The sequence below is a fragment of the Chenopodium quinoa genome, unplaced genomic scaffold (genome assembly GCF_001683475.1).
Source record: "Chenopodium quinoa cultivar QQ74 unplaced genomic scaffold, ASM168347v1, whole genome shotgun sequence".
Taxonomy (NCBI): Eukaryota; Viridiplantae; Streptophyta; class Magnoliopsida; order Caryophyllales; family Amaranthaceae; genus Chenopodium; species Chenopodium quinoa.
In genome coordinates, this window is record NW_018742810.1 from 1500007 (window position 1) to 1783776 (window position 283770).

The 283770-nt window shown below is 35.4% G+C and overlaps 30 protein-coding genes, 2 long non-coding RNA genes and 2 pseudogenes across 45 annotated transcripts; 13 read left to right on the plus strand and 21 right to left on the minus strand.

Annotated features, from left to right (window-relative positions):
• Window positions 1-674: 674 nt before the first annotated feature.
• Window positions 675-2623, minus strand: LOC110725047. The gene is made up of 3 exons (XR_002512129.1): window positions 2506-2623; window positions 2229-2320; window positions 675-1539 (listed from the first exon to the last, which is right to left on the minus strand). It is a non-coding gene; the product is annotated as an uncharacterized LOC110725047 (long non-coding RNA).
• Window positions 2624-24547: 21924 nt separating this feature from the next.
• Window positions 24548-25531, minus strand: LOC110725048. The gene is made up of 2 exons (XM_021904521.1): window positions 25171-25531; window positions 24548-25050 (listed from the first exon to the last, which is right to left on the minus strand). Exons 1-2 carry the CDS (start codon window positions 25495-25497, stop codon window positions 24928-24930), a joined length of 450 nt encoding a protein of 149 aa, XP_021760213.1. The 5' UTR covers window positions 25498-25531; the 3' UTR covers window positions 24548-24927.
• A 4168-nt stretch (window positions 25532-29699) lies between these two features.
• LOC110725256 lies at window positions 29700-32942 on the plus strand (annotated as a pseudogene).
• Window positions 32943-38875: 5933 nt separating this feature from the next.
• Window positions 38876-43336, plus strand: LOC110725258 (patellin-5-like). The gene is made up of 5 exons (XM_021904743.1): window positions 38876-39270; window positions 40150-40683; window positions 40782-40876; window positions 41015-41156; window positions 42867-43336. The coding sequence occupies exons 2-5, from the start codon at window positions 40165-40167 to the stop codon at window positions 43134-43136; spliced, it is 1026 nt and encodes a 341-aa protein (XP_021760435.1). The 5' UTR covers window positions 38876-39270; window positions 40150-40164; the 3' UTR covers window positions 43137-43336.
• Window positions 43337-64197: 20861 nt separating this feature from the next.
• LOC110725255 lies at window positions 64198-67451 on the plus strand (annotated as a pseudogene).
• Window positions 67452-73026: 5575 nt separating this feature from the next.
• On the minus strand, window positions 73027-76993 carry LOC110725259 (RAN GTPase-activating protein 2-like). The gene is made up of 2 exons (XM_021904744.1): window positions 76484-76993; window positions 73027-75109 (listed from the first exon to the last, which is right to left on the minus strand). The coding sequence occupies exon 2, from the start codon at window positions 75099-75101 to the stop codon at window positions 73479-73481; it is 1623 nt and encodes a 540-aa protein (XP_021760436.1). The 5' UTR covers window positions 75102-75109; window positions 76484-76993; the 3' UTR covers window positions 73027-73478.
• A 1371-nt stretch (window positions 76994-78364) lies between these two features.
• LOC110725261 (gibberellin-regulated protein 9-like) lies at window positions 78365-79984 on the plus strand. Its single transcript, XM_021904746.1, has 4 exons — window positions 78365-78566; window positions 78728-78781; window positions 78875-78923; window positions 79576-79984. The coding sequence occupies exons 1-4, from the start codon at window positions 78522-78524 to the stop codon at window positions 79755-79757; spliced, it is 330 nt and encodes a 109-aa protein (XP_021760438.1). The 5' UTR covers window positions 78365-78521; the 3' UTR covers window positions 79758-79984.
• Window positions 79985-80035: 51 nt separating this feature from the next.
• On the minus strand, window positions 80036-81674 carry LOC110725260 (gibberellin-regulated protein 11-like). Its single transcript, XM_021904745.1, has 3 exons — window positions 81283-81674; window positions 80786-80876; window positions 80036-80501 (listed from the first exon to the last, which is right to left on the minus strand). The coding sequence occupies exons 1-3, from the start codon at window positions 81346-81348 to the stop codon at window positions 80320-80322; spliced, it is 339 nt and encodes a 112-aa protein (XP_021760437.1). The 5' UTR covers window positions 81349-81674; the 3' UTR covers window positions 80036-80319.
• A 331-nt stretch (window positions 81675-82005) lies between these two features.
• On the minus strand, window positions 82006-84092 carry LOC110725262. Its single transcript, XM_021904747.1, has 3 exons — window positions 83897-84092; window positions 83033-83106; window positions 82006-82659 (listed from the first exon to the last, which is right to left on the minus strand). Exons 2-3 carry the CDS (start codon window positions 83102-83104, stop codon window positions 82078-82080), a joined length of 654 nt encoding a protein of 217 aa, XP_021760439.1. The 5' UTR covers window positions 83105-83106; window positions 83897-84092; the 3' UTR covers window positions 82006-82077.
• A 3287-nt stretch (window positions 84093-87379) lies between these two features.
• LOC110725263 lies at window positions 87380-93773 on the plus strand. Its single transcript, XM_021904748.1, has 7 exons — window positions 87380-88188; window positions 89537-90268; window positions 90496-90851; window positions 91032-91243; window positions 92468-92724; window positions 92861-93039; window positions 93154-93773. Exons 1-7 carry the CDS (start codon window positions 87909-87911, stop codon window positions 93235-93237), a joined length of 2100 nt encoding a protein of 699 aa, XP_021760440.1. The 5' UTR covers window positions 87380-87908; the 3' UTR covers window positions 93238-93773.
• A 1072-nt stretch (window positions 93774-94845) lies between these two features.
• On the minus strand, window positions 94846-95784 carry LOC110725091. The gene has a single exon (XM_021904561.1). It carries the CDS (start codon window positions 95782-95784, stop codon window positions 94846-94848), a length of 939 nt encoding a protein of 312 aa, XP_021760253.1.
• Window positions 95785-96722: 938 nt separating this feature from the next.
• Window positions 96723-100977, minus strand: LOC110725264 (histidinol-phosphate aminotransferase, chloroplastic-like). Its single transcript, XM_021904749.1, has 10 exons — window positions 100762-100977; window positions 100369-100609; window positions 100001-100084; window positions 99728-99882; window positions 99544-99641; window positions 99207-99315; window positions 98282-98439; window positions 97790-97932; window positions 97543-97683; window positions 96723-97016 (listed from the first exon to the last, which is right to left on the minus strand). The coding sequence occupies exons 2-10, from the start codon at window positions 100597-100599 to the stop codon at window positions 96885-96887; spliced, it is 1251 nt and encodes a 416-aa protein (XP_021760441.1). The 5' UTR covers window positions 100600-100609; window positions 100762-100977; the 3' UTR covers window positions 96723-96884.
• Window positions 100978-105594: 4617 nt separating this feature from the next.
• LOC110725093 lies at window positions 105595-106119 on the minus strand. Its single transcript, XM_021904562.1, has one exon. The coding sequence runs from the start codon at window positions 106117-106119 to the stop codon at window positions 105595-105597; it is 525 nt and encodes a 174-aa protein (XP_021760254.1).
• Window positions 106120-107503: 1384 nt separating this feature from the next.
• Window positions 107504-115559, minus strand: LOC110725266 (probable magnesium transporter NIPA4). Of its 2 annotated transcripts, XM_021904751.1 has the most exons (10): window positions 114893-115070; window positions 113954-114019; window positions 112163-112219; window positions 111393-111483; window positions 111138-111298; window positions 110843-110970; window positions 110579-110716; window positions 109371-109463; window positions 108094-108199; window positions 107504-108008 (listed from the first exon to the last, which is right to left on the minus strand). In XM_021904751.1, exons 3-10 carry the CDS (start codon window positions 112170-112172, stop codon window positions 107905-107907), a joined length of 831 nt encoding a protein of 276 aa, XP_021760443.1. In that variant the 5' UTR covers window positions 112173-112219; window positions 113954-114019; window positions 114893-115070; the 3' UTR covers window positions 107504-107904. The 2 variants fall into 2 exon arrangements, with proteins under 2 accessions (XP_021760443.1, XP_021760442.1); XM_021904750.1 differs by lacking the exon at window positions 113954-114019 and having other exon boundaries at window positions 114893-115559.
• Window positions 115560-123022: 7463 nt separating this feature from the next.
• On the plus strand, window positions 123023-125960 carry LOC110725267 (probable LRR receptor-like serine/threonine-protein kinase At1g34110). The gene is made up of 2 exons (XM_021904752.1): window positions 123023-125110; window positions 125316-125960. The coding sequence occupies exons 1-2, from the start codon at window positions 123514-123516 to the stop codon at window positions 125726-125728; spliced, it is 2010 nt and encodes a 669-aa protein (XP_021760444.1). The 5' UTR covers window positions 123023-123513; the 3' UTR covers window positions 125729-125960.
• A 1886-nt stretch (window positions 125961-127846) lies between these two features.
• LOC110725268 (leucine-rich repeat receptor-like tyrosine-protein kinase PXC3) lies at window positions 127847-131546 on the plus strand. Its single transcript, XM_021904753.1, has 2 exons — window positions 127847-130665; window positions 130810-131546. The coding sequence occupies exons 1-2, from the start codon at window positions 128124-128126 to the stop codon at window positions 131115-131117; spliced, it is 2850 nt and encodes a 949-aa protein (XP_021760445.1). The 5' UTR covers window positions 127847-128123; the 3' UTR covers window positions 131118-131546.
• Window positions 131547-131621: 75 nt separating this feature from the next.
• LOC110725269 (dihydrolipoyllysine-residue acetyltransferase component 5 of pyruvate dehydrogenase complex, chloroplastic-like) lies at window positions 131622-134859 on the minus strand. Its single transcript, XM_021904754.1, has 5 exons — window positions 134002-134859; window positions 133392-133583; window positions 133170-133257; window positions 132288-132358; window positions 131622-132169 (listed from the first exon to the last, which is right to left on the minus strand). Exons 1-5 carry the CDS (start codon window positions 134857-134859, stop codon window positions 131981-131983), a joined length of 1398 nt encoding a protein of 465 aa, XP_021760446.1. The 3' UTR covers window positions 131622-131980.
• Window positions 134860-135782: 923 nt separating this feature from the next.
• Window positions 135783-141725, plus strand: LOC110725270 (DNA polymerase I-like). Of its 3 annotated transcripts, XM_021904756.1 has the most exons (8): window positions 135786-136454; window positions 138232-138402; window positions 138992-139226; window positions 140135-140357; window positions 140453-140639; window positions 140756-140885; window positions 141268-141467; window positions 141553-141725. In XM_021904756.1, exons 1-5 carry the CDS (start codon window positions 136134-136136, stop codon window positions 140553-140555), a joined length of 1053 nt encoding a protein of 350 aa, XP_021760448.1. In that variant the 5' UTR covers window positions 135786-136133; the 3' UTR covers window positions 140556-140639; window positions 140756-140885; window positions 141268-141467; window positions 141553-141725. The 3 variants fall into 3 exon arrangements, with proteins under 3 accessions (XP_021760449.1, XP_021760448.1, XP_021760447.1); XM_021904757.1 differs by having other exon boundaries at window positions 135783-136454; window positions 140453-140595; window positions 141268-141725; XM_021904755.1 differs by having other exon boundaries at window positions 141268-141725.
• Window positions 141726-143597: 1872 nt separating this feature from the next.
• LOC110725272 (protein SENSITIVE TO PROTON RHIZOTOXICITY 1-like) lies at window positions 143598-149047 on the plus strand. 3 transcript variants are annotated; one of them, XM_021904759.1, is made up of 3 exons: window positions 143599-145038; window positions 146413-146620; window positions 147278-149047. In XM_021904759.1, exon 3 carries the CDS (start codon window positions 147320-147322, stop codon window positions 148889-148891), a length of 1572 nt encoding a protein of 523 aa, XP_021760451.1. In that variant the 5' UTR covers window positions 143599-145038; window positions 146413-146620; window positions 147278-147319; the 3' UTR covers window positions 148892-149047. The 3 variants fall into 3 exon arrangements, with proteins under 3 accessions (XP_021760452.1, XP_021760451.1, XP_021760450.1); XM_021904760.1 differs by lacking the exon at window positions 146413-146620 and having other exon boundaries at window positions 143598-145038; window positions 147311-149047; XM_021904758.1 differs by lacking the exon at window positions 146413-146620 and having other exon boundaries at window positions 143602-145038.
• Window positions 149048-149796: 749 nt separating this feature from the next.
• Window positions 149797-154237, minus strand: LOC110725273 (FHA domain-containing protein PS1-like). The gene is made up of 7 exons (XM_021904761.1): window positions 153799-154237; window positions 153225-153430; window positions 152485-152979; window positions 151239-152264; window positions 150981-151128; window positions 150521-150891; window positions 149797-150433 (listed from the first exon to the last, which is right to left on the minus strand). The coding sequence occupies exons 1-7, from the start codon at window positions 154082-154084 to the stop codon at window positions 150185-150187; spliced, it is 2781 nt and encodes a 926-aa protein (XP_021760453.1). The 5' UTR covers window positions 154085-154237; the 3' UTR covers window positions 149797-150184.
• LOC110725094 (cyclic nucleotide-gated ion channel 18-like) lies at window positions 154139-157851 on the plus strand. Its single transcript, XM_021904563.1, has 5 exons — window positions 154139-154204; window positions 156387-156571; window positions 156788-156968; window positions 157082-157318; window positions 157375-157851. The coding sequence occupies exons 1-5, from the start codon at window positions 154139-154141 to the stop codon at window positions 157849-157851; spliced, it is 1146 nt and encodes a 381-aa protein (XP_021760255.1).
• A 471-nt stretch (window positions 157852-158322) lies between these two features.
• Window positions 158323-160844, minus strand: LOC110725274 (transmembrane protein 18-like). 3 transcript variants are annotated; one of them, XR_002512151.1, is made up of 5 exons: window positions 160539-160844; window positions 159496-159601; window positions 158973-159121; window positions 158715-158884; window positions 158323-158594 (listed from the first exon to the last, which is right to left on the minus strand). XR_002512151.1 is itself a non-coding variant. In XM_021904762.1 (4 exons), the coding sequence occupies exons 1-4, from the start codon at window positions 160677-160679 to the stop codon at window positions 158792-158794; spliced, it is 489 nt and encodes a 162-aa protein (XP_021760454.1). In that variant the 5' UTR covers window positions 160680-160844; the 3' UTR covers window positions 158323-158791. The 3 variants fall into 3 exon arrangements, 1 of the variants encoding a protein (XP_021760454.1); XR_002512150.1 differs by having other exon boundaries at window positions 158323-158616; XM_021904762.1 differs by having other exon boundaries at window positions 158323-158884.
• A 3952-nt stretch (window positions 160845-164796) lies between these two features.
• LOC110725049 (scarecrow-like protein 21) lies at window positions 164797-166514 on the minus strand. Its single transcript, XM_021904522.1, has one exon. It carries the CDS (start codon window positions 166235-166237, stop codon window positions 164876-164878), a length of 1362 nt encoding a protein of 453 aa, XP_021760214.1. The 5' UTR covers window positions 166238-166514; the 3' UTR covers window positions 164797-164875.
• A 3369-nt stretch (window positions 166515-169883) lies between these two features.
• Window positions 169884-179394, minus strand: LOC110725275 (embryogenesis-associated protein EMB8-like). The gene is made up of 14 exons (XM_021904763.1): window positions 178925-179394; window positions 178726-178815; window positions 177778-177839; window positions 177125-177225; window positions 176761-176850; window positions 174120-174242; window positions 173174-173251; window positions 172654-172739; window positions 172463-172511; window positions 171511-171567; window positions 171277-171407; window positions 171112-171195; window positions 170581-170650; window positions 169884-170506 (listed from the first exon to the last, which is right to left on the minus strand). The coding sequence occupies exons 1-14, from the start codon at window positions 179185-179187 to the stop codon at window positions 170057-170059; spliced, it is 1734 nt and encodes a 577-aa protein (XP_021760455.1). The 5' UTR covers window positions 179188-179394; the 3' UTR covers window positions 169884-170056.
• A 2042-nt stretch (window positions 179395-181436) lies between these two features.
• LOC110725277 (sucrose transport protein SUC1-like) lies at window positions 181437-187035 on the minus strand. The gene is given in 7 exon segments (XM_021904764.1): window positions 181437-181979; window positions 182099-182138; window positions 182247-182310; window positions 182388-182693; window positions 182805-182930; window positions 182932-183258; window positions 186586-187035. Coding segments are annotated over 7 exon segments (1461 nt in total). The 3' UTR covers window positions 181437-181831.
• A 9354-nt stretch (window positions 187036-196389) lies between these two features.
• LOC110725095 (probable LRR receptor-like serine/threonine-protein kinase At4g36180) lies at window positions 196390-198090 on the plus strand. Its single transcript, XM_021904564.1, has 5 exons — window positions 196390-196742; window positions 197034-197085; window positions 197548-197715; window positions 197794-197891; window positions 198000-198090. The coding sequence occupies exons 1-5, from the start codon at window positions 196390-196392 to the stop codon at window positions 198088-198090; spliced, it is 762 nt and encodes a 253-aa protein (XP_021760256.1).
• Window positions 198091-203336: 5246 nt separating this feature from the next.
• Window positions 203337-207964, plus strand: LOC110725279. Of its 2 annotated transcripts, XM_021904766.1 has the most exons (3): window positions 203337-204184; window positions 205661-205766; window positions 206713-207964. In XM_021904766.1, exons 2-3 carry the CDS (start codon window positions 205695-205697, stop codon window positions 207814-207816), a joined length of 1176 nt encoding a protein of 391 aa, XP_021760458.1. In that variant the 5' UTR covers window positions 203337-204184; window positions 205661-205694; the 3' UTR covers window positions 207817-207964. The 2 variants fall into 2 exon arrangements, with proteins under 2 accessions (XP_021760458.1, XP_021760459.1); XM_021904767.1 differs by lacking the exon at window positions 203337-204184 and having other exon boundaries at window positions 204203-205766.
• A 176-nt stretch (window positions 207965-208140) lies between these two features.
• LOC110725278 (sucrose transport protein SUC2-like) lies at window positions 208141-214093 on the minus strand. The gene is made up of 5 exons (XM_021904765.1): window positions 213543-214093; window positions 209286-210044; window positions 209135-209198; window positions 208975-209018; window positions 208141-208681 (listed from the first exon to the last, which is right to left on the minus strand). Exons 1-5 carry the CDS (start codon window positions 213990-213992, stop codon window positions 208538-208540), a joined length of 1461 nt encoding a protein of 486 aa, XP_021760457.1. The 5' UTR covers window positions 213993-214093; the 3' UTR covers window positions 208141-208537.
• Window positions 214094-215479: 1386 nt separating this feature from the next.
• Window positions 215480-220220, minus strand: LOC110725281 (sucrose transport protein-like). 2 transcript variants are annotated; one of them, XM_021904769.1, is made up of 4 exons: window positions 220083-220220; window positions 218814-220035; window positions 216632-216739; window positions 215480-215974 (listed from the first exon to the last, which is right to left on the minus strand). In XM_021904769.1, the coding sequence occupies exons 1-4, from the start codon at window positions 220085-220087 to the stop codon at window positions 215804-215806; spliced, it is 1506 nt and encodes a 501-aa protein (XP_021760461.1). In that variant the 5' UTR covers window positions 220088-220220; the 3' UTR covers window positions 215480-215803. The 2 variants fall into 2 exon arrangements, with proteins under 2 accessions (XP_021760461.1, XP_021760460.1); XM_021904768.1 differs by having other exon boundaries at window positions 218814-220220.
• A 23067-nt stretch (window positions 220221-243287) lies between these two features.
• Window positions 243288-254489, minus strand: LOC110725282. Its single transcript, XM_021904770.1, has 13 exons — window positions 253994-254489; window positions 253200-253728; window positions 250927-251252; window positions 250728-250820; window positions 250553-250640; window positions 249534-249627; window positions 247948-248045; window positions 247169-247238; window positions 245674-245777; window positions 245423-245539; window positions 244602-244678; window positions 244211-244255; window positions 243288-244121 (listed from the first exon to the last, which is right to left on the minus strand). Exons 2-13 carry the CDS (start codon window positions 253539-253541, stop codon window positions 243602-243604), a joined length of 1974 nt encoding a protein of 657 aa, XP_021760462.1. The 5' UTR covers window positions 253542-253728; window positions 253994-254489; the 3' UTR covers window positions 243288-243601.
• A 2391-nt stretch (window positions 254490-256880) lies between these two features.
• Window positions 256881-261302, minus strand: LOC110725284 (protein-tyrosine-phosphatase PTP1-like). 3 transcript variants are annotated; one of them, XM_021904772.1, is made up of 9 exons: window positions 260889-261293; window positions 260413-260521; window positions 259910-259968; window positions 259649-259780; window positions 259273-259407; window positions 258185-258333; window positions 257961-258102; window positions 257230-257316; window positions 256881-257134 (listed from the first exon to the last, which is right to left on the minus strand). In XM_021904772.1, exons 1-8 carry the CDS (start codon window positions 261096-261098, stop codon window positions 257242-257244), a joined length of 1011 nt encoding a protein of 336 aa, XP_021760464.1. In that variant the 5' UTR covers window positions 261099-261293; the 3' UTR covers window positions 256881-257134; window positions 257230-257241. The 3 variants fall into 3 exon arrangements, with proteins under 3 accessions (XP_021760464.1, XP_021760463.1, XP_021760465.1); XM_021904771.1 differs by having other exon boundaries at window positions 256881-257316; window positions 260889-261294; XM_021904773.1 differs by lacking the exon at window positions 259273-259407 and having other exon boundaries at window positions 256881-257316; window positions 260889-261302.
• A 969-nt stretch (window positions 261303-262271) lies between these two features.
• LOC110725285 lies at window positions 262272-263621 on the minus strand. The gene is made up of 3 exons (XR_002512152.1): window positions 263443-263621; window positions 263057-263157; window positions 262272-262483 (listed from the first exon to the last, which is right to left on the minus strand). It is a non-coding gene; the product is annotated as an uncharacterized LOC110725285 (long non-coding RNA).
• Window positions 263622-264258: 637 nt separating this feature from the next.
• LOC110725286 lies at window positions 264259-266250 on the plus strand. 2 transcript variants are annotated; one of them, XM_021904774.1, is made up of 2 exons: window positions 264259-264358; window positions 264876-266250. In XM_021904774.1, exon 2 carries the CDS (start codon window positions 265357-265359, stop codon window positions 266122-266124), a length of 768 nt encoding a protein of 255 aa, XP_021760466.1. In that variant the 5' UTR covers window positions 264259-264358; window positions 264876-265356; the 3' UTR covers window positions 266125-266250. The 2 variants fall into 2 exon arrangements, with proteins under 2 accessions (XP_021760466.1, XP_021760467.1); XM_021904775.1 differs by having other exon boundaries at window positions 264981-266250.
• A 2270-nt stretch (window positions 266251-268520) lies between these two features.
• Window positions 268521-276859, minus strand: LOC110725287 (protein-tyrosine-phosphatase PTP1-like). 2 transcript variants are annotated; one of them, XM_021904777.1, is made up of 9 exons: window positions 276222-276859; window positions 272868-272964; window positions 272656-272738; window positions 272125-272262; window positions 271073-271207; window positions 269739-269887; window positions 269511-269652; window positions 269079-269164; window positions 268521-268997 (listed from the first exon to the last, which is right to left on the minus strand). In XM_021904777.1, exons 1-8 carry the CDS (start codon window positions 276432-276434, stop codon window positions 269081-269083), a joined length of 1041 nt encoding a protein of 346 aa, XP_021760469.1. In that variant the 5' UTR covers window positions 276435-276859; the 3' UTR covers window positions 268521-268997; window positions 269079-269080. The 2 variants fall into 2 exon arrangements, with proteins under 2 accessions (XP_021760469.1, XP_021760468.1); XM_021904776.1 differs by having other exon boundaries at window positions 268526-268976; window positions 276222-276857.
• Window positions 276860-283770: the final 6911 nt, after the last annotated feature.

A 283770-nucleotide genomic window follows, 5' to 3' on the forward strand; every position in this document is an offset into this window, starting at 1 on the left:
TATTCGTCACTTAAACAATTAAACATATAAATCTCAAAAATGACTAAATCTTATATTAAAAGGTTTGATATGATGGAAAGACGTATAGCACCCCCCAACCCCTAATTGGTCAAGGTCGAGTCAACCATCATCAACTCTGCATCTAGATATGACCATTGTCCTCACAAACTAACACAATTTCTTTAATTTTGACACATATTTTTCTCACTCATGCGCAACATGATAAACTTAATTTCTAGGAGATCTTCCATGCATCCACTAATTACTTTCATATTAATACACTAAATTGTAAAGTATATTAGCATATGAGCTCATTTAAAGAAAAAATTCACCTGGCCTATTAGTACATCAAATACTTTCAAAGCAATTATGGAGTGTATTAGAATGCAACTAGGAAAGACTATAGTTTAAATGAATGTTAATCTCACTAGAACATATGAATACGAAGAGTTAAACCAATGATATGAACATTTTCCTATTTAATACTTCGTGGATTATTCTAGTATGTCCCATTGTTCGCAAATTAAATCTCTTTGATCAACTATACAGATTATATAAATTTTAACAGATTTGAGTATGTTTCAATATTGTAGAAAAAAGTGTACATATTGTAGTATATTAGTAAAAGGCATTCAATTTCAATCATTAACTAAAAAAATTGTATAAAGACACAATTAAAGTTAAAGAATCCATGATAAATTGTAATGCCAAAGGTAGGATAATCCAAACAACAGAAATCGAAACCAAAAACACTAAAAAAAAGAAGAAAAAAAAAACATAGACTCAATGTCTTCGACGAGGTCAGGTCTAGAAAGGTCCAAATGTACTCCTTCTGAGTTCTAACCCATAACTACACATTACACAAATTTTTGGATTCTATGGAAATTAAAGATATTTTTTGGAAATAAAAAATATTATTATATGAAAAGGTCAAAGTCAATATAATCATCTTCATCATCCATTTCATGATCCATCAATAACCAAGAACCATTAGGCTGTTGAACCATTCCTTTATTCTTCAAAATCCACCAAGCAACCGGTATAAGATACTCATCCTCCAAATTATCCATCGACTTGTTTACAAGTGCAATATCGCGATCAACTACCAACTTAAATGCCGCCTTACTACCTTGTGTTCCTGCAACTCCGTGCAAATATGCCTCCATATTATGCCAATTTGTGAACGTACCGGGGGTCTTCAAGTACGGAGACTTAGTCGTATCAATCACCAACTCCTGGCCAACGTCGGAATACCCTAGTAAAGGGTAGTTTGGTACGATGTCAAAGGTGTTACGTACTAGTGGCGGATCCAGGATTTGATTAATATGTTGTCCCATCATCGTCCATCGACAGCCACTCCCCAGCCTAGTCCCGACAGCCACCCCCTCCCCCTGCACCACCACCGAAACCACCCTCCTTCCAGACCCACATGAGCGCAATAGACCCCCAGCCCCAGCCCCACCAACGAAACCGCTCCAAACTTGAATTCCCCAACCCGAAACAACCGCTAAATGTTTGCACGAAGCTCTTATAAAGTTTCTACAAAACAATAGAGTTTTAATAACAATGCAAGGCTCCTAGAAAAAGAACATTATCAATTTGTGTTGTATTTGCAAATAATAACCTCAATACATGTATAACACCAAGCAACCCAGACCCAGTAAAATAGTTATAGATAGGTACAACATATTTATTTTTTGGAAAAAAAAAAAAAACATACATACATATATAGAACAGCAATACAAGCAAACTTCCAATAATTAGACAACATTAAACTGATAAAATAAGAGTTCTCCTTCTCCTAGCTATCTATGTCACTGACTTAAAATCTGGGTTCATCCAACAGCAACTTGCATTAATACAGCTTCCTTACAAAAGTAAGCTTTATACTTTCTACCCCAATAAAATAGACCAGTGGATATACTAATGACCTCCCATCGAAAAATTTGATTTGGTGGGCAGCAACAACAATTCTTGGAGAAACATATGGGCAATTGGGCATACCCAAGAAGCAAATAACAGCAAAATAGCACAGAATAAAGAGAAACCCTTGGGCCATTCACTCATTTTTGTTCCTTTTCAAATGTGGACTTGTCAATTAATTCTATTCTCTCTAAGCCCCAAATTTTTGGAAGTCTGATTTGAGTATATACTGACAATTAAATACACGATTAACACTAGATTGTCAAAATTAATATTAGATGATTAAAGAAAAAGAAGCATCTAACCTTAGAGACTACTTCAATGGAGGAAAGAAAGCTCAGAAAGTCAGAAGCCGCTTCAATGGAGAATATTTCGAGTACGCTCCACAAACCAAACCCTGCAACACATTAGCAACCAAAATTGACTCAATTATCAAACTAGACTCCAAAAATTATGTTAAATTCTTCGACTATCTATAACCAATAGTTCAATTATCCAACTTCGAAGAACCCTAAATTGAGTATGTAGTGACAATTAATTAATTAAATTAGGTCAATGATTAAAGAAAAAGAAGCATCTAACCTTTGAGACTGCTTCAGTGGAGGAGAGAAAGCTCAGAAGCCCCTTCAATGGAGAACTTCGAGTACGCTTCAATGGAGTCAAGGAGTACCGTGAAAATGTGAAATAGATCTAATTTTTTTAAAAAAAAAAATAGTGTGTCACTGGACCCACAATGACTACATGTGGGTCCGCCACTGTTACGTACCCTTATGAGTTTAAGTTTGTCATATTTTGAGAAAATCTTTTTGAAATCAGAGTCTCCTACTCTAGGGCTCGCGAATATTATGGTTGTTACTAAGTATGATTTTGCTGGGAAATCTTTGAGTTTGTTTAGGTGGTTGGCAACTATATCAACCGCGTTTAGTATTATGGTGAATAAACAAAAAAACTTAGGGATATATGGTAAAAAAACCGTATAATATATGATTTGTAAATTGTAAGGATTAAGGAACAAATATTGTTGCAAAAAAAAAAAAGATTTTAAGTTACTATGGGTCTTGAACTCTTGATAACACGAGCTTTATTCTCTTAGTACAGTATTTAAATAATTAAAAGCGGACATTGGAGATTTAGTCAATCGGTAAAGGGTATAGGTGTAGACATTGGCTTAGCTTAAGCATTTGTTTGCACAAAGAAGGGGCCTATTAAATTACTGAACTGCTATTCGTCGTTCGCAAATTACAGGGTGACGCTCACATTTTTAAGTGAAATGACATTTTTGCCCTTGTGTGTATTTTATCTATATAAGGGTCCACCATGGGTAACTTTAGTTACCGACAACATAAAACATTCCCGAGCCCACCACTTGTCTTAAAAAAATCCCGAGCTCCAAAAATTCCCGGTTCCACCATTGTACGGTAATCCCGAGGAATTTAAAAATCCCAAGGCAGAAACGGAAAGTGTAAGGAGCGGTGTTTTACGATGGACGACGACAACGTTCACACGCCGGAGGGTTCGTCGGAAGAATCTGTAAGTATGTCGAATTTTATTTTTTTTTGGAAAGAGGACTTCCGCCCAATTTTTCCGGATGTTTACGTGGGGATCCGCACAAAATTTTCGGATCTCCCCGTTAACATCCGGAAATTTCAGGCGGATGTAGACATCCGGATGAAATTTCCGGATATTATGGGGGAGATCCGGAAATTTTGGGCGGATCTCTACCCAAACATCCGGAATAATTGGGCAGATGTCCCATTGTTATTATTTTTTTTTTTTTACGTAATTGTCTTATTACTATTTTTATTATGAATAAAAGTTAAATTAGTTTTTATTATGTATTATTTGTTAATATTATGTACTTATTATTATTATTATGGTTATTAATATTAATTTTGTTAATTTTGTAAATTTTTGTTATGATTATGATTATTATTAATATTATTATTACTACTATTATTACTATTGTTGTTATTATTATTATATTAGTTATTATTTGTTAATGTTACATAGTTATTGTTGTTATTATTATTAGTATTATTATTGTTATTGTTATTATTATTATTATTATTATCATTATTATTATTATTATTATTATTATTATTATTATTATTATTATTATTATTATTATTATTATTATTATTATTATTATTAGGGGCCGTTTGGTTTGCACGGGGTAAATGGAATGGAATGAACAAAGGGAATGAAATGGAATGGAATGAAAATCCCTCAAATGTAGTATGTTGTTTGGTTGTAAAAAAATAATGGGAATCACTAGATTCACACCACCACTGTTGATCTCTTTCATTAAAATTTTCCCCACTCCCGGGCCTCCGGCGACCCCCTGCCAGCACCCTAGCCCCTTCCCCTGCGCCGGCGACACCAACCCTAGCCTCCTTGCCGCTCCCTCTCCCTTCTCCGACTCCTACCCACCACGTAAAAAACCCTAACTCCGACGACGTATCAATCCCATTACTCCAACGTTCAGATTCGTTGGTGGTTTGAGGGGAGGGGAATGAGGTTTCGGTGATGGTGGTTTGGGGGAGGGGGGAGGGCGACGACGACGGTGACGAAGGTAGCCGGGGGTTTGGGGAGGGGAGCTATTTCCGGTGATGTGTCGTTGGTGGTTTGAGGGGAGGGGAATGAGGTTTCGGTGATGGTGGTTTGGGGGAGGGGAGGGCGACGACGACGGTGACGAAGGAGAAGACGGTGACGACGGTGACGACGGTGATGGTGGTTTCGGTGATGTGGGTAGGTAGGAGGGTGGTGGTATGGTGGTGTGGTGGTGGCCAAGGAATGGAATGGAAATACCTTGGGGGGTGGGGAATGAACTTGGAGGGATTTGGGGGAATGAAGGGGGTAAAGGGAATTGGAAAAGTGGCCTAACAAACAACAACAAAGGGAATGATTCCCGTCGATTTCCATTCCCTTTGTTGAATACCCCCAACCAAACGGCCCCTTATTATTATTATTATTATTATTATTATTATTATTATTATTATTATTATTATTATTATTATTATTATTATTACTACTATTATTATTACTATTATTATTATTGTTATTATTGTTATTTTTATTTTTATTATGATTATTTTTATTATTATTGTTATTATTATTGTTAAATTTAAAATACTAATCCTTGCGTGTTTTATTTGTTTGTGTTGTAATTTTATAGGATTCGGAGGTTGAAGACGGCGGTGACGTTGTGAATTACAGTGCACATTTTGTGACAGACACGGTTTTTCTAACGTTTGACGATGCAGTTAGATGGGCGGATGTTGTTGTAATAAATCTGGGATTTATTTGGTGAAATCGTCTTTCAACAGACAGAAGGATGGTCGACCATATCGATATTAAAGATGTGATCGGGGACGCAGGAGTAAGCCGAGAGATCTTGAGAACGCAATTCGGAAGGACACCAAAATCAAGGGCATTGGTTGTCCTTTCTACATCAAGATATGTTATGAGTTCATCACCAATACTTGGGTTATCCGGGTGAAAGATGATGTAACTGGGACCCACAACCATCCAATGATTGCGTATCCAGAGGGTCATCGTAAAATTAGTGGGTTGAGCCCGAGTGCAAAGCAGGTTGTGCGTGACATGACGAAGTCTAAGGTTGCACCGCGTAACATCATGGCGACTATTGCGGAGCAATTTCCTGATGATCATCCAAACATCAGACACATCTACAACTGCTGGAATGACTTCAGAGAGGAGATGTCTGATGGGAGAGGAGTTGTTCAGCAATTTCTACATTTGGCGAGACAGAGTCAGTATGTTTACTGGGTTATGTCCGATGATGAAGGCGTTTTACAGCACGCCTTTATGGCGCATCCAGTCATGGTAGACATCCTACGGACGTACCCATATGTGATCGGTTTGGATTCCACTTACAAGACTAACCGATACGGGATGCCGTTCTTTGAGATAGTTAGTGTGACACCGACAAATCAGAATTTTCTCGTCGGTTACGTGTTCATGCGCAACGAGAGCACGGCAAGCTATCGATGGGTTTTGCAAAGGTTGAGAGACGTGATTGGGTATGATAAGGAGCCGTCGGTTTTCTTGACAGACCGTGAGCTTGGGCTATGTGCTGCATTGAGGGAAGTGTTTCCAGGAACCTCGCACTTACTTTGTCGATGGCACATTAACAAAGATGTGGAGGCTCGGGTCACTGCTATGTTCAAAAACAAGAAGATCGGTGCGTCTTTCAAAAACGGAAAATGGAAACGTATCATGGACGCTACAACCGAGGAAGATTATGAGGCCGTTGTAGATATAATGAAAGATAAGTGGCAAGTTATCCAGCAGTGATACAATATGTAGAGAACACATGGCTTTGTCATAAAACAAAGTTTGTGACATTTTGGACAAACCAAGTTCTACATTATGGCAACACCAGCACTTGCAGAGTTGAGAGCCAACATTCGGCCGTGAAGATGTGGTTTGATTCCTCGACAGGTTTGGTGTTTGCTTATTGTAGTTCATGTATGTACTTTATTTTAGGTATTTGAGTTACAAATCATAAAGGTTTTTCTTTGTAATATGCAGGTTCTTTGGATACCGTATGGGCTCGAGTTCATAGCCACATTGGTAATCAAATCATCGCAATTTGTAATGGTTTGGAGGCTTCTAGGTCGAAAATAGGTCAAAAGTACCGATAGTTGCCACTGTCACGCATCACTAGTAGAAAAAACTTAATAGGCACCCCCCCTATAGCACCGGTTCTTGAAAACCGGTGCCAAAATTAATAAGCGGGACTTAAAAATTCACAGTTGGCACCGGTTCTGAATTAAACCGGTGCCAACTACACTATTTAGCACCGGTTCAAACCGGTGCCAACTGTTTTTTTTAAAAAAAAAAATTAAGAAGGTTAGAGTTGGCACTAGTTTAAAGTGAATCGGTGCCAAATACGCTGATTAGCACCGGTTCAAACCGGTGCCAACTGTTTTTTTTTTAAAAAAAAAAAAGGAAAAAGGTTAGAGTTGGCACCGGTTAACCGGTGCCATTTTAAAAAAAAACCCGGGTTTTTTAGGGTCCTGTACACATGCAGTTCAATTCGTTCTTCAATTCATATTATTTGCTAAGGCGCCTTTCTGTTCATCCTCTTCTCTTCTCTTCTCCTATTCCTTCTCCATTGAAGCAGTTCAATTCGTTCTTCATTGAAGCAGTTCAATTCGTGCTGCGACATTCTCACCTCCATTGAAGCAGCTAGTTCGTCGCATTGCCCCCCCTCCATTGAAGCAACTCCAGCCATATAACTATCTCCATTGAAACGGCTTGAAGCTAAGGTAGGTTTTACTTATATGAATTCCTTTGAGTTTTTGGTGCATTTTTTTTTACAATTTAGTAATTATATGACCGTTGTAATCTAGGGTATGTGAATATACACGCGCATTGCCGCCGCCCCCTCCACGTACAACAACCTTCTTGCTCGCTCTCATTGTGGGTCTAAGGCGCCATTTCAGGTAATTGAGAAGATTGTGTGATGTTTTGTGGTTTCTCAGGCAACATAGAATGGGCATGCATCCTTGTTTGGTTGATTAATTTTGATTCTGTTTGTGCAATGATGGGGTACAATGGTACTAATTTTGAGAATATTAATTTTGAGTTTTTGACTGATGTAAGATATTATTTACGAAGTTGAGTATTCGGGTTAATTTTTCTGTGGGAGTTGCGAATTGATTCTGTTTGTGCAATGATGGGGTACAATGGTACTAATTAGTAGTTGTAAAGATGTGGGTTGATTTAATGATCTGATGAGCATATGCTATTTGTCTTATCACTGAAAACATAATCACTAGATTAATAGTTGTTATCCTGGACTTTATCATGCAATCTTGACACCTTAGTACATGGAGGGGGCATGCATAGAGGAGTACACGTGCAGGCAGGGGTTCAAGGGATGAGTGCAGTAAGTGCAGGCAGGGGGGTGCAGGGAAGTGGGGGCAAGTGCATACAGGGGTGTAAGGGATGGGGTAGGGGCAGAGAGGTAGGGATATGTTTAGGGGCTGGGAAAAGGGTGCAGAGAGGGGGCATGCATAGAGGAGTACACGTGCAGGCAGGGGTTCAAGGGATGAGTGCAGTAAGTGCAGGCAGGGGGCATGTACTAGATTAATAGTACATGGAGGGGGCATGCATAGAGGAGTACACGTACAGGCAGGGGTTCAAGGGATGAGTGCAGTAAGTGCAGGCAGGGGGCATGTACTAGATTAATAGTACATGGAGGGGGCATGCATACAGGAGTACACGTGCAGGCAGGGGTTCAAGGGCTGAGTGCAGTAAGTGCAGGCAGGGGGGTGCAGGGAAGTGGGGGCAAGTGCATCCAGGGGTGTAAGGGATGGGGTAGGGGCAGAGAGGTAGGGATCGGTTTAGGGGCTGGGAAAAGGGTGCAGAGTGGGATGTAGTGCAGAGCCTGGGAAACGGGCTGTAAAAGAGGGATGCAGTGCAGGAAGGAGGTGTAAGAGATGGGAGAGAATTTCTATAGGGAGGGGGGTAAGGATAGGGGCAGGGAGATATGTTTTTGTTTAATTGTTATATTTTTGTCTAGTTTTCCTGTCTCTTGTGAGTTGTAGCCATCCGAGCTCCGAGTCTTGTCTAACTAGCCAATTTAGTTCCTACTTTGTAGCCTTAGAATACGAGATGTACTATGTATATATTCTGGGACTTTGAATGATAAAGCAACACATTACATTCTTTCAAGTACGATGCACTATTTAAGAACGGGGTTAAGATTTCAATGTTCTCAACTCAAACTTCTAATGGAAATATCTGGTTCGGAGAAAAATGAAATAGAGGTTTATATAAGTCAGAGGGTTTTTGTAAAAGTTGATTGAGAAACTTTTTGGAAGAGAACCTTGTGAACTTAGTGATGAAATGATTACTTTCAAGTTTCAACTAAACTACCAAGAATTAAAAAAAAATCCCAATTTACATATTTATGTCAATAAATATTCTTATTGGTTAGAATGAACCATTTAGAGGGGCATAGTTTCACATTTGATTGCTAACTTTAGAGAATTTCTCGTTCTCTTTAATCATATGCCCCTATTTGTATTTATTATCCATTTCTCATACATACTTACTAATAACTTTTAGTTTGTTTTTTCTTTTTATAGGTTCATATGTGAATTGAAGTTCAAGTGTAGTTTGAAGACTACACATTAATTTAGCTCAACTGGGAAGTTAGAAAGAATACATCTATTGTGTTGGTATGAATTATAAACTTTTCTAAGCTATAAATATTTGTTTCTCTCTATTATTATTTTAATAAACGTTTTTTCATGCTAGCTATTAGATTTGTGTATTATATAATGACAAACTAAATACAACATTAAATATATGAAATGTTTGCATCATCATATGCCTAGATACCCGTTCAAGGCTTTCTCATTAGAAGAAAGTCTTGAATAGTCCCCGGTTGGGACTGTTCTTGAACGTTTAATCTCACTTAGGTGGTGAATGTATGTCTATTTTTTTCAATTTTGAGGAACATCTTGGCTTACCATTTCCTCGAACACCATGTTCTTTGGGTACATATGTGGGTAACTTATTACCTACATCGTGTACTTGGAGAACTGGGGGGAAATGCTGCCGGATTTTCCTTAAAATTGGAAATTCGACATACATTCACTAGTGAGAGTAAACGTTCAAGGATGGGTTAGGTTGGAGTGATAAGGACCCTTTGGAAGCATATATGAATTTTTGTATCTATATGAATGTTATATGCATGTTGTATGTTTGAATTTGATTTACATATATAATAGATGGTAGCAATTATACATGATTCGTAATATGTTGCCATGTTTAGAGACAATTTACCTAATGGAGAAGGATCGTGGCTGGATGTATGGTAGACGTGATACATTGGAATTCTTTAATGGGGTTCAAGAGTTTTGCGAGAGGGCTTCATCTTACAAGCGCAGAATGGGTTTCGATTGCCTCTATTGTCCTTGTGTTGATTGTAATAATGTGAAGGTGGTCAATAGTGTTGCTATCATTAGAGATCATGTAGTTTGTCGTGGATTTAGGCTTAAATACCATGTGTGGATTTGGAACGGTGAAGAAGGAGAATACAGTGGGGATGTTATTGGGAATGATGTGCATGATGATAGAAGCAATGACATTTGTGTGGATGAGGAGTACAAGAATAATGATGAACATATTGTTGATCATGGTGCTGAGGATGGATTTGAGGATGATCATGTGGATGAGGTCGAGGATGAAGGGGTGGATGAGATGATGCGTGGTTTTGAAGGGGACGTGTTTAAGTCATTATCGGAGGCTTCTAAAAAGCCTTTGTATCCTGGGTGAAAAAAATACTCTAAACTATCCGTCGTGCTAACACTTTTTAACATTAAGTCGAAGCATGGGTGGACGGACAGTAGTTTTACTTCTTTGTTGAGCGTGTTAAGTGAGATGTTGCCCGACGGGAATGAAATTCCTAAGTCTTACTATTACGCTAAGAAGCTCATGTGTCCATTTGGTTTGGAGTATAAGAAGATACATGCATGTCCTAATGATTGTATTCTTTATCGAAATGAATATGAAAAATTGGAGGAGTGTCCACGATGTAAGAAGTCGCGCTACAAGCGCATGAGTTGCAATGCTGGTAAGCAGGGACCGCCTGCTAAGGTGTTGTGGTATCTTCCCATTATTCCAAGGTTTAAGCGTCATTCTCAACACCAACAGACGCTAAAAACTTGAGGTGGCATGCAGAGGGAAGAAAGAAAAACAAAATGCTGAAGCACCTAGCCGACTCCCCGCAATGGAAGAACCTTGATATGAAGTTTGGGGAATTTGGTGATGAAGTCAGAAATTTAAGGCTTGGTTTGTGCACGGACGGGATGAATCCATTTGGCACTCTTAGTACCCAGCACAGCACATGGCCGGTACTTTTAGTGATCTACAATTTGCCTACTTGGTTGTGCATGAAACGGAAATATGTAATGCTTTCACTCTTGATATCGGGGCCAAGGCAACCTGGAAACGACATAGATGTTTATCTTGCGCCCCTTGTTGATGATTTGAGAAAGATGTGGGACGAAGGGGTTTCTGTTTTTGATGCTCATAAGAATGAGATGTTCACATTGCGTGCAGCTCTTATGTGGACCGTTAATGATTTTCCTGCGTATGGCAACTTGTCCGGGTATAAGAACAAAGGGAAAAAAGCATGCCCCATTTGTATTGATGATACGCCAAGCAGGCGCCTTGATCATTCTCACAAAGAGGTGTACTTGAGTTGAGAAAAAGGCTTTTGATGGGACAGTGGAAGAGGGGACTTCTCCTAGGCCGTTGACTGGTGAGGAGGTTTACGCTCGAGTAAAGGGTGTACAAACAGTGTTTGGGAAATCAGAAAAAGCTGCGGAGTCAACTTCTCTCTTTAAAAAAGAATCAATCTTTTGGTTGCTCCCGTACTGGAAAGAACATGACGTTAGGCACTGTCTTGATGTAATGCATATAGAGAAGAATGTGTGTGATGCTCTTGTGGGAACGCTGATGAATATTCAAAACAAGACAAAGGGCGGAAAGGGTGCACGGGACAATTTGAAAAAGATGGGGGTTCGTCCAGAATTGTGGGTTCAGCAAAGGGTTAGTAAGGGAAAGGAACAGGAAATGGAAAAGGAATTGAGTTCGAAAACAGGAAAGGGGAAGAGCAAGGTAAAGGGAAAGGCCATGGATGCGTCGAACAAGAAAAATGAGGGAAAAGCCACGTCAGGCAAGGCCTATTTACCTCCAGCTTGCTACACATTGTCAAGGGTAGAAAAACGGATGTTTTGTGCATGTCTGTATGACATTAAGGTTCCATCAGGGTACGCATCTAACATGAAAAGATTTGTATCCTTAAATGGAGAATTGAAGCTGACAAGTATGAAATCCCATGATTGTCATGTTCTGATGCAAGTTTTCCTACCAATTGCAATACGTGGTATTTTACCAAAGCACGTGCGGGAAGCTATTACAAGCCTCTGTTCGTTTTTCAATACAATATGCAGCAAAGTGCTTGATCCTTGTACACTTGATGCTTTACAGGCGGATGTGGTTGTGACTTTGTACAAATTTGAGATGTACTTCCCACCCTCGTTTTTCGACATAATGGTGCATTTGATTCTTCATTTGGTGCATGAGATTAAGTTATGCGGTCCAGTGTTCATGCGGTGGTGCTATCCTTTTGAAAGACACATGGGTACATTGCAAGATAAAGTCAGGAATCGGGCTCACCCGGAAGGAAGTATGATTCAAGGGACCGTGGCTGAGGAGGTCGGTAATTTTGTGGCCGACTATATAGCCGTTGCTAAACCTATTGGTATTCCTACTTCTCGACACGAAGGGAGACTTGATGGTCATGGCACAATCGGGTCGAAACGAATGTCACCTGATCGAGATAAGTTCTTCCAAGCGCGCCTATATGTGTTGCACCATGTTGCAGATGTTCACCCATATTTAGACGAGCACATGGCTAGTTTGCGTGATGAATTTCCATCGAAAGGTGAACGGGCACTGATGCAGTTGCATAATAAGAAGTTTGTGAGTTGGTTTCGTGATCGAGTGATGGGTGGAAAGTACGAGAGTGTCACAGATACAGTAAGGTGGCTTGCTTATGGTCCTAGGGATGACGTTCGCTCATTTGAGGGATATGACATAAATGGGTACACTTTTTGGACTGAGCGTCAGGATTTGAAATCATCCTCGACCCAAAACAGTGGTGTAACGCTTGTGGCATCGTCAAGGGAGTTTGCAAGTGCTAAGGATAAATCACCTGTTGATGCAGAGTTGTCATACTACGGTCGAATTCAAGAAATATGGGAGCTTGATTATTGTGACTTCACGATTGCTCTTTTCCGGTGTAAGTGGGTTGATAATATCAGGCGTAATGTCAAACACGATGACTTTACCCTTGTAGATCTTGGCCACCTGAATGAAAGTGCTGAACCATTCATCCTTGCATCTCAAGCCAAGCAAGTGTTTTACGTAAGTGACCCAGCCGACTCAAAATGGTGTATTGTGCTAGCCGGCAAAAGAAGAATCCTTGGCGTTGGAGATGTCGAGGATGAGGAAGAATATGATGCGTTTGATGACTCGGCACCTTTCGTTGTTCCTAAACCTGTTGTACCAAATGAGATAGACGACCAAGCCAATTACATGCGATCAGACTACGACGAAGGAATATTAGATTGAGGTACTATTTTTTGTTAGTTTGAAATTGTAGGCGTCGAAAGTATTATTAAATCACATTTTTAGGTGAAAATGAATGAAATTGCTAACTTACTTGCCCATTGATAAGTGTCATTTATGTCGCTATTTTTAAGAGTTTTCTAGTTATTTTTTCATAGTTTTTATATCTTTTTACTTGGTTTTAATAACATTTTATTACATTTGTCATGATTGCGTGTGAAATGTCGTTATTGCTCAATTTTGGCTTTTCTTGCATATTTTAGTTGCTTATGGCATTAGATTAAACTTTATTGGTTTATTCTTATGTTTAGGAACACTTGGATAAGTTCATTGCTCAAGATTGAAGAAATATAAAACATAAAAGAACAAGTAATGAAGAAATGTGCACTTGATTTTCAATGATCGAACTTCAAACGCCTATATCTTTTGATCTACAAAACATTTTGGGGAAATTCCAATTGGAGATGAAAGATTATCTTGAGAGCTTTCCAAAGACAGGTCATATGCCCAATTCCGTTGTAAAACGTGGGAGATATGCTCATTTGAAGCTGAGCGGTTTGCCCAGTCCGATAGGAGCGGGCGCGCATCCTATGAGGAGCGCCCGCTCTAAACTTTCTGGAACGATTCTGCCATATTTTGCTGCAGCTAGGAGCGCCCGTGCACGAAATTGGAGCGCCCGCTCCTCTGCACGCTGCTCGACTTTTTGCGGAGCTTCCTAGGCAATTTAGTAAGGGGTATAAATAGATTTTTTGCTCATTTTAGGGGAAAAATTCATATTTTCAGTAGTTTTAGGTTAGTTTTAGGTTTTTAGAGAGAGAAACTCTCAAATTTTGGAGAGAGAAAGTGAGAGAAACAATGGTTTTCATGGATTTTGGATAATCAAAGGAGGAATTTGATGATTTGAAGATCTCCATTTTATATCAATGAGCATTTCTTACTCTCTTCTCTCTTTATGCTTTATTAATTGCTTTGTTAATCATGTTTGAGTAGATTTCCTTCTACTAGGTGTTGAGTGAAGCTTTGTTATGGTTAATTGAGTTATTTGAGATAAATTTGATGATAATTGTGTGATTAAATTGATTGAATTGATGATGGCATGTTGTTTGTTTTAGATTGGATTGATCTCCCAAGATAGCAAACTTAATTGCATGTTAGTTCTAGTTTGACAAGGGATTGTGAATTAGAATTTATATATTTGATTGCATTTTGGGTAAATTTCTTCTATGCACCTAGTCAATGAGGGATCTAGGCTAGGAATTTGAGAGATTGCTCTTGATGGTAATTAATTCCCATTTTAATTCTTTCTTTGCATGATTGATTATCAAATCGATTCCCATTAACTTGTTAATTGTTCAAAGTGGATCTTTTCCCCTAGTAGAATTTGTAATATCTTGATCTTTATATGTGTGTTAGTGTAGTTGTAGTGTCCACTATCCATAAACCGACTTTGGCGTAGCTTAAGCATTAGATCGAGAACAATCCAACATTACCGTTCCTTGTGGTTCGACTCCGAACTTACCACTAGACTTGTTTAGGGGTTAGTTTAGGATTATAATAAATTTTGTTTGGCCGTGAGGAGGTTAGTCAACGACATAATTTCCCCGCGCTCACCCATATTTCTTATTTTCTTTTAAATGAATGAAGTAACTTCGTTCCCCATTTTCTATATTAATTTGTATTATAATTCAGCAATTTATATTTGATTATAAGTTTATAGTACCAATTTATTTATATTACAACTAATAACGTGTTATGTTTGTAATGACAGGTTTTTACATCTCATGGCGGACGATCAGTACCGTATTGTAGTCGAGGATGTACAGGACGACGATGATGATTCATCTGAGGATGGGGACGAGATGTATGATGTGAACAAGGAGCCTGATTTGGGTGAGGCAGAAGATCAGGCTCAAGATGTTTTGGATTGTATGCTTGATGAGTTTGAAATTGCAGCTGAACAAGCGCCTCCTATCGAGAATGCAATGTCTAAGTCGTTCGGTGAGGATCAAAGTGGAGGGGGGGTGAAGGGACCAGCGCAGAAAAAGGTGAGGGGTTCGACTACAAGTTTCAAGAAACCTGTCGGTCCAATGGTCTTGGAGTATGACAGGGTAGGACAACCTACAGGCAAATGTCGCCGTCAGTATGTTGTTCAAGTTGGGATTTGTGCGCGCAAAATTCCCATTACTCTTTGTTTGAGCGAAGTACCTACAGGCTTGATTGACACGTTTTGGAATGATACTAGGGTAAGTGTTTTTTTTGCACATTTACAAATTCCTTCATTTTATTGTTATTAAATGGGAAAACTAATAATGACTGTTATTTGTACTTGCAGAGTCTATTTAACATTCCAAATGAGTACGCCAAGCGAAGGGTGTTTGAATCCTTACTTGCGGCAAGATTCAGAGGCTTCAAGACCACCTTAGTTCGTCGGTTTATCACAAAGAAGCTTGTGAGAAAACCAAAGAACAAGAAAGAAGGTGGCATGGATGAAGAAGTCATCGATGAAGAGAAACTCCCATGGCAAATATGGCCTAGTGTATCAAAGGAAGATTGGGATGCTTTCGTTCTTCAAAAAAGCAAAAAAGAAGCAATTGTAAGTTCAAGTAACTCTGATGACAATTGTAGAATATATTTAATATATGTTGGTAGTTTTGAAACTAATATGTCTAATTATGTAGGAAATAAGAGAGCTGAATTCCAAGAATGCATTGCAGAAGCAATACTACCATCGTATGGGGTGTATGACGTATGATGAATGGAGGGAGACGTGGGTGAGTGAGGGAGTATACCCCACTTCGCTACTAGGTCCTCCACTATGCCCTCTGACTCCACGACCAGTACTTTGGTGAGTCGTGCTGGAGATTTCTTCTGTTCTTTGCATTCTCGTGACAAGAAAACCGGAAAATGGTCCATCAAGGCTCCGGAAACAAAAGAAATGGCAGATAAACTTGTAAGCAACTATGAATTGTGAACTGCATGAATCTGTTGTACATATATCACTTTACATAAACACTAACTTGATGTTGCCTTTTTGCTTTTGCTACAGCTTGAGTACACTGGAGAGCTTGTTGAAGGCAAGCTCATCCCAACAGTGGAGAAGGACCCTTTAACCTTGGCTTTGGGAAAGCCCTACCATCCAGGACGCGTTTTGGGTGCGGGGGGGAGCTTTCTAGGATGGAAGAAGGTGATGGGTCCGGAATATACCAAATCAGGAAGATCTCGGGCAAGTGTGAACTCACCGGTCAACTTGGATGCTACGGTGGCATCAATTAAGGAACAAGTGCGCAACGAGATGCGAGAAGAGTTCAATGCATGGGCAAAGCAAATGAACTTGCCGAGCTTGCCTTTCTCCTCGACTACACCGGTCGACTCTTGTAGTTACCCACGAAAACAAGGAGAAGATGAGATACATGCAGACGAGGAGGTACATGATTAAGTGGTTTCTAATCTATAAGTATTTTGACTTGCTGAGTTACGTGGGTTCTAATTAGGTCCATACTATCAATACACTATTGCAGGTTGGTAATCCTGCACATGCGTACTTAAGGGAGCTTGAAAATCCAACACCTCATGACTTTCCGGCTCTACAGGTGAGTTGTGTATTTATTTCTTTGGATGGTGATATTGGTTCATTGATTCAGCTGTGAATTTGTGAAGTTTGTTATGTTGTGCGGTTTTTGCGTTGTTTTGTGCTGTATGTTGTTGCGGTTGAGTTGCTAATGATGTGTTGCTATTGAACTGCTATTGATCTTCCTAATTGGTGTAGGAAGAGACCCGTTGTGAACTTCTTCACCCGGGCGATTCATACAGTGGAGCCTTGAACTTGGTTGCGTATGGAAGTGCTCAACCGGCCGAACAAGGTACGGTCCATTTGCGACCGCTTCGGCCAGAGCACTATTCGGTTGGGATCAATTCTGTGGTGGCCGGGTTCGAGGACATCCTAATACCTGTGCCCGTAGAGGAGGATGAGTTCACTACACTTTGGGCAGCCAAAGGTAGTTTTGTGCAATGGCCATGTGCTTGGATATGGTTTACGACCCAGGTAATTTACATTTAGAGTTCACGCTTTACTCTATACCCGATTTTAATCCCAAGAGTTGGTAGAAATTCTTTTTTAACCATTTGTGTGCTGTAATTTGTCTTATTAGTCATCGAGGAAAAGCCAAACTTCAAAGAAGAGGGTGGAGGGGCAAAAGAGCATTGATCGACCGATGTCAAAGAAGAGGAGTGAACATGGGTCGCTGAGTGGAAAAGCGCCGAACAAGAGCTCTTCGCGAGGTTCAGCTATGCAAGCTACTCCACTAGTTGAAGACACGGTGCTTCAATCGCTCTCTAAGGAGTTAACTTATCTGCACAACCGTGTTTGTGTGTTGCCTAGTGATAGCCCCATTGAAGTTCCACTACCTAAGGAAATGTTCCACAACGATGATGATGCAACCGCATGGCTATTCAAAGAAGATGTGAAGGAATTTTGATAAGTCGTGTTTTGTGTATATTATTTGGGTGGTTTTTAGTTAGTTTTGTTAGTTTAGTTGAGTATTTGAGTCCGTTTTGGCGTATTTTGCTCTAGTTTGGATAATCCGATGCTTTTATGGGTAGTTTTGTTGTTTTTGATGATTTTCAGGAATAATGGAGCTAATTTGGATGAATTATAGATCCACGAAGTAAGTCAAAGCCCATGAAGCTTGGAGATTGAAGAAAAGTCAAGAAAATGGCATTTTAGAGGTAGGCACGGCCGTGCCTCCCCATTAGGCACGTCCGTGCCTCTGTGCCAGAAGCTGCGCCAAAGGAAGACCCTAGGCACGTACGTGCCTAGCAGAAGAGGCACGTCCGTGCCTAGGTAAAGAAGCAGGCACGTCCGTGCCCAGCATCAGGCACGTCCGTGCCTGTAAGACAGAAACTGCAGCAATTTTGCTACGTATAGAGGCACGTCCGTGCCTATGAAGAGGCACGTTCGTGCCTCTTGGGATTCTTGTGCGCCAAGGCTTAGCCGTTTTTCTTATCTTTTTAGGCTCATATAAATACTTTTTAGCCTTGTTTTTCTTGATTATTCATTAAGCCATATTTTTATTTTATTCTCTCCTTAAGAACTAGTTCTCCATTATTATTATTTTCTAAGTTTTTGTAATTCAAGATTCAAGCCTTCTACTTTCAATTTTATTCAAGATTTGGTATTTATTTTTCATCCTTTGTTATTTAATTATGTTTTCATTATTTATTATTGTTTTTGTTTCTTTAATCATGTGTGAGTAGATTCCTTAATTCAAGATCTAGTGTAGCCCAAATACTATTGATGCATGAATTAAATCTTTAAATTCTTTAACAACTTTAACAATTGAATTGCTAAATTGATTGTGATTATGCCAATGCTAGGTTAGACGTAACTATAGTATTGCGATTATTCCATTGTTTTTATCACAGCGAGAGTTGGGTATAAACAGATTTGAGTAAATCAATTTAGGGTTTGATTCTTAACACGAAAGTAGTTATTTTTGATAATCGGGAAGTGAGAGTAACGTGTTTAATGTCTTTAATATGCATGATACCATGAGAATAGGATTGATTGTATGTTAGGGAAGCCATTGATACTCGAGAGAGATCCTTGGTAATTATTAGGGTTTACTTTTCCCCATTCAATTGAAATCGTATGTTAAGGGTAGAATTACCATTGCATCAATAATAGTTGTGGTGAAGCTAGATCTTGGATGTTTTTAATTGCTTGATTAAATCATCTTAATTAGTTTATTTTTGAATTTTCCCTATATTTTAGACCCTTAGTTATTGATTATAATTGATTCTTGCTTAGTAGAAATTCGAGTCTATTTAATTATTTTTGAACCTTAGTCTCTTGGGATCCGACCCTGCTTGCCAGTGTACATTAGTATTGGTCTGTTAGGCTATTTTTTATAGGTACGCGACACACCTACCAAATTTCTAAGTGGTGCAATGCTTAACATTTCCCTTCTTCAAATATGCATGAGGTAATTCAACTAGTACTCTATTTAGCCTATTCAGTTTAGTGGTGATTGTCGTTTGGTTTTCAATTAACATTCTATTATCATGCATGCAGAGCACTCCAAGACCAAATATGGGAGCTTGAATCTCCGTGTCAAATTGGGTGGTTATGCCCTGAGCAGATGTCCACTGCTAGAATCTTAGGCAACTCCGCTGATGTGGTGTACTATGCTGAACGGGCTATCAAGGAATCAATGACTGCAAGAGACAAGTTTATATTCGTCCCATATTATGAGGAGTACGTCTGATTATGATTGTCAAATTCATTTGTTTTGTGTGTTTATATGTTGTACTAGTCTAAATATTGATTTGTTTGTCTCGTGTGTAGTTCTCATTGGACCCTACTGGTGATTTGTGTTTCCAGTAACACAATCTTCTTCTTTGATTATGCTCGTTTACCTCAACCAAGAAAGCGCCTCGTGAGGTCCATACTGCAAAAGTAAATATCTTGTTTGTTTCAATTCTTGTTATTGATTATCATAACCTAACTCATATGTATTAATTATACTAATCAAATTTGAACTTACTTTTCTATGTAGTGTTATGAAGAAGATAAATCCTCGAGCTCCTCGAGGTCCTACATGGAAAGCACCCAAGGTAATGCCACATAATGTTGTGATATTCTTAATATATAATGCGTAAGATGTGGCTAATTTGCTATGCATTGTGATTCATGTGCCATTTTGTTCCTCATGCTAGTGTGCACAACAAGAAAACGGAGTTAATTGTGGCCTATACGTGATGAGATTCATGTATGACATAGTGATGAGTCATTGTACAGACACACAACAACTTGAAGAGGTATGCCATCTTGGTTGAAATTGCGTTCCAAAACGCCTTACTTGCTCGTTTCTTGTAATTTCAAGCCTTAGTCACCAATAAATAAGTGATATTCACATGTTATGACTATTTATGAGTTCACTAGAAAAGAAATGTAGGAAATAGGCATCCTTGTAGTGGAAATGGCCTTACTCGGGCCATTTTGGTTGAAAATGCGTTCTAAAACCCTTTAATTGCTATTTTCTTTTAATTTCAAGCCTTGGCCACCTATAAATAAGTGATATTGGTATGTTATGACTATTTATGAGGTCACTTGACAAGAATTGTAGAAAATAGGCATCCTTGTAGTGAAAATGGCCTTACTCGGGCCATTTTGGTTGAAAATGCGTTCTACAACCCCTTAATTGCTGTTTTCTTTTAATTTCAAGTCTTGGCCACCTATAAATAAGTGATATCGGTATGTTATGACTATTTATGAGGTCACTTAACAAAAATTAAAGGAAATAGGCATCCTTGTAGTGAAAATGGCCTTACTCGGGCCATTTTGGTTGAAAATACGTTCTAAAACCCTTTAATTGCTATTTTCTTTTAATTTCAAGTTTTGGCCACCTATAAATAAGTGATATTGGTATGTTATAACTATTTATGAGGTCACTTGACAAGAATTGTAGGAAATAGGCATCCTTGTAGTGAAAATGGCCTTACTCGGGCTATTTTGGTTGAAAATGCGTTCTAAAACCCTTTAATTGCTATTTTCTTTTAATTTCAAGTTTTGGCCACCTATAAATAAGTGATATTGGTATGTTATAACTATTTATGAGGTCACTTGACAAGAATTGTAGGAAATAGGCATCCTTGTAGTGAAAATGGCCTTACTCGGGCCATTTTGGTTGAAAATGCGTTCTAAAACCCCTTAATTGCTATTTTCTTTTAATTTCAAGCCTTGGCCACCTATAACTAAGTGATATTGACATGTTATGACTATTTATGAGTTCACTAGACAAGAATTGTAGGAAATAGGCATCCTTGTAGTGAAAATGGCCTTACTCGGGCCATTTTGGTTGAAAATGCGTTCTAAAACCCTTTAATTGCTATTTTATTTTAATTTCAAGCCTTGGACACCTATAAATAAGTGATAAAGACATGTTATGACTATTTATGAGGTCACTTGACAAGAATTGTAGAAAATAGGCATCCTTGTAGTGAAAATGGCCTTACTCGGGCCATTTTGGTTGAAAATGCGTTCTACAACCCCTTAATTGTTGTTTTCTTTTAATTTCAAGTCTTGTCCACCTATAAATAAGTCATATTGGTATGTTATGACTATTTATGAGGTCACTTAAAAAAAATTGTAGGAAATAGGCATCCTTGTAGTGAAAATGGCCTTACTCGGGCCATTTTGGTTGAAAATGCGTTCTAAAACCCTTTAATTGCTAATTTCTTTTAATTTCAAGTTTTTTCCACCTATAAATAAGTCATATTGGTATGTTATGACTATTTATGAGGTCACTTAAAAAAAATTGTAGGAAATAGGCATCCTTGTAGTGAAAATGGCCTTACTCGGGCCATTTTGGTTGAAAATGAGTTCTAAAACCCTTTAATTGCTATTTTCTTTTAATTTCAAGTTTTTTCCACCTATAAATAAGTTATATTGGTATGTTATAACTATTTATGAGGTAACTTGACAAGAATTGTAGGAAATAGGCATCCTTGTAGTGAAAATGGCCTTACTCGGGCCATTTTGGTTGAAAATGCGTTCTAAAACCCCTTAATTGCTATCTTCTTTTAATTTCAAGCCTTCTCCACCTATAACTAAGTTATATTGACATTTTATGACTATTTATGAGTTCACTAGACAAGAATTGTAGGAAATAGGCATCCTTGTAGTGAAAATGGCCTTACTCGGGCCATTTTGGTTGAAAATGCGTTCTAAAACACTTTAATTGCTATTTTCTTTTAATTTCAAGTTTTGTCCACCTATAAATAAGTTATATTGGTATGTTATAACTATTTATGAGGTAACTTGACAAGAATTGTAGGAAATAGGCATCCTTGTAGTGAAAATGGCCTTACTCGGGCCATTTTGGTTGAAAATGCGTTCTAAAACCCCTTAATTGCTATTTTCTTTTAATTTCAAGCCTTGTCCACCTATAACTAAGTGATATTGACATGTTATGACTATTTATGAGTTCACTAGACAAGAATTTTAGGAAATAGGCATCCTTGTAGTGAAAATGGCCTTACTCGGGCCATTTTGGTTGAAAATGCGTTCTAAAACCCCTTAATTGCTATTTTCTTTTAATTTCAAGGCTTGGCCACCTATAACTAAGTGATATTGACATTTTATGACTATTTATGAGTTCACTAGACAAGAATTGTAGGAAATAGGCATCCTTGTAGTGAAAATGGCCTTACTCGGGCCATTTTGGTTGAAAATGCGTTCTAAAACCCCTTAATTGCTATTTTCTTTTAATTTCAAGCCTTGGCCACCTATAAATAAGTGATATTGACATGTTATGACTATTTATGAGTTCACTAGACAAGAATTGTAGGAAATAGGCATCCTTGTAGTGAAAATGGCCTTACTCGGGCCATTTTGGTTGAAAATGCGTTCTAAAACCTCTTAATTGCTATTTTCTTTTAATTTCAAGTCTTGGCCACCAATAACTAAGTGATAATAACATTTTATGACTATTTATGAGTTCACTAGACAAGAATTGTAGGAAATAGGCATCCTTGTAGTGAAAATGGCCTTACTCGGGCCATTTTGGTTGAAAATGCGATCTACAACCCCTTAAGTGCTGTTTTCTTTTAATTTCAAGCCTTGGCCACCAATAACTAAGTGATATTGACATGTTATGACTATTTATGATTTCACTCCTACTAACTTACGTTTTGTGTATGTATTCCAAGTTTTGCAATGGCCAAACGGGAAATCCGTTCACGAGCGAGGAACTCAATGTAATTCGAGACATGTTGGCGGCCTACATCACATTTAATTTGTAAATATCATTTATTTTTGTTTTAACAAGCTTAGTGTACTACAGTATTACTAATTAATTTTGTTTGTTTGTAGTTATGACACAATTTTGTAATTAATATCTTATTTTTGGATTGTTATCAATATTTATGTCCGTGTTATTATTTTAAATTGTTGTTAATATTAATATATTAATAATACTATTTATTATTAATATTATATTAATAATTATTATTATTATTATTAAAATTAATAATAATAATAATAATAATAATTATTATTAATTATCGGTATTATGTGCGGGTATTAGTATAAATATTAATATATATTATTTCCGGAAAAAAAAAAAAAACCAAGTCAATGGCACCGGTTCATGCTTAAAACCGGTGCCAACTACATTGAAATTATTAAAAAAAAAACTGGCGCCATTATAGTTGGCACCGGTTAACCGGTGCTAACTCAAGGTAGTTGGCACCGGTTAACCGGTGCCAACCTAATGGCGCCAGTTTTTTTTTTAATCAATATCAAGGTAGTTGGCACCGGTTAACCGGTGCCAAAGGGCTTTAGTTGGCACCGGTGCCAAATTTTTTAGGATTTGGCATCCCTCAAATCCCCAACGGTTCAAAACCGGTGCCTTAGGGGGGGGTTTGAACCGGTGCCAAATTTGTATTTTCGTCTAGTGCATAAACGGGAAGGTGTCTCAGCATCATTTGAAGGTTCTCGATGAGGAGACAAGGAGGATGACGGAGTTGAGTTATCAAGTGCACGAACGATGTGGATGTGCAATGCGTGTGACCCACGGTTTTCCCTGTGCTTGCCAGATACATGATTCGCTAGTTGCTGGGACAGGATTGTACATGAGGCAAATTCACCCGTTCTGGAGGACCTTGGTTATTAGTTCTGGTGATGATGGGACGGTGCCTGGCAATGACTCGACCGAGGATGCCGCACATTTGCGTTCTCTGATGGAGGAGGTAATCGATAGTGATCCTGTTGTTCTTCAAAACGTGTCTCACATCATTGAAGAGGAGCTGCATCCGGATCATTCTGATCTCAGAGAGCCTGTTGTAAACCACCGGGTTCTTGGTTGACCAAGAAACAATGATACAAGACGTGATCGTTCTTATTTTGAACATGTAAACCGCCAATACACTGAACGTGGCGCACGACAAACAAGTACGATTGAGTGTTGTGTTTTTCACATAAGTCAGCGTTTACTAAACTATTAACTGAAACCTACATTTGTGCAGGAGATGTAAATGACATTAGCCAAAGCCGTTATCGACACTCGCTTCCAGGGCCAATGTTGCCTTACATCACAAGATGGAAGGATGTCATTGGCGATGGGAACTGTGGGTTTCGTTGTGTGGCCGAGTTCTTCTTCGGTGATCAAGGCCAATGGTATGACGCTCGAGAAACAATAGCGAATGTGGTCCTCGGTTATCGAGCCCTATATGAGAGGATTTATGGGCTTGGAAGACTTGAGATCAATGTGCAGCGTATTCGATGGGACGGTGGGGCGGTTGATTCCCGTCATTGGATGGCTGCAATTCAAGATTTATTTCCTATTGCGACTTGGTTCAACGCAGCGGTTATTATTCTTGGTGTAGGCCAAACACCAACCTGCTACTGCCCATGCCTCACGATATTGCCGTTGCGGGCAAGAAGGGGGGTCACAGCACCGGAGCGAGAGTTTGTCATCGCTACAGTTGGGGGCTCACATTTTATTTGTATTAACTTGCACCAGATTCGCCACTTCCCTCGATTGCAGGTTGGTGGACCAAGAACCACGACCCAAGTGTTGACGGTTGGGATCAGCGTTACGCAGCTAGAAGGAACATGTGGGATGCCTTAATTAGATAGTGGACATATTTTTGTACTTTCATTTATGTTAAACAGTTGTAGTTATGTAATTCGCAACGAATTTAACTTAATTAAACAAAATTTCAACAAAACCACAAAAACAGTTGTTCTATCCTTAAAGTACATGACGAATAAATAGTACATAAACGAAATGCGTACAAGTCAATTAAAAATAAAAAACAGCAAGTTCACAACCCCATCATCGCCCTCCAATCAGCTCGTAGCGCCTCAGCCATTGCTCTTGTATCACGCGATAGGCTCGGATACTCCTCCAGTGTCCTGTTGATGACCTCCATGGACCGACCCATCCACTTCAATTAAAAAAACAACATATTAAATAAATCACAAGTTTTTTAAAAAAAACAACATATTAAAAACAACATATTAAAAAAACAACATATTAAATAATACCAAAAAATACAACTACTTACGTAATCCGTGTTAGTTCTCTCTGGCAGTGTGCGACTCTCATGTGATGACGCAACTGGAGAAACACGTGGATGAGAAAATCGGTACAGCCACTGCATGTAACCAGGACCGACCGTAGGAGCACCACCACCAAGTCTGCTAAGGGCACCTACCACGAAACTGAAAAACACACCAGGGACAAACCGAGTCCACATCACAGATGTCATCTCTGGTGGAAAGTCAACTCGATACATCTTCAAGTTCGTCGGTCTCTTAGCCTTCTCAGGCCTGATAATGGCTTGTGGAATGCCCTGGACGTATCCAAGTCGTCGAACCACTCGATCAGGCATGTATGGCTCAATGATGCTACGATACTGGATGCAGCCAATGAAGAGAGTAGCAGGCACGCGTCGCGCTGGATCAACTCCGTACGGTAGCCAGTTAACTTCATTGTCAGTTAAATGATCCAACCTAGCCCGAAAAGCGAGAAGGCGCTCCATGCTCTTGTTAGGGCACCCCGATCCGACATCCCAGGCGGACGCACGAGGAACAGCAAGCTCTCTGGTCAAGGTCCCCTGCTGAGGCCGAAAACACGGAAAGTACTCGTAGATCCACGCCTGCAGAAGCGTAAGACAGCCAGCGATAGAATCAACATCTCTTCGTGATGTTGTACCCAACTGCCAGTACATGTATGCTAGCACAGCAGAACCCCAGGAGTACTCACTAATCTGAACATCCTCAACAAACAGCTCGTTGAGGAAGGAAGGATGAGTACGGTTTCCACTCTTGTCAAAAAACAAACAACCGCCGAGTACTAACCACAGGTACGCCCTGTAATGGAAACTGAAGGGCCTCTACTCCTCCAAGGTCGACTCTACTATCCTCTCAGTCAGGACCCCACTACCCTGCCATACGGTTTTAGTACCGCACTTCTCGTTCAGCTCTTCCTCAGTCATATTCAAGGTAACCGAGCACGCGTCCCGTAAAACGTCCATGCTAGGAGTAGTGGAAACCATGGAACCGTCGACACGAAGCCCTAGAATATGATACACATCATGCAGCATGATCGTGATCTCCCCAAAAGGCATGTGAAACGTGTTCGTGTCTGGCTGTCATCTCTCAACAAAAGCAGAAATCAAGGGCCAGTCAAATCGCCTGAACATGATCCCGGGTAAGTGAGATAGACCACTGCCATCAATCGGTTCCAGGTGCTCCTTCGGAAGACGAGCACGCCAGTTACCCAATTCAGTACACAACTGTGTCCTGCTCAAATTAAACACCGCAGAACGTTTTGCTCCTTCCCACCCCATACGTAGGCAGCCACGTGACCCCCAAAACTAGGAATAACAGTACCATCCTCGGGCCCACCTGGCATCGGCTCCTGCACCACCCATGACTCTGACGAGCTGGTAGAAGCTTGAGCTGGTTCACTACTACTAACATATCTCCCATGGTAACCCCTATACACAGTACGATAATCCTGAGGGTCATACTGTGCATCTCCAGCAAATTGACTTCCTCGATCTTCATCCTCATCGTCAGATGAAGGCACTCCAGTAGACGAATACATGGGGGCGCTCCCCTGTGACTGATGCTCCCCCGACCAAGCACCAGCAGTCCCATACTGCTGCTCATGGTGAAACGGTGCCTGTGAATTTCCTGCACCACCTAACTCCCTCCTAACAGACGCATTCAAACGTCTTGATCTTGCATGACGAGGACCAGAACCCTCAATCTGCATTAAATAAATAAGTACAAAATCATATTTCAATAATAATTCATATTCAAAAAAATCAAATCAAAACTATAATAAATCAAATCAAATAAACAATAATAACAACATCACTAATAATAACAATAATATTATTCTTACAATACTAATACACTACTAACAATAACAACACACTAATAACACACTACAAATAATTTCAACACAATAACAGACCAAATCAAAACTATAATTAACCACAAAATTGCCAAAATTTAAACGCAACAACGACAACCCAAAAAAAAACAATTACAATAACAATAGCAACAATTTAAGTCAACAACCATAATACATAACAACAACAGCAGCAAAAAACAATACAAACCAAATAAAATTTACATAACAATAACAATACATAGCAACAACAAACTTATTAAAATAAAATCAAGAATTATTGCTAAACTATAATTATTGCAAAACTAAATCAACCAATAATACATAACAATAACTATTGCAAAACTAAATCAAGAAAAAAATTATTTTAATGCCACAAATCAAGGAAAGAAATATTTTTAAAATAAAAATTTAAATAAAAAATAAAACATGCAACAAATCAACAAAATCGAGGACAACCAGAAAAAAAAAAAAAAAAAAAAAGGTAAACATAAATTAAAAACCAAAGGAAAAAAAAAAAGGGAAAACAGAAAAACAGAAAGGAAAAAAAAATCTGGAGAAGGGGACTTCCGCCCAGAAATTCCGGAAGTTCCTCATGACTTCCAGAATTTCTGGGCGGAAGTCCCCTTCTCCAGATTTTTTTTTTTTTTAAATTCAAAAATTTTTAAAAAAAAAAAAAAACTCACCGGCTCGCGGCCGCTAACGCCGCCACCACAACCACCAAACGTCAGCGTAATTCTTCGTCGATCTCCCATTGTTGGATTCAACGTTTGATTGCTAGATTTGCTTGAGTTTGAGTAACCTTCAGCTATTTTGGTTTTTTTTTAAAAAAAAAATTTCTGATTTTTTTTTTTCAAAATTTCAGATTTTTTGGAAGGTTTTAGAGAGAGAAAGTGTCAAAGTGTGATTTTGTGAGATGGGAAATGTCTCGTATAGCCCTAACTTAGTTTATCGAGTATTTATATACGGAGGGCAATTTAGGAAATTCAAGTATAAAATGTGAACGTCACCTAGTAAATTGCGAACGACGTTTAACAACACCCCTGACAATTTGTTAAACATCGCCCACAAATTTGTACATAAAGCCCACAAAATTAATATGATTTGACAGTTTTGCCCCTTTGTCAATTTTCTCTGAAAACGAAAATTTCACTCACCGAAAAATGTGGAGTCGTACGGGGACGCCGGGGGAGGCCGGAGAGCCGGGGGACGACGAAGAGCAGTCGTCGTCGCAACAAAACGAGGTGAGAATTTGAATGTCATCGGAAAAGACGGCTGGCGTCCGGAGGAGCCGCCACCACCGTGGCACCGACGCTTGGCGTGGACGCCACCACCCTGGCACCGACGCCTGGTCGGGACGCCGCCACCATGGCGGTGGCGCCTAGCCAAGACGCCTGTACCATGGTTGAGGCTTCCAGGCCACGCGCCATGACCATGGTACTGGCGTCCCGGCCAGGCGCTGGTTCCAGGGTGGTGGTCTGGCCAGTTTTGAATTTTTTTTTTTTTTGGTTTTTTTTTCCATTTGACTTGCTTAAAATTCAAAATTCTATTACACAAAAATAGAAAAAAAAAATTCTCAATTTCCAACAAAAAAAAAATTATACAAAAATAAAAAAAAAATAAAAAAAAAATAACAAAACAACCACGGCTGGAGGTGGGGCGCCTAGCCAGGACGGCCGACGGCTGGTGGTGGTGCCAGATCTGGCAGCCACGTCCACCGGCCTGGCGTCTGGGCAGGACACCCAGCCACGGTGACTGGCGCCTGTCCCAAACGCCACTTACCGTGGCTGGGCGTCCTGACCAGACGCCAGGCCGGTGGACGTGGCTGCCGGATTTGGCGCCACCACCAGCTGTTGGTCGTCCTGGCCAGGCGTCCCACCACCAGCCGTGGTTGTTTTGTTATTTTTTTTTTTAAAAAAAAAAAATTTACCTTGCCGCCACGAGCCAACCCTCCCTCCTCCACAGCCGCCGCCAACTCTTTGCCTTGCCGCCTCGACATTCCCGTACTTTGATTTATTTTGAGGTTGTGTTGTTTTTTTTTTAGGTCAAGGGTAATATTGTAACTTCAATATAAGTTTGTGGGCTTTATGTGGAGATTTGCGGGCGATGTTTAGCAATCCACTTTTTTTGGTGCCTCATTTAGCTTCAAGATGTGAGCCTTGTTGGGGCTTTGCTTAGTTTCAACAATCAACACTTATTGACTCAATATTATTACTTACGAAGTTACGGGGGCAACTTCTTTGTCAAAAAAAATAAAAATAAAAATAAAAATAATACTTCTTTATTAATATTGAAATGGAGAAAATTTGTCAACAAAAAGTTGCAATATGCAAAGTTAGATAGGATTAAACAATACATTAATCAATAATTCAATACTTTTTTCTTGGATTTTCCTCATTTACAAAAAAATAAAATAGTATTTTACCACCCACCAAATAAACACAAGATTATTAATAAACTTTATTTATTTTCAATTATATAACTTATTTATGCTTATTAAAAATCAATTTTAAAACCACCTTTTTATCCCAAAAAAAAAAATCCCCCAAATTCATCCCAAAAAAGATTTCTTGTTGCCAAAAATGGCAACTTCAGCTGAGCTTCTCCCTTACACACCCCTTCTGACGGCGGAGCAACCGCAACAACCACCGCAGAAGCCACCGTCCCCGGAGTCGTTGACTACAAACACCGCCCCGCCGTCAGATCAAAACATGGACGATGGTGGTTATCTGCTTCTTTCATCATTTGTAAGTTGATCATCAACTCCTATTAATTCATTTCAATTGATGATTTTCCAGAATTAATTGAATTTATTTTTCAAAATCAAGGGGTGGAAATGGCGGAGAGGATTGCATATTTTGGGATTTCTGGAAATTTGATTAACTTTCTAACTCAGAAATTAGGACAGTCAACGGCAATGGCGGCTTCTAATGTTAATGCTTGGGTTGGAGTTTCTTTCTTACTTACTATTTTTGGAGCTGTTGTTGCTGATTCTTTTTTGGGAAAGTATTATAGTATTGTTGCTTCTTCCCTAATTTACATATTGGTTAGTACTCTTGCTTTAATTACGGAGTACTATTTTGCTTTTAATTGCCCTTTTGATTATTTGTGTGTTTTAAATTAATTACTTTTTTTAATACCCTTTGAATTTGTGTGTGTTAATAAATTGAATTATTGATAGGTATTTATGAAACTAAAGAAAAAATTGTGGGATGCTTTTAAAAGTATGATTTCTTGTTATTAAATTTTGTTGTTTTTGATGTGAAAAAGTGAATCACATAGACTACTTTATGTTAATGTTTATGTTAATGACTTGGTTTCCTAGTTAGAGCAAGGATAGAATACTTTGAGAAAACAAACATCTCAAGGCAAAAATTGTTGTAGTATAGTGGTATTATGTGATCTTTTTTACAATATATGAGGGTAGTTTTGAAAGAAAAACATGTAGGATTGGACTTATTGATCCGATTCGGATCAACTAAAAGGTCCTCTGGATGGAGATTGATTAAAGCGTTCAAGTAGAGGGTGTGCACTCTCTGCGGTGTGCTTAACTGCTTATGTCGCATAGGTGTTGACTGCTAAACTGAATTACCTTTGATATTTGAATGGTGATAAAATCTAATTATGAAAAAGTGAGTTTTTAGACTTGATTGATTGAATTTTATAATGCTCTTGAAAACCCTTAGCTGTATTAAATATTGGTAGATCCATTTTTGGTTAGTGGGGTTAAGTAATGATAGTTGAGAATTTGGGGTAGGTTAGTCTTCAATGTGGCTAATATGACTTGTGTTATTGTTTAAGAGTCTTCTGCTGAACGAGTATCGCACTCTCAGATGAGTCTGTGTGAAGTGCTTGGTGGTTTTGTTTATGTGAGAAAACTGATGTACAGTCCTTGAAGATTTAGTCTCCTAAAAGTAATGTAACTAACTAACTACATAATTATGAAGTACGGAGTATTTTTTTATGGAGTGTGTGAGTGATTTAGCTTCGTCAAAAAGTGCTATTTGAACTTAATTAATATGCTAAAGTACTACATAATGTATTCCTGTACATCTCATCTGGATGGATTATCACTTGCCAGGGGCTAGGCTTACTGACTTTATCAGCAACGCTGCCTTCTCTTGAATGTCTCAACCACGAAAGGAGCATCAAGGGTGCTGGATGTTCATCACATTTGCAAATAATGATGTTTTTTGCTGCCCTTTATTTGGCGGCTGTTGGGCAAGGTGGGCACAAGCCTTGTGTTCAAGCTTTTGGTGCTGATCAGTTTGATGGAGAACACCTAAGGGAGAGCAAGTCCAAAAGCTCTTTCTTTAACTGGTGGTATTTTGGTGTTTGCATGGGTGCTTTCCTTGGTACTGGGGTCTTGAGCTATATTCAGGACAACCTTAGTTGGGGCCTTGGATTTGGAATTCCATGCATTCTCATGGTAATTGCTCAGCTCATATTTTTGCTCGGAACTATAACTTATCGCTACACTATGAAGAGTGAAGGAGAAAACCCATTCAAGAGGATTGGAAGAGTGTTTGTTGCAGCAGCACGGAATTGGAATGCTTCACTTACAGTGGTTTGTGACAATGTAGAGGCTCAAGAAACCAAACTCCATGATGGATCTCCACAATTCATGTTCCTCAACAAAGCTCTTCTTGGGCCTGAGATATCAAAGACTAGTGTGAAAGCTTGCAGCATGATTGAGGTTGAAGAAGCAAAAGCTGTACTTGGGTTGTTTCCTATATGGGCAACAATATTGGTCTATGCAATTGTAATCTCGCAGCCAGCAACTTTGTTCACTAAACAAGGAATGACATTAGATAGATCAATCGGGTCTAACTTTTTCATACCAGCTGCAGCATTACAATGCGCTGTTTATATTTGTATTTTTATCTGTATCCCGATTTATGATCGTATGCTTGTGCCAGTTGCCAGAAGATTGACCGGTAAGCCTGCTGGGATATCAATGCTTCAGAGAATTGGAACTGGGTTGTTCATATCCATATTTACTATGGTGGTTGCTGCTGTCACCAAGAAAAAAAGGCTGATGACTGCTTTGCAACGTGGGCTGATTGATAGGCCTGATGTTACAATCCCAATGAGTATTTGATTTGGTGGTTGCTTCCGCAATATGTTGTGTTCGGAATTGCAGAGGTATTTACCTTGATTGGCCTGCAAGAATTTTTCTATGATCAGGTTCCAAATGAATTGCGCTCTGTCGGGCTGTCTCTATATTTAAGCATATTTGGTGTTGGCGGCCTTTTAAGCAGCTTCCTTGTCTCTGTCATCAACAAAACAAGCAGCAGAAGTGGGGGAGAGAGTTGGTTTTCAGATAACTTGAATCGCGCTCATCTTGATTACTTCTATTGGCTACTTGCTGGTCTAAGTGCCTTAGGCTTGGCCGTTTTTGTGTATTTTGCAAAATCATATATATACAATCAAAACAAAACTCGTTTATAGAAGGTGATATAATGCTTCCCCATATAGTATGGAAATTGTAATGTTAAATGTATATTCATGGTGGTCTTACTAAGATTTTAGCTGGGGGAATGCAGGAATCCAGGCATCAAAGGAACATTATGCAGAAGATTCGGAGTCTCACTGGGTCGTTCCACTGCTTCTCGCTTAGTACCTTGGGGCCGGATCGAGCTGAGCTGCGTCTACGAATTTGGTCAGGAAACTAATTGAAAGGAGGTTACATGTCCAAAAAGTTGTTGACATTTTACCTCTTGTTAGATGCTTGATTCTTGTTAGTATGAATATATGGATTAGGGCACTATATGAATATTTTCCTTTTAACTGTAAATGAAATTTTCTATTCTCATGGTTTCTTAATTTGTAAAGCTTCATACTAGTGGTTGTATAATTCATGACATGTATACCAAATTTAGTAAGTAGAAATTAATTAAATCAAATTCATTATGGTTTGTTTGGTAACCAAAATTTCATTTGAAATTCTAGATCTGGCCCAATTATCTTGTTTGGATACGCTTAGAATTTGGGAATTGAAATTGGCCCAAATTCAAGATTTTAAAGACACGAGTATATTTTATAAGATACAAGTCAAGTGCAGCTAAAATAGCTGCACCACTGTTTATAATATGAACATGTAGTAAAACAATATGAATACGTAAAAATAAGCGAACATTCTGTAGAAAAAAATGAACACATAATACTTTAAAAGTGAACATGTTAAAAAAAATGATAATTTAGTATTAAAAATAAACATGATAACTATAAAGTTGCTGGGCCACGGCCTTAAAAATGAACATTTAGTGTAAAAATAAGTACGAACACGTAGAAAAATACATTTATTAATAAAAAATGAACATATCGAAAATAATTATGAACATTAGTATATTAAAAGTGAACATTTATCATACGATAATAGAATAGATGGAGCACACCTAATAAGATGAACATTTTATAAAAATATATGAACATATTCAAGAAAATGAACATTTAGTATAAAAAAATGAACACGTGAAAAAAAATTATGAACATTTAGTGTATTAAAAACGAACATGATTTTCTTATATTCATATAAATTCAAATTCATTGTATGTAATTATTAATGGAAAATAAAGATAAAATAAATCATTAAAATCATTAATAATTACATACAATCATTAAAATAAATCATTGTATATAATTATTAACGGAAAATAAAGATAAATTAAATCATTAAAATATGTTCAGTTTTATGTACTAAATGTTCATTTTTATTGTACTAAACGCTATAATTTGTATGACATTTGTCATTCTGTTCTGTTAACTTATTACTCCTGTTATATAAACACACTTGCTTTGCTATTGTGGGGCTTCTTCCTACCTATTGTAATAAATTGAGTCCCAATTATGATAGACTGATTAGGCAATGCAGCTGATTACACATAATACAGAGTTGCTGTTCAAAATACAGAACTTCAACGTCACAAGAAACTCTAACCTATATTCATTATGTCTGGATTTTTCATTTTTTGCTTATAATTTTGCCTTACATTGATTTTGATTATTAGTAATGTAGGAAACTCCCCAAGCCACTGCATATCAGAACAAATTCATTGAGAATTGGGACGATATTTGTACTTTGTTTGCTTCGGATAGAGCAACTGGTGACAGAGCTCAGCATCATAATGAGGCTGCTACTGCAATGGACACAGAAATTGAAGGGGTTAGTACCTCCGAGGCTTCTTCTGGAGGATCAAACAAGAGGTTCAAGAGAGATCATATAGCAGATGCATTGAGTTGTTTTGCAGAGTCGTTCAAGGAGTATGTGAGCAGAGCGCAAGGGCCACCGAAACCAAGTTCACAAGAGATCTACGACGTAGTCTCGAGTGTACTTGGGATCTCACGTCACCAAGTCCTAAAAGCTGTGAAAAGGTTCATGAATGGGACGGTTGATGAGTTCGAAATGTTAAAAAAATCTACCGGAAGGGGAAAAATTAGATTGGTTTAATATGTATTAATGATTAGCATCTTTATTTAGATGTTTGTGAACTAAAACTACTAGCTAGATGTTGATAGGTTGTCTTTTTGTTTAGAGTTTGTTAGCAAAATGTACCTTGGTTTGAAATTCAGGATTTGAAATTCCTTGTATTTCCAAACAGCTATTAGAATTTGATATTCAGCATTTGAAATTCCTTGTCTTGCCAAACAATTTTTAGAATTTGAAATTCAAAATTGTAAATTCTTAACTTTCCCAAACATAGGACTTGGAATTAAATTCTAGCAATTGAAATTCGAGAATTGAATTTAACAACCTTAAGTAAATTATTAAAGTAAGCTCACTGTAATAATCTCATTGATCCAGAATTAGTACCTATCCTCTTTAGGTACTAATTAAAATCATTATAATTTGTTCATTTTGTACTAAATGTTCAATTTTAAACTATTTACTGCTTCTCAACTTCCCTTCCTTCAACCAAGGCCTTTTATTTTCACGTCATTTCTACTACGTACCAATACGCAGATACTTCATTCCCTATCATTTAAAAGCCCCTGTATTTTTTAGTATAAGTCCAAGTGCATTTGGTATAGAGTATAGGCTATAGAGAATGCACTCATATGTATAGTTAGAGTGTATCAACTACCTTGTTGGATCTTTCCATAACCGTTGAAAAGCTATCTAATTTTTGTTATTCAACTTTCGTAGATGTTTTAAAATTTTCAAAATGTTAAGAAATACTTCCTCTATTCTTTTTTACTCGACCTGTTTTTTTTTATCACGCTTGCCAATACAAAACTTTAACGATCAATAAATTTAATTCTTAATAAATTAAAATTATAAAAGTTTATATTATGATAATGCTTATTGAGACGAATTCGAAAAGATCCTACATGAATATGTTTTTCCTTACATATTATTCATAAAGATGGTCAAAGGAGGGGTTGTGAATAGTGTAATAGTCAAACCGGGTCAAGTAAAAAAAAAAACAGAGGAAGTATCAAAGATATTGGCACAATCTTAAGTTACAAGGTAACTAGATTAGACCCGTGTGATGCACAGATTGAAAAAAATTATTAAAATGAAATAAATTGTTTCTATTTATTATTTCCCGTACATACTTATAATTAGATCATAAAAACATATATTTCATCATAAATTACTAAGTAACAAAATATAAAAATGAAATCCAATCTGATTTAATCAAACCATATGCATACGAATTTATAAATCTAAGAGTTCAAAATACAAATTAAAAATACATGTAACTTAAATAAATTGAAGCGATGTAATAAAAAAAAATGAAGCACCTTGGAAATACTGCGAAACAATGGTAACATTTAATGACAACATTAGTTCATTTTTGTATAACAAACATCCATATTATTATTACATGACTTCATAGGTAGGTTGCTTGCACAATCCTTAGTTTACACACACAAATAACAGTAAAACCTTTAAAAGAAAAAAAAAAATTAAAAATGTCGTAGTTACCTAAAATGTTTTAGCTCAATATCAATTTTATTTATTCCAACCAAAAAAAATTATTTATTTATTTATTGACACAGTCAAATATTGAAATATAAATAATTAAAAATAACCAATTTCTATTAAAAAAAACCAAAAATATATATGACATCATAAGGGCATTAGGCGGGAATTTTTTTATGAGAAAGCGACACGTATACAGTTTGAGGAGAGGATGATGTCAACAATTTTCTGTTATAGTAATAGTTAATAGAATAGATTTTCTTCGCTCAAACTATGTCAAAGCTTAAGTTACAAGGTTTACCTATCTCAACTGTATATATCCTCTAAATTTCAAATGCCTCCTAATTTTGACAACAAATAGATTAATTCGGATATTATTCCCAAAGTAACCAACACTATTTCTTCCCTCACCAAATAAATATAGCCCCACTCTTTTATATGGACCTCATGTAGATGATCTTATTCGTAAAGGATAGAAATATTCACCCCTTTTTTTTGTTGTATTTTTTGAACACCAAAATTCCAATTATATACAGAGAATAATGCCAAAACCAGCCAATGATGGGAGCCCTAGAGAATCTAGGGGACCCTTAATGTTTGAAGGGCATATTGACTAGAGCTGGCAAATAGTTCATTCGGGTCGGGTCACTTTCAGGTCGGATCATTTGGGTCAGCTAATACACGGGTCGGGTATGAGTCGAGTCGATTCGAGTTTCGGGTCAACTTCGGGTCAAGTATGTTCAGGTCATATTTGGGTCAAGTCAAAATCTGGTCGGGTCATGTTCGGGTTGTTTCATTTGTGAATCAAGTTCAAATGAATAATTTTATACGGAGTATATATTTTGTTATGGTTATAATAAAAACTATCAATTCAGTTTATGAGCTTAGCTACGGTTGAAGATAAACAATTTGAGTTACTTTTGGTACAAGACATTTTAAGTTCAATTATAAGGTAATTTTAGTTCGGGACATTTAAGGTATCGGGTTTGTTCGAGTCAATTTTGGGTATCGGGTCTGTTCGGGTCAAACACTTTGGGTCAATTTCGGGGCGGGTCAACTTCAGGTCGGGTCAGTTTGGGTGTTGGGTCAGGATCGGGTCAACTCCATTTTTGGATAGGGTATGGGTCGGATTGGGTCAATTTCGAATTTCGGGTTATTTTTGGGTGAATTTCGAGTCATGAATTGAGTCATTCGGATCGGATCGGATCATCGGATCTGGATCAGGATTGCCAGGTCTAATATTAACCAGCCCGAATTGTCACATTTCTGCTTTCTCCCAATCTTCTCTTTTTCTTGGACTTTTAAGTTGGTCTTGTTGATTGATATTATTTAGTGGTAAAATTATTACTAGTAAACTAAAAAAAAACTCTCAATCCCAAATCCCAATATTTTTACGTTGTTGATGGCCTTGATGGACTCCATGTAAAAGAAGTTGTTGCAAACTTGCAATGTATACTCCACTGTTGAGAACAAATATTTTTATTTTGTAATATATCGGTGTAACATTAAAATAAAAGTACTCTATAGCTACTTGATTCAATTTGAAACCAAATGTATGTTTAAGAAGTAATTAAATAAAGGGTGATGAATTTTGAATTACTATTTCTTTTACATAATTACATTGTGAGAAATTAGTTACAATACATGAAAACATTGAATAATATTTTCTTTTAAATATATACCTCATTCGTTTTATGTCATTTAGATTTGTTGTGTATACATATTACAAGGAAACTTAATAAAGTTACACAAATTGATGCAATGATTAGTTTTTGAAGAGAGATATAATAAGAAAACTAATCATATAGTAAGTCAAAACCCGTCAAAAATAATATAGTAAGCCAGCCAAATTGAAGTAAAATAATACTTCAATATACTTTTTTTTTTTTTGGTTGACAAAAAATTAAATGAAGTTAAAGTGAGAAGAATTTTATAAAACAACTTAAACAAAAGTGGAAAAATTAAAATAAAGCGAAGAGAGTATTTAAAATATATGCGATCAAAGATTACTATCCATGTATAAGTACTTAATAACACGAAATACATTATTTAGGAAACTAAATAAATTATGAGTACTTGAAAATCTAAACACAAACATAGAGTCATAATAATAGAATCTTGGTTGTGAATTGTAATGTTGAGGTTCAAAGTTCAATAATAGTAGATTCTAAAAAATTGAGAACCTGAACCGAAACATGTAGCAACGGTTCTCAATTTTACTACCGGAATCTTTTATTGAAATTCCGATTGTAAAATGCCGTTCTTAACAACTCAAAAATTAACAAACCTAACAAACAACTCAAAAATTAACAAACAAAAAACAAAAAAAAAAAGAGAAAGAAAATTAAAATCAAGAAAACACACATTAACACCGAAATTGGATGTTAATTTCTCATCGAATTTGGTTTAATACGGCCAAATTCGATCACGAAACCTCTAGATGTAGAGGTTTCATGGTCGAATTTGGCCGTATTAACCATGCGACGATGCCGGCGAGAAGGAAGACAGACAACACCTCCAAGAAGCGTAGGTTGCGTAGTGGTGGTGGTGTTGGTTGTGCAGCGGCGTGGGTTTTGTTGTTGGTGTAAGAAGGAGAAGGAGAAGATAGGAGAAGTGAGAAGGAGAAGAGAGGAGAAGAGAAATGACGAGAATGGCGGAGGAGAGAGAAGGAGGGAGGAAAGAGAAGGAAAGAGGAAAGGAGTTCATAGGAAAGAGGAGAGGAGAAGAGAGAGAAAGAGAAGAGAGGCGGAGAGAGAAGAGGAGAGGAGAAGGGGAAAGTGAATTTGTAAAAAAAAAAACTCAGTAAATACAAACCGCTACTTGAAGTAGCGGCTTTTAATAAGAAAACCGCTACTTGAAGTAGCGATTTTATTCAGTACACCGCTACTTCAAGTAGCGGATTGTAAAAAAAAACGGTTTAACAAAATTTCCCATTGAACCGAGGTGACGTGGACGGTACAATGGGAATAAAAAAAAATAGTTGTATTTTGAGAACTAGAAAAATTTCCAACATTATTTAGGGAAAGCGTTCAGAAAAAAGGGAGAAAAAACCTATCTTCGTTTTTAAAGTATTTTAAGATATTGAAATTCCAATCTTATACCCGTCATTTCAAATTCCAATATTCATAGTAAAAGCCCAAGTCTCTCTCTCCTCCATTGTAGCAGATTCCTCCGTTAAAGCAGCTTAGCAAGCTCTCTCCGCCATTGAAGTAGACTAGTGAGCTCTCTCCTCCATTAAAGCTCTTTCTCCTCCGTCGAAGTGTAGCAGCGGCGCGTGTGAGCTTTTTCTCCTCCATTGAATCGGCTTCTGAGGTAGTTTATCTTAAATAATCGAATATCAAATTCATAATCTAGGGTTTATCGATAATTGCTGCTGAATTTTTTGCCCTTTTTTTGTTCATTTTTTACTATAAATTTAATTGATTTCTGGGGTAAAACGCTAGTATTTAAGCGCACTCTAGCTGTTCGATGAAATGCTGAAGTGAGAAATTGTTTACAAACTAGTATCTCTGCTCTCTGAATTGTAATTATTCTGCCTGTTAATAACTTATATTGTAATTATTCTATGATAAAAATTGTGTTTTTGCCCCTGATTATATGTTGTCATTTGAGCAATGTGATTTTGTGCTTTCTGATTTGTTGGTGTCAGGTGGTTTTTTTTTGGGATGATGACATTGTTTTTGTTCCTGAGGATTTGGTGGGTGTTTTGTCTAAGTATGACATGAAAAGTAGTACTCGTATAACATTGGGAGTAATTCCGAGAGTGGTTGATTAAGATTAGTTGTATCTTCTGTTTGTTTACACTAATAGCCTATTACAATGTTGATATTTGGTTACAATGTTCTGTGCTCCCCAAATGCTGCTGGATTGCATTGTGCTCTGGTTTGGCTCATTTTAGGAATGTTGGAAATTTGACTGTTCTTATTTGAAATGCTATGATCACAGATCTGTTGTTTATATTTTGTACTAGCTAGTTCTAATATTTTGGATGAAGTTGCACTATTGTATGTAATGAATGTCGTAATGGCCATGATTGTTGATGTAATGCATGAAATGCCAGGCCACTTCCAAAATGAATTCTTGTGCCACGGGAACCTAACTTGTCATGATTTTGTGCTTTGATTTGTTGGTGTTAGGTGGTTTGGTTTTGGGGATGATGACACGTTTTTTGTATCTTGACTGCGTATACAGACTTATTCAATTATCATGGAAGATGCGGCAAGGAGAAACAGTTCTATCCAACGATTCAGAACATCGATTCCTCCCAGTGCTGGACGTGAAGATAGGTTCTTGTTCAATGTTGATTTAAAACAAGAAAATGATGCATCTAATCAGATTTTACGCAAAATTTTAGAGTCGGTAGACTTCAAGATAGTTGGTGCACTAGAAAAGCTAGAAGAAGTTGAGGCATGGAGAGCAGAATCACTCTCAAAGATGGTGCTTACAGAAAGTGAACGTGCACAACCTTCGCCACTAAGGACGGAAGGGTTTGATAATCATAATCGACAAGTTTTCTACTTGAAGGTGATGTTGGTTGACAAAAAACGTGACACTAACATCCTTTTAAAGGTTTTCTGCACTGAATTAGGAAGATTAATGGAACAGTGCAAAGATTTCTTTTTGGTCGTCGATTTCACTGGCGGAAATACTCATATGCAAAGGGTGCATGTTCATGAAGCTCTTAACATAATTCAAAAATATTATCCAAGATTTATTATGGATGAGGTATGTTATTTAATTAACAAGTATTATATGTTGTGTTTTTCTTTTTAAACGTGTTAATAATATATATATTTTTCTTTTCTCATGTTCTGTTGGTGAAGCTCTACATCGGTGAGTTTTATTATAGTATTCCTTTGAACATGGCCAAGGGCAAGTATATTGTATCTTTAGACCAGGCTCCAAATCAACTTTTCAGGTACAGTAAGTTTTTTTTTTTTTTTTTTTTTTTTTTTAATTTTATATATATATATATATATATATATATATATATATATAAGCTTTTACATTTGTGTTTTTCAACTTTATCCTTACGTTTTTTTTATTTTTTTATTAGAATTATTCCGGCTCATCACGTCCCCGTTGAATATGGAGGTATTCCTTCCATCGTCCCCGTTGAAGGACAAGAAAAGGTAGACTCGGGGCATGTCGACATTGTTCATGGTGAAAGGAGAAAACTTGAGCTACATTGTTCAGAGGTAACACTACTATATATTCATTTAATCTATTCACTATCACACTTAGAAATAATTGCAAGTTCAAACCATCACCTATGTAGGTAGTCGTATTAAACTACTAATCAAAGCAAGAGTTTTAGTCCATAATTTCTTTTCTTTAGTCCATGGTAGACTCTATCAATAATAGTCACTGCATAACACAAAGAAGAAAATCACAATTATACTCAAGACTAAGTGTGCCTAACATCACCACTAAATAGGCAAAATAAATGATTAACACACCATGTATATTTGTGCAATGTAAATAACAAAAAGCAAGATTAATATAAGTATAGAATTGAACCAGTTGAATCAATAATCTGAATATTTATAATCTGAATGGTTTATCCATAGTTTGAAAAATGGATCAAAATCAATTTTTTCGTGTTTATTAAACTGTTATTTTAAACAATGTGATGGATAACAAAAACCTGAAATTGTATGTGAACTAGGTAAGACAGAATATATTTCATAATTATAATTCATAGTCATTTGTAGGTGACAAGCTTAAATATATAGATGATAGATCGTACACGAAAGATGTTAAAAAGCGCACTCGTAATACTCAATTGGTTACATTTCCTTTGACCAAAATTACTGAAAATATATGATCATAACAAGAGTATTTATAAAGTTATGTTCTTGGCGTATAGACTAGATGATACAGTATAACTATGGTGTAATTCACTCATTCAAAAACGTGCCAATGAGAGAAAACTTATTTACCTATTTTAATTTATGGGCCTGTGATATTTTCTTCTTTTGTTTAATTTGTATTTTATTTTTTATCTTACTTTTAGGCTGAGATATATAGTTTGGGTTTGACACTTGGACTAGTAGGATGTGGCCATGTCACTGTTTATTATTTTGTTGTTTTTAGCTTGTGCTATAATGAGATGGACAAATATGGATGTTTTGATGAGCGGTCTTGTCTAATGATTCTAGGATTGTCCATGATTTTTGGTCGGGTTTGAATACCTAATAATATCATCGATTCTGTCATTCTGATGCTTGATAAGTGTTAGATTTAAAAATCTACAATATTGTGGACCTATTAAAGATCAAAGCACTGAATGCTTGACTCCATGATGTAGTTGTGGTGGTTATTGAGATTCATTCTATGAGTGTAATATTAGGTAATACTGTAATAGGATTAAGGTAGATAAATATGATTAGGAGATATAATAATTTAGGAATCTTGTATGATTAGAAGAGTTTGATTGGAAAACAAAAATTGTGAACATACAAATATGTGATTGATTAATGATAAAGTGTGACTAATATTGAGATTAATGAAGATATATGATCATAGCAAGAGTATTTTATACGATTATGTTGTTGGCGTATATCCTAGATGATATAAATATGGTCTAGGGAGTACTTCACTCATTCAAAATCACAAGAATTTACCCAGCAAAAAAGAGATTTTAAAACATTTCTACAAGTAATTGCTCACTCACCTAAGCACCCTCCTCATATCAGGGTATACCTACAATTTAATGTACTACACACCTAACACATGTATGCTTTAGATGAGTTAATACAAAATTACAGGGAGTATCTTATTTGATTTTTTTGGAGGAAGAGTATCTTATTTGATTAATTTTTTTCTATAGTTTTTTTTTTTATTTTTTTTTATTATTATTATATTTTTAGAATTTGTTAATTACTTTAATAATTATTTTTTTATAGGGGTCTATAGTGACCGTCCGAGCACGAGTGGTTGGGTGGGAGGTTTCTTTCGGTGCAAGGCTTGTGCCGACAGACCCATCCGTCCGACCTACCATTTACCCCCTTCTTCTACGCGAGTTCAACTTTATGCCTTCAGACAGCGATGATTACGAGGAGATGATTTTAGACAATGTTCCCTTCAATGGCAAGATTTGTATTGAAGTTGAAAACAGTAGTTTTAAAACAAAAAAATTAGTGTATTTGTGTTTTGCCCGTAGGCAGAGTAGTTAGTGTATGTGTGAGATTTGATTTTAATTAGTATCTTATGTTTTATTTAGGTACCCACTTGGTTTTATCCTACGTTGGTTTTACAAATGGGTTTTATTTATTGTATTGTGTTATTGAACTTATTTTAGATGTTATGTATTTTATTTTAACTGGTTGTTAAAAACTTCATACTAATTATTAAGGAGATGTGTTAATTATAATCATTTAGTTTGCAACGTTAGGCTAAAACATTAATTAATCATCTGGTATTTTTTTTTTTTTAATTATTTTTTTTATTTTTTATTTAAAGGTAAGATACAATGGGAGATTAGGTTCGTCTTCTCGTAATACCGAAACCTAATCTATTTAGAAATAAAAAATAAGAAAATTTGCTATCCATGAAGGGTCAATATCTTGGTGTATTGGGGTTGAATAACCTAGAGAAGCGAACATAATCTGCTGCTCAATTTCCTTCATGATAAATATGCTGGGAGTGAAAGGTCGAAAAAGACTCCAAAATTTTCTTGATATCGTTCATAAGCAAATGCAGCTTCCAAGGACACTTGAAATGACCCTGCAAAATATTGATTACCATTAGATTATCACCTTCGATAAAAATATGGGAAATATTGTGAGCCCTACCTAGCAATAATCCGTTACGAAGAGCAATGATTATCGCTAAAAAGGCAGGACAGGAGCCTAAATTATAAGTACGACTAAGAATGTGATTGCCAAGATCATCTCTTAAAACCACACCAGCCATAGACAAATTATTAGGAGCAGAGCCATCAAAGTTGAGTTTACATAACCTAACAGGGGGAGGAGACCAACTAACAAAAGAAGGGACAGGGTGGGGAGCGAGGAGGGCAAGGGATTGATGATTGAAGATCATCCAAACTAGAACGGGCCTGTCATTCCTGAAATAGAGAAAAGGTACGGAAAAAACGTTATTAATATTAGGTATTGAAGTTTTAAAAATAACAGCATTACGACATTTCCATATACTCCAAAATAAGAAAGCAACTTTGGGAGTAGCGCAGCGAGAAGAATGTTTAAGTGAACGGAAAAGGTCATTGATCGACTGAGTGGATAAGAGAGGGCCAACCAAGTTATGCATAGCTTCAGAAGAGAAAAGGTCAACTAAGAAAGGAAGTGAGGAAAAGATGAGCCTAATTCTCTAAGCAGAATTACAGAGAGCACGAGAGGTAGGAACCTGTTAATATTACGAGACGACAAAGTGTGTCTACTAGGCAGACTATTAAGTAGAATTTGCCATAAAAAAACTGAATTTTAGGAGGGATATCCTGCTTCCAAATCCAATGAAATTCCCATTTTGAGGGAGACATAAAAGGAGAATGGGCTAACCAAGTAGCAGATTTAACGGTAAAATTACCATCTTTTGACAAACCCCAACAAGGTTCATCCAGAACAGGGTAAGACGGGAGAGGAATACCTCGTATAGTCAAAACAAGCTCAGGTGGAAGGAAAGACTCCAGGAGAGGAACACTACTAGAAAATAGGCTATTTCCAACGGAAACACCCCGAATTCCGTCGGAAAACACGTTTCTGACGAAATTTCCGTCGAGACTGGTTGTCGAAAAAGGTTTTGTAGGAAAAATGACTTTTTCTGACGGAAATTTCGTCGGAAAAAAGGTGTCGGAAGAGATTTTCTGGCCCGGAAAAGTCCGTCGGAAATTTCCGACGGATATTGTTCCGCCGGAAAATTCCGTCGGAAAAGTCAATAAAAAAAGGATAATTTCTAAATTACTACCCGTAAAATACACTGGTTTTGAAATAACTACCCGTTTAATTTTTTATTTTATTTTACCACCCCTTAAATTAAATAATCACTCGGATTACCACCCATTTCAAAATTGCGGCGGGTTTTTCGTTTGTAGGCCCCACCTAACGGGTGGTAATTTAAAAATTTGACCCGTATTTTCATTTTTTCCCTCGATTTTTCTCTCTCCATCTTCCTACCTTCTTCAACCTTCAATCCTCCATTTTTCTCTAACCTTCTGACAAATTCTTTTTCTCCCTCCTCCCCCACTTTCTCTCTCCTCCATTTTTCTCCATTTTTCTTCTGAATTTTTTTTTATCAAACTCCATGCTCAAGTAATGTTGCTCCCCAAACTCCCCTGTTTCACCAACCAGCCACATCTCCCCGGTATTCTTCACACAACAACAACAACCATCTTTCCCTGCTCCTTTTCACGCACCTCCCAATTGCCATCTTCTCTTAAAACACCACTATCCCCATCAGCCTTAATTAATCACAGCAGCGCCACCCCACAACCCACGCAACTCAAACCTCCACTCAACTCGCTGTCCAAAACAGCCCCCTGCTTCACCTCGCAACCTTCATCCTCACGCAAACAACACCAACCCACCCATCTCCTCCACCTCGCACAGCCGCACCAGCCACCGCAAGAAGCGCAATCAGTTTCGCTGCTCCGATTTGACCCACATATCAGCCGCTCCACAATCACAAACACCACAACAACGACAAAAATTGGCGGTAGCCTAGCAAAAATCACAGCCTCACTCGCCACCATTCGCCACCAACAGAAGCTCCTCACGGCAGCACCAATCGCAAATCACAACCAGCCCACTTCAATTAAGATAGCAGCAGCCCGTCAATTTCAGCATACAAAGCCCCAATTCAATTGATTATCAACCTAATTTCCCCAAATTTAAGTTTTATTTTCCGATTAATTTGTAGGACTATTCTTTAGTAATTACCCTAAATTCAATCCTAAATACAACATCAATAGCAACAACAAGAAGATCAGTGGGGTCGGCTAATTTGATTTTTGCAATTTGAAGATCAATTACAAAAATTGCAAAAATCGATTATTGTTAGTTGAATTCTGCAATTTGATTATTGTTATTTTCTGATTAATCTCTACAACTGAAGGCGGTGTGCGGTTGAAGGCGGTGGTCGATGAGGGTTTGTTGAGGGCAGTGAGATGTGTGTGGAGGGCAGTGAAGTTGAAGGCGGTGGTCGGTGGTCGGTGGGGTGTGTTGAGGGTGGTGGGGTAGATTGCAGTGGCTAGTGGTGTATGTTAAGGGCGGTGAGGTTGATTATGGTGGCAGTCCAGGAAATTGGTGGGTGGTGCTGCCGGTGGGGAATTTTAGATGAAGAAGAAGAGGAAGAATTTGGAAGTGAGCTTGAAATGGAAGGTAGGAAGAAGGTTGAAGAAGGAAAGAAGAATGGAGAGAGAAAAAATCGGGGTGAGAGAGAGGGAAATCAAGAGAATGGAAGAAAAAAAGGAAGAAAATAAAAAAAGTGGAGCCCACTGTCGGAAATTTGAAAAATGTGGTAATCTGCGCGGTTATTTAATTTAAGGGGTGGTAAATAAAAAATAAAAATTAAACGGGTGGTTATTTCAAAAACAGTGTATTTTTACGGGTGGCAATTTAGAAATTTTCCATTAAAAACAAAAAAAAAAAAAAAAAAACAGCCCCACCCCTAAACCGTACCCCCTGCGCTCCTAAGCCACCATCAAGATTCACCCCACCAACACTGTTATTCACCCACCACCGCCGCCTAAATTCACCCCATCACTATCAAATTAAACCCCCCACCACCACCCAGATCCACCACCAAAACCCGTAACCCACCTAGATCCACCACCAAAACCTGTAACCCATAGCCCAACCACACCAGCCCTTATCCCACCTTCACACACCACCACCGACACCACCCAAAATTAACCCCACCTTCACACACCACCACCGACACCACCACACCAAAACTTAACCTAAAAAAAACGAAACTGAGCAAAAAAAAAAAAGCAAAAAATCAAAAATTAACCCCAAAAATACGAAAATTAACACAACAAAAACGAAAAATACCACAAAAAAAAAATAAAACCAGTAGATCTATATATTTAATTAGAATTTCATAAATTTTTTTCTTAAAAAAATGATAATAAAACAACAATAATTAAAGGAAATATAAATATACAATTATCTAATAAAATTTATAAATTAACATTACAATTACATAAAAATTAACTAGATCTACAATCAACAAAAAAATAATGAGAATAGGCAACACACAGAATTGCAACAATTTTACAAATATTGCCTTTTATTACAAAAGGTAACAAAACATGTTTGTTACCTTGATCCTAAACAATGTACACTGCACTCCTATGCAACGGTTCAAAAAGTGTTGCTTTAGACTATGTAAGACAACAATATGTAAAATGTAGCCCTTTTATTTTTTACATAAGGCAACATTTATTTCAAATGTTGTCCAAAAATATAACAACAATAAAATTGTTTCCTATGTAACAATTTTAAAAACGTTGTTTCAAGATATAAAAGATAGTGATTGTTTCATGTGTTTCCATTGCCTTATGTAACTGATTAGAGTCTTATGGGGAAAATGCGAATGATGTGAATAAGGTATGATAGCAAAGAGTCAAGTTTACTGAGAGTATTTGACTTCATAATTTCACACGGCAACTTGAATTAGCATAGCAGTGAAGTAGAATCAGTCCAGACAATAGAGATATTTGTAGCTTTCAGAAATGAATTAACACTTTGACCAACAAAAAATAGAACTAATAGTATTACACAAAACTGCAACATACGAGTAATTTATTATCTTATTCACAGGCATACCGACTAAAATGACAGTAATTAGTACATCAATTACTTAAGAGCATGACTATCTTTTTTATTTAAAAATAAGAAGAGATCACAGAGAAGACTAATTCTAGTATTCTACATTGCTAGCAGCTTAAAACTTGCACTTTTTCTTCGTAGTACCCTTCTTTTTAAACGTCTTACAACTTCTTCCACTTTCCTGTCAAGAACAAAATCAAGCATTGGTCATCTTCCCTAAAGTGCAAATAGTATGACTAACAATGTTGTGGTGTTTCATTCACTTTCACTGAATTCTAGCAGGAAATAAAGGGAGAATTTTCATGGTACTAAGATATATGACAGCAAAGCTTAAAATATTTAGTAACATGAGCAGAGTGACATATCAGAACAATTTGGTTATAGATACCTTTCTATAATGTCTGTAGGCAATTTGACCTGTCAGTTCTTGTCCATTTTTAGTGGTATACACCTGAAAAAGATTCACACAGCAGAATAAAGAGGTGAGCTCATTGACAGTAATCACAATCAAAATAATTGGAGATAATGTTACAAATTCATGCTAACCAAATTGCTATTAATAGACACAATTATACAACACACAGAAGCCAAGGAATTTTCTGTGACATCCATGGTTGGATTCTTTCTGATTATTGTTTTTGGAAAAATCAACCCCACTAGATTCTCTGTTAATGTGTTCACAATCTGATTGATCATCAGAGTCTGATTCAGAATTAAGTAGCTTGAATCTTTCTCGAATACTGTATTCTTCTGGCTTATTGTTTTTTGAAAAGTTGACTGTGCTAGCATCTCTATCATTGTGAGCATTTGATGGATTATCAGGATCTGATTCGGAATCACGTAGCTAGAATCCTGCTTGAATATTGTAATTTTTTTATTGCTATTTGGAAGGCCAACCCCGTTACCTTTCTTCTCAGTGCTACATCATGGTCTCACACTACTCCATCATTGATAAATCTATCTATTCTCACAGGGGAAAGCTGCCACAAAAGCCATAGTTCTTTTCAATCAACTCGCTTTTGAAAAACATAATCATGGGTACAAAAAACAATTGCATAAAATCAACAATCCAGACACATAATTCATCTAAAAATGCAGTCATTAATGTGAGTTGCTAAAAAAAAACCTATTTCTGCACATTAGCATATCCTAGGCATGTCTACCCTAGAGCTAGGGTAGTAGAGGCTTCCGACCTCGCCATGAAAAAAATCCATTTTTCATAGTTCCGTTCTACAATTTGACACCATTATCAAATCAGGCTCCAAAATCACATAAAGTTCTTCTTACTTAAAAAATTAGTGTAAATTGGCCATAACAAATTCTGACAACAAAACCAAGTGTTAAATCTTTCATAACTATAGTAATTAAAATCAATCATTCAATAATCTATCTTAGAGGAACCCTAAATTGAGTATACTGACAATTTAATTAATGATAAACCCTATATTGCAAAACTGATATTTTGATGATTCTAATAACTAAACCTGGTCTCCAACAGAGTTGGTTTTGTAAGCTGTCAACCTGAGCAGCGGTGCACACAGGCCTTTTCCTTATAGCTCTAGCTTCCTTCCATCTCACACACCAATGATCAGCTTGCTTGATAATTTCCAAGGGGGATTACCACGACATTCCTGAAAATAGCTTGGTTCCTTCAAACCAAATACTCCAGAAACTTACCAATCTCACTTACACAATAACAACAATAAAAGAAATAATAACTCCCCTGATCAAACGATGTAGCATCAAGCTGAAAACAATCACACCCAAAACTATCATCACAATCTTATTTGTCAAATCCAATTCAGAATTATTAGAGCTAAAATCTTATTAGACTGACCTCGTAAGTTGTAATTGTACGTAACAAGTGTAATGATCAAGAAATATAACGAAATCAATAGAGGACCTCACATCCCTTGCCCCCAATTGCCTACAAAACGAAGCCAACCTCAGTCTTTATCCTCTCTCTTCATCTATTTAAGTCATAAACTCGTAATATAATTTATGGTTCAGCCAAACATAGTAGTCTTGGTTATAAAAGAGTATCGTGAGCTTCATAACAGGGTTAACAGTGCAAGTCCGTAATTAGTCTGTAAGGTTTTGCCATAAAGTTGTATGTATACCATCCTATCCAAGATCATTTTAACTCCATGGACGATGAAAAAAATCGAATACCTTTGTATAGCAGAAAAAATTTACCTAGAAAAAACTTTGATGATGGTAGCATATATATATATATATATATATATATATATATATATATATATATATATATATACACACACACACACACACCATTTATCTGTGAGAATTCTAGTACATATAAGTATCTAATTTTAGTTAGCAACATGATTTCATCCAAAATAAAATTTTCTCAAACGACTTGACACTTACAATTCACTTTGGTAGGAACATGCAATGGAAATGCTTCTTAAAAAAACCAAGTTTATAAAATAAATTGTATATATACAAAAAATATGTATATGTATACATTTACTTTGAGTGAAATCATGTATATAAATCTAATTCTCAAATGTTATAATTCCAAAATCAGACATGGATGGTGTAAAAATATCAATTAACTCACAAAATCCCCAAGATCTGTTAGATTTTACAGTAATTCAAAACAAAGAATTACTTTAAAATTGTGTCGGAACAAAACCTAAATTTTATGATTACAATATAAATTGTAGAAACAAATACAATATAATGTATTTCAATCAAGTATAATCAATAACTAAGAAATTACAGAAATTTCTAAATACTACACTAGTGTGAAGAGATAAAACTTGCCTTCCCTCCAAGCCGACAACACCACGCATGAACATGAGAATACCGGTGACCACTTGAGTCTCAAACCTTGATACACTGTCAAAGGCGTGTATACACTTTCCTAAAGAGGTTTATTTCCCCCACACGGTGCTTGGGTTAAACCGAAAATCCTCTTTGAGATACAATTGACAGCAATTTCGTTCTTAGCACTAGAATCGAAACACGATGAATAATTCACAAAGAAGGCTAAATATCAAGATTTTCCAAAGAGAAGATTGCAAGTTTTCTCTATGAAAAGTGTGGAGAATTATCTTGGAGAAGAAGAAATAAGATAGAAAAACCAATCATACTTATTTATCTCTCAATCGATTCTTTTAATAAAAGATCGAAAAAACCGCAACCGCCTACTTCCATATATGATCTTCATTTTCATCATCTTCATTGTCGCTTTGATCTTCATTCACTAGTAGAAAATTTGAAATAGGCACCCCCTCCTTTAGCACCGGTTCTTGAAAACCGGTGCCAACATAAATGGGCGGGAATGGAAAATTCATAGTTAGCACGGGTTCCCACCTAAACCGGTGCCAACTCATTTAATTAGCACCGGTTCAAACCGGTGCCAACAAGAAAAAAAAATTAAAAGAAATCAAAGGAGTTGGCACCGGTTCGCCTTAAACCGGTGCCAACTTTAGTACTTAGCACCGGTTTGAACCGGTGCCAATTTAAAAAAAAAATCTCGGTTTACAAAGTTCTTCTTCTTCGTTCAATTCGTTCACTGTTCAATTCCCACGCTTTCCCTCTTCTCTTTGCTCCACCCATACGCTTACTCCATTGAAGTGAGTTCGAGCTTTCTCACTTCCATTGAAGCATCTGCCTCCGCACGCACGCACCACGTCACCTGGCCTTCTTCTCTTCAGTACTCCATATCCACCTCCCTCCATTGAAGCAGCTTCGAGGTAAGTAATAACGTACTCCATATCCACCTCTCCTCCATTCACTTAGCTTACTCCATTAAATTAAAACCCATTGTTGGGTTTTTTGAGGAATTGATCTTTAGTTTAATAATTGTAACTTTCTTATAATCTATGGTTTGGCAATTGCTACTTACTCCATTAAACGCGCAAGGATCCCCCTCCATTAAACGCACACGGCTGGCCCTCCACAAATGTAAGTCCTTATTAGTGTTATATGCTGTTGTTGTTGCTGTTTGCTGGTGTTTCTAGTTTAGTAACGTACCTAGGGGTGTTGGGGTGCTTGGAATGCTTTTTATGAGTTGCCTCTTGATAACTTTGATTTGTGCCATAATTTTATTTAAGAGTTTGTTGTTTGCTGTTTGCTGCGTTTTAATTATGAGTTGCTTCTCACTATATATGGATTTCAGGCTAAGACATGGGTGTCAAGGGCTTCTAGGGTAAGATCATCAGTTTGGAGAGTGGGCGGAAAGCATCCTGGTATCTTACTCTGACTGTCCTTGTTCTTGCTCACTAATATCATTCTTATCTTTTCCCTTAATCTGGTTTTCTGTTTGTGTTCTATATAGGCTATAATGAAAATGATTCAGAGGAATTTTTGGGCGAAGCATTGACCTTTGCATTGACCTTCTAGTTGAGAGTGTTGAGACTTTATAGGTACTCAGGTATAGATATAACTTTATGTGCTATAAGTTCTTGTTTGCACACTTTTGTGGAGATTGTGTATGATATAACTTTAGTGTAACTTCTATCATGATGTGTGACTAATCTATTGTTCTTTAATTGATTGCATGTATCATCATATGCCTAGATACCCGTTCAAGGCTTGCTCATTAGGAGAAAGTCTTGAATAGTCCCCGGTTGGGACTGTTCTTGAACGTTTACTCTCACTTAGGTGGTGAATGTATGTCTTTTTTTTTCGATTTTAAGGAACATCTTGGCTTACCATTTCCTCGATCACCATGTTCTCTGGGTACATATGTGGGTAACTTATTACCTACATCGTGTACTTGGAGAACTGGGGGGAAATGCTGCCGGATTTTCCTTAAAATTGGAAAGTCGACATACATTCACTAGTGAGAGTAAACGTTCAAGGATGGGTTAGGTTGGAGTGATAAGGACCCTTTGGAAGCATATATGCATTTTTGTATCTATATGAATTTTATATGCATGGTGTGTGTTTGAATTTGATTTACATATATAATAGATGTAGCAATTATACATTATTCGTAATATGTTGCCATGTTTAGAGATAATTTACTTAATGGAGAAGGATCGTGGCTGGATGTATGGTAGACGTGATACATTGGAATTCTTTGATGGGGTTCAAGAGTTTTGCGAGAGGGCTTCATCTTATCAGCGCAGAATGGGTTTCGATTGCCTCTATTGTCCTTGTGTTGATTGTAATAATGTGAAGGTGGTCAATAGTGTTGATATCATTAGAGATCATGTAGTTTGTCGTGGGTTTAGGCTTAAATACCATGTGTGGATTTGGCACGGTGAAGAAGGAGAGTACAGTGGGGATGTTGATGGGAATGATGTGCATGATGATAGAAGCAATGACATTCGTGTGGACGAGGAATACAGGAATGATGTACATATTATTGATAATGGTGATGAGGATGGATTTGAGGATGATCATGTGGATGAGGTCGAGGATGAAGGGGTGGATGAGATGATGCGTGGTTTTCAAGGTGACGTGTTTGAGTCATTATCGGAGGCTTCTAAAAAGCCTTTGTATCCTGGGTGCAAAAAATACTCCAAACTATCAGCCGTGCTAACACTTTTTAACATTAAGTCGAAGCATGGGTGGACGGACAGTAGTTTTACTTCTTTGTTGACCGCGTTAAGTGAGATGTTGCCCGACGGGAATGAAATTCCTAAGTCTTACTATTACGCAAAGAAGCTCATGTGTCCATTTGGTTTGGAGTATAAGAAGATACATGCATGTCCTAATGATTGTATTCTTTATCGAAATGAATATGAACAATTAGAGGAGTGTCCACGATGCAAGAAGTCGCGCTACTAGCGCAAGAGTTACAATACTGGTACGAAGGGACCTCCTGCTAAGGTGTTATGGTATCTTCCCATTATTCCAAGGTTTAAGCGTCTATTCTCAACACCAAAAGACGCTAAAAACTTGAGGTGGCATGCAGAGGGAAGAAAGAAAAACAGAATGCTGAAGCATCCAGCCGACTCCCCTCAATGGAAGAACATTGATATGAAGTTTGGGGAATTTGGTGATGAAGTCAGAAATTTAAGGCTTGGTTTGTGCACGGACGGGATGAATCCATTTGTCACTCTTAGTACCCAACACAGCACATGGCCGGTACTTTTAGTGATCTACAACTTGCCTCCTTAGTTGTGCATGAAACGGAAATACGTAATGCTTTCACTTTTGATATCAGGCCAAGGCAACCTGGAAACGACATAGATGTTTATCTTGCACCACTTGTTGATGATTTGAGAAAGATGTGGGATGAAGGGGTTTTCGTTTTTTATGCTCATAGGAATGAGATGTTCACATTGCGTGCAGCTCTTATGTGGACCGTTAATGATTTTCCTGCATATGGCAACTTGTCTGGTTACAAGCACTAGTAGAAAATAGGTAATGGGAAGCAACTAATTGGAAGCGGTTAATGAAATCCGCTTCCTATTCCATACAAAAACCCGCCATTAAAAAAAAATAAAGCAGAGGGATTTGGAAGCGATTCGGTTTGAACCGCTTCCAAAAACTAATTGGAAGCGGTTCAAACCGCCTCCTTTTTTTTTAAAAAAAACCGGGCTTTATGTGGCTTCCCTCGACAATTTCACAATTTCATTATTCCCTCCTTTTTCAATTCGCTCCTTCTTCAATTCATTGCTTCCTCTTTCACTCTCACACACCTTCACTCCACCATAACCACCGTCACTGAACCCCACCACAACTACCAGCAACAACCCGCATTGAGCCGCCGCAAACCCACCATTGTCGTTGCTGTACTTGCGTCGACCACCGTCACTGAACCCCACCACAACTACCAGCAACAACTCGCATTGAGATGCACGCACTAAGGCAGCACCGTCGCCGCCTCCACCTTAGGCTGCCTCCGTGGTCGTTGCTGCTGTGACACGGCTGTTGCTGCCCCTGTTTCTTGTACTCCGTGGCCTTTGCTTCATTGGTATAACCCTATGCTGCCCCTCTCACCTTCACACGGAACCACCACCACTACTCTCCCTCTCACCCCGCATTCCTTCTTTTAGGGTTAGTTCATGCTTAATCTTTCTACCTTCTCTATTCTTTCTCAACAATTTCCCAAATTTTAGGGTTTCAATTTTAGTTAATTATATTATATGTTAATTATTTGTATACAAAATGTTAATTGTTATCTTAATTGTATAATGTTATATTTTGTTTGAATTTGAGTAGCTAAAAAGTGATGAATTAATGAATGGATTGTATGTAAGGTTAGTTTGCTTGTAGGTAGTCCAATTAGCAATATATGAATGAATGAACTTGTGTTTTGTTAAATGTTAAAGAAATGCAAATTATTGAATGCTTGCATCATCATTTGCCTAGATACCCGTTCGAGTCTTTCTCATTAGGAGGAAGTCTTGAATAGTCCCCGGTTGGGACTGTTCTTGGACGTGTAATCTCACTTAGGTAGTGAATGTATGTCTCTTTTTCGATTTTAAGGAATATCTCGGCTTAGCATTTTGTCACCATGTTCTCTGGGTGCATATGTAGGTAAGTAATTATCTACGTTGTGTACTTGGAGAACTGGGGCGAAATGCTGCCGGATTTTCCTTAAAATTGGAAAGTTGGCATACATTCACTAGTGAGATTAGACGTTCAAGGATGGGTTAGGTTGGAGTGATAAGGACCTTTTGGGAGCATTCATTTTGTACACTATATGCATGAACGATATAAATACATACTATGTACTTTGTTTATATGTTGCATTTATACATTATTTATAATGTGTTGGTATGTATAAAGGCAATTTAAAACGTTGATGGATCGCGGTTGGATGTGGTAGACGTGATACGTTGGAATTCTTTAATGGGGTCCAAGAGTTTTGCGAGAGTGCTTCACAATATCAGATCAGAACGGGTGTGAATGACCTTTATTGTCCTTGTGTCAATTGTAATAATGTGACAATGGTCGATAGTGTTGATACAATAAGGGATCATGTGGTATGTCATGGGTTTAGGCCTCAATATCATGTGTGGGTTTGGCACGGTGAAAAGGGATCTTATAAGGAGAATGTTGTTGGGAATGATACGCACGATAACAGTGCCGAGATTCGTGCGGAAGATGAATATGGGACTGATGATGGTGGAGATGGGGATAATGATGGTGGAGAGGGGGATGAGATCGAGGACGGTGGTGGTGATCACTTGGATGAGATGATGCATAATGTTGAAGGTGAATTTGGTGACCGATGTGATGTATTTGAGTCGTTATCAGAGGCTGCCAAAAAGCCTTTGTATCCCGGGTCAAAAAAATACACCAAACTCTCAGCCGTGCTAACACTTTTTAACATTAAGTCAAAGTATAACTGGAGCGACACTAGTTTTACTTCTTTGTTGAGCGTGTTAAGTGAGATGTTGCCCGACGGGAATGAAATTCCTAAGTCTTACTATTACGCTAAGAAGCTCATGTGTCCATTTGGTTTGGAGTATAAGAAGATACATGCATGTCCTAATGATTGTATTCTTTATCGAAATGAATATGAAAAATTGGAGGAGTGTCCACGATGTAAGAAGTCGCGCTACAAGCGCATGAGTTGCAATGCTGGTAAGCAGGGACCGCCTGCTAAGGTGTTGTGGTATCTTCCCATTATTCCAAGGTTTAAGCGTCTATTCTCAACACCAACAGACGCTAAAAACTTGAGGTGGCATGCAGAGGGAAGAAAGAAAAACGGTTTGCTGAAGCATCCGGATGACTCTCCAGCTTGGAAGAACATCGATATGAAGTTCAGGGCATTTGGTGATGAAGTCAGAAACTTGAGGCTTGGGTTGTGCACCGATGGTATGAATCCATTTGGCACTCTGAGTACCCAACATAGCACGTGGCCGGTACTTTTAGTGATCTACAACTTGCCTCCGTGGTTGTGTATGAAACGAAAATACGTAATGCTGTCTCTTTTAATAACTGGTCCAAGGCAACCTGGACACGACATTGATGTTTACCTTGAGCCCCTTGTTGATGATTTGAGAAAGATGTGGGACGAAGGAGTTTCTGTTTATGATGCCCATAAGAACGAGATGTTCCTAATGCGTGCAGCCCTGATGTGGACCATTAATGATTTTCCCGCATATGGCAACCTGTCCGGGTATAAGAACAAAGGGCATAAAGCATGTCCTATTTGTATCGATGACACACCAAACGTGTACCTTGAACACTACGACAAAGATGTGTACGTGAGGACCCGACGATTGCTTCGGCGCGATCACCCATATCGTAGGCAAAAAAAGGCCTTCAATGGGAAAGTTGAAGAAGGGGTTGCGCCTAGGCCATTGAGTGGACATGAGGTGTATGGTCGAGTGAAGGGTATACCAACTGTTTTTGGTAAAACTTCGAAACCTTTAGACCCACATGCCTTATTTAAAAAGGAATCGATCTTTTGGAAGCTTGAGTACTGGAAAGAACATGATATTAGACATTGTCTCGATGTGATGCATATAGAGAAGAATGTTTGTGATGCAGTTGTTGGGACAATAATGGGTATTCATGGCAAGACAAAGGATGGGAAGAGCGCCCGATTAGATTTGGAAGCGTGGGGTGTTCGTCCGGAATTGTGGGTGCAGCCAAAGGAAGGGAAGGCAATGGTAATGGAAAAGGTAAGGGAAGACGGTGGCAATAAACGTAAGGGGGAGCGTAAAGGAAAGGGCATCGGTGTATCAAAGAAGAAAGATGAAAAGGTGTATTTACCTCCAGCTTGCTACACATTGTCAAAGGACGAAAAACGGAAGTTCTGTGCTTGTTTGTATGACATTAAGGTTCCCTCTGGTTTCTCGTCAAACATGAAAAGATTCGTTTCCTTGAATGGGGAATTGAAGTTGACTAGTATGAAATCTCATGATTGTCACATGATGATGCAAGTATTCCTACCGATTGCCATTCGTGGTATTTTACCAAAGCACGTGAGAGAAGCTATTACGAGCCTTTGTTCATTTTTCAACACTATATGCAGCAAAGTGCTCGATCCTTTTACACTTGATGCTCTCCAGGCGAATGTAGTTGTAACATTGTGCACATTTGAGATGTATTTTCCACCATCATTTTTTGACATCATGGTGCATTTGGTCCTTCATTTGGTTCGTGAGATCAAGATGTGCGGTCCAGTCTTTATGAGGTGGTGCTATCCTTTTGAAAGACACATGGGCACATTACAACATAAAGTCAGGAATCCAGCCCATCCAGAAGGTAGTATGATTCAAGGGATTGTGGCGGAGGAGATTGGTAATTTCGTGGCGGAGTATGTTGCCGTTGCCGAACCAATTGGGCTTCCCACTTCCCGACATGAAGGGAGACTTGATGGTCATGGCACACTCGGGTCGAAACGGATCTCACCTACTCATGATCAGTTCTTGCAAGCTCACTTATTTGTGCTTCATCATGTTGCGGAGGTTCACCCATATTTAGAAGAGCACATGGATAGTTTGCGTGCGGAATTTCCATCAAAAGGGGAAAGGGCACTAATGCAGTTGCATAATAAGATGTTTGTGACATGGTTCCATGATCGAGTCATGCGTCAATTGGATGAGAGTGTCTCTGATACTATAAAGTGGCTAGCTTATGGTCCAAAGGAAGATGTTTATTCTTTTGAGGGATATGACATTAGTGGGTATACATTCTGGACTGAGCATCGTGATCAGAAATCCTCATCGACTCAAAATAGTGGTGTCACGCTTGTGGCTTCATCAACAGAGTTTGCCAGTGCGAAGGATACATCACCGGTTGACGCACAATTATCCTACTACGGACGAATTCAGGAAATATGGGAACTAGATTATCGTGAGTTCAAGGTAGGTCTATCAACTCGTGGTGGAGATAAGTTCATATTGGCCCCTTGTTTTGAGGAGTACGACACAAAATGTCATAATTTAGTTTTTTCCTTTTTTCCAAATTCTGAAATTGCAGTTAGTTGAGGCGTATAATATGTTCACGTTTATGTAAATACCTGCAGTTCTCATTGGACCCTTTTGGTGATTTGCGTATCCAGTAACACAATCTACCACTTTGATTATATTCGACAGACTCCACCACGGAGGTTTCTAGTGAAGAACCTTCTGAATAGGTACATATTGCTTCCCTTTGTTGATTGCCCTAAACTTAATCACTGAGAATTTATGTTTTTAACTTAGAACTTATTTTCCTAAAGTGTTATGAAGAAGTTAAACTGTCGTTCTGTTGCGGGTCCTAAGTGGAAATATGCAAAGGTAATGCCTTGAGTTAGTGATTTGTTTAATATACTTGGCTTCGTTAATGGCTACGCATGATAACAGTACCTTTGTGGCATGTCAGTGTGCGCAACAAAACAACGGACTTGATTGTGCCCTATACGTGATGAGGTTTATGCTTGACATAGTCAACAATTGCTCGGAAGCACAACAAGTAGATGAGGTATGCTTTTACTATATTCAATCTATACCTTGCTTCCATTATTGCACCGAACATAAAACAAGCGTAACACATGGTGGGGTGCTACATACTGATGACTGTGGTTGATTTTTTTTGTCATCTTTAGTTTTGCAAGGTTGAAAGTGTAGGTTCGTTGTCAAGCAAGGAAATCAATGAAGTTCGCGACATGTGGGCTTTTTTCGTCACATTTGATGGCATCTAGGTAGAATCGGTGTAATGGTTATAATGGTTATATTTTGCTAAGTAAGAAGCTCATTTGAGAAATTTTCACCTACTTACGCTCCTATTACCTCGTATTTGCATGAAAATGAATACTTTTAAGCTATTTCAACCTATAAACATGTTAAATATACTAAATATGGTATGTTAGAGTAGTTGGATATTAGTTTATAAAGAAATCAAAGAATTTGGGTAAGTAAGAAGCTAACTTATGCCATTTTCTCCTACTTATGCTCCTATAACGTTGTATTTGCATGAAAATGAATACTTTTAAGCTATTTCAACCTATAAACATGTTAAATATACTGAATATGGTATGTTAGAGTAGTTGGATATTAGTTTATAAAGAAATCAAAGAATTTGGGTAAGTAAGAAGCTAACTTATGCCATTTTCTCCTACTTATGCTCCTATAACGTTGTATTTGCATGAAAATGAATACTTTTAAGCTATGTCAACCTATAAACATGTTAAATATACTAAATATGGTATGTTAGAATTAGTACATGTCAGTTTACAAAGAAAACGCAGAATTTGGGTAAGTTAGTAGCTCACCCAGCCAGGCAGGTGCACAGCCCAGCCAGACAGGGACCTGCCCAGCCAGGCACCTGCCCAGCTAGGCAGGGACCTGCCCAGCCAGGCACCTGCCCACCTAGGCAGGGACCTGCCCAGCCAGGCACCTGCCCAGCTAGGCAGGGACCTGCCCAGCCAGGCAGGCAGCCCAGCCAGGCAAGGACCTACCCAGCCAAGCAGGCACCTGCCCAGCCAGGCAGGCAGCCCAGCCAGGCAGGGACCTGCCAGCCAGGCAGGGACCAGCCCAGCCAGGCAGGCAGCCCAGCCAGGCAGGGACCTGCCCAGCCAGGCAGGCAGCCTAGCCAGGCAGGCACTGCCCAGCCAGGCAGGCACGTGCCCAGCCAGGCACCTGCCCAGGCAGCCAGGCAGGGACCTGCCCAACCAGGCAGGCACCCAGCCAGGTAGCAGCCCAGTCAGGCAGCCAGTCCAGCCAGGTAGCTGCCCAGCAGCCTGCACACGCACGTGATGCATGTGATTTTTGTGCATTTCGGCCATTTTCGTGATTTTCGGTGAATTTCTATGATTTTGGTGCATTTCGGTGTTGTGATACTCATGACAATTTTGGTTTTTTCTTTTTTTTTTCTCTAAAGTTTTGCAAGGTTCAAAGGGAAGGCCCGTTAACAAGGAATGAACTCGATCAATAAAGTTTGCGACATGTGGGCTTTTTCCAACACATTCGATGCCATGTAGAATTCCCGTAATGGTTATATTTTTGGTTTGTTAGCTTGACTTTATTAATTACTTATTATTGTCAACATTATTTTAATTAAGTACGCATTAGTATGTACGTAGTATTTCTAATTGTAATCTTAATATATTTTGGTGTAATCTTAATATATTTTGGTGTAATTAAATATTGTTGTTCATTAAATATATTAAATGATGTTACTTTTTATATATATAATTATTTCGTGTTATATATATTATTGTTTTATTTTGTAACTAATATTAATATTATTATTAATTAATAATATTAATTTTATTATTAATTAATAATAATAAATTTATATCGATTAATAATATTATTTTATTATTAATTAAAAATACTGAAATTATTGTGAAAGGTCACTAATAATATTATTATATTAATATTATTAGTAATAAATTATAAAAAATAAAAAAATAAAAAAAAAACAACAATTGGAAGCGGTTTGGTGCCAAAACCGCTTCGAATTGTTGAATTTTTTTTTTTATAAATGGGAATTGGAAGCGGTTTGGCGCCAAAACCACTTCCAATTGTAGAATTTTTTGTTTTTAAAAAATGGGAATTGGAAGCGGTTTGGCGCCAAACCGCTTCTAATTCTCCACTTTTTGAAGCGGTTTGAACCGCTTCCAATTCTAACTGACAATGGCAAGCCCCCCAAACCGAACCGGTTCAAAACCGCTTGCAATTATGGGGTTTGAACCGCTTCTGAATTAACATTTTGTACTAGTGAAGAACAAAGGAAAAAAAGCATGCCCCATTTGTATTGATGACACCCCAAGCATACACCTTGATAATTGTCACAAAGAGGTGTACGTGCGTACTCAAAGGTTGCTCAGGCGCGATCACTCGTACCGTAGGCAGAAAAAGGCTTTCGATGGGAAAGAGGAAGAGGGGACTGTGCCTAGGCCATTGACTGGTGAGGAGGTTTATGCTCGAGTTAAGGGTATACGAACAGTATTTGGGAAAACAGAAAAAGCTGCTGACTCAACTGCTCTCTTCAAAAAAGAATCAATCTTTTGGAAGCTTCTGTACTGGAAAGAACATGACGTTAGACACTGTAAACACTGTCTTGAGCTTCTCCCTTACACTCCCCTTCTTATGGTGGGACAACAACAACAACAACAAGAAGCAGTCCCCAGCGCAGTTGACTATAAACACCGTCCTGCCATCAGATCCAAGCATGGACAGTGGACTTCCGCTTCTTTCATCATCTGTAAGTTTACTAAACTACTAATGTCTTTGTTGACTTTAATCAAAATTTAATCGAATTTATTGTTAAGGGGTGGAGATGGCGGAGAGGATGGCATATTATGGGATATGAGGAAACTTGATTAGCTATTTAACGGGGAAATTGCAGCAGTCAACGGCAGTGGCAGCCTCTAGTATCAATGCGTGGAGCGGAGTGGGTTGTTTACTTACGATATTGGGGGCTGTTATTGCTGATTCTTTTGTGGGCAAGTATAATACTATTGTTGCTTCTTCCTTCATTTACATCTTTGAGATAAAAAAGGCAACAATTCGTTCTTTGCACTAAGAATCGAAATATAGATGACTAATTCACAAATTTGGCTAAATTTCAAGTGTTTTCCAATGACAAGTTTGCAAGATTTCTCAAAGGAAATAGTGGAGAATATATTTTTGGAGAGGAAGATCCAGGGAAAAACTGAAAGTCTCTCCCTTCTTCTTTTAATTTTTCAATTAAAAGAACGAAAGCATCATCAACCGTCGCAGGCCGCGGGCGCGACAGCCAGGGCCGCGGGTGCGGACATGGTGAATTTTGATTCACCCTAGACTTTTTGGAGATGCCTGGCCGCGCCCTAGGAGAGGGCTCTCCCTAAACCCCGCGGGCGCGGCATCTCGCTCCCCACATACACTCTAAATTTTCTAACAACATGTACATGTACTTAACCTATTGTCATATGACTCATATCCTTAATTAGTTACAAGCTTACAACTTCTTTCTTTGTGGGAAAATTGCTAGGCAATTTGTTAAACATCGCCCACAAATTTGTACATAAAGCCCACAAAATTAATATGATTTGACAGTTTTGCCCCTTTGTCAATTTTCTCTAAAAACGAAAATTTCACTCACCGAAAAATGTGGAGTCGTACGGGGACGCCGGGGGAGGCCGAAGAGCCGGGGGACGACGAAGAGCAGTCGTCGTCGCAGCAAAACGAGGTGAGAATTTGAATGTCATCGGAAAAGACGGCTGGCGTCCGGAGGAGCCGCCACCACCGTGGCACCGGCGCTTGGCGTGGACGCCACCACCGTGGCACCGACGCCTGGCCGGGACGCCGCCACAATGGCGGTGGCGCCTAGCCAGGACGCCTGTACCATGGTTGAGGCTTCCAGGCCACGCGCCATGACCATGGTACTGGCGTCCCGGCCAGGCGCTGGTTCCAGGGTGGTGGTCTGGCCAGTTTTGAATTTTTTTTTTTTGGTTTTTTTTTTTCCATTTGACTTGCTTAAAATTCAAAATTCTATTACACAAAAATAGAAAAAAAAAATTCTCAATTTCCAACAAAAAAAAAATTATACAAAAATAAAAAAAAATAACAAAACAACCACGGCTGGAGGTGGGGCGCCTAGCCAAGACGGCCGGCGGCTGGTGGTGGTGCCAGATCTGGCAGCCACGTCCACCGGCCTGGCGTCTGGGCAGGACACCCAGCCACGGTGACTGGCGCCTGTCCCAAACGCCACTTACCGTGGCTGGGCGTCCTGCCCAGACGCCAGGCCGGTGGACGTGGCTGCCGGATTTGGCGCTACCACCAGCTGTTGGCCGTCCTGGCCAGGCGTCCCACCACCAGCCGTGCTTGTTTTGTTATTTTTTTTTTTTAAAAAAAAAATTTACCTTGCCGCCACGAGCCAACCCTCCCTCCTCCACAGCCGCCGCCAACTCTTTGCCTTGCCGCCTCGACATTCCCGTACTTTGATTTATTTTGAGGTTGTGTTGTTTTTTTTTAGGTCAAGGGCAATATTGTAACTTCAATATAAGTTTGTGGGCTTTATGTGGAGATTTGCGGGCGATGTTTAGCAATCCACTTTTTTTGGTGCCTCACTTAGCTTCAAGATGTGAGCCTTGTTGGGGCTTTGCTTAGTTTCAACAATCAACACTTATTGACTCAATATTATTACTTACGAAGTTACGGGGGCAACTTCTTTGTCAAAAAAAATAAAAATAAAAATAAAAATAATACTTCTTTATTAATATTGAAATGGAGAAAATTTGTCAACAAAAAGTTGCAATATGCAAAGTTAGATAGGATTAAACAATACATTAATCAATAATTCAATACTTTTTTCTTGGATTTTCCTCATTTACAAAAAAATAAAATAGTATTTTACCACCCACCAAATAAACACAAGATTATTAATAAACTTTATTTATTTTCAATTATATAACTTATTTATGCTTATTAAAAATCAATTTTAAAACCACCTTTTTTTATCCCAAAAAAAAAATCCCCCAAATTCATCCCAAAAAAGATTTCTTGTTGCCAAAAATGGCAACTTCAGCTGAGCTTCTCCCTTACACACCCCTTCTGACGGCGGAGCAACCGCAACAACCACCGCAGAAGCCACCGTCCCCGGCGTCGTTGACTACAAACACCGCCCCGCCGTCAGATCAAAACATGGACGATGGTGGTTATCTGCTTCTTTCATCATTTGTAAGTTGATCATCAACTCCTATTAATTCATTTCAATTGATGATTTTCCAGAATTAATTGAATTTATTTTTCAAAATCAAGGGGTGGAAATGGCGGAGAGGATTGCATATTTTGGGATTTCTGGAAATTTGATTAACTTTCTAACTCAGAAATTAGGACAGTCAACGGCAATGGCGGCTTCTAATGTTAATGCTTGGGTTGGAGTTTCTTTCTTACTTACTATTTTTGGAGCTGTTGTTGCTGATTCTTTTTTGGGAAAGTATTATAGTATTGTTGCTTCTTCCCTAATTTACATATTGGTTAGTACTCTTGCTTTAATTACGGAGTACTATTTTGCTTTTAATTGCCCTTTTGATTATTTGTGTGTTTTAAATTAATTACTTTTTTTAATACCCTTTGAATTTGTGTGTGTTAATAAATTGAATTATTGATAGGTATTTATGAAACTAAAGAAAAAATTGTGGGATGCTTTTAAAAGTATGATTTCTTGTTATTAAATTTTGTTGTTTTTGATGTGAAAAAGTGAATCACATAGACTACTTTATGTTAATGTTTATGTTAATGACTTGGTTTCCTAGTTAGAGCAAGGATAGAATACTTTGAGAAAACAAACATCTCAAGGCAAAAATTGTTGTAGTATAGTGGTATTATGTGATCTTTTTTACAATATATGAGGGTAGTTTTGAAAGAAAAACATGTAGGATTGGACTTATTGATCCGATTCGGATCAACTAAAAGGTCCTCTGGATGGAGATTGATTAAAGCGTTCAAGTAGAGGGTGTGCACTCTCTGCGGTGTGCTTAACTGCTTATGTCGCATAGGTGTTGACTGCTAAACTGAATTACCTTTGATATTTGAATGGTGATAAAATCTAATTATGAAAAAGTGAGTTTTTAGACTTGATTGATTGAATTTTATAATGCTCTTGAAAACCCTTAGCTGTATTAAATATTGGTAGATCCATTTTTGGTTAGTGGGGTTAAGTAATGATAGTTGAGAATTTGGGGTAGGTTAGTCTTCAATGTGGCTAATATGACTTGTGTTATTGTTTAAGAGTCTTCTGCTGAACGAGTATCGCACTCTCAGATGAGTCTGTGTGAAGTGCTTGGTGGTTTTGTTTATGTGAGAAAACTGATGTACAGTCCTTGAAGATTTAGTCTCCTAAAAGTAATGTAACTAACTAACTACATAATTATGAAGTACGGAGTATTTTTTTATGGAGTGTGTGAGTGATTTAGCTTCGTCAAAAAGTGCTATTTGAACTTAATTAATATGCTAAAGTACTACATAATGTATTCCTGTACATCTCATCTGGATGGATTATCACTTGCCAGGGGCTAGGCTTACTGACTTTATCAGCAACGCTGCCTTCTCTTGAATGTCTCAACCACGAAAGGAGCATCAAGGGTGCTGGATGTTCATCACATTTGCAAATAATGATGTTTTTTGCTGCCCTTTATTTGGCGGCTGTTGGGCAAGGTGGGCACAAGCCTTGTGTTCAAGCTTTTGGTGCTGATCAGTTTGATGGAGAACACCTAAGGGAGAGCAAGTCCAAAAGCTCTTTCTTTAACTGGTGGTATTTTGGTGTTTGCATGGGTGCTTTCCTTGGTACTGGGGTCTTGAGCTATATTCAGGACAACCTTAGTTGGGGCCTTGGATTTGGAATTCCATGCATTCTCATGGTAATTGCTCAGCTCATATTTTTGCTCGGAACTATAACTTATCGCTACACTATGAAGAGTGAAGGAGAAAACCCATTCAAGAGGATTGGAAGAGTGTTTGTTGCAGCAGCACGGAATTGGAATGCTTCACTTACAGTGGTTTGTGACAATGTAGAGGCTCAAGAAACCAAACTCCATGATGGATCTCCACAATTCATGTTCCTCAACAAAGCTCTTCTTGGGCCTGAGATATCAAAGACTAGTGTGAAAGCTTGCAGCATGATTGAGGTTGAAGAAGCAAAAGCTGTACTTGGGTTGTTTCCTATATGGGCAACAATATTGGTCTATGCAATTGTAATCTCGCAGCCAGCAACTTTGTTCACTAAACAAGGAATGACATTAGATAGATCAATCGGGTCTAACTTTTTCATACCAGCTGCAGCATTACAATGCGCTGTTTATATTTGTATTTTTATCTGTATCCCGATTTATGATCGTATGCTTGTGCCAGTTGCCAGAAGATTGACCGGTAAGCCTGCTGGGATATCAATGCTTCAGAGAATTGGAACTGGGTTGTTCATATCCATATTTACTATGGTGGTTGCTGCTGTCACCAAGAAAAAAAGGCTGATGACTGCTTTGCAACGTGGGCTGATTGATAGGCCTGATGTTACAATCCCAATGAGTATTTGATTTGGTGGTTGCTTCCGCAATATGTTGTGTTCGGAATTGCAGAGGTATTTACCTTGATTGGCCTGCAAGAATTTTTCTATGATCAGGTTCCAAATGAATTGCGCTCTGTCGGGCTGTCTCTATATTTAAGCATATTTGGTGTTGGCGGCCTTTTAAGCAGCTTCCTTGTCTCTGTCATCAACAAAACAAGCAGCAGAAGTGGGGGAGAGAGTTGGTTTTCAGATAACTTGAATCGCGCTCATCTTGATTACTTCTATTGGCTACTTGCTGGTCTAAGTGCCTTAGGCTTGGCCGTTTTTGTGTATTTTGCAAAATCATATATATACAATCAAAACAAAACTCGTTTATAGAAGGTGATATAATGCTTCCCCATATAGTATGGAAATTGTAATGTTAAATGTATATTCATGGTGGTCTTACTAAGATTTTAGCTGGGGGAATGCAGGAATCCAGGCATCAAAGGAACATTATGCAGAAGATTCGGAGTCTCACTGGGTCGTTCCACTGCTTCTCGCTTAGTACCTTGGGGCCGGATCGAGCTGAGCTGCGTCTACGAATTTGGTCAGGAAACTAATTGAAAGGAGGTTACATGTCCAAAAAGTTGTTGACATTTTACCTCTTGTTAGATGCTTGATTCTTGTTAGTATGAATATATGGATTAGGGCACTATATGAATATTTTCCTTTTAACTGTAAATGAAATTTTCTATTCTCATGGTTTCTTAATTTGTAAAGCTTCATACTAGTGGTTGTATAATTCATGACATGTATACCAAATTTAGTAAGTAGAAATTAATTAAATCAAATTCATTATGGTTTGTTTGGTAACCAAAATTTCATTTGAAATTCTAGATCTGGCCCAATTATCTTGTTTGGATACGCTTAGAATTTGGGAATTGAAATTGGCCCAAATTCAAGATTTTAAAGACACGAGTATATTTTATAAGATACAAGTCAAGTGCAGCTAAAATAGCTGCACCACTGTTTATAATATGAACATGTAGTAAAACAATATGAATACGTAAAAATAAGCGAACATTCTGTAGAAAAAAATGAACACATAATACTTTAAAAGTGAACATGTTAAAAAAAATGATAATTTAGTATTAAAAATAAACATGATAACTATAAAGTTGCTGGGCCACGGCCTTAAAAATGAACATTTAGTGTAAAAATAAGTACGAACACGTAGAAAAATACATTTATTAATAAAAAATGAACATATCGAAAATAATTATGAACATTAGTATATTAAAAGTGAACATTTATCATACGATAATAGAATAGATGGAGCACACCTAATAAGATGAACATTTTATAAAAATATATGAACATATTCAAGAAAATGAACATTTAGTATAAAAAAATGAACACGTGAAAAAAAATTATGAACATTTAGTGTATTAAAAACGAACATGATTTTCTTATATTCATATAAATTCAAATTCATTGTATGTAATTATTAATGGAAAATAAAGATAAAATAAATCATTAAAATCATTAATAATTACATACAATCATTAAAATAAATCATTGTATATAATTATTAACGGAAAATAAAGATAAATTAAATCATTAAAATATGTTCAGTTCTATGTACTAAATGTTCATTTTTATTGTACTAAACGCTATAATTTGTATGACATTTGTCATTCTGTTCTATTAACTTATTACTCTTGTTGTATAAACACACTTGCTTTGCTATTGTGGGGCTGCTTCCTACCTATTGTAATAAATTGAGTCCCAATTATGTTAGACTGATTAGGCAATGCAGCTGATTACACATAATACAGAGTTGCTGTTCAAAATACAGAACTTCAACGTCACAAGAAACTCTAACCTATATTCATTATGTCTGGATCTTTCATTTTTTGCTTATAGTTTGCCTTACATTGATTTTGATTATTAGTAATGTAGGAAACTCCCCAAGCCACTGCATATCAGAACAAATTCATTGAGAATTGGGACGATATTTGTACTTTGTTTGCTTCGGATAGAGCAACTGGTGACAGAGCTCAGCATCATGATGAGGCTGCTACTGCAATGGACACCGAAATTGAAGGGGTTAGTACCTCCGAGGCTTCTTCTGGAGGATCAAACAAGAGGTTCAAGAGAGATCATCTAGCATATGCATTGAGTTGTTTTGCAGAGTCGTTCAAGGAGTATGTGAGCAGAGCGTAAGGGCCACCGAAACCAAGTTCACAAGAGATCTACGAGGTAGTCTCGAGTGTACTTGGGATCTCACGTCACCAAGTCCTAAAAGCTGTGAAAAGGTTCATGAATGGGACGGTTGATGAGTTCGAAATGTTAAAAAAATCTACCGGAAGGGGAAAAATTAGATTGGTTTATTATGTATTAATGATTAGCATCTTTATTTAGATGTTTGTGAACTAAAACTACTAGCTAGATGTTGATAGGTTGTCTTTTTGTTTAGAGTTTGTTAGCAAAATGTACCTTGGTTTGAAATTCAGGATTTGAAATTCCTTGTATTTCCAAACAGCTATTAGAATTTGATATTCAGCATTTGAAATTCCTTGTCTTGCCAAACAATTTTTAGAATTTGAAATTCAAAATTGTAAATTCTTAACTTTCCCAAACATAGGACTTGGAATTAAATTCTAGCAATTGAAATTCGAGAATTGAATTTAACAACCTTAAGTAAATTATTAAAGTAAGCTCACTGTAATAATCTCATTGATCCAGAATTAGTACCTATCCTCTTTAGGTACTAATTAAAATCATTATAATTTGTTCATTTTGTACTAAATGTTCAATTTTAAACTATTTACTGCTTCTCAACTTCCCTTCCTTCAACCAAGGCCTTTTATTTTCACGTCATTTCTACTTCGTACCAATACGCAGATACTTCATTCCCTATCATTTAAAAGCCCCTGTATTTTTTAGTATAAGTCCAAGTGCATTTGGTATAGAGTATAGGCTATAGAGAATGCACGCATATGTATAGTTAGAGTGTATCAACTACCTTGTTGGATCTTTCTATAACCGTTGAAAAGCTATCTAATTTTTGTTATTCAACTTTCGTAGATGTTTTAAAATTTTCAAAATGTTAAGAAATACTTCCTCTATTCTTTTTTACTCGACCTGTTTTTTTTTTATCACGCTTGCCAATACAAAACTTTAACGATCAATAAATTTAATTCTTAATAAATTAAAATTATAAAAGTTTATATTATGATAATGCTTTTTGAGACGAATTCGAAAAGATCCTACATGAATATGTTTTTCCTTACATATTATTCATAAAGATGGTCAAAGGAGGGGTTGTGAATAGTGTAATAGTCAAACCGGGTCAAGTAAAAAAAAAACAGAGGAAGTATCAAAGATATTGGCACAATCTTAAGTTACAAGGTAACTAGATTAGACCCGTGTGATGCACAGATTGAAAAAAATTATTAAAATGAAATAAATTGTTTCTATTTATTATTTCCCGTACATACTTATAATTAGATCATAAAAACATATCTTTCATCATAAATTACTAAGTAACAAAATATAAAAATGAAATCCAATCTGATTTAATCAAACCATATGCATACGAATTTATAAATCTAAGAGTTCGAAATACAAATTAAAAATACATGTAACTTAAATAAATTGAAGCGATGTAATAAAAAAAAATGAAGCACCTTGGAAATACTGCGAAACAATGGTAACATTTAATGACAACATTAGTTCATTTTTGTATAACAAACATCCATATTATTATTACATGACTTCATAGGTAGGTTGCTTGCACAATCCTTAGTTTACACACACAAATAACAGTAAAACCTTTAAAAGAAAAAAAAAATTAAAAATGTCGTAGTTACCTAAAATGTTTTAGCTCAATATCAATTTTATTTATTCCAACCAAAAAAAATTATTTATTTATTTATTGACACAGTCAAATATTGAAATATAAATAATTAAAAATAACCAATTTCTATTAAAAAAAACCAAAAATATATATGACATCATAAGGGCATTAGGCGGGAATTTTTTTATGAGAAAGCGACACGTATACAGTTTGAGGAGAGGATGATGTCAACAATTTTCTGTTTTAGTAATAGTTAATAGAATAGATTTTCTTCGCTCAAACTATGTCAAAGCTTAAGTTACAAGGTTTACCTATCTCAACTGTATATATCCTCTAAATTTCAAATGACTCCTAATTTTGACAACAAATAGATTAATTCGGATATTATTCCCAAAGTAACCAACACTATTTCTTCCCTCACCAAATAAATATAGCCCCACTCTTTTATATGGACCTCATGTAGATGATCTTATTCGTAAAGGATAGAAATATTCACCCCTTTTTTTTGTTGTATTTTTTGAACACCAAAATTCCAATTATATACAGAGAATAATACCAAAACCAGCCAATGATGGGAGCCCCAGAGAATCTAGGGGACCCTTAATGTTTGAAGGGCATATTGACTAGAGCTGGCAAATAGTTCATTCGGGTCGGGTCACTTTTAGGTCGGGTCATTCGGGTGAATCGGGTCAGCTAATACACGGGTCGGGTATGAGTCGGGTCGATTCGAGTTTCGGGTCAAGTATGTTCAGGTCATATTTGGGTCAAGTCAAAATCTGGTCGGGTCATGTTCGGGTTGTTTCATTTGTAAATCAAGTTCAAATGAATAATTTTATACGGAGTATATATTTTGTTATGGTTATAATAAAAACTATCAATTCAGTTTATGAGCTTAGCTACGGTTGAAGATAAACAATTTGAGTTACTTTTGGTACAAGACATTTTAAGTTCAATTATAAGGTAATTTTAGTTCGGGACATTTAAGGTATCGGGTTTGTTCAGGTCAATTTTGGGTATCGGGTCTGTTCGGGTCAAACACTTTGGGTCAATTTCGGGGCGGGTCAACTTCAGGTCGGGTCAGGTTGGGTGTTGGGTCAGGATCGGGTCAACTCCATTTTTGGATAGGATATGGGTCGGATTGGGTCAATTTCGAATTTCGGGTTATTTTTGGGTCAATTTCGAGTCATGAATTGAGTCATTCGGATCGGATCATCGGATCTGGATCAGGTTGCCAAGTCTAATATTAACCAGCCCGAATTGTCACATTTCTGCTTTCTCCCAATCTTCTCTTTTTCTTGGACTTTTAAGTTGGTCTTGTTGATTGATATTATTTAGTGGTAAAGTTATTACTAGTAAACTAAAAAAAACTCTCAATCCCAAATCCCAATATTTTTACGTTGTTGATGGCCTTGATGGACTCCATGTAAAAGAAGTTGTTGCAAACTTGCAATGTATACTCCACTGTTGAGAACAAATATTTTTATTTTGTAATATATCGGTGTAATATTAAAATAAAAGTACTCTATAGCTACTTGGTTCAATTTGAAACCAAATGTATGTTTAAGAAGTAATTAAATAAAGGGTGATGAATTTTGAATTACTATTTCTTTTACATAATTACATTGTGAGAAATTAGTTACAATACATGAAAACATTGAATAATATTTCTTTTAAATATATACCTCATTCGTTTTATGTCATTTAGATTTGTTGTGTATACATATTACAAGGAAACTTAATAAAGTTACACAAATTGATGCAATGATTAGTTTTTGAAGAGAGATATAATAAGAAAACTAATCATATAGTAAGTCAAAACCCGTCAAAAAAAATATAGTAAGCCAGCCAAATTGAAGTAAAATAATACTTTAATATACTTTTTTTTTTTTTTTGGTTGACAAAAAATTAAATGAAGTTAAAGTGAGAAGAATTTTATAAAACAACTTAAACAAAAGTGGAAAAATTAAAATGAAGCGAAGAGAGTATTTAAAACATATGCGATCAAAGATTACTATCCATGTATAAGTACTTAATAACACGAAATACATTATTTAGGAAACTAAATAAATTATGAGTACTTGAAAATCTAAACACAAACATAGAGTCATAATAATAGAATCTTGGTTGTGAATTGTAATGTTGAGGTTCAAAGTTCAATAATAGTAGATTCTAAAAAATTGAGAACATGAACCAAAACATGTAGCAACGGTTCTCAATTTTACTACCGGAATCTTTTATTTAAATTCCGATTGTAAAATGCCGTTCTTAACAAGTTTCAATTCCGAGTCAAATTTCCTTATTTTTTGTAAAAATTATGTTCCATACATAAAAAATCTATGTTCATTATACAAAATTAGTTAAAAAAATGTACCAAAATTTAATTGAAAATTAAGAAACTGTTCAATATACAGAGTATCAGTTTTCAAAAAAAAAAATTATAGTATCAAATAATTTAATCATCAATTTTAGAATAGATCCAGCTTGTATAACCCTAATCCTAACTTCAATGTGTTCAAGCAAATGTAGAATGCCTACGAACTTGAAAGGAGGGGAACAACCACAACAAGCATAAATGGATAGAATTTTTAACACATTTACCAGGCAGATAATCTTTAAGTAAGATTATTAGATTGTCTAAAACATAGGACGTGCTCTTGAAAGTTAAAAACTGGAAGTGAATATCACGAAAAATGACATTCCCTCCTTTACAACACGATAAAACAAGTTCAATAGCTGTTCGAAACAGAATCCTACTTAACACAACGGCTCAGTAGTACAATAAAACATTTCTACCCACACAAAAATAGTAAAATAAAACACAAAAGTGGGGGATGGGAGTTCAACAGGAGAAACTATAAATCTAAACCTACAAGTCGCTCCCATGAAAGCCATCGCTACCAAATGCTCTAAGTAGCTGTCAATCCAATGCGATGTCCAAGATAAAAGAGGAAAACAGGTCGACAGTGGATTCGACACTAAAAATAAGCTACTATCCTACGTATTTCCACCTACCAGAAATACACCTATTCCTTGTCATCTTCAACATCGAGATTCTTCATTTTAGATTCCAGTTCATTCTCCTCTCCATGACCATCACCCTCCTCATCAGATTCCTTTTCATCTTCATCTCCACCTTCTGGATCATTCTCTTCTAATGATCCTAACATCTTGGGAGACTTCTTGAAAATGTCATTGATTTCATCAATTCCTTCATCAGAGATATAATTCCCATCAATGTTCAGCAATTGAAAACCAGGCTTATCCACAACTACCTTAGCCAAAACTCTAGCACCTGCTCTTCTGATCGCATTTGTATTCATATCAAGTTCCTTTAACTGAGTAAGGCCTTCAAGAGAATTGCTAATTTGTATAGCTCCTTCATCTTTGAGCTCATTTTCACCCAAGTTCAACTTCACAAGGTGCTGCTTTGATTCTAAGCATTCAGCCAGAGCAGATGCTGCAGCAGGAGTAACATCATTTCCGGCCAGCTCCAACACTTCAAGCAAAGGAGCACTCTTCTTGAGCGCGTTTGCTACGGCAATAGTCCCCTCATCTTCCAAATTTAAGTAACTCAGGTAAACTTCAACTATATTTTCATGCTTCACAAGAGCTTTACTCAGAGCAACACCTGCTTCTACACCAAACATGTTGTCACGCAAGTCAAGCTTCTTTAAATGAGCACATCCCTCTAGGGCTTCGGATAAAGCAACCCCTCCATCAGAACCTACCCTTGTTGAGGAACACCTAAAGTCCTCCAGCAAGGGAGAACGCTTTACAACCTCAGAAATGGCAAGAGCACCTTCATCTCCTGTCATGTTATTGTGAAACTGAAGAATTTTGAGCTTCTCTGTGGAGGGAACCAACTCAGCAACAGCACGTGCTGCATCCTCTGAGATGCCATCATTCATTAAATAAAGCTCCTCCAAGCTACTCTGCGATTTCAAGAGCACTCCAAATGCTCGAACACCCTTCTCACCCAAGGCATTATTAGAAAGATTAAGAGACTTCAAAGCAGCGCCTTCAAGGGCAGCTGAGAATATGTTCATGACTTCAATGGCTTCAGCCTCTGGTCTGCCAGCAATAAAATCTGACAGATCTACCTCCTTTAATTTATCCTTAACAGATGACAAAATAGGCTCTGCTACACGAGCTGCACCTAAACCAAAACTTCTGTTACTGAAGCATATCTTAGTGTAAGTGTTTGATGGATTCTTTAATGGTGCCAAAAGCTCTTCTGCCTCTTCAGCCTCAATAAAGGCACGTGGGCCTTTTGATATATCAAATAAACTTTCAAGGACTCCATCAGAAGTCGGTACCTCTCTAGATTTAGTTACAGGACCATGTTTTAAGGCTTCCAGTATAAGTTTACTACATTCCTTGGCATAAAGCTGGACTGCAGAGCTTCCATCACCATCGGGCTCCTTTTCATAGAATTGATTTGCAGCAGTAAATGCAACCTCTTCAATTTGCTTAGCATTCTCCTCAGCTTCTTCCTTGGTCAAACTACCATACTTCTGGGTAAAAATTGTTGGAGTTGAAAGATTGCTGGTCATCCGTTCAACAAGCATAATTCTTGTGTTCTGGCTAGGAGGCCACAATTTGATCGAGAATGGACGACGCTCAGAATTTGTTTGCATAGCTTCCATTATGTAACCTATTCATTTAAAAAACATCAAAAACCGCAACACACATGACAAGGAAGAAAATGCAAAATCAATTATCCACATGATTAAAGAGAACTCAAGTAACCTCATTTCAACCAGCAAAAGAACATTTTTCATGAAAAACAACTTATAGGCTTCTCAGCAATCACTCAATCAGTATAGTAAAAATGTGGCAGCCTTGTTGACATAAACTTCTCATGTCAAAACAAGATGGATGTTCCTTCCTTAGTATAACAAACTTATACTGTAACAAACCCACATACACTGCATACTAAAGATATAGGCTGCTTTGTATTAGTCTATCACGAGTAGTTTCTAAAATTTATGGAGAACGTCTGATCAATTGTTAATCATATAAATTCCTTCATCTCATTAAAACCTTTAATAGACAATCCAATATAAACTAACCAACTTCTGCCTCTCTTAAAAACCTTTCCATTACCCCACCTCACTTCAAACTCCCTCCTCTCATTTAATAGGCAAAACCTAGCAAGTATCACTTGACCAACTCCTCTTAAAACATTCTTCTCCTTACAATTCAACTTCGGATATAACAGTACTTCGGATACAACAGTAACGCTTCACTGCTACATCCAAGGGTTATATATAATAATTAAGAGACCCTATACTTATTTTAATTGTAAGGGGCCTCCCGCCCTTCCCTAACAACCAATTCGTTCATAATAAACTTGTTCGAGTCCTAAAACAACTCACATTCTAACATTTCCTCTCAAAAGATATGCAGCTAATCCGCTTATGGTAAGAAGTTGTAAACACATACTTGTATCACAATTGCAAGTCATGATCGACATTATTTAATATCGATTCAACTAACATTAGTTTACACTTTAAAGTTAAATAATTAAAATTTAAAAAAAAAAAATACACACACAAAAATTGGTAAAGGAACAAACCTTATTCAAACCCAAATAGATCAAAATTAATACTTTATCTAGGATCCAAGGAAATTCTTCGACTTTAAATCATATCAATTAAACATTAACACTGATTCCATAGTAATAAAATTAATTTGGTGCTCATTTACTTACAATTAACCTAACATTTCAACAAATCAGTAAACGCTATACAATTTCTTCATAAATTAATCAAAAAAACAACAATTAGAACAGGCGAATCTAAACCCAAGAAAAAAGGGATTAACTTTTACCATAGCAATTCAAATAATTAGGGTTAGATAATTTACCCTAACCATATCAACAAGCAAATGAAATAAGCCCCAGTAACAATTAGCAAATTCACAATAAATTCCCATGAATCGAGAAAATGGTAACTTTATCATCAAAATACAGAATTCAAATTCTGGAAAAAAAAAATCAGAGAAAGAAGAAGAAAAAAAAGCATACCTGAAAAATGGAGATCAAAGAATCAACCCAGAAAAAAACGAAGTGAAGAAGAAATAGAGAAAGAAGTGATGAAGAGTGAGTATAAATAAGAGTGAGAAAATGGAGAGAGAAAAATGGAGATCGAAGGAAAGAGAAGGAGAAAGAGAAGAAAGAGGGGGCGGAAGAGAAGGTTTATAGTCCGTAGTAGGGATTGGATGGGGACTTTGGTGGGGCCTTTTATATTTCGGGTTGGAAATTGAAATTCTCATTTTATTTGAAATTTAAATTTACAAATTACAAAATGCGTTGTGTGTGAGTGTCACTCAAATCATCGCGCCCATTTGCTCTTTCGTGCATTTCTCTTTTTTTTTTTTTTTAGTTGGGTAAATGATATACGTAATCCTTAGGGTTATATACGTAGTATAAACATAAAATATACTTTCTAAAATAGAATTAAGTTAGGAATTTATGACAAAATTATGTGTCGATCGGTGTAATTAATGTTAATTTTCATTACTATTTCCTTTTTAACTTCTTATATATAATCCTTAGAGTTATGATTATCATTTTCCTTTTATATATTCAAGAAACCACTTTTTACATAGAGTAATTGATTTATTGAATTCAAATACGAAGTATTCTGTATAAAAGCATTGGTTGAAACGGATTCACTAAAATATCCACCCTATTTAATTTATATGAAATCACCAAACTCAGTTTTAATTGTATCAAATTATTTGGAAATGGTGGGAATAGTTACATAGCTCTAGACTTCCAATTCAACTTACCTAGCCTTCCAATTCACTTTTAGCTTCATCCCCGTCTTTATAATAAGTACGTACTTAATTTAAACAAATAATTCATTCGCATCAATTTCCTTTAACAAATTAGTCACAAACATCATAGCAAGTCACATAAAACTAAATCATTCATTTCTTCACAAATTGAAATTTACTTTTATGTTACTCAGTTTACGTTGTATACAAGTTTGACAATAATTGAATACACGTATAAATTTGTGGTGAGTATGATTCTTATGAAGAGAGTAGAATAATTAATGGACCATATTGGTGCAACGAACGGACATATGTCGTAGAGGCTGCACCTATGGATGCCAACGTAACCAAGCTGCCAAAATGCATGGTACGTAGTAAATAAAATCTTCTCTTCAAGGACAAAAACAGGGTTTATCTGTTCATTGTTACGTTCTTGCAAATTATTTTCTTAATTTCATTTATTTGAGGGGAATACATGCATGAAGACATAGTTTTGTACTTTTGTAGACACTTGGTGATACATGTTTGCCTTCTCAATTTATACCAATTATCAAACCATAATTAAGTTGGAAATCAACCATAATTAGTGTGACTTATAATGTACTTATATCGATCATTAAACCTAAGATAATATACCTAAAAAAACACAGACGAATGAACAAGCTAAGTCTTTATTCTACTAAATTCATAACTTGATATTAAAAGCAAACCTTAGCTTCAAACCAATCCAACAACAATTAACATGTAAACGAATGAACAATCAGTGATTTTTGTATTAATTACTTGTACATAAATAAAACCATTATGTAATCAAAGTATCTACGAGTATATAAATAATGTACTATAATTAAATTTTAAATTAGAGTGTATCCGTGCTAATCCACAATACGGGTAATATTAAATTAATCGTATTTTGTAATTTTATGAAATCAGGATGTAATTAACTTTATGCGGAGAAATGACACGCATGCGCAGCCTGGTGAGATCGTCTAGGAACAACACATAAGTGTGTAACAGAAGTTTCCACAGGGAGTAACGAGTCCATTGAGGTTTAATTTGTTATCTTGTGCAAATATCATTACTTATTTATGTGTCACGACCTTGTTATTTCTTCCAAGCATAATAACAAAAATAATATTTATAAAATAAAACGTTATAAAAAATCATTGTTTATGAGGCTCAAGGTCTATATATAATACCTTAACCTCCTTGTTCTTAGCTACTACTCTATACCTTTATCATTATTTTATTCCTTTATTTTTACGACCATAAAATAAATAATAATGAAGCTTCTTGGTTTTTTAATCTTCTCCGTCTTCATCCTACAGGTATAAATTATAACTTTTGTACCTCTGAATAATATTCATTATTTTATTGCATTAGATTAGACATATGTTACAAATCTTACAATAGTTATTTTATATTTGATCTTGTACTTAATTATGGCATAATGCTAACCAATTTCCTCATAATTAATTAATCGTAATAGAACTTCAGTGAGGCCTTATCTGCAACCAACAATACAGGAAATTCCCTCACCCAGGTTAGCTTATTATATTTTCTTAGTTTAATTGCCTCTTGTATTTAATTAATTAGTCACTTTTGTTGACCTTGGAATTATCTTTATTACATTCAGGATAAAATTAATGCAGGATTTCAGAAGAAATATTTTGTGAGAAATATGAGTAAGTCTTATGTGTGCACTTTAGTTGGCTTTAATAAACAAAATTAATAATGAAAACGAATATGTATTGTAATAATAAGCACTACAAGTATGTAAGAAAAGTCATAATGATATGGTAATGCTAATTTACCTCAAGTATCTATTTCTTTGATAAATCTTTAATTATTACGGATTACCACATGAGGAGCGGTATTGTGTGGATTTGAAAAGTAATGAAGAAAAATACTTGTATAAGTTTGGAATGAGATGACATTACCACGGTCATTATCATGTTATTACTTTCCTTTCGAAAGCTACATACATCCAAATTTATTCTCATTATCATGATTCATTACCGCCTATCAAACTAGCTATATATTAAAGCAAATTTAATATGGTGCATGTGCTCTTAATATGTATAACAACTATGTGTTCGATCTTGTTAATTATAAGAACGTAAAGTTTATGAAACGTTATCAATCAATAAAGTAGGAGTTATTGTCACCACTCACCACACCATTTATGTTACCAATTGGGTTTGTAATAAGCCAACATGAAAAATATTTGGAATTGCCTCTTATTGATAAGTCTGGAAATTTTATAGTGGTCAATTGAAAATGTTTGGAATTGTCTCTTACTAATAAATCACTAAAATTTGGATGGAAACTACGCAGATTGCAATCATGCTTGTGCGATGAGATGCACAAGGTCATCAAGGAAGAATTTGTGCAATAGGGCATGCAACAGTTGCTGTTTTCAGTGCAAATGTGTTCCTCCTGGCACTTATGGCAACCACCACCTTTGCCCTTGCTACGCCCGCCTCAGGACCCATGGCAACAGGCCTAAATGCCCTTAAATTTACTTAATACTGCATAAATCATATCGATTACTATATGATTTAGTGTCATCTTTAATTTAGCCATTGAGCCAACGAGGCTAATTAAAGAATCAATAATGTATTGTACTATCAGTCTATTATTATCTTTTGGGTGTTGGAAATAATGAGTTGGATCGATATAGTTATTATATCTACTGAACTGAATTGTGTATTAGTTTGTCCTTGGTTATGTTTTACATATATATATCAATCTTTTATATTGAAATTTGAAATAATAATGGTATAAACACCCAAGAAAAATTAAACCACATTGATTGATTTCCAAAAAATAACACCACATCAACATCATTACAATTTTTTTATTTTTTTTTTGGGGGGGGGGGGGGGCAAGCAATAAAATAAAAGTGGAGAATAAGTGTAGAAATAATATAACCCCTAATTCTCAGCTCATCGTCTCCCAATGTTTTTGTATGCAACATACAACACAAATCTACCACAAAAATATGAAGTGTGAAGCTCAAAATAATTGAATGCATTATATTGTGCTGAGTTAATGTTACAAGCAAAGTCCTTTGAAGGTTCAAGGGCACTTCTTGCGGCCTCCTTTGGTGGTCATGTTAGCCCAACAAAGACAAGAGTTAGCGTTGCCAGAAGTTCCTGGTGGCACGCAATTGCAACGTTGGCAGCAAGTGTTACATGCTCTTAAGCATACTCTGTATCTTGATGCCACACTGCACCTTCTATGACACCTTTCCTTGCAATCTGTCATGTCATTGTAGATAGAGTCAACATCACCTCATCGTAAAAAGTGATACGTACGTACGAATATACATTAAGACTCAGTGTTAAAATTTCAATGGTTGAGCTCGCACCTTCTAGTCAATAATCATATTTATTAAGGTTAAAAGTTTGATTTATATATCAGCTAAAGTCTATTTAATTCTTGATTTTAATAGTTGATTAAGCATAACATAGTTGATTACTCCCAATTACACTTCATTCGGTATCTATAGGGATCCTCTTTATTTTTTGAATTTTTTTCTTACCTATTTTTGCACCCAAAAAGATGCGACGATGGAGATGATGACGACGTTGGTGGTGGTGGTGGTTGTGAAGCTTTGCATTGCAGACTTCCCACTATAGTAACAAATTAAATTAGAAGAAAAAAAATAATTTAGTTTGGAGAAATTGAATGATAATGAAGGTTAAAAGTGACTACTAAAAATTAAGAAAATATTTCCATTCTTTTCCCAGGGACATAATAAGTAGAGGTATATGAATCTATATTTTCAACAATTGTTCACAATCTAATTGACTAATATTCCAATACCTCGTAGTTCTCATAATTTTTGAACACCAATACATCATCAACATATTTTTTAATAGTAAGGAGTATTATTTATTTATATATATATTAATGTTAATATAATCATCTAATTAACCCGTGTGTGCATGGAATATAATTTGTGTAAATTGAGGAGAAAAAATGGCAATGACAAGGCGAAAAGATTACATTACATTAGAAAATAAAGAACGTACGTACCTCATGCGAGAGTACAAGGCAAAATATGGCAATGACAAGGAGAAGGATTCTATTGAAGCTTAGCATATTTGTGATGAATTACAATACGTTGTAATCCTTTGAGAAGAGCCAAAAATTAAGAAATAGAGACGTTTATGTAATAGATAAGGCTCTTCTAAATTTGAGAGAAGGGGTATAAGGGATGTTAATGCTAATTTTTGCCAGCGAAGAGGGTCAAAAAATCCCTTCATTATAAGGTAAATAATGGTTGGAATCTTAATTTTGGAGGCTATTCTTTTATATCTTTGTCCTCTTTTTTAGGGATGATTATTATTCTCTAATTACTTCTTTCATTTCTGATTTTGAGGTTATAAATTGATTTTGTTGCTGTTTAATTATTTTGACTCTACTTTTAGGATGTGATCTTTTCATTTATTATGTATTATCGATATGAAAATCAAAATAAAATATCATTGACAATACTTCGATATTCATGACTGACCTAGTGACCATTATATCTAAACTGGTTCAAGAACGGAGCCATATTTAGTCATTAAAATCAGCTGTAATTCTCATTAATGTGAGTGAAAATCGATTATGAGTACTCTGTAGTCTCTGTATTATTATGTACTAGCTCGAGGGTCAATGTGATGAGGTTGGATAGCACCAAGTAGCCCCCCTTATTTTGCTGATATGTAAATATGTGCTCGTATAAGCAAGTAAGCACCTTCTATAACCAAAAAATACAGATAAATGCAGGACATACTGTGTACATATACTTAGTATTGAATAAATTGGTACAAAAAATGAGTTCATCTAAAATCTAGCCCAGCAACGAGTGCATTGAGCAATACAATCTCCTTTACAGTCAACATTATAACCAAGAGCTTTAGGGTTACGAAGAAGAAGATTTCGCAAAGGCTTCCCTGTTATGCCCCACTGGTTTTCTAGGATCTGTACATTATTCTTCAGCTCAGTCTCAAGGTTGCAACCAAGAACTTCAGGGAATTTTTTCAGAAGCTTAGAAAGATCATCATCAGAGAGGCTCAAACTTCTGAGATACTCCAGTATTTCATTCACTAATTCGTAATCTGGAATTTCTACTTTCCGTTCTTCACCCCAGTAGGGTGAATGGATATGACCAAATGCTTTCCCTAGCATCTTGTCCTGCTCTTCAATACTGAAGTTGAACATAGATAGAGCTTCTCTACAAGATGCCCATTTCTCGGTGTCTTCATTGCTCAAGGTTATATCTATTGTTGGAGCTGCAGAATGTATTTCCCATCTCTTGTATGTTAGGACATTAAACCTAGGCTTCCGGGTTAGTTCTTGGGGTAAAAAGCTCCTTGAGGTTCCATATACTGTTGAGCTTAAGGAAGCAGGCGTCACAAAATTAGGCTGAAGCAAGACAAGGTGAATTAGACGCAAAGACTAAAGCATGATTTTGGAAGGGACTATTTTCAGGGAAAGACCAATTCATTTCTTTTTCTTATCAAGTTATCAGCAAAATCTTAACACAATTATTTTTCAATGAGAGTTTAACTTGTTCTGAATATTTGATATTTATTCGTTTTGATAACATTTTGCAAATCAGGCAGAAGAGTTAACAGACAAGATCAGTCTAGGTAAGCAAGGGCAAATGAGCTTACGCTTACATTCCCTCTCCATAAGAGTTGAATTGATGGGAATCCAAATTTATATACTATGGACAGTAAAAAAAAACCAGATGCACCATAACATTTTGGCAAACAAGGTGTAGAGGTGAACTTACAGAAGACAATTGTATGGATGATCCACGATATAACGCCAAAGCTGGTGAAGGCAGAGAATTCGCCAGCAGCATCCCTGCACTAGAAAGTATTTGAATCGAGCCATGTTAAAAATCAAAGAATACTAGCAAAGTCAGACACAAGACAGTAACAAACAGCTCAATAAGGTCCTTAACAGCTTCATATTCACATAGAATCGTTACTTACAACTTTACAAATTCCTAAACAAACTCTATATAAAGAAGAAAGCAAAAGGGAACCAACAATTGCAAAGGGCATCACCCGACAAATTCGATTTCTCAACATAATACACATCTTTAAAATTGTCAGCAGTTAGATATGAAGATGCAAAGGGGCATACTACTTTGATTTGATCCATAATCTTTCCAAATCAATAAAGAAGCGCATTATGATTAAACCACCAAACTTGGATCCACCTTGATAAATTCACATAATTTGCTACCAGAAAAGGCAGCAAATTTGTAAGTTAACGGTTATACTCTAATGCTTTTAAACTAATTGATGATGTACTAACTTCGTCCGTATTTAGTTGTGACATTACAAGCTCAAGTTACAATATCAATCATACATATCAATAATATAATGCTTTCAGTAATGTCCTTATAATTGTGAAAATATCATATTAACAATCCAAAGTTAGAAACTTTAGCACTAATCATAAATCAAAGTGACACTAAACTAGCAAGATAATCAATAATTATAGCAATTGAAATTAATTACAAATATCGCAAATTAAGAGTTAAAAAAAATCCAGATTTCAGATCCTCACATAGGAAAAAGGGTAAAAATCCCAGAAAAAAGAGAGAAAATCTGATGAAAAAATAAAGGTAAGAAGACAAAAATACCTGGAAAATTGCAGAGATGAAGGGCTGAAAATGAAGCGGTATAGTCAGTTTTTGGTTTCTCTTCGCAAACACGAGAGAGGAGAGCGAAAATGAAACAAGGCCCACAATAACACGTAATGGTCCTTAAGTGCTGTTTAATAGCCGTCCACTCATTATTTTTTATGAAATGCCAAAGATGTTTGGAGTAAATGTACAAATTTAGCCCATGTTTTTTACGCCCATTATATTGGGCTTTTGGACTGTTTTGATCAATCCTTTTTGCAATTATCATATCACGTACAATGGGCTCACAAAAGCATTTACTACTATCATTTTGGAAACCATTTTTAAATTTTACATCTAATTAATTCATAACTTTAAATATTTTTAAAAATTAATAATTCTTAAATACTTACATTATTTATAAGATATATATATATATATATAAATATTTTTATATGTGTGAGACACATCATAAAAGATTTAATAATTCTTGTGTGTTCAAGAGTAAGTTACTTCTTAATCATGAAAAATAGTCAAACTAATTAATATATATACGAAGGGTAAAATTGGAAAATAATAATAATAATAATGATGATGCTGCAATTTAAAAAAAATAAACAGAAGAAGTAAGTGAAGTAAGTTATAAGTACTAATTCTTATGTATCCAACATAAAGTTTGTTTGGAACGTTAAAACATACAAACTTATGAAGTTTGATGTTTGCTTTAAACTTTAAAGTGTTTTATATTTCTATTACATAAATTTTTGTAACAATCCAATACTTAATAATTAAAAGTGACTTTTATAAACATCTAGATTCACAACTAAATACTTACATTATTTATCGACAAATTACTAATTGTGTTAGTGAGTAGGTCGTCTCGTGATATTAATGTATTCTCAAATTACTAACATATTAATAGGTATAACATACAATTCAGGAGGTTATTATTCTCACATTTTAACAACTTCACTAATAATTACTATAAGTGTCAATTCTTTCCCTAATCAAGTGGTAAAAGTTTCCAAACTATGTATCTCTGCTTTCTTAATTTCTGATTAGTTAACTTACATTACATTGTGTTGACTTGAGCATTGAAAGAGTTTGTTCTACCACACCACTACATATTGTTTTGGAACATTAAGTCTTCACCTACGTAACTTCAACATCATCAAAGCTAACTTAGAACTCAAGATATTTTGCCAAATACAAGAAAACATGCATTATATAGTTGTTATTAAATTAACACAAAATTCTGAGAGCATCCAAACAAATTAAAAGTGTATTAGAAAGAATAAGTCAAGACAATGTGTATTATTTCACGCTATTAAAGAGAATAAAAGATGATATATAACATATTTTTGTCTGAATTCTCAATAAAACAAAGCAAACGTACCATTAATAATTGTATAATTAAATTATTATAATTAACGTGACAAGGAATACGCAAGCAAAATTAGAGAATAATTACATTAAACTAATCATGCTGATGGTGCAACAATATGACACATCACACATTATTGACATGTTCACGGTGCAGTTGATTGGTTTAATTTGGCTTCTAGTTAATGCACAATTGCACATGTATTGATTTTCTGAAACCACTATTTTTATTATTATGATGCACCAAATTAGTAATCAACAGTAAACTAAAGTTTCCTTTTGCAATTCTTGTCCCCAACAAGACTTTTAACTATGTTCACTATATATAGTATGATGTATACCTATATCCAAGATAGGTACTTTAATTTATTCTTACTTGGTTCGATTTCAAATTGATTTAGCTTAACTTGATCGGTTGAAAACAGATCACAGATGTTATATATGGATTGAGTAAGCTATATAATTACATACATTTCATTTTTAAATTTCTTGTGAGATGACCAAGAAAGAGCCACAAAAGACAATTATGTAAATAAGATTCGATCTTATGTTTTTTTTTTTTTTTTTCGACTAGCAATTCAATCTTATGTCTTGAACATCTCTCAATATATACTTTAACCGACTAAAATAAGTGATATCCACACTTATATGAAATACTCAATGAAGTTAGTAGGATGATATAGGGATGCCATTAAAATAAGGCAATGTATTAAAATTTGGTAACCAATTTACCAAACTCCTACTAGGTTAGCTACTACAACTACATGATTGTAATAATTAAATTTCTGACAAAAATTCATGTTTTAATTTATAAGCTATACATGCGGGTCATGGTCAAGGAAGTCCAGCGTTGATCTATGTACAGTACATTCTATGCCTCAACAAGACAACTTCTAAGATCTATAGTTTGGTAGGAGTATCATTAATTCCATTATCATTCATCAATATATACATTTTAATTTAAATAATAACAAATTAAGGCATAAAAAAAACTAATCAAATATTTGTTTTTTCTTCCCAATGTCATGAACAAATTTCTTTGGCTTATATCTTAAATTAAGAAAAAAAAATTACACCATGTTTTTGCTTGAGTTGTAGATTGAGTTAATTAAATGCTTAAGATATTGTTACATTTGGGCAAGTTTTATGGATTCGATGCCCAATAAGGAGAGGTGACTAATAATGCTGCAATTTTGACTTATGTTATCATGTTATCCCAACTCATGTTTGACTAATTTTCCTAGTGTATAGTTAAAAGCATGGGTTATAATGGTAGGAAAATGGAAAAAAAAGGGGTACTCCATATCCCATTGTTTCAGAATTGAGGTCAATTCGACCAACTTTGATTGAAGATGATGTTAACTTGCATGACATTTGGTTCGGGAGTTTCTGTGTCCCTCGGGAGAGTTACGTCACTAAGCCTGGATTCAGGTCGCCTGTACCTGCAAGACAACGGAGACTCCGGGTGGTAGGAGTTCCGCCTCCGACAATCAAGTTAGAACCGGTCGAAGAATGTAAAAAGGTGCGGAAAAAGGTAAAGTGAGCTCTTCTTGGATTCCGAGATCAGGTTCTCTAATGTAAGAGGATTTAATGTTTTGTAATAAATGAACGTGTCCCCAAAGTGGGGTGAATCTCTCTTCTTATAGGGTCATTGGTAAGTGTGCCCCCATCTAGGTCATTCTGACCTAGATTTGGGGGGTTACGCCGTTTTGCGGCTTTTCTCGGGAATTGGGCCCTGAAGGCCGTCTTTTTCCTCACTGATTGGGAGTGTCACATGTCAGCTAAGGATTGGTTCATTTTGAACCAAGGTGACATGTGTCACCCTTTGATTGGGCCACGTGGCCTGGGTATTTTTACCCAAAACATTTGCCCCTCACAGGTATGACGTGGCATGCCACGTGGCGCCTGTGACACTTGTCACTTAGGTATTGGTGAACAGTTTTATTTGTTCACCTTCTAGGAGAAATTACAGGGATGCCCCTGAATTTACCCCTCTATAAATAAGGTTTTACCCCCTTCTCATTTTGTCATTTTCAAAAAGTCTAGAGAGAGAGTCAAACCTACAGACCAATTCGCTGTTGGTGCTGTGATGAATAGGGTTGCACTTAATAAGGAAGACTGTATATTCAATATTCCGCAATAATAATTTGGAAACCACCTAGTATTGAGCCCAAATTCAAATTAATCTAAAGAGTAAACCGGGTGAAAACGAAAAAAAAATAGAAATAAAATACAATACTCCGGACGGAGTAATTATAAAGTAAGACCAAAAAGGAAGGGTAAAACGAAGGAAGTGCAGAGAGACCGTGACGGAGGGGGGACAAAAATCGATCGGCCGATCAAAAAAATTAAAAAAAAAAAAGCCGAAGAAATTTCGCTTTCCTCTTTCACAATTCACACTCATCGTCTTCTCCACATTATTAATTTTAATTTTACTTCTCTCTCTAAACCTCTCTCTCCTCTCTTCTCAACTCTACTTGTATTGTTGCAGTCATCTTCTTCCTTCACTTCTCACTCTTTCTCTCTCCTCGATCTGCAATTCATTCAATCTCCATCCTTCCAAACCCTAGAAAACTCCATTAATGGTGAATGTTAATTCTTCATTACTATCATCTTGATTCGCTGAAGAATGCTCCGACTCTATTGAATGGCTCAGTACAGGCAGCAGTCAGGGAGTACTAGCAACAGTAACCACCATTTTAGCAACGGCATTAGCATCACCGCCGCTTCCGCCGCCGGTGCTGGTGGTTCTGAGCACGTCAGTATTGGAGTTCGTGGGCCGTCGCATAAACAGTCGCGGCATCATCATCGGAGATTAGGTTATTCCAAACGAAGGATCTCGATCGGAACTGTTATTACTCTTCTTTGTTTTGTTCTTGCTGCTTCGGCTTTCGGTTACGTTTTTTTATCCAGGGATCATAGTTCGGGTAATTTGTTTGATCTCTTTGATTTGATGTGGTGTTAATTGTTTATTAATTTGATCCTGCATTGCTGTGATAACTGTGAGAAATTTAGTGGTTTTGTAGTTGTGGAATTTGATCTTATGGTAATTGTTCTTATTAGATGCGTGAGGAAAGGATAGATTGTTGATGATTTTGGAAGTTGTGATTGTAGGGGGATTAGTTAGGGATAGGGGGAGGTTTGGGCGGGTAAGTGTAGTCGAATGATCGAGACTCGAGAGTAGCTAGGAAACTAGGAAAGATAGAGCTTAGATTAGGGAATTCTGATCTTAGAGATATTGCAATTCCGATCTTAGAGATATTGCAATTCTGATCTTAGGGATAGAGGGAGGTTTGGGCGGCTAAGTTTAGTCGAATGCTCGAGACTTGAGCGTAGCTAGGAAAATGGAGCTTAGATTAGGGAACTCTGATCTTAGAGATATTGCAATTGATGCTTGAGGAAGGAAAACAAAATTTTGATGTGAGGTGTGTGTAGAGGGGCATAGCTTGTTAGCCAGTTGGTCTTGATTACTTAGGGATAGGGCAGATGCTGGCTTTTGGCCTCGATTATCATGGAATTACATTGGGTGATAAGGCTGTGTTGATGCAGGCTGACCTAGTAACATTGAAAAGTAGAAACTTACCTTGGATTGATTGATGTACAATCATGGATTTAAGCTCAAGCCATTGATTCAACTTGAGGTCCTTCCTTTCCGACAAATTGATAGAGGGAAAGATGTTCTTTATTCGGATTTGGGTTGAGGATTGTGTTCATATGTGTGTGTGAGGTGATTGCCATCAGATTTTGGGCTTAAAAAAATAGCTGGTCGTTTATAGGTGTTTTGGTTGGCCGTACATTGTTAGGATTGGAACTGTAGTAGAGCTTGTTATTTATTTGAATTGACATTAACTTTTATTGCAGTTTTGTCTATTTGACCAGGAGATGTTATTGTTCATAAAAATTGTTACATTATTCAGCATAATCAAGCAGTTTATGTGGGTTGATATTGCTGATGTCCCTGTTATATATGCAGTTCACAACTATAGATATCTTTAACTATACTTTACTATCGTTGCATGCGCATGCTGACACACACTGTTAATTTAGCATACCAAAAAAAAAATTAAGGGCGGAAGACTTCTTTTGGGGAAGAATTGTTAGTAGCATTTGTTTGATATAGAAGTAGCCGCTTAAAGGAAAATTTACTTACAAACACCCTTGTAATAAATAAATCACTCTCACATTTATTCTTTTACTCAACACAAGTATGGCCTCTTAGAAAATCCAATCATAAATCTTATGAGTTTTTTATAACTCATTCTTGATTTTCTGCAGACATAGATACAAAAGATACCCAAGATGATGCTTTCCGGGATGATTTTCTTACAAATGTGACAAGAATTACCACTCCCATGGTCAAGTTTGGCCATGACTCCGTGGGTCATGGCCGTGATTCAAGGTATTGGGATGGGGATGATCGGAGAAGGGATGAAGATTACAATGAGGATGCACATAAAAGTAGTGCAGATAGTGATGATGAATCTGAGAAAGGTCATGGATCCAGTAGAGTGAAGAGTCCAACAAAGAAGTCCAATAACCCTATAAGTAAGAGCACAGATCATCATGGTTTGTACAATGAAGCAGGGCGTAACGAATTGAAAATGTATGAAGAAAAATATGAAGCTTCTTTGAAGAATGTTGGCCAAGAAGGTGTGGAATCCGAGGATGGAAATCATGTTTTAGATGGGGGTCGTTCGGATATGGAGACTGAAGATGCTGACGCAGATGATGAATATGACGATGCGATTGATTCACATGATGTTCATGTAGACGAATATGATGATAGTAGGCATGAAAGTGTGGGGAACTCCAAACTGCCTAAATCTCACTCAGAACATGGTGGAACTGTTTTTGTAGGTCATGATTCGATTGTGGATTATGACTCAAATGATAGTTCTTCTAAACAGCAGAGTTCTAACAACAGTGGGAAAAGCAAACAAGTCAGTGCTTCAAATACTGGTTCTGGAAAGCAGCCAAAGAAACGTAGAAAACACCGCAAGTTTTCATGTAAGTCCTTTTCTCCCTAAGAATGACTAAATGATTATTGGTGTACTCGGGCATGCAATACTCTACCAGTCAACCCTAGGTTTTCTTGTGTTTTTATCGCTGTTGAGGGTTTCTTTTAATCAACATGAAATTGAATATTACACCGCATTACACTACCAGTTGCTGCTGTCTAACAAGTAATAATGCAACTGCGAAATTGCTTAACTTTGTAATATTTATTGATGTAGCTTCAAGTTGTGATATGAAATTGCTGAATTCTACCGCGCAACTTGTAGAGCCTCTTGAAAGTAGAAAATTTGCTAGATTTTCACTATCGTATACAGAAAGAGAAGAGAAGCCTGTCGGGGAAGATAGCTGGGAACCTAGGTTTGCTGGGCATCAGACCTTAAGAGAAAGGGAAGACTCATTCCTTGCACGTGATCAAAAGATTAATTGTGGCTTTGTTAAGGGTCCTTCAGAGTATTCTAGTACAGGATTTGACTTGGCTGAGGATGATTCCAGATACAACAGTAAATGCCACATTGCTGTTGTTTCTTGCATCTTTGGAAACTCAGATCGCCTGAGATCTCCTTTTGTTAAAGTGGTAAGACATCTATTAAAGGATCTATTAGCATTCTGTCCCATGAAAATTGATTCATTTGTCCGCCGCCTGGACCATGTTTCTTTAAGAATTTTTTTAATATTTTCTTTTTTTGGATATTTACTCTATCATTGTAGTGTGAAATCTGATGTGCAGTTTGAAATTATTTGCCTTTTATTTCAGATAAGTCGTTTGTCTAGGAAAAATGTTTGCTTTGTGATGTTTATGGATGAAAAGACTTTGCAAACCATTTCTTTAGAAGGCCATATACCCGACAGAATGGGATTCATTGGTTTGTGGAAGATTGTTGTGGTGAAGAATCTTCCTTATACAGACATGAGGAGAGTCGGGAAGATACCAAAGCTTCTGTCTCATCGACTCTTTCCTTCAGCAAGGTAAGAATGTGCATCATGAAGGCTATACCTTTTGTTTTTATCACATAGTATTTTTGACTTTTTTTAATCCAAAAATGGTTGAGATAATGATACTCTTATCTGACAAATTTTTTTTTGTGTGAAATCACAGTAATTAAGACTTCGTGTTTGAGAATTCTCTCATGATATTGTGCTTTAAAGGGTCCTTGTTTTCTACTTGTAGTTTTCCTTGTTCATCTGCTTTAAGTCTGAAGGGCAATATATGCTGCTATCTAGTCTGTAACTGCTGTTAATATCTGATTCCTCATTTAACATTATACGAAGTATATTTTTTTTGTAATGGTGAAAGCTGAATAGTATGAATTTATTGATCATTTTATCCATTTTTTCCCAAGAATCATCATTGGACTGAAGGGTTTTAGCGCGCTCAAGTGTCATTAGCGTTTGGATCTTCCACATGCAAGATACAATCACATCTAAACAGTAAACAAGAGACTCATATTGATTTTTTAAACTCTTATGTGACTTGGTGAGGCATTATATTAGAAAATCAGGGGTAAGGATGTTGAAAAATGTTAGGAGTCTAAGGACCAAGACGTTGGTTTCTTTGGAGATAATTTTGAATATCTAGTTTGCAAGTAATCCTACTGAAAACTCAGTGGAATTGTTGGTTATATCCAAACTCTGCAGTGGAATTGTTGGTTACATCTGAACTCTGCTGCAATTCTTACCTCAGATAATTGTGCTTTCTACTAGGAAACTCTGAAATTTTTGTGCTTAAAACTTTTAAAAAGATTTAGCCAGGAACAAGATAAAATGGATCTGTGTAGATAAACAGCTTTACAAGTACTTGCTGAAAGTAGAATTCAGAGATTGGCTTAAATGATTGGCATCTTTCTGTTTCTTTTTTGATAACTTCGTAGTATCATCCCAATGATTTGTGCTGTTAAACTGTATACTGTATATAGGGTTTGCACCTGTTTTAGTGGTTTGTGTTGCAAGTTGCAACAATGATATAGTGAGGGAGCTAAAAAGGGTATCCTAAGAATTTGAGGCTTAGATTACTGAATGTGTTGTACTGACTGCCTGATGTGAAATGTTACTGAAGCTTTGGATAAAATAAATTGCTCTTTCCTGCAAGAAAATGTCCACGGAATTGCTACTCGAATTACTGTGTAGGTTGATAGCTAGATATGTACTTGGTATAAGTTCAATGCCAGTCTCTGAGCGTCTGTCACTTGCCAGGTATTCCATTTGGTTGGATAGCAAATTGCGTCTCCAACGCGACCCTCTGTTGTTATTGGAGCACTTCTTGTGGCGAAAGGGTCATGAATACGCAATATCAAATCACTATGATCGTCATTGTGTTTGGGAAGAAGTGGAGCGGAACAAGAAGCTTAATAAATTCAACCACACTATGATTGATCAGCAATTTCAATTTTATCAGGCTGACGGGCTTAAGAGATTTAATGCCTCTGATCCTGAAAAGATGCTTCCAAGCAGTATGTTCATATGCACCTTTTTGTTTCTCATTCATCTTTGGTGGGAAAAGTACGATTTTTGTCTGGGTTGGTCCAGGATAAATTCGGATTGGGATCTAATCTGTTGTCCTTAATGATTTATTTCTTTTGGCAACAGATGTACCAGAAGGGTCTTTGATAGTAAGGGCACACACACCAATGTCAAATCTATTTTCATGTCTATGGTTTAATGAGGTGGACCGTTTTACTCCAAGAGATCAGTTAAGCTTTGCGTATACATACCAGAAGTTGAAAAAGAAAAATCCTAGCAAAACATTTTATCTCCACATGTTCAAGGTGAGCAATATTTGTTTGAAAGCTCTGTGCCAGCAAAATAAAGCAATAATAGAGCCAATATTAGGATTTTGTACATAATTGAAGTATTAACATCTCATTGCTTGGGATTTACAGGATTGTGAGAGGAGACAGATAGCAAAGTTGTTCCACCACAGGTCCGATGAAAAGCATAGTACGTCACGGGATGCTACGGAGTAGGCGAAGGGAAGCAGTGTTCACATAGTGTGAGTTTCCACTTTCTTCTGTACGTTATGCTTGGACGTGCCTTGCCATTCTTGGAAAATATAATCGCTCCCCACGAGTTTCATATTAGGTCGTGGATGCCGGTACAATACACTATACTGGATTTTTTCAATGAGGACATAATTTTGCTTGATAACAATGGGTTCTGCTGGACCAAAGTGGCAGGGCAGCTAAACACTTCAGGTTAACAGCTATGGAAGGAATCGTTCATTTTGTAGTTCCTCATTTGTATTAATTTTATTCCAATTCATTCTATGTTTGATGGCTAGACGAGCCATCATCCAATACTCCTGTAACTCTAATATTGATTTTGAGAAAACTACTGGTGTCATATGTATTTTTAGGGACGATACGACCTGGGGAAAATTTTTTGATTGGTCATTTACAGTGTATTCTAGCTTTTGGAAAACATTTTTAGATTAATACATTGATGTTGGTTCGTATATATTCACTCACTATTCAGAAGATTATTGGAACAACTTTTTTTGCTTTGGATTTTTGTTACCTTAATTTGCATCTCTAGGCTCTACCCATATTTGTCAAGTGGGGTCGTAAAAGCAGGAGCATGAGTTGTACCTTAACTGTCAATTGATGTGGGGTAATAATACCAGGGAAATTTAAGCAAACAAACTTCACAATTTTATCAAGGAACAATTTCTTCCACCTTTACTTTTAGTCTTTACGTTGGTATGAACTTCATGTTCCCAAAAAAAAATAAAAAAAATAAAGACCACGTGTTGATGTTGTGGTTTTGCAATAATTTAAACATTATTGATGAAAAAAGTAATAAAAATACGGAGTATAAGAGATGACAAGACCATATATTAGCAGGGAAATAATTTGGGCATGGTTAGATGTAAATGGAAAAGTCAAAATTTTGTTTTTTTGGCGATTGTTTGTTTAATTTACTCTTTAATTTTTTTTTCCTAAAACCAAAAAAGGTATTGGTATTGAATTTTTTATACAAAGTGTAGAAGAATTACAAGTTTGTGTCAATATTCTTTCAAAAATTAAAATAAAATTTGTGTCAGTATTCTAATTTAGCGTTGTTTAATTTTATTTTATACTTGTATAATTTAGCGTTGAATCAGTGTTAGCTAATACTAGTACGTCAAAGACCAAATTATTTGAATAAGAGGACTTTCTTATTCCACTACAAAACCTTTTTCTTGTTCGTAGACGTTATAGTCGTATAAAAATAAATTAATTAGGCAAAAAATAGCCTAATTCAATTCGCTAAAGATTGGATTAACTGAATTTTACAACAAATCACGAATGTATTCACAATTGATGTTGAAGATAGGCATACATCATGAGATTAACCACAAAGGTTAATGTTTCAATGAACCAAACCAAGTTTAATCAACAAACAATGAATTCAAGCTGTAAAAATAGCCAAATGGGTTAAAGTATAAAAGAGAATGAAAGTCCTTGCTAATATGCGTGGAAATCATCTCTTCCTTAGGCAATCATATCCACACACAAAATACAAAAAAAAATAGAAATTATATCCATATTTATTTTAAGGCAAATCTAGTGCTAATTTTCTAAATTGTGTGATTATTAATTGGTAATTAAGCTGATAATTCTTTTTCTTCCCTCAATAACATTCTCAAACAACTCATTAACTTCACTCTCAAGCAAGTCTAGCCCTTCCTTGAGAACTAGAGACTTGTTCTTTAAAATCTCTAAACTTTTTGCTAATTTCCCTTCATCAACACTTACTTCCCTAGTTGAAATAATCTGCCCTTTGAATTCGGCAAACGCATCCTCAATCACCTCATTCTCATGTAAAACTGGCCTCCTCAAATCATGCGCGTTTTTAAATTTCTCATTGAGACAATTGATGAGTTTTTGGACACAATCCGAGGATGAATCCGAATTGCACAAATCAGTATAGATTCCCTCGTCGATTTTGACGTGAATTGGATGAAGAATTGAGCAAAAGATGAACAATGAAATAATAGACATTGTGCTCCCAATAGATTGCAAAACTTGCATGTTGGTCCTTGTCTTGAACTTCACTTTAGTTACTTCTTTGTTAAGGTTCATTTCTCTTAAATTCTTCACGTCGAAAAACTTGTGATAGTTCTCTCTTTCAAGCCTCTCAAGTTCGATCTTACTTGTCGACATTGAAAAGGTGGCATCCTTCAATCTCTTAATCATGAAGTTAATCAACTGTCGATACCTATCTAAACCCGAAATGGCTGACTTAAGCAAGTTGCAGAAATCCAAGAGATCCAAAGTTACACTCATATATTCATCAAGCACATGTATGGCCTCCCATGAAGCGGGAACTTTAGATCTCTCGAAATCAAACAGGAAATGAGAATGAGTCTTCTTGATGACAGACATGGCCTCGCTACACCATCGAAGAGAAAGAGGGTTCTCTTCTAGAGACTTCAGTAGCCGCTGCAGATCATCAACCATAGAAGAAAACAGCCCAACAGCTAGTTCATCAGAAAAAGACGGCTTAAAGGACATGAAACATGTTAGAAACATGTTTGCAATATATCCTATGCAATGTCGGGTAACGAAAACAGAGGATTCTAGGTGTTGTAGCAAAAAGGCTTAGACTTAGTTTGTAGACTCATATATTCAGACGTCGAAACGAACAAATAGATTATATTAGCATACCCTCAGACTTGAAGGTGCAGAAGCTAACAGAAACTGAATAGGACTGGTAATATTGTAGCTTTGTAGTGTAAAATACTCTCTTTTCTCTAATAAGTGGAAAAGAATACGTGAAAAGCAAGAACTTAAAGGTTAAATAATTAAGAGTATGGGGATAAAGGGTGAAGAGGTTAAGTCACGCAATACCCTTTTGCCATAAACAGCAGAAAAGTGAGCATTCACAAAGGAAAAGGACATTTATTCATATTATTTGTATATGTGGTAAAGGTTGCATTAATCCAGCAAATATGTTTGGGTAACAACTTGTTTAATATAATGTTACTTACAAGTTAAATAAATATCCTATGCTTTCTTTGTTTAGAGGAGCTGTTAATTTTTTCTTTGTTTAGAGGGGATGTTAACAAGGATGCTAAATAGGTTATTAGGCAATACAGAAGGATTAGTTTTTCTGGTGGTTTTCTAATGGAGGAGGATGGAGGGAGTATTGGTTAATCTTCGATACCCCATATCTAGTTAGGGCGACTGTAAAATGACATCGATATGTAAATCCTAGGATTACCTTATCTTTCGAGGACAATCCTATATTTAGGAGGTCTTAAGTCATAAATTGTGGCACCAGAACCAGATTTGAACACCGAAGGGTTGACAAGGGACAACTCTATTCTTTAACTTTTTGCATATTACTTAAAAGCATGAGTAGTTACACTTCCTTCCAAAAATATGTTCACCTCAGAGTGTATGTTAAGCATATTTTCATTTTAAAAATATCGTATTTGACAGAAAAAAGAACAAGAACACCAGCAGGATAGACGAGATCAATTTAAATATTTGAGATGTCTTTCGAGAGTAAAAAATTCATAATCACAACAGTTTCTGACTGAAACAAGAATCAGAATTGTTACAGAGGAATAACAAAATCAGGTTGGTAAGAATGTTGCACCCCACTGCCAATCTAAGATGGTTATACATCAGAAGAATTGTTTAAGACACTTCATTAAGGCCTCAGTGTGCTCAGGCTTTCCAACAGATACGCGAACATAACCCCGCATTTCCTTGTTATTGTAGTGACGGATCATAACACCCATCTTAGCAAGGTCCTCCTGTGTAAGGTACAAGACAAGACACATTCGTTCAGGATCAGATAAATAGTCTAAGTTATAGGCATCATTGGATAGAAGGTCATTTACAAAGAATTGAATTTAAATACCACAACTATGAATCCTATTATTCTGTGTATGTTTTTGCAACTCCAGGCTTTCTAAATTTTAATGTGTTTCAGGATCAGATAAATAGTCTAAGTTATAGGCATCATTGGATAGAAGGTCATTTACAAAGAATTGAATTTAAATACCACAACTATGAATCCTATTATTCTGTGTATGTTTTTGCAACTCCAGGCTTTCTAAATTTTAATGTGTTGCTTTGTTAATGGAATTGAGGGTAATAAGGCCCAAGTTAAATATATATAGATTGTGGCCAATTATTGAATAGAAATGTGGGCTATTTTTTGAAACGGACGGAGTAACTACTATCACAAAGCAAGATATGGTGATTGGTGAGTATTACGCTACAAACACATTTTACATCTGTATCCAAAAATAAGAAAAAAGGGCAATGTGATAGTACCTTGAGCTTCTTGGCATCCATTCCAGAGGTAACTTCACAAAGAATAAAGTTGGAGTGGCTTGGGAAGGGTCTAAGAAACGGGACTTCCTCCAAAAGCTTATAAAGCCTCTCGCGTTCTTGGACCAAAGCCTCTTTGACATTCTGACAGAAGACTAAATATTAGCAAAAATGACTGGAACACAAAGAGATCTACTAATAAAATAGAGATAAAGTTGAGGAAAACAATAGAAAGAGCAACATAATTTACTTCTAGATAAGTAGGATTTTGCAATGCAGCGCAAGCAGCTATCTCAGCAGCTACAGATACATTATAAGGTTGTTTTGCTCTCCAAAGATACTCGATAATACTAGAAGGGAATGCTCCATATCCCACTCTAAGGCCAGCTAAACCTGTTGATGAATCGAATAACTTATAAGACACTATAGGTTCATTTTAAAAATGGAAACTAATGAAATTGGGCTTCATTATTTTTGTTTCCAACAACTTCTGCAAGAATAACACAACAACAAAGCCTTAGTCCGAAATTGATTTGGGGTTGGCTAACATAAATCATCATAAGGAACCGTCCGTTAAAAATGGAACATAGCAAGAATACTGTTTAAATAAAAGTGAGTGAAACAGTGGGAAAAATATTCAAAGTGAAAACCAAAAAAGGGGTGTAAAGATAAAATTTGAGTGTTGTAAGAGAGTGAACTTCTGCAAGAATTTAAAAAAAGAAAACATTAACCAACAACATACCAGCCCTTTTGCTGAAGGTCCGAAGAACAATTAAATTCTCATATTGTTTCACCCATTTCATACGAGATTCAAGTCCTGCAAACTCAACATATGCTTCATCCAGTATGACCAGTACAGGGAGATTGAGGATCTTCAACAGATCTTCATCATTGATTATACTGCATGAAATGCGTATAAAAAAGCATATAGTCAGTAAATTGCACTTGAAGTCAAGTTATGAAGATAAAAGTTAGACTTTTAAAGCGGAAAGAGCATTCATGTAATAGCACACAAAACATGTTGTACAAACAAGAACGATAGACCACTTATCAGCAAAGATTTGGAACTCGTTACACATCAAGCTCACTCCACAAACTAAAAAAATATGCAATGAACTCTCTTTCAATATGACAAAGCACATCAGTTCACCAAGTTATCTCTTTAGCATATCTAGCTGACTAAGAAAGTAATTATTTCCTACATTTCTTAATAAATTGAGAATATAATATGTTATCCAGTAATATACTAAATATAATACCCATCCAGTGCAGCTATTCAATGTTGATCGAGAACCAGTTATCAACAACAATTCTAAATCCATACTAGATGGTAACACTAGACATAAACTAGACCACAAAAAAAATTCCAAAAACATGCCAGAGTTTTATCAATTAACAGCACATATTTCTTGCTTTTTATATTCAAATACTTTAAAGTTTAGAATTTTGGTAGGTCCACTTCCACCCAACCAAAATATTAGTGTCCTGTCACCCTAAAGCTTATCCAAAAGCATTCTCCCCAAAATACACTGATAAAACAGAAAATACGAACCTAAAGTTTGCACCTGTAGAAATTAGGATTGTCAAAAGTCCAAAAGAAGAGCTCAAAGAATTGTACTGAATGGAATAAATTAACAAAATAATTTTATATCCTACTTGTCACTTACCTCCCATCTGGATTGTTTGGGGAAGTAAGAAATATGCATTTTGGTTTCTCAAGTTCAACAGTACGCGCAATCTCTTCAACATTCAAGCTAAAATCAGCATGCCTTGGAACTGTAGAGGAAAAGTAAAACTCAGAAGCCTATCAACATATATTGAATTACAGGAACACCCCCCCCCCCCCCCCCTCTTCCTTTCTCCCTAACAAAATCAGTAGAAAGAAAAGATAAGCCTAAGAACACAATTGCTGGCTAAAAAAAGAATTCTATATTGGACTTATAGTTGATGTTAAGAGCAGAAAGCTTTAAGTGCAGCATCATGGAGCAAGATCGTTCCACCTACCCTTTAGGACAACAGCTCCATTCACATTTGCATCAAATTCATACATTGTAAATGTCGGTGGACAGTCAACAATTTTGTCACCAGGTTCCAGCACACAACTGAGCTACATGATCATTCAGAACAAATGATAAGATACACAGAAACTATAGCATCAGAAGCAGGGGGCAGAGTTATGATCTCTAACCGCATGATTAGGTCAATGAGCTCATCGGCACCACATCCTACAAGAATGTATTCAGATTCAAGGCCCGAGTCTTCTGCAAGGGCAGCACGCAGCCTTCGACTTTCTGGATCAGGATATATGTACGGGAATTTCATGTTCCCAAGAGCTTCAGACACCTAAAGAGCAATCTCAACTTGTCAAGGGAATGGAATTTTTCTATAAACAGGTAAGTATAATTTAAAGACCCCAATTCAGACAACCAGCAAAGGTCAAACTCATTTTAGGATAACTTGCCTCCGGAGGTGGACCGTATGGGTTCTCATTTGCATCCAATTTAATAATATCCTCAGGCTTCCTACCAAGCCGTGTAGATAAAACCTATCACCAATGCAATCAAGTCACTACACAATTAACCTAATTAAAAATGTAGCTACATTATTAATAATCTCATTAGAAACAAAGACAGGAACTTAGCACAATATACTAATCATAAGAAAACTGCATTACTCAATACCAATCAAATTACAATATAACTCAACATATATACATAAAATCAAACATAATCAGCTCTAATTTAATAATCATCTACTAATCAATTGAAAATCACATATCATCAAATTCAAGAAACTATCAAAAACAGAAAAATAAGTGAACTTTATTACCTCAAAAGGTAAAATGGGTTGGTAAGGAGATAATTTCCTGAGATGGGGTCTGATAAAAGAATCCCCAGTAACCTTTGGTTGGCCATTTTCACTCACTTCTTTAACAGGTAATGTAGATGCCATAGAAATTATCCTTCTCTGATGATTCACCTCAAATCCACAACTGGGTTGACCAAAACTTCTTGATTTAATTAGGAAAACAGAAGTGTTGCAAAAATCAATCACACCCATTAAATTATACCTGCATATGATTTCTAAATTAGCTTTCTTTTTCCGGAAATTTGATTGATTAATGATTTGATACAGGTAATTAAAACCCACATGAAATAAAGATGGATTACTTTAATTTAATATGATGAATAACTAACAAGTGGAGAGAGAAAGAGCATGTACCTGGAGTAGAGTGGTAAGAAGAGAAGGAAGGTAGACGAAATGAAACCCTAAACCCTCAAAATTGAATTCCAATAATAAGACGGAGTAGTTGTAGACTTGTAGTTCAGACAACAAACACTTGAAAAGGCCTGATCTTTGTGAATTGTGACAACAGAATACTCGTCGCAAGTTGTTGAACGAGGTTTTTTTTTTTTTTTTTTTTTTTTTTTTTTTTTTTTTTTTTTTTTTTTCTTTGGCGGAAAAGATGCAATTATTAATGATCATTAGTAAAGAGGGAGTCTAGATAATCTCAGATTAACAATTTCACTTTATCTCCTCTCACAATTTTCTTATGAATGGATTTTTAAGCCCCTTTATTATTTTACTTTTAAAATAAAAGAAAATAATTAGGTTGTAAGAGGGGATATATTCACAGATTTATCTTAGAGAGAAACTTGAATATACCCATTAATAAATTGCTAGATCATGCATTATGTCAACAAGTTGGCTACTAAAATTAGTCACTACTAGGTTAGGTCCCGTGCCATGCACAGTAATTTTCAATAACTACTCTATAATTATTAACATTATATTTAATTTAAAAAAAAATTATTTAAGTTACTACTTTGTAAAATGAATTAATTATGAAATAGTCTATTATTAGCAAAATAGATAATTTAAAATACTTTTATATGTATATTTATATATATTTCACTAACTAATTTATATCATTTCTTCTTTTAACCAAATGAATATCTTACAACTATGTATCCAATTCGTAAATAAATTTACTTTTTACACACTATTAATCCATTCCCTCTTACGCGGTATTTATTTTTCTTCTCAATAATCAACTGGCTTAGAAAAAAATTCATATCTTTCCGAGCAAGCTTTTCAAACATACTTAAATACAAAAATATTTTTAAAAAAAATAATCCTTGTTGTAAAAATGGTAAGAGTAGTGTATAGCACTATGTATGTCACAAATTATGTTAAGAATTTGATTTTCATTTTTTTAACTTTAGCTTATGGTATCAATATATATAGTGGAATGATACATTAAATCTTTTTAATCTTCTATTTATATATAAGATTTGTTTCCTAAATAGGGTTTTTTTTTTGTTTTTTTTTTGTTTTTGGAAACACCAGAAAATAACACGTGTCATTGCTGGTGTGTCTTTTAGTATATAGTTATGAGGGTGTTTATTTTATTATTTTTTTTTGGGTTTTTATTTTAAAAAAAACCAAATATATAAATTGAGGTAGTTTGTGTAGGTCTTGTCAGAAAGGAAAAAAAAATGTGTAGGTATTTTTAGATAAAAAATTGATCAATTTTGATTATCAGTTATTACTCCATATTTTATGTTATCGACTTATCATATAAAATAATAATACATATTTCTTTCCGTATAGCAAACTCGGTCCTCGCCTATGAGATGTTCTGGCCTGATAAGGTCTTCCTTACATACAAAAGATTACTTCATACTTTGTATGATAGTGGATTAGGGCTTATTTAACGAATTCATCATAAAGATATGAATTAACCTACTCCCAAGTAAATGTAGTTGGTGGCTTGGTGGGGTTTGAACTTGTCACCTCAAAATCACTTGGTGGGGATTTCCATCGGTTCCACTAAACAAGCTTGGTTTTGAGTTAAGGGAAATGCCAAAAGAAACTTTTGACATTGATTAGTACTATTACTTCGCATGTATAAAGTATATAACTACATGTCTTGATGCAAGCATTATCCAATTAAAGCTATCATAACTTTATTTCTTTAAAAAAAAAAGTTATCACAACTATATATATGTAAACATTATATGAAGTATTTCGACAAATTCGAGATCAATATCTGAATCTATACAATGTAATCTAATTTTCAAAAGTGGAATAATTTTCTGTAGCATGATGATACGTTGATTTAAATACTCCATAGTCCATAAAATACCATAATCACTCATTCACTTGCCCCTTGAGATCAAAGGAAAGGCCATTTCCAAAAAGTGGGGAGTAAGAAATAGAACTGGCCAACAAAGAATTCCAAAAGCAGGAAAAGAATCATATTGGGTTTGTTAAAGAGGCCCAATTGAAATTCAGGATACAATTTAAAGATAATGTTCATGTATATCATGATCCAACTTCAAGTATGGTTTGGATCATATCGGATAATAGTTCATATAAAATACTTCGTAAATCCGTTCATGAGAAATGATTACGTAATTTTTTTTAATTTTTTTTTGGATCACATTGTTTTTTTTCAGATTGCGGTCAGATTAGTTAGTTTTAACTCTAACAAATATACACGATATTAGTAAAAACTAAAGCTTGAATGAGATGGTTTCGGGCACCAAGTAGCTAGGATTTTCAATACTTTTTGAGATGTTTTGAAACTACCTCATCCTTAATCTTGCCAGGTCAAAAATTGTTCTCCAAAATCCAAATTTAAAGTCTATATAATACACAAATCGGACCAATTTTGAAGGTTTCGAGACCTGGTGTTGAAAACTCATGAAATCAAAGGGGACGCATCCTAAGGTCATATTTTGTTGTTTGAAAGCATATATGACCACAATAGATCATATAAGGACTCGTGATGGCCTAAGTTATTTAAGGGAGGTTTGTAGGAAAATGACTAGATTGACTATCTATAAGTAAACTGGAAAGTTCCAACTACTCAAATGACCTCTCGAGCTGTTGTGGGGTTTGCGGGATACATCTTGACCTCTTTCCTTTTCAGTTCTAAAAATGTCAAAAATCGTCTAAAATTGGAAGTTGTAATGCACGCTTTTGAATTAATTTCAGAGGTTTTAGGATCCAGTGTAAAAAAAATTCAAAATTGTAGGGGATGCATTTCGGGGTCATATAATGTTCTTTAAAACTATTATATAATCAATAGGCGGTCACATAAAATCCCGGGCGAACTTGAGTTAATTAAGCGAGGCGTGTACCTAAATGGCTAAATTGACCTTTTAAAGGCAAAGTGGATAGGTCCAACCATTCAAATGGCCTCCCGGGATGTTGTGGCATTCATGGGAAGAACCTTGACCACAATTCTTTCCGGGTCTGAAAAAGTCCAAAATTCTCCTAAACTAAAGGCTATAATTCATGCTTTTGGACCAACTTTAGAGATTTTGGGACCTGGCATCGAAAAATGTCAGGGATGCATATCGAAGTCGTATAAGTATGTTTGGAACTATATATGACCACTAATCAGTAATATAAAGTCCCGTGGTGGCCTTTATTTAATAAAAGGGGTGTAAATTGTAATCGAGTAAAATAGTATTTTAAAGGCAAAGTGGACGGTTCTAGCCACACAAATATAATCCTAAGGTGTCTTGGGGACCCACAGTTTTTCTTTCTGGGCTCAAAAAAGTCGAAAATTGTTCAAAACTAAGACTATAGTCCAGTTTTTTGGGCCAATTTTGGGATAACAAGTTTGTAGAGCATGTACCGTTTAAGAATTGAAAGTAATAATACAAATGAATTTTCCATATTCCAGTCTTAGAAGTTATGAAGACTTAATTAAAATCAGGAGAAAAATATAGTAGCGTTCAAGTTGTTTCAAATTTGAAGACTGTTTCGCTGTCCCTCCATCAATTGCGGTCATCACGCGGAAATGAACAAAACACAATAGAAGATTGGTGGAGCCTTGAGAATAAGTATACAACTTCGTATGTTTTTATTAAGTTGGGCCCATTTAATCACTGCTTCACAATAGAAGTTTTGAACAAAATATTTTGCAAATGTCAAAAATAACTTAGAAAGATCACATTGGAATCAACGAACTTGTCTTAAATTCCTTTGTTACATTATTATCAAGGGGTTATTTGCTACAATTCTTTTCCATCTAGGTGTTTATAAATACCCGACTTGTATTACCCAATCTGATGACCCGTCAATCGTTTTGAAAATTTTGAATAATTCAGTGAAAATTTTCAAACCTATCAAATACTTTGGAGGATAACTAGAAAGTAACTACTCCGATATGTTTGTATGTATTTTTTTTATTGTGCTCAAAAGATTTGACAGTTTGCCCTTTCTAAAACTGAAAGAAGATTTTCCTACCAAACTTATTTTAACTGTGAAATGAACTTAAATTGTTTTTATTAGTCCTTGAACTCATTTAGACCCACATTTTCTAAAATAAAATAATGTAGACTAAAACGTCTTAATGAGATCATAATGGTACCCCTCTAATCATGAGTAATCAACGAAGCAATGAGATGAAAGTTTCAACGATATCATAACAACACCCCTCCAATCATGAGTATGACATTAATGAAGCAATGAGATGAACGTTAAAATGAAATCATAGCAACATCCCTTCATCAATTATCATGCGTTTGACTATGATGTAAATTTAAAATTGAACCATTCTACCACTTGCTCTTACTTTATTGTGTAAATCAAATAACGTATGATTGTTTAAAAGTATCCACATACAATATGCATGTTAGAACTCAATCATGATGAATTTATGAAACAAATCACACAATATATTCATAAAGAACAAAATTAAATAATTATATATTGCAAAATTCTGATATTTATCTCCTTTAATTAAAAATAAATAAATTAAAAAAAAAAAATCTTATGTGCATTAGTATCTTACTTACAAAAATTGATGTAATACTGTAACCCATAACAATATGTCAATTGTATGGTTATTATAACTCATAATATAAGTTAAACTACAAATAATATAGAGTATACCTATCAGTATAAAAATTGAATCAAACTAGCTAATATAAACCAAACCAACTATATATTATACAATCAAGTATAGTTATATGTATGTATATATATATAATAGTGAGATCAATTGCAAGAAAATCTAATTACATGATGAATTAGTCAATATGACCTCTTCTTTGTAGATTGTTGAAGAACAAAGAGCCTTTTAAGAACCTTAACTAAAAGCAACATACTTGGTTTCTTACTTTTAGTATTCTTCAAAGTACTTGTTCTTACTAACTTGAATGGTGTAGGAACGCAACCAAATTGCACAATTTCATTACTTCCCTTGGGATAATTACCATGAAATTCAATCATCCTTGGATCGCGCTTATTTTTGAATAATTCCTCATAATTCAAATCCTCCCATAGCATGTCCATCTTCTCTTGATCTTGATCATCATTAAAATTATTGCCACCCAATTTTGATCTTTTAGTCAAGCACTTTCCTTCTAAAAATGAACAACTCTTCCTAGAATAAAAGTTGCCATTTTCTGCTATTTTCGCGTTCAACTTGAGCTCTTTTCTTGCTTCTTCATAGGAAGGTGTAGGAGAGGCTGCAGGAGAAAGCCGCCATAAAGGAGGAGAATCGATTGGACTGTTGTTCGGATTCGTGGTAGGGAAGGTGAACTCATCTATTTCCATTTGCTTTGGATGATGATCAAGTAGTTCTTGTAAATAAAAATGGTGTGTTTTTAAGGAAATGGGTTTGGTTTTGTTTTGATATTTTAGAAGCACAAGTTTTAGTAGTTCAACTGCTATGAAAACTCAAATGATTTAGCATTCTTGGTGAATGTTATAGCTGTTTGTTCTAACACATATTAGGGTTCCACAAGAAAGAGAACTCAACTCTAAAGTCCATGTTTTACCTTTTGCACAACAGCATTTACCAACTTAATTATAAAAAAAAAAAAAAATAGTTTTAATTTTCTGGGTTGGACTAAATGTCAATGCTTTCTAGTTTTATAGAGTGGAGAATTTCTTGCCATTAGGTCTACAAGTCAATACTAATGCAACTAAAATCAATAGACTTTATATCTTCTTTTATCTTTGAAGTTTGTACTAATTATCTTCTTCGCTAGTGGTAGTACAGGCGTACACTCATTGAGTAATGATTACGATGTCGGTGTTTGGTCTTTTAATTTCGTGTAACGTTTAGACCCTCTTCTTTTGAATTTAAATAGTATAATTTCATTCAAGTATGATATAAAATTCAGTGAATAATAAAAAATTAGTTTCGTTCCGTAACATTAACTTCAGTAAAAGATCAATTGAGGAAAACAAAAAAAAAAAAAAAAAAAAAAAAAAAAAAAAAAAAAAAATTTGAGGAAAACGTCTAAAACTGGTTATTTTGCTCGTCATTTTCTTTTTACTTTTTAAATGTACACTACGAGAGTAAATACATTTCTGCATCATGATATAACCTGCATGATATACAACAATGACAAAACTCATTACATGGAAGAAGTTCAGAACAGACAAGAATAGTGAAATGAGTTTGCTTTTTATAAGAAGAAATCAAATTCCATAAAATGAAGTTTGATAAAAGTTATCACTTGATGTGAATATTTGTGGTGGATTTGTTTTTAAAAGCTATCAGAAATCTAGAATTTTCTGTGCTACAGGCTACAGCCATCTGTAGAACTTGGAGGCGTCCGTCATCATATCGAAAATATGTGGAGATATTCACACCCTTTATATTTTGCACTCGAAAGCGACATAATAACCCAAAGCAAGGTTTATGTGAAATGATCGAAAGAGGAGTTACTAACCATCAATGTCATACCTGCATTTTAATGTACTAGGAAGTTCACATGATTTCTCTTTCACCATTCTGCTTTGTCCAAAGTAAGAAGCTTCAGTTTGCGCGATTTATAACAGTGACGTGCTTGAAATGCATATCCCAGGGGCAATTTGAAAGGAGACATCATTGGAATCTTGGGAGTTTTATGTAGACATTATGGGAAAATTTGAAAATCACAGTTATAAACTTAGTTTCTTGGTTAATGGGGCTGAAGTACAAGATTAAGAAACACTAAACATGGAAATTGATCAACAACAATGAATGTAATGATTCACCGACTACGTATCTTTATACACCCCTCGAAACAAACTCGAGTCTAAATTAAGTTGTATTGAACAATCTTAATTATCTACAAAGCATTCATCATCCTTTCATCAACCACTCAAAGCCCGAATGAGATTTCTTCAAATTGGTTGGAGGGCAAGAGCTCATAGACATGTGCATTGAAGCAAAGCAGTTAAGCAGCTTGATCTATTTTAATCCTGGGTTATGTGCTGCTTGGCTGAACAGTCGATATTTTTAATCCGAAAGAATGGGAGCTCAGTCACTTGAACTAAAATACGCGTGAGCCCCGACTCTAATGATAAACCATAGGGCACTTGCAGATTTTGAAGCCACATGCTTTGTTATGATGTATGAGTTAATTCTAGGTTCACCAGAGGGGCACCTTCAAGATCAAATTCCTCCATGTTCGAGTGCTTGGGAGTTCGTGGGAATGAAAATGATGGGCCTGAAGAGGGGGAGAAGATGAGAGAATACTAGATATAACAGACTAAAAAAAAAACCCCAATGAAAACAAGTGAACAAGGACGTACTGCCTGTCATGTCCTTCGTTTTATGCAGAAGAAAAGTTCCTGCCAGAATTGTTACAAATCCACACATCTCTGTGACAATTTGACTGCCATTTTGTCCAGCCCAATCCTGCATAAAAACCAAATCCAAGTTTAATCTGGCAATAAGAAAGATCCTTAAGACATTTAAAGTTCGTGTGCTTGCGAGAGAGAACAAAAAAGTGGTGAAATGGACTGAGCACTTAGCTAATATATCATAGCACCCACCTGTGATTGCCCCCCAAAGTAGAAAATCTAAACACTAAACACTATGTTTGGATAACAATTTACAAGGGAAAGGAAGGGGAAGGAGATAGGAGGAAGGGAAGGGGAAAGAAAGGGAGAGGAAAAGTGGAGCTTCATTTTCCCTCCAAATCTCTCCAATTTTGAAAAGATAGTGTATTAAAAGAAGAGGGAAAATGAATCCCTTCTTCTCCCTCCCCTTCCTTCCCTCAATCCATCATCCAAACAAGGTGATTTGTCCCTCTCCCTTTCTCTTCATTTCCTCATATCCAAACAATATAGTTTTTCAATAAATCATATAGTTTTTCAAACCCTATTTTAATACTATAGCCCATCCACTTGAAGGAAGAGTGACAACTTAGCAAGTTAGCACCGATGAACAACTTCAATGCCAAATCCCCTCTCAGAAAGACCACAGTTCATTCAGCTCCTACCTCTCCATCCACAACCACAATACAAGCATCACAAAGGGATACACACAAAAGAAAAAGACTGGGGTGGTCAATGGGAACTGTGGCAAAATTAATTGTGTAGCTATAAAAGAGTTAGTTTGTTTGGATCTTACTACCAATAAATCTTGCTAATATCCAGGGGAATACAATATACCCTAGAGAACGTGTGCACCGCTAGTTACCAAATTTTCCCAAGAACATACATACAAATTAACCCATATAACAAGCACACAGGGATTCTTGATGCAAATCACACTTAAACAACTCAAATTGATAGAACTGTCGGGAAAATGGCCCGCGCTCGAGCACAGAGATTTAGACACATTTTTTTTTTTTTAATGCGGCTACATTACGGGATCAAGTTACGTAATTCAACAACATGGAAAGGCTGCTTGTGCCATCTTTGCAAGCTGCTGCACTTCATTATAATTTTTAAGTTCTTAGCTTGCTAATTACTATTTATAAATACATCTATAGAAGGAGATCAATGCTAAATCACAACCATTTAATATGTTTCTTTCCCCTCCAAGCATAGCTTCAGAATTCAGACCAAACAAGATATGTTACCTTAAACATAATAACACTAGCCACAATGGTAAAAGTCGTGAACATCACATAGTATATAGGTGACACAACAGCCGTGTTGAAAGTATCAAGTGCCTGCACATGGAAGACAAACTCATAATCATCTTCCAGTCCAGTCACAGAATAGATGAAAAACATATATAAATGATAACAATGTCATACTCTATATACAATCACAAAGACACAAACTACAGCGTCATGAGCACCAAATCATAGATAAAAATGCGACATGGAGTGTCAATATAACATGGAGTGACACATCAATTTTACAGTGTAAATACATTTGAGGAGAAAAAGAAAAACTGACCAAGAGGGATATCTTTTATGTTCAACAACAGTACATAATCTTAACAGGGATAAAACACAATCATCTCAAAATGTCCAAAAGGCTAAGAAACAAGGACTAACATGTAAATCTTGTCTAGCTAATGATAAGACCATAGACATTAACCCATACCCAACTGAACAAGGAATTCAAAGGTTTTTCATAGATTCCCAAAGTTAATGTATTAACATGTAGGCATTAAGCTCTGATAATCATTTCCAAATAAACTTAGATAGGATAACTAATATGGCAAATAGCATGGACAGATCAAAGTACTAGTTCAACGAAATTCAAGGAGCACTGGTTCAACATTGAGGAATCAAGTCAAATGGAATGCAAATAAGGATACTTAGGGAGGGGGACCTAAGAGAGGTTATCCACCACGAGGGCCTGCAAGTGATTCAACGTAAACCATGCAACTTACCAAAAGTTGCACAAATCTTTGTTGAAGAAAATTAAAGGAGGTTAAAAGTATGCAACCATCAATATCAACTACAAATTAAAACAATGCATACCTAATTTCCTTGTCACGTTGTACTTTCTCATTTGCAATACCAAGTTATGGATATGCAGGTATTATAGTCATTTTAAAAAAAAAAAAAAAAAATGGAAGCATACATCCAAAAAAAAAAGGAAAAGTAGGAGCATGTCATGAGGAATTGAGGATGGCGGAAGAAAAAAAAAAGTGCCAGTCACATTTCAAGGTTTGCAACCCACTAATTTCTTTGCTTCATAACAAACCAGGCCACAAAAGACGTGTTAGAGTACCAATCAATCAAGGTCCAAAGATACTTCAAGAAGCTAAGATTCTTTTGCATCTATCACCAATTATACATCATTCACAAATGTAGCATAAAAAGGTTACCTTGTTTAAATAATTCATTTGCGTTATAATACAAGATACCACAACAAATGCAAATACCCATGTTTGGGGGTATGCCAATTGATTCATTCCTGAGAATGTCAACTTCAGAGCAATTCCAAGTGCTTTAACACCCATGACCTGTTGTAAAAAAAGTAAATATTTGTCACAAATCGTTGTTAAAAAATAAACTAAAAAGCTATTACAAAATAATATCACCGTATAAACGTTGCTAAAAAAAGAAATAGAAGAATGCTACCCACATACCGACAAAGACCCCACAAGTGAACAAATTCCAATGTAGACCATCACATGAGTCTGCCCATATTGTGGGACATAGTTTACCATGAGGAAAAAAACTACTAATAGCACCAGAACTGCATATGCAAGGAAACCTGCAAAAAGGGATGAGAGTAATATTTGAGTATGGCAGAATCTCTAGAGCCAGCACACAAGAACATATATATAAGTGTGTAACTAAGGTCTTCAGATATGCTTTGCTAGTTTATGTTTTATAACATTATCAGACTGATAGAAAATCTAGATGGTAACAGAATAAAACCTGGCTCTGTGGCTAGATCCCATACTTCTGCAACAGACTGAATTTGGCGCTCTTGTGGTGCATGCAAAACAATCGTTATTGAGCCCACAACACATAGTATACAGCCAAGTATCCCGAATATGTGAAGCCTCTCTCTCAAAATAATATGTGCAAGGGTAGCACTAAAGCAATCACATAAGCAAACACTTCAATAAACAAAAATCAACATATACCTGAATATTGAGCCTGAAAAACACATAAAAGCCAACTACTTACCTTATGATGATACTGACTGCACCAAGTGGAGTCACCAAAATAGCTGGTGCAAAAGCGTAGGCTGCAAAATTAGCAATTTCCCCAACAACCACTGCAGCAAAGTCATTTACATCAGATATCTTAAAAAGCAAGGCCTTGATAAACAATTACAAATGCAAGTCCTCAAATGTGCTGACCACAAGAAGTACAAGAAAGTAAATGTGTGAAATAAATAAAATGACTTGGGTGAAGAAAAATAATCATATAAGAACATCTCATCTATGTGAAAAATTGGCAAAAACAAACAACCCATCTTGGCAAAAAATGAAGATATCACCCTTCTTGATCACTAAATCTAGACATTCAATAAGTTAACAGGAAATTCTTGCAGAGAAATGTTCAAATAGGATACAGGACTAGAACCCCAAGAAAGCAAGAATGGACTATTCTGATACAAAAACAGGCTACTTAAAGTCTTCATCTTTTACTAGTGAAAAAGAAAAAAAAAAATATTAGACTTGCAAGTGGAGTACATAAAATTGCAGGATAGTTGAACATGAATATATCAATAATAAGCTAAGGCAGTAAGAACCAAAAACTTTAACATTCTAACATTTACATAAACAATATTTTTTATTTCAAATATATAATCTTTCATTGTGTGCAGAGGGGATTGGAAAAATGAAAGGTGGGAACAGGAAAAATAAGAGGGAAGGCACATCACAAGATTCATAATTGTAGATAATAGTAACATAAAAAATAAACATGATACAAAAGGGTAAAGAACTTACTAGTTAACATGCCAGTCCACCAAAGTGGCTCATATAAGTATGAGTAGCCTCCACTACCTTTAACAATAGAAAAGAAACAATATCATCAATAAATATTGCAAATATCAACTAACATGGACATAATGAAATATAGATTTAACATTGGCCAGTTATTCTGATTGTTAAGACCAGCAGTAGCATCTCACAATGGTAACACACACATACAAACGATGGTAACGTGTCTATCAGTCTATCATCAGAATAAAAGTAGAAATTTGATCAAGTTTGTCAAATGCCTACAGAATTCCCAAGAACAGCAGTGCATATCTTACCAACTCACCATTAACAAGAACCACTCCTCCGGTGCAATAAGCTATTCAGGCAAAAGGTTCATATTAGGCATAATCTTAGGTTAGAGAATTAAGTTTAGTTTTTTTAGGGAGTTCTGTCACTGTTTGGGCCCATTTAAAAGTATTCCAATGTCTTACACTCTACAATGTGTGAAGAGTTATACTTCCACATTACCAGAAAAAGGTAGCACAACAATTAGAGCTTTGCACATTAAATAAATACAAAGTAGCAAGTCCAACACCTAAAAGATAACCAAAGGGTTAAGAGAAATCACTGAGACTTTACCAGCTCCATCTTGAGCAAAAGGTTCAGATATGAGTGTAGATATAAAATTCAACGAACCAGAAAGTTCTACATTTTGGGTCTAGTTTCAAGGACCTAGTTTTTCTAGAATCATATGTAAGTATGCATCATCTTGGTCAAAAGGAAGAATTAAATTACTTTAATAACATCCATTTTTGAAATGCACATCGGTGCCCAGTCACCCCCCACCCCCACCCCCCCCCCCCCCCAAACAAAAAAAAAAAAAAAAAATTGAAATAATTATATCCTATACAAGTATAAAAGAGTCCTCATGATCGATCCTTGAGAAGTAAAAGATTAAATCCATAAAAAGTACTCCCTCCCTCCCCTAATACAAAGCCTCATTTCCTTTTTGGGTAAACCAAAATACAATGCCTCTTTCTATTTAAAGGTTGTATTTTTTGACAATATTACCCTCTTTTTGATGACTTGTCATCTTTTTTCCTTTACTTTTTTGTACTTTTAACATCAATTTCCAACACTTTCTCCCTCTATCTCTTTAGTTATTCCCAACTACTTTTTCTTTCTCTCTATCTCTCTCTAACCCCACATGCACAAATATACTTTTAATCATTAGTTTTAAAGAATTTACAACTTTCTTAATTCCTGCGCAAAAACCAAAAGAGGCTTTGTATTAGGGGACGGAGGGAGTAGCATTTAAACAATCAGAGAAGTACAAGCTTTTCAGCCATGGCCTTCATTCAGTAATTTTAGACTGGCATCATCTTCAATCAATCAAAGCCTTAATCTCATAAGTGGGGTCGGCTACATGAACCAAAAGTGATTATTCCGTGTAGTCATCGACAAAAATCTTCCTTCTCCATCCCTTACAATCCAATGCCTCATCCTCATGCAAATCCATATACTTCATATCCTTCCTAACTCCTTCCAACCAAGTCATTTTCGTTCTCCCTATGCCTCGTTAACCCCTCCATGGTCCCACTCTTCCAGATGTTAAAAATAATATATTTGTAATAGGTGCATAAAAAAAGGACAAGAACAATAGATACTGAAAATTTGTTTCAAAACGATCAAATACTACCAGTCAGAACTCTGTAGAAATCGATTTCCTTCACTTGCTACAATCGAATTCCACTAAACTTCTGACGTAATTGCAAAATGAAAAAAATTAGCCTCATTCAGTCACACAAGTGTTACCTGTTTATGGGAACCAGCACATTTAGCATGAAAAAGAGCACTGAAAGTTCCACTAATGCAGCCCTCCTAAGTAAAAAGCAACTTATCATGACTCGTGTGGGAAGTAAGTTACATAAAAAGCTTTCTAGTGCACAAAAATTGAAAGGTTAGTGGAGCTTGATTTATTTCTGATGATGTTGAAATTCTCAAGCTAGCTTGTAGCCTAATACACTTGTACCCAACCAAACAAGGTGTAATAGCTAATAGACCTAATAGTGAAGTTTGCAAATAGACGAGTTGAACTAAGCACCACAATCAATATAATGGACTTCATATGATTTCCGTTGCAAAAAGAAATCTTTATTTCAGGTAATCCCCAAAGAATATCAGAGTTTCTAAAACAGTGATAGCTCTTGTAAAGGTCACTTGACTACCATTAATAAACTTTTCACCTTAAATAAATCCCAACAAGCCATACTAATTCAGAGCTACAAACCAAATATATTTCAGAAATAAATGCACTCTTTTTACCTGATATGGCATTTTATTACATAATATAGCATTTATCACAGGAAGACTGAGTTTATCATTCTTCCAACATCATAATGCTCATTATCACTACAACAACCCGACACCGATTCCACGTCATCAAGGTCTAAGGAGGTTCAACTCACAACCTCACCCTAACCCATGAACAATCATATCCTAACTTTAGCAGTTCTAAAACCCAGAAAAGCAAAGAAATACCCAGAAACCTCAGAATCCGATAAAATCCAAAATGCCACAAATTATTCCTAAAATCATAGGCAGTAAAATCAAAACCCTAATTCAAAATAGCATACCATTGCAGAAAATGGGGGAAATATGAGCAAATTAAATGTATTAAATACAAATCAAAATTAGTATATACAATTAAAGTTGATGTGTTAATTACCAAATTGCAGAAATTAGGTTCAATACCTGCTCTAACGCCACTAGATCCGGCTTTCTTCAACCCTTTCTTCTTGACAATAAAACTAGCCCCAATAAAAAAACTGGATGATAAAGCCAAAACCAATCCTTTAATATTATCAGAAGACATCCCATTATAAGTTCCAGAAGTTTCCCCTGATTCTTGCATTGCTCTAGTTCTTCAAAACCCTGATTTCTCTCTCCAAAATACACAAACTACAATTGATACAGTATAAAAAAGTGGTTGATGAATTCAATTATTCAATCCAGCAATAAGCAATAAAAACCCCAGTTTCAGAAAAACAGTATTGTATTCGAGTTTAATCTTCTTCAACCCCCAAAATGTTCTACTCTTTTTTGAAGAAGCTAAACGGCAATGTCTGAAATCGCAGAAACTGAAAGATGGAAGGAATGGTGGAATCTCTGGGAAGGTTGAGAATTAGGGAAGTAGGGATTTTGGTTAAAGGGGAATCTAAGTGAAAGGAACCGACATTGATTGCAGAATTACAGAAGAAGAAGAAAGAGAAAGACCTACAGAAAGACACAAAGAGACGATGGGTTAAAGGATGTTTTCTCACTTTTTTCTTCTTTTCGATTTTTATTTTTTCTTTTCTTTTCTCTTTTTTCAGTCTGTCATTTGAGAAGAATGAGGATCAGGGTGTTAAGCGTAGGGGCAAATGTGTCAAAAACCGACCCAACCCGAAAAAAAAAAAATCAAATTCAAATTTGCTTGGATGCAATAATTTAGCACAACTCAAATTTAAAATAAATTCGACTAGAAATTGGGCTTACCGGAAAACTTTGTGGGTATAATCATGAAATGTGTTAGTACGACTTCTTTTGATGTGTTAGTGAATGGGCAACCTTTGAGATCTTTTAAGCCGAGTAGGAGGCTTAGGCAAGATGATAGTTTATTGTTTGTCAGAGCTAATGAAGAGAGGGTGGAAAATGTGCTCGGAATTCTTTCTACCTACGAAATTGCTTCGAGTCAGAAACTGAATATTAACAAGTCAGAGGTATCCTTTAGCCGAAACATTGAGCAATAATGGAAAAATATTCTTCAGATGAAGTTATCTTTTAAGGTCGTCAAGGGTCATGACAAATTCTTGGGGCTCCCAACTTACATTGGTAATTTTAGGAAACAAGTGTTCCAAAATATTCAGGATCGAATTTGGAAAAAAAATTGAAAGGGTGGAAAGAAAAGTACTTGTCTCAAGTAGGCCGGGAATTATTGTTCAAGTCAATAGCTCAAGCAATTCCTACTTATGCGATGCAATGCTTCTCCATTCCGAGTGGTATTTTGAATGAGGTTGAAAAATTATGCCGCAATTTCTTTTGGGGCCAGAAAAAGGAGGAGAGAAAAATGACTTGGGTGGCATGGGAATATGGGATAAGCTGTACATTCCTAAAAAGCAAGGAGGTCTTGGTTTCCGTAACATGAAAGTTTTTAACCAAGCTCTCCTTGCTAAGCAAGCGTGGCGTATTCTTACAAAGGAGGATTCCTTAATGGCGAAGGTCCTTAAAGGCAAATATTTCCCTAAAACTTCCTTTATGGATGCCAAAATTACATCTAACTCGAGCTATACATGGAGGTCGATCCTAGGTGCGTGTGATGTTCTCTCAAAAGGCATTAGAAAAGGTTGTGGGATATGGTGCTGCTGTTGATATATGGAAGGATTTATGGGTGCCTGGTCTTCTTAGTTTTCGTGTGCTGACCAACCGTGAAGCAAATGAGAGTCCAACCCTTGCGTGTGATTTGTGGGATGACAGAAAATGGAATTTGCAATTGCTCAACTCCATCTTTGAGCTGGTGGAAGTGCAGGAAATTAGCAACATTCCCATTCCTCTTTTTGATAGCCCGGATACATGGGCTTGGCATTGGTCTAAAGATGGTAGATATTTTGTCAAGAGTGCTTATAATATGCTTAGTATGGAGAAGGTGCGTGATACAACCACTACTTTCTCCGCTGTTATTGATTTTGAATGGAATAGCATTTGGAATGCAGAGATTCCCCCAAAAATTAAAAATTTCTGTTGGTGTGCTGTGAGGGAAACTGTTGCTGCTCGTGGTACGCTGATCAGCAGGGGCATGGATGTGGATCCTGTTTGCCCGATGTGTGGGGGAAGTGCAGGAGCCTATCTTGCATAAGCTTGTGCACTGTAAAGAGGCAAAGCTCTTATGGTATTTTTCTCCCCTACGGCTGGTGGTGGAGAAGTTCAATGGTGCTTATTTTGCGGAGTGGAGTAGTGGGCTGCGTGCTATCTTTAAAGACCCTTCTTGGTGGAACATTTTCTGGTGCATCATTTGGAGAATTTGGTTACGCAGAAACGCATGGGTTTTTGAAGGAAAGAAGAAGGACATGGAAGATGTCATACATAAAGCTGTGAGTATTGCGGGTAAGTTCGAGAATGCCAATGTGAATGAGGGTAGTCACACCACCTCTAAGATTCTGGAGTGTTACTGGAAAGTGCCTTCATTTGGAACAATTAAAGTGAACTTAGACGCAGCCATCTTCAATCATAACCAGGTGGGTTTGGGGGGTGTGATGCGTGATGAGGTTGGAGATGTAGTGTTGTGTACGTGTATGCAAATTGCTGGCAGGTTTGATGTGGAGGTTGCAGAGGCAATGGCTATGAGACATGGAATCAGGCTTCTTGAGAGTGTGTTTGGAAACTTATAATCTCAAGCTGCATCATTGCCTAAGGAAGGGTACAACAGATCTGATCGAGTTTGGCTATATTATCAAAGACATTCTTTTGCTTGCTAGCTCCTGCACTGCTGTCTCTTTTGCATTTGCGAAAAGGAATGGAAATCGAGTAGCTCATATCTTAGCAAACTTAGTAGTAATTATGTTGGTCTTAGAGTTTGGTTAGAAGAATATCCTATTGAGATACATGAACTTGTAATGGCTGATTTAAGCCTGTCTTCTGCTTAATAATATTGCTCGGTTTTCCGTCAAAAAAAAAAGAAAAAAAAATTCGACCTTACTTTATTAAACCAAAATAAGAACGACTGGATTAACACCTCTAGACGTATGGCCAAAGGGGCCGAAAAAGGAAAGACAATAGAACAGAAAAGTTTGGGAATGAATTTTTTATTCTTCAACATGCCCCACTTGAATAATAAACTCTGTTAAAATCCTAAGCATTTACTTGTATAATTTTGTTTTTTTTTTAACTGACCTTAGTATATCTCTTAGACTTTTAGAGTCATGTTCATGCAGTCAATTGATTTTGTTCTTGTTATAATACTCGTAACCATTATATCTCAAACTCATTTCAACGAGTATAATCTCATTTTATAATATAATGAGTTGGGAAACATTGTTGGGGCCAAAAACTAGTGTTGCATACAATAGTTTAGGGGTGTTCCCGGTCAAAATTTTAGGAATCGGACCCGGAATTGGTTGGGACCGGGTGCTAAAATTCGGAATCGGAATTGGAATTGGTTCAACCGAGTCCTAAAATTTAGGACTTGGAATTGGAACCACCGGGTACTGGTTCCGATTCCGGGTACCCACTTATATATTTAATTGTTAAAATATAATACAAATTATAATACTTATTTCGGTTATTTTGATTTTAGCGCTTAATACTTATATTTATACATGCATTAAGCTATTTGTATCTATGTTTGGTATTAATAATAATTTTTTTTTATTATACTAACTAGATACATTCAATGTATTTTTATTATTTAAAAATTATTTAGTTTAACATATATTAGGTAGTCGGATACTCAACCAATTCCGGTTCCAAAAAGTTGAAAAATGGAATTGGAACCGGTTATAAACGGGTCCTTAATTTATTTACCTGGAATTGGAACCACCGGGTCCAATTCCGATTCCGGACCCGCTAATTTCTAACCGGTTCCGGTTTCAATTTCGGGTCAGTTCTGATTCCGAGTACCTGGAATTTTTGCTCACCCCTACAATAGTTCATGTTGCAAAATATAGAGTATTATCTTTGTGTTTTATTTGTGCCATGTTAACTTGAAACTTGTTTTAATGTGGATTTTGACTTGCAATAACTTCAATTATGTACTTTGTATGATTAACAAGATCTCAAATATCTATATTTTGACATTAGTATAATCAAATAAAAAAAAATTATAGCTGAATGTCAATAGTGTCTACTAAATAAAGAAGGTTAAATGGATAATACAATATAAACACTAGAGGATATAATGGGAATACAATACTTGTGAGGCCAAGTACGAGATTTTCCGAAGTCTGTTTCCCATTTATTTCAAGTCAATTCATCCTTTGAAACACGTTAATACTGTTACTTCGTTCTGCCTTTGCTTCTCTTCATTCATCTCCCTTTTCTGAGTCTATACATAACGCCATTGTCACAATTGATGAAACAAACACATACTCGAAAATGGGCATCTTGTCAATTTTTGTTTTGTTTCTTTTGTGGAGTATGTTTGTGTTTTGTCATCAGTCTTCAACTCAGAAATCAATCATGCTCAACCTCTTTCAGCTTCTCCAAAATCCAGAAAATTATGCATGTACATGGGAAGTTGTGATATGCACCAACAACTCTGTTACCCAACTCCATCTCACCCACTCCAACTACTACATCAGCAATTCAAGTGTTATATCAATTGCATGCCAAACACAATCATTGCAAGTTCTTGATGTTTCCAACAACTATCTAGCTGATTTTATCACAAGATGTGGTAAACTTCCAAGACTGAAATCATTAGATTTTAGTTTGAATTCTATTTCTGGAAATTGTTAGGTTTTCAAGTAATTCAACAACAAGAACTACTTTAACAATTGTGGGAACAAAACCTAACTATGTATAATTAATAATAAATTATACAATAATCCAAATACAATTCAATGTATTACAACCAAACACCAATTTATCAAAGTATTACAGAAAAACACAATGAAAACACTAGTTGTGAAAGATAATATACTTGCCTCTACTCCAAGCCTTAACAAACAACATGAACATGAGAAAACCGGTGACCACTTGAGTCTAATTCCTTGATACACTGTCTTAGGCGTGTAAACACTTTCCTAAAGAGTTTAATTTCCCCCACAACGGTGCTTGGGTTTAATCCGGAAATACTCTTTGAGATACAAAAGACAGCCCAACGTTCTTTGCACTAAGAATCGATGAAAGATGATCAAAACTCTAAGAAGAATTAATTGAAAGAGATTTCTCACAAAAGTTTGCAAGAAGTTTGTGAGGAATTGTAGAGAATACTTTGGGAGGAGAAGAAGAAAAATTGTTTTCTGTATATCTTCGAATCTGAAACAAGCCTTTTATTAAAGACTTAACCGTCATAATTTCGCGAAAAAACAGACTGGCGCGGGCGCTCCACCAGGAGGCGCGGGCGCTCCTCATCTGATTTGTGAAATTGACAAAGGAAGGCAGAGTGGTACGCGGTTTAGGTGCGACCACAAGAGCGGGCGCGCCATCCAAGACGCGTGGGCGCGCCACCAGACGCGCGGCCACACCAACTACACCCTTCCAAATATCCAAATTCCAGTGAAGTCCGCGGTTTAGGCGCGACCTCAGCGCGGCCGCGCGTTTCTAGCGCGTGCGCAACTCATGGTTCGCGAACGCGCAACCATTAACACTCTAAATATTCCAACAGAAAATTACCTTGTTTCAATAAAGGTGGTTTTACCAACTTAGTGTCCCTCGACTTGTCTTATAATTTACTGAATGTAAGCATTGGAGCTTGGTTTGATGGGTTGGTGGCTCTCAAAAGCTTGAATCTTAGCTCGAACAACTTGACCGGGCCAATTCCTAGCAAAGACAATAACTTTTATATAGGATTGTACGTGAGTATGGGGCTTGGGTTTTACCTTGGCTTCTGGGGAGTGTGTGGCACTCTTGCTTTAAGAGACTCTTTGAGATACGCTGATAAGCCGTGTTTTGTGCATGTTTGTTGTCTTCTTTTTTAGTTGTTTTTATTAGTCTTGCTTAGTATTTTAGTCCATTTTGGTTTGATTTGGTTTAGTTTCGATGATTTGATGCTTTTATGGGTAGTTTCGTTGTTTTTGATGTATTTCAGGATTAACGAAGCAATTATGGAGATTTTTATGAAGTCATGAGACTAAATCGAGGCCCATGGAATTTCACGAAGCTCGTTGGTCGAAGAACGAGTCATTTAGGCCTTTTTGGAGTCAAGCACGGCCATGTTTAAGAGAGGCACGCCCATGTATTATTGAAGAAAGAAAGAAGAAGTAATCTGGAAGCTAGGCACGTCCGTGCCTGGGCCTCAGAAACTGAAGAAAACTCTCTGAAAGTGAGGCACGTCCGTGCCCCTGCTAACTTCGAATTTGCATATGAGGCACGTCCGTGCCTTATCTAGGCACGTCCGTGCCTGGAGTCCAGAAGATGAGAAGAACCTTACACGAAGTGAGGCACGTCCGTGCCTCTTGTAGGCACGTCCGTGCCTCTTAGGAAGATTACGCGCTAAACTTTCTTACGTTTTCTTATCTTTTTGGGAGTATAAATACCCCAAACTTTATTATATTTGACAATCGAGTTTTTATTATTAGACCTAGTTTTCTATATTATTTTTACATTGCTTTGTAATTCAAGATTCAAGATTCTACTTTTGCATTCTCCATTTATTTCAAGATTTGGTATTTTCTTTTCATCTTTTGTTTCTTAATTATGTTTTCCTTGATTATTATTGTTATTGTTTCTTTCAATATGTGTGAGTAGTTTGCTTATTCCAAGATCTAGGGTAGCCCAATTATGATTGATGCATGAATTAATTCTTTAAATTCTCTAATAACTATTGCAATTGTTTATGCTAAATTAATTGTGATTATGCCAATACTAGATTAGAGATAATTAGTATTGTTATTATTCCATAGTTTTAATCACAACGAGAGTTGGGTTCTAACGGAATTGAGTAAATTAATTTAGGGTTTGAAATTCATCACGAGAGTAGTTGAATTGATAATTGGGAAGTGAAGTAAAGTGTTTAATGTCTCTAATTTGCATGATACCATGAGAATAGGCTTGATTGTGGGTTAGGGAAGCCATTGATACTCGAAAGAGGTCCTTGGTATTGGTTAGGGTTTGCTTTTCCCCGTGTTAATTGGAATTGTATGTTAGGGGTAGATATATAATTGCATCGATCGTAATTGTGGTGATACTTGATCTTGGATGTTTTAGCTTATTGATTTATTATATTCTTTGATTTATTCTAAGTTTTCCATACATTAGCTTTTAGTTTATTCCACCATTGTTTGATTCTTGCTTGATAATTACTTGAGTCTAGATAATTTAGGTGAACCTTAGTCTCTTGGGATTCGATCCTTACTTGCCCGTCTACATAATAGTGGTCTAGTTAGGTTATTTTTGTTAGGTACGCGACATGCCTATCATACGCCTTCTTCAACTTTGTTGACAGTGTATATAACAGAATATATGTAACTATAGCTATTTATGTCTCCAGATTTCAGAGGAAGTCTCTAACATAAATATGTAGTCTGTACTTTATCAGTTCATCTCTGATGCAGTTAGTTGCTGAATAAATCGGTGATTCAGTGTATCACCACCTCTTACTTTAGATAGTTTTCTTGAGAGTCTTGGATTAATTTACGAGTGCATTATATATACGAGTATACTAATTTATTTATTTTTTCCAAATCATCCATCGTATGTCTCCATCAAGACAGCTTTAGCCTTAATGTCGCACAAAAATTCTGAATCAATTTTCAACAAATTATATCTTCTACAGTTACATGTTCATTGAATTTAGTGTCGTATCGAATGCCAAAGTAATGCATACAAATGGAAGAAAAATGTGTATTCCAAATATATCCTCCCCTATGCCGACTCAGTGGTAGAAGAAATAACTTCCTTCCCCCCTCCAATATTGTATGTTAAAGTAACTAATTCTGTTAAGAGTATAAAACCTTTTCACCAAAAGTTTTAGCTAATAGTTGAGATTCAGGAATAGATTTTATACTCTTATTAATTTAATATTACTCTTATCAATTTAATTACGAAGTAGAAAATACTAGTAAGAAGTAATCTGTATTTTAGACTATTTCTTAAACAAGCTATTTGTATGTTAAAAAATACTTGTAAAATCAATGTGGAAAATGGTTTATGTAAGACCATCTCCAATGATGAGATCTTGAGGGAGTTTTTTTTTTAAGAGAGAGACATTATTTTTTGCAAGGGATACCAATAAGTTTGTAATTTATTTAAGTTTTTTTTTTTTTTGAAAAACTTACAATATGAATTGAAAGTTATATTAGTATACTTTAGAAAGTCTCACCATTGGGAAATTACACTTCACACGAGTTGTTAAATTGAGAAGTGGATTGGATATCACCATTGGAGATAAAAAAACAATTCATTTTATATTTTAATACTCAAAGTTAAGTCTCATTAATGGAGATAGTCATAAATAGTCTAAATGTAGCACAATTCAGTCGATGCAACTTTAAATAGGGAAAATCCAAGTCTTTGCCTGATTTTTATAAGTCAATTCAACTTTTCAAACACGCCAAACTCTTGTCTTCTCCTTCCCTCTTCTCCCTTCTTTCACTCTTACCTCTGTTTTGCTCCTCTTTTCTAATTCTTCTTTCTTCATTCTTAATTCCTCACTTGAAACACTAACAATTTTATTCAACATGAAAATTGACAGCTTCAATTTCTTCTTGTTCTTGTTCTTCATTCTTTTCTTGAATTCGGTTTCTTCAAAGCTATCTCCAACGCAGAAATCGTCCATGATCAAACTCTCCGAACAACTTCACAGCCAAGTGTCCTCTTTCTCATGGGATACTAGCAAAGACCCGTGTACATGGACCGGTGTGGCATGCAATAATTTTAGCAGCTCTGTCATCAAAATCTCTCTTTCTAGCTTGAAACTCACCAATTCCAGTTTCTTACCTATTGCATGCCAAATTCCATCTTTGGAGGTTCTTGATGTTTCAAAAAACCTCCTAAACTCAATCCCAGGTGAGTTTTTATCGAGCTGTGGTGTTATCTCTACGCTCAAGACGGTTAATTTTAGCTGGAACAGAGTTTCTGGTTCTCTACCCTCTTTTGAGAATGGCTATACCAGTTTGGAAGCCCTTGATTTATCTCAGAATTTAATGAGTGGATCCATTGAGACGCAATTAAATGCATTGGTGAATCTCAAAAGCTTAAATCTTAGCTCTAATAGTTTCACTGGTTCCATTCCAATCAACATTGGAGAAGTCAAGGGGTTAGAGCAACTTCAATTATCAGCCAACAATTTTCAAGGCACTATACCAGAACAGCTTGCTGATTACAGAAATCTAACCGTTCTTGATCTTAGTTTGAACCAGCTCAACGGGAGAATTCCTTCGAAAATTCAGAAGCTCTCTAAGTTGGAAGTGCTAGTGTTGTCAGGTAACAGACTAAGCGGGGAGGTCCCTGGTTTTTTTTCCAATAACACGAGACTACAGAGATTTGCAGCCAACCAGAACGAGTTTTATGGTAGTGTACCATCTGGGATAACAAGGTATCTGAAGACTTTGGACTTAAGTTACAATAACTTAAGTGGGTCAATACCAAATGATCTATTGTCACAACCAAACTTGCAGAAAGTTGATCTCTCTTACAATAGGCTGATTGGAACGATACCTGGGAATGTTTCTTCAAGTTTGGTTAGGCTGAGATTGGGAGGTAATTTACTGCAGGGATCAATTTCGCCAATCAATTTCAGAAATCTTCAGAGCTTGGAATATTTGGAGCTGGAAAATAACAACTTGATTGGAAAATTACCTGTTGATCTTTGCTCATGTCAGAAGTTAAGCTTGTTGAACTTGGCTGAAAACAAACTATCCGGGGAATTACCAACAGAATTGGGCAATCTGAAGCAGCTTCAAGTTTTGAGTCTTCAGCTCAACAATTTTGTTGGCAATATTCCTAGTGAAATCACCCAGCTATCCAAGTTGACAAGCCTAAATATCAGCTGGAATTTGCTAAGCGGTCCAATTCCTCCTTCCATCTTATTCTTGGAAAGACTTGAATACCTGCATTTGCAGGAGAACAAGCTGAGTGGTTCAATACCCAGAACCATTGGCAACTTGAGTTCCCTGTTTGAACTCCAGCTAGGGAAAAACCATCTCAGTGGGGAGATTCCTCTGATTCCTCAGTATTATCTGAACCTGAGCCACAATTTTTTTGAAGGGGCCATATGCTCATTTGATGAGATGGCTTCCCTGGAGATTTTGGATCTCTCCAACAACAGATTTTCTGGTGAGTTTCCAGACTTTCTAACTGATATGCAGAGCTTAACATGGTTTTTACTTGACAATAACAATCTCTTTTATTCCAAGTTTTATTTTTTAGCAATGTCTTCTTGCATATTCAATCCCAGAACCAGAAGAGATACTAAATGGTTTGGTGAATCTCAAACCCTTGGATCTTAGTTCAAATAACTTAACTGGGTCGTCTATTTCAGGCAATATTCCAGATACTCTTGAAGACATGTCACAGCTATCATATTTGAACTCTCAACTCGGTTGTCTGAGGTCTCTTGATTTGTCCAACAATAATCTGTCTGGACCAATTCCAACCATTTTGCAAATATTTGGATATCAAACTTTTGGCGGGAATGAATACCTCTGTGGGTATCCAGTATCAAATAGCTGCGACACTGAGGAAGGAGGAGAAGATGGCTTATCCTTCTATATAGGGCTGTATGTGAGTATAGGGATTGGATTCTACCTCGGTTTTTGGGGAGTTTGTGGCACTCTCGCATTTAAACATACTTGGAGATATGCCTTCTTCAACTTCATTGACACCATATATAACAGAATCTATGTAACTGTAGCTATTTATATCGCCAGATTTCAGAGGAAGTCTCTGACATAAATAAATAAATATTCCATTTTCTGTACTTCATCAGCTCTTCATCTTAGATGCAAGATGCGAAAATGCAAATAGCTGTTGAATAATATTATGTTTCAGTGTTTATCAGTGTACCACACCACCTACTTCTCTCTAGATTAGATTTTCTTGGAAGTCTTGTACTTAAACATAAATAATATTACGCCACTGTTATTAGTTATTCCTAGTTTCCTACCTACATAGTACGTACACACACACTTTTAAGTACGAAAACAAACATGAAAATATACATCACCTTAAATTTGTTGATTTTCATCTTGTATCTTTTCTTATATCCATTATTAGTGTTTTCTGATCTATTCCCAACACAGAAATCCACCATGATTTCTCTATTCAAACTTTTCTCGGATGACAAACCCTATATCAATTGGGAGGCTAGCACAGAGCCACAGACCCATGTAGTTCATGGAAAGGTGTGACATGCACCAACAACTCTGTTACTCAACTCGATTTCTCTGAAATTTTTATCACCCATTCAAGTGTTATTATAGCATATCCGTAAAACTATTTTTTTTTTTTTAATCAAAGTATATTATAAAATACATGCATGTGATGTTACTATCGAATAATTATAAAATACTCGTACTAATCAATGTGGAAAATGGTTTAGGAAAACTAATCTAAGATTTTGATGGGAGAAGATTCATTGACCAGCACCTATTAATTTTCAGTTGCTAACCTCGATTTATTGACTTGGAAACCTTGGCACTTATCTACAATGCAATTAGTTCTTGCTAATATTATTCAACACGCGTAAGTGACCATAGGGCTTGGATTCTACTTTGGATTTTGGGGAGTGTGTGGTACTCTTGCACTAAAACATACTTGGAGATATGCCTTCTTCAGCTTCGTTGACAGCTTATATAACAAAATATATGTAACTATAGCTATTTATGTTGCCAAAATTCAGAGGAAGTCTCTGACATAAATACAGTCTGTAGTTTATCATCTCAATATCATTGATGCAGTTGTTGAATGCTAATCTATGTTTCAGTGATTCACATAGAACCTGTTTGGGTCCAATTTACTTTAATTGGGCCGGTCCATAAATGATTCAATTAAAATGCCCAAGGTTAAGGTTCAACTCTCCAAACCATGTCAAGTCAGTTAAGGCCCGATCAATGTGGCAAGCCCACTTGATTCACGGCCCAATTATCTATTGAGAAAAGGATAAATCCTCTCTCTCTACATTCATTCACATTAAGTCTCAAGCAATTAGCTTTCTCTCTCTAAACACTGTACTGACTTCGGCACCGGAGAGACCTTCCTCGGCAACACCCCCGAAACTAGTTTACGTGTGTCTGCTGTGCAAGAAACCCTCGGCCCAGTCATCACTTGGACTGAGATCAGTTTTCAACCCATAGAAAAGGACCTTGCCGAAGGTCCCATTGTTTTTACCCGAAACTGAATCTATGTAACTATAGCTATTAATATCTCCAAATTTCAGAGGAATTCTCAAACTTTTTAAAACTGTACGTAGTTTATCATATTCTATGAATAATACTTGTTTTAGTGGTTTTTCATATTCTATGAATAATACTTGTTAATTTGTTATTTGTTGAATCATTGTACTCCGTATTTTAACGTAGATTAACGAGTGCATTATTTTATTCAATAATCTTTATTTCTTCAACCGCATGTCTCCATCAGATAGCTTTAGTCTTCAGTCTCACAAAAATTCTGAATCAAATTTCAACACACACTGTATTTTCTCAAGTAACATTGTCATCAGTTTATTAGAGATCGAAGTTTCCTGTAAGCTGTAAGCATAGACATTCAACCGTACAAATTATGTGGAAGCAAGTAATGTATACAAATGGAAAAAAAAAAAAAAAAGTGTTCCAAATATAGGATAAAGAACTTCCCCTCCTTCTCCAATTTTGTTTGGTAAAAGAAACTAAAATCCAGTAAGGAGATCAATAAAATTCATCAAAAACAGGAATACGTATTTATAAAACTATTCCGTAATTTTTTATTTGATTATAGAATAGGAAGTAAATCAGACTAATTTTTATACTCCGTATAATTATACAACGTATATATATGCGTACATGCATGTGATGTTACTATCATATGGGGGCATGCAGTTACAAAATAATAATCAACGTGGAAAATGGTTTGGGAAAAGATAGTCTAAATGTAATGTAGCACAATTCAGTCAATGCAACTTTAATTAGGGAAAATCCAAGTCTTTGCCTGATTTTTCCAAGTCAATTCAACTTTTCAAACACGCCAATACTCTTGTCTTCTGCTTCCCTCTTCTCCCTTCTCTCACTCTTACCTCTGTTTTGCTACTCTGTTCTAATTCTTCGTTCTACATTCTTAATTCCTCACTTCAAACACTCCACTTTTATCCAACATGAAAATTGACGGCCTGAATTTCTTGTTCTTGTCCTTCATTCTTTTCTTGAATTCGGTTTCTTCGCAGCTATCTCCAACGCAGAAATCGTCCATGATCAACCTCTCCGAGCACCTTCACAGCCAAGTATCCTCTTTCTCATGGGATACTAACAAAGACCCGTGTACATGGACCGGTGTGGCATGCAATAATCTCAACAACTCTGTAATCAAAATCTCTCTTTCCAGCTTGAAACTCACCAGTTCCAATTTCTTACCTATTGCATGCCAAATTCCATCTTTGGAGGTTCTTGATGTTTCAAAAAACCTCCTAAACTCAATCCCAGTTGAGTTTTTATCGAGCTGTGGCGATATTTCTACGCTCAGATCAGTTAATTTTAGCTGGAACAGAGTTTCTGGTCCTCTGCCTTCTTTTGAGAATGGCTTTACCAATTTAGAAGCCCTGGATTTATCTCAGAATTTGCTGAGTGGATCCATTGGGACGCAATTAAACGCGTTGGTGAGTCTCAAAAGCTTAAATCTTAGCTCAAATAGTTTCAATGGGTCCATTCCAACCAACTTCGGAGAAGTCAAGGGGTTAGAGCAACTTCAATTATCAGCCAACATTTTTCAAGGCACTATACCAGAACAGCTTGCTGATTACAGAAATCTAACCTTTCTTGATCTTAGTTCGAATCTGCTCAATGGGGAAATTCCTTCCAGAATTCAGGAGCTCCCTAAATTGGAAGTGCTAGTGTTGTCAGGCAACAAGCTAAGTGGGGAGGTCCCTGATCTTTTTTCCAATAACACGAGACTACAGAGATTTGCAGCCAACCAGAACGAGTTTTATGGTAGTGTACCATCTGGGATAACAAGGTATCTGAAGACTTTGGACTTAAGTTACAATAACTTAAGTGGGTCAATACCAAATGATCTATTGTCACAACCAAACTTGCAGAAAGTTGATCTCTCTTACAATAGGCTGATTGGAACGATATCTGGGAATGTTTCTTCAAGTTTGGTTAGGCTGAGATTGGGAGGTAATTTACTGCAGGGATCAATTTCGCCAATCAATTTCAGAAATCTTCAGAGCTTGGAATATTTGGAGCTGGAAAATAACAACTTGATTGGAAAATTACCTGTTGATCTTTGCTCATGTCAGAAGTTAAGCTTGTTGAACTTGGCTGAAAACAAACTATCCGGGGAATTACCAACAGAATTGGGCAATCTGAAGCAGCTTCAAGTTTTGAGTCTTCAGCTCAACAATTTTGTTGGCAATATTCCTAGTGAAATCACCCAGCTATCCAAGTTGACAAGCCTAAATATCAGCTGGAATTTGCTAAGCGGTCCAATTCCTCCTTCCATCTTATTCTTGGAAAGACTTGAATACCTGCATTTGCAGGAGAACAAGCTGAGTGGTTCAATACCCAGAACCATTGGCAACTTGAACTCCAAAAACCTGATTGAACTCCAGCTAGGGCAAAACCATCTCAGTGGGAAGATTCCTCTGATGCCCCCACTTTTGCAGTATTCTCTGAACCTCAGCCACAATTTTTTTGAAGGGCAAATCCCCAAATCACTTGATCAGATAACTTCCCTGGAGATTTTGGATCTCTCCAACAACAGATTTTCTGGTGAGATTCCAGACTTTCTAACTACTATGCGGAGCTTAACATGGTTGTTACTTGACAATAACAATCTCTCTGGAGTTATTCCAACATTTCCTAGCACTGTCATTGTAGATACCAAAGGAAATCTAGGTCTTAATTATCCACCGCCAGATAGTCCAAACACCAACCACGGGAAAATGTCAATTGCTGTCAAAATTGCAGTGGTAGTTAGTGCAGCTCTCTTTGGTGGTTTGATCGCGATTCTTGGGGTTTTTCTCTCAATGCGACTACTTTACAAGGTTCATGATATAGATGTTCAGTCAAGACAGCCGGATCTTCCCGTCCCTCTGGCTGTAGAAAGTCACATCTTGACAACCAATAGCACCCATAAATCAAACATTGATTTTACTAAAGCCATGGAAGCAGTATCCAACCCATTAAACCTTGTCTTGAAGACCAAATTTTCGACCTACTACAAAGCAGTCATACCCTCAGGAGTAAGCTATTTTGTCAAGAAACTCAACTGCACCGACAGGATTTTCCAACCAAGCAACCATGGAAGCTTTGGGCAGGAGCTAGAGGCTCTAGGGAAGATGAACAGTTCAAACATCATGACTCCTCTAGCTTATACACTGGCTGCAGATAGTGCTTTTCTCATCTATGAAATGTCATTCAAAGGGACTTTGTTTGATTCCCTACATAGAAGTTCAGGAACTCTTTTAGATTGGGTGAGTAGGTGTAGTATAGCAGTCGGGGTGGCTCAAGGCCTGGCCTCTCTCCATGGATGTTCGACCGGTCCAGTTCTGCTTTTTGACCTCTCAAGCAAAACTGTCTTGCTCAAGTCATCGAAGGAGCCGCAGATTGGAGATATCGAGCTTTGTAAGGTGATTGACCCCTCGAAGAGCGCTAGCAGCCTATCAGCTGTGGCAGGTTCTGTTGGCTATATTCCACCAGGTAAAAGATCTATAATTCAGTCTTTCCATCTTAAATTACCTAGTTTATGCATTTTGTTTTGCTTTAATATGTTTTTAGTTGGATTTTACTTTCACTTTTGGTTGGTTTCCTAAAATTCTAACTGTAATTTTCTCGGGTTTACAGAATATGCTTACACAATGCGGGTGACACTGGCGGGAAATGTTTACAGCTTTGGGGTTATTCTGCTAGAGCTGCTAACAGGAAAGCAGGCAGTTAGTGAGGGGACAGAATTGGCTAAGTGGGTTCTTAGAAATTCTACACAGCCTCAAAAATGGGATCGGATTCTTGACTTCAGAGTCAGTCGGACATCAACATCAGTCAGAAGCCAGATGCTAGCAGTACTCAAAATTGCTCTGGCTTGCATTAACGCCTCATCAGAGGCAAGGCCAAAGATGAAGAGTGTGCTAAGGATGCTGTTGAATGCAAGATGACCACAGCCTAGAAGAAGTCGAGTAATAACTATAGATTGTTGATTTTGAATTAGCCAAGAAATTAAGACAGCCTTGGTAATGGTCTTGTAAATATACATAGCTATCTGTACGCTTTTCAATCACTTCTAGCACCAAATTCTTTTTAATGTGTTTTTTAGAATGAAAATTGATAAACACAAGTCCCTGTCACAGCAATAAGTACAACTTTATATATGCAATGAGTTCTCTTTAACAAATGATCATACATTGTTTGCAGAACATTCTTCATTTTAACTGTAAATCATAAGACAAACTCAGCAAAACTGTATCACATACTTCAAAATTCACAGGCGCAAAAAGTGGAACAGGGTATTTAACGAGTCTCGTTAATATATAGAAGCACATTTTGCAATCTGTAACAACATTACTTCTCATTGTCAAAAAAAAAAAAAAAAAAAAAAAAAAAAAAAAAAAAAAAAAAAACATTACTTGCTGACAAAAAGGGAATTTCAATGGGAAATAGTAGGAACTTTTGAAACAGGGCAGCCATTATATTAGACATTATTTGTCAATAGTTCATATGGTTAAATGTCTCAAATACTGCTAAAACTATCAAAAGACAATGATACATGGAACAGATTTGACAATGATGGTGGACAAACAACAATCCAGACATTTCCGGATTCATAGTAGACCAGCAGTGGAGAAAAACACAAGACGAGCAATTCTTTCAAAAAATAGTCCATCAGTAATCCAGTCATGAGCTTATAATGTATACTAAAATCTCCACACGGTTACCAGCACTTGTAATTTGGGAAGCATCATTTGAGGAATGAATATCTCAACACTTTGGAAGTCATGTATCAAATTCAGAAGGGAGTAAACTATAGTGTCAGATCCTTAGGATCCTCAATAATTTGAGCAAGAGTTTGCAAGAAAGCAGCAAGATCAGCACCATATATAACACGATGATCAGCGGTAACATTCACCTGCATCTGGTTCTTCATGCCTATCCGACCATCTTTACTGCCAACGACATTAGGTTGAGATGCACCGACAGCCATTATTGCTCCCTGGAGTATTAAGTTCACAAATGAAAATTCAATCAGTTCTGCTTCCAATGTTAAAACCTATTAGACATTAAAAAAAAAAAAAAAAAAAAAAAAAGGGCATCCAATTAAAAGAACTTACAGTTCCAGGTGGAAGAATAGCATCAAAGCGGTCCACGCCGAACATTCCAAGATTAGATAGGGTGAAGGTACCTGAGTAAGTCACCAGTATCACAATGAGAAACATTTCAAGGTTATAAGAATAACAAAGTGCTCAGAATCTCAGATGCTTGTATGTGCAAGATATTGCACATTCAAGACAGATACTGCAGAGCAAAAAAAACTTTCATAAGGTCCTGAAATAGCAAAGAGCATAGTCTCCACTCTGCTGTAAACTACAATGTTTTCCAAGTAAGTGTCTGGATCATCAAATGCCATCAGCATTTCATTGACCAAAAATTCCACCAGAAATTCGAAAAGAAGTTCAAAACATGTGTACAAAAATAATCTATCTAAATTTACACACATCCACTTTAAAAGAAGAATTAATAATCTATTGAATGATTACCAATCTCATTTGATCTCCTAGTTCAATTTGTTCATCCATTATCATTATCACATAACATCATCATGAAGAATAAAAAGGTGAAAAGATGGCTTATGAATTAGAGAACAATATAATGAAAATACTTATGCAAACTTATATAGATTGACCCTACACAAAATGAGGGGACGGATGTCACGCAATACAATCAAAACTGCAGACAAGAGACCAATTTTCAGCCCTAAATGGTTAATTATGTCATCCAAATCATCAGGTGACGGGTACTGGACTGTGTTCAGCAACTTTGACCACATATCAGACAGAACCAAGGCTCTCTCATCAAGAAATACAGTCATGGGAAAATGTTAAAGGTTGTCAACAATAGTCCCAAAATTCATTTGTTCAAAAGGGATGCGTTATTAGAAGACTGCTAGACAAGGTGCAGACCAAAGCATAGTTAATGTCATTGTGACCAAGTACCTGTACTGTATTCTTGAGGTTGCAACTGCTTGGCCCGAGCCTTGTCAACCAACTCCTTCCACTTTCTTGAAAGTGTGTAGATATCAACCTATGACAAACATATATAAAAACAATAAGGTACTTTGACAGTTTCAACAAAACCGATGATTAATTTAGTAACCAGCAAAACTGTCACCACACTTCAACCAAAAATAAAATTGTAATGGTGATCACGAACTGAACCTTATCAGCATCTTGGAGCACTGGGGTAAGCAATCCACCATCCATCGCCACAGCAACCGCAATATTAATATGGCTATTGTAAGTAAAACTTTTTCCATCTCTACAGCTTGAATTCACAACAGGATGCTTAATTAATGCCAAAGCTGTTGCCTTTGCTAGCAATGCCGTCATTGACACCCCCTTCGACTTCAACTAATCATCAATTCAAATAAAAAACAAGCATTCAGTGATTCACTCCAATAATTAATGAATTAAACCAAGAACTTTTCAGTTTAAAATATCTATACAGTAATCACTTCATCTTCTTATCATTAGAATTAAGTCCCATTAACATAAAAAGAACATTTCATCCCATAATTCAGTCAGTTAATTATCTTCAAACTAAACATAACACCTGATCACAACACATTATTCCTCTAATCAATCAATTTCATTAATTCTACACTAAAAATAGAATTTGTTCCACAAACAATCAAAATGATCATTTGCAAGATTTTCAAGTTTTAATCCATTCAAAATCAATCACTCCATTAACATTAAAACATCAAACTTAAACCTAACAATAAATCAATGAATCAATTATCAAATTATAATTAATTTCAAAGCTCACCTTCTTGTACAAAGCATCAAGAGCATCAGTAGTAATAGTATACCCAACCCTAAATGTAGGTACACCAAGACTCTCCACCATATTCCTACTCACAGCATTCTGCATTGTCGTAAACGGCACCATTTCCCCTAACTCCGCCGCCTTCACCACCGGAGCATCCTTCGAAACAACCTTCTCAGCCTTCCCCAAAGCCGCCGCTGCCGCTGCCGCCGCCTCGACATCCTTAGCAACAATCCTCCCTTGCGGCCCACTCCCAACCACACCCCTCAAATCAACCCCTAATTCCTTCCCTAATTTCTTCGCATACAGCGACGCCACCACTCTCTTCCCTCCCTCCGACGCCGGATGAGTCGAAAGACTCAATCCTCCCTCCTTCACCACCGGAGTTTTAAGATTCTCCCTAATTTCCACTGCCGGAGCTCCGCTAGATGGCGGAGACTCCGAAGAATTTGAAGCCGGAGGCGAAGCATTCGTAGCTTTAGCAATGGCATCAGCGATTTCGGCTTCGGATTCAGCAAGAAGAGCAATGGCGGACCCAACAGGAGCAGAAGACCCTTCATCAACAATAATCTTAGCGAGGAAACCATCGTAGAAGGTTTCAACATCCATGTCAGCTTTATCAGATTCAACCACAACAACGGAATCGCCCTTAGAGAGCTTATCGCCTTCGGATTTAATCCAAGAGACGATTTTGCCCTCAGTCATGGTGGAGGAGAGTGCTGGCATGAAGATTTCGCGGATTTTAGCCCGGATTCGGGTTGCGGGTCGGGTTGCGAGGGTGGGGAGGGGTCGAGTGAGACGGAGAGAATGGGAAGATGGGAGGAATGTTGTGGTTTTGAGGTTTAGGAGGTTCGCCATTGTTGAAAGCTCTGTAATTGTTGCTCTGTATTTTAGAGTGTGATTAGAGGAGAGAGAAAGAGGAATGAAGGGAGTGGAGAGAGTGTTGTTGTTTCTTGGTTTCAGAGAGAGCCTCGATTACATCGAAGAGAAAAGCAGGGGAAGGAAGAGTTGAGCGAAACTTGAACTAACTTTCACCTGTTTTTGATCATTCTGGTTATTGCCGGGGCTTTTTTTTTTTTTTTTTTCATTTCTTTTAGGGAGAATTCAAGTTAATCTCTGAGATTGACATGAAAAGTTAATCTCCTCTCACAATATATTATTTTACTTTTATTTTTAAAATAATAAAAGTAAAATAGTAAAGTGGCACGAAAACAAATGCATAAAATTGTGAGAGGAGATTAACTTGGAGTGTTAATCTCGGAGATTAACTGGGGCTCCCTCTTTTTTTTTATATTAATACTAATAAGTAAATATGTGATAAGTCATTACAAACTTTAGTTATAAGTTATGCAGATGTCAACTAGCTTAGTTGGTTAAAGTGTTAGAGGTGATACTTAAAACTTGTGAATGAATATTTGCTACATTATTGTTTTTGTAGCTCTCTTTACACTTTAAAAAACTTATGAATTTGTAGAATGTTAGAAAGTGTATGTGAAAATGTCTAAACGAGCATAGCATATTAGGTGGTTAAGGTTTTGGCATGTAATTTATTCATTTGTGTTAGTCTTATATCAAAAAATGTAATTCTACCCTATGATGTTGATTTTGTAAAGATTGATTTTTTTTTAGGAAAGTCTCCTTTTGTGAGTAATCTCCTAAAATTGGAATGTTTTTGATACACTTGAGTAGGTAGGAAGTGTTTAAGATAAGCGTATGACCTAGGAAGTTGATACATAGTCTATTTACGAGCATTTGAAGAGCATATGAAGTTTCAAAATGACTTTAGACATGGAAAAATTGACATGCACTTAATCACGAGATTCAACATTCGAACTATAATCAAAATCACTTAACCTGATTTCTGACCTAACCCTCTAGAGTCTAGACTAACAATGATCGTTTTATATAAAATTATAAAAAGGTTATTGACAATAAAATATAAAGACCATTATGAACTAAATTGAACTCAATCCAAACGACCTAATTGTCACCTCTAATAAAGCTAAAAAAAACCGGCCTCAATTACCCTCGTACCTCCCTTTGCCAATTGCAAATTGCCAAGACTCCGAAGTCCTAACTAAGATCAAAACGATCCATCTTTTTCTTATCTTGTTAGCGGGCGAAGTGAGAAAATGTTGGGCACTGCTGCACCCATCTTGCAGTTACACACATTTCTCTCTTTCCCTCACAATAACAAATGGAGCACCAAATCACCATTGAAGTACAAGAAGGTCGAAGTATTTTCCTCAGTTTCTTCAAATACCCAAACAATTACTGAGCAGGTTTCTTCAATTCCTGGGAATTTATCAGGGAAAGCAAAAACTAAGGAAAGGGTATTCCTTTTGGATGTAAACCCTATTTGCTATAAGGGGAGTTCACCCAGTTTACACTCTTTTGCTCACTGGATTTCTCTCTTCTTTTCTGAAGTCAGCCTTAATCATCCTGTTATTGCTGTAATTTTCTCTTCCCTAATCTCTTTGACTGATTCTTCTGCAGTACTGATTTTGACTTTTTGAGCTGAGATGATTGTTTTGGAATTTTGATGTTTATATTTCAATCTTTTTTTTTTGAGCAGTTTATATTTCAATCTTATGAAGATAGAGTTGAATTTGAGATTGTTTATATGATTTTCAATTTTAGAAATTTGGTAGAAAAGAGTTGAATTGATTGTTTTTTGTAGTTCATTTGTTTTTTTTTTTTTTTATGTATTCTTTGTTGCTTAAGAGTTTTGAGAATTATCAGATAATGTGCTTCCTCAAAGAAATGTAGTGTGGCTGCTGAGTTTAATAGGAAAGACATGAATGAAGGATGATGGGTGATGCTAAGAATAATTTTTATCATTGAAGGGGAGTTGCTAGTTAAATTTGAGAGCTTTAGGTAGAAATTTCATTGGGTATGATTTTTATTGAAACCTAAAAAGTTGGTGTGCCTTATTATGTAATTTCCATGTTCAATGCTCCCAATCGGTGTTTGTGGGAAGTATGCATCAATGTTTTACGTGCATTATGATGTTACTTGCATATCAACCAGCATTGATCAACGCGCCCTTAAATTTGAGAAGGAAGGGGATGGATATTCATGTAAGGTATATCTTGCTAAATCTGACTTTTTTTGCTAGACTAGATTGCTTTCATTTGTATAAATTTAAGCCATGAGCTAAGCTGCTAAGGCTTATATAGAAGTGTAAGAAATAGAACAAGAATATGTTTACTATGAAATGTAGATTTCGTTGCCTATTGGTCTTATAATGTCTCCATCAAAGGATGGTTTGTGCTACAAGAGTCAATATAAGCTCATTACATATTATTTCGATGGATGCTATGTTAATATCCAGATATATTTTGGATCTTGGTTCAAGAAACCTGGATTGTTGACTGTTAGTTGTATTGGATTCATTGGTTGTCTTATTTTCAAAATATGCCAATTGATGAAACATGTCCTTCTAACTCATAAAAGGGTTGGAGGTGAATGTAATCATTTGTTTGACTGAAATGTTCATATAGTCAGTGTTAAGCATTTACTTACTTCCTCTATCTCACAATGTTTACTTAATAATGCTCCTTTTTGGGATGTCAAAAAATATGGTGATTTGCCCATCCATTTAATTTAGTTTCTCCAAAAGATGAAACTTTTTTACTGATTGATTATATGTAAGGGAGCTTATAAGTTTTTGTTTTCCATAGAACTATCTATAGCAAAGAGTAATCATGGATAAAAAGTTGTACATTCATGAATCTCAATGTCCCAATTTGGTGGTGTTTAGCTGTATGATATGATTTTGTATGTCAACCGAACAATAGGCTGAGTTGTAAATGCTATGAAATAGTGAAGAATAGGCTGTCTGTGACTCTGTGAAGTATAAAAATCTCTTTGCTCACACTAAGGTGATATGTTCTACCAAGTATTGAACAAGGCTTCTACTGAGATGGATATTTTAGTACTATGTACATTGACCAAGTATTAACTTTGTCATGCTGTAATCATTGTGCAACCATCACTGCTGAGTAGGTGTTGCTGTAATAAAACACTTAAGAAGTGTTTTTCGTATGGTTATCTTTTATGAGACTGTATGTTTCAAAAGAAAGATAACAACTTGGCAGGAAAACAACGAATAGTTTGCATTGGAATTTGGAACATGTTTTTCCTGTGTAAGAATATCTTTATTGCTATGGTACTTTTTTTATGCATAAGCCGTTGATCTTTACCTGGAAAAGATCTGTTCTTTGGTAGGTACTCGATGGGGAAGGAGGCCATGAACACCGCAAACAAATATTACCGTCTTATAAAGCACACAGGCTCAAATATTTAAGGCGTATATATACATCAAAGGGATTCGAACAGCTTTCAATTGGAAGGTCACTTAAACCTGTTATAGATTTTCTGAAAGAATGTAATGTGCCGGTAAGGTGAAAATAATATTCCTTTTACTTTTTTGTGCTGACTTTTCTGAATCTCTTATACGTTTCTTTGCTTCAAATCTTCTATTAGTTCACTAATAGAAACTGTAACTTAAAGAATATCATAAAATAATATGTCATTTCCTTAGTGTAAAGTTGCATCAATGCTCTCATGGCCAAAGAAAAGGAAATGGAATAAAGAACAAAAATGAATGGTAACCGCCCTTGTGCTGATTTGATAAACCATACAGTTTGCCTAAGAATCTCAAGGACGTCAATGTCTTCCTTTATTCCTGGCACTTTGACTCCTCTCAGTCCCCATCTTTTGGGTGGGGGTTGTGTGTGTCTTTGGTGCCTAGGTGGTGGACTGATTGGTGATGGTGTAGCTTTTTTCCTTTTACTCCCTCTTCTATCTCTGCTGGTTTCAGCTAGATATAAATTAATATCTAAATATAGTAGTAGACTTCAAATCTATAAATAATAGAACTGAAGGATTAGTGTTGAATTTCTAAATAAGGTTGTACAGGAAACTAAGATTTCTGATCCTCAATGCCTATTATTGCTAATTAAATTTTAACATTAATGTCATACAGGTCTTGAAGCTTGAAGGTCAGGAAGCAGATGATGTTATTGCTACCCTAGCTAACCAAGTCTTAGATAGAGGAAAGAGGGTGGTCATTGCTTCACCTGATAAAGATTTCAAACAATTGATTTCAGAAGATGTGCAACTTGTTCAACCAGTGCCTGAGCTCGAAAGGTGGTCCTTTTATACACTGAAGCATTATATTGCTCAATATAGCTGTGACCCGCAGTCTGATCTAAGTCTACGTGAGTTTTGTGATCATCTTCCCTTTATCTTCAGTTAACATGTGCTATTTTTGCTGTCTTTGCAACTTATGACTTTCCTGCTATTGTTATCATTAAATTGCAAAGAATAAAAGGGTCTTGCATGCAAAAAAAAAACCCCTGATAGAGCCTTGCCCATGTGTAGGGTGTGTTATGAGTGAAGCCCAAAACTGTCATTTCCAGGAAGTACCCTACTGACAAAACAATCACCAATCTTATACATAACAGCAACAACAAGCTAAACCACTTACAAACTACATGAAGCAAATCAACAAAATGATGTAAAAAATTATCACAAGGAATAGCCATGATTTCATGGTAGCATCTATTGTAGGGAATCTAGGGATCTTCATCAACCAAAAATGACTTTCTTGCATATTTTCCCTGTTAATTTTGCTATCTACTTTGCGTTCTTTTTGCATTTGTTAAAGCTGTTATGAAGCTTGGGAGGACGGGTTAGAAGGCATTTGTCATCAAGTGGATTCTAAGGAGAAATGCTGTGATTATGATGCTAATCTGAACATTTTTTTTTTCTAAGTTCGATATTTGCTTGCGTTAGGACATTAATATTGCAGAATAATCTACTATTGTACAGGGCCAGGAGGACCAGGACACATGTTTCTAGAATATTGTAGATGTATATGAACTGAAATTTTAAAAAATTTACACTTACAGAAAAAAGAGCACTATTTAACTATCTAAAAGGAACACCACTAGTAAATTTTTCCAAGTCTGCTGGTTTTTCTTTTTTACGAAGTATACAATTTCAGAACTTGTTTACTTAAGATTTGATTCACACAAGTATAATCATCAATATGAATTCTATCACAGATAAGTATTCTTTTGAGGTTGGCTTACAAGTATTTTCTGAAGGAGTTTCATTTCTGTAGGATGCATTATTGGCGATGAAGTTGATGGTGTTCCTGGAATCCAGAATCTGGTTTCAGGATTTGGTCGGAAGACTGCTCTTAAACTCATTAAAAAACATGGATCTCTAGAGAATTTATTGAATGCAGCTGCTGTGAGAACTGTTGGAAAGCAATATGTCCAAGAAGCCCTTACAAAATACACATTTGAGCTTAGAAGGAACTACCAAGTTCTTTCCTTGAGGAGGTAAGTTGACTCACGACAATACTACATAGTTATGTATATCTTTTTATTGCTGTAGAAGTTAGATCTTGAAGATTGATCATGTGGCTTTATTCTAGGGACATTGATTTGCATTTTAAAGAAGAGTGGTTATCCCAAAGAGAGACAACAAATGATTCGGTTTCTCTAGCTAATCTGAACAACTTGTTGAGAGGAAGCTAAATCCTCAATTCTCAGATGTAGGATCCTGCTGATCAATATGGTAAACTCGAGTATGCAAGCATATGCTGTATATCCATATTTAAGGTTTGCTTTATTCATTGTTTATATACACACATCCACACCCTTAATTAAAGTGTTGATTAAATTTACCTATGTTGTAATTGCTTATGTTCTATCACTAAAGAATTTGATTCCTGCAGGTGAGAGGGTGCTTGAGTAATTTATCGCTGTACCATTCTTGACATCTGTCCGTGACAAGACCTGCTTGGGTAATCCAAATGAAAAAAGATGATGATTTCCATGATGGCATGAGAGAAGATAAGCGGATTGGTAAGATCACAATTTCTTAACCTATATTTTGGCCTCCTAATGCGGTTGCAACTGGAGTTTAAAAGATCATTTTTACCTTCTGAGTAAATTTGATTGTAGCTCTATGTTACTTCCACTATTTGTCACACCTCAAGTATCCATGATAGATCCTTGGCATTCCAACAAAGGCATAAAATCATTTAGACCAAATGCAAAAAATGTTTTTGTGTTCTTACATTATAGATTTTAAATAGCTGGCCCTTGCATGCTGTCCATTTTGCTTCATTTACAACGTGATCAGAAATAAAAGATGGATAATATGTTTGTGCTCTCACCAGCCTTATTGATTCCTTCACTACCATGCATTTATATGTATTTTTATATTTCTAAATTGTCGCTGTAGGTGTCGCCCGTTTTCCACGTATTGCTTAAAGCGAACAATCAACAACCAAAGATCAAGAAAATCTTATGCAGCCCTCCTGTTTATCAAGAAAATCTTATGCAGCCCTCCTGTTTATGCGTCACTGCAACCTGTCTAATCCTGAATTCGTTGTCATATATCTGTTGCTTACTTCATTGGCTCGATATGTATCAAGCACAGGGGTATTGCTCTGTTTGCTCAAAGTTGTCTTTGTATATCCTCTTTGGCATTTTCGTTACTCGTTCAGCTGTCTTCTATTTTGTGCAGTTGCGAAGTTGGAAATTTTTTGTATGAGATTTGGATGGTGTAGTCGTGGAAAAATATGTGGTAAATATGTTTGCATGCGGCTCCCGTGGACATCAGAATTTCGTCATTGCAAATGTCATTTTTTGGGAGGGACTAATCATATTATTCATTTTTGGGTCCATTGCTTTTACAAACATGTTTGTTAAGGCTTCATTTTCATCTTTTCATCTCTTATTGGATGGAATTTTGGACCTACCAATTTCTGGTTGAAGATACTTTAAGAATGGCAAGGAAAGATAGTACCCTGTGTTATAGTTATAGAATTACTTCTCATTTTAGGCTAGTCTAGCCATGCATGGTTATAGATTGGGTGAAAGGTGTGACCGCCTTAACCGAATAAATGATTAGAATCCACATGAAATTTTAGGTTTAGCTGTTCTTTGGTTTGGGGCTAAACAAGATTGATTTCAAACGAAACTTTGGAATCAGAAGCACGGAATTAGTTGTGAAAGTTATGTTGACACAATTTTACCCAAAAGCAATCTGAAAACCAATTTATACCATACTCGAATGTACTTTGAAATACATTATGAACTCACTCAACCTAAAATGACTTGGCTGACTCGATTGACAAATCTATTTAATTGAAAGTTCTCTATTAAGCTAATATTAAGTTCAATGTGTGGTTAGAATAACTTGGCTTTTCACTTGCTTGAAGAGTTTTGTATCTAAACATCGTACTTGTGCTACTAATTTCCCACCTAAGTTTGTCAATTGGCTGGGTATGTTATAGATAATTAAAAGTCCTGTTTTTAGTCTCTAATTGAATTGAGAATGACCTAAGCAAGGAGAAGATGCAACAACTAACAAAAAGTACTAATCATCAAAGTAGAGTGTGGATTTGTGCATCATCTTTTCTGTAATTAAAATTTTTAAAGTACAATAACAAAGTTAGTGGGTTATGTTTATTTGGAGTTTTTTTTTTGGGAAAAATTAGAGCTTCATCTTTGAACGAGTTTCAAATTAAGGTTTGATCACATTATGTTACATTTACAAAAACAATCTTTGCCTAATCATACTTGTATATGGTCCTTAATTTGCATACACATTTAAACTTTATTTTATTGTGACTAATTAATTAAGTAATTACACCATATACTATAATATTGTTGTTAAACCCTATTTATCATTCTTGACAATCACTTAACGACCATAAGGGATTATTATCTAAAACTAAAATGTTGACAATTTCTAATTTTTATTTAAGATGTAAGTATTTCAATTAATGATGAATCGCAATTTTTAATTTGAACCTTTTGAACCTTACCACATAAGAAAAAAAAAAAGCAGCAATTTTTGGTTGAATTAGAATGATTTAAAACTTTTTTATTTAAGATGTAAGTATTTCAATTAATGATGAATCGCAATTTTTAATTTGAACCTTACCACATAAGAAAAAAAAAAGCAGCAATTTTTGGTTGAATTAGAATGATTTAAAACTTTTTTTTGGTAAAAAAAAAATGAATAAAACTTGACAATCCAATCTAATAAGTTTAATTTATCTTCAATCTCCATGACTATCGGTCATTTGTGTCATTAACTCATTACTCATTACTCATTATGTGATTGTGTCTGGTCGAAAAAGAGCAAACGACAAAAGTCAACCAAAATAATTCACTAATTAATAGGTTTAATTAACTTCTGATTAGCTTAAGGCTGGCAGTATTAAATTGTTAGCTTTGACTTTGCTTCCTTCCAATTAACTTCAATTCTTCATCGGTTCTCCCACTCTGAACCTTCCTCGCAGGTGGCATAGCTTCCTAGCAACCGCCAAAGATCATAACTTTTACTTATAGAAGTATTTTTCTAAACATATTGCTCTTTTTTTTCCTTCCAATAATTTGAATATCACCTATCAAGTGGGAAATCAACTCAGATTTCAAAGATCAAAACTTTAATCATCTGGGTAAAAAAAGTTTTATCCCTTTTTTATTTGGAAAATTGTAAACTAATAATCTCACCTTTACCCCGTCTTCCATAAATAATCCTACCTTTTGAAATTTCAGAAACAATCCCACCTTTGACAGGAATCTTCCACTAATGATCCTTTTGACCTACAACCTGTTAAACCGGTTAATAATTTTTTTTCTTAGTCTTTCTCCTTGGACCACCAGTCCACCATCATTCCACCCACGCAGCTCCTTCACTCACCATACCAGCCTACCTGCTCACCACATTGACACCTCACCTAGCACCAACAACATGCTGCTGCCCTTCTCCCACTTCACCACCAGAGGCAACCGAAAGCAGCCGCGCTACTACTGCAGCCAACAGCCATCGCACCAGCCACGACTCACGCACCTTTCTCACAACAAATTCGCAACAGAAGCTCACAACAAGCAACCAGCTTCTGCAATAAACCACCGCCTAACCCACCTCACAACGCCGCATCAACGCGCCACCAATGCAGCCCACTTACAACCGCTGGACCTCCAATTCAATAGCTGCAACATCAATTCACACCCACAATTCAGCCCCTAAATTAGCCCCAAAAATAATTTAAAAGAAATATCAAGGGTCGATTTTGGGCTTTGAAGCCTGAAAACTCCATCCCCAGCCCCTAAAAACCCGACCCATCCTTGAAAACCCAAACCCTAGCCTCGAAAAACTCGACCCCAGCCACCTTCCTCAAGTTAGTGAAGGAGAAGAAGAAGATACGAAGAGATCATTGAGAAGTTGAGATTAAGTCGGACGCCTAGGTTGGGTTGCCGAGGAAGGGAGGCGGCTGCGACAGTGATATGGAGGGGCGGGGGTGGGGCTAGCCCCGATAACAATGGCGGGGGTTAGGGGTTTTGTTTTTTTTTTAATTATAAAAAATAGAATAAACCAACTAAAAGTCGACACGTGTCTCATAACCTAGTAAAACCGGTTACCAAAATAATTTAACCGGTTATGGATTGTTAGTGGAAGACCCCCGTCAAAGATGAGATTGTTTCTGGAATTTCAAAAGGTGGGATTGTTTATGGAAGATGGAGTAAAGGTGGGATTATTAGTTTACATTTTTTCTTTTTATTTTTACTTTAATTTTGTTTTTATATAAAATTGTGAATCATGATGATCATGTTTATGAGAATGAGACCCACCAACAAACGGTGGTGATTGAGACTTGGACTTCATATAGTGGAAAGTTAACGGTGATGATCAAATAGTTGACTCATCTAGGTCCCACATAGTGTATTACTGTTGCTTGGGGCGGGGGGACTACCATAAAATGCTGCCAAATTGCTACTAATACATTGAATCCCTTTTTATCTATTTACTCCGTATTTATTTATTATATTATTAATATTTATTTATCTATGGTTTTGATTTGTTTGGTGCTTATTTAATTGATCTAGTTGAACTTCAATTCCTCTTTTCAACATCTGGGTAACTTTCTCTCTCTTATTTGGATGGAAATTAGGGCTCTGAGCTGACAAAAAGGATTCTTGGGCAACCCTAAATCTGGTGAGTTCTGTTTTCTTTTTCCACCTTATACAAAAGATGATGTTTTTTTTTATAAAGTTGATTTATTTTATTTATTAAATTGTTTGATGTACTTGTTTTAAGTTCAATTTCTGGAATTTTGTGAAGGGGAAAGATCTGTGATGTTTATTTTTGTGCACTTAATTGCTGACATTCTTGAAATTGTGTGTTTTATATTGTGGGTTGACCTTAAAATTTGATAAAGATTGTATCTTTATTGAAATTTTGCTGAATTTCTTGATGATTTTTTTTTTTTTTTTTTTTTTTTTTTTTTTTTACTGAGATGGTGTTATAGGTTGCTTTAGATTTTGCTAGTTTTGAGTTGGATTGATACATCTTGAAGGAATTATATATTATATGCTTAATAGAAGTTGGTTCTGGATGTTGAGGTCATAATATAATGATCCTTTAGTTTTTGTATGTTGTTCAGAAAGTGCATCTCTTATTGTCTTTGATTGGTTAGGGGTAAGGTTGTGTACATCTTGACCGCGCCGTACCTGCATCATGATTCAAGTGTATCTGTGTAGGGTGGTGGTTGTACTTGTATGACAGCTTTTCTTTCTGCAGGAATTGGGGTTTTCCTTTGATCTCCAGATGTTTTGGGTGTTTTTTTGTTTAATCTTTTCTCTATGGGAAACTGGCCAATCTAATTTCAATGATGACAATTATAGTGTAAAATGTTGAGCATAACCATAAGAAAGCATAAAGAAGATGAAAATCCTTCAAAATGAGGGAAATCACATAGAGGTGGAGAATAATCCACTATAATGGATAGAGTATACTATTTAAGAGTATTTCTGTGAGTATCTAGTATGATGGGCTAGATGGCTAGGCTCAACCAGGTTGGCCTTGTTGCCTTTTATCCCCATGTGCCTGTATTGCTTTGATGCCTATTACCAGCAGATCATGATTCTTACTGTTTTAATGTTATCAATCTCTCACGGAGTTTCAGGATTTTGAAGATATGTTGGGTTTGTTTGGAAGATAAGGTAGAGCTTGGATACAAAGCCAGAAATTTTTGGGGCGGGGAAAGGGGACTTGGGGGAATGGGGGTGGGGAATTGTGTTGATTAATAAGTTTGTCTTTACTTGATGAAGACTAATATGCTCTAAAATTTTATATGGCTTATATCTCATGACAAGTTTACAGACCAATCCAAAGTTTGAACTGTCATCTTTTCCCTGGTGTAGCAACCCAGGAGAATGGTGTTTATTCTTCCATAAGAGGGATGAAATACTGTAGGTTATGGTTGTTGTGTAAGTGAAATGTGATATCATTGGAGCCTAGAGATAGCGGAGGATATCATAGTTTTTTATTTTTTTTATTTTTAGGTGTTTTTTTTTTTTTTGAAAGCAGCCAAAAGATAATATTATAATAGGTCCATTTCCGCAAGCTGTAAATAGCTCTCCGGGAAAGGATCAAAGCGTACAAGCTCCGAGGAAGAGGCACACTCAGATCTAGCTATCAAGTGGGCAAGAGTATTGCCACTCCTCTTAATATGGCTACAAAGAAAAGAAGAAAACGAACAACTTAAACTGATAATACGGGAAACAAGCAAATAAATGTAAGAAAGGCAATAATTGACATGACTTTTTTTAATTTTTTTTTTATTTATTATTTTTTATATTTATCACATGGAGAATATTTAAAAGGAGAATATTTAAAAGGGTGATGTATGAGATATTTTAACTTGATTTTGACATCAATTATCTACCACCTAATCTGTGTAACTGTTGAAAGAGTTAGAAGTGCAGAAGGAAAAATATCAAATCTTTGAATGACAATCATAAATATAGAGCAAGTCTATTTCCTTTAGGATGACCTTTTGTTTTTTTTTAGCTGCGTTGGCTGGTAAGATTTTTGTGCTCTTTTGCTCACCAGATGTTATCAACAGTTGAACTACTGAAATGGTTGATAACTTGATACATACGAAGTATCATTTTAGCATCTTTAGGCTTTGTAGTTTGTACATATAATATTGTTGCAAGTGCAGAATGATGCTGGATATCATGTATCATACGAAGTATATCAGTGGATAAAAAACAAGGGGATTTATTTGCCGAGGTCCCTGATGTTGTCTATTGCTATGTAGAATACTAAAATGGAAGTGATTGATTTTTGATCTACCTAAATACTTTTACTGTTATTTTTACTAATCTGTGTGGACATGCAGCTATTTTTCTTTCACTGGAATATTAATGTTTCTATGTGATTAATCCAGGTTTGGCCATCTGTTAAATTTGTCCCTGATTAGAATTTGAAAATGGACGTTAAAGATAGGCCAAATTCAGAAAATTGGACTGAGCCTTCAACTTTTGGGAATGAAGTGCAGCAGAATGCATCCCTGAACAATCAGCCGTTCACCAATTTTAATTCTCAGGAACCGTCAAAGTGGGAAGATCCTTCTATACTTGATTACAGCATGAGGATAGATTCCTCTTTCTCCAAATTTAACCAACCTTCCGAGAACTCATCTTTGCTTGTTGGCAATCCAAGTAACCAGGGAAAAATTCCAAACCAAAATGGGGCTCATATGAATCAGATGCCTGATGGTAGTAACTTTGATCCAAGAGCAATGCTCAATAATCTCTCTTTCTTGGAACAAAAAATCCACCAACTCCAAGAGCTAGTTCATATGATCGTTGGCCGAAAAGCTCAAGTTCCTGGCAACCAAGAAGAAGTTGTAATTCAGCAGCAGCAGCAGCTTATCACAGCTGATCTTACTTCAATTATAGTTCAGTTGATATCAGCAGCTGGTAGTCTACTTCCATCAATGAAGCATAACCTCTCTGCTGCTAATTCTAGCTTGCTTCTTAATAGGACCCTTTTTCCCTCAGCAACAACTGTTGGTACCGGTATGATATCGCAAAACAACAGAGGGCAAGTAAAGCAAGCTGTTGGTGAAGTTAAACCAGTGGAGCAGTCAAACCAGGTGGAGGTACCGGCCAATTGTGTAACTGAAATGAACTGCAACAACATGGAAGAAGATCATGAACTAAAAGATGATGATGATGGCAAGGAAGAAGAGCATCTTCCTCCTGGATCATATGAAATCTTGCAATTAGAAAAGGAAGAAATTCTTGCACCACATACCCACTTCTGTACCATATGTGGGAAGGGTTTCAAAAGAGATGCTAATTTGAGGATGCACATGAGAGGTCATGGAGACGAGTACAAAACTCCAGCTGCCCTGGCAAAACCGAACAAAGAGTCTAGTTCAGAAAAGGTGCTTTTGAAGAGGTATTCCTGTCCTTTTGTAGGTTGCAAAAGGAATAAGGAGCATAAGAAGTTTCAGCCTCTGAAAACTATTTTGTGTGTGAAAAATCATTATAAGAGAACTCATTGCGACAAGAGTTATATTTGTAGCAGATGCCATACCAAGAAATTCTCTGTTATTGCTGATCTCAAGACCCATGAAAAACACTGTGGCAGGGATAAATGGCTGTGTTCTTGTGGAACAACTTTCTCTCGAAAAGACAAGCTTTTTGGGCATATTGCTCTTTTCCAGGGTCATACTCCAGCCATTCCCTCAGAGGAACATAAAGGAACATCTGTGCCATCTAATATTTCAAATAACAGTGAAACGACAAACAATGTTGCAAATATGGGATTTAGCTTTTGCTCCAATGGTGCTAATGAAAATGGTGCACAGATTATGATGGATGGAAAGGGGAATGTTGATGATCCTTTCTTCTCTCTGCTAAATTACGAATATAGTCTTGGTGGGCTGCAAGATTTTCCGCTAACCAATTTTGATGATTCACCAAGTTCTTTTTCGTTCCTCAATTCTGAAGAAAAGGATGGGATGATGTGTGTCAGTAACGACGTTCATTAGTATTGGTTGGCGTTTTTAAGTTTTTTGTGCAGAGGAGCTTCTATCATCCTTACTTGTTTTCAAATTGGATGGACTCAAGCTCCTGTAATTGCTTAGCTTAAATAAATGCTTTATATATGATCATTGCACATTACAAATGTGTGCTGCATTCTTTCATATTTTTTTTTTCTGAAAGGATGCTTCATTCTTTCATTAATTCGGCTTCAATCTAATGTTAAAATCGCTAATGGGTTCTAGCAAGCTAAATGCTTGCCTAGCTACCAACCTTCCATATGATTTTATAGGTTCCAAATACATGATATAGAAGTGATTGTAAATTACAGCTTAGTAACTATCAATATGTTGAATCGGAAATGTAGGCTGCATATAGCCATATAGGTACACTACTGGGCTACTACATTGTCTACATTGCAGTTTGTTTAAAAATACACCGTGAATTATGATGCAGGGTCATCTTCAGTCCATTCTCCAAGAATGTCGTATGAGCAAGAACGGGTTTTTTTACCTCTTCGGAAACTCAGGCATCAGTCTGCAAGAACCACCCAGTGGGATCAGCTGTGAGTTACCTAGCCAAACCTTAAGACACATTGGCCCAGTACGAGTCACAACCCACCACCATTCCACCAATGCACCTCAGTAAATTTACTCGTGAAAAAAAAAGTTTATGAACGGTTTGATTAATATAGTCTGATTTAGTCAATTGTGGGGAAAAAAAAAACAAAAAAAATAGTTTGCCTTTATTTGGTTGTATATGAATAATGAAGTACAATAATCATTTTTTTTTGAGCCGATTGGGCCATGGTTGGACCGGTTTTGGTCACTGATTGGGCCATGGGGATGCCGTTTTTGGTAGTTGGTTCTACTGATTTTTTTGTCTTAATCAAATTTAGATTGACGAACTAAAACCTTACAAAATTCAAATTGTCAAACACAATTATCTTAATTTCTTTTAAAAAATAATTCAGATACAAAAGTTTTTAAGTGAAAGAATTGATGAAAATCAAACACGAACCCTACCGTATGAGAACGTCGTAAGAATTTCACAATAATATGCCCATCATTGAGAATTTAAGAGAGATAATTAAGAGAGATCAGATTTTTTTTAGCATGAATAGCAAAAAAGGAGATTCATATTGAATGAATTTATTTATTTCTAGGGATAAGAAAATTATCAGGAATGAGCATCAAGGGAATTGATACATTTAAGTATGTAGTATAAAATTTGAGGCCTTGATTTTAACCAAACTTGAGCTTTACACAACCTGCCCTGCCCCAGCTATGAACCTAAATCACCTAACGAATTGCAGTCATTCGTTCATAATACTGTGAATTATGAAGCAGGATCAGTTTCAGGCCCTTGACATTCTCCATAGCCTTGGGTGTCATCTTCAATGAGCTTGGATAAAATTTCTCTCTCAGAACAAAGTCGTCTGAGTAAGACCAGGTTTGACCTCTTGGGGAGCTGTCAGTCCACAGGAACCTCTCAGAGAATGGGTTCACCAAACTTTCCCTGAAATCCTCAGCCGGCTCACAAATTATACCCTGAAATGCCATGCAAACTTGCATCAAGATAACGAAAGAATATAGAATAAGACGATAATTTATAGGAGCATTTTAGTTGCTGGTTACCTCTGCCATGGCCTTAATCTTCAAAGTGATGTCATTACTGAGAAGGACGAGCTGTCCGTCATTCTTATTCTTCCTGAAGCTGAGAGCATAGTCAAGTACATGATCTTCTGTAGAGGGTGAGAGAAGTTCTGGTCGAAATTCAAGGGCGGAGAAGGAAAAGGAGCCTGCAGCTGTCCCACAACTGACTTGAGAGTAAGGTGATGCTGGAGGGGTTATTGCAACAGAGCGCTGTTCCTCTGTGGAATTTTGAACATGGATCCACCACTTTGTTTTAACCATGCAATCTTCTATCCATTCTAATGCAGATGATACCTCTGTATTTCTTCTGAAGAAACTCGTTTGTCGTTTCAAACAAGCAAGATCCTTTATGACTGGCAAAACAAGCCACAGTTACATACAGAAAGGTTCACAATTTGATTGACTATGGCAATAGCAGTAAAATTCAGGCAGTTCATTTTACCTATTTTGGGGATGATGAGTTGAGTTCCCTTGAGACCTTCAAGCAGCTGCAATGCCTTTCTTGATTCTTTGTTCAGTAGAGTAGTAGTGTCCACTAGCATACTCCATTGTCGGGTTTTTTCTCCAAAGCATTTGTCCGGTATATCAGTCTAAAGTATCAGGAATAATCAATAAAAGTGTTTCTTAAATGATAAAATTACAATACAAAGAGATCTAAGTAAAAAAAAAAAAAAAAAAAGGGAATGCAGCATTTGCCAACCTTGCTTGAGACTTTAGCAGCACCAGGAATGCAAGTTTCAGATTTACTATTCTGAGGTGAATCTGCCAGAAGGGATTGAAAAGGCATCCTTTCATGTTTTTTCTCCCTTAGCCTAAGTGATTTTGCTTGATTAGAAGAAGCACGGTGTGCTGTTTTCTTCTCCAGAGATTTTTTGGGTGAGTAATTCTCTTTATCTGATGAAGGAGACAAGCTGTCTTCATAGTAGAATTTTGGGCTTCCAATCATCTTTAAAAGGGGTGATTTCCCTGAACTTGAATTTTTTACTTCTTTCAACATAGCCAACTTTCTCATGGACTTGTGAGTATTAGGGGTAAAGTGCTCTTTGTCTGGAGTAAAGACTTCTTCCTCTTCTTGGCTTTCCATTTCATGAAAGAGAGCCCTAGTAACAGGTTCATGCTTGACAATCTTCTGATCACTTCTCTTTTTATTTCTTTCAGACGCACTCGTTAAAATCTGGGGGGAACTTTGTAATTTACCTCTTCGGGACCAAATGCTCTGATCTGATGTTATCAGAGGACTACCAGATGGCCTTTTAATAGAGCTGAGTGGTGGACTATCAAAGCCATTTCTCGATGATTTAATTTCAAACTCCGATAAGAAGCTTGCATCAGACAATGATGAACACACTGAAGACTCCACCCCCATATTTCCAGACCAAAAACTCCAAAGCTTGCCTTCATTGTGTTCCTTGACTGATGAATTCACGTTGACACTCTCCAAAGATTTCCTTTCAGAAGATACTCTAGTATCAGATATTATTTCTGGGAACTGCTTTTCTATATCAAGGTGATTGTTGTCAGTGCAAAGAAGAGCCTCATTAGTGGCAAGATGTGATGTTAGCGCTGCTGGTGATTCACACCAGAAAGTCCACACTTCTTCTGTGTTTGGAGCAACTTGCTCTCCAACCAATTTGTCATCATCACATAGAACACTAAACTCCACATCCTCTGAAGCAGATTCAACTGCATGTACCTCTTCATTTTCCTTTCCTTGAGGTTCCTCATCCTAAAATACGCAATTGACATGATGAACACAAAATCAGCAACTATATGAAGGAAAATGTATTGAAAGAAGACCATAAAAATATCCTGAAATAGGCTTATATTATATATCACCCAATAGTAATAAAACTCATAGCGTTTCTCGATTTCATAGTCATCTATCACCCACAAACAATCAATAAAATAGAAAGATAGAAGATGTTAAGGAGTGCAAATCATCTCACCATGACAATCTCTTCATCCTCATCTTTCTGCATAAGCTGTTCAGTGATTTCATCCAAAAACAAGGTATCCAAGCCCTCCAAAACAGAACCAACAGATCTCATGTCTTCAAGCTTCACTGACTGAGGATATTCTTCTTCCATGGGACATGCCATATATTTCCCTTCCTGCCCAATCCATTCCCAGTTCTCACCCAGAAATAAGGGCACCAAACCTTCCAAAGCAGAATCCAAAGGTTGCACATTTTCATTACTCACTAATTCCTGTGCGAACACTTGAGATTTTTCATCCAGAAATAAAGATATCAAGCCTTCCATACCAGGGTCTTCCAATTCAACACAGTCATTGTCCACTGCCATAACTATTTTGTCTGTGTTTTGAGCAACTTTCTCTACATCCAATATATCATCATCACACAAATCACCAAACTCTACACCCTTGGGAACAGAATCAACTGCTTGTAACTCCTCATTTTCCTGTCCTAGTGAATTCTCATCCTAAAATATCCAATTTACAAAACATAGTCAAGAACTATATCCAGGCAGGATAAAAGAAAGCACAGTTTAGATGTCCAATTCCAACTAATAGGCAAATATACATTATATGATTAATATCCAATGTCTCAACAGACAATCACAGTAAATCTCATTGCATATCTCAATTTCATCTAGTCATCTATCACCAACAAACAATCAATAACCTTATACATACTAAAATAGATAAAGAGTGCAATTTATCTTACCTTGATGATCCCTTCATCCTCATCTTGCGACTGCACAAAGTCCAAGGGTGGCACAAAAGGGTTGGAAACATCATAAGCTTGGCTCAATGGAATCCAGTGCAGCTTGTAAACCCTACTCGACCCTCCAATCCTCAAACTATCACTCTCATTCATCCTTGTTCTTATATTTGGTTCTATCCTTTTATCTGACACCCAAGTTCCATGCACTAAACAGAAACACCAAAATTGCATTAAAGATCAAAACCCACATTATTCTTAAACCCTAAACCTTACAGAAAATATAAAATCACAACGAAATAAACATAGAAATTACAAAAAAATCAAGACCCACAAACTTTTGAACCCTCATAAAATGAAGTTAGAATACCCACAAAATTTCAAAATTGCTTCCACCATTAAACTCTCATTTTGTTAAACCAAATAACACAATTTACAGAGCAAAGCAAAACAAACCCACAAAATCAACTTCGAAAATTCGAGTAATACCCCAACAATTCAAATAAAAAACTTCAAATAAGCACTAGAATTAGTACTGAATTGAACTTTACAAAGTTTCAGAAGAAAAATCGATTACCTGAAGATAAATCAGTGATAGAAAGGTGTTTGGAAGAGGGTTTAGAGTGAATGCGGAGATGAAAACGGCTAATACTGGGATGTTCTAAGCGAATATCGCTATCTGGGTGTCGCCCAACAACTAATGTTTCTTCAAATTCTTGATGGATTTTACAGAATTCATCATTTTGTTGCTGGGTTTCATTTTGATTTACAGGAGGGGCGTTGATTAAGAAAATGTTCTTGAGAATAGCGTTGTTCTTCCAAACTGTAAATACTGGTATTTGCATTTCTTTCTGGTTTTCCATTGCGCCGGTGATGATGATCGGAAGTGGAAGAGAGAGAATTTTGGGAGGTTTAAAATGGCGAGGGTTTTGTTGATTTCAGCTTTTTCAAATTTAACTTCTGAATCTTTAAAATGTGATACTGTATGTTGAAAGTATGTTGTAACGGATATATTTTTTCTCAATTGTACTGAGTACATTGACTACATTCTATTGTTTCCTCTAATAAATTTGTACCCGTAAGCCGTAAGGCCGCTTATGAGTCTATGACACTATTTAAGTTAAGGATGTCACTAGGCCAAATCGTCATGACACAATATAGAAAAATTATACTCCGTATTGTATATGGAATATAACATATGATAAGCACAGTACGGCACATGATGGACAATGGGATGAACTTGAGCCGTGGTTTTTATAAGGAGGATACAAATCATACAACATAGTTTGACAAAACTAACAAATCACATTAAAACAATTTGAATTTGGGGTAAACACAAATGCATTATTGTGGCACGTGGCCACGTGGGGGCTTAGGCCATGCTGAAGCAGCCCTTTTGAAACTATTGGCACGACACAATTAACACGATAGTAGGGACTAGGGAGTATGTTCATTTGTGGGCCAAACAAGTTAAGCAAGTACCCCTTCTATTCTTGTCAAAAAAAAAAAAAAAATTACTCCCTCTATCCTTATTTTTTTGTCCCATTGGACTTTATACGTTTTCCAAAACACGTCTCGTAATGCAAATAATTTTATTTCTCTACGCGTAAAAATTATAAAAACTTGATATTAATAAAATATACAATTAGACGAATCCAACAAAACCCAACATGACTATATTACCTCTTATTGATTAATGAAAATTTATAGTAAAAGTTTTTAAAGTTTGACCCCATAATTTACAATGGGCAAAAAAATACGGACAGAGGGAGTATTTTGTTTGCAATAGTTTAAGGGCTTGTTTGGTTACACAAAGAAAATGGGGAAGTGAAAAATCATGGGAATTTGAAAATAGATGAGTTGTTTGGTTGACAATAAAAAGTGTAAATGTGGAAATTGCAAATTAATGGGAATTATGACTTCCTACAAAACATGGGAAGTTAATTACCCAAAACCCAACCCCCCTAGGTAAGTCAAAATTCTCATGATTTGCAACTTCCTTCATGCCAACCAATTGAATGTAGGTATTTAATTCCTATGAAATACAAATTTCCATGGAAAGTAGATTCCATATAAAACAAACAACACCCAAGTCCATAGGTCAAATTTCAATCAAGGGCAAAGAAACAATAAAGACTAATATTTGAGAGATGAAACGAAATATTAATCTCTCTAAGCGCTGGATTCACAAAAAGAATTTAGTAGAATTGTCGTAGGGGGCGTTTAGTTCACAAAGTGGTATGGGTTTGGAATCAGGAATGAGGTTAAGGTGACATCGGGTTGGAACTTGATACTTAATATCATGTGTTTGGTTCAATTTTGGAATGAAATTTCTCACTATTTCCTCCTTTTATTTGATACCTAAGGGAACGGAATGGGTCAAACCCACCTCCCCCCAAGGTTTTCAAACCCCATACCTAATGGGTTTGAGGTATGGGTTTAAAATTCATACCTTTGACAACCAAATATATAGTATGAGTTTTAGTCATTCTAGACTCATACCTCATACCTATATTCCGCGAACCAAACACTCCCAAACGAGTTGAATTTTAAGACGTATGTACTTCACACAAGAGGCATGAAATGATGTAGGGTTCACAATTTCCCCTTGAGATTAGAACACATTCTATATATGTTAATGTAAGAGGGTTACAGTTTTGTATTAGACCCATATGGCTAGCTAAAGACCCTAGAGTAGAAATTCAATTAATAGTCATAGAAATATGTAGGTTTGAAGTTTGATGGTCTAATCGATTTGGTTTTCGTACAACTCTCTATCAAGGTCCCCCTACCGCCAAAGAGAGAGAGAATAAGGGGAATTCTTATGAAGAATGCTTGGTTAGGAGCTTTGCAAAACCTCTTGTATTTCATCCTGACAGGTCATGTTAGTATGCATCCAACATCTTATCTTTTATGATCAGAGAAGTTTTTAGAAGAAAATCGCTTGGCTGCCTTTTCTATATTACTAGTTTTTAAAACACTTCATAGATTTCACAGATAGTGAGGTGTCATGGCGTGACAACAATAAGCATTTAGCCTTAAATAAGAGCAGGGGTGATCTGAACATTTTCAGAAACTACTCATTACACGTACTCATCAGCTCCCTGATCACTTTATGCAGGGACTGGGAGCCCTATACTATGATGGATACATGCCAACTTTAAGGCAGTAAACGAATGGGATCCTGATCATGCTGCAACTCTTGACTGGAATGAACTATTTTCGAGATGTACTGAAAAATTCAGTCTGCAGTGTGGTACATATTCAGAAGCCTTAAACACCAAAATTGGCACAAGAAGCTTTATTCAGAAGTATACATTTTGCTTGGCTTGGGGGCTTAAAAGTTTAAGGTATATAATTTACTATTTTACTGCTATGATGCCTTACTTTCTTATAATCTCATAGATCATAGATGAAAACATAATGTTCACAAGAGCATAAGAAAATATGCAATAGGTGTATCAAACTACGTATATTATTGGGCGGCTATGCATATCTAGGCTGGAGCATAAGTTGTGTTTTAGGAACTCTATCAACATTTAAACTCATATATAACATGATTTCAGATATTTTGATCGAATGATAAAGCCAATGTTGCAGTTGATGGTCATGTTCATGTATTTCCCTTTTGTCACAGTTCCTTTGGCCAGATATTCAATGCTAGCTCATATACCACAAGCAATTTTCAGTTTCATCATTGTAGTTTTTGGTCTACTTTTGTTCGGAGACTTGTTAGCGAAAATGCAGGTATTGTCTTTTTACTCTATAATACGGAGTACTCTAGGACCTTGGTTTAGGTTATTTATACGCACTTGATGTCATTAACTGACAATAGAACCGTTTTGCCTTCTGTTTGATAGTCCATCTTGCAATGCACAGAAGTGAAAGAAGACAGGCAAAGAGCAAGACAGAGGATAGTAGAAGAATGGGTTAAGTATCATCAGTTACCTCCACCTCTAAAGAAGAAAGTTAAGCAAGCTATTCAATCTGAATGGAGTGCCACTAGAGGCGTCAATTATGAAGCCATGTTGGATTCACTTCCACAGAATATAAGATCTGACATTCGAAGAAATTTGTATCAGGAGATAATCGGCACTGTCAGTTTCTACCTTCCTTTTCATACTTCCTCTAATCTGTTCATTAATACAATCAGCAATCATGGAGGGAGAATGACCTCCTAAATACTCCGTGTAATGACCATTCAGGGAGAGAAGTCATATCTTTGTTCATTTTTCAGATGCCAATATTTGCAGAGATGGATGATGTTCTCATAAGTGCTATCAGTGGTTACCTCCATACATTCTCCAGCAATGAAGGTACCTATGTAGCGATTGAGGGTGAACCAGTTTGCCAAATTATGTTTGTATTTGGTGGACAATTAGAGGTTTCAGGTGCCAACAATGGTGGGCAATGCATTATCCTTGGACCGGGGGATTTGTGTGGGAAGGAGTTGCTGGAATTGTGTTCACACCCCACCACAACTAGCAACCTTATACCTGCAACTCAAACAATCAAGTGTGTTACTGATGTTGATGCATTTTCTTTGCGGGTTGATGATGTGAAACTCCTGGCAATCCAATTCCACCATGATGGAAAATTTCGCTGTGCTTTCCAACGTTATATAGCATAAGATGGGTTGTCGTTATATTGCTCTGTATCTTTTCTTCCCACTCAACGGCTATTAAAACGAACCCTTGTATGAAATACTTGAGGTATTGATCATGTGTTTAGATTAATCAGTAGATCCCGACCATCTTATTGACATAATGACAATAAACCTGAAATTAGAAACATAAATCGCCCCTGAATAATGTTCAATGCAATTGCATCAATCTTTTCATTACAAGTACTAAATTTCAAAAAACTAATAATCCCATACCATTTCCATTTGAAAAAATATACTAGTATATTCCATTAAAAAACCCCAATAACAGAACAACTTCCGTCAGGAGAGAGTTTATGAACTACAACAGAATATAGCTACAAAGCCTACAATTATAAAATATATAGCATCCAACACACATTTTTTGTAAATAGATACTGAAAATAGCCACATTATGTAAAGAGATCATTAACGCAAAAGCACAGAAGGACATCAGCATCTCACAATTCATTAGGTACTTCATTAAGTATAAAGAAATGTACAAATAGTTGTACAGGCCAATAAAAACCAAATCTTTCACTAACAAAACAAGAGCTTGATCTAAAAGTTCAAAACTAGTCACAGCCTCACAGGCACAAAACAGATCCTAGTTCTAATTCTAAACTGTCACTAGCCCCAATGAGCTTAGTCACAACCGTTTCTTCTGCTTACAAAGAACAGGCTAAATGCAAAATTATACTTGTAACAATTCTGTTCACTCTGCTGCAGATCTACATCAGGAAATGGGTGGTGCTGCAAAACCATGAATCAAAAGTCCAAAACTAGTAATTCAACTTAAAATGAGCTACTGATGAGAATAATAAATAAAAGACCATTCTGTGATCATGCACCTTGCATTGAGCATCCTTCGCTTTTTTCACCAACAGACCAAGCTTTTTTATTTGACAACATAACATTGAACACAGACTTAATTATCCTTCTTCTCAAGTCTTGCACGATGTCTGAGCTCGGCCCTTTTCCAACGAACAATCAGATGGCACAATGAGAAGAGGGTGTTTATCTGTAGTAGGAACATTTTATAGTTTATTTTATCAGCATTTGCGCATTATTAAATTGGGAAAAGTTAGAAACAAAGGAAGAATACTAACCAAGATTAACATTGCAATGACAAGAAGTGGACCAGACCATAGCACAGAGAGGAAAATTCCGTGTGGGTCAAAATAGTTCTGAGTGGCAAAACTCTCCCAGTTAGCACCCAGAAACTGATTCAATCTTTCAGCAAGATATACACCAGACACTGCAGGATAAAGGCTTAATGTTAAACAGTGCACATTATTTCAATTACTGCCTGAAGTCCAATATCCTCTTTAGCCCTTTTTTCCTATCAAATTCCTCAACCACTGCCCAACACACCTTTCCCCCTTCCTTTAACAGCAAAAGGAAAAAGGTAAAAACCATGCCCTCACAAGTTGCAAAGGCTGATGACCTAGGATTGAAAAGAATCATGCACTATTTTTTTTTAGCCACCCAATGAGGCCACAACAAGGTGAGTGGTTTAGCTGTAAATTGATGAATTTCTCCACAGGTTGAAGGAAGAAGATCCAACAGATCAAACAATCTACTGATATTAAGACATATAACATGACTACAATCAGAAAATAAGAAGCGTACATGCAAGAAGGAATAGACACATTTGGAAATTGACATGTCTCCTCGAGAAGATAATAGTCAGCAACAGTAACACATAAAATCCCAATAATCCCATCAACCACGGCTCCTGCATAAATTAATCAAGCGTTAAAAAAATTAAAAAGAGCATGTAGGAAAAACTCACCTACAGTATAAGATCACAAACACTAATGCATCTGAGATTAATGGAATACAAATTGATTTACAATAGGCATTATCTATATATTAAATGAATGAAGAAGCAAACATATGCAGATAAGTCACTAGATTTCACAAAATGGTAACAAACAGTTTTGAAGGAGGAGCAAGCAGAAATAATTCTGCCTAAATAAAGTGAACAATGGAAATTACTGAGCAACACAATTCTCTCATTCTGCATTTCACAAAATTACCAAATATCACTCATTCTCTGTGGTAGATCAGTTTAAACACGACTAAAATACGAGTTATTAGTTACTAACTGATTTCTCTAGCTTGAATTATCCCCCTAAAACACTAGAGTTAAAGATACATTATTGATATTAGTGTTTATCTAACTTGAATTATCCCCCTAAAACATCTAGTGAGACCTTCAAAGAGCAAAAAGAAAGCAATTTTCGAGTCCTTAATACATGCTACATAGCATGTTCAGCCTAGAATTGAAATTGGCGTAATTAATCATCATTATAAACAAAACTACATCACTGCCTCATTAGTACGAAAATAAGCATCTTTCTTGCTCAAAATCTCAGAATCTGAATTTTCCAACAGCAAGATAAAAACAAACATAGCAATACTTGATAAACAGCTCCTACACTACATTCTTCTCATCAAAACAACAATACACAATCAACTACGATTCAATTACAATCAACAATCTTGAAATTTTAAAATAAATTCATATTTAATATAGCATAAGAATAATCAAATTTCAGATCTTAGGTGATAAATTACTAAAAATAGGCTGATTCAAGTAACAAATCCAAGAACAAAGTGAACCTAAAATCAATCAAATTTAAGTTGAGGAAAATGAAATGCAATTTAACCTTCCAATTAATGGCGTGGAAAAAACCTATGAATCTATCATAAGCAGGTGCGAAACCAGAACGAAGTTCATCGGACAACTTCTGAACAAGATCCGCCATTTGATTCATATGATCTTCCATTGCTGATCTCACTTCCTCCATTGCTAATTAGTTGCACAAATCAATTCACATAAATTTAGCAGAAATTTCTTCAAGTTTCAGATTTTTGAAACCCTGTAAAGTGTAGAACAACCTCAAAGTGTAATTGTAAATCGAAATCGAAATTTTTTCAGTTGTTTCTGGAAAATTACATAATTCATTTAGTTTATCTTTTTTATTCTGTGGGTCTTCTCCATATTATTTGGGCCTTTTAATTGGGCTGCTTTCTTTCATTTTCACATTAACCAATAAGTGTTACGTGCACCCTAGGTTGCACCACGCCCAGTTGTAATACGAATTAGGGATGTCAGTGGGGTGGGTTTTCTAACGGGGCGGTGATGGGTCTTGATTTGGCGGGTGATGGGGTGGGGGTGGGGATGGGGATAAAAACCATACCCGCTAAGGGTGATGGGGCGGGGGTGGATTTTAGGTTGTACTCACCCCATCCCCACCCTGTCCCACCCGCCCTACTTCGTACCCGCCCCATCCCCACCTACTCCACTTCGTACCCGCCCCATCCCCACATCCATATATTTTTAAAAACAAAATTATATACTTTTATACTATTTTATAAAAAAAAATATGTAAAATAAAATAGTAATTATAATACTTTGTAATATACTTATATTATAAACAAAAAAATGTGTAATATTAACAATAATTTTTTTCTTTTTGCAATCTTTATTAATTATGAAGGATTGTGTATTTGGGAGGCGGGGATTAGGTGGGGGTGGATATCCAAGTGGAGGTTGGGGTGTTGATGGTTTTGGAATTGTACGCGGGGATGGGGATGAATTTTAGATCCGCCGCGGGGAAGGGGATGAAAATTTTAGGTGGGGATGGGGATGGGAAGGCCAACATCCGCCCCGCCCCGCCCCATTAACATCCCTAATACGAATATTTAGTAAAAAAATATAAACACGTTAAAAAAATGAACATTTAGTTATAAAAAAATGAACACGTAAAAACAAAATGAACATTTAGTATTAAAAAGTGATGATGTTAAAAAAAATGATTATTCAGTATATTAAAATTGAACATGATATCATATAATCATAAAATTGATGGACCACGACCTTAAAAATTTATTAGTAAAAAAAAAATTTGAAGACATAAAAAATAAAATGATCATTTAGTAATACAAAAATGAACACGTAAAAAAAAATATTTAGTAATAAAAAATAAACATGTTAAAAAAAAATATGAACATTTAGTATAGTAAAAATGAACATTTATCATACAATCATAGAATAGTTGAACCATACCTAATAAAATGAACATTTCATAAAAATATATGAATACATTATATAAAATGAACATTTAGTACAAAAATAAACACATAAACAAATGAACACGTTTAAAAAAATTATGAATGTTAAGTATATTAAAAATGAACGTGGTTTTCATATATTCATATAGGTTCAAATTTATTGTATATAACAATCAACAAAAAATAAAGATAAAATATATCGTTAAATTATGTTCATTTTTTATATACTAATGTTCATTTTTAGTGTATTAAATGTTCATTTTGTACAAAATGTTCAATTTTAAAGTACTTTATGTTCATATATATTTTTTTATTTATAGAACACAAATTCAATTGTAATTATTTCAACTCTAAAAATTTGAATATCTACCTTAAATCTAATCTTAATTCATCATAGAGACAATAATTATCGATGTATAATATAATAGATTAGGAATCACAACTGCAAAATTGATAAAAATCAATATTTTTACAACATTCACATTTTTATAATTAAAATAAAAAACTCAAAATCACCTCAAGTTTCATGATCATGACGAAGATGATGGATAATGCTACAATGGTGACGGATTAGAGAATATATATCCCGCATTAGAAGGACAAAGAAGTATAAAAATTAAAGGAAAGTGAGGTAAGAAAGAAAATTAACTTATAAAAAAGGGGGAAAAAAGAGTTGAGAGAAAATTTCAGATTGAGAAGAAAATAGAGGACAGAGAAAATTAATAGAGGTAAGAAGAAGAGAGAGATTTAAGAAAGAAGAAGAGAGAGATTTAAGATATAAAGAACGTATGTTCATATATGAGTACAGTGGTGCAACTAGCTTAATTAGCTATACAAGTGTGTAGCTAAGAATTTGTGCTCACAGAGCTATTTTTGGATGGGCTTAATTCCATGTTTTCTAACAGAAATTAGTAGAATATATACATTTGTAATTTTTGTAATCCTGATCCTGTTACTCTAAGGTAGTAAGGTGGTCTTCTTGTAATCTATAAGGAACATTTCAAATAGCCAATAGTAATACATCTTTGATATAAAAAAAGTTATTGATTAGAGATAGATTTATCATTGATTAAGGTCACGGCGTTACATATAATTATATAAGTAATTGAGTATCATTAATTATACACGTTAAAAAGTTATTTTAGACATATATGTTGAATTTTTTTCATCAAATAGACGTGAATTTTTTTTTTTCCTTGATATAAAAAGATGGAGCATTTGTTAAAAAAAAAAAAGTACGGCTTTTACTTGCCCGGATTTATACTATATATATGAATGTTTATTATAGATTTATAGTGCAATATTGGGATATAAAATGAGTAAGGAATGAATCATATTGTCTTCCACTGGTAGTAAGGGTCTAGTACTCTAGTGACATGTATGTGTAAGTGACACCATTTTAAATTTAAACAATGGTGTGTAGAACAACTTGGTCATAACTTATGTGTACAGTCTTTGGGAAACGACTTAGACCAACACTACATACATCGGAGGCTAATTATTCTGTTAAGGGCAATAATTTTTTCTTTCACCACATAAATACATACGTACCCTATTCTTCTATCTATTTTATTATTTCTCTGTTACACTCCATTTCAAGTCTCATGGACAAGCAACGCATTGAATGAGGATGGTGCCCAAAGGATGCGGAATATGGAATTCAAGGTCCTTTGGGTGGGGCTTCCCATGGTTTGGCATAATCTGCTCTTCATGCTGAGATGATTGCTTGTTTGGAAGGTTTGTGATGGGCTAGGAGTAGGTTGATCAAGGCCGTTCTAAGATGGAGAATATTAGGCAATCGAGTGCGGATTTTGATTGGTGCAGCATTCATAAGGTTGACAAGAGCTATGTTCACAGGGCGCATTTGCTTGCTACCACGACCAAGGAGGATTTATCGTTGTTTTTAAATAATGTAGTATAATTATTTTCTTTTTTTTTGAAACCATGTAGTATAGTAATTATTTTATTGGGCTAAGTGTCAAAAATAAAATACAATCAATGATTTGTGATCACTACCAAGGAGAATTAAATGACCGTAAGGAAATTCACAATGGAGGGTTAGTACTTAGGCTCTGTTTGGTGGTAGCGTTTGAGCTAGCGATTAACGTTTTGACTCGTTAAAACACTACTAGAAAAAAAATAACAGTGTTTGGCAAGGTAGCAGTGTGAGTAACGGCTAGCGGTAGAGGTAGCGTTTCTCAAACGTTAAAAATAGTAGCGTTTAAGAGTAGCGAGTAGCGTTTGTTAATTTTTGCTTACTTTTTTTTTTAACAATTTATATGATTATTAATATATTTTAGTATTGCAACGCTACTTTTGCCAAACACTCATACTATCAACCGATACTTTGACAGCTAATCTCTACCCACTACTAATTGACAGCTACTCGCTACCCTAATAGCTACCCGCTACCCGACCGCTAAGAGCTACCCGCTACCTCTAGTTTTGCCAAACAGGGGTCTTAGTAGATGTTAGAAACAACACATTACATCCCAAATGTTTTTAAAGCCATAAATCCAACATTGAGAACCATGTTGCAATTTTTAATAGGGAGTGCAATAGTTTTCAAACCCATGTTTGAGACACCATATTATGTGGATTCATCCCCCCCCCCCCCCTATTTTCCTCCCTCCAACACGCTCCATCTTTTGGTATTAATCCTATATCAATTAACAAAAAAATTCAAAGTCTAATTAAATTTGTAATCATTTTATAATGGCATTACCTTAACACTAAAACACTTCTAATCGTGCATCATGTCTTTGATGGAAACAGGAGGAAACAACAGCTAGGTGAGAAAAACAAAGACATTAAAAAAAGGAAGTGAACAAGATTTAATTAATTCCAAATCATTGCGTTCAAACCCGTTTCAAGAGACATTGTTCACAAATAACTGTATGATGAATTAACTCTACAAGAAAATTATGAATCATATACAACGCCAGGCAGAGGCGGTTATAAGGAACCTATCTTGCCAGCCTAGAGATATACCCCTCCCATAATCCCTTTCGTAAATTCTGAACCCGCCACCACCAGAGTTCCCTTCGAAATGAGGATGATAATGGCACCCCATTTTCAGCAGCAGCTTTGCCTGAATTGTTGCTTTCGAGCTCAGTTCAATTCCTGAAAACCCATGACTTATCATCCTTCCTTTCCATGTCTCCAATATCTCAAACCTTGAACACTTCACTTCTTCCTCGGAAGCTATCAGATCTTTGATCTCTCTCCCAAGATGGTTCTTCTCTATGTTCAGTCTCTCGGCACTCTCTAGAGGCAGGCAATCATCCAAGGAATCGAACATTGCAGCATAATAATGCAAAGAATCGACATAATTTGGGAGGATACCACAACTGTTTTGACTTCCTTCTCTTTCTACTAAAACTACTATTGAAGGGTTTAGAGAGTGTACGGCTGTCATGGTTTCTGAAATCTTTAAGATATCACTCAAACTACTGAGGTGGAAGACCATATTTACTGCTATTGTTTCTTTCTCTCTCCTTTCAAGGTTGACGAGCTTTGATCCTCTTAGCAACCCATGAAATTCAAAAGCTATATTCTGAAACCCCTTAGAGAAGCTTATCAATCTATTCTCGGTGTCAATCAGCTCTTCCAAGCTTTTTGCTAGACCTGTAATCCGAAGTGATACTAACCGGTTAGAAGCAGTAGCCATCTCAGAGAGAGACTGCATAAGAGAAGGCCATTGAAAACCATGTGAGATGTCAAAATCAATCACATGTAATGCCCAGTTATTATTTTCTTCCTCCCCCTCGAATGCTTCTAGTATGGCCTGATTGGCAGTAAAATGAGCAAACTGATAAAAAGGAGAAACTCTGTACATATGAGTAAAAGCCATGAACTCTTCTGCAGGTATTGGTTTGCTCATTACCATGTTATAGAATGCAGATTTCTGGGTTAAAAGCCTTGCAACCAACCCATCAGCAAAATAAGCAGCAACCCTTTTCCCTGAATCACCAGTTACTGAAACATATCGATAGAGCTCCATCACATTATCAGCAGCAGAGCTGACATTATTTTCTTTGATTAATGTGGCTGCTACGAGCAATAAATGAATCAGATGAAGACCTGAACCTTCTTGAACATTTTTTCCTCTTTGCTCAATGTTCAACATTCTCTGTCTCTCTTCGAGCAGCCTGAAAATCTTTTCTTCCCATTCTTCAACTGAATTTGTCAGAGAATGAGAATCATCGATCCTCCTCCTCTTCAGTTTTCTCTCTACATGGTCAGAGTGACCGACAGTGGCTAAGCTAAGGCTCAAAACCTCTTCATTCATCGTAATGGCTTCTGTAATAACGCAGGACTACAGAAGAAAGCAGACTTAAGAAAGCTCAGAAAACGAGGAAAAATAATGAAGTATTTAGAAGTAATGAGGAGAGAATAGAAAGCAGAATGGAATAACCCAACACAAATTCTTTATCATTAGCACCAAGGAGAATCTATAAATAATTAGAGACCCTGCTTTTCGTTTTACGTTTCAGGTTAGTGAGGTCACCAAAAGCAATAATATATAGGAAGAGTATCTATAATCTATACTGGTTCCTTGTCTTAGAATTTAGGGTCATGGAACAGCTAAGCCCTTCCAATTAGTATAAACAATACCTGAAAAGGCCAGTGTGCAATGCGCGAAGGGTCTTTATTTACTAGTCTTTTGGTATCTCGGAAAAGCAAGAAGTGCACTTATAAAGGACAAACGGCAAGAAAAGTGTTGAAGCTTACCTACCTGTCTCTGAGATTTGCAACATTTGCCTACAAACACTGCCTAGATTTGCTAATAAAAGTACGCAAGTCGTTCCAAAAAATGATGATTAATATACTCAACCACCGTGATATGACGCTAAAGATAATCAATCAGCGGAGATCAAATCTCAAACAGATTCTGGCAAATTAAGTATTCAAGAATTGTTTAATTCAATCAGCAAAGACAGTCTAACTTATAAAATTACTCAGCCAATCGTCACTGTATAGGCACTCAGAGCTAACATTCAGAATCAGATTTTCTGGATTATATTATGTTGATGATTGGGAATCACACACGCCTTCACAAGTCAAAGAAGGAATATGAAACCAAAAAGTCTACTTATAAAAAATGTGGACACAAATGATTAAGTGTACGCATCTTTCAAATTATATGCTTCAACAGAACAACAGGTGATGAGAAAATAGTTAAGTATAAGAAAGTCAGTAACAGATACTTCGTATTGGTGAAAAAATTGCAGATGGTAAAATTTAAAGCGTTTAAGAGTAAACAGAAAAAATCAATATCTCTGCCCTGATAGTCCTGATACATCTAAGTATGGGGTCAAATTTACACAACCTATCCTATAGTATGAGATGAGTTGTTTCAATTTACCCTTAAATCTGAAACGAAACACCTACCCTCTATTCAGTATTCACAATAAGCTATAGAAGCACAAATAGTTAAATGTATTCGTGATTCAGGGTCTATTATGTTTTAAAATCAGAAAATCAGCAGTCTTTGATACACAGGAAATGGACAGAGTAAAGAGATGACTGTAAAGTATTTAAGAAATATACTTCTGAGCATACAAGATAAGGATAGAGGCGAATGAAATTTAAGGTTTGTAAAGCTGTCTATATTCATTTGAAAGAGTCTGAAAGAGTTATATGGCCTCCAAAGCAACATAGATACATCGAGGTCATTAGCCTTAAGTAATTACAAATATGTCTCATAATAAGAGGACATTATTGTAGTTTAGTTTTGCCCCTTAATAACAAGAGAGAATGATTAAAACCATATTTTAAGATAATTAAGATAGAAGAAAGAGTTAGGTGTCAGCTCCTCCTGCACCAGATAATGACTGTAATTGAAATAATCTACAAATTATTCAAAGTATTCTTACATATTCTTCAATAAAGTTTGAACAATTAAGAACACAGTATACATTCATAACAAAAATAAAATAGAAGTCCAAAATCATAATGATTCACAATTACTCTTGGTGACCAATGGAAATGAGGGGAAGAAAAGTCAACTTTCAGTTCTCTAATAACACTGTCCTAAATCTTAATAATTTAGTAATTATCTATAAGATGGACTGCCTACATCATTAAACACAAAACTGTCACTTTACTAAGATTGGGTAAATATATAGCTCTTCCACAGTGGAGGAGCAGGATATTAAGGTCAGAAGTATCAAAAGTTACTGGTTGTACCCCTCCAAAGAGTACCAAAGATACCTTAAAAATATTGTACTACGAAAGAGTAGCTGATAAACAGCATCTTTTTCTAGATCTTAGGAAGGTTGGAGCAATTCAAAGGGCATCAGGAAACCATTTAAAATGACAACATGCAGCACAGCAAGAAGTATCAAACTTTTTTCAAAAAAAAAAAAAAAGAAGTATCAAACTAAAAAGAGATATTTTGATTCTAAAGATGACCAAGTCAAAAAAACCAATAATGATTTATTTCAATTTCAGAAGTTCAGCCATGTTCACTCCACCCAATTCCGACTAAACTGAAAATTATTAATTCTTTAAAGAATTTTACCTGTTCGCCTTGTTTTGTATGCAGTTACTGATTTTCACTGATTAAAATAGATGTTTACTGAATATTAGGAAAACATGTTCTTACAATCTGCACAGGATATAGTAAACTCAAAGTACAAGTCTTTCACAGCATCACCATTAGAAATAACCAGAATCCTAAATGCTATGATTTGATAATAAATCAGGCATCATTGATCCCAAAACCAATGTAAATCACTTTTCGACAGTCACTAACATATCAGGAATCTTCTAATCAATATTTTGACAGTTCTTTACTGAAGACGAAACAACAGAGTTAGAAAAACATGCCCTCTGTTTTCAAGGGAAAGTATCAGAACATATATAGTCAAGTCTGCTAGAATGAAATGAACTAAACATATTTAGTATGAATCCTAAACCCTAAACCCAGCAGATTATAAAAAATAAAATTCAAAATCATGATGACGTCACCGAAAAGGAGGAATCTTTACATGGAAAAACATATCACATCCAATCACAACTGCCTCAACTTAATTCAAAAAAGTCAGAGGCCAAATCTGTTGGCAGTTAAAAACTGATCCTGTAACTGTAAAGCCACACTTAGTGGCTTTTCTCTACATAGGTTCGGTACATTCGTTCATTTGGTGAAAGGGATATTGTCTCATTTTCTAAAAGTACACCTATCAGATAATCGGTAGAAAACTCTGTTTCTCACATCATTTGTCCAACCTGAACTTTTGATCTCTACTACAATCCTTCACAATTTTCCAACCTAAACATTTGTCTTTTACAGGACATGGCGGCATATTAAGGAATTTGTTAGATTATGTCTGGATTTTCCTCGCATGCGTAATTACCTCGCACAATCTTCGAATGCCCGTTTTCTTCATAAAAATGAAAAGGGGACATAGTCACTAACCATTCTACATATATTTCTATATACTTAATTATTGCTATTATTTTTCTATACCTCGAGTAAACCATCAATCTGTCCATAATCTCAAAAAGGTAGTAATCTACTACCTGTAGTCATTTTAAAACCTAAAAAATGAATATTATACAAAAGAAAGGATATCAAATCTGATTAAATAAAGCAAGGATCATGCAACTTTTGGGGTTTAACTATAGTCAACACCAAAAATTGTTTCCAATCCAATTTTAAAACAACTCTTCCACTAAAAGACCATGAATGTTTTAGATTAATCCCAAAAGATACCATGATCTTCAAAAAGATAAGAGTAGGTTTGCCGACATATCCTGGAGAAAGAGTATCTGAGAGACCGTACAAAAGTTGAAGCCAATTTCAGCAACCTTACGTATGTAAATACAGTAAACTGGGGCCAGGACACACAGATTTGTAGATTTTGAAGATACATAATGCAGATTGTCATGCTGCAGTACTTGCAAAAAGAAAATGCAGGCTACAAAATAACCATTTGCACTGATAGATTTATTGCAAAAATAAAATATCAGATATATTGAAATTTTGCAAAGAGTACATATATAAATAAAATTATAGATGTCATCAGCATGTTAAAAAATGCTAGGATTACAGAAGCCACTAAGAGACGTACAGAATTCTGGGAATAGTTACCAGCTTGAGTCATTATTTTTTCTGTAGTCTGGAAGGCGATATATTCTTAATCTTCCTTTTGAAAAAGAAGTAAAATGCTGAACCCACTAGGGGCCAACTCGTAACAATTGCCACATAAGCGAGCAACCATATAGATTTTCCAGAATGCCGAGTAAGCTGTTCCAAACGCCGCTTAATATGAGAAGTTGCACTATGACAAGGAGCATCACAGGTGCTGGACTTCTGTTCATGGGTTTGACTCTCTGAAGGAACGTCATTTGGCACTAATTCTCTCAGCTGCTGATCTCGGTCCTCCTTAACCATTGAAATGGTTGGTTTAATCAACTCAGAGGAATCTTCAAACCCATCAGTTCTTGTTGGTTCATTGGCCACAGCAGCAACCATCCCATCTTCTGCAACACTTATATATGGACCCTGGACTAATGCAGGTTCTGATGGAGGAATCGGGCTAGGAATTTGCACCTAAAAATAGACAAAAATATCAGTATTTGGAACTACAAAGATTGATAGACCATCTAAGAACCAAGGAAATTCACCTTCTTTTGTCTATGCATATATGGGCTTGAGTGTAAAATACCCAGGAACTCGGTGACAGCCCTCACCCACCTGCAGATATGCAGAAGCTCATTAAGACTACAAGCAATGCCTAAATGTTATCCAGTTATGCCTCATGAATGTCACCCCTCCCTGATTAGATGCAGGTTTTAACCCAATAACTTATTGAATTTTTGCGCTGTTATCTCCCCCTCTGTCAGCTTCTATGCGACACACACAAGGAAATTTTTTATTGCTTTTTCCAATTTTATTGTAAACAACAAACTAGCAGCATGCCAGCATGTACAGCCTCCTCCAAACCTATACCCCTCCCTATGTAACGGAGGCCCAAAAAAAGGAGTAAATACACTCTTATACAGGACTTACAAGTTACAACTGAAAAAAAAGAGGCAACACTAGTGGGATTTGGCTGACCAGAGTCTCACAGTCAGATAATTCTCACTTTTCTCAGAAGCTGTAATAGCCTACAAAATTATTAAATTGTATCAAAATAATTGAGCAGCAGCTAATACCAGAGGCTGGAAGCAGTTATTCCTTCAAAGAAGGCAAGATGTCCACCATGTTGTGTCGTCGCCAGAACAATGTTCTTATTTAACCTGTTACACATGTAAACCAAAAAATGTCATTACAACCCACTAGTGTCACAAATTCGTTGGCAGAATGATAGCCGACAAGACCTGCATTCATCCCATGGAATGGCTTCCTTGGTACAAACAGGATCGTCCAAGGCACTAATGCAGAGTAGCGGAACAGCTACTTTATCCACATAATTAGCACTGCTATTTCGCCTGTAGTATGTGTCGACAGTCTGAGAACGTGTTTGGATGGTTTCAGTAACTAGACAGACAAAAGGATGGGGTAATGTAAAAATAAATGTAAGCACTAGAGATAAAATCTAAAGCAAATGCTACCTCATACTTTCCCACAAGACAGGTGGCATGATTATCAAAATCTCGGATGCTACGGGACTATCATACATGCAAAAAGAAATTTCATCAGTAAAGAGTGACAAACTTTACATTACAATCAGGAAACCTATTAAATGAAAATACTCCTCGGGGTTTTAAATCATCAAATGATCTAAACAAAAGCCAAAATCCAGATGCACACTTTTTGCAGACAATACACAATATCAACAAGAACGACCACCCTGTTAGCTGGGATCAGCAACACAATATGGGATATTGAAAAATAACTTAACATTCACTCCAGAAGATACAAATGCAAGGATGGTGAAGGAAAGAATGATCAAGCATACAAAATCTTGGGAAAAAAAAATAGTAAGCCAAGCTATCTTTTATGGTAGCATACAAGTAAATGATTAAACTGCTGCATAAGAGACAAAAAGACATTACTTAATAGCTACAACCACACCATGATGACGAGCAGTTATAACAAGGAATAATAAACTGCTACATAAGAGGCACTAGGTGGTCTAAATCTGTCTGGGTGTCAAGATATATAAATTACTTATGCCTGTTAAATTATTATATTATGAAGGCATGGAGATAACAGTAAATGTGAACTAGAGCATATGCTTAAGGCCTTTCTTGAAAAAATTATAAAAAGGAAAAAGAACTCAGATGAGAAGCTTTCTTGTAGTTATGACAGTTTGGCATAGCCTAATATTCGATCAAATGTTGCAAGCCAATTGAGGGAATCAGCAGAGCAGCAGGCTAGCAGCAAACGATGGGTAGACAAGAGGACGATGCATAAAGAATATTTCTCAACGTTAGTTATGAAGACCATAACTCTGAAATCTGGATATTACAAGGTGGTACTAACAGCTCTCATACAATCATATATCTAGGCTCACAAAAACTACCATAGATATTTTTAATTAGTTTCATTGGAAATACAAACCTTTATAATTCCTTCCCAATTAGCAAGTCGAGAATAGCGAGGTTGATGCCTGCAAGGGCAACAGGCAGAACAAAGTCAATATTCAATATTCTCTTAGCACTGCATTATCATGTTGCTTTGGACACCATCAAATCACATGATAAACAATATTTTAGTACCAAGATCACACTGAAATAGCTAAAAGAACATACAACTGTGCATAACCTTGCAGGCCAATGGTAAGAGCTCTGTCATAAAATTTCTGGACAAGTCTGCGACCAATGAACCGGTCTCCAATCTGTGCAAGGACACAATAAGATTTGAAAAACAGGTAGTGATGTAAAATAAGTAGTAAATATTATAAGGACAATAAATAACATAATATGAAGCTAAAGAACCCCATAGAACTATAGGAGAGAGGCACAGTGGCTTGTTCTACCAGGAGGCTAATATCTAAGTGAAGATACCCCTCCCTTAACATAAACTAGGAAATAGAAATGCAAACCAAGAACTTCTCCATGCTCTAATCCTATTTCTTCAAATACATATCCCAACTTCACCATTTCATAAACTCTTAACCCTCAGCTCCTAGTCTATATTCATCATCAAACAACCCTGGGATTTGGGGAAGGCTTAAAGTTGTGTTTCTACTTTGTACAAGTAAACTACCCACCAAGTGAATTATGATGTTTTGTTAAATGAAATGTGTACTATAGAAGAAAAAGAACTTACCAAAAGGTCCCAAGGAGAGCAGATAGCAACAGCACCTGCAATTGGAATGTCTTCCCCATCTTCACCAAGGAACTTGACCTGAAATATTTTAAAGCTTCATTGATAACTAGAATGGAACATAAAATTCATGGTAAAATGTGATACCCAAAAAAGATGAAAAAGGAAAACTTATAATTATCATCCACCACAATATTGTAAGAATTTTTTTTTTTTAAAAAAATGGCAATATAAATAAGCTAAAACAGGATGAGAAAATGACAAGAGACGTATAAAGCATAAACTAAGCAGAAGGCAAATTTCCAACATCTTCAATGCATCTAGAAGGTAACTTTCTTACTTTAAAAATTTTCAAAGTTGAGAGGAGCAAATATATATTTTAGAATGGAATAACTCATCAGAGACCTCCTTAAAACTATGATACTCTGCCTAATTTTACAATCGAACATAGTCATATAATGATGCTACTATATGGCAGGTTCAAGCTGGAAGCATCATGAGTTTGATGTACTTCTGCCACTACGAACCCTCATTGCAAATTTCAATGAGATAAGACATATTAGACCTATTTTATTAAAAAATATAAAAAAATTTGGAAATACAGATGCCCCAACAAAAGGTGTTCTGCATGACATAATAACTGTCAGTGACCTTCCAGAGATGTGATAAACGAAGCAGAAAGTTTATACAAGCCAATCAGGTTTTTTTTATGCATAAAAAACGAGGTTGCTTACCTAAGAGAAAAGTACGAGCTCAGGGAATTTCGTTATAATAAGTATACGGTGTCTATTTTGAAATAAAATTTCATATTTCTAAGGTGGCTTCTAATTAATTACTCTGTAATATATCAGAAGATACGAAAGCTAGAAAGAAAAAAAGAATTCACTTGAATATAATAATCTATGTACAAAAATCATAACAATTGACAAAATGAACCCAATAAACATACCAGAACATTGGCTCCAATGCTGGTTCCCACAACAAAGAGAGGAGCACTTGGGTATTCACGATGTAGATGATGAATGATTACACGAACATCATCTGTCCATCCAGCATTATAGAAGCAGTCAGACTGAAACAATGCCATATAGGGATAAGTTAAAATTAAGATACATACACAAACAAAAGAGAGGGGGGAAGGGCACAGTTAGATCATTTTAAAACAGTGCATTCATGAGAGAGACAAGTTGAGAGGAATCAAAATAAACTGAGACCGTGCATCAAACACAAACAAGATCATTAAATAAGCCAAGTAGATAGCAGAGATACCCAAAAAATAACATTGTCGTTGACATTTTATGGGGTGTCACCAACATACCAATCATTAATTCTATTGTTTCTCGAATCATTTAAAATCATATCTACATTAACAGGAAAGAATCTAAAAATCATGAGAATTACATTTTTTTTTAACTTCGTGCAATTCAATACTACACTCAGCATCCACAAAGACATCGAATACAAGTCAAGAAATAGTAGACCACAATAAGTAATTCTTTCAAGCTATATATCATTGCCAAATTGCTTATATAGCCAATTAAGAAGCATCACCGTCCTCCATATTAAAATGCCATTCATCTTACAAAATGGGGAAAAAAAATTGAAGTAGCTGAATAGCCAGGCACATATACGACTAAATTGAAAGTTAAGAGCAAAGTGGATTGTTCCAACCACCTAAATGGGCTTCTAAGGTGTTATAGGGTCCATCGGAAGTGCCCCGGCCTGTTTTCTTACCAAGCCTGAAAAGTAAAAAATTGTCCAAAACTAAAGGCTACAATCCATAAAATTGGGCCATATATGAAGGCTTCAGATGCCGGTGTCAAAAACTCTTGAGATTGTAGGGGATGCATCTTGAGGTCATATAATGTTGATTAGCACCATATATGACCATTAGTCAGTCATAAGATTCTCGCGGTGGCCTTGAGTTAATGAAGGGAGAAGTAAGTTCTAAACGGTTAAATTGGTAATTTAAAAGCAAAACATATGGTCCCAACCACCCAAATGGACTCCCATGGTGCCATAGGGTCCATAAAAAGCAACCTGACGTGGGATTGGAAAAGTCAAACAATTGTCTAAAACAAAAGCCTATCATCCATGGTTCACAGTCAAATTCGAGAATTTATTCCAAAATTGAAATAACCCCAGGGTCATATAAGTTGGTTTTGAACCATAATAAGTCTACCAATAGGTGTATAAAGTCCTAAGAGGCTAAGAATAAGTTTGGTTAAGCAATGTGGCTATTTCAAATTATGTTGCATTGGTAGCAAAGAGCTGTAAAAGGGGGTTCATATTATCATCAACTTAGCATTATGTGGTCTTATTAAATTGTCAGCAATCCTTCATCTTCATTGGTGTTGTTGATACACTCAAATTCATTACTGATAATAACATTCCATTATGATGTTGATTTTATAATATACTATGAAGTATTAAACTATATTGGTGTTTTGTTTATTACTCAACACAAATCAATGTTCAATTTGATCTGACTGTTTACATTCAATTTTTCATTCATAATGGAATTAATGGAAACCTTTTTACCTAAAGATGGAAGTGTACCCATAACCTCATAATTGAACGGAATCTCATAGTCATGGTTGTTAACAGAAATAGTCATTATTAATTTATGGAAAATAATAATTCCCCCTTAATAAGAATAAAGTAAATAAGTATTATACATTCATACTATCTCCATTCCCTTAATATTGCAACAAAGGAGGAAGACATGAAATTTAAAATGAGGAGAGAAATAGAGAGAAATAAATATAGGAACCCATGTGATGAGGAGAGAGATAGAGAGAAAGCATGTTCATATTTATAATGATGTTGCAATATTTATAAAACTTCCTAAAATGGTAATTGTTGCAATATTAGGGGAATGGATGAGGCATTATGTAAACAAATTATGTAAGTACCAATGTACCATGTCTTATGCAAACAATCACCTTATCCTCTCATAACCAACAACACAAACATCCCTCTCTTCTATCAATCACCTTATTCATGGATCACCCTATCCCCCAAGTCAAAACAACCCCCTAACTAAAAAAAAAGCATAAAATGAGCCATTTGGGATTGACCAAAGTGTGAAATACCCATCCCCCTATTTTCCCATCTTTTGAGACATTTCCCACAATGTTTCTTGTTTTTCCCTTTTACCGCCTTTTTTACCCTATTTTCCACTTTTTGACCCCGTAAAAAAATCTATTTTACATTTTTTTATAAAACAAATTATAAAATAAAAATTGCCAAAATCATGCTTAGTACCTATTCTTTGGATTCCACCTAAGAAACGGATGTTACTATCATACTTTCACAAGTTCTGAGCCATTTGCCAAATTTCTTATAAGGCAAATTCATTGCCAACATTGCCAAATTTCTTATAAGAAATTCTTTCAAGCTATATATCATTGCCAAATTGCTGCTAAAAGCAAATTCAGAAGCATCACCATCCAAATTGAAATGCCATTCAAATTACAAAGTGAGAAAAATAAATAATGAAGTAGCTGAATATGCAAAAGATGATTGTGAGCCAAAGATCCTAGCAAGGGAAAATATAAGGGGAAAAAAACACATTATTCAATACTCACAGTGACGGAGACACCACCAAGACCTCTGTGGTTGCTTACAACAACATTCCACCCACATTTTGCAGTGTTGTACACAAGATGTTTCAGGTACTGTAGAATACATCATTAGATGCAAACAAAAATCAATCACTTCACTATAATAACAACTGGGAAAAGGGAATTTTATGAGGGCAAAAAATCATAGACGTTCACTTTGTACCAGCTATGATATCTTATGCAATTTCTAGTTTAATGCATGAGAATTTGCTATGCTTCTTAAAAGTATGACTACTATTTAAAAGGTAAAAAATTCTAATATCTCCTGCCAAAGAGGTATCGTATTACAATCATCTTCAGTACCAGCTAAATACGATAAACAACTTACCGGTGAATTAGAATCACTTGTTAAACCTGGGATTACAAGTACAATAGGAGTCTTATCATCTTTAGGAATAACATTGTCAATGTAAACTGCATGCCCCATCACTGAAGAATCAACAGATAGACAATTATCAGCCCATACATGTCCTTTACACCAAGAAAATATAACGCAATGCAGAAGGTAGGGAAAATCAGCAGAATTAACTCAAGTATATAAAAATGTACTTCATGAAGCACTCAGTCTGAACTACCAAAACTCCAGCATCAATAAAAAGAATCAAAAAGGACTTTTCTCACACTGTAATTGAAAATTTTTAACAAGTCAGTCTCACATAGATGTCTTTGGACTTTCTCAGAAACACACATAACCAGCATATCCCCATGCATACACAACGAGACAGGCGGTAGAACAGAGACCACAAAAAAGGCTCAAATGTGGAAACACCATGCAAGAAGGCGAACAATAGAAAAACCACAATCTCATATTATGTAGAAACTAATATCCAAAGGAAACAATATAGGGAAAATCAGACATCCAGAACAACAATAGAGGGACTGAGGGAGACACAGTAGCAGATTGGCAAGGCAAATAAAGCTCAACTAAATTCTTTAAACTCTAAATACAGATATTCCAGGGATTTAAAATAGTATGATTACCATCTGAACTCATAAGCCAATCCAGAGCAACTGTTCCACCATCAGATAAATGAAACATTTGTCTGACATTAAAAGGACAAGCGAAATCATTAGCAATCATAAGCCTCAAAACTTAGCTAAGAAAAACACCTCATGTATCCTAAGGAGAAAGAGTATACTTGTTACAAAAAAAGGGTGAATAAAAAAAAATGAGATACTTTTCGTTCTTTCTTTTTTCTTTTTCTTTTTTTTTTTATTTTTTTATTATTTTATTATTTTTTTATTTTTATAATTTTTAAGGGGTAAGAAAAAACCAGATCACTTAAACATATAAGAAACATAAAATAATCAGGAGAAATACACAATGAGACATCTTGGCATCTTTATTCTTTAATACGGAGTATGTCTAGAGTGTACCAAAAAAACTTATATCAAGCAAAGGGAATAAGGTTAAAACTGAGGACAAGCAGAGAGCACTTCACAGGTAGTTATTGTGTTTTATATCTATTCTAGGCCTGAAATCTGAATTCATCTTCCTGGACACAATAGCTTCTTGTTGTATTTGATGTTGTAACATTATTTTCACACTTGATCATACTAAACTCCAGGGAGGAGCAAACCCCTAGATATTCTGACCTCGCCATTTCTCTATTCCTCAATTCAATTTCTTTCTTAATACAAACATAATCATCTCAATAACCAAGAAAACGAAGTATAAAGTTCTGAACTACCAAACAATCATTCCACACCCTAATTGTAAGTAAGACTCTAAAGGCCTCACTCGATAGGATCGAAGCTAAGACAATGCTAAACATATGATCATTATCATCACAACAATACTGTTACTCTAAAAACATTATTTTAGCATCATTCAACCAGTGAACACAAAACAATGTGTCTTTGAAATTAATCAGCAATCATTTAGTGCACCCAAAACAATTGTATAAAAAACAAAGGAAAAAGATTCACCTTCTATAATTGAATACAGGGGGCCTTCCAAAAAAGTTCAAAAAAGTAGTCTGAATATGAGGACTAGCTAACCAAGGAGTAGCCAAATATCTGCAAACAGGAAAAAAAAAAAAAAAAACACACACACACACACAACAAATTAATCACAAATTACCAAAACCTAATCAAATTGCATCATCAAAATTATCAAAAATTAAACCTTCCATGTAAAATTCGACACTTCGAAACAACTCCCTCATAAAGTTTGGATTCGGAATTGAAAGTTAAGGTGATTGGTTGACCTCTAAATCCAGTTAAAATGTCACGAATCAAATGCCATTCCACAAAATTATACAAAATTACCGCAACAAAAATCGCGAATCCGATGAAATAGTGAGAAATTGGGATCATCAGAAGAGCTTGAAATATCAGTTCATAAGGAGAGTGAGAATTGAAGTTTGAAATTGGGGAAGAATTTTCCATGATTGAAGAACCCTAAAAACTGGGAATAGTGAATTGAAATCGGGAATTTGGGATTGTTAATTACAGATTTAATAACAGTAGTAGTGAAGTAGGTAAATTAATGGACATGAGAAACTGGAAATGAAGACAAAAAGAAGCTTTGGTGGATTTCCTTTTATTCTGGATTTCACTTTTTATTGGTAGTTTGGGTGGTTGACAATTACGTGCAACTGGTATTCTCAATTCTGAATTTGGGCTTCTTGATTGGATTCACACATGGTTCCTGGACGGTGACAACGGATTATAAAATCACGTAGATGTCAGCTAGATTAGCTAGTTAAAGTATTATAAATTAAGACACGATGCACGGTTTTTTAATCTAAGATTTTTAATTATTTGATTTATTGTATTTAATAATTTTCGACAAAATTACAAAAGTTTAATGTTTATTTTTTTTCTCTATAATTTATAATGAAGTTATTAAATATAAATAAGTTGTAAATATGATATTTTTCCGTTATTTAAAATCTTTAATGTGAATGATTAATTTTTAATAATTTAAATCCTAAATCATCATTCATTGTTTTACCATATCTTTTATTTCGATAGAATCACCAACCTCATCCACAACCAACCTACTACATCAATAAATAAAAATGTTAGCCAAACTGAAATTGATATAAATTAAATCTTTAAATTTATATAGAATAAATCAATATATTTACCAATAAATGAAAAATTGTTGCGATATAAAATCAAATCTATGCATTGGAATTTTTTCATCATCTCCAAAAATGACCAAAGCCGTCCATATACTAAGTATACAACATCTAATCGTATGCCATTACATAAACAAATAATCATCAAGTATCCTAAATAAATACAATGTAACTAATAATTACAAATATAAATTTAAACATAAGACTTTAAAAATTACCCGGACATTGATGACCTAAAACTAACACAAAATTACTAACACAGAATTCGCTTGATGGGGTTTTGTATTGATACAAAATTTTATTTGTGTCGTATGATGTGTTAGATCTGCATGTAAAAAAACATTTAGTAAATAAAACATAAACATATAATCGTTGAGTATCCCAAATTAATACAATGTAAGTAATAATTAGAAATACTAATTTAAACATAGGATTTTAAAAATTAAGCTAAAAATTATCCGGCCATTGATGACCAAAATTAACACAAAATTACTAACACAAAATTCTCTTGATGGGTTTTTTAATTGATACGAAATTTTGTTTGTGTCGTATGATGTGTCAATTTATAATGGTAGGTATCACAAATTTTAATTTAATTATAATTAACGAACAATTTGTATTTCTTATTATAAATACTATCAAAATTTATCTTATAATGATAGGTATCAAACTTTATTATAAGCGTTTATCATTTAAATATTTCTTAATATATTTTTTTGGATTTCTTATACTCTTATTATTGAATTAGTAAATTTATCTTTTCCTTTATTTTTACTTTATTTTTTTCAATAAAATAATTTAATTTGTGGATTATAATCTACGGGGCATTAAAATTTTAGATATATGAAATCTAATTCGTTAATTTTATCTAGGTGGCGACATAATTTTTTAATTCAAAAATAAAATAAAAAAATTTCTTCTTATTGGTCAAAATAAGTATATTTCACTTTATTTATATATATATTAGATTAGATTGGATTATCTGTCTTTTGTGATTTTCTCTATACCAAATATAAGCTTAGATTGAGTAATGAATTCCAAAGATGTCTAGTGCTTCTATAACAGTTTTATACGAAGTATATGATATATTTTATTCAAATCTTATGGAATGTCATCATTTCTAGTTCAAATTCTCTAAACTTTGAGATTTTGAGAGAATTAAGATGGCTAGCTACATAATTAGTGTTATCATCATTTTAAAATGGCTTTAAATGTACATGGTCACAATGAAGTTGTTCTCAATTTGGAGTAATTAAGAACACCATGTATTACTATGACAAGTTTTCGAAACAATAACTAAGTGTATTTTGCTTGACCATAATCTTGTTTACTTGTTCAATTTCAATTCGTTGATGTATCTCTAATTACCAAAGTTGATCATGATTCAGATTGTGATTTTTGTTGATCAGAATAGCTTGCTAATTAAATTGGAACAAAAATAATAGAGGTTATAATGTCACATCTAATATACTCCATATTTAGTGTTGGTGTGGTTGGAAGGAAACCTCTGCTCTTTTATATTTTGTCTAATCTGTATCAAATAATGTCTAGAATAAACCTCCATTTTTCAAGAATTTAACATGATTGAAAAGTAGTAACTACTCTAACTAATAAATGATATCAAAAGGCACAAAACTTAATATAAATGATTGGAACAAATTTGAGTGAAACCTCCAAAAAAAAAAGTCTTCATTTTTATTTTTATTTCATTGTAAACAAGCTAAGACCATAAAATGGTAGCAAGTACAAACAAAAAATGTCTGTGTAAGTGATTCTATTGTACACAGTTATATAAAAGTAAATTTTTGCCTTGTGTATAAATTTACCCCACTAGTGGAGAGAATTACCCTCAACCTCATTAGGGATTAGAAAATGGACTAAACCAGAAAATGAAAAAAAATAAAAATGAAAAAAAAATTGTAAAAAAAAAAAAAAATGTGGATGTATCATGCATTGCTAGCTGTTGCAGGTATGATAGTAAGAGCTAAGACTCCACTGATCACTGCTGAGACTGCGCCAAGTAGAAATGCAGGTAAGTTTCCTCCTCCAAATATTTTATCCCATGGTCCACTTATTAGTGACACAAACATTTGCAATTGGGAGAAATTTCGAGTTAGTCCAGCTTTAGTAGGTCTTGTATATAACTAGTATATATTTTGTATAACAAAATCGATAGATGTTTAGGGGTTATTGACTTATTGTAACTTGCTTGTGGTACACAAATTGCCAAATTCATCAATCCTAGGGAAAGTCCTGAGAAAATAAATGAAATTAACAAGATTAGTCCCAAGGTACATAGATTCTTCAATTCACTGATGTTTTTCTTATGAAATTATAGGATGGCAAGGAAATTAAATTTACCATGGCCAGCGCCGTTGTCAGATGAGTACATTGATGCCAATGCAAATGGAATACTATAGGTAGCCTGTTACAAAATTAACGAGTAAATAGGTTGATAGAGTACGAGTATGTTATGGGCGGATCGGAGGGAGTAATACTTACTGCTTGTGGAATACCAGTGGCGGCGAAAAGGGCCAAAGTACCACTCTTGATGCTAGGAGAAGGAGTAGCATGAAGAGGCTTATGTCTCCTAGCTTTTTCAACCATTTTAGTCAATGGTAGTGTACCCGCTAAAGAAGCAGCCAAGATAAAATTGACAAGACCCCATGTATATTTAGCACCCCCTAATAATTTTGACAATGGATCTACGCAAAGTGACATGCATCCTAGTGACAATGCTGTTAACATTAGCCCTAATGCCCCTGTCCTTACTCCCATGTCATATAATCTCTTTTCGCCGGCATTTCCCTGCACAACAATGCACCAATGTAACGTTACACCAATGTTTTACGTGTTATATTATATTATGTTTCCTTAAAAAGAGGTGTAGTATAACTAAAGTCGGGATATTATATTTACCTGTGGATTACCACCGTAGATCTCAAGACCAACCCAATCAGTGTTAAACATTAAGAAAGGGAACCAAGCAATCCAATTAAAGGCGGTAACAATGAAAAGGCACCACATAGACTTTCCAAGGCTCTTTAAAGGTGGTCTTAACTTGGATGAAAAATGGGGTTTCATCATCTATAACTCTTTCAACTGGGGGCTCCTTCACGGCAACAAGAGCAAGCACAACTACAGCCACGAGTAGAACGATTTCGATTAAAAAGCATGTTTTGAGGTTTGCACAATATGTGTCACAGGCGGTGGTCTTTGTAAAAGGCAGGAATTTGTACAAGCCTGAGGCTGATCCTGCCGCGTACCCTAGAACGTTACCTACTGCCATGAAAAATGAGAAAAAACCATTTGCCATTCTCATCTTTCTATGATCATGTTTTGATAAATCTGCCAAGAATGCTCTACTTGGATCCTGCAATCATTTCAAAAACACATAATTATTTTTAATATGGTGAATAATACTAGACACGTATACATATTTTTGTTAATATAAAATAAATTAAAATAGCGCATTCCAACTCAACTATATATATATATATATATATATATATATATACGGGGAGGTTCCGCTAAAAACAGAGCTTATGGTGAAAACTAAAAACAAGCAATCTTAGCTATTCATTACTAGCACAAAAGATCAGACGGTTCTAAAGCCCTAAGATCATTCCAACCTTACATATAATCAATTCAACCGTTTAAAAGGTCACTACATGCTTAAAATAAGGTAACTTCATCTAAATTGACGATATTTACATAGAGTCACTATATATAAAAATAACGTAACTATATACAAAAATAGGGTAGCTATATCAATTTTTACAATATTTACATTAAGGTCACTATATACAAAAATAGGGTAACTATTTCAATTTTGACCATATTTACATAGAGGTCACTATATACAAAAATAGGATAACTATAACAATTTTTACAGCATTTACATAAAGGTCACTATATACAAAAATAAAGTAACTATATCGACTGAGTTTTTGACACCATTTACATAAAGGTCACTATATACAAAAATAAAGATCACTATATATAAAAATAAGGTGACTGAAACAAAATTTAAAGCATTTCCATAATTTTAAGGTCATTATATCGAAAATAAGGTAACTATATATGAAATTCGGGTAATTATATCAATTTGACACCATTTACCCAGAGGTCAATAAATATAAAAATAAGTATTAAAAAAGTCCATGTAGGATTTGAACCTACATCCTGTGATTACACGGTGCTCGACCAATTGAGCTAATAGGCTTTCAACATGCCAAAACAGCCAATAAAAGCATACCAACATCACAGACCAACATCATACAGACTTCATACAGACTGAAGCAAAACAAGCTTGACAAGATCAACGTTTTAAGGACAGAAGCAGAGGCAAATGAAAGCATACCAGGAAATCATGATACGAGCAAGCCACTTGTATATGAGGAATCCCGACAAAATGTAGATATTAAACAGGCAGGCACCAAAAATCATACAATCAGAGATAAATCTTCACAAAGGCTGAAGAAGGTTACTACACTAACTCCAGCTGACAAGGTAAGATCAGGAATGATAGAGCTCGCAATAACGCAAACTAGCATACTCGAGTTTTATAAATAAATTTCTAAAGACACACTTCTACCATTTAACTAAAATGTCCTTTACCCTGCATGTTTCAGGATGATAATAAAGTATCAACAATTATTGAAGATCAAAGGGAAAAATTGATACCTGGTGAAGTATAAATCATGCATCAGATAACAGAAAAAGGTAAGCAATTACATGCCTAAAATTTTCAAGAGCAATTCTTAAAAAAAGACTCCAATTCCCCAATAAAAGAATATACCATCAGAGACTAGAGGATATGTATCCTCTACGAGTTTCTGATCCAAACAAATCTATTCATTTCCTGTCCATATTCTTTTTTCCATTTGATTCTTACACATATATATTACCATGTTCAAACACCATTTAAACCACAATTGCAAGAACAACCATCAATGCTCTTGGTTAAAGAAAGAAACAAACAAGCTTATCAAACATCCTATAGTTCATCAAATATTATCTTCCTAATATCTGATCAAGAAAAACAGATTTTCAAAACTAATTTATATGTTTTAACGAAAAAGAAATAGATACTAATCCTTCACATTTTACACTGCAGATGTCCAAGAGGAATGCGATAATAACTCCTGTAATCAACAACAGAAGCACCAGGAGCCTATAAAGATGGTAAAACAAGAGCCACTCACAGAAGATGAGTTGTTCTTGAAGTAGAAACTCATAAAGAGCTTATCAAATTCTTGAATATTCCTCAATGATTCCAGCAAAATGAAAATATCATAGCAAATCAACGCAAAAATCACAAACAAAAACCAAATCCAAACCCTAATTAACAGATCTACCAAACAAAAAAAAGGAAAAAATTAATTAAACCTGAGCAGCCTTGTAGGCTGTGAGAATACTCTCAGCGGCTTCTTTCCTCTCAGCACCAGTCTTAAACTCAGCCGCAAATACCTATGATAATCTCCCATCATCTTCAAATAAAAGACCTTAGAATCACCACTACTAGCAGGAGGAATAAGCTTAGTGTCCAGAAGCTTCAAAATACCGTCACAAATATCAGAAAGCTAATTCTCAATGCGAGTGAAAAATCGTGAAAGCTGTAGATCTTCTTCTACTTAGATCTCCGTCTCATCTATCGGCGCTTCCTCTTCAATCTCCTCATACGCTTCTTCTTCCACTGCAAAAATCAATCAAATCAACAAGTTGAACTTCAAATTAGTTAACAATGGTGAAAAAACTCAACTGAACCGAACAAATCAATGAAATTAAGGAAGAAACTAAAGTTAATCGATTAGTAAAACAGGAAATCGAACTAAATTGAACAAAATCGAACAGAAAATTGCAAAATCAAACAAAATCGAACCAAATTGATGAAAATTTCAGAAAACTTAAAACCTCAAATCATGCAAAAAATAGCGAAATTAATACAAAGAACTCACCTGATAATAGATCGTAAAGCTGAAAAATTGCTGAAATCAAAGTAATTGAAGCTGAATTTGAAAAAAGTAGCGTGAAAATTGGGGAAAAAATGTCGAGAAATTAGGAGAGAGAAAGCAGGAGAGAGGAGGGAGAGGAGGAAGAAAATAACGGAGGAGAGAGAAATTGTTTTCATGGGAGGAGAGAGAAAATTAGTATATAAACGTTAGATGTCATCCGCTAGATTATAATCTACGGCTAGGATGAATCGTTTTCAGTTTTCACCCTAACATTTGTTTTCACATGATCCATGATCCATACTCTCTCTCTCTCTCTCTCTCTCTCTCTCTCTCTCTCTCTCTCTCTCTCTCTCTCTCTCTCTCTCTCTCTCTCTCTCTCTCTCTCTCTCTCTCTCTATATATATATATATATATATATATATATATATATATATATATATATAATAGGTTTTCTTTTTATTAATCAATGGATCTATTTCGTCTAGGTAAATTACTCATTGGGTACATACATATTCCGAAATCTGAACAAATAGTATCAAATTAAGATCTATTAGAAATTATACTGAAATGTTAATTGATATCTAATAATTGATCATAAATTAATCAATCACATCAAATGTGATCTAGCATGTTTGATTTTGAAAGCCCTTAGAATCTCAGTTTTAATAACTTTATGATCAGGAATAAAACATAATTGAAATTGACTTTAAATTTGATGATAAAAAAATTTTGTAATGACAAACCTGAACCATGTTATTGGCAATGTCAAGGATCCAGAAGCCAATAACAAAAAGAACGACAGCTCTAGGCTTAGTCTTCTTTTGAAGGTTGTCACCAAAACTATGGCCTACGTCGGCCGCGAACCCAATCAACAACACAGCAAGGCAGATCAACGTAGTACCAATGGTAATAAAAGGCTTTCGACGTCCAAACTTCGAGGTGCAACGATCACTAGTGTACCCAACCGTAGGTTGCACGATGATACCGGAAACCGGACCACATAGCCATATTAAGGACGACATTGTGTGTGTAACGCCAAGAAGTTGGACGTAAGGGGTGAGAAGTGAGAGTTGTAGTGCCCATCCAAATTTCACCCCCGCCGCGATAGACGCCACAGCTATGAGCTTCCATATGGGTGTTGGTTCAATTGGCATGTGTTTTTCAACAGCCTGTGGCTCATCTGATGAACTCATTTTAAACAAGCTAATTTGATTTTACTTGGTAATCTAAAATAATTTTTTTGTAATGAAACTATATAGGTTGTAATCTTGTATGATACAAATTGAATGTACGCAAGTATTGGTTAGTTATTAGCTGGCTACAGACAATCTAGATGATGTAAATTGATGTATGTGGCGTAACTGTTGTATGAGAAATCTTCCGTGGATTAAATGGTAGATGAGGAACAGAGAATGTAACGAATTGTGATATTAACAAGGTTTTTAATTGAATTGTGCCAAGCTAAAGAGAAGTGAGCCAAATATATAATATATGAGACAGAGTGAAAATAAGTGATAACGGAGATAAACATGGACATCTAAGTACTGAAAATAGATATGGATTAGTTGGATAAATTAAACTCACATGGTTTCCATTTAAAGGGGAGTGAAACTAACATTATCTTGTTTTAGAAATGATTTTCACTAGGTAACCTTGTAACTACTCCATTTTTATAGGAGTGTTTTTTTCTACTTTGAACCACTATTTTGTTTGGGTTTTTGTTGAGGTGTTATATTTGATAAACATTCACTTTTTAGGGTACGAAGGTTTCTATTAATACTTCCATCATCCTAGGATTACAAACAAATTTCCACTTTTAATACGCGCATTTCCTCTTTTAGCACCTATTCGAGAAGCTATACATTATTTGGTATTTATTATTCACTTTTTAAAGTAATAATTGTAAAGTAGATTGAGTATTAATAGAGTTAACGCGTAAGTATATCATGATGAGAATCATAAACCACCCAATATTAATCTATATTATTATTAAGAAAAAAAAGAAAAAAAAAAGTCTTATGAGACAAAGGGAGTATAAAACATTAGTAAATAATTTTTAAATTAAATGAGCTTTTAATTCATTTGATCTTCACTTATCAAAACTTATCAAGTTTACTTGAACTTAATAACCATATTAGAAATCATTTAAGTACTGTAGTAAATTAAACTTAGATAATCATTATCTAAATTTATTTTTCTAGGCTTATCTATTTATCCATAACTAAAATAAACTTATTACACAAACAACATTTTTTTTAAAAAAATGAACGGGGTTACTTGGTCAGGGGTTACTCACTCGGTCAGTCAGAGGTTACTTAATCGGTCCGGAGTTACTCGGTTGCTCAAGGGTTACTCAGTCGGACAGCGATTACCTGGTCAGGGATTACTCGATCGATCAGGGGGTTAGTCGGTCGGTCAGGCGTTACTCGTGTGTTAGCCAGCCACACACAAAATAGGTTGAACTTATTAATTGTGATTTGAACTTGAGTTATAAATTCAAGAAATTAAAGACATTATTTAAGTTGTAGACTAAACTTGGATAACCATTGTCTAAACTTAATTATTTTTTCTAAACTTATACAAACTAACCATAATATATATGAACTTGTGTTAATATATAACATAACTTCAATTAAAATAATGAATTCAAATAGATTATGATAGGGATAATTTAGTTAAGATAAGTTCTATAAAATATCAGTGATGAATAAAATGCACTACTAAAATTCAAAAAAAAAAAAAAAACATGTGAACATATTAATATATTTGTCACTAAAATAAGAACATATTAATATATTAATATATAGTCACTAAAAAAAATTAAAGTAATCATTTTATATTATTTATTTTGTCACTAAAAACTGTTATTTGATGAATTTTGGCTAGTTTATTTTAATCTATTCAAAATGTTTAGAAAAAAGATCATTTTAGATGCAATTCATGTTCATTTATTATTATTTTCGTATTAATATATGTACATTTAAATTTGATACATGTTCATTCTCTTTAATTTGCATTACAGGTTCATTGTCATATTGAAATATGTTCATTTGCAATTTAATACAAAATTTATTTTTGTATCTCTAAACATATTCATTTAGGTTGTACTTACTCATTCTCATATTAAAAGATATTTGTTTCAATTTTTAATACTTATTTGTTATTATATTAAAAAAATGCTCAATTAAATTTTTATATTTTTTCATTCTCGTATTGAAGATGTTCATTTTACTTATGGTATATGTTCATTTTTATGTTGAAAGATATTCATATAGATTTTAATATATACTTGTTCATTCTCATATTGAACTGTGTTTATTTTTCTGGCAATGTGTTCAAATTTGTTTTTGTAAATGTTTATTAATTATCCTGTTTTGTTTATAGTGTATTTTGATTATTGTTACTAACATTTTCCTTTAAAATATTTTAGTCTCTTATTAAACAGGGCAATGTAATAAAAATAAGTTGAAGACGATTATGTATATATTGAGAAAAAGATATGTTTACACTACAAAAATACAGTCTAATTCCGACGAACTGGTTCCCACGGACACAGTATTCCGTCGGAAAAATCGAAATTCTTGACGGATTTTTATTCTATCAGATATTTACAACGAATTCAATAATTCCGTCAAAAATTTTCGATGGTTCCCACGGACACATTATTCCGTCGGAAAAATCGAAATTCTTGACGGATTTTTATTCTATCGGATATTTACAATGAATTCAACAATTCCGTTGGAAATTTCCGATGGATAAATCCTACGGAATATATGTACTTTCCAACGGATTTTCCCGTCAGAAATTACTATTTTCGAAGGATTTATATTCCGTCAGAAAATTTCAACAGAATTTTCGTTGGAATGTAATTAAATAAAAGAAAAACTTTTTAAACAAAACCCTAAAACCACCCCCTTCTCTTTCTCTCTGTCTTTCTCTTTCTCTCTCATCCTCTCGTTCTCCTTCTCTCTCCTCTTCTCTTTCCAGTTTTTCTTCTCGTTCTCTTTCATCTTCTCTTTCTTTCTCTCTTCTTCTTCTCTTTCTCTTCTTCTCTTTCTCTCATCTTTTTACCACCACCGCCGAGACCACCGCAACAACACCAACACCGACATCAACAACCACCAACAACAAAACCGCACAACAACAACAGCGCAAAATAGTCTTTTTCTCCCTTCCTCTCTCTTCCCATGCTCAAAACGAAGGTTTTCAGGTCAAATTCGACCATGAAAACTCTAGATCCAGATTTTTCATGGTCAAATTTGGCCTCGTAAACCCAATTTCTAGGTTAAATTAAGGTATGTATCTCTTTTTTTAATTTTGATTTAATTTTGTTGTTGATTTTTCTGATATAGAGGTTTTATTGGTTAATTTGTGGTTGAAAAATTGTGGTGGTGGTGGCTGCTGGTGGGTGGTGACTGTTGGAGTTCGGGTTTTAGGGGTTAGGGCTGGCGAGGTGGTTGGTAGATTTGGGTTGTAGTGTTCGAATTTTTTGGATGTTTTGTTTTTTTTTTTTTTTGGGTTGTGGTGTCTTGGTGGTTCTGTTTGGGGTTGGTTAGTTTAGTGGCGGTTTAAGGTGCTAGGTTAGTGGTGGTGGTTCAGTTTGGGGTAGGTTAGTGGTAGTTTGAAGTGGTGGTTTGGGGTGGGTTAGTAGTGGTTTGAATCGGGGCTGCTGGTGGTGGTGGTGTTAGGTGGTGCAAGGCTTTTTTTACAGCGTTTTCTGATGGACTTTATGTCAGAATTTTTCGGCGTAATACTTTATGTCGGACTTTTCTAGGTCGGAAAATCTCTTCCGATGCCTGAATTCCGTCAGAAATTCCATCGGAAAAGTGTTTTCGACGGAAATTCCGTCGAAAAAGTTCGATTTTCCTGCAAATATGTTTACAACGACGGAAAACATGGTGTTTTCGACAGAATTATTCCGTCAGAAATTGCCTGTTTTCTAGTAATGATAAAGGAAAACGAACAAACATCATAAGAGTAGAAGGGGTACAACCTTATGACAAGGAAATGCTGACTTTTACCACCTGCCAATAACCACTTATTGGCTTTTACCACCTCCATAAAAAAGTTTGTTTTACCACAAAAAAAAAATATAAATAAATAAATAAAATAAAAGGTTGGCTTTTACCACCAATCATCCCCAAATAACGGATTCCATCCATAAATCCGTTAGTGGGGCCTAGCATGTACACGTGTCACCATATTATTAGGTAAATAATTTTTTTAAAAAAAATTAAAAAAAAAAAAAACCAGCCACCAACCGACTCCAAGCCACTGCCGGACCAGCTCCCAGCCCCACCGCCGGTACCGGCGGCCCCAGCCAGCCCTAGCCCCGAAACCCCCTCCCCTACCAATTTTCTAGTCCTTTCCCTATCCCCACCGGATTCCGACCCCCTCCGATCCCACCGGATTCCGACCCCTAAATAAGGCATCCTTGTTTTTCGGACAGATTTTATGGCAGCTCGCCCTAGCCCCAACACCGGATTTTGACCCTTTTTCTACCAATTTTCGATCCAAAACCCTAGCCATCGATTTTCAAGCCCTCTCCAACTAATATTTGACCCCAAACACTACTAAATTAAGTCAATATTTCACCAAAAATCCGTTGCCAACTCTAGTTAGCAATGGGTTGGAAACGAAAATTATTTGTTGCTAAAAGGCTTGTTGCCTTGGGATTTTGGCTAACAATTGCAAAACAATTTTGTTGCAATATTGCATTCATATAAATATAATTTCCATGATGGTTGTTGTTCTTGGTGCATGGGTTGGCAACAGATTACCATTGGTTGTTGCTAAAAGTAGCAACAAATTATTAATGTTGGTTCCTAAAATTAGCAACAAATTATTAATGTTGGTGTAATACCCCGTATTTTTTGTGTATTTTATAAATTATTTAATTAATTATAAAATATATTTTTAAAGTACTCAAGTATTTTAATTAAATATTTAAAGGGCTAAAGTATTTAAATTATTGAGTTTTATAAAAGTATAATTTATTTTGGGCTAAACGTTTATTAATCCTTACATACTCCTTGTGGACCAACCCATTTCATTTAAGTAAGCCCAATTCTTTTATTTGAACCTTTGTGGGTCAAATATTTCATAACTAAAGCCTATTTTTTTTAAGCCCAACCCTAGTCTTTATTCCCTACTCTATAAATACCTCTCAATACCCCAAAATTTTCCCACACAAGAGATCAAAAATCAGATTTTGAGGTAAGTAATCTATTTTTTTTTCCCTTAATTTTCTTTTCTTTTCTTTTCCTTCTTTTCTTTTCCTTCTTTTCTTATTCTTTCTTTTTCTTTTTTTTATGATGCTGTACGTGAGGGTTTTGGGAGAAACAAACCCCCACCTCACGCCACCTTGCACCACCTTGTTGCCGCCTCCAACATCCCGCTGGCGAGCCACCTCCGGCCACCCAAAAATTGCCGGCAACCACCCCACCGTGAGCCACCCTTATCTCCCCTCTTGTTTTAATTATTATTCCTATAATTATATACTATGGATTTTAGATTTTAATTATTGAAACGTGATTAGTATGTTTTATAATTGTGTTTTAATGATTAAAGATTATAAATTTCATATTGTAAAGTGTTTTAAATTATGATTTTTATAAAGTATTAAAAGTTAGGGTTTTAACTATTAAAGTGTTGATTTTTAGGGTTCTAATAATCAATTAAATTAAGGATTTCATTCCTATTGAATTTATAAAGATTTATTAAACATAAAAACGAATTTTAGGTAATCAAATTCCGATCTCCGTTCTTAATTATTTTTAATCCCGTTTTAATCACACTGATATTGTAACTCGTCCGATTTTTACAAAAAAAATAGTGTTTTCCGTGTGTAAACAACGTTCTAATCATAACTCACTACCTTTGGTAACGAGTACCACTCTCTCGTGGCCAAAATCAACCTCTAAATAGGGTTTTCGGACAGTTTTTGATTTTTGACGAAGGTTTAATGTTTTAAAAATAGTTTTCAGATTTATTTGGGGGGTTTAAATTTTAAAAAGTGTGCTAGAATTTTTATATAAACACCATGAATGAGTTTTTACTTTGTGGTTTTAATTACCCACTTAAAGAAAGAGTTTTAAAGGTTTTAAACCAAAATTTCGGCTTATTAGAGAAGGTTTAAAGTGTTTAAAAGTTGCTAGAAATTTGTGTAATCAAGGAAGTAATTGAGTTTTTGTATTTGGTATTGTAGGAGACTTTAAGTTGAGTAATTTCTAGCATCGTGGCTAGTTGGAAAGATGATTTAATTAAGGTACGTATGAGAATACGAGAAACTTGATTCTAGGAGCATGTTTAGGGACTTGGAAAAAAAAAACCTAGAATCATGCTAAGGAACTTGTGGATTGGTTGGCATTATTTGGTAATGAGTTGATTGATGATAAATGTGATGATTGGTTTAATTTATGTATGAGAAAATTTGCATTGATTTTCCTTATGAACATTATTTATGCAATAATTTGCAAAGTGAGCTTAGAGGCAAAAATACAAGGATATATGGAATGAATCATTTTAATTACTTATTCATTTGTATTGAAATGGAATGAGTAAAGAAAGAGTTAAAGTCTTATAAGACAAGATTGTGGATATGAGGTGCCTTATGCATTTAAGGTGTTTATACACCGAGGTAGTTAAAGGATGCAATAATACATGTTGTTTGTCACTAATAAATTAAGAATTGAATTGGAAACTTGAATGATTTGTATGATTGATGTATGATTGGTTGTGTTGATTGCATGCGAGTCATCACCTAATCTAAACTGGTAAATCACGTAAAGTGCAAGAAGCATGAGCAATAAAACTCTGGATTTGTGCACATCTAGAGTATTGAAAAATAGGGGTTGGGTTTCACGGGGTATTAGCCGTGTACTTTTCAGAGGCCGTCTGATCTACGAGTCTCTTGTTTTAAATTCTCTTAAAATTATAATGAGTTAGATGAGATCTCATACTAGCTATGGCGACGGAGTCGCGCCCGTCAACCATTGGATGTTTATTAATGTCTTCCGAAAGGAGGCATAGGGTTTTCTTATTTAATGTTCCGGAATGGAGCACGGGGGGACAACCCGGTCTATTGCTTAATCCAATCAATTAATGAAGTGGTCAATGCTACTTAAATAAAAACCTTGTAATAAGTAACAATTGAATCATGTGTTCGAGTCAATGGTTATATTGAGTGTATGGAATGCTTGTTAGTATCGTGCTAAGGCTCTTTACTGTGTTTCGTAGCTTGTATGTACTCAGCGTTGCTGATGACGTGCTTTTGTGTGTTTCTCTTGGTCATGGCCTTCGCCTTCAATGACCCTGTAATGATCCAATTCTTACACTTGTAAAATTGGGGAGTAGATTAACCACAGGTTTTTGCATAAACTGATTTGCATCAGGGTGATGGGATTTGAGTGGAGCGTTGGTTATTCACTTAGCTTATTTTATATCATAAATCGAATTTTATTTTGGTTCTAATTCCATTTACTTTCTATTTTACTGGATTTGAATAAGGGTCGTTATGGTTCCAACTTGTAAGTCTAAATTTGGTTTTGATTATTAGTTTTGAAATTTACATTTTCTTTTAAAACTAAATTAGTTTTCCGCTGTTGATTTCTGAAACTAGCCTTAACGTTTTAACACGTGGGTGTAGCATACCAGTAATTCTCTCACAGGTTATTAAAAGTATTTACAGGTTACCACAAGTTATTACAGGTTAATACAGGTTTTGAAGAGAGAATTATTGGGGTGTTACAGTTGGTTCCTAAAAATAGCAACAAATCATTAATATTGGTTGCTATTAGGTTCAACCTGATCCCCTCGACTCGGCTTTGCATGTAAGGCTCTATGAATCCCCAGTCTCAAGAATCGCAGTTGGTAGGAGTCGAACTTGTGACCTCGAAGTCACATGGTGAAATTCTTACCAACTATATACCAAGTACTATTTGTATACTTCTATGGACATAATTGATAATAAGTGAACGAAATATCAGAGACGAAATAGAAAAATCTGTCTCTAAATTAGGGACGAAATCAAAAATCCGTCTCTATTTGATGTCATCATAGCAACAAATAATAAGAAGGGTGTCTCCAAATAATATTATACTTAATAATTAAAAGTGGTCTGCATATAAATTAACAGCTATAACACAACTTATTTCCAATGGCATTAAACTAGAATTTGATGTCATTATATATAACAACAAATAGTAAGAAGAGTATCTCCAATGGCAACAAAAAAAAATTTCGTTGTCATCAACTGACATTGGTAAATGGCAACAAATAAAAAACACGTTATTATCTAGGAACAATAGTTTAGACGACTTGATTCTAATGGAAACAATTCAAAAATTCATTGCCTTTGTTTGTTTTTAAATCAATACAAATAAAATATCAGTTGCCATAGTTTGTTGCTATATGGCAACAAGAAAAAAATATGATACAATCTAGTAACAACTAGTAAGACAATTTGTTTTAAACAGCAACAAATCAAAAACACGTAGCCATTAATTATTAAAAAAAGTAAAGCATAAAATGCTGTTTTTAATTAGGCAATGAAAAAAATTATTTTCGTTGCTATTTAGAAACGTTTTAAAAATCTATTGCCAAACTTAATTGTTATAAAGCTTTTATTTTTGTTGTGAAAACCCTAGCCACCGAATTTCGACCCTCATAAAGCCCCTCCTACCGAATTCCGACTACTCCGAAAACCCAATCCACCACCAAATTCCGACCTCCTCCACAGCCACCACCTAATTCTGACCCCCTCCCTAGGCCACACCGGATTTCGACCCCTCCCTAGCCCCACACGAAATTCCAACCAACTTTGGTGGGGTTGATTTCGTTCCCAGCTGGTTGGCATAAAATATCGGGAGATGAAGAGGAAATGTCAAGAAAGGTGGGCCCTACTAACGGATTCATTTACGGAATTAGTAATCCGTTAGTTGGTGGTGAAATCCAATTTTTGGAAATTTTGTTGGTGGTAAAATACAACCTTTTTTATGGAGGTGGTAAAAAGTCAATAAGTGGTTATTGGCAGGTGGTAAAAATCAAAATTTCCAAAATAAATACTAATTTGAATATAGCATGCCGTATTAACAAGATTGAACATTTATTGACACAAAATTGAACATATATATATAAAAAATTGGGATCATGTGAGAACCCCAATCGAATGCGTCCTGATCCCGAGTTGATGCGATTGATGCTCATGCCTTCATGACCCATGTTGGACAATGATGAGGGTGATGATGACGGCGACAATAGAACATTATTGGATTCTTTGCCATCATCAGCTGTCACCTCAATTATTACTCTGCTAAGTGTCCGAAGATGTTCACAAGGACGAAGATTATGATGAGGACAAAGAGTTTCATTCTTACAAACCCAAGGAGCTACCAACTAATGAAGAAAACTTACGTATTTTTGGTAAATTATATTCACATCGCCAAGACAAAAAGCAGCGCATTCGTTCTGTTGGAGGACTCCGCTGGCCTCTTAAGAATATCACCAACTTAACTAATCCTGCTAAAGTTGTGATGATTGCTTTGAATATGGACAATTTTAACGAGCTCGACCAATATCATATTAGTAGTACTTGTGAGACAGATGCGCATGATGTCCTAATTATTCTTGTCAAGTGGGACAAGTTTAGCTATTTGTTTCTTAGGAAGCTTAGAAAATGCCTTCCTGATGTGCCTATTGTTGCAGCAACTGATTTGGATATCCGTGATCTTGAGCCCTTGATCTTTCTGGATACACCACCTAAGGAGGTACCACGGCTGTATGGTGGTTGGGATTTGTCCAAAGATTGCGAGTCAGTAGGTGTCAGCGATGTTGATTTTGTTAATATCAAGTGGATGGGATTAAGGCCTTCTGACTTTCTGAATAGATCTCCTTTTTTCAAGTACCTCTCAAGCCGATTTTCATTTTGCTCTTTCCCTCCGGCAACTACTAAATCTGCAGAGTTAATAAAAATCAGCAAATTCTTCTTGCTCATCCTTCTTTGCGCCAGAAGGTTGAGTGGATGAATCAATTGAAGGCTCTGATACAACTTCTGTACCATCCAAGTTTTCCATGCAATGCATCTAAGAGATATCTTCCAGAGAAATTACTCCTTCAAGATTGGGTTTGATTTTAAAATTACTTTTATGCTTTTATTCAGCAACTGATAAATTGCTTCTATTCCTGTAATTAGATGTTTGGATTTCATAAATGCATATCTTGTGTCTTTACAAGGTTCTGCAATGGTTGTAGTTTGTCATTGATGTTAAGCTTTATGCGATGGTGTTAAGTGTTTTGTCGTTAACATTAGCTTTGTGTTTGTTTTGTTGTATTTTCACTGTTTAATCCTCTGTTCCAAATTGGATGACACTTTTGTTTTTATCACATTTATCAATGCAAAAATTCAATTGAAAATATCTTTGATTACACTATTTCTTAATAACTCCTAAAATATGAGTAAACTTTAGTGTAGCTTATCAACAGTGTTGTTCCTTTTTTTCCCTTTCTTTATTTTTTTTTATTACTTTCTTGCCCTTTTTTTCCTGGTTTTCATGTCTTCATTTTGTTTTGGTTGTTCTTATCCAACTGCAAGAGGGTAGGAGAAATTTTCAGAATCAATTTATTGTCTGAAAGAGCTTGATACATTTGATCTGTCTAGGAATAGGCTATCTGGGAAGTTTGCTGAATCTATAACTGAGTTGTGAAAGCTGACAAAGATTGGGCTGTTTGCTAACAATTTGACTGGAGAAATCCCTTCAGAGTTAGCAAATCAGACTCTTTTGCAGGAATTTGATATATCAGCTAATCATTTCTCTGGGAAGTTGCCTCCAGACTCCAGAAATTGCAAATCTGAAGAACCTGACAGTTTTTCAGCCGTATGAGAATGACTTTGTAGGGGGACTTCCTTGTGATTTTAAAGAATTACGCAATCTTATAGGCTTTTCGATTTACAGGAACAACTTTCAGGGAAAATTCCAGCAAATTCTGGGAGATTCTCTCCATTAGTTAGTATAGAAATTTCTGAAAACAATTTTACTGGTTCCTTTCCTAGGTACTTGTGTGAAAGCTGAGGCCTCCAGTTTTTGCTTGCTCTGAATAATTGGTTTTCCGGAGAAATTCGTGGTTCCTATGTTGAATGTAAATCACTTGTGAGGTTCAGAGTCAATCACAACCGTTTGTCAGGGCAACTTCCCGAGGGTATATGGGCAATGCCTAATGTAGATATAGTGGATTTCAGTAATAATGAATGAATTTACAGGTCGGATATCTTCAGATATAGGGATTTCGACTGCCATGGGTCAAATAATTTTGGAGAACAATAGATTTTCTGGTGAATTTCCAGCAGAACTTGGAAAACTTACTAAACTAGAGAGGCTTTATTGAGTAATAATTCATTTTCTGGTGTGGTTCCCCCTCAACTAAGAGCCTTGAAACGGTTATCATCGTTACACTTGCAGGCAAATTCCCTTGCTGGTTCAATACCACGAGATTTAGGCGTGTGCACGAGGCTTGCTGACTGAAACGCGACGTTGAATTCTGTGTTTTTTACCTAGATGAGTTGGGGTGATTGAATTTTATTCGAATTTGAATAGACGAATGGCTGAGTTGCAAAAAATGATATGTTATTGTATGATTGTTTGTGTGATTTTCAATTTTTGTTTTTGCTAATGGTATAATGAACAAAATGCTACGGACAGATTGAGGTGTATGAGGTTCGTTGTCTAAAAACAATTATTGTAATTTTTGGTTTTTGATGAGGTCATTGAGGTGCATTCACTGATGAGTTTTCCGTGTATGTAACAATAAGTTGTATTGCTAGATGAGCTTTTAGCTCATTTGGATATGTTGGGTGTCTGAAAAGTTCATCTTCTCCTTGTATTCCCTATGCCTTTTCTATAGAAAACAATTTGACGAGTACTGCCTAAGAACTAAATTATTTGCTGCCCAATAACAATCTCCCCACAAACTGTTCTTTTTGACTATCAGCATCCTTTATTTCTCTTGCTTATTACCAAGTATGTCTTTCTACCTCGTGTATAGGAATATGGATGATTGGTAAATTCTCAATCACCTGTTGATGCATCTCTTTGATCTTGAAAATGAATAGAATATAATGGTCAAAGGATGAAAAACTTGGTTTAAGTACTGTAATTTCATTTAGTAATTCACCTTTTTTTTTAGCAAAAAAGATTAATTTGGTTATTAAAGTTGTAAACTAAACTTGGAACCATTGTCTACACTTATTTTTTTGAACTTATCTAATATATAAACTTATCCAAACTAAACGTAATACGAACTAATATATAAGATAACTTCAATTAAAAAAAATGTTTAAATAAATTTTGACAGGGAATTTTTTTTTTTTTTTTGACACAAAGCCTTGGTAGGGATAATTAAATTAAGATAAGTTTGATAAAATATTAGGTGATGAATAAAATGCACTACTAAAATTGAAGTAAAATAATTAAAATGTGAACATAGATGACTTAATCTTCTATTATCTGGATCGACAATGAGACATTAATCTTTTAAACTTCACAAAGTCTTATATGTGGCTAGCCACACCGTGTGGCAGGGGTTACTTTGTTAGTGTAATAGGGGTTACTTGGTTAGTGTTAAAGGGGTTACTTTGTCAGTTTTTAGGGTTACTCAATTAGTGTTATATCAGTCAGTGTTATAGAAGGTTACTTGATCAGTGTTATATGGGTTACATTGTTCTTTTATAAGTGGTCACACGGTGTGGTTAGCCACATACTTATATGCACGCAACACAACTTGGTACCTTTCGAATATCTCAAAGTTGATAGGAGGATTAGATCTTCTCTTATTTTACATACACCTTGTTAAATTATGAGCCGACAAGAATTATATATATACACCAAAAATCTAATAAAATCACACATAAAAAAAATATCCAATACTCTTGTATAATTACATATTTATTTTTTTTACCCACATAATCCATCAATGTGAAGATCTTTAATAAAAAAATTGATGGAGAGGGTATTATAGCATAACTTATTACTCCTCTTTACCTTATTTCATTTCGCCCGCTCCACTTAATCTAATTTACTAGTTTGTTTCAAGGAAATATTTTATTGTAATCTGAAATAGTTTGTTTTAGGAAATATTTTATTTCTTACCAATACAACGTCCATTTAAGATACAAAACCCAAAATATAACCGACAATTAATAATAAGAAGGAAAGTTTTAAAGATAATATAGTACCATAATTGGAAAGTCCAGGTATTGACATTGCAAAATGCAGATTTTTTTTTTCTTTTTTTTTTTATTTTATTTAATCAATCAATCCATTAAACAAATTATACACCAAAAACGCAATTATACAGTTTTAAAGACCCCTTTTCATTTTTGCCCTTTTCATAATTTTCACTAAAAACGCAATTTTATATCCTGGAAAATGTTCAGCTCCCGTGAATCATTAATTATACACCAAAAACATTTTATATTACATGAAAAAAATTATACAAAATCATTTACGTAAGATAAATTAACAAATTACGTGAGATTATAATATTGGATTCTTTGCCATCATCAGGTTGATGTTCAGTGCCAGAAATTTATGGGATTAGTTTGTGATAGTTTGGAAATTACAGTGCGAATTTTAGTCGATTTCAATGCACATGTTTTTGAAATTGCTAAGACATATAACCAAAAACGCAAATGTTCAGCTCCCGTGAATCATTAATTATACACCAAAAACATTCTATATTACATGAAACAAATTATACAAAATCATTTACGTAAGATAAATTAACAAATTACGTGAGATTATAATATTGGATTCTTTGCCATCATCGGCCCGATGTTCAGTGCCATAAATTTATGAGATTGGTTTGTGATAGTTTGGAAATTCCAACGCGAATTTTAGTCGATTTCAATGCACATGTTTTTGAAATTGCTAAGACATATAACCAAAAACGCAAATGTTCAGCTCCTGTGAATCATTAATTATACACCAAAAACATTTTATATTATATGAAACAAATTATACAAAATCATTTACGTAAGATAAATTAACAAATTACGTGAGATTATAATATTGGATTCTTTGCCATCATCAGCCCGATGTTCAGTGCCGGAAATTTATGAGATTGGTTTGTGATAGTTTGGAAATTCCAGCACGAATTTTAGTCGATTTCAATGCACATGTTTTTGAAATTGCTAAGACATATATGGTTGGATCATTTGCTTTAGCCTATCAAAGCTTCCATATTACTGTTCCGAAGATCGTATTTTTGGGGCTTACCGCTGATGATATTATGAAAGGTGCTTGAGATCTCTCTGGATAGACTAACGATGTTAAAGGAAAACTCTAATAAGCATAAGAAAGCATTAGAAATGAGAGATGATGCTTGGGTGCAATTGGATAAATACTCTTCTATTGAAAACTCACTGCAATTCATTCTTGATAACATGAAGATAGCTGATATATATTGAGTTGATTGAGGAAGTATAGTCTTATGATTTTCTCATTACTTATCTAATAAATAAGTTAGTTGCACCAGATTTGATGACTACTTATGTTGAAGATATTGGAGCTGATGATGTGGCAGAAGAAAGCCGAGTTGGACGATTGATTGTAAAACTCTTACATACACTTGTAATCTAGATCTTGAGCTCAATAAAATAAAAAATTCATCTTAGTTCTGTTCTTCTTGATTTGTTCATAAATTGTTGAATGTGATCTTCTGCTGCAATTTTAACAACTAAATATAGGAGTAGGATTTTTGGAGTTGGTGATTGTAATATGCTCTAAAGTGAAGTTATTTTAATACGAAGATGTTAATGGGTTTTTCAGTTTTTGTGCGGCCTATTTCTAGATTCAGTGTAAAGCGTATATTCCACTTTTAATACGAAGTAAATGTTTAAAAATACTGAATAGCTTTTAAGTTTTGTATATGTTCCTGGAAAAACAATAAATAAAAGAAGTATAGTTTTGTATGTGGGGGTAACATTGACTTAATGCAACTAGTTGATCTCAATTTTGTCTTATTAGTATGGTCAGCCTTTTCAATGTTTGATTAGAGTACAATATTTTGGGAAGAGGGCAACTGGAAGAATTCTAATTACGAATAACAAACTTATATTAGGAGCAACACTTTTAATTGCTTTTTTATACCTACTACTTGGAAAAACCTTTGTGACCTTGATGGTTAACATTTTTAAGATTTCAAACTTATATTTAGAGCTGGCAAAAAGTCGTGTCGTGTCATGTCGTGTTTATGTTTGGTATCGTGTCAATTTCGTGTTGTTCATAAAATCTATCAAAAAATATGTGAAATGTAAGATTATTGCATAATTTGACCACTTTATCTAAACGGATCGTGTTCGGGTTGATTTCGTGTCATGTGTTGTCGACTTCGTGTTTTCTCTCAGTAACTTCGTATTCGTGTCGTGCCGGTTTCGGTCGTGTTGTCGTGTCGTGTCATAGATTGTCAGCTCTACTTATACTACCTTCGTTTCAAATTATTTGCAACGATTTGACAATTCCTTCTCACATTTTATGTCAAATCTTTGGAAAGGATTAAAAACGGTGGTAATATTAATAATTAGGAGAAATGATTTCAAGATATCATATAAATAAATCAGTTTGAGAATTTTAAAATTCAAAGTAATACCTTTGCAATATTTTAGGATATCATATAAAACATGAAGTTAATTATTTAAATAATTAAAAACTTATTTATATCCTCTTAGTATTTTAGCGTCAAAATTCAAATTTCATTTTGACTCCAAATTCAAAGAATTGATGAAAATTAAAAAAAAAAAAAAAAAAAAAAAAACCACCCTTATTAGTTTAAAATGGCTAAAAAAATATTTTCCAAAATTTCGAAGGATTACAACAGCCTCCCCCCTCTCATTCCCACAAAGTGAAACCCGAATCCCCAACTCAACGAAAACTAGTCGAACGCCTCCCTTAACCCCCAAAAATGGTCGTCGACCCCTCCCAACCCCCAGAACCACCCAACCTATCCACCCCCTAAATCACCCGCCTCGCCGAAAAAGCAAAAAAAACAAAAATAACAACCTTAACAGTAGTCGTTCCCCCTTCCTTGCCCCAAAACCGTTTGAGGGGTCGTTTTTTAGTATTGGGGAAGGGAGGATGGGGTGGTTTAGGTGGTGGGGTAAGGGAAGGGGGTGGGTGGGCCTACCGGCCATTTTCGCAAATTAGGGGAGGCGACCAACTGGTTTTCGGTGGGCTAGGAGTTGAGGTTAGGGTTTTCACGTGGGGAAGGGGAGGGGGTGGTGGCTATCAGGGTTTTTTTTGGCCGTCGGTGCAAAGTTGTTCGGTAATAAGCCTGATTATTGTAGTGCATATTACTTATATAGAGTTTAAGTAAAAGTTAATTGGCAAAAAACTTTTAGTGGTGTTTAAGTTAATTTTTTTTTTTTTGGTAATGTTATAAAACATTTTTGAACTTTTTTTGTAGTGTTAAAAATCAAAAATTAATTAATTGGTGGTAAGATCATATTTTTAAACTTTTTTTTTTTAATGTTTAAGTAAAAGTTTTTTTTTTTTTAATTAAGTGTTAAAAATACATTTTCGAACTTTTTTATGGTGTTAAAAATCAAAACAATGACAAAAGATTATCTTTCTCCACTATCTTATTTTCCTTAATAATAGCTGTGCAAAAAGTACCAACACGTGACCTTTTTTTGAAAACGGAGGCAGTATCATTTAAGAAGATCTTATACGGAGTATTTACAAAGTATGGAGTAATAGCAAAAGATATCTTATTTAATGTTAATTTGATGCAATTAATCATCTACATTATATAGTTATATACTATAAGCAGACTACTTATTCGACCTCCCCTCGACCACCCCTCCCCTCACTTTCCCGACCATCCACCCTCTCCCCCCTAAAGCCGACAACCTCGAAATCCCAAAACCCCAACCATTACGAAACCCAAAACCCCGAAACTCCAGCAAACCCAAAAACCCCGAAACCACTAACAATCCCAAAATCCACTTCCCATGAAGTCGATACCCCCGAAACTGGGTAGGGAGAGAAATTATGTCAAATAATAATTGGTGGTGTATAATAGGAAATGAAAGATATATTAGTTAATCAAATTCCCACCAAATTAATTCACTTACCATATTTAATTTGTTTTTTTGTAAAAAAATAAAAATAAAAGCACATACCATACTCCGTCCAAAAATCCAACGCGAAAGTGGCGAAAGTATTAAACTGCTCTGCCCTGTGCCCCGTACCCCGTACCTCTTCCTCTCTATCCCTCTCCATTGAGCGCTCTCAACGCTCTCCATTGAAGCGCCTTCTGATACGTGTAGCACCCATCAAAGCAGCTTCTGAGGTAATTTGTTGTTTCTATTTTTGTCAATTTCACAATTCCGGGTTTAATATTATTCAATTATTAGTGTAGTAAGTTTAGAGTTCGAATAACTATTGGTTCTTATTTCTAAGATTATATAAAATTTCATAACCATCGATTATGTTGCTAGATATTTGAAAATCCCTATAATTATTTATGTGATAATTAAATTAAATTTGGCTACGAAATTAGGAAAAATTAGAAAATAACACCAGAAAAATGACACAATTTTGATTATAACACGATAAAAAAAAATAAAAAAAAAAACCTTTTATTATAACACAAAAAAAAAAACCAAAAATTTGATTTTACCACCACATAACAGATTTTTGTTTGGAATCCGTTAGTGGGGCCACAACAAACACGTTTCAATAACTTATTGGTTTAAAAAAAAATTAATAAATAAAAACTAAAAAACCCTTAACCCTAACCCGGCCGGCTCCACCATCGGCACCACCCGCTTTAGCCATCGACAACCTTACCTAAGCCGCCGGCACCCCACCAAAACCGTTGAAATCAGCCCATACTCCCTTCCCCCTCCCCGAAAACCACCCCAGCTCCGCCTAGCCTCACAGATCCACGAATTCGCACCCCTTCGAACCGCTGCAACCACCAATCCACGAATTCGCACCCCTTCGAACAGCCGCAACCACCAACCATGAATTCGCACCGAGCAATACCCGTAACCACCTCCGCCACAGCATACAACCAATTCAGACCCTTCAATTCGAACCACCGCAAATGTCGATTCGCACTGATCTGGTGGATTGTCATTTGGCATTTGTGGTTGTTTTGGGGTTCGAATTGGCTGTGATTTGCGGTGGTTAGCAACCCACAAATCATCAATTGCAGCCTCGATTAAGGGGGGAAGGGGTGGTTTTCGGGGAGGGGGAAGGTGGGTAGGGGTAGTTGGCTGGTTTCGCCGGTTTTGGTGGGGGAAGGGGTGTCGGCGACTGGGGCAAGTGGCAGCTGTGTTGGGTTAAGGTTTTATTTTTATTTTTTAAATTGAAATTTTTCTTAACCAATACATGTATGACACGTGTACAATGTGGGGCTCACTAATGGTTTTTTGTATGGAAAAGTTAAGTGGTGGTGAAACCAATTTTTTGTTTTTTTTTTTGTGGTGTTAGAATAAAAGTTTTTTTTTTTTTTTTTTTTAGTGGTGTTACAATCAAAATCGTGACAATTTTTTGGTGTTATTTTCTAATTTTACCAACGAAATTACGAATGAATGTGTTGCAGGACCCTTTACCATTAGAATTGAAGTATGAAATTAGACCTCTTTTCTTTGAATTTCACTATGAATCTCTTTACCCTTTCCAATCATGGTCTGGTGCTATAAAGTATTATAATCCTTTTCATTGCTGATTAGTAGTGTTAATTTAGTAGTGCAATGTTATGTTTTCAATTACATCAATAACATGTGAAAAATCACTGACTTTTACTTTTTTTGCTAAGAAATAAACTTGTTTTGCTCGGAAAGAGAGAAAGGATGCAAAGTGTAGTGAAACACTTGGTCGACAACAATGGTAAATTGGATGGTACCAGCAATGACAATGTTTCGGTTAGGTTTTTGGCTCTCTTTTTTTTATTGCGTATTGGTTATTGTTTTAATTTTGATCTCGTGCAAAGTTTATTTTAATTTTGATCTCGTGCAAAGTAGTAGTAGAATGTGTGGCATAGAATACAATTATAAATTTGTTTACTTTGTTAAATATTGAGTGAGTAATCTGAGTATATGTCATCGGTTTGTATGTGCTTGTATGTTATGATTGTGATTAAGGGACTTTTCGTGAACATGGCTTCATTATGTTTGTTTGATGCAAATTTGATTTTTGAATTGATTTTGATTCAATCTAACATCAATTGAATTTGAGAGAATTAACTTCAATTAAACATTAGTTAATTCAAAATCCACAATTTCTCCTATGAATGAATGTGAGCATGAAAGAGAAATTCGAAACAAAGTTAGGAATATTGTAATTAATTAATCATTGTGTTTGGCTTGTTAATGCATCAATGAGCTAATTAGTTTTGTTTTTATTTGAACATTAAAACTAAACCCTTTTTTTTTTTTAAATGGTGAAGAGAATGCACCCTTAACCCTTTTTGCTCTTTAGTTCTACTCAACAACATTGTAATACAAACCTTCAACTAGCCTTTTTCTCATTTGATTTAGTTAGTTGAGAGCCATAATTTTTTTTTTTTTTTTTTTTATCTCATTTAATAAGTTTAAATATTTTGGCTTTGGCTTGTTAATGCATGAATGCTCCATTCTTTCAAAATATACTAACCTTAAGAAATAAGAATTGAATGTGAACTTGTTCATGTGAGCAATCTGAATTTATGTCCTGCTTGAAAAGCAAGGGTCTTAAATTGTCCTTATCTCCCCATCGTTTGGTTACTCTTCTGTTACCCATTATACTGCATTATCTTTTTAATTTGCTGAAAATTTTCATTGATCCTTATTAACAACATGCACTTTCATTAATTTGTCATTTTTGGTGCAGTTATCGGTGATGATAGTGACTGCACGGACGATCATGCTTGATGTTTTAATGACAGACACTTTAAGCAAGATCAAAATTCAGATCTGTGATATGATAGAAAATGAACTCGGGCGGACGCGTCCTGATCCCGAGTTGATGCGACTGATGCTCCTGCCTTGGGGACCCATGTTGGACAATGATGAGGGTGATTATGACGACGACAATAGAACATTATTGGATTCTTTGCCTTCATCAGCCGTCACCTCAGTTATTCTTCTGCTAAGTGTCCCACATTGGGTAAGGTTTGAAGATGTTTACAAGGACGAAGATTTTGATGAGGACGAAGACTATTACAAAAAAGAGTTTCATTCATACAAACCCAAGGAGCTGTCATTTGATGAAGAAAGCTTGCGTGTTACTGGTACACTTTATTCTCACCGCCAAGACAAAAAACGGCGCATTCGTTCTGTTGGAGGACTCCGCTGGCTTCTTAAGGACATCACCAACCTGACTACTCCTGCTAAAGTTGTGATGTTTGCTTTAAATATGGACAATTTTATTGAGCTCGACCAATATCATATTAGTCGTACTTGTGAGACAGATGCCCATGATGTCCTAATGATTCTCGTCAAGTGGGACAAGTTTAGCTATTTGTTCCTTAGAAAGCTTAGGAAATGCCTACCAGATGTGCCTATTGTTGCAGCAACTGATATGGATATCCGTGATCTTGAGCTCTTGACCTTTCTGGATACACCACCTAAGGAGGTACCACGGTTGTATGGTAGTTGGGATTTGTGCAAAGATTGCGAGTCAGTAGGTGTCAGCGACATTGACTATGTTAATATCAAGTGGATGGGGTTAAGGCCTTCTGACTTTCTGGATAGATCTCCTTTTTCCAAGTACCTCTTAAGCCGATTTTCATTCTCTTTCCCTCCGGCACCTACTGAATCTGCAGAGTTTATAGAAATCAGCAAATTCCTTCTTCAACATCCTTCTCTCTGCCGGAAGGTTGAGTGGGTGAATGAATTGAAGGCTCTAATACAACTTCTGTACCATCCAAGTTTTCCATGCACTGCATCTGAGGGTTATCTTCCAGCGAAAATACTCCTTCAAGATTGGGTTTGATTTTAAAATTACTTTTATGCTTTCTATTCCTGTAGTTGGATGTTTGGATTTCATAGATGCATACCTTGTGTCTTTACAAGGTTCTACAATGGTTGTGGTTTGTCATTGATGTTAAGCCTTATGTGATGGTGTTTAGTGTTTTGTATTATGGTTTCTTATTTTTATTTGCTTGTGACATAAAGGTCATCAACTATTTCCCTATTATTTTAAGTTGTAGACTAAACTTGGAACCATTGTGGGTTTTGTGGCACTGACTAAACTTTTTTTTTTTCTTTTTTGACCTTATCTACTATATAAACTTATCTAAACTAACCGTAATATAAACTTGGGTTAATATATAAGATCACTTCACTTTAAAAAAATGAATTCAAATATATTGTGAGGAAGTTGTGTTTAAGTTTTATAATGTTTTTTAATCTTTGTTACATTGGTGCTAGTAAAGTTCCAATAAGTAGCTTAGCGAATTTGATCCGTAGTTGTAATTAAATTAAGACAAGTTCAATAAAATATTAGGTGATGAATAAAATGCACTACTATAGATGACTTAATCTTCTATTATCTAACTGATGATCGACAATGAAACATTAATCTGATTGAGTACTTAGCCAAAACCATAGAGAGTAACTTAATCTTCTACAAATACAACTTAATTAAAGATTAAAACTAACTTAAACTAGGGTCCATCGACTTAAGCTGTACGTAGTTAACGCTGTCTCTCATATCAACTGTTGGAACTCGGAGGAGGAAGCACGGTGAAAGCAAGAACTCCATCAACGAATGCTGCCACGGCTCCTAGCATAAATGCAGGGACATTGCCACCTCCGAACAGTTGATCCCACGGTCCGCTAATCAGTGACACGAACATCTGTTTCAATTATATAAAACATATGATTTCAGTTAGTATTAGTACTTGTTCACGTATATATCTTATGACATTTGTGCTACATTTTCATTATAATATATCAACTTTCTTCTACGTTTTATAATAATAGATCATGCTATGAAAAATGAAAATCGAATCAACATATATTTGTACTAAAGACTTGTTTTAACAATTTTGGTATATTTAACAGGTTTATTAAAATGAAATGGAGTATTGGAGTGTATAATATGATATACTTGTATAATTGTAATATGTGCAACCACAAATAAATGTACCTGAGGTATGACAATTGCCAAGTTCAATACTCCAAGTGAAAGCCCTAGAAAGATGTATAGATTCTTGTTGTAAATATATGTAATCCAAGCTATCAATGTAAAGAAAATAAGCAAAAGTTGTAAAATATATTATAGTGATAATTTGGCTGAGGAAACTCACCATGACCGGATCCGGAATCAGAGGAAAACATTGATGCTAGAGCAAATGGAACGCTGAAGGTAATCTGTGTCGACAATGGTCCAAATGTTACTTATTTTGATTAAGTACTGTACATAATACACTTTATGAATGATTTTAAGAAAGTGCGTACCGCTTGTGGGATGCCCATAGTAGCAAAAAGAGTTAAAGTAAAGGCTAAGACACCACGAGGCGGTGAGGTCCCTGGTGGTGACGACCTCCTTGCGTGTTGAGCCATCTTTGTGGCCGCGGCAGTCAACGCTAAAGCCACTGCCAAGACAAAGTTCACCACCCCCCAAAGCCTCCTAGCACCACCAAGCACTTTTGACAAAGGATCAATAGTCAATGACATAAGGCCCAAAGTAACCGCAGTCATCATGAGGCCCAATGATCCAATCCTAACCCCATCATCATATGCATGCTTTTGGGCCTCAGTCCCAGCAGGATTACCCCCATAAATCTCCTTACCAACCCAATCAGTATTAAATAACAAGTATGGGAACCAAGCAATCCAATTTACGGCTGTCACTAAGAAGAGCATCAACATGGGCCGGCCCAAATTTCGAATAGTGGACTTAACTTGAACAAAAAACGGGTCTTCGTGTTCGGATCTTTTTTCGAACTTGGGCTCTCGGACCATGAAGAGGGCTAGACTGACTAGGATGAGTAGGAAGACGACGTCGATGAAGAAGCATGTTTTAAGGTTGGCACAATATATTTCACACTCGTTGTTGAGGGTGAAGGGGAGAAACTTGTAGAGACGACTAAAAGATCCAGCTGCATAGCCTAAGATGTTGCCTATAGCCATGAAGAATGAGAAGAATGCATTGGCTTTTCTCATTTGCCTGTGGTCGTGTCTTGAAAGATCCGCCAAGAATGCTCTTGCGGGATCCTACAACACAAAAACATAACAATCATGTTAACGTGTATTTACTTTTACGGATATAATTTTGCTTTACCAGTTCAATTTCTACCACAATGCAAATTATATATGATGGCCTCGACCATTAAAAATACTTTACGATAACAAGTCACTTCAATCATGTCATAATAATGTCAGAACCTTCAATTTAATGAATTCTACCTAACATGTAGGCAAAAATCAGCATCATAATTGTTATTTCTTTCTACATTAAGACTAATCATGTACGATGTATAGTATGTAGTTCCTAAATTGTTAGTAATGGACATATATTCTCTTTCTTTTTGGTCATATTCATACCGAGTACATGTTAGTTGAAAACATCTGTATCACAAATATTTACCCACTAATATAAGGACCACCCATATTTATGTGAACAATTCACATGATTTAGTTGAATGACAATATCATCTCATCATTTCTAGATCAACTGAACTATGCTTTGCATCAGTCATATTTCATATCAGCTAAGAACATATGCAAAGCTAAAGAACTTTTTGTTTTTTCTTTGTACAAAACAAATACGGTTTTTTTTCACCAAATATCACTGAGATTTAACATAATTCATCAAATACCACCAACATTTTTCAAATTCACCATATAATATTCAGTTTTATAAAAATGTCACAAAATGCCATAAATGACTAACGGACGTTAACACCGTTAGTCATAAAGGCTAATAATGCCATGTGGCAACGTATAATTAGTTCCCTTCCTAATTATTCAATTTTAAAATAATTTTTTGATTATTCATCAAAAAATTATAAAAAAAGAAAAAAAAAATAGCCACCACCAACATCCCCTAACCAGCCACCACCCTATCCGGACACCCCCCGCCAGCATGGAATCCGACGAGAACCCCCCGCGTCGGCGCGGAATCCGACCAGAACCCCCCGCGTCGGCGCTCCTCCCCTTCCCCTGAACCGCTGTGCCCGCATCTCCCATGAATACCCTCCCCTAACCACCGGTCGGCGCCCAAACCCCCCTCCCCCACGTCGGCGAACGAATTTGCCCTATCCCGGTGCCATATCCACCCCACTAAACCACCACGTACGCTGAAACCCTAAAACCCTAATCTAGGGTTTCGATTTTTGGTGTTTTAGGGTTTCGTGGTGGTGCTTTTCAGCAAGTTAGGCGGCAGTTTTGTGTTTGTGGTTTCGGATAAGGTGCTGGCTGGGGTCGGGGTTGTTGCCGGCGTGGGAGGAGGGCAGTCGTCGGCCATACGGGAAATGGCTGGAGTCGGGATTGTCGCCGGCGGGGGTGACGGTGGCTTGTATTGGTGGTGTTTAATTTTTATTTTATGTTTTAAAATAATTTTTCTAAAGTTAATTAATTAATTAAATAATATTAATTAGAACCAATTACAAACTGCCACGTGGCACAATTAACGTTAATGACTAACTGAGTTAATGGAAATGGCATGTTGTGACATTTTATAAAACTGAATGTTATATGGTGAATTCGAAAAATGTTGGTGGTATTTAGTGAATTATGTTAAAACTCAGTGGTATTTGGTGAATTATGTTGTAGCATCTCTCGTGGTCCTTGAACCTAACCCCTAAGTAAAGCAATAGACATTATCTACACATCTTACATTTGCACTACGTCAAACGTTAGTAATAATGCAATATAATCGTCTCATGATTACTTCTAGATCGAAAATTTGGGATGTTTTAGGTAAAAACTAGAGCAAAAGTTATATATAATTTACGAGATACAACGACTAATCAAATTTTATACGCAATACTTTTAGAAAAAACATATAGATGTCGAGGAATTGGATTAAAGAAATTATGAAAGGTGATCGGTCACCGGCCTCCATATAAGATTTGCAACCATTTCATGATATAATAGTTTAGTTGTACAAAGCGACACTTTTTTTGTGGAAGGAATTTTGAGAATCTATCTTACATGAAAGGTTGTCACAAATAATGTGGATTCGATGATGTGAAAGCGATGGGAAGAATAAACGGTTCCAATTGTAAAACCCTTCAATATCAAAAGTTTACCAAACACCATTTTGCTAAACATCAATTTATAAGGATTACATGCACACGACACAACTTGGTACCTTTCGAATATCTCTAAGTTGATGGGAGGATTAGATTTTCTCTTATTTTGCATACACCTTGCTAAATTATGAGCCGACAAGAATTATGAATATTAAATTCTATTTTATACCATTTTATATTAGGTCAATTTATTTATTTTTTGCCGGTACAAATATTAGGTCCAATTTAATAACCTCATGAATTTATTTATACGATTTATTTGAAATAGTTTTTTTTTTTTTTTTTTGAGGAAATAATATACGAGTACTTATTTATATGCATATTATCAAAATTATCTATCCTCATCCAAAACTTTGTTATACAGATCCACCTGTACCCAATAGCACCAAATTAAATGTACCCAAATTAATACTGGTATGATTTTAACACCTTTTTTTTTTTTTTTTTTTTTTTTTTTTTTTTTTGAGTAATAACTGATGGGTTTGAGAAGTGTGGAGAACGGTTCAAGAAGGCAAAGGGCTGACTTCAAATGGGCATATCTCAAGATCTAGAAGTGATATTGAGATGATTCAAGTTGGAGGTGATAGACCGTCTCAAGAGCTTTCCAATGACTGGTCATAAGCTCGATTTGGTCAAGAATCGAGGAGTTATAGCCATGTTACGAAGAGCTATCCGCGCAGTGCGGAAGTTCGTCCGAACTTTTGAACAGTTTGGTCGATCCATTTGAAGAAATTGAGCTGCTACTATTGAGTGCCTTGTTCGACCGAACATTTGGAAAGTTCGACCGAACCACCCTTAGTTCGGTCGAACATGGGGTAGGTTCGATCGAACCTCGTGCGTGCCCCTGTTTTCTACGGTTTTGCGACTTAAGCGATGTGGCTTATTTAAGACCGTAGGATTGTTTTATTTTGCCTAGCACTATATATACTCTTGTTTTGTCATTGTAGAAAGTAAGAGGATGAAGGGAAAGATGTAGAAAGAGAGCCTCATGTAAAACACAAACACTTAGGGTTTGAGTGTTTGAGAGGGTGAGTTTAGGGTGGGAGCTTTCATGGCGAATGAAAGCTTGTAAACTACATTAATCTTCATCAAATTGTTACTCCATAGTGGATTGGTAGGTTTTTCTCCCGATTCTCGGATTTCCCTCGGTAAATTCTCCTTGTCTCGTTTATTACTTGTTTTTCCATCTTCGTTGTTGTTACTTGTCGTTAATCGCAAACTAGCTAGCACATTCGGTTAATCCTTTCAATAACACCTTATCTAGCTGTAAATAATCTAATTTATTTCCCTTTCAACCTAACCATAAATAAATATTAACTAGAAATATCACACTTTATTACCATACCAAAAAAATGTACCAATAGATAACATTGATTTCAAAACTTTAAAAATCACATAAAAATCAAATTCTTATGACATTATACTCCAAAAAAAAAAAAAAAAAAAAAAAAGTTACCTGGACCATGTTATTGGCAATATCAAGTATCCAAAACCCAAGAACAAAGAAAGCAACAGCCCTTGGTTTAGTAGGTTTATCAAGTGTATCACCCAACTTAAACCCGATATCGGCCGCAAACCCAATGAGCATCACCGCGATACATATCAATACTGTTCCAGAAAAGATGAACGGTTTCCGGCGACCGTACTTCGACGTTAGCCGATCACTGCTATACCCCACAATGGGCTGGACCACCATACCAGATATTGGGCCACATAACCAAATGAATGAGGCCCAAACATGTGGGACCCCAAGTAGTTGGACATATGGGGTTAGAAGAGAAAGTTGTAAGGCCCAACCAAATTGGACCCCTGCTCCAATTGATGCCACCAATATTAGCTTCCATGTTGGGCTTTTTGGATCTTTTTTTGGCCCATTTTCTTGATTTTCCACTTGAATTATATCCATGATTTTGTAAAAAAACAAAAAAATTCTTTGTCTGTAACACAGAAAAAATCTCAAAGAATACGACGAAAAAATGAGATAACTTTTGAAGCAGTAAAAATGTGTTTTAGATTTTATTGTAAGAAATTTGAGATAGAAAAGAGATAAAATTGGGTGTATTTATATAAAAAGTATGGTCCATAATTTTGGGAAGTTTAAATTAATGACGGTGGGATAAGACTCATAAGAGTAATTTGGAAAAAAATATACACTATGATTTATGGAAATTGGATATGAATTTAATGGATTGATTGATTGAATCTGCATCTTGCAATGTGAATAGCTGGACTTTACAATTTTGGTTCAGTATTATCTTCATAACCTTCCTTATTTTTATTAAATGTTGGTCAAATTTTGGATTTTGTATCTTAAATTGGAGGTTTTATTGGTAAGAATTAAGATATTTCCTGAATTAAACTATTTTAGATTAAGTGGAGCGGAAGAAATAAGGTAAAGACTATATTATGCTATAATAATACCCCGCCATCAGTTTTTTTTTATTTTTTATTTATAAAGAATTAATGATCTTCCCATTTACGGCTTACGTGGATTAAAAAAAATTACTATGATTATACGGGAGTATTGGAATTTTTTTTATTATGTGTGATCTTATTAGATTTTAAAGTGTGTATGTTTAGAATATCTTTAAATTTGGTAATAAGATAACATCAAATCATAGTGCGCAATGTCATAATCATTAGTGATGAGTCAGTGATGCTATGAAAGAATTGAGTATCGATCGAATATGTCTCGAGAACTTTTTCCCATCATTTATTTTGTTAAGTGATGCATAGAGTAGATTTTCTCTGCTTGATCACTACCATAATTAGGGATAGAGATATAAGGAGTAATAATATAGGGTACGTTCTTTTCAACTAAACTTATTAGCACTGAATTTCACCTTATATTTAAAACCTAGTTGAGCCTGATTGAACTAGATCAAACCCTGATGGGAAGGCCTTAAAGTTCAAAATGATAAATTAATGGTCTTATAGAGGTGAAAATAGACAATAATATTCAAACACTCAAAGTAAAATCCTCGAATAATGCAACTTATTACTCGTATAGTCATATTTTCAAACATTCAAACTCTAAATTAAATGAGATAGATCTTTTACTTGTTAGGGTAAGTGTTGCTTTCTTTGCATATATTATTTGACTTTCAAACTTGCATTGTTGTCTTGGGCAATTAATTAGTGATTGTCACATTTTAACAAAACAATAAATGGTGATAGTCACATAACACTTTCCCTTTTTTTTTTTTTTTTTTTTTGACGAGCACATAACACTTTCTTGGCTATCTTGTTGATTGTGCTAAGTAAAAAATAATCATACTATATACAACTTCATTTGTTCACTTATTAATTTGGTTAATCACGGTAATTAATAGCCTGCCATAATATTCTCAAAAAAAAAAAAAAAAATATATGATTAGAGTAAACAATACAAGGGATCGAAAAATGAGAGCAACTCATTTTGTTTGATTTTTCAATTTCTGACTATCAAATGTTACTGAAAATTACAAAGAGGGACAATATTTATACCCCAGCAATTTCTTGCCAATCCCCCGTTCTACTTCCTTAATCATCTCAAAAACAAGTCACAAAAGTTACACCAAAAAAAAAAAAAAAAAAAAAGAGAGAGAGAAATTACATTTTGAATGAAGGCATGCATAAAATTAACAGCTTCATTCAATAGCTTTTTTTTTTCTCTCTAATTACAGAGGCAAGTTAACTTTTTTTTTTTCTTTTCAAATCTATAATTTTTTTAATTTATTAATGGCCACCCATGGACCCTCCAATCTTGGCATCAGGAGGAGGAGAAGGTAGCATTGTAAAGGAAAGAATTGCACTGGCAGTTGCTGCTACGGCTCCCACCACGAATGCTGGCAAATTACCCCCACCAAACAATGCATCCCACGGCCCGCTTGTTACCGACACAAACATCTGTTTTCACCACGCATTCAGGAAATAAAATTAGTTGATAAATTTTGTATGACACGGTCTAACAATAATTTATTAGAAAATTTGGCCAACACTTTCATTTAAAAATTATAGCGAGCTTTGTCTCAAATAAGACTCAACATTGTCGAAAAAGTTAATATTCTCGTTAGTTAGTTGTTGATTTTGCTTAGTCACTTTTCACCAGATTATAGTAATGCTTTAACGTAGTACCACAAATACATGACATCTTTATTAATCTTTTGCTTCAAATATGAAAAAAGTTGGTGATTTCAACTTGACCCTTGTTTCTTAAAAGTTGCATGCACCATCATATAAAATGTATGCTTTTAATTTTTGGTCGGTGCTTACAACTTAATAACTTGAAATATAAGTTCTTATGTAATTACTCCGAAATTTCCGTCTAACTAAATATATCGAAAGCAAAAGATCAAATTTATTATAAGTCTATGTCATCATTTCATGGAAGTTGGTATGTGGCATAACCATATGTTTTTTATTGTAGGGTCCTTAGAGATTGATTATACAACATAATTGATCGAATTCGTGGATAAAACGTGTACGTTTTAAGATATGTGGTTATGGTAGTTATAAGTCCAATGGGTCAAAAACAAGTTAAATGATGTTGTATGAAGGTATTACCTGTGGTACAACGATTGCGAGGTTAAGAACTCCTAGAGAGAGACCTTGTCCTGCACCGGAATTTGCTGAAAAGATTGATGCCAAGGCGAAGGGGATACTGAAAGTGATCTGTAAATACATATCACGACAACAATTAATAAGTTTTCTCGAATATATACATATACATATACATATACACAAAAAGTTTATCTTTTAATGTTCACACGTTAAAAAAAAAAAAAACAAAAACAAAAAAAATTCGAACAGCTTAAACCAGAAGGAGCTTAACATAAAGTCATGGAATATATGTGATAGGATAGATTAAAATTGGATAAGATTCGTCTTTTGTTTATGTGGTTTGATTGAAGCCAAGAAATTAAAAAAGTAGACAGTTGAGTTTTAGAAAACATCCCAACAACTATATCCAGTTACCTGACCTCTACGGTCAAAAAGAAGCTCTTAATTAATTATAACTTCATGACTCATTCATTAATTTTCATGGACCTATGTTTATAGTTAATCTTTGATTACAAGAAACAAGTAGAATAATCCATGGAAAATCAGCACTTGATCTTAATCTGACTTCACTAGTCTTCTCTAATTGTCAACTCATTTTCTTCTTTTCACATTATAATACTTCATCAATTAATATTCAGTTATTCACAAATTCAATTCATAGGTAAATAATAATCATATACGACGCTGCACCTACTCGGAATATTTGCCGTATTTAAATCTTTGATTTCACAAATATAGCAATTGTTAGGTAAAAAATAAAAAAACACATACATACGTTATTTTCATTGAGAAGGAATAACACATATACATACACGTAGTGTAGAATACCGATTCACTCTTTTAACTTATACGGAGAAACACTGATGTCAACATATGAATTCACTATCGGTCTTTTTTTCATCAAGTAGAAAGTAAAAAATCGATTAATTAATTAAATATTGCGATATGGACAACTAATCTAAGCTAATACTACCACAATTATGTCCTAGAAATTGAATTTCTTTCAGATTCAGATTCACTTTCAATTGTCATTGAAGTATAAGACAATTCAAAACTCAAAGAAATGTTTGTTTTTGTCATATGAACAAATGGAAGCGAAAACAGCCAGAAAAGCTACAAGTTGAAGTTAGACTATAGGCAAAAACTGCCAAGAACAAAACAGTAGTTATTTCAAAAGGCGTTTGTTACTAAATTAAGGAAGACTTTCAAATTTTATTAATTTGGTTCAAACTACTCGTAGCACTTTAGTCCAAAAGAAAAACTGGCCCATCTTCCCTTGCTTCTTGAGCGTGGACGGTGTAGCTTTTGGCTAACAACTTAGCATGGAAGGGAGCCAATCAACTTATCATAATTTTTTACTAACTTTATAAGAATTATATATATATAAAAAAAATATTAAAAAAAAAATAGTTTTTATAGTTTACTAAATTTAGAGTGTTTCAAGTGATGTAAAAGTGGCATAATTATAGTGAACTCATGTCAAGTAAATAGTTTAATATACGGAATAAAATGATATGATAGTGAGGTAACTTATATTCCGTACACCACAAAATCTCCTAATTTTATTTTTACCACAAAGGTTTACACAATTTTACCATTCTTATTAATCTTGTTTTTAGAAAAAGTCAAAAACAAAAATATTTTTTTATCTTTACGTTTTTTTAGTGAGAAAAAAGATAAAACATTGTGAAGATCCGTAAAATAACCTTAAATTGCGTTGTTACAGTTTTATTCCTACTTGTAAGATTCTATTACATAGTAGAAAAAAAAAATTATTCTAATTCTAATTAAATTAAAAAACAAAACCAAAGACATTATCTAGGACTAAATGACTCGTAGTTCGATACATGATCACAAGAAAATTAAGCCAAGTTGGTCATCACACCATATTCAAAGTATAATCACTCAACTAATTAATATTCTCTTGTTTGATTGTACCATAATTAAAGAACCATAATATAACACTTAATTGCTTTTATTTTACTTAAAAACGATTAAAACGTAGCCAAGTTAAAACAAGAAACACTTCACGGATATGAAAATAAATTTTTTAACTTAGGAAAAAATCAAAAAAATAATTGCTCTAACAAATTCAGGAGAAGGTGATAAACATTAAATTAAACAATAATAATAATAATAATAATAATAATAATAAAGATGCATGATGAAATAATAATGAACTTACCGCAAGAGGGATACCAAGCACGGCAAAAATAGCCAACGCGCCACCCTTAACACCGGCAGGCGGAAGCGGCGGAATGGTGGAACCCGCCACATGGTGAGTGTCACGGTAGTGCTCGGCGGACTTGGTGACCAAAACCGTCATTGCTAAACAAACGGCAAGAATAATATTAACGATACCCCATAACCTTTTAGCACCTCCAACCAAGCGAGCCAAACCTTCGATACTGAGTGACATGACACCTAAAACAACCGAATTAATCATCAATCCCAAGGCACCCGCGTGAACACCCATGTCATACGCCTTTCCTTCACCTACTTTACCACCATACACTTCTTTACCCATCCAATCTGTGTCGAACAACAAGAATGGAAACCATGCAATCCAATTTAAGCATGTTACTAATAGAAGGATCAACATTGGTTTTGGTAAATCTTTTAGTGCGCCTATTAGTTGTCCGAAGAATGGGAGTCTAGCACACCCTCCGGTTGCGTTTTTCAAGTCTTCTTCTTCTTGGATTTCGTCGATGGAGAATTGGCGCTCTCGGACCACCGAGAGCGCTAGGATGGTGAGAATGACGAGGAGGGTGATGGAGATAAAAAAACAGGATTTTAGATTGGCACAATAGATATCACATGCTGCTGTTTTTGTGAAAGGGAACACGGTGTACAGTCGGCTGTATGAGCCGGCTGCGTAACCACCTATGTTCCCTAAGGCCATGAAGAAGGAAAAAAAAGCATTCGCGTACCGGGTCTTGGCTTGAGACCCAGCTGCCATATCGGCTAACAACGCCCTGCATGGACCTTGCAGGGTGTTGTTAGCCACGTCGAGGATCCAGAACCCAACCACGAACACCGCAATGGCTCGTGGTTTCGGAACGTTCCCGTTCGGGTCCCCCGACGCATGGCCAATATCGGCCGCAAATCCGATCAAGAACACCGCCACGGCCACCAAAGCTGCCCCAACAGCTATAAAGGGGCGACGTCGGCCAAACCGGGAGGTGCACCGATCACTATAGTACCCCACCAAAGGTTGGACAATCATCCCCGAGATTGGGCCACATAGCCAGATGTATGCGGCCCAAGTGTGGGGAATGCCCAAGAGTTGAACGTACGGGGTCAGTAGGGAGAGCTGTAGGGCCCACCCAAACTGTACCCCGGCCGCAATAGATGCCACCAAGCCGAGCTTCTTAAGTGTAGCCTCGACTTCTAATGGTGGAGATATCGAGTTCTTCTCTAACTGTAGAGAAGAACCCGATATCTTGTTGTTATCACCATTTTTAATATTTCTTCCTTCCATTGTATTAAATTTTTTTCTCTCTCAACAATGTTTTTCTTTTTTTTTTCTTTCTGTTAGAGTTGTAGTATTCTTTTTTGTGGGTGAGTTTAAGATATGAAGAGGAAGTGTTTGGTGAAGCTGAAAATATATAGGAGAGGAAAAGGGTGGGAGGGAGAATGATGGGGTCATTAGGTGGGTCTCTAGGCTTATCCGTTTTGAATTAAGTTTCTTTGGAGTAACATTATTTATTACATCATCTTTGACACGTGTAAAAGGCATTTAATTTTTTTGATTCTTCATTTCTTCACATTATTTTTATTAACTTCAACAAAAAATGAGAAATAATGTGTGTCATTACATTTATTATTGGAGATAATAATTAATACGGAGTATACAAGATTAATTAATGTTAGTGAAGAAAAGAAAGTCCCACCAAACTTCTTCTGCTTGGTTTGGTGAATTCATACTTGTTTGAAATAAGGGTGGTCTAAAATAATACTACTTCATATTACTAGTAATTATTAATTTATCCCACATGTCTTCAAAAAAAAAAAAAAAAAAAAATTCCCAAAAAATTGTACTAATTCAAAATGGATAAATCTATTGATTGGTAATGGGCTCTTAGAGAACATTTTGTTTAAGTAAATTAAAAAATAATTATCATTTTATCCAATGAAACAGATTACTTTTGCTTTATTGAGGGAGATTTATTTATTTATTTTTCTAAAATGGGTCCATTGCCATATTTACTGTATTCATCCCATTTTTTTAATTTTTTTATTTTTTTTATTGAAGATCATGATCATGTAAAAAGGCATAAATTTATACTTCTAGGAGAAGTTAAACACGGACACACAAAAGGTAAAAAAAAAAAAAGATTAAAGTCATTAACTTTTTGATGTTCTTAGTTTTTTTAAACTATCATTAATTACTATCTTATATTCAAATATACAATTACGTAATTTCTCTGAAAAAATAAAAGAATATACGATAACGTAATTGTATAGCCTTACCCTTATTCCCTTAACGTTTATTTGACATCATATGATTATTTGTCGATATAATTGTTGTATGATGTAATTAAAAGTATCCTTATGTTAATTTTGAAAGCTAACGAACATGTAGAATTTAGTGAGTATAAGTACATTTTCTTACCCTTTTGTAAATTAAAAATGATAAAACGGTATATAATCGTACTGAGCTAATAAATATGGAGTAGTGGATGTTATAATTAAAAGTGAAATGGATATATAATCCTTCTAGAGAATGGGATCTTTCAAAATTGATGGACCACGTAATATATACTCCGTACCTTTTTCTTTAATGAATAAAAAAAAAATTAATTCACCCTTCTTAAACGGCTAATTCCATTACATCTTATCCTTTAATTTTGTAGTATGGTTAATTGCTAAGGAAAAAGAAGGGTGGTTCTAGTTCCATTAAATGTGAATTGGAATCATGCAGCAGTGAGAGAAGAGGAAAAAAAGAAAAAAAGAAAAAAAAAAAAAGTCACTAACTTTTTCATATTCTCTTCTCCTAATTATTATTATTATTATTAATTTTATAAATCATAAAAATAAGATTATGGATGATGTATGTAATTAAGTCAACATATAAAGTGGATAATTCCTGTAGAATTTGTTGGTAGATAATGGAACCTTGAAATGAGGAGGGCCAAATTAATTACATAAGATATTGTTTTTGTTACTTTTATTTGAAAATAAGGGAATTAAATTGATCTTGTTCATATGTAACTTGTGACATGCATGGCTGGAGCTGAGTCAGATAAGGGCTTTTTAGTACTTGTAGTAACTTAAAAGCATTAGTTCAATGCTCTCATACTATTGGATATATCAACCTTTTATTTTGTATACATTATTATTTTTATAATCTATGCTTATTAATTACTTTTGCTTAAGAATTGGTACCATAGAAAAAATTGATGTTAGATTTTAATGATTTGGAATTGAATAAGATCAAATCATGGTGAAGAGTTGCTTTTGTGTGGAGAGTGTGTGTATTCGAAATTCATAAAATATGATACGTAGAAGGAAATAAAAAATCATTATATATATTGAACGGGTGTAAATACATAAATATTATACTCGTATTATATAGAGTATTTTTATGAGCGATAGAAAAAAATAATAATTTTTGTGCAGTAGATTAAAAATTGTTCAGTTTGTAATCATCATTCACTTGGAGTATTTTCAATATTTTGTAAAATTGTTGCACATTTATTCTATTTTATAGTACAAGCAAATAAGATTAAATAATGTATACAATTTTGAAGATTTGATTTTGTGAATTGAGTAATACGAGTACTATGTAAGACTTTTTTAACTAAATTAGTTAGCTAGCACATTAAATAAAACATGCATATTATTGTGTGTATATATATAATTATATATCTACTAATTAACATAGTTGTTGAAGTAATTATAGAAACATAAGGACAATGGTAATCTAAACCTACATTGAATATTGTTTACATCATGCACTTATGTAATAGAATATTTTTTTAGCTAGAAAGGAACAAATAATAATATTATTAGAATTGAGAACATTGGTATTGTGAAATGAAAGTTATATCAATTATTTAAAAATTAAATTATTCCATCAATGATCGCCCTTACTGAAGAGAAAATAATACATATACTCCGTATTAGTATGATTGTATGTATAGCATAAAGTACTATATTTTCTTGGCATATTATGTCATTCATTGACTCAACAACTATGCAATTTGCACCAAAATTATGAGCATAAAACAATCAGTAAACCTCTAAAAAAATAAGCCATACAGAATTAAACCAAAAGGGAGAAAAGAAAGATAAAGAAAAAGGAAAAGACGGCAGGAGAATTGATTCTAATTCTTTTTTACCTATTTGATTATTTAGAATTTTATCTGCTACTTGTAGTTGATAAACATAATACATTATTCAATTTGTTTGCATAAATTCTGAAATGACGTTATGTCAGAAAGGTTTAGTGTTGTACTATTAGGATTGAGCACTTTTTGTTAAGGTTAGGTTTTATAATTATAGATCATTGGTATAGTAATACATCATACTAATTATGTATTATAATACTATAATATAAATAGAATTATTGTATGTGATGTCACTATTAAGGGCTAATATTTCGAGTGACAATGCTGAAATAGATTAAATTAGTAAGAAATGAGATAACCTTAGCGCATGGAGGAGCACTGCACATGCAAAAGAAGAAACTTATAATAATTTGCTTGGGTAGAAATTATAATATTTGCATTATATTGCTGTATATAATTAGACATTTCTTAAAATAATGTTGTAGCAAATTATTTTTTGTAGCAACAAAATATCTGGTCACATGGTTAGTGGGTACACTAATATCAACAAAACCAATCAACAAAACCAATTAAATCTGTGTGAAACACGTAACAAATCACCCCTTAACAATATAAAAGTTAATTCTTATTATCTATTCCGTATCATATTAGAAAATTAATTTTAAAAGAAATTTATATTCATTCTTGAAAAAATTAATATGGATATCTCACCTCTTTATTTCCTAGAAATGCTATTGATCAATACGAACAAGAAAAGAATGAGCTCAATGTGGAAAGAGATCATCACTATTTATTGGCAATGAGACGGAGACAATCAATCTTCCTTTTTAGAGTATCCTCTCTCTGATGCCACCAAATTGGTTCTAGGACCGTCAATTTTATATTTTAAAATTTATCTTCTCAACTTATTTATATAGACAAAATAAGTAAAGCTTAACAGAAAAAAAAAAAAAATTATCCAGTTCAGATAAATTAGTAATTAAAATGATGTTAAATTCAATAAATATAAGTCAAGTCCAACAAAAAAGAAATCGAGGAAAACAAAACCTTAGAATTTAGATAACACTTGTATTGAGTACACTGTTAGGTACGACAAAGGTACCTATGTGATCTATAGTAATCATTTGAGTTTGATTTCAAGGAGAAATCAAGCTGCGATCAATGACAATTGACAATGGTCAAGGAACTTGAAGACTCATTCAGAAATCAGAATGATCAACGACATTTATACACAGATTGTACTTGCATTGTGTACGTTAGTTTACAATAATATAATATTTTCTTCATTATTTTGGTTGTTACATTTCAAAGTTTTTAATTATTCAACGACAAAGGTCATGAAACTTGGACATTGATCATTAAATTTTGAATAATTTAATTTAATTTTTCTTTTAATTTGTAGGCTGGAAAAGGCAATTCATTTGACCTTATCCATCTATTAGATGAAACAATCTTGAATTCATCAGCATTCCCCAAAAAACTGCAAATTCTGACTAGTAGCTATTTAAATCTTGATTTATATATGAATATGAGAGAGAAATATGTGCATGAAATTTGATGAATTAATTGGATGCAGTTAGTTTGTTACTCGTACTCGAGTTTTTACTGCTAAATTAGTAAGATTTGCATGCATGAAGCCAGATCAAGTATGGAGTTGTGAACGACTTTTATCATATTTTTCTTGTTTTTTGTGTTTTTCCATACTATATTTTATCCCAAATTTTAGGGTGCCACTTTTATCCTATGATGAAATTGTATCTTAGTCGTATATAAAGTCCAAAGTTTAAAAAATACGGTGTTAATTCTATAAACAAAAAAGTATGTACACGTCAATATTTATGACACACTAGCCTCGTGGATTATGAAAATTATGATGAACTATTATTTGTAGGCTGAGGAGTAATTGTATTTATGAGTAGTTATGCCAAAATATTGCAAATTGGCAAATGGCTATATCAATGTACCCACACCTAGCATGAATTTGGCATGGCATGCATTTCTATGCTAGGACTGGAATTTTGACTATTTTTTTATCAATTTGGCTCAACATGCTAAGAGATGTAACCAAATTGACAAAATTATCCTCGATAAATTATTCACTATAAATGCACAATTCAAATACATACAATATAATTAGGGGCCGTTTGGTTTGTAAGGGGTAAACGGAATGAAATGAACAAAGGGAATGGAAAAGAATGGAATGAAAATGCCTTATATTCTTTATGTTGTTTGTTTTAAAAACAAAGGGAAACAATCCCACCACCACACAACCACCAATTAATTCACTTTCCACCTTAAAAACATCCTCAGCCCCTCGCCGGCAGCCACACAGCCCCTCGCACAACACCGCCCACGACCTTTCCTCTCCCTCCTTTGACCGAGCACTCTCCTCCCACCGGCCACCGCAACCACAATCCTCCTCTCTTTCTCCTCCTTCCACGCAACTGCAACCTCCCTCTCTTCTGCCAGATCAAACCCAAGCCCACGACCCAAACCACCAGCGAAAATCAGGGAAATCAATCTATTTCAGCGATGAAAATCACAGGCGGTGCTTCAGGACGAATTGGCCATGGTTCTAAAAACCAATCGGTTTCGAAGGTGGGGAAGGGTCAATTAGGGTTTTTGATGGTGGGGTATTGGGCGGCTGGGGGATTTCGTGGGTGAGGGAATGATTTTCGAGGGATGAGGGAGGTGCGACAACCTCCGGCAAGGGGTGAAGGAGGTGCAAACAAGGGCAGTGAGTTCTGACGAGGGGCTGGGGAAGATTTTCGAGTGATGTGTGAGCTTACCGGAGGTCGGCGAGTGGCGAGGAAGGGACGTCGATGGCTGGGGGAAAAGCGGTGAGGTGGCTAGGTGGTGGTTGTGCGGTGGGGGTAGGGTAGAAGGGTGGTGGCTGGTGTAGGCATGGTGGTGTAATGTTGGCTAAGGAAAGGGAATGGAAAAGGCTAGGGGGGTGGGGAATGAACATAGAGGGATTTGGGGGAATGAAGGGGGTAAAGGAGAATGGAAAAGTGGCCTAACAAACAACAACAAAGGGAATGATTCCCGTAGATTCCCATTCCCTTTGTTGAATACCCCCAACCAAACGGCCCCTTAGTATATTTTACATTAATCACTGAATAACCAAATAGTTTTCGCTATATAAAAAGTTTACATAGGTAATTAAGGTAAGTTCAAAGCTAATTAAGTGACAGAAAGTATTTATTTTTCTTTGATATGAACATAAAATGGAAAAAAGAATAGAAAGGAAATTGTAACATCAATTTTTTTTTCTATTATAAAAAACAAATACGAAGTACTTTTCTAGCTTCTCCCTTCCATTAATATCAACACCTGGTAAGAATGGGATATAGAGAGCATTGCTTGGGAAATTGATTGAGCATATAGATATTATAAATATTAAATGTATACTAGATATATGACACAATAAAACATGTTTCATTGGTATAATGAAGTCATGACTTCATCATCACTTCAAAATTATTTGGGCTTTAATTTCATTTTCAGAATTTGTTTTCAAAAAGGCTTACATTTAAGAACGAAAACATTGACTACAATTGATCCCAATCAACATACAACTTATGGACTGCGTAGTTGATCAACCGTTTAAAAAATGGGGCTACTAAAATTAACTTATTCTATATCTCAACTTTGGAATTTACGACAATAGACGACCCTAAAATTTCTAATCAACACGACAAGTTTGTCTGTTTTTGATCCATCTTCATCATAGAAAAGATTCAATTGGAAATTTCTAAGATATTCCCTCACAAATTAAATCACGCTTTTTTCCCCAGATTTCTACGAGCTAACATATAGCTAGGGTCCCGTGATGTTGTTATTATTGTTGTTGTTAGTTGTTTTAAATTAAAATTGAAGAAATGCCCAATCAGATCGGAACCCTACTCGAGTAAGAACGACCTGATTAATACGTGTTAAGAGTGAGGGAAATGAAAGAAAGGGACAGGTCCCGCCCTCAAAGTATCATAGTGTTAAAGATTGAACCCCTAATATTATGGTTTAAAGACACAATCTTTACAACTGTGTCGAGCTCAACTTGGTAGGTCTCGTGATGTCTTACAAGTAGGAAAATACAGCGCAGCAATGGTCCTATCAAAAACTAGTGTAAGTTGTGAACTTAATTGTAACTCTTGTAAGCATGAGAAAAGTCTTGTAAGGTAGGCTAAGAAGTAATAAGACTAAAAGAGCATGTTATAGACTTATAATAGTCCATATTTGTAATCATCAAATTGTTGAACGTTTACTCATGTCTTCACGAGAGTGTAGATTGTACCACGAATTTGCAGTCCACATGTTTTGATATTTGCAGTTTACCACAAATATACAACTTAAGGGTTACAGTATGTAAGTGGCTTTCGCCATCACGTGGAAATAGAAACATAATCATAAACATACCAAATTAATCATGTAAGAAAAATTAATTGGTAGGTCTGATTTCTTTGGTGGATGTCTAGGTGCACCTGTAAACATGTGTGTGTAATTTTGTACGGATGATACCTTCAAAAAAATTAAATTTCGCCAACATGTCGAATTTATTTAGTCCGTTCGTTTGTTAATTAAGTTGGTCCGTAGGCCTCTTTATAGTAAAATTGAAACGTTTTTCATCCAACTCGATCAATCATAATGTACATTATCACTTTGTATTGGTCTGGATTATCGGTTTTGTATTGGTCTGGGTTATTGGTTTTATCTCGTTAGTTATAGCCGTGTTGTAGGTAGGTCAAATAAATAAAAGGTACAAAACGTAAGTTACTGATTTTATGCAAACTTTAAGTTCATTATCATATTCCAATACTATATAAGAAAATGTGACAATTGTTTCCAAAAATTGTATTCTAGATGATGGAACGTGTGACGTACATAGATAAATTTACCAGTGGGATGGGCGATGAATCAATTATATGTCTCCAACTCGTACTCTAGTTAGCTAAGTGGCGCAACTGAATTTAATGGTCATACACCTTCATATAATATATAGTTAGTCAATTGTAGGTATCTAGCTAGCTAGATGACCATAACTCATTATTATAGAGATAACAATTAAGATACTTAAAGATATGTTTTTTTAGGAATAAGAAACAAAAAGTTTCCAGCAATTTACAGCCAATTGAAGTTTGATTAGTAAGAGTTGATAGATAACCTCCAAAAGCGTAGTTATGGTTTTTGGCACCTTCATACTAAAAGCTCAGTATAAGTCAACACCACAGTACAAAGATATTACTATGTGTGTATATCGTAGCAATTTCAATAATAAAGCGTAAGATCAACTTGCACCGTTGAACTTGAGTCTAACAACCACGTCCATTTTTTTAAATACGTTTCACACTTTACGACAATTATTTCTAAGATAGATTTTAATGTGTATAAGATATTTTGATGATTTTGTATAATTCAATAATTAAGTGTATTAGTGTATTGATTGATACAATAATTATTAATCACGAGACTCCTCGTCGTAAAACAATTTCACTCAACGGAGAATTTAGAGATAGTATTTGGTTCGACGTTATACATAGTGTACATGTAATGACTGATGAATCAAATGATTTACACATGTAAATATGTAATTAAGGAGAAACTAATTGGCGAGAAATTGGAAGATCTCTATTGAACTCGTCACTAGTAATTAACTAGCAAGGGATTGTATCAAATGAATTTTCACGCCTAATTTTGTATAAATAAATAAGTATACTTTTGATTATAAATAAGAAAATTCTATGATAATATAGTACATGCATGTCAAATTCTTTGAGATATTAGGTCTGAATAACAGGCTACATACCATCATATATTTGGTAGATAGCTAAATACTAAAGTCCAACTCATGTTGAACAGATTTTCTTTAGATTAAATGAAAGACACATATGTTCCTAATAATATATTGTAAGCGAAAAGTAGGGTTTAGTCAATAAGTCATGTTAGTAATAATCAAAATATATGTCAAGCTTATTATACATCCGATTGTACATAAGTCATGTTAGTAATCAAAATATATGTCTATCTTATTATACATCTGATTGTACATGTACTATGCATCCACGTTACAATTTAATGTGTGTACAACATATACATATCATATACGTGATTTGTGACACTTGACACACAGGAGCACAAAATAATTAATAAACGCCGGCTAGTCTGCTGCAACCTGGCAAATATATCAAGAGCATCATAAAAAATTTGTAGTGTGCACTGGGAACATACATAATAAGATGATGAGTCCGCGATAAATATGCGTGCGAGTATTATTTGGCAACACCAAAGTTTCAAAGAAGTACCATTATATTGTAGGTAGGTGTACGTTGTACGTGATTGATGATTGTAATAAAAAAAAAAACCTGGAGACCCATTTAATATTTTAATGTTGTGAGTTCTGGTAACATACACAGTAAAACTATAATTGTCTATAAACATCAATGTATTTTACTAGACGATTTATCATTTATATATACCAACATATTGTATACTTTTTATATTACTAAGTAACATGGACTACATGGTGTATTTAATTACATTTACACTTACAATGCCACACGCCCTTTCATTATTTATACGTGTTACATGGTATATGGAAGCTAGAGAAGACACAGAAACATAGACAATTACTTGACAATAGGATTCTTTAGGTCTTTGGTAGCACTGTCAAAACGGTTTGACAGTTCGGTTTCGGTTCGGTTTGAAATCGGTTCGGTTTGAAATCGGTTCAAATGTCTTACGGGTCGGTTTCGGTTCGGTTTAAATAATTATCGGTTCGGTTCGGTTTCGGTTTATTCTTGAACGGTTTAAATTCGGTTCGGGTTCTAAACGGTTCGGTTAGTAAACGGTTCGGTGTAAACGGGTTGCGGTTTGTTAACGGCTCGGTGTAAACGATTTTTAACCCGGTTTAAATTCGGTTCGGGTTGTAAACAGTCCGGGTTGTAAACGGTCCGGGTAGTAAACGGTTCGGTGCAGACGGGTTGCGGTTTGTTAACGGTTCAGTGTAAACGGTTTTTAACCCGGTTTAAATTTGGTTCAGGTTGTAAACGGTCCGGGTTGTAAACGGTTCAGTGCAGACGGGTTGCGATTTGTTAACAGTTCGGTGTAAACGGTTTTTAACCCGGTTTAAATTCGGTTCGGGTTGTAAACGGTGCGGGTTGTAAAAAGTCCGGGAAGTAAACGGTTCGGTGCAGACGGGTTGCGGTTTGTTAACGGTTCGGTGCAGACGGGTTGCGGTTTGTTAACGGTTCGGTGTAAATGGTTATTATCCCGGTTCAAACAGTTTCAGGTTGGAAACGGTTCGGTTCTTTTTTGGTTTAGTTTTATTTTAGTTCGGTTATAACTGGTTCGGTTCGTTCACGGGTTTGGTTCTTCTACGATTTAACATTATTTAGATCGGTTTTGTTTCAGATTTGCTAAATTACGGTTCGAGTCTGTTTTTGATTTCAAAAAATTTTGTACTACTTCCTAACTTTTTGCTAGTTAACAAGTTTTATATCAAGCCGAGACTTCATCACTTCATATTGAGGCATCATATTATATGCAATTTCTCATTAATTTATAAATACATATCATGTTATGATTCAAGTTTAGCCATACTGATCTTACTAGTTTATTACGAAGTAGATTATAAAAGTTTAGTGCATTAATGTATTATTGTTTTACTATCAGATTATTATCTGCTTCTGATTTGATCATTTAGTTAATAGTGTCATAATCATGATTTGATGAGTTGTTGTGACATCGAAATTTGCAATTTGGTATTCGATACTTAATTAGTCAACAAGACTGATAATTAAGGCTCGTTTATCATTATATATTTGCATAAAGTTATATATGAAGATATTACAAAGTAGTTTGATTTATACAATGAAAGAACACATTAATGAAGAAGAAGGTAATATTGATTCTTTCAATCGATTATACATATTAACATATACATAACATATAACCATCTTATATTCTCATAGTTAAATATTATTAGTATAAAGGGATGAAAATCATAAGATTATTATATTTTTCTATATCCTTTACTGGTTTACCCCTAAGGCTTAAGTCACTGATTAGTAATTAAGAAGACATAATGTTGTATTGTAGTGAACTAGTGATGTTTAATATATATTGTGTTGCTTCATTGTTAAAATGTTTTAATTTCATAGAACAAGTATTAAAAGTTTTAGTCACATTACATATTGATATGTTGTTCCTTATTTGTCTCGAATTATTAGTTATTATTTCTGTCCCGCTAAATATTCATCTTGACCTGCAACCGACTCGCCTCTTAAATGATTTGCATCGACCCACACTGACACGCCCAATAACCACTCCTAGTATTAAGTAGTTTGTAAACGGTTCGATTTATAAGGATTCGGTTCATAAACAGTTCGGTTTATAAGCGGTTCGGTTTATAAACGGTTCGGTTTTTAAACGGTTCGGTTTGTAAACGGTTCGGTTTATAACGGTTCGGTGTGTAAACGGTTCGGTTTATAACGGTTCGGTTTATAACGGTTTAAACGGTTTCGAGTTAGAAACGGTTCGGTTTATTTTCGGTTCGGTTTCCTTTCCAGTTCGGTTTAGATTTGGTTCGGTTCTAAAACGGTTTAACGTTACTCGGATCGGTTCGGTTTCGGGTTTACTAAAATGCGGTTCGGGTCAGTTTTCGGTTTCAAAAAATCGGTTTTTAATCAATTCGGTTCTCATTCGGATCGGTTTGAATCGGTTCGGTTTCACCGGTTCGGTTCGGTTTTTGACAGTGCTAGTCTTTGGTATATGATAATGTTGTAACAGTATAATTGTCGTGAGATATTTCTAACATCCTTTATTTAATTGTTTGTCAATTAGATGGATGATATAGGTAACGATTTTCTTTAGCTAGGGTAGTGTTTCTAAATGTTTTTCATGATTTAGGGTGATAACAGTGGTTGTTGATTGACATTAATTACGTTACCCATAACATTCTAGGATATACAAAACGAATTGATCGAGATAGTTTTGACTGCTGAAAATACATAACGTGCTTTGTTTTAAGCTTGTCTGTATGGGACATAATAAAGTTTGAGCTTTTTATATACTAGTAAAAAAAATACGGTCAGATTAAGTATATAAATAGAGCGAAAAAATAAAATGAGTAAATATAAGGTGTTTTGGGACAGAGAAAGTAACCAATATTTCCTAACGTGCTTTATTATTTTTTTTTTTAAAGGATATTTCCTAAAGTGCTTGTTAATGAAATAAGCTGATGAACATTTTTATGAGCGTCAAACTAGAAATTTTTTGCATGTTTCAGAATGCCATGATGTCTTACTCATATTGGTACGTAGATAATATCCGCAACAATGAAAAAAGTGAAGAAGTGATCAGATCTTATGGGTGCAAAAAAGTGCGTTATTCCTTCCTTATTGATGTTCTCATATGCATGGTGTCCACTTGACTATGAATCGATCATAAATTATTGAACCATGTTGATATTTATATATTCTTCTTAGAACTAGATTCATCTTCTGGTAGATTTAATAACCTAATATATTCTATGCACTTTAATTTGGCCCTGAATGATTTCTTCGAAAGGACTTGGAACTAATCAAGTAATTAAATGGAGAATCAAAACACCAATAATCCATTGTGTAACGTAACATGAATGATAAGGTTCTCCGATCCATATTATCATATTTAAAAACTATAAAATATCAAATTGAAATTGACAAGATTGGCCTTCATTTTATTTATCGAGCAATTTAATTGGGACGATGAAAATGACAAAGGAATTATTGTAATTTAGGCTTTATTTGGTTCAATTGATTTTACCTAGCTAATGAAATTATACAATTATCTTAAATCACCTAAACTTATATAATATGAACTATTGTTATCTAAAATTATTTTCATTGTAACAAAATTTATACATGAGTGTTTTAGAATTTATTTTAATTGGACTTTTATTTATCTTGAACCTATTTGAACTTATTTGAACATTTCTAAACTTGTTTTGTACTATCTAAGTTGGAACAAAGGTACACATGATTAGATTTAATTGCTTGTTAAGAAGATATTTTCAAATCACTGTTTGATAATATTAATTTTAATTTTCATATCTTAGGAAAAATCATATATTAGCCAATATATACATCAAATTGAAATAATAAGCATCTACTTTTAAAAGGAGATAAAAACAGCCACTAGTCTGTGACTCTATGATGAATATATTCCGCTATACTGAATATAAATATCTCTTGTTAATCAACCTTAATCCTAATTTTCTTTGCACTCAAAAGTTTTAATTATTGAAGTGACTGAACCATTATTTCCACAATTCAAAGGAGTGACCAAAACTAACTTGTACGATTTTTGATTGGGTAATAGAACGATTCGATCGGCATCAGCGTTGTCTCAATTATGTTCGTTAAAGAATTTTAAATACAAAAGCATCAAAATTCCAATAAAATCTATATTATTCACAGATTGTAAAAAATATATACCCTTTTGTAGAGGATTAAAAATTACTGATTTAATCTTTTTTTTTTTAAAAAAAAAAAAAAAAAAAAAAAAAAAAAAACTGTATATAATCAATTTCTACTTACTGAAAGTGAAGAATTTAGTTTTAATCGATATAAATGATACTCCGTAGTAAAGTCTTAGGTAACTAGTTAAATTTAGGACGTTCAAATTAAAGTTAATCTAAAAAGTCATCACTTACAAAACAAATTATACTATGATGATACTATATATCTGATAATTCTCATCTATGATTTTGTTCATCTTATCCATAAACATAATTTATAGTGTGTATGGTTAAAAAGAAACCAATTCAAAGCAAAGAACTTCATAGTGTAGATATTTTACATTTTATTCCCACAACACAAGTTTAAAAGTGATTTTAATTTGCTATTAAGTATCATGACGATAAATATCTAGATCATGGAATCTTCTTAAGAATTTTTCTTGAATTATTACTGATAGATTATAAAACATATTCCTGGACCTCAACCATCAGCTTAAGCTTTTTGGTTGAATTGGTCCTCCAACATGGTATTAAGAGCCAGCTTGACACAAAGGTGATGGGTTCGAATCTCATCCACCCCTCCTTTCAAAGTGGAATATTAAGCGCATGGCATGAGGAGGGCCCATACTGCATCCACACTTCAAGCCCAACTGTCTCTCGTGTGAGGGGGCGTGATAGATTATAAAACATATTACTGTGCCTCAACCATCAACTTAAGCTTTTGGTTGAGTTGGTCCTCTTCTAACAATTACCAATATTATAGTAATATATATGTAGTACAATATAGAGCATATATATCTTGTTAGCGCATGAAATATAAGCCGAAAAAAGAGGTAGTAGCAAAGAGAACTAGAGCAGAAGATCATATTCATATAACTTTAAATTATGCCATTTATTTTTAGGAGCATAAAAAAAAGAGTAGTATATATATATATCCATGTAATATTAAATAAAGGGCCTTTAATGTACCATTTGGTATCTAATTCAAAGGCTCCAATTGAAAAAATATATAAAATCCTTTTAATTAAATTATCATATAAAAATTAAAGATTCTTTGGATAGATAAAAGAGCTGCACAAGTATAGCATATAGAACGATGATCATAAGTTCCCCGTTGAAATTGATATCATATCAATGTCAAATTATTAACAGTCACATAATGTTATATAGTTATATTCTTATTCAAAGTAAATACATGCATGACATTATAACTATTCTTTAGGGATCTATAGATAAAGACAAAAGGCACAAGAAAAGTAAAAGTGGAGTTTAAGTTGGTTTAAATTGTACTTATCTATTTTTAGGAAGCATATATATGTAAGAATTCATAAATATACCAATGATTAGTTGTTCAATTTAATTGCTTGTTCCACTAAATTATCAAGATGTATGTAAGCGAAAATTGTTAATAGTAATTGGTATTATACAGTGCGTACCTTTAAAGGTGTTCAATTGTGACAGTACAAGTTCAATTACATCATCGATATAATTACATAAAATTTTCAATTGGAACAAAGGGCGCTGAAATCATAATAGATTTGTGACGAAGGTATCAAATTTTGGATGCTAGTATTATACTTGAGAAAATGTTACAAAGTTTATAAAATAAATGACACCCATAAGTTAAACCTAATTTTTTTATTTTTCACACAAATAGCAGCCACGCACTATACTATGGAAATTGGAAGTCCACAAGCTAATTCCATTAAACTCAACATAGAAAACAATTGAATTTGACTAGAAGATCATCAAAAAGTCCGATTATACGTCACTCCAATCCTTTTTTTAAAAAAAATGGTTAATAATTGAAGTATTAGCTGGAATTTCTAATTAAACCTACCTTTTTACAACATGTTAGTGATAATTAATTAATTAACCTAATTTGAAGCAAGTGGTAGAATAGGATAAGGAAGGTTACTTAAATAGAAACTTTGTTCTACTAAAAAAATAAATAGCAACTTTGTGAAAGTAGCAGCCTTCCAAGATTAAGATCGATGAAATAAATATAAATAGTATAGCTAATTAAATTTCTACTGCTTTTTGCAACACTTCAAATTTCTCAATTGTTCCATGTCTTTTCTATCATAGATTAAAGTCCAACTTACATCAAATTTGGTTTTTTCCTTCCCCAAAATTAAAGCAAATTCTCTTTCTATCTATATATTGTACTTCTTCTTTTGCGAGGTGGTCAATTTTGATTTGAGACTTGCAAGTAAAAAAATGACACATTTTTGTGACGTCAATCTTTTCATGCTACCATTAGTTGAATAACTGTAGTTAACCTAACTTGGTAATTCATACACATGGAAACTTGAAGAGGAAAGGGAAGGATACATCAAAAATTGAAACATTATGAGAATTGGACATGTTATTCCGTTACCTTTTTGATTCCGTGCAACGCATGGAATGTTTATAGTAAATGAGGAAAAACAAAGTGTTTGAGAGGGAGTGAAAGGGATGATTATTTGAATTTACTGGTTAAAGATACAAAAGATTTAATTAAAGAGAGTATGACATAAATAATAGTAGATGTGTATAGTGAATTTCAAATAACTCTTCATTTTTTATAAGGGAGAACATACCGCGTTAATGGCTTGGTTTGAGTTATAAACCCAAGGAAAACCTAATCTTTTTTGCTATCTACACATTTTTCAATTAGGAAAGAAAATCATTTCATTGTTGATCTTGCATGTATCCCCAAAGTACTGTACAATTTTAAACTTTTTTATACCACATCGTATTTGGTTGAGGGAAATTGACGAAAAGTATAACATCGAGATTAGATATTGTTAATGAGATATACAGTAAAGCAACAGAGCCATATATAATAGAAATGAACATTCTTGTATGGACAATTTTAAAAGAAATACCCTAAAATGAATATAGCGTAGAGAATACTATTAAGAAATGAAGGGAGAGTATACGTATATTTTTGAGACAGAGGTGATTACGAAAATAAGTATACCCTCCTTGTTAGACTATAAAAATAGGTCCCAAAAGTTTCCCCTTTTATTTAAGGTGAATCTTGTATAGAGTTATGGTAAGACGACAAACGTCATTATCTGAGGGAATTAGGGCATGGGAGTGGGAAAAAAAGATCCGGGCAACACATACATAGCTAGCATTGTGTTTACAATTAGTGGTGGGGTTAGAGACAATCATATTGATGGATGCTTCCATTTTCAACTTTCGATCTTATGTTAGTTTTTACTTCTCCATCCTTCTATCTAATGGGGGACCTTACTTATTGGACCTCCATTTTCCGGACTTGTATTGTGTTATTCCACAATCCACACCATTCAAGTGTTACCTCCAACAAATTACACACTATCTTTTCAATAAAGAAACGCCAATGCACCAATTCCGAGTTTTGAGTGTTGTACATTACAGGATCGAGTTTCTATATCCGATCCTTGGAGCATATGATAGATCCATTATGATAATTAATTAGTACACCGGAAGGAATTTCAATTTGTTTAAGCATAATTCAATACTACTTGCATTAGTTTGAGAAACAACAATTTTATCGAGGTTGATAATCAACTAATCATCACTTTATAGCGAAAGTAATTTTTAATATGTTTTGATAAATATCATAATAGTGAAAATCCAATAAATCGAATGCGTCCCTAATTGACTAATCTGAATAGAATAATGGACACACTTTTCTTATTTGACTGAACAGTCAACTCACTTTTGATTTGGACATAACCCACCATTATTATAACGTTTTAATGTCACCTATTATGACCCACTTACTTTATTCACTCTCACAATTACTATATGACCTTCACTCAATATTTTCTTAAACTTTATTCCTAGTATGTCAATTATTTCAAAACAAATAAAATAATCTGTATAATTTTATAAACAAACAAATTTAAACCCCAAAATCGCGAATAGAAAATAATTAAAATGGGAGCGCAAGCAAAGAGTATGACTCAAGGAGGAGTTGGAATAAGGGCCAAGAGAGGGCCCATATGATGGAGATGCAATAATTTGGGTCCTTTTTGGAACGCAATGATTTTAGCATCACATTCCTTCCTAACTACACTCACTTACTTGTCGTTTTGCTTTGTCTAGTCAAATTTGCACCACTTTATCATCTCACAGGCGGATCTTTGAGCTGATGGGCTACTAGCCACACTTCCCCCAGTGACTCTTACTCTCCAAATTCTAACCTTTTTTTTTTTTTTTTTTTTTTATTATTATTCATTTAAACGTTTATTTTTATTAGATGGGAGACAAATATTAATTTTTGAAGCATTATATTTAAAATGCTAATTATTTTTTTGTTCTCTTGGATTATCAGTTTTTTCTTATGCCTTACCATATACTCCATAATCAGTGAGCATGTCCAATTTATAAGTTTCATGCTTGTAAAAGTAAAATTCTACAGGATTATAGATAGGTGAAGTGTTCAATTATATATAAGTCTATAACTGAAACTTCAAAGATAGTTTCATGAGAAGTATTACTATAACGTATAAGAATTTGATTTAATCCGATATATCACGTCCAAATATTTGAAGATGTCTACTTATATTTCAAGCTATGTTCGATCAATGTTTTCTTAAAAACACACTTTAAATAATTGAATCATGTAAAGTGGCCAATTGTTGCACATATAGTTTTTGGCCTGGTGAGTAATAAGACAGTTACGATATATAATTAAGTAATATCCTCAACTTAAATTTCATTATATTGTTAGTCTCAAAAGCATTTGAGCAAAAGCTTATTTTTCATAAATGTATAAATTCTTTTTAAATACTTGGTATAATACTATAAATTGAATTTCAGCCAATAATTGATACTAGTGCATCAAGATTCCAATGGTCCAAAAGTTCGAAGTCAACAAATTAAAATTCTAGCTCTGCCTGCACACTTTTTTTTATTTATTTTTATTTTTTTATTTTATTATTAAAAAAAAAAAAGACCCTAAAACTAGCATGAAAATCAAAGGTAAAGGAAATCGTGACATCGTCCATGGACGTTAACTTTAAATCCTATATAGCCATGTCCCGGGTACGAGCCTCGAGGGCTTCATCTTCATAAAAATGTAATATATTGCTTGAATCATCTTAGCTGTGCCTGTCAGTCAAAGTTTTAGCTAGAAGCACCAAAAATGGCAAAACTACACTTGATGGATGTAAAAATATAATTAGCAAGTAAAAAAATATTGGGCGTCAGAAAGGGCATGAAGTTTGGCCTTATACGTAGACGTGAAGTGACCATTACTTGTCATATTCTTCCTAAACTTTTTCCAACATTCTCTCTTTGTAATCATATATTCACATGACATTTGGCCTTAACTTTTTAATAAGGGTTTCTTAGTGTTTTTCTGATAAGTAAATATGTTCATCATTTGTAAAGATTGTGAGCATATATGTTATATTTTTCATGACTTTAATTTTTATGTCCCTGCAATATAATAATTCCTCGATACATAAACGATCATTATTTTGTTGATGTTCATGTACATTATACATTATATATGGTCGTGATCGATTTGTAGGTTTATTTAAACTTTTTCTTTAATTTCGATGTCGATCGATTATCGATTGGAAATTATGAGACATGGACATTAGTGCTTATCAAGTTGACAAGAAAGAGAGAGGACAACTGAATCTTAATTAGCATAGGACATGAGCTGCAGCCTGCCTGCAGGTGGACCGTGGACATGTACATGAGGTATGCTATTTAAAAGAGGTGCAACCCCATGAAGCTAGCTATCCTCAACTCTAGCCATATTTACATCTATATCATCTATGTTGTCACTATCCAAATTTAATCATTGATCGTATAATTGTATATGTAGCCTAGAGGGTCGTAGCGACCACGTACACATCGGTGTTGTGCCTGTAATGGCGTGACATCTTAAAATTACTATTCTCAATTCTCTCTTGTGCATGGTATATACATATTGCATAAACTAGAGAATCAATAATTGTAACGACAATTGTAAATGGATATTTAGAGAATTTATTAATTTCACGTTTATATATTATTATCGCGCAAGAATAACCCCCACTAAATAAAATCGTTACTGTTTTACCCCCTTAAATTATATGTACTATACGTGCTTCAATTTATTGTGGGGGTCGAAAGTTCAAATGCACAGTGAGAAATTTGGTAGGAATAGCGAGACCATTCAAATCAAGCAATAAAAGTCATCATATATTTAAACCAATCTTTAAGAAGACTAATAGGAGTCCACGTAAGTCTGACTAGAGTATGACAATTATCAACATGATTAGGAATTATGAGACAGAAAGTCTATAAGATAACACTTCGTATATTTTAACATTCTAAACAGTAGAACTATTTAGAACCAAGGTTGAAACTTGTTACAATAAAATCTTATCCGATATCCAGCTCATTAAATTGATGAACACGTTCACATAAGAGTGCAATTTCATATTTTTTTCCATTGTATATTACGCGTTTAGTCTCGTTCACCTTATAACATGACCGTAATAATTAATGCATAATTTTAGGCAAAGTTTAATATGAGACTGGCCTACAATAATTCATTAATACTTTTACTAGGGTTGACCTTTCACCATTTTCGAGAAATTTCCCCATATTTCCGATTGATATCAACAACGGACCTTGTGAAAAAACTCTAAGATGCAAATAGCTTTCAAAAAAGCTTTTGCATGCAAGGTTGTTGGTTCCAAACACGGTGTTATATATGACCGAGGTGAACCCTCAGCAATTCAGCATTGAGGTTTCTTGCACTACAAGAATCCGTGCTTTTAACGACTAGCAAATTTAATTAGTTAGTAAAATTCAAATATTTGTCCTAAATGTTATGCAACACGATCTCCAGAAGCAAGATTATGGAGCAAGCTTTCTTGATGTTAAAGCCTAAAGGGAAATCTAAGCAAAAGTAGTTAATAAAAAAAAGAGTTGTAATACTACAAGTAAAATTTACAAAAGTGACAGTTACGCGGTTTACGCCTTATTGCCTCAAGACAAAAAAAAACATTCCGCATTCCTAATTTTGTATTATTCCATCAATCAAGAAAATTTTGTAACCTTTGTGATTACTACTTACAAAACAAGTACAATGAATTTGACTCAAAATTAAAAAGTTAAAAGTACCCCCAAAAATCTACAGTTAGGTGCAAAGAACAACACCAAATCAAACATTATTAATGAAAAAACAAGGGTTTAAATTACGCCTTTAATTATAATTAACAATATACTTAAGGAACCATCATCCTTTATGCAAGCGTGCTTTAAACCTACTCCCTCCCTAAACAAAGCTACTCGTATAGTAGTAGTAATGCAAATAATCGAATGTATTCGTGCTAATGTATGGGATTGTGTATTTTTCATTGATAGAGAATCGAGAAATGGTAGGGTGGCAAATGGCAAGCCGAAAGCCTTACATCTTTTTGCCGACCGAGCATGGTTTGATACCTGAGATTGTTAGAATGGCCCAGGACTAGGCCCATGTGTACCGTTCTAAACAAAAAGAAATGATAATTATATATTAACGACCACGAAAACTACACGTAGAAAATTATTATACGAAGTATAATAATCTCTAGTTAGGTTAAAGTGGGTAGTTAGTATTTTTAATCAAAAAATTTTATCTGATAAATAGAAATAATAACACATCATCTTTTAGACCCACAAAATCCACCGCCCACCTTCATTCTCCCAGGAAAAGAGGCCCATAATTTCCGTTATAATGGGCCCATTAAAAAATATATCAAAATTATTTATTATTGTTTTATCAAAAAAAATTTATAGTATAAAATTTAAATTTTAGTATATGGTTTATTTTTATTACTTTTTTTTTTTGGTTATTTCTCACCAAATTTAGTGGTCACTGTTTATAAATAAAAATTTTATAATATGGTTTAAAAAATATAAATGTGAAAATGGCAGTTCCAGTTTTGGTAGTTGATGACTGGGGACAGATTAACACTAAACATGGACAAATTGTTTCTAGAAAAAAGGCCCACCAAATCGTTGGTGTGATTTTTTATTTTATTTTATTTTATTTTATTTATTTATTTATTTATTTATTTAATTTAAAGGTAAGGAAAATAACATTAGGAAGCCCTCCTCATATTTTTAATTCCTAACGTATCAGAAGAAAGAATAGGGATAGACTAGAGCTATTATAAACAATTAAACATCAATATCCCTCTTATCAGACACCAAATGACCTACATTAGCGATCCAATTTGCTGCTCGATTTGCCTCTCGGTAAATGTGTTGAATACTCCAATTATGAATCTGAGTGAGGAGAGACCGAATATCTTTTATAATATGCTCGATCTGCCAAAGGATTGCCTAAATGCCTTTCACTGAGTTGATAACTAATAGATTATCACCTTCAATCTGAATGTTCAGAATACCACATCGAAGAGCTAGTTGGACTTCTCTATGAAGAGCTGTAGCTTCTGGTATAATTACTTTAGTGTTGCCGAGGTTGAAAGTAGATGCCTTGATGGGGGCTCCGCTGCTATCTCTGATGATGATTCCTGCTGTTGCTGAGTTGTTGCGAACCGAATCGTCGAAGTTTACTTTGAAGAAGTTGTTGGGAGGTGTCTTCCATGAAGTGAGAATGAATGGTGGAGAATGAATGTGAGGAGAATGGTTATGGGATCTCGAGATGGGAGATCCCATGGAAAAAAAAGGTATCTATGAGATTACTTTGGTACCACTCATTGAACGCAAATTGTGCTCGGTGGTACATCCGAAAGATGTCAAAGGTTTCATTGCGGAAAATATTAGCATTTCGCTCTTTCCATATACTCCAAATAAAGAAAATAAATTTCTTTAAAGTGTTGGGGTGTTTCCTTAAGTACATTATTGTTTCAATCAAATTTAAAAATGAGGTTGTACAATCTAACCATTTTTTAGTTAAATGGAGGTTCCAAACTTCTCTAGTTTTAGTGCAACTAATGAAAAGATGGTTGATTGTTTCAATTTGTTGATTGCATAAGGGGCGCATATTTAACGGGATAATATTTCTTTTGAGAAGAGTGTCTCGAATACCTAAACTATTATAAAATATTTGCCATAAGAAAATTTGAAGCTTAGGGGGTATATCTATTTTCCAAAGCCATCGATAGGGCCAATTGTAGTTATCGGGATTGAGGTTATGAGCTAGCCAAGTGGCCAACTTAACTGTGAAGTTTCCATGTGTAGTGAGCCCCCAAACGGGGGTGTGATGCTTTTGTAATTGATGGCTAAATTCATGAAAACCACTTTTATTTTAAGATATGACTTTCCCATTAACATTACCCCTGAAACAGTTGAACATGCCTTTGTTTGCCATCAATTTTCCTGTAGTTAGGCATTTAGCATTTAGCATTTGTTTGAACATAGTATTGGTCCGCCCGTTTTCATTTTCACTACTACCTGGATGGACGATATTCAATGTGTAGAGTGCGTTGTAAGATTCGCTTTCCTCGTAAAGTTTGTGTAAAGAGTATCAATATGTGAGCCGCAGGGAACCTGTAATTGTAAATTTGTAATTCTCGCCTTCCTAGTAGTCAAACACGTACTCCGTTGTTACTACTATGTTGCGTAGTTCACTTGTATGGAGTGATGAAGAGATGACGGGAAGCAAACAACTATATGATGAGTTTTATAGCATGACTGTTGTGAATCGTTAATTATAAGATGTTAGGACAATGAGTTCGGAACTGATTTGAACATGGACTAGGCCTTAAAACTTGACCATTGTGCAACAAGAATCCCGAAGAAAGGTAAAGAATGTCTGCATCCTTAAAAAGACCGGAATAGGGCATCAACTAGAAAGGATTTGATCTGTAACCTGTACTGGGATGTGATGCTCAAAATTATTGGGAATAGTTTGTTTCAGAAAGATGCAAAAAAGGAATATAATGAACCAATATATATTTTTTCAATTATTCTGGTGTGATCAAAGTATTCTGTACATCAACTTGAACTGACAAAAAACATGCTGCCTCAACCTCTGCAGAAATCTGAAACCTCTGGAGCATACAATACATCCTTCCCCTCCTCTCTCCCTCGAATCTGGTTCTGCTTTTCAATTACACGTTTGATTGGGATCCGGTCGCTTAGTACCGGCTTTCCCAGAGTAGTCTGAAGGCGTGCCATCATTTTCAAAAATCACAAGCATACTAACCTCCACAATTCGTGAGTATCTCACCTTGTTTATATAGGGCATAATTACAAACTCCTTAAAGTATCCACCCGGTCAATAACATCCAACGCTTTCATCCGGTCAATATCAAAATCAATAATTGGGACAGATGATGGTCGTCTTGTGGAGTAAATTTCTCTTTTAGTTTCTCTTGTGGGAGAATGGCTATTGCTCTTGCTCAACCGTTGATGCTTACTCAAGCGAATTCTAGCAGTGTCAAACTCCTGGCTCTTACTAATACCAGGAGTAAGTTTCCTTCTAGTCACATCACATAGCATTTGCTGGTCTTCAATAGAGAGTGTAGGAGATGGACAGTTAGTCTTTTGTGGAGACAACTGCAGGGTCATTTGGTTGGGGGACCTCATCGGGGATTTAATAGGAGATCGTGTGCCACCATTTGAAGCAGCCCTAGATTGGCTGATGAGATGGTGAAGCCACACCACTAGGTCTAGGATGTAAGCCTCGGTTTTCTCTTTATCTGCGTGATATAGTGTCTCAATTCTGAGCAAATCATTTTGGCCTGCTGGTTTTCGATTGACCTCCGAACTGAGAAACTTAAAGAGTTTAGACAATCTATATTTTTTTTATTGGAGATATCCAAGTACAAGAAACAGGAGATTTACTATTTGACTTACCCGGTGTTTGCCCATTCACCAACCCAACCAAATCCATGATGTGCTCTACAAAGTCACATTGCAGAAAAAAAAAAGTTAGGATTATAATTTATTAGCACTTGTAAATTAGATCTCACAAGTCTTCTTGAAGATAAATTTTTTTGTCAGAAATAATTTAGTGTTATTAGGTGATTTATTTGTACTTCAAAATCAATTTATAATTATTTTTCATGCTATAATGACCAACAATTTACATGCATTTTTCTATAACAATGTATATAGATAAATAAAATAATTAAAAATTTTAATCCTTAAAACTACTGCAGAATCACCGTGATTTTACAACTTTTTTAACGACAAAAGGTGGGGAGGCTATGAGACTAGGAGAGTAATACAGATTTAAAGGACTCACTTTGTTGTGTTTGTAGCAATAGGCACAAGCCAGTGCAACGTCTTCTCCATTTCGGCTTTAATTTGTTGGATAGTAAGCTGCAAGAGATAGAAAATATTATACAATATAAAATCAAGAAACATAACTAGACCAATATACAACTGTACTGACTTTCAAGGTTGTAGAACCACTTGTGAAAATGACAACATAAGTAAGCTGCTATAGTTCTATCCTAGTTCATATGGGTGGCATATTAATCAATTTCTCATTACCGAAGGTAATTATGCTCTAAAAAGTGAAAAATGAACTAAACAAGATTGTGGCTGCTTATCATCTGCTTGGCTCATGCTATAAGACCTACTTACTTCCTTAATTGGTGACCAGTTTCAGTGGTTTCTTCTAGTTTACAAAATCTTGATGTCCCAACAAAGAGTACATCCATAATAAACTCTTTCATTACCATTAAAATTCTTTTCATTGGAGAATGGAAGCTTTTCCACCAGAATAATTATTTGTAGAATATATTTACTTTGTAATTTGGTAAAGATTGTAGCTTCACCAGCCAAACTAAAGCCCAGGAGCCCTCAACAGTTTACCAAATTTTACTGTTCTTGGAGAAAGTTAACTATAGGGGGTGTGAATTTTCTAGAAAATGAAGACAGAAGAATGTCGTGGAGCAGGGTAATAGACGAACACCCTAGAATTCCTTTTTGCTGTCAGAAATTATGCATCCACACAGCTAGATTAATTGCACCAGAGTAGGGTAAGTCAAAAACCATACAGGGAAAGGGAATCAAGAGTGTAATACAACTGCAATCCGTCCTGTAACCAAAGCGCAGTACCTCTTCCTTGAGCTGAAATGCTTGCAACTTGGATCTTAAAGCTGATTTGATGTTAGGCGGCAATCCCTGGTATAAAGCGTCCCTTGAGTTCGGCGGTACAGAGTTTGAACGAGAGAACTGTTTATGAAGATAATTTAAAAAAAAAAATATGAAATGATCTATAATATCTAAAATGCTATAATATAATAATACAACAGTATATACTTGAGAGCGCAACCAGTTAAAAAGGGGGGGGGGGGGGGAGGACTCACAAGAGTATCTATTTGTGTAATAATATTTGCATAATGCAAGGCCAGGCCAGCTGACCCCAACTTTTGATGATTGTTTGAAGATGTCCTGATTGACTTATCTCCATCTGCAAGATCACAATGAAGCTCACTAGATCAACATTTACTAATAAACCCATGTACTTTATTGGCAAATACAAATTAATTAATCTGTAGAGAAGTCGCCTCGTAAGCAAATCTCACTAAATATAAAATGTACTAGCTGCAATGCTAAAGTTGCCATGCAAGACTCAAAGTTGATGAAAAGTTATGTTAAACCGGTCGCTTTAATAATTCATTGTCGTTATAATCAAAAGTTTCAAATTGTCATTTAAGGTTTTAAATAGGTTTTCAAGAGGTATTAGTTATTGCATTGGTATTTAAAACTAACAAGTATTACTGCATAGGTATTTTAAATGAACAAAAAATAGTGCATTGATATATAATATAGAATGAGAATAGCCAGTTGATTGGAGGGAGTAATAATGCTACTGACATCAGCAGAAGTGGTTTACATGATTGAAATTTGAATTTTTGAAGGGAAGATTGTCAGTCCAAATTTATAAAAAAGTTAAGTAAATTAAAATCTCACAAAAAGAACAAAATGACAATGGTAAAAGGGAATATATATTGCTTCTCTTTCCCTACCCCCCCCCCCCCCCTCTTTCTCTCTTTTTCCCCCTCCTAATTAGAAAACAAAGTGAGAAGATAAAACGATAATTATTTTTTATTTTTTTTCAGATTTCAAGATGGGGCTTTATGATTACAGTATTGCTTGTCGTGGCTGATTGATTATAGTTAAGAATGAAAGTATGTTTTTAACTTGAGTATCTTTGATAATTTGATCCCATTTAACCAAAACAAAAATTGCACTCCTTTGTTGTTCATTACTTTCAATTGCCACCCCAATTTAAAAAAACCAGATCTACCCTTGGGCACAAACAGGTGCTACAAACAAAGGATCTTGAATCCACCTCATAACTAAATTTCATTCATTCTATTTTTGCCTAAAAAGCAAAATTTGTGAAAGGAGGGCCTGGTGATTCTCAGTCAAGACCGTATGAGCTATGGAGATAGATCAAAGATCCTGGTGATCAGGTGATTCATGCAGGAGGGGGGTCCTTCCATTCGAATGACCTGACTGAGGATATTATGCAGTTTAAGAGACTTTGTGATTGACTCTAAGGAACTTCTGTTCCATGAATCTGCAATGTTCTATTTAACCTTTCGTACATTGGTTTCCCACTGCAAAATCACTTTATTCAGGCTCAGAACGGCGAGGATAAGACCAGGGTATGAAAGTCTTTGAACAAGTGAACGAAGTGCATAGTTTAGAACTTTAGATTTTGGATTCCCAAGCAGGAATTGTGCAAATGCCAGAAAGAGGATCAGTTGCTGATCCACCAACTTTATTTGTATTAAGTGTCAGATAGTGAACTAAAATCTGAATGGGCTTTAATTACTGATTACCAATACATACCAGCACTTTCAAAGGCTTCATGAATTTCCAAATGTAAAAAATGTACTATGTCCACAAGCTTCTCCATCACCTAAACAAATCAAGAGACAAACACAATCAGACAAGAGCGAGCAGCACAAATTACATTTTTCTGTACTTCCATTTCTTTGGGAGGAGAGTAGGGGAAGGGAGTAATTGGATGTTTTCATTCTTTTGAATGCATATATACAAATCATAAGGCATCAGAGAAGCAAATTAAAACTAAACTACAAGAACCTGAAACTGAAACCCACAAAAAGAAATGGAAGAAACAGCATGAGTAACAATAATAATATTGTAATAACAGATTTGTCGTCTTTGTACATATTTCATATAGCTCACAAATCACATAAGAGTGAAAATAACAGAGAAATATAATGTCTTCACACACACACACACACAAAAGAAAAACACCACTTATTTCCACACCTAAAATGATGCAATGAATCAAATCCTCATTCAAGCTACCAATCCCCACCCCTTTAATTTACTTCAAACCCCTCATACCAAACACACGAACAAGATACCAAATTCTCACATCATCTTTCAGCATTGAAGTACAACTAAACCCCTATCAAATTAACACTTGCTTGATCAACAGAACTTCAGTGTAATATTCACAGTTCAACCTGCTCAAAATATAGCTTTACTAAGAGGGCTCCAGAGACCAAGGTGACACTTGCAAGTTGAATGCATCAAACCCAGGACACATGCACCAAGAAAGCATTATGTTGTATAAATCATAAGCTCTAACTGCTTACATCTTCCAAAATCCTAGACCAAAGTGATTTCTTTTTCAAACTTCTGACGTGCTTTCTTTGACTCTTCAACTCTGCCCTTAAAATTGCCAGGCTGTCTCCTGCAAGAAATCAACACCGCAAATGACTTTCATGGACACTGAGCCTTACAGTAGATAAGCAAATAAATACTGAACTACTTACAGATTACATGAATCATACAAACATCTAGATATAACAGTGGTAACAGACACAAAGAACGCAACATATTGAGAAGAGTAAAGCACATCATTAGACATCGAAATTCATTATATATCAGAACTAATAATATGCAATATGTTACCAGGATTCAGGCTTCAGTATCAAATACAGGAACAGATCCCAGTATCTGATACAGTAATCTTAAAATCATAGGATACAGGGACACTACCTATATTAGATATGCGCAGGGGGTAGGACCATACAGCATTCAATTATATTCCCTCCATCCCAAATAAAAGTCTCATTTCACTTTTATCTATTTACTTAATCACATTATTTAATCAACTAAACCCCACTATCTTCCTTTTTTACTGACACTTAATTAACCAACTCCATTATCTTATTGTTTTAATCACCGACCTAAAAGGCAAATAGGACTTTTATTAGGGGTGGAAGGAGTATTAAGATAAAATGCTCTAATTATTAAAACCTTTTAGGACTAAGGCTTTGTTGTTGTTGTTGTAAGAAAATATTACAACCAAACAGAGTGCAAAAGAGAGTTGAAGGACAGCAAATTAGGGGGGGGGGGGTGGGGGGAAGTATGTTGTATCCATGTTATAGAGGAGAGTTGTTCAAAAAAAAAAAAATTGATAATAACAGCATTAAATCGGTCAGGTGCATGTGAGAAGAGAGAAGATTCAGAAGTAGTTGTCGTCACTAGAGACGACAATTGGCTGGAATGCTGGCCATGCCCGTGGCGTTCAGCTAGCCACGGCCCATCCCATGTGTATATGACAGCTTTTTAGTTTTTACTTTTTGCCATGATGGATCTTGCCTCCAAGTGGTAGATCCATCTGGGTTTAATCCATAGAAGTAATAGACCTGATAAATAAGTCAGACATGATTTTGATGGGAAAATCTGATAAATTTGTCAGTTGTAATAGATTTTGATGGACAGATTAAAACCAGGGATTTTTCAGGTCCAGATAGCATAGACTCATAGAGTATTCAAGTTAGAAGGGATTGCAAATGATATTTCAATTCTTCACTTTTATCATCATCTAGTGAGCATAAGTAGACCAGTTCTTACAGCTCCCCTCAAAAGAAGCTCGGTCAAGATATAGGTCTTGTATTTTCCCCTTATTCTTACAGGAGAGGAAGTCAGTTGAAGGCAGGGAAAAACATGGGAGGCATATAGGTCATAGAAACAATTAACAGCTGTTGAAATGTAATTTAACAAATTTTCGTACCAATCCAAAAAATTATCTTGCACAGCTGCTTCTAAATTCTACTAGGAGAACAGCATTGCACATGGTTCACATACCAGGTAAAAAATACTAAAAGTGTATAAACAGCCACAATTGGGAAAAGGTTACGTTCATGATATCAAACAAACAAACTGTCAATACCTCTTTGAGCAGTGCTGGGGTTATCTTCCTCTTGTAGCTTCCGCCGATAATCTTGTTCAAATCTATCCAAAGCATGTGACTCATGATACAATTCCTGCATCAAATTTAACATTGATTGTAAAAGTAATAACTACGAGCTTTTCTTTCATAGAGTATTATCAGATTTAATAGGGTCCCACATGGTGGGATAGGAGATGGAAAAAAAAAAAAAAAAGTTAAAGGTGAGTAGAACCCATGATAAAAAAAGAAAGCGAGTAGAGCTCAGGATATCAGTAGCATAAGATAATCACTTACAGTATTTAATAGCCAAGTAAGTCAATTCAATTGATTTCAAAAAAAGAAAAAGTAAGTCAATTCAAGCACTGACCTAGACAGTAGACACTGCTTGCATGACAGAACACACTATTTAACATCAGGACATAATAAATTATTATTTTAACTCCAATTAGACTGATACTTCATGACTTTACTTTGCACCTTCAAAATATCATAGGGTCATATAATGAGCGCTAACAACAGATTATGCTTTATAATGACGATGTTTTGTGATTAAAAAAATCTTTTTTTTGTCAGAATCAACACGATATTATAGCCCTGTGAGCATATAGGTGCAATAAGAATTTGTTGATTGCAGAACTGTTCATTAGCAACTGCATATACTAGAAGATCATCACAAGGCAAATAAAGATCTAAATGTCCACAAAAGTGATTATAATGTAACACATCCCACTTTCCCAGGACAAACCTCCTTTTCCTTCTTAGCAAGCTGCAAGCTGAAAAATAGGTACAGGCTAATCCCTCAACTTTCCGTTAGATTTTGAAATTGAGAAAAGCTAGTTTTTTTTTTAATCCTAGGGAGATATTAGAAGAACTCGATATGGTGTAAAGTAAAGAGTAAAGAGAAAACTTGTTAGCAAGGAGAAAAGGACATTACATACAATAGGCTGGCATAACAATCGAAAAGACCAATGGTCAATGCCATAATGAAGCAATCAGATCTAAAATTGAAGATTACTCACGGCAGTATTCTGAACCAATGTCATCAGAGTTTGCATTATTGTCTCAGCTTCTTCTTTCAGTTTTTGAGGAGTGAGTTCAGAAGCCAATCTGAGATGAACAGAAAGGTACAGAATTATCTTGTGTGTCAGATAATTATAGAGATCACAAAAATAAAAGAAATCAGAATAGCATTACTTCTCAAAATAACGATCCAAATTGTGATATTGAGGGTCTTTACAGCGATTTCCAAAGCGAATGACCTCCCCAGAAAATACTTTCAATTCTTCCCTGAAAAAAACATCAGTATACAACCGTCATGCAAAAGTGTATACAAAGAGCAGGTTCATGGAAAAAAGTTGATTGCAGAAGAAACAACTAGCTGTTCTTAAAATACCTCTTGTCAGCTGCAGCAATCCTTTGGAGTTCATCAAAATCTTTAGATACTAAGTATTGCACGCCTTCAGAGCGAAGGACCACTTCCTTAAGGTGTTTAATGCTTTCCTTGGAAAGCGACTGCATAAGGTTTGCACCTTTCACAATTGTGTTGGCAACTTCAAACGATAATATGGAAATCTTATTCCCTTTGGTCGTCACACTTGAGACAAAACCACCACTGAGATGCAAGCTTGTCATGCTACTACCAAGTGTGTCTAAAACTTCTACAGCTTTGCCAAACCCAGCAGAGCCAGCTTTACCTAAACGGGAGCTCACCTCAGACACCTGCAAAACCAAAAAAGATATTTCTATATTACCGCAACAACAAAACACTCACCAGCTATTCCCTAGACCTTAACTTTTGATTACCCTCAAGTTCTAAACAGAATTTCAGAAGCAAGGGATTCAAGCCATTTATAATTGACTATTGACGCAAAGATGTGAAATGCCATGATGTCATATTGAAGTCAAACATATAAGACTAAGGTTTTAAAACAAAAAACCAAAAAAAACAAATTCTAAACAAAAACAGTATCCTTTTCTCCAAAATGACCACAGAAACATATAAGGATTCTGGGGTGCACCCACAACTCTTCCAAGTGTATCCTTCATTATAGCCATCTATCAACCTACTTAAAGCCAGTTTGAGTTGCAAACGAGATTATTTTCACTCAATTCATAAGTCAAATTTGCAGGCTACATGCAAGGGCACCAAACCATTAAACACCAAGGATGAAAGCATCATTAGCTGGCTTCCATATTATTATTTCCCTAAATGGAGGGCTTGAGCCCATAGCTTTTAGATCTAATTTTCAATTGTCAAGTAAGAAATCTCTGAAAACATGTATATAAAGAATATTATAAATAGTAAAGGTAAACAAAAGGTTACACACTTGATCTCACAAATTATGTTGATGGATGGTGACAAAATCCTCACAACGACTTCAAAATCTATTCACATACTGTCGTAATACTCGTAAACACAGGAAAAGGAATATTATTATATAAACACATGATAGGATTTTCACAAGAATTTTCCCTGTACATTTAGTCGAATTCTCTTTATCAGAATTTCAAGCTAAGTGTAATATTTCCTCCGTCATTCAAAGATAGTTCAAGGTCCGTCATTCAAAGATAGTTCAAGGACATAATCTAGATATTTACAATACTGATAAATACGTGCAACAGGTGTGCAAATCTCATACCTGGAGTGGTATGAAATATGAATGCAGCCTTCAGCAGGTGTTTATAGGCTATGTTATTATGACGTCAAATGAATATCTTTAAAGTATATAACATACTCCCTCCGTTCCTGAAAGTTCGACTCACTTTGCATTTGCACGGTCTCCAATGAACATCGTTGACCAAACTTGTTAATTTATTCTGATTGTATATATCATAAAATGTGGTCAAAGTTATTTTATTTTGACCACATGAATCGTAAGTGAATCGAACTTTCAGGACGGAGGTAGTACATATAAAGGCTAAAAAGTTCAAATAAGAAAGCGAAAGTTCAACACACAAATTGAGAAAAATTTCAAGTAACGAGGTCATATCAGATCTATTAGTTCAATTAATCAATTCAGCCAAGTAGTGGGTTTCAGCTGAAAAGAGCACAGCCTTTCTGCCCTAACTTTAGTACACTACAACCTTGCTCTTCAGGTGAAAAGAGCAGAGCCATAATAAATATCATGTAGTCGTCAACCAAGATCCTCCCCTTTTATCAAGTGCTATATGCTCTCCTACAAGGCCAACTTCTTAATAACATCCCTAGCTCCCTCCATGCAAGTTTGTTGCACTAAATTTTACGTTCCACATCATAGTAAGGTAAACATCATTGAAGGAGAGTAGGCAGGCATATGGGGACAGTAGAGCAATTGATTAAAAAAATTTAAAAGCAAGCCATAATACCAATGAGCAAAAAGCTCTATCTTCCTACAACTTTCCTATTTAAACAAGTTGAATGTTATTGTGCATGAAGCAGTCTTCCAAACATGTCTGTACCTACCAGAGTTTCTATGCTACAACGTTCTCTTTCATTGAAGCAAGTTTAAAAATTGAGATGAAGATGACTTAGATGAGTGATGAAATATACTCTATTGTACAGGAAAACTCAAGGTGGAAAAAATCATGATATATGAGTGGATGCATCAATGTTACTCATAGCAAGAAAAAAAAAATCAGCATAATAACCTTTAAACATTGCTATTATAACACATGATAGGAATTCACCTTTGCAACGGCAACCTGTTTGGACTTGGTTGACCTAGACTTATGTGACAAAACCCTAGAGAACCGCGGAATTCCATCATCATTTGCATCTGTATACATCCCATTAGAGTTCTCATTGATCCCATTAGCATTAGCATCCATCTCCGGAAATGAAAAGTCTTCCCGTATATGCTTATCAACATTTTCCTCACCATTGGGAGGCATTGATACACTGTTATCTTTACCAGGCAATGCATGACAGTCCAAAACCAATCCACCACCGTAGTTGCTACCACCATTTTGCGAATAACCACTACTCGGGACATGATCAACAGTAGCCTTCCTCGAGCATATCCCACCCATTTTATTCACATAAAACTAAAAACTACACTCTCTAATTTCTATACATCCCTTGCATAAAACCTCCACCAAATTTCACCACAATCAAGATTATAACACCAATTTCAGCAGCAAAAACTTGAACCCACAACACTGATCTACTACAATACTCTTAATAATGATTCACCCACAAAAATCCAGTTCTACAAAGCTGCAAATCATAAAACAAACAATACCCATTTAATTAAAATACCATTTTACCCAATCAAAACCCCAAATTAGAAAATAAAAAAGCATAGAAACCGAACTAATTAAGCAAACTATAGTTCATAATCTAATAAAACCTTAAACCCCATTTCAGCAAGCAGAAAAAGGGAAATAGACTAAACTAAAAATTCAACCCCAAATAAAAAATAAAAATAAAAAAGCAGTAAATTGATATTAACAACATACAGAAAGGGAGAAAGGAAACATACCCAGAAAAGTAGAGAGTATGGATCTGAGTGAGAACACCAAGAAATTCTAAAATTTTGATATTCCCAGAAAGATAGTGAGTAAAAGAAACGGCGAAGAAATTGATGGGGGTGCAATGGATGATGATGATGACAATGATTGTAAAGAGAGTAGTATGAACAGTGAGAATATAAAGATGAAAACTTTGATTTTACAATGAAAATGGAGATTAACACGGCCCCCAAGCCCAGGTCACACGGTCTGCAAGGAGGCGCACTTTTCTGATTCTCTCGCTAAAAACTTTCTCTCTCTAGAAATTCTGGTGCCTAAACTTAAAGCAAAGCAAGGAAGGAGAGATGAGTGAGAGAGAGAGAGTCAAACAGCAAACCCAAAAATTTGAGCAATTCCACTGTATATTCATCACTTTTTTGTGCAACTATGGTTAAGCTTTTGAGACTTTTTTCACCCTCCTTTGACCATTTTCACATCTTTTCTTCCTTTTCCTACTCGCACTTCTTGGATCGTGCTGTTTAACCCCCCCTTCTTTTGATTGTAGTAATATCCCTAGTAGAAACTTGAACTTATTTGGTTCATGGTAAAGTGTAGAGTTGTACACTAGATGTAGTATTACACTTTACTATGATCCAAAAACTCCGAGAGAAGGAAGAATCGTGCTTTTAAGAGAGACGAGTATAACTTTAAGTGTCTGTATGAATGTTTGAATAATAAAATATGTGAAACAATTTACTTCTGAAAGGGCAGGTATGAACTTTACATATTGGTTTATTGTGGCTATTTTTTTTTTCTCACAAGTGGACAAGTTAGAAATTATTCAACCCTAATCTATGGGTAATGTCACTTTCTTGTTTGTTTTTAATCTTCGTCATATTTTAGAATTTAGATGCAATAGTCAATAAAGTATGTGCATTTCATTTTTTATTTTTTATTTTTTTTATTTTTTTGTGAATTTTCTTTGAGTCTTGCTAGTAAATAATGTTAGTTGAATAGATTAATTCTAAGTAACTATCTAGTTCTACATAGACCCTTTATAGTTACCATGTAAATAGGTAGGTTAGTTCAAATTGAAAATGCACTTGTATAATCTTCTAATGATCATATAAATCCAAACGTTACTTTTACAAAAGTTTGGCTCGGATCAATCTATGAACTAATTCACATTACATTAGACCTTAGTCCATACTTTCATATTAATTTATTCCGTATAATTTTATTACTTAATTAAACTACTCTCAATTTGTTCCTAAACCTTTATAATTATATCTTTACTTACAACAATTAACTTCTTAACTCTTTATTTAGTATGACTTTAACTCTACCATCTCTCATCATTTCATTCAACACTTAAATTATACCGATTTCCAACCTTCCATCATTCATTGTATATTTGTATGTTATTGTGTCATTTCGTTTATTACCCCGTATAAAATAAGGAAATTTAAGTCACCCAAATATATTATGAAGACTTCATTCAATCAATAATCATGAAGTACTCTTTAAGTTAGAGTATAGTCCAACCCCTTGAACAAGCAATGCAAACAATCAAGACGCATAAATTTCTGTCTTAACACAAAAATTGCATACAAATCCTTAACGACAAATGTATTAAGTACTAAGCGGTTTCTTAAAGATGGAATTTCAATGGTCAAATTGCTGATTCATACGTAGTCCCATAATATAAATCTACAAGTAATCAAGTACTTCGTATAAGACTTTTCAAAGGGCCAATAATATATTATATTATTTTCATGCATCTTAATACAAGTAGTAATAAAGACATTAGGATTTGGATATACTAGTACTTTATTTCATGTAATACGTGAAGATTTTGATGGCTCATACTACATGATCCACTTGCTAGTAACATGAATCACACAAAGAGCTAATGTCCAACTACAATTAGTGTTCGATAATCTGGAATATTTGTCCAACAATTTTGAAGAGTTTGCATAAGACTAGCAGTGTGTTAGTGGTCCTTAAAAGATGTTTGGCAATTCTTCACGTAGAGAGATATTTCAATCCCGTGTGGAGAAAATGAGTTAGTAGTCAATCAGTTTAATCTCGTGTAGAGAAATTGGTTAGTTTAATCCTGTATGGAGAAAAATGAGATAGTAGTCAATCAGTTTAATTTCGTGTAGAGAAATTGGTTGCAACAATACTTTAGATGTGCGGTTGTATCATCGATTCTATGTTTATACTTGGGATAAATGGTTGTGGTGATATATGTATTCACGTCATGTGACTGAAAGTCATAGATGAACAGATTAAAACATGATACAAGTAGAAATGAATAAGTATCATTCGATAATTGATTTATCATCGTGGTCGAAACTCGAAAGCATTTAGTACAGTTTTACATACTAGCAAAGTCAATGGTTACATACTTGCATGTGAATATACCCTACTTCTCAGGTTTGATAATTGTTTATAAAGAAATTATAAATCATTTTGATGTGACTGATTCATATCCATAATTCATTCAAGTAGTGATTACCTCCAACTTTGAAACAAGACCAACTGACCAAGTCAAGTATGACAAATTGGCACAAAGTATAAATTTTCGGGAGAAATCTCTATCATTATAGGCCCTAGAAGCAAGTATTAGTCAAGTTTGGACCCCCTTTTGCAGGATATAAAACATGAAATTAAACAAGTAGATGTAGATGTAATGTCATAAGTTTAATTTGTGTCCAATAATGAATATATTAATCATTATATTCATCAATTATACACAGTAATACTCATGATTAAATGCCAATTTTCTGATATTGAGTATATCGCGGGATTTGAATGTGATTAGAGATGTGATTAATCGAGTTGAATTAATCAGTTTGCACCAAGTACTATTACTTCAGTCAACAGTCTTAACAATCATCACCTGATTCAGCAAGCTACCTAAAGAAGAAATTATCTTGCAGATCGTATTATTAATTTTCCAAGAAATGTAAATGACTCTAGAAAGCTTGAAACACACAACTTCATCGACACAACAATACAACAACAAACACACTGTAAAAGCAAACAGAAGCCACCTATAAGGCGTGCTTCTAACAAACACACTCTAAAAGCAAAAACATGAGTTTTCCATTGGATTTTGCAGCAGAAACCAGTGTTTCAAGAAACTGGTGCGGAGGCTTATAGGTGAGCTGAAACATAAAGAGACGATCCATAATGCTAGTTTTGTCTAAAAGACAGAAGTTTAATTAACAAAGAAAAGATAATGCAAACAATTAAATTATACCATATTGAGCATTTAAGGATTATTTCCTCCTGATATGAGCTCCTCCAATTCGTCTATCACAGCCTTGTAGCAAAACTTGTATTGATCCTAGATAAATCCACACTTATCAACGTAAAGAATAGAATAGAAACAGAGAAATTACATGCTAATTGTATAAGATCCCAGCATTAGGATAGAAACAGAATATATATATATATATATATATATATATATATATATATATATATATATATATATATATATATATATATATATATATATATATATATAGATAGATAGATAGATAGTTACAGGAAAGTCTTGACTCACCTGCCTTTCTCCTTAGGAGAACTAATCGCGAATAAAATTTTACGTTATAATCATACCAATAATGTATTGATTTAAATTTCGTTTCCATCATTAAGAATCAAGGGAGCGAAGTCCAAATTTAACATATTAATCCTAGAAAGTGAACTATTATATTGAGAAGGCCTAAAATAGCAGGGTGCCTCCTTGTTAAGGAATGGAGGAAGTACTCTTACAGAAAATGTAACAGCTTTTAACGGACATCCTTATTTAGAACTATGTATATGTGACCATTTTTCTGTACAGAGAATGCAACATCAAAGGGTTGGACTATTCAACATGACTACTACAGCATTTCCAATAACTAATCAAGCACCAAGCAATAGTTATAACCAAAAGACCAAACACAATATCACAGAGTCGTCAACACTTAGAAGAGACAATACCAGCGATTGGACCATTCCAGCTCGCTGAAATCTGAATGCCTTGACAGTTTTGGCTAATTCTAAGGCAGACTTATCTCCTCCTAGAATTCTTTGGATTGTATCATGAATGGTGCAGTATGTTCCAGTACGGCCAATTCCAGCACTGAGAAAAGTAGCTAATATGTCAGAAAAATCTGAAATTATCCAGGGAATAGTAAGCCCGGAGAATAAAGTAATTTAATAACCTGCAGTGCACCAATATCGGGCCAACACTGGGAGACTGATGAAAAGTTCTTCTGAAAATCTCTCGAACAGCTAATGTGTCCTTCGGTGTGCCATGATCTGGCCACCCAAGATACTGAATATGCAAAACTGACAATGGTGGCTCTTTTGACTGCAACAAATGTTAACTGAACAGTGAGGTACCATCTCATCAAGGGGTGTCGATACTACATATGCCAGAGAAAGTTAGCTCATATATGGATAAATTTAAAATTTCAGTTAACAATAGTACTGTATAACTATCAAACAGCGAATTCATAGGCGTAATAATCATTTTCATTTCAATGTTCCTGAGTTTTCATGTTTATTGGACTCAGGTTTGTGTCCAAGCATTAGCCTTGGCCCTTGACTATAAATCTCCTTTATTTGTCCCAGCATAAACTGTCAAGTATCCACAACCATATGTCAAATCATCAAAGACCTGACATGAGTACTTAAGGTAAAATGAAGAGTTCAAGGAACATAACTAGGGATGGCAATGGGTCGAATCTGGGTCGGGTCTGACAAGAACAAAACCCAGACCCAGACCCAGACCCAGACCCGGATTTTTGGAGGTGGACCCAGATCCCCTGGGTCTAGCGGGTCTCGGGTCTAACTATAAATTTTTAATTTTTTTAATCACAAATACAAGTATTATTTATAAACAAGTATTATACTATCCTATTACTTGAATTTAAAAAAAGATGCATTAAAAAATCTTGCTACATATCAAAATAGACTGCATAGAAAGAAAGATACATTAAAAAAACATACTAGTTTATAAAAGATAAATGGATATTCTTTTAAAAAAAAAAAAAAAAAAAAAAACACCATAAAAACAAAGTTTTGTGCAGCAGGCAGCAGGTCTTCTTTGGTCTATTATGTTCTTGGTCTCCTCTTGTTCTTCTAAAATAATATTCAAACGATAGCTCTACTTATGACTTATTTTATTTTATTTTTTGCTCCAATTTATTTCTATATAGGAAATCATTTATCAAGTTCATCATTAACAGGACACACATTTTATTTTATTTTTTGCTCCAATTTATTTCTTTTATTAAAATGACCTTACCTCTGCTTTGGTGACTTCCAAATGCCTAAAAACCAAGGAGCTCCCAGTTTCTTTTATCCAAGTCGTGACGATAGAAATGTTGCCAAATTCATTAGGTCCATTCTCTGCTTGAAAATAGTCATCACACTTCAACTTCTGCATTTGAATTGCATTCCATAAATCAGAAGTTGCAAATAAATAGATTACTAGTACAAATACTCTGTTCAACAAAGAGTTTCTTTTTTTTTTTATTTACTCCTGAGATGCAAACCTAATTCAAGAGTTGAAACTTGAAAGCAGCATTAGCAAAAGATTCAAAGGGAGTTTGGAAGAAGTACATCAGTGCAGATATCTGTCACACAGAATGCTAATTATAAGGTGACAGCAATCAATTTACCCCTTCAAACAACCGTGTAAGCATTACAATCACAGGGCAGCGATACTGCAACACCATTTCCCAGAAATCTGAAAATGTGCTTGGCAATGGACCTTGTGTGGCTATGAACTGAGGAGCATGTTCTGCAGAAGACTAAATTTGATGGACAAAAAAAAAAGGAAAAAAAAAAAAAGAAAAAAAGATTAAGCTATGAAAAAAGTATGTAGTGATCATGCCTGGTTTAAATAGTAAGATATGGAGTGCAATGCGCACATCACTTACTTTTACAAAGCTTGCATTGATGTAACCCCCGTCTGTCAGGACAATTCTGTTGCTGTCAACTGTTAAAAAAAAAAAAAAAAAAAAAAAAAAAAAAAAAAAAGAGGCAAAAATAAGATATTCAATGCAGCTAGATACTTCATATAAGTATATAACAGTAATTACACATGCAGATCATACCAACATTACCCCAATGCCACTGAAGAGGCTCTAACCTGGTCGATTCAAGAGGTATTGAATGTATGTAGTATTTTAGTCTCATAATCTTACACTTTTAATAATGGAGGGATTATTCCCCGTCAAACTTTGAATTTGACATACACTAACTGTTTGCTATGTCAAAATGAATAGGAACTTTAGACATTTACATTAACCATTTTAATTGTGTGAGTTATATTCCAAAAATCAATGGTAATTAGTACGTAGAACGTGTTTGCTCCATTAGAATTGGAGAAATGACAGATTAAAATCTTTAAAAGAAGTTAACTTATTGGATTAGGAATTACATGGTAAGACATTTGGATACCGATTTTTGTTCAAATTGTCAACATGAATAGCCACCTTACAGAGTTCTTCCTTTTTCTCTTCCACATCAGATTCTTTCATTGATTCTACCTGCATCAGAGAAGAGCTGGCTTAACATCTATCTCGTAGTAGGAACCACATAACAATGAAGAATATATTGATGGACAACAAAATTGAGAGGAATCACACATAGTAGAGCATAATCTGCAGGGCACAATGGACTAAGAATTTCCCACCCTAACAGATATACAGAATAAATATAGGTTTACTAACATAATGCAAAAACTTGTTTTGCAAGTTTCATATTGATGCAAAAACTTACATTTTCATACTAAAAATGAGTGAACAGCAATTATTTAAAGTGAAGTAGAAAATCGGCAAAAAACCCATATTTAAAAAGTTCTAACAGTGGTTACTCTGTAAAGTGTCACATGAAGTAGTGGATCAGACATAATACCTCAAGAAGATCAAACTCGCGTTCTTTGAAATCAGGGTGCCCCAAATTCTCCTTGAGACAGTGAATAGCATCATTGCAATATTCTATCTGCTCAGGGGAGAGAGATAACTGAGGAGGATGTTGTGGGAAATCGAAGCATTTGAGAGGGTGAGAAAGAGAAGGGGTAGAAGAAGAAGCTGAAACTGAAGTAGATTCTACAGGAGCAGCCATATTTATCCTTAAGAAGTTAAGAATAGGGAGAGTGTGAGAGAAAAAAATGAAAGGTATTGCTACTTCTCTTTCAATGTCTTCAGGTAAATTCTCTGATTCCAGTGTTTGATATTCAACATATTTATTGGTGGGAAATAAGAAAGATAGTCTGTCTACTTTTCTTTTTTAATCAGGACATCCCAAACTTTTCTACATTATATAAATGCAGTATATAGAAGTACTATTAATGAATGGCTATGTGAAGAAATTTTGCATTTTTGATATTCAAACAAATTGATACAATAAGCAAGTTGCTTATAACAAGTTGATCATTTTAATTCGTATCGTACATAATATGCTATCTTTATTATTACAGTACAAAACAAAGAAAGAAAATACATACTTGAGCATCACATGCTAACAACCCACACCAACTCATGTTCTACCCATTATAATCATCATACCTTATTAAAACAATACTAAATCTAAGCCTTTACCTCCATTTATATAATAACCAACAACTTAGCCGCCCCTCATTGTTATTATGGGAATATAATAATATAAAGTATCAAACTTCATCAATTATTAAAAGCAATATGAAGACTTACAAAGCAATCTCTAGTCATTTATTACCATCATAAAATTCGCAATGTACACATATACATTTTCATTTAAATAAGCTAGACTACATCCCATTGAAGGGGGGAAAAACCTGGTAGCTTGCTTTGCATCTACTGGTCTATGTTGTATGTATATGGAGTCATCAAATACGAAGCAGCAGTAACAATACTAACAACAACAAAGTTTCACTTTAAAATGCCTCTCCAGGGTTATATGTACAGATACGGGCACAAGAACAATTAATATAAATTAAACACAGATACACGTACAAGAACATGAATTAAAACTGCAGCAGAAGGCAGAACCCAATTTTCCAAGGTTGGTGCAATCAGAAAAAGAAATAACAAACGCAAAGACTCTGATTACAGTCTTAATTTTAGCAGTACGTTGTACATTAAGAAATCATCATTCTTCCTTCTGTGAATATTCATGTAGGGAAATTACCTTGAGAAGTCACTGCTGCTCTTCTATACCTGCACCAGTCTTGCTGCCGCAAAGAAGCAACATAATGGCAGAACAAGGACGATCCTGCGGAGTCTACATTCTCTAAAATAACATAATTCTGAGCTGAACCAAAAAAACAAATGGACAAATGGTACATGGTGCAAAATGTGTATAACAAATGCGAACTCATGAGAATAGCTAGATAAAGGTAATATACCTTTAAGCACTTTTCTCAGGATCCTACCCTGATATGAGCTCCTCCAATTCATCAACCAACATCATCCTGATATGAGCTCCTCCAATTCATCAACCAACATCTTGTAGCAGAAGTAGTATTCATCCTAGATAAATGGCACATGCATAATCATGTATTAGGTTTACAAGACATAGGAAAATTACTTCATAAATCCTAATTCTTAACAAACACTTTAGCATTAAACAAAGGCAGAGATTATTATCCTAATATAATAAAATCAGTTTCTGTCCTCTACACTTCCCCATCCTTGAGGTTAGGGTCATTTCTCATTTCCCACAACTTCGTCATTCTTACTCACTCTTATACCAAATCTATTTATTATATTACCCTCATCAAACATACCGAGAAAGTCCAAGCTTATCTCCTTGATGAACATAACAAGGTTCAACGTTTACCAAGTGGCAATTTTCAATTAATAACCTGATAAAAGTTCCCTCTTAATCACTACTCAAATCCCGGCAAGGCCTTGACAACACGCTTGCTCTACTGAGATATAGTATACCGAATTTCGGAAAATTTTACACAGCCTAAATTAACCACACTGAATAATTTCTTATTTGCCAAAAATGGTACAATATATAGGAAGATTTTTTTTTTTTAATTAAAAAAAACTCAGCAAGAAAATTAAGAAGACAAACGCAATAACCATGATCATTACTTCATTAGCACTACGAACTCGAAACGGTAAGGGGAAAACAAGACGATCGTCAAAATCATACCCCAGTCATCCATGATCGTTTGCTCGTTTGATCACAATCACTGCAAATTACCGCACAGGCGTAAACAATAAAGTAGCAATAATATTTCAATTATTATCACAATTTGACGCAACTAAAATCAATCAACTCAGGAAATTCAACACGACAATTAAGTGCAATTAGTTACTTAAAAATTCAAAATTTTAATCGCATAAAACGGAAACCCTAACTCTCAATAATATAATAATTCAGTTTTATTGAGATGATTGGAACCCTAAATTATCACTAATCAATGAGTTGCAAAAGCTGAATAAGTAAAATACAGCAAATTAAATGAAATTCTTACCATCCATGTTTAGAGCGGAAGCTTGAAGAAAAAGAAAATCATATACAAGTAAATGAAAGAAATTATGGCATTTGGATAATCAAATTATGGTGATCCAATCAAAAGAGTGATTTCTCTTTATGATGAAGAATTGAAGAGGAAAGTACAAGTTGATCTTCAACAATTGTTTAGGAATGTCAAAAATTGTAAATAAATGGACAACTTTTTTAACAGTTTGACACGCAACCTAAATCTTTTATCACGAAGTTAGATACTTATTTTGTCCCTATTTTTTTTAACCCTATTTAACTTTTTATAGTCTTTAAGACGCGTCTTATAACGCAACTAATTTCATTTTCATATGTATAAAAATTATAAAAACTTGAAATACTTCCTCCATTTTAAAAATGGAAGGGAAAGGATTCAAACAATAACTTGGTGGAAGGGAGACATCCAACAAATTAATTGCACTACCAACTAAGTAAATTTATTGTTCAACAATGTAACCTCCTTACGAAATATATATACACTATCTGAATTTTCAGATTTTGGGGTTCAAATATAATGAGGTCTTGTGTTGTTGGGCTCTTTACACAGCCCAATAGCTGGTCCTGTACCCGAATCTAATAAGACCCAACCTAACTTTATGGTCAAAGTTTTTGGAGTTAAACTCATTTATTTACAACGGAACAAAAAAATGGGGACGGAGGAAATAGTACAGAGGTAAAAGCGCTAAGCTTGACTTTGGCAATATTAGGGCATTTTGACTTTGACAGTATAAGGGCATTTTGGACTTTTTCTTTAGACTAGATTGTAAACAAAGGCCCAGGAGTACGTAGTAAACAAAATGCAACTCTTGTTCACTGAAGCAGCGAAAAGGAGAAATGCCTAAAATGTATAACTGTGAAGCATAATCTGAATTTCTCCATTGAAGCAGGTTAGATATCTTTATTTTCAATCATAGAATATCAATTTCACAATTTAGGGTTTATCGTTGATTTAATTCAATTTAGGGTTTGGTTTGTATAACCCTGTTTTAATCTCATTACAAAACCATGATTGTTTGTGATATTATTGATTGGCTTTTAACGAGTTTTGATATCTTTGGATTGAACTGATAATTGTTATATAATTCCCTGTTTTACATGATTATTTTCAGAATTTGATTTGATCTGTAATTTGTATACTCAGTAATTAAGGCCCTGGTGTATGAAATTGATCATTCAATATCCAATATTTTAATCTGCTTGTTTTTAATTGGAACAACTAATTCACTCCAATTTAATACATTTACTTCCAATGTGATTAATAATTCAGTTGATGAACATATGATTACTTGCAAGATGATAACTTTTGATAAGAATCTGTAGCATTTGAATTACAAGAAATTGGAGAAGTATCAAGTATGTTAATGTTAAAAACAGTTGAAATTCACCTAATTTATCTACTTGTAGCAAAATGGATTCTAGGGAAACAAACTGCATTCTTCCTGATGATCTGTTTGAGGGTATCCTTTCAAGGCTGCCAGTGAGTGACTTATTGCGTATGTGATGTGTCAGTAAGTCATGGTGTGCCCTCATCGACGATTCTAGCTTCATTTCGATGCACCACCGTGCTCAATATGCCATGTGCAAAGAAAATGGGGATGTGCCTCTCCTTCTTATGAAGCGCTCATCTGTAGTCACAACTGACTCAAGCCAATGGTATCTTCTCTTTAAACAACAAGGGGACGACATTGTTTTGAATTTGAATTCTGATCTAGATCGTGATAAAAACTCTGTTTTCACAATTGATCCCTCCTATAGAATAGATGAAGTCATATGTAGAGGCAGTGCAAATGGCGTCATTTGTCTTGAACTTTGGTGCATCAGTTAAGAATGGTTGAGTGTTAGTATTAGTTGTTGCTTATGGAATCCGGCCACAAGAGATTTTAAGATGATTGCCTACCCTGATGCACCAGATATTGATCTTCAACATGGACGCAATGTTGTGGTAGTTGGCTTTATGTTTCATTCAGTGTCTAATGATTTGAAGATTATGACTAAAACTTGTATTGTGTCTTCTAACAAAAGATTAGCATACGATATTTACTCACTTAACACCAACTCTTGGAAGAGACTTGAGCCGCCATTGTTATTGGGTTGTCTTGGCAATATTCAACGTCCTGTTATGGATTCATGCATAAATGGTGTTTATTATTGGATTGCCGATGCCATAGGAAGTCATATGCACCCTAAGCTAGCTCAGCATCACTTGTATTGGGTCCTATCATTTAATATGAGCACTGAGCTTTTTAAATTTTCTGATCCTCCTCAAGTGGATTGGGATTATCTATCTTCCCCTAGTGATACAAATTATGATATTGGGTTGTACAAGGAATGCCTCGCAATATTTGTCACCCACAGATCTCGTCCCGAGTTAGTGGGTAGTTTTTACATCTGGGTAGCCACTGAATTTGATGATGACTTTGGAGTCCCATTGGCATGGCAGTGTTTGTTCTCTTCCAGACCATTTCCTTCACTTTATGGTCCAAATGTTATGACTGCACGAATGGATGGCGATCTGCTGCTCCTCATCAATGTTGATCTGTGCCTTTATAATCCCGCAACAGACAATATCTCGAGTTTTAGTATAAGACTTGAATTTTGTTACAGATATGTGGTGAGTTTGTTCCCTTTATTAAGGAGGGTTGTCCAGAATTAAGCTCATCTTTGTATGCTGGTGGATTCTTAGAGCATTTGTGGTTACTCTGGTTAGAGTATGGATTTGTTTCAAATTGTGGTTTGGATTGTATTACACAATAAAATTACTGGCTTCTTTTTATTATAATTAGTAGTAATATTGGTTTGTATTTCTTTTTAACGAATTTGCATTTGGTCTTTCCTCCATACCTTCTTTTTCATAATTCGATCATGGTGCATGACTGAGGGAGGTTGGATTGGGATCTAAAAACACTATGGTATTAAATCCCCTAACAAGTTTGCCATTAACTTTTTAAAAACTGAATTTCTAATTATATTAGACAAACTCAATTTTCACTCTGCTTATTCTATTGAGCTGGATTCAAAAATCTTCAAATCATCTGTTTTCTGTTTTTTTTTTTTTTTTTTTTTTCACTTACATCTTGTGCAAATGATTGTGAGACGAAACAAATGAAATGGAGAAAATATGAATATTCTATGCATCTGTGATACAACTAAAACATCATCAAAACCATTATACGAATGGAAGACAAAAATTCGCACTAATGGACTTTTGTATCAATGTTTCCCAAATAATGAACTGAAATATTTGGTGGTTACATAGAGATGTATTCTATACATTAGGCTACCTTCTGGTGTGGTAGACTTGCTCGTTTGCTATGCTAGATTTGTGAGCATTTACCTGACTTGCCTGTATTTTTCATTGTCAATTACTCCATACTTGTATCAAAAATTGGAGCAAAATACTCTCTATAGTTTCATGAAACACCTTTTGCCTTGAGCCTTGAGCCCGTGACTACACTAAGCATTATAACTTCTTTGTTACATAAAACATTCATGCCTTGCAGGGATCCAAAGCTAATCCATTATGTCTCCTTTGCGTTTACAGGTGGAGAGTTTCGGCGGAAAAAATATGAATGAATGGTGCAATAATTTGAGAGGGAAGTACAAGAATCCACTTTCGTGAGACATTTTCTGGTGTATTTTATGGGTTTTGTGACTGTGTTGAAATGGGTGGGTATGTGAAGGCAAACGGAGGGAAATTGATGAGCTTGTTCACAAAGCTGTTAGCATCGTGGGGGAATATGATCAAGCCAGAGAGGTTATTAGCAGCAGTTCAAAGGATCCGAGGCTCCCTACGCTTTGGACTGCTCCTTGTGAAGGAATGTACAAACTAAACTCTGATGCTGCCATATTCAAAGATAATCTGGTAGGGCTAGGAGGTGTTACGAGGGAATACCAAGGGGACATTGTGGTGGCTACTTGTCTGAAGCTCCGGGGCAAATTTGATGCTGAAATTGTTGAAGCTATGGCAATGAGGCATGCTTTGAAGATCACTATGGACGCTAGTTTTGTGCGAGTATGTTTGGAGACTGATGACAGCAAAGTGTACAAGCATCTGGTTGAGAAATACGCTACTCCAACCTTTTTTGGCAGCATTATTCAAGATATTTGAGGCCTTGATTTAACCAAACTTGAGCTTTACCATACAGGCCTAATGAATTGCAGTCATTCATTCATAATACTGAAGCAGGATCAGTTTCAGGCCCTTGACATCCTCCATAGCTTTGGGTGTCATATTCAATGAGCTTGGATAAAACTTCTCTCTCAGAACAAAGTCGTCTGAGTAAGATCGGGTTTGACCTCTTGGGAAGCTGCCAGCCACAGGAACCTCTCAGATAACGGGTTTACCAAATTTTCCCTGAAATCCTCAGCCGGCTCACAGATTATACACTGATGTACCATGCAAACTTGCATCAAGATAATGAAAAATATAATTATTTAAAGGAGCATGTTAGTTGCTAGTTACCTCTGCCATGGCCTTAATCTTCAAAGTGATGTCATTACTGAGAAGGATGAGCTGTCCGTCATTCTTATTCTTCCTGAAGCTGAGAGCATAGTCAAGTACATGATCTTCTGTAGAGGGTGACTGAAGTTCTGGTCGAAATTAAAGGAGCCACCACTTTGTTTTAACTATGCAATCTTCCATCCGTTCTAATGTTGATGATACCTCTGTATTTCTTAGATTTTATCCTAAATAAAATCAGCTTATATTTATGCTCTAAATAGAGGGAATTTTTTTTTCTTTTTAATAACAAACAATTAGTGACTAAAAAATATCAACCGCAAAGGTTATAATCACAAATTCACAATGATTGATACTAATATATAAAAACATTGGGTAAATATCCAAACTTGGCTCATAATTAACGTTTAAGTCAAAGTTTTAATTGAAGATTTAATAAAACACGCCTCTTAAAATCAAATTTGAGTTGTTACATATTAACAGCATTGTTATTAAGCTCAACCTTATCTAAGTTACTTATTACACTATTTTGAATCCTAGTGATTGATAATACTGATATACAGACAGTAGTCACAAAACTCGCAGTACATTATACACTTCCAATAATATTCGTTTGGGTTGGGGGATTATAAAAATTCGAGAAAAACAAGCATCGTCACAAACTCTCAACAATAAACTTAAAAAATGTCTTTTTTTTTTGGCAATTTAACTTAAAAAATGTCTTTCCCAGGTTAAATGTACCAATACAAGTACAATAATAGCTATATACTTAATTAGTATGGATACAAGTACAATAACAGGAATTAAATGTACAGAAGAATCCGAATTTCCAAGGTTGGTGCTACCAGGGATTAAAAAAACAGAAACTCTGAATACAGTTTGATCAGTGTTACGTTGCACATCAAGCAATCTTCATTCTTCCTTCTGTAAATATCCATGTTTGAATAATTACATTGAGAAGTCACTGCTGCTCTATTGCTCCTGCGCCAGTCTTGCTGCAGCAATGAAGCAACCAAATAAAAAGGACAGGATCGATCCTGCAGAGTCTGCAATAGCATTATTCTGAGCTGAAGTAGAAAATAATTGGTCCGTGATGCAAAATTTACATAAATGCAACTTTATGAATCTATGAGAATAATGGGATATACCATCAAGCACTTTTTTCAGGATTGTACCCTAATATCAGCTCCTCCAATTCATCAACCACCACCTTGTAGCAGAAGTAGTATTGATCCTAGATAAAAGACACATACATAAACATGTATTAAGTTTAAAAAGACATAGGAAATTACTTTACATCAGTTACAAACACATATGCGCATAAACACACGCGCGCGCACACACACACACGGTTGGATTGTATTAGCGGGTTCTCATCGAGCTTAACATCCAAATTCCTATTTTGGGGAAGGGTTCCCCTATGGGTGGAATCCCCTTTTAGGCTCATATGGTATGGACGTATGGTCCTCCTGAAATAGCTAATTAGTAATTACCATATCCACCCCTTCTCGAGAGAGAGAGAGAGAGAGAGAGAGAGAGAGAGAGTACCAGTGAGAGAGAGAGAGAGAGAGAGAGAGTACCAGTGTTTGAACCATTCCAACTCGCTGAGATCTAAAAATCTCAACAGTATTGGCCAAATCTAAGGCAGACATATCTCCAGCAAGAATCCTTTGGAGTGTGTCATGAATGGTGCAGTATGTTCCTGTGCGACCAATTCCAGCACTGAGGAAAGAAAATAGGATGTGTGAGGATCAATGGTCAATGATTAACTTAGAGAGCAGAAACTAGGACCTGAGCATGAAGTATACCTGCAATGTACCACTAAAGGCCCTAAACCAGGTGGCAGCTGATACGTTCTTTTAAAAATCTCTCTAACAGCTACTGAGTCCTTGGGAACACCATGATCAGGCCATTCAGGATACTGAATATGAAAAACAGACAATGGTGCCTCTTCCGACTGCAATAACCACATGAGCACAACAGTAAGTTACTGGTCACTGTCTCATCAAGTACATCTAGTTATAGAGAACAAGCTCACATTAAAAAGCATTCAGCTGAGTTACCAGACTGCCAGTATAACTGTCAAGGAACAAATCTGATGAGGTGATAATTGTACTTGGTCTTTTAATCAACAAATTTTTATAAACAAATTCAAGAAGCAAATCGAAATAGACTATTCCAATGCATTCTCAATGTATTTACAAATAGTATTATCTAATGCGATAAGTCCAAGCACTTTGATGCAAAGCAAAATGATCCAATATTCATAATTCATGATTATTCAGCATTCCTTGCTCTGTTTCTATTTATCCATATTCCATAGTCCATACTCCCACCAAGAGTATGAAACAATTTCTCCTCAATTATTGCAAACAAGAAAGCTGTATTAGCTATGAAATGGCTAGTGCTTCTGCTTCATGAAGATGAATAAAATAGTTTAGTGAGTATTTGGCTTATCATTAGCCTTCTTATTTGTAGTTTAATCATCTGCTTTCTAATTTGAGAACTATTAACAAAGTTTGGGTGGTCAGGGCTAGAGCTAAGATTTTAATATGCTCTTTTCTTTTATTACTCATCACAAAGCTCTTTCACTTAATTTAAAAGGATGGTTCAGGTTGGATTGTCTTTAAAAACTCCACTGGATTTCTCTCCTAATCCAAAGAACAATTAAAAAAATAGATAAGGCCATAGCCTAGCATATAATTATTCCTTAACATTATTCTAGTTCCTCCTAGTTCATTTTTCAAGACAATGGCCTTGTTTGGCAAATGGTTGTTGGCGGTTAGCTGGTTCACTTGGCTTGTTTGACCAGCAGGAATGTTTGGTTGTTTATAATGGCTTTTGAAATTGGTTGTTTATAAAAGTGTTTGGTAAATTTAGTTGGTAGCTATTGGCTGTTTATTAGATAATTTGTGGGCCAACAAGCCAAAAGCCAACAAAAAAAGCTACTCATAGCAGTTTTTTCATTTTGGCTTAAAAGCCAGCTTTTTCGCTGAATGAAAAGCCAATTACCAAACACTTTTTTTTGGTTGTTTGACCACATAAAAAAGCCAAAAGCCAAAAGCTAACCAAAAAGCCATTTACCAAACATGGCCAATATTCAACAATGAACTATAATTTTGGATGCATAGAATGATCTTACCTCTGCCTTGGTCACTTCCAAATGTCGCAAAATTAAAGAGCTCCCAGTTGTCTTGATCCATTTTGTGACAATTGATATGTTACCAAATTCCCGAGGTCCATCCTCTGCTTGAAAATAATCACCACACTTTAACGTCTGCATATGAAATCCAAAAATGTAGATACACACTATTAGAGCAGAGTTCAGAACGGAAAATCGTGGAGAGCAATTAAGATATCCACACTCCCCAACTAGTACAAGAAGGAATAAATCACTGCGTGCATTTCTACAAATACATAGGCCATCACATATATGGAAGAATAAAGTTGAAAAAAAGACATGGGGAATAAATAATCCAGAACCAATAACTTCCCAGAATACAGTATTAAGCTTGCTTGCTCACAAAAGCTGTGTGTGGCAGGCCTAAAATACTCGTAAACACACTGCATATAATAAAACATATACTCAAATGAAATACAAGCAGCTCAAACTAACCAGCTTTGATTTTTCTCTCTCCTCACAAATTATATGCTTCAAACACAGGCACTTAAAATTATCTCTGTTACTGATGTTTTAGAGATGTGCTTCCTTTCTAATCCATATAAGCATATATATAGTAATTTAAAATCAGATTTAACTGAACATTTGCCAGCACTGTGCCATATTGTTTAAGATAGGTAACTTTCATACAAGCTTTAGTTCACCATGACATCAAGTTTGTCATTGATTTACATCAAAGTTATCTCTTTATTAAGTATTTGCCTCCTTGGATACTAAATATTAAGTTAATTTTATGGGCATAGGAGTGCAACCTCAACCGTGTTTTCATTTTCACACAAACCACACATTCAAATGGAATTGCAACATGTGTATTACTCAATAAACAACAGTCAAGTGTATCTTACTTTAATTTGTTTTTGCTCTGCTTATTAGTGAAGACTGAAGACATGGATTGATGGATGAGTTGAAGAAGCAATTAGCAGATGATTAGAGAAAAGTTTGGAAAGTCATAAGTGCCTTCCCTTATATGGTCACACAACTCAAATAAGATGGTGTACGGCACAGTGAAGTACCTTGTAATTGTCAACCAGCCGTGTTAGCATCACAATCGCAGGGCAGCGATTCTGCAACACCATTTCCCAGAAATCTTCAAATGTATGTGACAATGGACCTTGTGTGGCTATAAACTGAGCAGCACCTTCTGCTGGTGTCTACATTTGATATGAATTCAGATGTCAAACAGAGAATGTAAACTGATATGACACCATCCATCATCTATGAATGACTGTCCCAAACACAAAATATTTGCAAACATTTAGCAATTTTGATAGTCAATTTACAACCTAAAATGCACCTATTCATGCAAATAAAGTGTTTGAATTGCTCTAGAAATTTTTTCAAGAAAAATAAAATAAAAAGATAACACTTCCATGAGTCTATTATATTACTTGTACGTAATATAAATGGTCAAATATTATATTCAATGATTCATTCAATAATCAGAACACAACAATCAAGTCTGGATGGAAGGAGTGAGTATTAAAACAAATTAGTAACAACTACTCCAGGGTTACATAGTTTAGTGGTGGAGAGCACATACTAACTTTTATAAAGCTTGCATTAATGTAACCCTTGGCTGATGGTCTATAGTCCTTACATGAGGTCAAAACGACTCTGCTGCTGTCAACTGAAGACAAGGACAAAAACAAGCTAGTCAATCACATTATTCATTCATAACAACATTCAAACTGATAAAAAGAGTCAGTGAAACAACTAGACACCTTCAAAGAAATAGATAGATTGGATTAGAAATTACATGGTATAACATCAGTATAGCGGTTTTTGCTCAAATTTACAGGGTCAAGGGCCACCCTACATAGTTTTGTCATGTCAGATGATCTGATTCTTTTGTCCTGCACCCAAGAAAAGCTTAAGATCTCAGAATAGGAACTGCATCACAATGAACAGATTTTGATAAACAAAATTTGGCGGACAAACAATATACAGCATAACATAATCTGCAAAAATAAATACTACTCCGTCATTAATAAATTATACAAGTAAAAAGAGATTTTTTTTTACTAATCAGAAATGAGAAATACAAGTAGAGGAAATGAGGTCCCACCAAGTGCCACAACAGAACAAAATAGAAATGAACCATTCAAGCAACATAATATTCAAATTCTAGTATTTCACCTTTGTATAAACGTGCAACATGGATTTTATAATATCCGTTCACAGAAAAACTATGGAGTAAAATTCACATGGCCTTAAGGTTGCATACCATTAAACCATTCACAATGGGAACAAATTTGCCTATCATCACAACTTGTTCATTTGTCAAATTGAGTTTGACAATTGAGTACCTTTATCTAACAAATGAGTAACTTTATCCATTAGTGAAAGTAATATGCTATTGCCTTAAGGTTGCATACCATTCACATTGGGAACAATTTGTCTATTATTCTGACTTGATCTTGGCTAATGCCCAAACTCAACTTTGATATATGAACAAGGACAGACTCAACTTTATCAAACAAATGGTGCCTTCTAAGTCCAACATTTGTAATATTGCATCTTTGAGACATCAAAAAGCTGAAGCTTTACCAAATGCACACCATCATTTAAGGCATCATGTTCTCTTGAAAATAAACAAAACCACAATTACAGGAAGAAGTATTTCTAGCAACATGCTGGTCCAGTGCTCCCCTTTTACCACATCATCATCTTTGCCAATCATGTTATTCCCTCAACAGGCACAGCATTAGGTGGAGAACCATCACTCAGAAGTCAGAACGGAACCTTACTTGTATAGCTGTATCTATGACACTGACACAAACATTCCTGTCCACGCTTGAGCCTTGAGCCTTTTTTATGCATTGACCTGTCCACAAACATTCATGACACAAACGTTCTGCAAGGAACTCCAAAACGCCTTGGTGCGCCTTGAGCCTTTTTTATGCATTGACCTGGCTGACTATCCAGCTGGATATTCTGATATGAGAGTATGAGACATTCATGGATCAAAGAAGTGCCTACTTTGACTAAGATATGAGTAGTCCATTCTAATATAGTAATATTAAATACTCCCTCCTTCCCTATTTTTTTTCCCTATTTGACTTTTCACGGTCACCAAGACACCTCTTAAAATGTATATATCACTATTTCTATACACGTAAAATTATAAATACTTGACATTAATAAAATATACAATGAGACGAATTTAACAAGATCCTACATGACTATATTGTCTCCCATAGATTAACTCTCTTATTAAGTAACGGAAATTAGTTTAATAAGGTAGAGCTTGGTTAAGTTAATAGCTTATCAGCAGAAACATGTATGACTGTTAAAATTGAGAAAGAAGTACTCTGTAACATAATATCCAGAAAGGAGTTTCTCTTGGGATGGGCGAAACATGGCCACTGAGAAAAGTCGATGTTACTTGGCAGCTTCACAAAGGCCACTGCACACTTTAGTAACAACTTCTAGAGAAAATGTCCTCCAAAAAAAAACAGCTAAATCCTATGTTAATTGGACACGGCTAAAATCACGAAGTGTCCGTATCGACACGACACAGACACGGACACAGACACGGACACGGGACACGTGTCCGACCCTTCACTGCACTCTGACACTTCCATTAAGAGTAGACAGGAAAAAAGAGGAGAAACATGAAAGAAAAACACATCTTGTTCAAAAACCATCATTGATATAGAGAAAATGGAGAGAAGAAAATTGTCATTTATTAGGTGAATTTACTGAGGAAAGAATTAAAATAAAAAAAATAGGGGTGGACGGAACAAAAAATTTAAACAATTTGTAATATGTAATTTATTTATATAAATTTAAGTTACGTATAGACGTGTCCCCGTACCCGTGTCCAAATATCGGAAAGAGTCCCCGTGTCCTAAAATTTTGGAACTTGCCGGATCGGACACTTGGACATGTGTCTGTGTCCGACACCCGTTCCCGAGTCCATGTAACATAGGCTAAATCCTTGAAGCAAACTGCTTGAAAATTTTTTACAAATTCAAACACTACACCCCTCTCATCAACCCATTCTATCCAGCAATTCCCGTGCCCCCATTCACAAAAGGCAGAAACTGCTCACTCAGTTGGCAGCATAGTTTCATACTTTGTAATACTTAGTTCTCCAAGCAACACTCATACTATCAAAATATGTCACTTACTGCAAGAATTCGTACTACATAATGCTTCTCAGTTTGATTAAAATCCCATGATCGTTCCCACTAATTTTACATTAGATAACAAAAAAGGAAGTAGGGATTCCTCAAGTGCTAACAACAGTGTGGGTCAAATCAGAAAATACAACCCTCAGAAAGCCCCTGGAGCATGAAGTCAGTGACAATTAGAGATACCACTAAGACAATTTTATCCCATGCACTTGCTAATTCGCAATCCCAAAAATCCAGTCAATCCTTTTCAACCACAATGTCCACTAAAGAGCATATCATGCCCTATCCCACAACATGTAAATATGTAACAGCTCTATCCCAACCAACACGGATCAAAATACAGAACTTGCAGGTGTACCTAACAGAAATCGACCTAACTCACCCCGCTCTCAAAGTCTCAAGGAGCTTATACCAAAAGAATCTAGCATTCACGATGTAGATCATTCAGTCCCTCCACTCTCAAAGAAGGCAAGAACTATATTTAGTCCCCAATTTAGCACATAATCAATGGTGTTAATACCTTTTAACTCCAAAAAGTGTTGCAACGAAAAGACACTAAAGAAGCAAAATTATTGTAGATGTTACCATGACACCCCACAAAACAAGGGTATATTTGGTAAAATTAGGAGCATTTTTCTTTTAACAATGTACTTTATGCCGAAAATCAACTAATTATGTCTAGGATTTAAGCATCTGAATTGGACAACATTATCAAAATTAACATCAATTAACCCCTTTTTCCCTTTAATTATATCCAAAATATCTCCTAAAGTCCTAATCATACAACAATAACCTACGAGTACATATAACCCAACATTCAACATTGAACTAAAATCAACAGTATATCAAATATCTCCAAAAAAAAATTAAAACTGCAACATTCAAGCTGATCCCACCAAATAAATCACAACCCACTTCATAAAAATCAATTATTTTTCTGGGAAATGAGTACAATAGTGTATACGATGTACCTGAAGAGAATCGAACTCGCGTTGAATGAGTTGGGTATTGTCCAATTTTTGTTTGAAGAGGTCAAGAGCACGAGAACAGTTATGAAACTGGTCAGAAGATAGAGAAAAAACAGGGGAATGTTCTGAAAAATCGACAGATTGAGGAGGAAGAGGAGATGGTGAAGAAGAAGAATGAAGAGAAAGTGAAGCAGGTTTTGGAGAAGAAGCAGACATTTTGGGTTTTTTCCGGAAGCAAATCCGGGATGAAACAGAGTTCCCCGTTGTTGAGAATATGAGAAAAGATCAAATTTGTTGGGTTTTTTTTTTTTTTTTTTTTTTCTGGGAAGTCTGAAAATTTTAGACAGTGTGAGCTGTTGTTCCTGTAAAATTGTGATTTGGAAGACAGATTTTCGAAAGAGATAGATTATCTATTTATGTGGGTCAATTTGATTTCGCACTCTTTTCTTTTTGTTTTGATTTTTGTGTTGGTGGATTTGGTGTTATGGTGGGAAATTATTGTATGGGTGTTGTAGGGTGTTTGGTGTGTGCTTTTTGAACCATTTTTTTTTTGTGAAAAAGGAGGTTAACATAGTTGGCTAATTAATAACGAGTACTAGAAGTCTAGGAGTACTAGTTAAGCTAAGCTAACATCATGGTGATGACCTTTTGAGCTTTTATCAATGAGTTAATAACGGGATTTGTGGTCATGATCGGATATACTGATGGTTAAGATGTAAAAATGGTTTCAAACGCTTAGATGACCTTTAGAGGTCTTGTGGAGTCCATGGATTTACTTTGATTGTTCGATGTCTAACTTGAAAAATTGTCTGAGTCTAAAAATGTTCAACGAATGATAAATTGAAGACTATAATACACAATATCGGCATATATTCAAAAAATTTCATAATTTAATATCAATAACTCAAGTAATTGTGGGATGCATTCGGAAGTAATAATAAGGTTTTTCTTTAACCTTTTTCACCTAATACCCGGTCAAAATAAGGCCCAAGTTGACCTCGAATCGATGGTGAGAGATGTGTCATGACTGGCTAAATTGGTTTCGACCACTTAAATGACCTCCCACGATTTCGTGAGGTTCATAAGAAGCATCATGTTTGTTTCGGGGTTTTTTGGAATCCCTTGGGATACAGGTTGTGAATATGTCCAGACGGCCGCAGACACCTGCAAAACAACGAATATTCTAGTTGACGGAATATTCGCCTCCGACGATCAAGTTAGTGATGGGAAAACGAAAATATTTAGAGAGAGAAAGAAGAGAGAAGTCAGAGCACTTTGTATGCCTTTTTATGATAGGTCTCAACCCACCTCTCCCATCATAAATGGTTGGGGTATTTATAGGGGTGGAAATGTGTGCATTCCAGGGTTGGTGCTCTAAAAAGAAGTGCACTGATTGGCGGCGCAATTAGGTTGAGACACGTGTCTCTTGGGGGCGCCGTTATGGCGCTTTTCTCGGGAATAATTGGGCCTCTTGATGTATGGAGGCCTTCTCTCATTCAGGGGCTCTTATGCTTTGCCACGTGTCCTCATCCTATTGGGACACGTGTCGCCCTTTCATTGGGCCCCGTGTCACTATTGGATTGGTCCACCTAATAGGGTATTTTTTTTACCCTAAACAATGTTCTACATATTTTATGGGTCTAAAAAAGTCAAAAAATCTTTGAAATTTATTGAAGGTTCTAAAATACGATTTTGAATTAATTTCAACAAAAAGTTTGAAAGTTGAAGTGGATGTGAGGGATGTGTCATGTGGCCATACAATGTTAGTTTGGAGCTATAATAAACCTCCAATGAGTTTTTAAATTCTAGTGAATGGGTTTGGGGTAAGAATGTTAAATGATGATAAGTGATACTATACATTAATTTGTGACACACTCCGTAGTATATTGATTATCAAGGGCAATATGGGTGTAAAAGTTAAGACAAGTTTGACGTTTTACGTCTAATACATCCCGGCAAATCTATCGTGAAGGAAATCAAGCAGCATATTATGTTGCCTTTCTTGGCTACTCTAATCCGACTCATTAAGATATTGACCCCTTTAAGAATAGCAAAAAAATATTATTTATTTATTTTTCTAAACACATCAGGGTACGTTTTTGCGATAAAACGATCATAATTTTCGGTAGCAGTTACAAGGTAAACAAAAATAGAGAGAGGTAGTCCCACGTCTAGGGTTTGGAAAAGTCCTTGTCTAGGGTTCGTAGTCTACATACGTTACTTTGTTTTTCTTTCAATTTTCAGTTTTTTTATTACAATTTCTTGATGCGAATCTGATCATGGAGTCAGAATTGATCAAAGAATTTGAGAAATTTCAACTCACTGTGGAAGAAGAGGTTGTGGTGGGGAGACAAGAAGCGGCGGGAGAGTATGATGGAGCGAATAAACAACTACAATTGACTCTGGTTGGAAAACTTTGGACAATAAAACCTTACAATGTCGAAGTCATGAAACGCACACTATCGAATATATGGAGTTTAAGGGAGAAAGTAGCAATTCGAATGGTGGAGATGAACTTGTATGTGTTCCAATTTTTCTGCGAAGAAGATAAGGGGAGAGTTATTGAAGGATTCCCATGGTTTTTTGACTACAAATTGCTGGTGCTTAAGGAGATGAATGGTGATGAACAACCATCTGAAATTGCATTTTCTCATTCGCCTATTTGGGTGCGGTTGTTAGATGTTCCTTTTAACCATCATAATCCGGCAATTATGAAGGAAATTGGTGATGTGCTAGGCGGTTTTTGGAGTTGGATGATGCAGACCCTCTCAATTGGGGGGAATTCATGAGGATCAAAGTTAGGCTGGACATTACCAAACCTTTGAGAAGAGGAATGTTCATTGCTACTGAAAACTCAACAAAGAAATTTATAGACTTCAAGTTTGAAAGGCTGGTGGAATTCTGTTTTTTTTGTGGAAAAATTGACCACACGGAGAAGGAATGTCGGGTTAAGGAGGAGTGCTTAAGTGCTTCCAAGGACATTGTGTACCAATATGTTCCTTGGTTGAGAGCTCCACTGAGAAAGAAGATACGAGCTGTGCCTTCTGATTGGGAGAAGGAGAGGAAGTCGATCAAAGACCTGCCATGGAAAACCACTATCCGCAAGCCTAGTTACAATGATGAAGGGGTGACTAAACTTGGCCCACCTAGTGCAACAAGGGGACTTCGGTACTCATCCCCTGTGAACAATGATACTCAGAAGCTTGGGAGTGAAAGAAGGGTGGAATTGGTGGCTGTAACTGACCCGGGTAGTGACAAAACCATGCTAAGACCCAGGATGTTCATGGACGTGGGTGTAGGGGGAAATAATGAGAAGGGAGTTAAACTGAGGGAAAAGGAGAGCTCTGAAATATTGAGGGTTGGAGAAACTGAAAATAGTGAGGTGGATGAAATGCTAGTGGATGATGAAATTAATGTGTCTGGTGTGTTCGAAAAAGATACTAGTGTAGTGGGGGGAGTGGAAAAGGGTAATAAGGGATGTGAAATTAATTAATGGGAATAGTGGGGTTACTGATATGCCACAAAAATAAATCCCTTAAGCGTAATATTGATGACAGCAATAATGTTGGTACAGGAAATATGAAAGTGTCAGGTGAAAAAAAGCAAATATTTGTTTCTGTAAAAGCTGCCGGAGACGGTGAAAATCAAGTAAAGGGGATCGGTTGCACCCGACCCCTTCAAAAGTAATGAAAATTTTAAGTTGGGACTGTCACGGGCTTGGCAACTCGGGGACAATTAAATCCCTTCGGGATTGGTGTTTGACAAGCGCTGAATTGGTCGCACAATCTAGGCTAAGTCAAAAACATTTATAACAAACACCTCACTCAAACAAGTACAATGGCAAGCAAGGGTTCGGTCCACGGAGAACGGGAATCAATCGCTAAATAATCTTAACGCTCAAGCTAAATCGAAATCAAGGTGTAAGTGGTGATTAACTAACAAACTACAACTAAGGATTGAATTTAAGGGATTAAAACACTAGGGGAATGGGATTCACTCAACCAATAGCAATTAGGCAAATAGGGAGGAACGAGGATAATGGAATAGCAAAGACCACATGCAAGACCAAATTCAAACAATATGAAAACAACTCAAAGCACTAAGCTTAGATCCCTCATTAACTTAGCAACAAAAGATACATAATCATATTGTAATAGGTAATGAAACATTCAACTCACATTTCCATGTCGAACCAAACATTTCATGCCATCAAGTTCAATAATCTAGGTTAATTACTCCTATCATGAAGAGCTAACAAGCAATCCCATATAATCCATTTTAATCACAATCCATCATCAAAATCACTCTCAAACTCACATAATCACCATTAGGTAGGGTTTCACCCAACCCCTAGCTAAGGAACTACTCACACATCATATTGAAAAGCACAAAATCAAAATCTAGGGTTCTATCTTGCTCAACAATCATCAAAGAGAAATTCGCCAAAAATGGTGCTAGACATTCAACTATTCATAAATAGGGACTAAGAGATTCAAATAAACATGCAAAAATAAAGCAAACAAGAGATTAAGAGTAAAGAGAGATAAGAAATGTTACTAAATGAGAAATTCCAATAAACTTGGTTGCAATACTTGTCAAACTTGGAATAATCTTCAAATCAATTACAAAGTGTTTAAATTTGATTAGGAACTAAACAAAATCTAAGAAAATGTGTTTAAACCCTAAATAGAGTACTATTACTAAGCCTTTCTATCTCTACTCTCCTCATAAATGAGGCAATCAATTTATTTATATCAGTCCAAAACAAAGGGGCGGAGAGAACATGAAACTGCTTTGAAACAAATCGGCACGGACGTGCCAAACACTGCACGGTCGTGCAGCATGGGCGAAACTGGAGTTGGGGCCTGGCACGGGCGTGCAGCCAAGGTAGAAGCTTCGACGTGCTCAGCAAGTATCTTGCACGAGCGTGCCACCATCATGCACGGCAATGCAGCTCCCATCACGAGCATGCCAATTGTTGCACGTCCATGCAGCCTTCACAGAAGGTTTTGCCAATCTTCAAACTTCTTTGCATGGCCATGCCAAGCATTGCACGACCGTGTAGAGCACCAGGAGGTCTTCAAATGAAATTCAAGCCTAGCCAAAGATACCTCAAGGCCATGACTTCTTACCCAACCATCGGGATGTCTTATAAGGGTCTAAGCATACCTGAAAATGCATCAAAACACTAACAAAACCCATGAAGCATGACAAATATGAAGAAAGTACAAAAACAGAGCGATAAGTGAGCAAAATTGCTAGAATATGGCAATAAGTGAGCACTAAATCACCCTAAAACCGCACACTAAAGTACGTTGTCAGTGTTGAAGGGAGAAGCCAAATATAGTTTTCTTAATGGAGTCTATGATAGATGCGGGTAGACTTGAAAGAGTTCGGAATAGCTGTGGTTTTACTAAGGGTATTTGCATTAGTAGTACTGGTAATTCTGGAGGTATGGGATTTTGGTGGAGAGATGTCAATATTGCTATAGGCTCGTACTACTCATCATTTCATTGCCGATGTTTGTGACCATAATAATACCCCAAGTTAAAGAGTTGTTGGGGTGTACGGGTGGCCTGAACAGGAGAATAAAGTTCGTACTTGGGAGATGTTACGTAGAATAACAAGTGGGAGCTCTTTGCCTTGTGTATTTTTTGGGGATTTTAATGAGATTATTAGTCAGTCGGAGAAGGAAGGTGGTGTTCCGCGAAGTGAGAGACTGATAACTTGTTATTTGGTATGATTTTAGGGTACTTTTGAACCTTGTTTTTGTTATTACTCAGCATCAAAGTTCATTATTTATCCTATTTTTATGCAAATTTTGTACCATCCATGTTTCACGGGTTGTTTGTGTTTTTTGATGTATTGTAGCTATTTTTAGAACTATGGATGTGATCAAGCATGAGTGAGAGAGGATAAAGGCAATCTTGGTTGATAGAGCCATTGGAGGAAGAAGGAGGAGTGCCTTAAAGAGAAATGAAAAGCTTTTGGAGAGCTTTAAAGGGTTGTTTGCGTAAGCGTCAATTTCAACTGACCATAACTTTTGATCTACTCAACCTTTTAAAGAGATTCAAATTGGAAATTAAAGTTTGTCTCAAGATCTTTCCAAAAATTGTTCACAAGTCCATTTCCAGTAAGAAACGAAGAAGTTACAACCTCCCGAAATTAAGCTGTTTAGGAAGGGAATTCTGCATGTACGTGCAACAAAATGGCACGTCCGTGCCAAATCTGTACATCCGTGCAGACCTGCTCGATTCTTGGCAGTAGCTACTGCCCACTTTTTCACCCTTCTGCATGTCCGTGCCAAACTCGGCACGTCCGTGCAAGCCTGTTTTCGGGCTCTTTCCTCGTTTTCTCCATCCTTTTTGTTTTGAGGGTGATATATATACCCCCCTTGGCTCCCCTTGTACGGAAATTCAAGTTTTTAGAGCTTTTCTCTTAGTTTGTAATCTTAGAACATTAAAACTCTCAACTCTCAAATCATTAGTTAGATTTTAATTATTAGCTTGGAAAACTCAATTTCAATCATTGTAGAAGACAAGATTCCACCATTGTTGTTCAAGTTTGAAGCTTCTAGTAATATTCTCTTTCCTTACTCTTTTATCTTCCCTCATCTTAGTTGTTAATTACTTGCTTAATTCTTGTATGCTTAGATTGTTAATTAGATTAATTCTTAGTTTGAATCTATTCATCATGAGTTGTTGAAATCTTTAATTGCTTTAACTTCCATAGATAGTAGTTTAGTTTTCTAGGGTTTGGGTAAAACCCTCAATGTAGTCACTAATAACTTGTTGCATGTAATAATTTGGTGATTGTGGGGTGTTAATTAGTTGAGATTAAGTGGTTTCATTTCTAATTCTTGCATTTGGCCAATGTTAGGACTAGTTACCCCAGCTTTCTCAACGAAGGATGGAGAGATGAACTTGAGTTAGCTCCCTTATGCTTAATTGACTTGAAATGCCATGAGAATAGAAATTTTCAGTCAAGGGAATGTTTTTGTCATCGTGATAATTCTTTAACACTTGTTTTTATGCTTTGTAACCACGAGAGTAGGTTGATTCTGTTAATATATATAGAGTGTATGTGGGGAGCTGGAATGCCACGCCCGCGAATCTGAGGAGAGCCCTATCCCAGGGCGCGGCCCGGCATCTCCAGAAAATAGGGTGTGAACCATGTTCACCCTGTCCGCGCCCGCGGCCAAGGCACCCACGCTCACGGTCCTCTAGCAGTTGCAGTTTTTCGATCTTTTATAAAAAGATGCGATTGAGAGATAGATGAGAATTCAGTTTTCTCTCTTGTTCTTCCTCTCGAAGAAAAATAATTCTTCACTTTTAATTGATAAATCTTGCAAACTTCTCTTTGAAAACTCTTGAAATTTAGCCTTCTTTGTGAATTGTTCATTGTATTTCGATTTTAGTGCTAAGAACGAAATTTGCTGTCAATTGTATCTCAAAGAGGATTTCCGGTTTAACCCAAGCACCGTGTGGGGGAAATAAACCTCTTTAGGAAAGTGTATACACGCCTTTGACAGTGTATCAAGGTTTGAGTCTTA

Bases quoted from the DNA above. Each gene is read 5' to 3' on its own strand.
- LOC110725048 (XM_021904521.1), bottom strand. From the start codon at position 25,497: ATGCCTGATCGAGTGGTTCGACGACTTGGATACGTCCAGGGCATTCCA. The intron at 25,051-25,170 runs GTAAGTAGTTGT...TTTTAATTGAAG, and splicing joins AGAGAACTAACACGGATTAC to TGGATGGGTCGGTCCATGGA.
- LOC110725258 (XM_021904743.1), top strand. From the start codon at position 40,165: ATGGAAGATGCGGCAAGGAGAAACAGTTCTATCCAACGATTCAGAACA. The intron at 40,684-40,781 runs GTATGTTATTTA...CTGTTGGTGAAG, and splicing joins CAAGATTTATTATGGATGAG to CTCTACATCGGTGAGTTTTA. The intron at 40,877-41,014 runs GTACAGTAAGTT...TTTTTTTATTAG, and splicing joins GCTCCAAATCAACTTTTCAG to AATTATTCCGGCTCATCACG.
- LOC110725259 (XM_021904744.1), bottom strand. From the start codon at position 75,101: ATGGAAGCTATGCAAACAAATTCTGAGCGTCGTCCATTCTCGATCAAA.
- LOC110725261 (XM_021904746.1), top strand. From the start codon at position 78,522: ATGAAGCTTCTTGGTTTTTTAATCTTCTCCGTCTTCATCCTACAG. The intron at 78,567-78,727 runs GTATAAATTATA...TAATCGTAATAG, and splicing joins TCTCCGTCTTCATCCTACAG to AACTTCAGTGAGGCCTTATC. The intron at 78,782-78,874 runs GTTAGCTTATTA...TATTACATTCAG, and splicing joins CAGGAAATTCCCTCACCCAG to GATAAAATTAATGCAGGATT.
- LOC110725260 (XM_021904745.1), bottom strand. From the start codon at position 81,348: ATGCTAAGCTTCAATAGAATCCTTCTCCTTGTCATTGCCATATTTTGC. The intron at 80,877-81,282 runs GTACGTACGTTC...TTGTTACTATAG, and splicing joins GCCTTGTACTCTCGCATGAG to TGGGAAGTCTGCAATGCAAA. The intron at 80,502-80,785 runs GTAAGAAAAAAA...ATGACATGACAG, and splicing joins CTTTTTGGGTGCAAAAATAG to ATTGCAAGGAAAGGTGTCAT.
- LOC110725262 (XM_021904747.1), bottom strand. From the start codon at position 83,104: ATGCTGCTGGCGAATTCTCTGCCTTCACCAGCTTTGGCGTTATATCGT. The intron at 82,660-83,032 runs GTAAGTTCACCT...GTCTTGCTTCAG, and splicing joins CATCCATACAATTGTCTTCT to CCTAATTTTGTGACGCCTGC.
- LOC110725263 (XM_021904748.1), top strand. From the start codon at position 87,909: ATGGCTCAGTACAGGCAGCAGTCAGGGAGTACTAGCAACAGTAACCAC. The intron at 92,725-92,860 runs GTATGTTCATAT...TTTTGGCAACAG, and splicing joins TGAAAAGATGCTTCCAAGCA to ATGTACCAGAAGGGTCTTTG. The intron at 93,040-93,153 runs GTGAGCAATATT...TGGGATTTACAG, and splicing joins TTTATCTCCACATGTTCAAG to GATTGTGAGAGGAGACAGAT.
- LOC110725091 (XM_021904561.1), bottom strand. From the start codon at position 95,784: ATGTTTCTAACATGTTTCATGTCCTTTAAGCCGTCTTTTTCTGATGAA.
- LOC110725264 (XM_021904749.1), bottom strand. From the start codon at position 100,599: ATGGGTGTGATTGATTTTTGCAACACTTCTGTTTTCCTAATTAAATCA. The intron at 100,085-100,368 runs GTAATAAAGTTC...CATTGGTGATAG, and splicing joins AACCCATTTTACCTTTTGAG to GTTTTATCTACACGGCTTGG. The intron at 97,684-97,789 runs GTAAATTATGTT...GTCTTCTGTCAG, and splicing joins AAAATCCTACTTATCTAGAA to AATGTCAAAGAGGCTTTGGT.
- LOC110725093 (XM_021904562.1), bottom strand. From the start codon at position 106,119: ATGGAAATAGATGAGTTCACCTTCCCTACCACGAATCCGAACAACAGT.
- LOC110725266 (XM_021904750.1), bottom strand. From the start codon at position 115,052: ATGCAAGAATCAGGGGAAACTTCTGGAACTTATAATGGGATGTCTTCT. The intron at 111,484-112,162 runs GTAAGTTCTTTA...ACTTTGCTGCAG, and splicing joins GTGGACTGGCATGTTAACTA to TGGTTGTTGGGGAAATTGCT. The intron at 110,717-110,842 runs GTATGTGGGTAG...TTTTTACAACAG, and splicing joins CACTTGTGGGGTCTTTGTCG to GTCATGGGTGTTAAAGCACT.
- LOC110725267 (XM_021904752.1), top strand. From the start codon at position 123,514: ATGAAAATTGACAGCTTCAATTTCTTCTTGTTCTTGTTCTTCATTCTT. The intron at 125,111-125,315 runs GTGAGTTTCCAG...CGTCTATTTCAG, and splicing joins CTCCAACAACAGATTTTCTG to GCAATATTCCAGATACTCTT.
- LOC110725268 (XM_021904753.1), top strand. From the start codon at position 128,124: ATGAAAATTGACGGCCTGAATTTCTTGTTCTTGTCCTTCATTCTTTTC. The intron at 130,666-130,809 runs GTAAAAGATCTA...TCGGGTTTACAG, and splicing joins TGTTGGCTATATTCCACCAG to AATATGCTTACACAATGCGG.
- LOC110725269 (XM_021904754.1), bottom strand. From the start codon at position 134,859: ATGGCGAACCTCCTAAACCTCAAAACCACAACATTCCTCCCATCTTCC. The intron at 132,359-133,169 runs GTACTTGGTCAC...TGACTTACTCAG, and splicing joins ACCTCAAGAATACAGTACAG to GTACCTTCACCCTATCTAAT. The intron at 132,170-132,287 runs GTAAGTTCTTTT...TTAATACTCCAG, and splicing joins CTATTCTTCCACCTGGAACT to GGAGCAATAATGGCTGTCGG.
- LOC110725270 (XM_021904757.1), top strand. From the start codon at position 136,134: ATGTTGGGCACTGCTGCACCCATCTTGCAGTTACACACATTTCTCTCT. The intron at 138,403-138,991 runs GTAAGGTGAAAA...AATGTCATACAG, and splicing joins TGAAAGAATGTAATGTGCCG to GTCTTGAAGCTTGAAGGTCA. The intron at 140,358-140,452 runs GTAAGTTGACTC...GCTTTATTCTAG, and splicing joins CAAGTTCTTTCCTTGAGGAG to GGACATTGATTTGCATTTTA.
- LOC110725272 (XM_021904760.1), top strand. From the start codon at position 147,320: ATGGACGTTAAAGATAGGCCAAATTCAGAAAATTGGACTGAGCCTTCA.
- LOC110725273 (XM_021904761.1), bottom strand. From the start codon at position 154,084: ATGGAAAACCAGAAAGAAATGCAAATACCAGTATTTACAGTTTGGAAG. The intron at 152,265-152,484 runs GTGAGATGATTT...TGCGTATTTTAG, and splicing joins AGGATGAAGAGATTGTCATG to GATGAGGAACCTCAAGGAAA. The intron at 151,129-151,238 runs GTTGGCAAATGC...CTGATACTTTAG, and splicing joins CTGCTAAAGTCTCAAGCAAG to ACTGATATACCGGACAAATG.
- LOC110725094 (XM_021904563.1), top strand. From the start codon at position 154,139: ATGGCGAGGGTTTTGTTGATTTCAGCTTTTTCAAATTTAACTTCTGAA. The intron at 156,572-156,787 runs GTATATAATTTA...ACATGATTTCAG, and splicing joins TGGGGGCTTAAAAGTTTAAG to ATATTTTGATCGAATGATAA. The intron at 156,969-157,081 runs GTATTGTCTTTT...TCTGTTTGATAG, and splicing joins ACTTGTTAGCGAAAATGCAG to TCCATCTTGCAATGCACAGA.
- LOC110725274 (XM_021904762.1), bottom strand. From the start codon at position 160,679: ATGGAGGAAGTGAGATCAGCAATGGAAGATCATATGAATCAAATGGCG. The intron at 159,122-159,495 runs GTACGCTTCTTA...TTTATCCTGCAG, and splicing joins GTGTCTATTCCTTCTTGCAT to TGTCTGGTGTATATCTTGCT. The intron at 158,885-158,972 runs GTTAGTATTCTT...TTCCTACTACAG, and splicing joins TCATTGCAATGTTAATCTTG to ATAAACACCCTCTTCTCATT.
- LOC110725049 (XM_021904522.1), bottom strand. From the start codon at position 166,237: ATGAATGAAGAGGTTTTGAGCCTTAGCTTAGCCACTGTCGGTCACTCT.
- LOC110725275 (XM_021904763.1), bottom strand. From the start codon at position 179,187: ATGGAAAATTCTTCCCCAATTTCAAACTTCAATTCTCACTCTCCTTAT. The intron at 177,226-177,777 runs GTAATCATACTA...TTGATTCTTCAG, and splicing joins TTGGCTTATGAGTTCAGATG to TGATGGGGCATGCAGTTTAC. The intron at 170,507-170,580 runs GTGAATTTCCTT...GTCTATTTTTAG, and splicing joins ATATGCATAGACAAAAGAAG to GTGCAAATTCCTAGCCCGAT.
- LOC110725095 (XM_021904564.1), top strand. From the start codon at position 196,390: ATGGACAATTTTAACGAGCTCGACCAATATCATATTAGTAGTACTTGT. The intron at 196,743-197,033 runs GTACCTCTCAAG...TCCTGTAATTAG, and splicing joins AATAGATCTCCTTTTTTCAA to ATGTTTGGATTTCATAAATG. The intron at 197,086-197,547 runs GTTGTAGTTTGT...GAGTTGTGAAAG, and splicing joins CTTTACAAGGTTCTGCAATG to CTGACAAAGATTGGGCTGTT.
- LOC110725279 (XM_021904766.1), top strand. From the start codon at position 205,695: ATGCAAAGTGTAGTGAAACACTTGGTCGACAACAATGGTAAATTGGAT. The intron at 205,767-206,712 runs GTTAGGTTTTTG...TTTTTGGTGCAG, and splicing joins CCAGCAATGACAATGTTTCG to TTATCGGTGATGATAGTGAC.
- LOC110725278 (XM_021904765.1), bottom strand. From the start codon at position 213,992: ATGGATATAATTCAAGTGGAAAATCAAGAAAATGGGCCAAAAAAAGAT. The intron at 209,199-209,285 runs GTACGCACTTTC...TTGTCGACACAG, and splicing joins CTATGGGCATCCCACAAGCG to ATTACCTTCAGCGTTCCATT. The intron at 209,019-209,134 runs GTGAGTTTCCTC...ACATCTTTCTAG, and splicing joins TGATTCCGGATCCGGTCATG to GGCTTTCACTTGGAGTATTG.
- LOC110725281 (XM_021904768.1), bottom strand. From the start codon at position 220,109: ATGGAAGGAAGAAATATTAAAAATGGTGATAACAACAAGATATCGGGT. The intron at 216,740-218,813 runs GTAAGTTCATTA...ATGTATTTACAG, and splicing joins TGCTTGGTATCCCTCTTGCG to ATCACTTTCAGTATCCCCTT. The intron at 215,975-216,631 runs GTAATACCTTCA...TGGTGAAAACAG, and splicing joins TCGCAATCGTTGTACCACAG to ATGTTTGTGTCGGTAACAAG.
- LOC110725282 (XM_021904770.1), bottom strand. From the start codon at position 253,541: ATGGGTGGGATATGCTCGAGGAAGGCTACTGTTGATCATGTCCCGAGT. The intron at 250,821-250,926 runs GTATTTTAAGAA...TGTTTTTTTCAG, and splicing joins ATTGCTGCAGCTGACAAGAG to GGAAGAATTGAAAGTATTTT. The intron at 245,540-245,673 runs GTGAGTCCTCCC...CTTCATAAACAG, and splicing joins TTACACAAATAGATACTCTT to TTCTCTCGTTCAAACTCTGT.
- LOC110725284 (XM_021904771.1), bottom strand. From the start codon at position 261,098: ATGGCTGCTCCTGTAGAATCTACTTCAGTTTCAGCTTCTTCTTCTACC. The intron at 259,781-259,909 runs GTAAGTGATGTG...CATCAAATTTAG, and splicing joins TCAATGCAAGCTTTGTAAAA to TCTTCTGCAGAACATGCTCC. The intron at 257,317-257,960 runs GTATTGTCTCTT...GGATTTATCTAG, and splicing joins CTGGAATGGTCCAATCGCTG to GATCAATACAAGTTTTGCTA.
- LOC110725286 (XM_021904774.1), top strand. From the start codon at position 265,357: ATGATTGCCTACCCTGATGCACCAGATATTGATCTTCAACATGGACGC.
- LOC110725287 (XM_021904777.1), bottom strand. From the start codon at position 276,434: ATGTCTGCTTCTTCTCCAAAACCTGCTTCACTTTCTCTTCATTCTTCT. The intron at 272,965-276,221 runs GTACATCGTATA...TCTTGGGTGCAG, and splicing joins GCGAGTTCGATTCTCTTCAG to GACAAAAGAATCAGATCATC. The intron at 271,208-272,124 runs GTACTTCACTGT...TTTCATATGCAG, and splicing joins GGCTGGTTGACAATTACAAG to ACGTTAAAGTGTGGTGATTA.